This window comes from Falco punctatus (assembly GCF_963210335.1).
Source record: "Falco punctatus genome assembly, chromosome: 7".
In the NCBI taxonomy this organism is placed as follows: Eukaryota; Metazoa; Chordata; class Aves; order Falconiformes; family Falconidae; genus Falco; species Falco punctatus.
Genome location: NC_137587.1, coordinates 19,174,806 through 19,418,598, shown reverse-complemented (window position 1 = coordinate 19,418,598; position 243,793 = coordinate 19,174,806). Strand labels below are relative to the sequence as shown.

The 243,793-nt window shown below is 39.4% G+C and overlaps 5 protein-coding genes across 16 annotated transcripts; 3 read left to right on the top strand and 2 right to left on the bottom strand.

The window, feature by feature from the left end:
* Positions 1–830: 830 nt before the first annotated feature.
* Positions 831–22,715, top strand: SRP14 (signal recognition particle 14). Of its 2 annotated transcripts, XM_080396492.1 has the most exons (6): positions 831–906; positions 2,133–2,206; positions 19,715–19,787; positions 20,158–20,270; positions 21,430–21,462; positions 21,827–22,715. In XM_080396492.1, the coding sequence occupies exons 1-6, from the start codon at positions 846–848 to the stop codon at positions 21,914–21,916; spliced, it is 444 nt and encodes a 147-aa protein (XP_080252618.1). In that variant the 5' UTR covers positions 831–845; the 3' UTR covers positions 21,917–22,715. The 2 variants fall into 2 exon arrangements, with proteins under 2 accessions (XP_080252618.1, XP_080252619.1); XM_080396493.1 differs by lacking the exons at positions 831–906; positions 2,133–2,206 and adding an exon at positions 19,248–19,385.
* Positions 22,716–23,427: 712 nt separating this feature from the next.
* On the bottom strand, positions 23,428–61,187 carry EIF2AK4 (eukaryotic translation initiation factor 2 alpha kinase 4). Its single transcript, XM_080396429.1, has 39 exons — positions 60,711–61,187; positions 58,788–58,903; positions 57,645–57,747; positions 56,119–56,292; positions 55,243–55,323; positions 54,587–54,735; positions 52,749–52,864; positions 51,614–51,771; positions 50,668–51,203; positions 50,195–50,304; positions 49,462–49,619; positions 48,709–49,121; positions 47,878–47,947; positions 46,678–46,758; positions 45,345–45,467; positions 44,747–44,851; positions 44,475–44,532; positions 43,673–43,752; positions 42,876–42,977; positions 42,239–42,289; positions 41,196–41,432; positions 40,496–40,571; positions 38,796–38,917; positions 37,512–37,561; positions 37,250–37,418; positions 36,635–36,751; positions 35,853–35,918; positions 35,135–35,305; positions 34,428–34,562; positions 34,175–34,282; positions 33,290–33,418; positions 31,608–31,694; positions 30,175–30,287; positions 28,626–28,684; positions 27,398–27,495; positions 26,971–27,039; positions 26,366–26,410; positions 25,145–25,269; positions 23,428–23,935 (listed from the first exon to the last, which is right to left on the bottom strand). The coding sequence occupies exons 1-39, from the start codon at positions 61,167–61,169 to the stop codon at positions 23,881–23,883; spliced, it is 5,274 nt and encodes a 1,757-aa protein (XP_080252555.1). The 5' UTR covers positions 61,170–61,187; the 3' UTR covers positions 23,428–23,880.
* Positions 61,188–61,286: 99 nt separating this feature from the next.
* GPR176 (G protein-coupled receptor 176) lies at positions 61,287–102,112 on the top strand. Of its 7 annotated transcripts, none has more exons than XM_080396448.1 (4): positions 61,287–64,403; positions 65,019–65,883; positions 97,183–97,435; positions 99,091–102,112. In XM_080396448.1, exons 2-4 carry the CDS (start codon positions 65,499–65,501, stop codon positions 100,196–100,198), a joined length of 1,746 nt encoding a protein of 581 aa, XP_080252574.1. In that variant the 5' UTR covers positions 61,287–64,403; positions 65,019–65,498; the 3' UTR covers positions 100,199–102,112. The 7 variants fall into 7 exon arrangements, with proteins under 7 accessions (XP_080252574.1, XP_080252575.1, XP_080252577.1 ...); XM_080396453.1 differs by lacking the exons at positions 61,287–64,403; positions 65,019–65,883 and adding exons at positions 66,723–66,766; positions 94,103–94,174; XM_080396452.1 differs by lacking the exons at positions 61,287–64,403; positions 65,019–65,883 and adding exons at positions 72,573–93,647; positions 94,103–94,174.
* Positions 102,113–104,383: 2,271 nt separating this feature from the next.
* FSIP1 (fibrous sheath interacting protein 1) lies at positions 104,384–202,961 on the top strand. Of its 5 annotated transcripts, XM_080396444.1 has the most exons (13): positions 104,384–107,968; positions 108,935–109,069; positions 110,413–110,602; positions 112,188–112,286; positions 113,699–113,871; positions 114,806–114,890; positions 118,153–118,251; positions 121,241–121,341; positions 122,063–122,170; positions 128,525–128,686; positions 136,927–137,064; positions 192,093–192,639; positions 195,928–202,961. In XM_080396444.1, exons 1-13 carry the CDS (start codon positions 107,627–107,629, stop codon positions 195,948–195,950), a joined length of 2,202 nt encoding a protein of 733 aa, XP_080252570.1. In that variant the 5' UTR covers positions 104,384–107,626; the 3' UTR covers positions 195,951–202,961. The 5 variants fall into 5 exon arrangements, with proteins under 5 accessions (XP_080252570.1, XP_080252571.1, XP_080252569.1 ...); XM_080396445.1 differs by lacking the exon at positions 195,928–202,961 and having other exon boundaries at positions 104,384–107,755; positions 192,093–193,535; XM_080396443.1 differs by lacking the exon at positions 195,928–202,961 and having other exon boundaries at positions 192,093–193,535.
* An 83-nt stretch (positions 202,962–203,044) lies between these two features.
* Positions 203,045–218,840, bottom strand: THBS1 (thrombospondin 1). The gene is made up of 22 exons (XM_080396431.1): positions 218,685–218,840; positions 218,456–218,550; positions 217,175–217,752; positions 216,543–216,618; positions 216,095–216,291; positions 215,739–215,864; positions 214,131–214,224; positions 213,629–213,802; positions 213,075–213,251; positions 212,588–212,761; positions 212,276–212,403; positions 212,009–212,161; positions 211,272–211,490; positions 210,593–210,700; positions 210,057–210,216; positions 209,539–209,657; positions 207,663–207,897; positions 207,070–207,297; positions 206,660–206,931; positions 206,133–206,230; positions 205,882–206,021; positions 203,045–205,401 (listed from the first exon to the last, which is right to left on the bottom strand). The coding sequence occupies exons 2-22, from the start codon at positions 218,523–218,525 to the stop codon at positions 205,394–205,396; spliced, it is 3,534 nt and encodes a 1,177-aa protein (XP_080252557.1). The 5' UTR covers positions 218,526–218,550; positions 218,685–218,840; the 3' UTR covers positions 203,045–205,393.
* Positions 218,841–243,793: the final 24,953 nt, after the last annotated feature.

Below are 243,793 nucleotides of genomic sequence, written 5' to 3'. Positions count from 1 at the left end.
CTCAGATTCCACACACGTGAATTATGTGATGTGACAGTGGCCATGCAACTGTGCACTACCTATTTCCCTCTGCACTTAGATCAGAGCTCTGTGTGTCTATCCCCGCCTCTTAGGCGGTCTGAACCTCCTCAGTGTCCTGGCTTCTGCTCCATTGGGGTGGAAATTTGGTATTGCAAAGCCTGGCCCTGTAGTGAAAAAGTTCCTTTTTTGGACCCAGCAGGTACAGTGTGGGAGTGTAGCCTGCTTATATTTCGGTACCATTCAGTCCTCAGTCTTCTAGGTGATACTTGCAGTAAGAACTGCAGTGATGGGCATTTAGTTATAGCAGCGATATTTTATTATTGGGACTCCTGTCCAGTGTCCACTGCGTGACCATTGTCCTCAGGTGTCACATCACAAAGGCAAGCGAGCACTTCCTCAGCAGTAGGAGGTTTGGATGGCTTTTGTACACAGACAGGTTTAAAAACAGGGAAAGGTCTTACAGACCCCATTACTGGTCCACAGAGCCACTGATTCCTGAAGCATGGCTGGTACACAAATATAGAAGTAGATGTGACGCAGTGCATGGTCTTCTTAGGGAAAGGACTTTGGGAACTTCCCATACAGATGTGGGCTGCGTCTCCTCCCTGTACGTAATGCAGGGGAAATGGAAGATGAGAAACACCAAGGGTGGGAATTAAGACTGTGTTTTCATTTCCTCTTTCTTGTTTGTTACTTGGTCCTTCTCTAGTAAAAGAGGAAAAAAAAAAAAGACAACAAAAAAAAACAGCTGCACCTGGGTTTTTACATAAATATTCTCTTCCACTTCAACTCGTTCACCTCCTGACAACACTAAACTCCAGAAAATGCAGCACACTGTCTCTTTAAGAAAGACTGCTCCCTACCCAGCTGTTGACTTGCCTGAAGGTGAGACCTCTGCTTAAATTCATGGCTCCAGCTGTCAAAAGCAAAGAAAAGCAGCTTTTCCTTGGCGGCTCTCTGCTTTGGGTAGAATTTGACATCTTCCTCAGTCAGCAGAATTTAATCAGCATCAAGTGCCCACAGCCGCTCAGCTTCACCACCGCTGGGCTGGGGCTGGGGAGCCAGACCTGGGGAGGAGAGGAGGGGGAGTCCACAACACAGCAGGCACAAACAGACACAGGCACAATCGCTTGTTTCTATAGGAAATCCAAAGCTTGTCACTGTCTAGGGAGAGCCTCATTATACTCGTTGACTTAAGAATTGCTGTTATCACGCAGTAACCTTACCCGACTTAGGCTCTGCTGTGTCCTTCCTCAGCAGCTGAGAGCAGTAAATGGAGTGAATTATTGACAGCTGACAATGATACTGATTTCCAAAAGAGGCTGGTGAAATGGGTTCAGGGATATGGTTTCCCAGACTTGAGCGAACAAGTAAAGCCAAGGGAGCGAGTCCTGAGATCACCATGCTGTGCTTGCCTTCCTCCTAGAGAAGATGAGTGCCTTTAGTTATTGTCACATGGATGTCAACAAATGGAATAATCCGGCCCATGTAGCAAAATTGTTAAGCGGAGCGCCTAGTCTATAAAGCCCAGCATCTGATGCAATCATGAGCCTCTAATGGTCAGATCTGACTGGTGCATGCAGATGTAGGTACATGCAGACTTGTGTATGGACCCACCACAGCAGGAGGACATTTACTTTTCCCCAGTACTGCCACCTCCTTCCTGCAACCAAGCCCCAAAATCCCGCAGAGAGAAACACACTGAAGGGAGGTCAGGGTATGGCTGCAGCCAGGGCAGTGGTGGGGTGGCAGTTCCCATGCCAGGTGTCAGCTCTGCGATGCTGCTGGGGGGGCTGCGCCAGACCCCTGGGGCAGGGGGCTTGTCAGTGCAAGGGGGCTGTTCTTAGAGTAGGAGTGTGCACAGGGTGTTTTCTCAAGGAGACGTTGTATTGGTGCTTATCCGTTGAAAATAACCTATTCACAGTAAATAGCTGCCTGTGTGTTTTCGACACGCAAACTCCAGGCGTTCCTATACATGTAGCTCGTTTCTAGCACCTGCAGCTGTTACCCATTTCCTGACAATATCATCGTGCCCATTGAGGAGAGGAAGGACATGTTGGGTTGTTGGGTTTTTTTTTAAATGTTTACCTCTTCCACCTGTTTGATATTAGCCTGCATAATGGCACACAGCTACAGCAAAGGAGGTGGCTGCTGGAAGCAAACAGGAAATGAAGCAATACCCGAGGTAAGGGGCAAGGGCAGCAGAGATGTCGAGAAACAAGGCGAGGGGTGTGTGTGTGTGTTAACTAGTGAATATCCACTTGCCTCTAAGTAGAGGGGTGATTCAGTTCTGCCCAGATCCAGGCTAGGTGTCAGAGGAACACTACAGCACCCAGTGCCCCTAGCTAGAAGAGGAGAGGAGCTAGAAAGAAGGAGCTGTGTGTGGGGGGGTGCTGTGACCGGAGGAGGGAGTGCAGGTAAAGGCTTGTGCTCAGGGAGCGGGGGAGAGCTCGCAGGTGCATTGCAGCCCAGGAGCTTGACAGTGATCAATGTAGAGCTCAGGCTGTGAACTGTGTGCTCTCGCAGCCTGTAGCCATGAATGTGGTGGTGGGGGGTTTCCCCCTGTTCCTTTGTATTTGGGGAATGAACTTCATAAAACCTGCATTCATCGTTTCTGCTCAGCCACATGACAAACTTCCACTGAACTGTGTCCTGGAGGGGTGATGCAGCCACAATAACAAGATCCCTCCTGCTCCAGTCACGAAAAACACTGCATTTCTCATCTCACAGTGCTGGGGGAGGGGACCGAGAGCGGCCAAGGAAGCAAATCCCACTGAGGATACTCTTACAATATGAAAGAGACCATTAACCCAGCGCATTTACCTGCAGAACTTATCAGCAAATGTCCTACCAGAATACTTACTTTTAATCGTACCCTAGCATCACTCATTTTTCTCCCCTTCAAAAAAGCTGTTACTTGTTACTGAAGAAAAACTACAATCTTGCTTCCCTTCTTAAACCTCCCTATTTAAAACTCTGCAGTGCTAAAAGGCACAATGCTGATCTCTTATAGTATCTGGAGTCTCTTCTCAAATTATATCTCTCTTATGTGAACAGCTAACTGAAGACATCTGTTGGATGCAATTATCTGAATGCTGCACATTTGTTTTATATATATTCTTTTCTATATTACTTGGGGATAAGGTATCTAATTATGTTTTTCTGGCATTGATATTATTTGTGAAGGTGGCTTTCTACTGTCAGCTGAAGTTCAGGGAGTGGTCAAATACTGTTTGTCAAATGTCTAGAAAAAGTTTGGTTTTGATTAACAATGTAGATGTGCATGTTTAATTATTTTAACAATTCTTCCCTGCCTCCTGTAACTAGAAGAGGTGAAATGGACACTTATGTACAGATCCTTAGCTTTCATTCACTATAATGCAGTTTCTTCATTCACTATAATACAGTTTCATGGCAAGTGGTGAACTCTGTTACAAGCTTAAGGTCTGTAGGATTACCTGCCATACAGCACTCTGCCTGTGGGAGACGGGCCAACTAATAAAGTTGTGTTAAAGAATAGGTGCAAATTACCAAAACATTTTCTTTTAGAGTCTAAAATATTGCTAGAAGTTCTAAAATTTTCATTACATTTTGTGACAACTCACACTATTTTATAAAGCACTAGGGAAAACACTTCCAGCAACTGTCTGCAGAAAGCGCTTCTGTACCAACTCCATCTTATCTATTTTCTAAAAAAAGGCCCTATAGACTCTGACACAGCCAAGTTGCTGTGGCTTGCTAAAATACCAGTGTTAGCTGAACCCTGGTAATTGTACAAACACGTGCTTTTAGCTGAGGCAAGAACGAGATAAATGACATTAACTTTTCTCTTGGGTATAAACTAACATGTTTCACCTCTTGGGAGGAGACGTGACTGCAGGTCAGGCATTGCAGCTCAGCTGGTGGGCAGTAACTTGCTAACTGAGGTTAGCCTGAAGGTGCGTCTCAGCTTGGTGTGAAGCCCTGGCCCTTCCCAACAAGGACAATAAGTGTCCCTCCCTCATGCCTGACCTGGTGAGCACAGAGGGAAAGCATATTATTAGTGTTATTTAATTTGCATTACTGTGACACTTAAGAGCTCCGGTTTGGATTAGGACTCTGTTGTGCTAGGCACTGCATAAACACTCATGAAAGCATGACACTGTCCTCAAGAGCTGCCTGCCTTATACAAACACACATGGGAGTTGGGTTAGGTTTCACACTGAGGTTGGGCTTTGTCTTCCTTAGTGCCTTGTGCTGTGCCAAGCATTTTGTCAGCTCTTGCAGTCCTCTGCATCTAGCAGCTCACACCTCAGCCTGCTCTTTGCTGAACTGATAGCTTGGCAAGTTCCTGTGTTTGTGTAGCATGCAGTAGGTCAGCCAGTAGGATACTCGAGGCAAAGCCGGGACAGACTACATGAGTCTGTTTTAAGGGCAGCTACAAAAAGGCCCCACGTATTGCAGTTCCGAGTGAAGAGAGCTTGAGCTGGCTGAGCGTGGAAAACAAATGCCTAGCAGCACTAGGCAGCCCGGGTGTCGGGAGGAGACAGCTGAGCTGGCATGGGCAATGCTACAAGGCTTGTTGAGTCTGCTGCATGCTTGATCTGTGCAGGAAGACTGAGCAGCCTGAAGGGCTGCAGGGCTTTCCATTGCATGGGAAGCATCTCCCCATCAGCTCTGAGACAGGCTGTTAATAAACAATAACAAAATTATCTTTGTATGCCCTCGAGGTGGTGAATAAAGCAGGCCCAGCAAGAATCAGTTAGTTTACCCTGTGAGAAATGTTTATTCATTTTCCCTGCAGGCTGCTAACGTGACTTCTGGCTTTAGCAGAAGTCCCACCTTGTTCCCTAAAACTTGCTCAACAGAGATGAGTCATAAGTAGTGTTTATGTTTTGAAGCAAGGATCCTTCCTTCACCCTACGTAGGGATGGTTGGGTGATGTGACTCCTGAGAAGGAACTGCATAACCTGTTTGGGTAATACCCTGTGTTCAGTGGCCTGTAGTGATAGTCTTAAATGCATTCAAACAGAGCTTGGGAATTCTTGTTTTCCAAAAGTAAGTAAAAAGCTCTCTATGCAGTAATCTTCTAATTTCCCCTCTTCCTCTCAACATTAAAGATCTGACTACATTACTCCTTCAAAACTTATTTAGAAAAGCTACATCACTTTTTATAGATAGCCAGTTAGTTCAGTTGTGTTCCAGATGTTCTCTGCAGAGTGCCCTTCCAGTGTGACAGAGTTCACCAGCATGGCTACAGCATCACTGGCACGTGTGTTGTATGGATAAGTGGTGTGCTGCTTGCAACTGCAGCATCTTGTGGGTTAAATGAGTGATGTGGGCAGACTGAGTCAGGGAAAGCGTTTACATATCAAAAGACGTAAGAATTCTCAAAACCAGTATAAACCTAATAAACAAGTCTCATCAGGTGTTGCTGAAGGTGGTTTGGTTTTGTTCGGAAGTAAGAACACAATGCAGTCAAGGTGTTGCGGTCTGAGTGACAAACCAGCGCTGGTACAGATGGGGCAGAAAGCCTACACCATTTAGCTAACTGTACAGCAGAAGCGAAGCGCCTGGCCTTTGTTGTAATGTATTGCGCTTTGGCTTGCCCATGTGATCAGTCACTCCCTATTAAAAATACACATTTTTACTCTTGTAGACAAAATGCATAAACATTTGACCCCTGGAAATATGATATGCAGCTAAAGACAGCCCTTGAAAAACCTGGAGTATGTACATGCATTATAAATTCCCCCTATCTCACAGGACCAGCATAGTAGGAAAAAAAGATAACTGGTTGTGTCTCTTGGTCTCCCTCTCCACCCGGCTCCTTCAGCTCCGTTGCAGTCCTCCTCCCTCTCGCTGCGGGGTGTGCCAGCACTTGTCTTGGCAAAAGCCAGTCTTGGATCTTAAAACTGAAGGAAACTCCAGTGTGTTCGTGACTAGCTCAGCCTTCACCAGGCCTCCTCTCCGCCCACCCCAGCCCGTACCATGAGAGGAGGAGGTGGCGGTGTGGTGGTGTGGTGGTGGTGTGCTCTGGGGAGATGCAAGCGAGGGGCATCCATACCCAGCACCACGTGGCTGCCTTGCAAGCACGTAGTTCATGCTTTCGTAAATCAGGGCCCTGCAATGGGAAGTGTTACTGTGTAAAGCATGTGCCCCACAGGCAGATCGCGGCTGACGCCACCAGCTGTGGGACAGTAAGAGGCCACTGCTATTCAGTCTGGTCTTCATCTGTGTTTTCAGTGGGGAAATCAAATGAGCAAGTGTTTTGCTGGAAGTTGTAGGGTCCTGGGTCCTTCCCTGTACTCAGGCCAGGTAACACCAGCTGATGGCCATGTCATTTCCACCCACCACCCTCCACTACACCGTACCCAGCTACTGGCTTGTTCGCTTTTCCTGTCCAGGCAATCTTTGGCATTTCTAGAAAGATTGCCTGCAAAACCTACCACTATCACTTCTGCCGGTGATGATCTTGTGACACAGAAACCCACCCACTAGGAGTTGCACAGCAGCTCATTTTGCAAAGAAGCCACCAGCCAAGTCAGGTGATAAAGCACTAATTCTCCTTCAGCCACACTCAGCCCAGTCTGGATTTCAACTGGGGACCAAGATATGACAGGTTTCAGTTCTTTCCCAGTACCTCACAGTGTCTTGTCCTGATCTTAAACATTAAATCACCCCATGAGTAAACCATCCATGCATACACATCTATAAAGTCTACGCCAGGACTTCAGTTGGAAAGGGTCTGACTGGGCCTTCCACATCATAAAACGCTGTTAACAATTTGTGAAGCTTCATCCTAGGCTTGCTCTCCATTTTCCCCTTGTTAAATTTAACAGAAATATTTTTATATAAGCTTGTTCCCCATGTCATTATTTTATACCATCTTGTTCTTGTGTTAAGGTCATGGTTTAGTTTAAATAATTACTTTTCTTTGCCTGTTGTTTTCTCCTCTGACATATTTAAAGGCTTCTGTACTTGCTTATCCATTCTTGTTGGTTTGTTGCTGTGTAAGTCAGTTTCTTTTAAAGTCTTCTAAGACAGACTCTTCATTGCCCTGATCATCAGTTGTTCTGGTCTGTCTTTTTTTGTAAATATGGGTGACAAATTCCATATGTGTTGATCTGGATGACATTTTGATACTGCCTTAAGCAATGGCAGTAATGCTTTTCTAATCAGCTGAAGTATCTTGCCTAATACATCCTGTGACTGCATTTACCTCTTCCATGGCTGTGCCACACTGGTGGCTGTTAGCCTGTAATGGATGACTACGTTTTGGTCTTCCTTCACGACTGCTTCTTCCAAATGCTGTGCCCCTTGTCTTTACAGCAGGAACTCTTGCTGCCTAGGTGTATGACCTTTGCACTGTGAATTTCTGAAGTCATCAGATTTTTTTCCTGATTATTTTACTCATCCTCTCTGTTAATGACACATCTCATCTTCAGTAAATTTCATTAGCACATTATTACTACTACTGCTACTACTACTTTTATGCCTCCATCAGCCCTGCTTAAGACAAATGATAATAAAAGCTCCTTAACTTTCGCCTTATGCTATTTGTGGTGGGAACCTCATTCCTTAAGTTATAACACAAAACTTATGTTGCAACTCGTTTTCATCAGTGGCAGAAGCTATGCATGCACCTTTGCCCGTCTATTTCTGCCAGATGCTTTTTCTCCAGCACAAGGAAGGCAAGGGGAAAACAGATTTCTTAACCATGCAGCAGAGAACAGAAGCATGCCATGATGTGATCACCCCAGAGCAGAGCTGAAGGCAGGATCCCTACATGTACTTGGCAAAGCAGTAGACAAACATATGGAGGGGACAGAAAAGGATTTCTGTTACTTGTGCATTCTTCCCATACGGGCCTTGGGAGCCACTGTGGAGGCATGTTTTACCGGGGTTCAGCAATATCTATCAGTGTCCCTTACTCCAAGCGTGGAAGAGGCTAGAAAAAAAAAAAAGAAAAGTCCTGAGTTTGTGTGGCAGTTCATCGTCTTCAGTCTGGTCAACTCCACGGGGGAAGTCTCAGGGCTTTGAGTGCAGCGTTTCCAAACATTGAGAACAAACCCTAAGCATTTGTAAAAACCGCAGAGCGTACAGTTAATACACCCAGATGTGCTGTCAGCCCCACAGCACTGCATCGGAGTGGATGGAGTATGTAAATCTTGGAAATGTTAAAGCTGAGAGACCAGTGATACGCATAAAGACTCATGTTCCTTCCAGGAGGAGGAGGGGGGTGAGGTGTTATCATTCTCCATTAATCACTTACATCTCCAACCTGCCTAAATCCCCTGAAAAGAACCAGCAAAGAAAACACCAGCTGCTGTAGCTCCTACTTTTTCCTTCATACCCACCAGTCTCCCTCCCTCCTCCCTGCCTTCCCCAGACTGTGTTTATTTTTACTGCTCGTGAATCAGCCAGGAACTTGCTCCCTGCAACAGGATCAGCTGAGAACAAGCTGCAGATTGAATGTTCCCTGCAATCCTGGGTTTGTTTTGTAGCTTACAAGGAGCAGCAAAACAGTGGAGAAAACGAGAGAAAGTGATACATGTCTTCTTCCTCACCTGGGGAGATGGGACTTTCATTCTGCGGAGCGTGGGACTTCCCCAGCTTGCTCTTTGAATGCACGGCAGCTTTCACTAGAGATTTTGAGCACTCTTGGCTTATGAAAGTCACTTAAACTGAGTACTTTGGGAAGGGAACCTTTGTTATATATAGGCGTTGCTGGCTCCTGCCATAACCCAGGCCCACTGCACCACAACTCCATGCTGCACCGTAAGCAGCACGCCAGCTCGCCCTTCAGCAACGGCTGCCTCTTCTCACGGTCACTACCATGTAAGAACTGTCCCATCTTGGATAGCAAGAAGATTCGCCTTCCAAGTTTAACTGCACCATGGCTATCCCAGCTCTGGCATTAGTGCCACAGCTCGTGCTGGGGGGTAGTGGCAGGCGAGCCCCCATGTTGGTGAAGTCACTGCCCTGCTTAGCGAAAACCATCCCAGGTGACAGCCAGGTACATGGGCAGGGGGCAGAGAAGAATGGCAGCTGGTGACAGGGGAGTGACTGATGCGGAGGAGAGAGAGGAGGGAGAGGGGAACAAGAGGGGAAAAACTGAAGGAAATACTGAAGTGAAACACCCCCACCCCCACCCCCACCCCGCAAAAAAAAAAAAAAGTATATAGAAAAAGAAAAGGCAAAATCATTCTTGGGAGAACAAGCATCTTCCTCAGCTGGGGCAAGGTTGTCTCTCTGGTGCCCCTCTGAACCCACGCCATCTAACCAAAGCACCCGCGAGCGCAAGACCTGTCGCAGATGCATTCTCCTGTCATGCTGCAGTCCCAGTCCCCAGGAGGATCATACTATTGAACCCCAAGCAGTAAGAATTTGGGGAACTGGTCTGGGAGTCCTGTCTTCCACAGAGCAGGAAAATCCTTATTTATGGAGCCACCAAAACACTCGCTTTCTCCAGGCTCTTGTGTTCAAACAGTCCAAAGGCCACCCTGGCGTTTCCCATCTGACAAATCATGTCATCTGATTTAAATCCAGCATTTCAATTTGTACGCCTTGAAAGGCATGAAGTGCTGCCCTTGTCACGAAGTCGAATGGAAAAGCACTTGACTTGTGGAGAGGGGTGCATACCCCATACAGCGCTCCACCACGGCACACACTGGGAGGCTGACTTGTCACTTTGGCGCTGGCCTGGTGCAGAGCTGCTAATCTCTGTCAGATTGAAGAGGCTGTTTGCTGCCAAGACTTCTCTGCCATGAGATAACTTCATAATAATGATAATCAGGTGCCCTGCGATGATAAAATGCCTGTTGCTTGCCTCTGTGTGAAGCATTTCTTGCTGACAGGCTGCTTATTATGGCAAACCATTTGTGTTATGGAAAAAGCAGAGCCCTCTATTGAAAAGCAACAAAAAAAATCTTATCTTAGTTTAGAAGTGGAGAAAGTGCAATTAATTAATTTGTTTCTGAGTCTGACCTCTAGACATAATAGATTTTATAGCATGGCTATATATTGTAATTACAGGATAGAGCAAGCCTATACTGTAGCTTGTAGTTGAGTGCGTAATGAGGAGTGGAAGATTGATGTTCGGTGTGGTCAGATGACTAATACACTGGTAACAACTGAACTGGTCAAGCAAGAGTAACAGGCACCTGAGATAGCATTTGATGTCTTGCTGAATAATGATGTTGTTTCCTATGCTGATTACCTTCCTCTAACCTGGTAATTAACTTGTCCTAAAAGCACTGAGTGCAACACAACATTCAAGACAACGCTGCTCCCTGTGTAGCTAGTGTCATGCCACTGCTCATGCCTGTGCTCTTTAGCCTCCCTCAAGACCACTATGGGATTTTCCCAGACAGTAGGCACGGATATATAAACATGTATGACAGGTGACAGATGCCTTCTGAGGAACTTGTGTTAATGATACTCTTTGATCTTGTCTGGGAAAACAGACAAAGAAAAGATGACGATGAGAGAACATCATACCTTGATTGCAAAATAATGTTAGCTAAACCTTTAGCATAGATCCTAGGATTTGTGGGAGGGTTTTTTTGGTCTTAACATGTCCTTTTTGTGATGTTCTTCATAAAGACCTAGAGTACTCTTCCTCCAGTGGAGTTCAATGGAGTTTTAGCCCTCCTGCTGTGTTCAGATAATGATAAAACATCGCTGGGTCATTATAAGATTTAAGCATGATAGATGCTCTACATTACTATGTCTCACTGACTGAACTTTATGCAAAACTTCACTGTATGCTTGGCAGTTTAAGTCCTGGAAATTTTCCTGCTTTTTACCGGCACTATAATCCAATCATAACTTGTCTGAAAAAAATAACCCAAACCAAAATCAACAGGTGGGATTCTTATGTGCATTTTCTCTTGCAAAAAAAAAAAAAAAAAAGAAAAAAAAGAGAAAAAAATTAACAAAGAAATCCTTCCATGTGGAGGTTTCTGGCACACAATTCTGTAAACCTAGTGCAATACGTGGATGCCATATCTTCAAGCAATGCCACTCCTGAACTCTAAAAGCTGCAGAACTCAATTATCACAGGTTTTTAAGGCTACAGGCCATAACAGAGGAATTTCATTTATAATACCCGCATTGCTTCTGAGAATTTCCTTGGCAGGATTGCATTTAAGGCTCTGTGAACTTGATTGGCAATGGCTGAGTTACCTGCTACTGCAAGCAGGGGTGACTCACCTGGGATTTCTATAGCCTGAGCCCTAACAAAGAGTCTGTGACTTCCAATCTGCCTGGGGCTCCTGTCTGCTGCTCTGTGTGCCTTTGAAGACAACATGTATTCAGAAACAGAGAGGGGGTTGCAGAAATAGAGGGACAGGGATAGCAACAAACTCAGATTACAGTTTGGGTACCTGTGTTTCCTGTTTCTGAGTGACTCCAGTCACAGTTACAAGGCTTAGTTTAATCTGCTTTACAGAGCTACCTCCTGCAATCCTTAATCTCAGAAGAAACTTCTGCAAAGCAAGGCCTGTAAGTGACGTAGGATTTGGGTAAGGACGGGGATCAGGAGAACCAAACTCTGGCATGTTTGCAAGGGACGCTGCCTGAGTGGGCAGGCAGTAGTAGGGGGAGTAGGAGAGTAAGAGCACTCTGTGAGCTGATAAGAGTGGATTAAGGATTTGGCACTGAGCAAACCATTAGAGGAGAAGGATGTTGCTCAGAAAGGCAGAGTAAGGAATCTCTGCCAGTGCTGTTCCTACCCTAATGAACTGACCACTGCTGGAAACGGTTATCTCAGGACAGTGCTGAAAACCATCTGCTAGGGCAGACGAGATGTTTTAGGTGTTGTAAGAAGGCATGAGTGACTCTTGCTGACACTGATGCTCCAGAAGTGCTGCACATGGATCTCATTTTCTCTCTCATGGGATGCAGAAGGAAAGATACAAACTAGTAATATTCAGCCTGCTGTTTCAGACCAGCTGCCAAGGGGTCGAGGCTGTTTATATGGCAGAGATGCCTTCAAGCCCTGCGTACCTCTGCCTTGACTGCCTCTGCCTCCCCTGCTGCCGCCCACCAACCAGGGTGGGTGCGCAAGGTCGGGGGCAGCTGGGGCAGAGCAGAGAGGCAGGCGCACAGCTCATGTAGAAAACAGTTTTGCAATGCTTAGATCCTGCAGTTTTTTTCTTTCCCCCTATTGTTAAGTGGCATTGAGCACCAGCAAAACAGGAAACTGCTTCCTCCGGCCGCTGACCCAGCTGCTGGCTGTGCACCGTGGCCTCCCCACACCACCCTGTTCCTAGAAAGTGTCTGGACATTTGGAAGAGCATTAGGAAAGAGCAAGAAATACCAGTAAAGCTTGAATAAGCAGGTACACTTGGCAGCTTTTACAAGAAGGCAGTCATACTGGAAATATCTGGTGGTAACGGTCAAAGTTGTCTCTGTTTTTCCATAATTAGGGCTTATGGAAGGCAGAACAATAACGCCTAAGCCAATTTCTCTCACCTCACTCATCTGGTAACTAACTTCACTGTCTCTTTGTTGTGCCGTGCTGCTCTTGTATCAGACATCCTCACTCGAGCTGCAAAGAAACCATTGTTTTACAGGCACTGCATCTTGTCTTGTGATCCTCAAACCTCAGAAGTCCAGCCAGGTCTCACTTCACTGGGCGGCCTCAGCAAAGGCAGGAAACAGTGCTAGTGAGGTGGTAGGTGACCCTTTTCTTCCTGAGACACCAGTACCCCACAATATCAAGAAAATATGTACTGCTTGGGATTCTGCCCTTCTGAGGAGACTGCAAATGGAGGATAGCAAAGACCTTGTGGCTCTTTTTCTAATCACACATTCCCTGGTGTGCTCTGGTATCAAGGACAGTGTTGTCCTCCCTGGTGGTTCTGCTGACCTAGAATTCCCATTGACTTGTTTTTTTAACGTGGTGTGATATTCTTCATTCTGCCTCTTCGATACATACATAGGAAAAAAAAATAATCCTGTAACCTCACTGGGAGCGTCTGGTGGAAATCTTTCACAACTGCATTTCTGTCTTTCTGAAAGTAGGACACATCGATGTGAAAGAAATGATGCTCAACCCAATCTCTGTCACCTCATTACTCTTGAGCTCCAACTTAATTACCTCCCTGATGCTTTGCACAGCTCTTAACCAGACATTCTGTGTCTGCTTAGAAATCTACCATACAAAATGAAGTGATGACTATATACTCTTCCTGCTGGAAAGATGAGCCGTAAGGTTTGGTAAATATAATTTCTAGAGCACCCATAAGGTGCATTGTATTGTACAGGCCTGATTCTGTACCACTGGAGTTCACAGATGACTTACAAAGACCCAATGACACCACTCTGAACACTCCTATCACAGAATTGGTTTAAAGATTTTAACCCAAATGAATTTGTGGTTTATAGTTTACAGCGCCAAAGACAGAGCTATGTTAACAGCTCCCATATTCTGACCTCCTGTATACCACTACGACTGTACTGATGCCAGTGGGGTTGCAAGGAAGAAGAATTTGATAGTTTATTTCCAGAAAGTCTTTGAGTCTCTTGTGTGAAAGTTCATACCCCAAAGTGGAGTGCCTGAATGCCTTGCAAAACTTACTCCTGGTTCAAACACAGACCAAGATCCACCATTTGAGGAGCCCTGTAACCCTCAAAAAATGTGAAGTGTACACCAAAAATTAATTTCACACCCCTAAAAATTTAAAATACTAAATAATTTATTGTATATATATATAGTGTATATATAGTATGTATAATGTATTATAAATAATAAATATATTAGTTTTAAAAGTAACAAATAATATGAGGTAGAACTACCAAGATATTATCATTTTGGCCATGGAGAAGATAAACTGGGAGTTCAACCACAGCAGACATCTCTGGGCTGTAAGGATATGAGGACGTTCTGATACATTTTTGTTTGTTTCGGTATGAATGTCTCCTTTACCTGGACTCAAACCTGATGCTATTGCCAAGTCACTTCTAAAGATCTATTCTGCCGTGCGGTACAGCGCTCTTGGCCACACAGTCTCTGGCTCATGTGTGTGGTACAGTGCAGGCAGCCACGGACCGAGAACAGGCCGCCACAGGAGAGCAGCAGTGGGGACAGCTCAGCTGTGTCACCTCGCAGGTGCACCCCTTCAGAGTAAGAACAGGCTGTACTCACACTTCCCTCTGCTGTGCTCGCAACTGAAAGTTATCAGGACAAATGTACCTTCGAAACACAGTGTGGGTGCCCACATTGCATATCTCTCTCTCTTTTTTTTTTTTTGTCTGACCATTTTACTGCAGTGTTTTGCATTGGGTTTGGAGGTCTGTGAGACTGTTTTGTTTGCCCTGTCCTTCAAAAGTAAACACATCTGGTGACATGTTGCTGCCTTTCCCTAGGCCCTTCCTCATACTCTGGGAGTTAACTGAATTGACTCTTTAATTTCACTGTTCCCAGAAGTGTGTCATGCACTACAGCGTTAGTCACAGATTCATTACATACATGTCACTGGGGGGATGCACTCTCTCTGCTGCATCGTCCACAGGGTGAGCTGTGCCACAGGGTTTCCCTGGAGAGCACAGACGACACTGTCATTTCTATAGATGACCAGTTCCACATCTGGGCTGCCTTTCTTTTGGCCTTTTTTCCCATTTATTTGTGAGATGGGGGTTTGTCAGAAAGCCATTTTGAGTGTGTATGGGACACTTAACAATACAGCAAATATACATCCCTTATCTTTCCTGACAGAGAAGCTTTCTAAAATCTGGATGGTACTTCAAACCCATGAAGCCCTTTATCCAACAAACAATCTTTTTGTGCCTCACTCCAGATAGGCTTTGGTTTGCACCACAGTAATAATGTGGGGCATTAGAGTTTTAAGAAACGTATCTACATCTATTTCCTGGTCTCCCTCACAAAATATAAATCACTGTTAACATCGCTATTACACAATGCAAGTCAGCGCCTTTTGAACTCAAGGTTACACTTGACCTATCTTTGAAACTAATTTTGTGTAAATAAAAAATAATATTAAGTAAAACAGGAGGAATTAATGAAGATTAACAGGAACATTTAGGAAAAGAGCTCAAGGTACATGAACTGGTTCCTCAGACATGCAAGACGACCTCCTGCTTCTTGTAGAGCGCTTCTCTCTGGAAGTTGGCCTTCTCACCAGGGGCTCAGCAGCTTTCTGGTGACGTATCCTGGTCTCATAGCAATCTTTCCAAAATGCCTTCTTTAGTTTTCTGTATGAATCTATAAAGTTTTCAGAATATTTCTCTTTTTCATGGTTACCATGATCAGGCTGATCAGGCAAATAACACTGCTTTGTGGCACTGTATCTATCTTGTTCAACAGATCTTTGACCATCGTCCCCTGACATGTCCTTCATCTCTTTTCACAAAGGCCACTTACAAAGAAGGTTAAGACTCGATTTTGGGACTGACATTCACCTGTACCCATGTAACCTGCTGACTGCTTTGTTGGAAATCCACCTAACACTAGAAAAAAAAAAGAAAACTCTTCATTACTCTTGTTAAAACTTTTCTTCATCGCTTCCCTGGCACAGAGCTCCGGGGTGTTTTGGTAGCTGTTCCGGGGTTAATAGTCTTTATGCCCAACCTGCCGCTGTTAAATGTTGGCTCTTGAAGGCTTTTCCTTTGCCCATTAATCTCAGATCTGGTGAGGCCAGTGAGGCAGTGAGGTGCACATCTTTGGTTTTACAGTGCTAATGACAGACTCGTAAAGCGGGGGGAGGCTGTTACTGGGGTTTTGCTGTAACACTGGCTCTTTTTCCTGTGCATAGCTATACTTTGACGTGGTATGCTTGAACTTTCAGATCAAAGAGAATTACCAAAATGATGCACTTGTGAATTGTGGGCCATTATCTATTATTAACTCATCTTGAGCACTGTGGTGAGCAAACTGTAATTTTCAGTATGTTATTACATTTCTGCTCACTGTGGTGTGCAGCAGCTGAATGTGTGTGTGTGTGTGTGTGGTAGTCCTTAACGAGAAGTAATCTTTGCTAGCTAATTCAAATAGATCTTTGCCAACATCTACCAAGGTTGATCTAGAATTTAATTTACTTCTAATAATTTTGTTTTTCTGCTTCCTGCCCCTCCCACCACATTTAGGAGAGGAGAAGGTTTCACCTTCTCTTTTTCTCTTCAGTACATGCTTGCTTCCAGGAAAACTTGGAAACGCAGCAACAACCTCCTCCAGTTCTCTGCCAGATTTCCTTCAGGATTTAATGATTCAGGTGGCTTCATTTGCTAAGTTTTTGCCAAAAAAAAGTAGTTCTCTACTGACACCATATAATAAAGTTGAGCAAACAGGAGGGCTGGTAGGAGACTTATTTTTATTGCCTGGCTCTAGTCACATGACAGATCAGGTTACAAAATACTAATACTCCTGCCAACTCTCAGGATCCACTAATTCCTCTTGCTACTGTTTTAATCGAACCTGTCTTTTCTTTTTTTTTTCCTTTTATTTTTTCTTCCCCTTTTCCCCCCTTTTTGCCTGAGGGCAGGGGGTGAGGGGGAAGGCATTAGACCAGGGCAGGAGATACAGTGAAAAGCAAGTATATCATGATTGGGAGTATCCCTTTTAGCTCCTTCAGTGTTTGATCAGCACTTTTTCACCAGCTGAATAGCTTATTCCCCCTGAGTGTTGGCAGCCTCTGGCAAAAGTAAAGCAATGTCAGCATTCCCCTGTTCCATCTATTTTTTGGAAAAGAATCGTTAAAAGTATTCCATTTTCACCTTGTTTGCAAGTTGTGATGAAGCCTTCTCCTCCAATTAAATTGTGACATTCTGGCTTGAAAAACAACTTCAAGATACGAAGATAAGCTAGCACACACACACACACACACAGACACAAAAAAAATCCTCCTTCTTTCTCATGGAAATAAATTCAACAGTTCAGAGGAGCCACTTCTTTTATTAGCAGTGAGACAAATATATTTTGCAGAAAAATTGCTGATAAAACAACAGATTTGGAAAACGTAAACCTTATGCAACTCTCTGGAGGTCTTCACAGTGGTTTCCCCTTTGTCTCTTCTTCCAGCATACAGCAGAACTAGAAGCTGGTTCCTGCAAGGAACCTACCCAGACAGGTAAACACCCAACATCTTTGTACAGTCTCTGATGCCATAGCTACACTGCTACTGCTACCTCAGGTACATTAAGGTGGGCATGACTATGTCCACAGCGTACCAAAGGCACACCTCAGCAAGAGAAGCAGCTTCTAATAGTGGGTTGAGAATTTTGTGCAAAAGGAGAAAAAACCTGCATGGTGCTCATCTTGCAGGCATTGATGCTTTTTGGTGTGTAAAAGGTACAGAGAATAACTACATATCTTTCTCCACGTTTATGAAAGAAGAGCAGTGCTATAGGGAAGTTATGAGACTGGCTCAAGGCAATATAAGACTTCTCTGGTGAATTCAAGAGCAAGAATTCAGGTGAGAGTCGTAGTCCCTGTGTTACAGCTATGAGACCACCCATCACCTCTTTTGGCAGGCACGAGTGGAAATGCACTTCTGCCTTCCAGTGTCTGTGACCATGGTAGTTTCCAAATGAGGGTATGTTGCAATTGTTTTAGTTTTTCCATTTCTGCTCTTCTTTCACAAGTTGCCTATGAAAATCTGCAATGCTATTGCATCGTCCTAGTTCAGAGATCTCTTGAAAGCACAGCCCTACTCTGATTCCTGAGAAAACAACCTCTTGTAATTAGGAGTTTGTTATGACTGCTCCTGCAACCGGGCAGGGCTAGAGCAAGTATGTCAGCAAAGACTCCTCACATCCACCTGTCTTCGCTTGCAGTGGACACTGACAGACTGTAGGCTTTTAGGGGCAGGCACCATCACTTGCTACAATTGTACAAGGCTTTGGCCCATCAGTACTTCTGACCACGGCACTGATGATGTCCCCTTAGAATGCCCGTTTCAGAAGACTTTAATTACACGCATATCTCACTTCAGTTTGTATGCGGTTTCTAATGCTATGAGAAACAATTAAATTTATTTCTCTGAAGTTAGCCCTCCTCAACTGCAAATAATGTAAGTGCAAAAACATCGGAAGGATAATATCATCCACAGGTAGGGAAAGGCAGTGCTGGATCTCTGCACTTCCTTTGACTCCAACGTAATGGAGTTAATTTAATAAACTGATAAGACTTTGATAAACCTTGGGGGTGTTGTGGTGATCTGCTTCTCGGGTATTTTGTTTCCTCGTTCTTCAGGCAACTTCATGTCTGTGTGTGCAATCACAGCACCCTCTACCGCCTCTCACTCAACCTGCAAAAGCACACCGACCGGTTGTAAACTCTTAAAAAGGACTTCGAGACTCTCCGATTATGAAGCGGTGTTTTACGTATGAAACACCCCCACCACGAGAATGAAACCGCCAGAAGGTATTTCAGTTCTGTCTAGGACGCAGCCCCGAGCTCCTAAACGTGCAGTACGGACTCTTCAGGCGCTCAAGCACCTACGGGCCCGAGAGCAGCTTCTGCCTCTTATCTGCGTGTCAGGCGGCGTTACCTTCCGCTTTTGTTAGGTCCACGGAGGAAAAAGAAACGCATTTTCCTAGCGAGGCGCAGAGAAGGCGCTAGAGCAAGGGCTGCTGCTGCGTGTTCCCAGCCCAGCTGACCCGGGCCTGGCAGCCAACTGCCCCTTTCCCGGGCCCGCCCCTCAGGCGCGCCGAGCCCCGCGGGTGCTGCCCCCCCGGCCGCCTGTGCAGGCCCCGGGGCCCGCTCCCCGCGCACGCCCCTCACCCGCCACCCGCCAGCGAGGCGCGCTGAGCGCGGACCCCCCGCCCCAGCCGCCCCGGGCACGGCAGCCGCCGCCGCCCCCCGCTGCCTCCCGGCGCCGGCGCGGCGGCTCCCGGTGCCTGCGGGCGCTGAGGCGCGCGGCTAGAGACACCCGCTCCGGGGACCGGGAAGCCGGGGCTCGGGCCGGCCCACGGCCTCCCGGCCCCGCTGCCGCGAGGCGGCCCGTGAGAGGGGCTGAGACCGCCGTCGCGCTCCCGCGTTTGCGCGGGGAACGCCCCGCACCACGCCCGCCGCCGGGGGTGCGAGGCGGCAGGGAGGGAGAAGGGGCGTGTGACGGCGGCACCCAGGGCCGGCCCTTCGCGCCGGCCGGCCCCGCGCCCCGGATCGGGCACCGGCCGGGCCCCGAGGCCACGCCCCCACCCGCCTCGGGCCGCTGGCGGTGGCGGCGCGGGGCTGACGTGGCGCTCCCCCGCGGGGCGGAGCCTCGCCGCCGCGCTCCGCCCCCGCCGCGCGCCGTCCGCCCCGCCCTGCCCCTTGGCGCGTGCGCGGGCCCGCCTCGTACCGTGGCGCGCGTGCGCGGTTGCCTGCGCGCGGCGCTTCCGGGCGGCGGGGCAGGATGGTGCTGCTGGAGAGCGAGCAGGTGGGGCCGCGCGGCCGGGCCCGGGGCCGCTCTCCCCCGCCTCCGGGACAGGGCGGCCCCGCAGAGCCACGGCCCCCCTCGCCCGCCCCGGCGGCGAGCGTCGCCGTACCCGGCGGGCGGAAGCGCTGGGGCCGTGGCGGGCCTGGGGGGTTCAGGCCGCGTTGTCCGGAGTCAGCAGCGCGGGCCGGGCCGGGCCGCCCGTGGGTGGGACCCGTGCCGTGCCGCCCCGGCCGGAGGAAGATGGGCGCTGCTGGCCGGAGGGGCCGGGGGAAGAACGGGATGCCCCCGCGGCGGCCTCCGGCTCAGCACGGGGTCTCTCTCTCTTGCAGTTCCTGACGGAGCTTACCAGGCTTTTTCAGAAGTGCAGGACTTCGGGGAGCGTTTTCATAACGCTGAAGAAATGTAAGTTGTCAGCCCGTGACTGGGTTGAGGAGGCTGTGCCTCCAAACCGAGCTGGCGCGTTGCTGGCACCTACATTAAAAGCCAGGTGCCCTGTGCTGCAGCCTGATGTGCATTTAAAACCGTGCTGTTGAAGCAAGTGGTTCGGGGCAAGGATTTACATTTTTTTCCCTGGCAGATGTAGTTTATGGAACTGGTCCTTCTGTGGTTACAGGGAAGGGGCTCGGGGAACAATGTGTGCAATGTCACATCAGGCAGCCTTGAATTTCAAGGTGTTTTACAGACCTCATAAGCAATTTTGAACATCTCATGTCAGGAGGCATCTGGTGGTTTTAGTGAAACGCAAGTAAATGTTCTCTCTCTTTCCATACAGATGATGGCCGAACAAAACCAGTCCCGCGGAAAGGCCACGCAGAAAGTTTTGAACCAGCAGACAATAAGTGTCTTCTGAGAGCAACTGATGGAAAGAAGAAAATCAGCACAGTGGTAAGTGACAACTTTGGGTTAGAAAGATTAGTGGCCCTACTTATATTTTTATTTCATATCTTTATTTAATGTCCCATATTTTAAGTGAAATGTGTCTTTATATTATATTTCATGAGAACTGACCTTTTAATTCCAGAAAAACCATATGGTAGCTAAACACAGCTGAAGCTGGGATGCTGAAGTATTGCCCTTACCTGAAATCTTAACGCTCACACTCAGCATTACAGCTGGGACAATAGTTCATAGTTTTGCTCTGTAAGCTGGAATCCATTTCAGAATGGTGATGTGGGACAGCAGAAAGCAACTCTGCTTGTTTCAGCAACCTTGGCCGTTGTGTTTTGAATCAGGTGAAATTGTTTGGAGGGAAAAGGGGAAACTGCTTCTATAGAGACATGGGCAGGAGGATGCAGGGCAGATAAGGAACCTGCAGTATGAGGACAAATGGTGTGGCTTGAGAAGAAAGGTCTTGCACGTGTACACTTAAGACTCGGGTGACAAGTAGTTTCCTGTAGACTTCGATGGAGTTATTGAATGTTCTTACAACCCAGGGAAGAACTGAATGTTCCCAGACTCTGAAACAGTAGGAACAGGATCCTCGTTTGCTGGCAAGAATGTGTAGGTGCGGGTAGACTCTTTTAAGCCTTGATTTTGCTTAGCATACCTATTTTTTTCTGTACAGAGCTATTAGTATTTCAGGAAATGTTAAGTAGAAGTTGAAAACCTGATGTGTATTTATTTGGAATGAGAGATTGGGAAAGGCTTTAGCTGACTGCAGCTGTCCTCTGTGATGTAACCCAAGGAAAAATGTTTCTTTGAGAAATAGTTGAAGAGAATCTGGGCTGCAACATTTTTATGGCCCTACAACTAAATAAAACCTTCCTTAGAATGTTTCTTGCCATTCTTCCCATTGGAAAACACACAGAGTTAGGACAAACAGCCTCCAGAGGATTTTGTTAAATAAGGAATGTTTTCAGTTTTCTGAATCAGTGAAGTCCTATGACATGTCAGTACAGCCTACCTACCACTTCATGTGATTGAGTTGATCCAGCTGCTGTTAAAACTTAGACTTGATGGTCACTGGTGGGTAAACACATACTGATACTTGGTCTGTAATAGAAACCAGTGTTTCCTTGGTTAACCTCCAGTATTATTTTTGTAGGTGAGCTCAAAGGAAGTAAATAAATTCCAGATGGTAAGTTTTGTGTGCCTTCCATCTTCCTTTTCTGGAGGTACTGGGGAGTGGTCAGTGGTCAGTAGGAAGCACTGGACAGCTGTGAATGGGTTGATTCAGTACTGAACTGCCATACAGATTAACCTTACACTATCCATCTATCTCTATTTGTGGGGGGAAATAAATAAATAAATCCCACTGTATTTTATCTGACTTTTTGTGTTGATTTAGAAACACTAGTTACAGCCTACGCTTGGAAAGAGCGTGATTCATTCTCTAACTGAGAAAATGCGGGTATCTATCCATAAGCAATATGCAAAATGTTATCTCTAGTATATCATTACTTAAGTATGTGTTCTTTTAATGGTTCCAATTGTTGTTTCAGGCATATTCAAATTTGCTGAGAGCTAACATGGATGGCTTGAAGAAAAAAGACAAGAAAAGCAAAAACAAGAAGAGTAAAGCAACACAGTGACGGAGCATGTCCTGCCATCACTGTAACAGACTTTGACCCTTGCTCAAAGCAAAGTCCATTTCTTTTTGAGTTACCACTTGTCTTTGGCTTTCCTTCCAGCAGGATACTGGGATGTGATCAGTACTTGTGTTTAAACTGAGAGCAGAAGATGCTTTCTGTGGATTCTTACATGGCAGGAGTATTTACAGGGTTATACTGAAATAGCTTTACACTCAGCTGCCAACTAGTTTTGTACTTTTACTGCTGTTTGTTTTGTATTATACAAGTGGGCAGTGTAAAACCTGTTTGGGGGGTAACACAAGGTGAAGAGAAATGCACTATACCAGGAGCAAAGCAAGACTGGAGCAGGAGTCTGGTGACAGGTGTTCAGTTTTACAGATAAGCCGCAGTAGTGCTAGGGAAAATGGGTGCCAATGTATTATCAGGAACAGCAGCTTTCCTGTTTCTTTGTTTGAGGGAGGTGTCTATGTGATGCAGTGCAGATACCCCTAAGGCAGCCAGCACAGCATGTGAGCTTTTGCAGAGCTAGGCAGCTGTGTCCTTGTTCCACGGCTGATCCAGCTGCGCTGACCCTGGCTCAGGATGGGGGGAGGGAGACTCTGCATCATGTTCCCTTCAGACAGGGCTTGAAAATTTTTAGCTTGTGTTACCTAAACTTTTTTTTTTTTTAAAGCTTCATCCTTCAGTATATTCAGGGATCTGAATTTCCCCATACTTCACATCTTAAGTAGCTCCTTTGTATGAGCAGATGTAAAAGGTGAATACTTAATTGTTCCTATTAAACACAGTAAGAAATGCATTTGGTTGCAATGACTGATGTGACTTGTCTTGGTGAACTGCTAGCAATGCTGTGGTTATTTGTGCCTTTGCTTCCCCTGATGCTGCTTCATGTGGTGGTGGAACAATTCACAGTTCAGAGAAGTTACTGAGTTTGTTTTTAATTACCTCTTTACATATTTAAACTTTGCCCCCATCTTTACTATGAGAAAAGGGCAGAATAGAAGTAGGTATTAATGCAGTAAGCCTGCAGCACTAAAGGCAGTCATTTGAGTTGAAGAAACAGAAGGTACCCAGTAGGGAGGGAGGGTAAACACCAGTGTATTTTCTTTTCTGCATATTCACTTGAGTATTTTGATTAGGTTGATGTGAAATAACTATGGCTGCTGGAACTTACCTTCAGATTTGCTCAGCTTTTCCTGATTAGCTTCAAGAAGATCATGGGAATTTTACCATTATTACTATGGCTTTAAGTTCAAACTTAAGCCGACAATGCATGTGAGGAGAGCAGTCTTAGGTTTAGGTCCTTTCCTGTATCAGTCTTACTTCATCTCCCAGGAAGCCTCTGCTTGACTTGAATGCAAAAGCAGAGGCAGGACAAGCACAGGCAGGCAGCCAGGTTTGCAGCGACTGTCTCAGCTTGAAATCTACCATCTTTTTATCACTGTATAAAACAGTAGGTTTAAAAAAGCAAAGCAAAACAAACACAAACCACAAAAAGCTTGTAACAGGTGTTTCAAGAAGGCTCAGTAGCCAAACCTTTTATTACACAAAACCCCTTCTTCAAAAAAGTTTAAAACTGTGTTACAGTTGAAGATAAATTATCCTCTAATCCTTGAGCTGAGTTTCTCATTTCAGTACTACTGTTGCATGTTGACGTAAAAGGCATTCTGAAACTATTTTTAAAAAAAAGTTTTACACCTGCACAGCTGGTAATCTCTTTCTTGGCATAAGGGAAAGAATTACATTATAATACATATCTGTGGCGGTAGTCAGACATTCCTGAATCGTCTATAAAACACATTTCCACTTTGACATAAATTTACAGTTTCATATTACACATAAAATTCAATATGGACACGTAAAAAGGCATTAGTTCCCTGTCTTGCATTGCAGCTCTTTGAAATTCCTTTTGACAAAAACACTGTTCCTATTATACAAGCATTCCATAAAAGCTGCTTTAAGCACTAAAACAAAACCTTGTATTCATCTGGGTAACTGTACAGGATAAGCGCAGGAACCCTGCAGAAGGAAGGAAAAGAGAATTTTTAAACTTTGAAACTAGGTTCAAAAGCTACAATGTCTGTCGCGAATCTTGGCAGCAAGCTAACTGCAAAGATTAAGCAGAAAAGCAGGAAGTTTTAGTGCCTTTGGCTGTGACTGCAGTTTTCCCCTTTACCTAGCCCGTTCAGTTTTTATTCAGTGATCTGAAGGCTTATGGCTAAGCAGTGCTCTGTGTGCAGGTGTCAAACAGGAAAGGAAGATGCTGTCAGGGACTGCATCATGCTCACACCCAACATTGTATGGAATATTATCTGTATGTAGTAATTGGGTTCTGTTGCTCAGAGCCTTGCAAGCCACAGGAAGAAAAAAACCACTTCACTTGCTATTTAGTTGTGTTAGTAAACATAACTGAAACTGAAGCAATTTTGCTGCATCTCTAAGAAAAAGGAATTGGTCAATTTTTAGACTCATTTAAATGCTAAGTACCTTCAAGTTGAACACAGGTTTTAGAAAACATACTACCAATGAAACCCACAATAGGACATAAATATCCAGCTCTCACTTAACTGTACCAGTACATGCAACAGCTGAAAATCTGAGGCTTAAAACTGGATGTGCCCAGACTCTGTGTTTCAGCCTTGCCAGAATCCAATAAGGAGACTACAAGCCAAACAAATGTTTTTGTTTAGAAAGTAGAAATGGGCTTCACTGTACATGTTGAGAGAGCATACACTGTGTTTGCTTAAAGCTGGGTAGTCTGTCAGCTCTGCCAGATTCCCATCAAATTCCTTCAGAGCAGGAGGAATTAAATGCATCTGAGTTTTACAATGCAAACTGAGTCCCTCCCATGAGAAAAGAGGGTTGTTCTCCTCTATATAGCATATATAGAATAGCAGTATACCTCAATATATGTAGTTGTTTGCTATTCAGTGTTATGAACAAAGCAGCAAGTGAGCACAGTGGGAGTACATTTTAGAATTTTTTGTAAAGGCTTATAAAAATGAAGAATTTACATGGCCAAGAATTTACAATTTACTACAAGTGATGATTACACGACCAGTAATCTCTTCCCATAGTACTCAGGGAACTATATACATTTCCTGAATATTTCTGTTTTCCTCAGGGAGAGGGAAAGGGGAGGACAAATTAAAAACAGCTTATTTAGTCAAGTTTGAAAGCATAACTGAGATGTTTTATGTACCACTTGTAAGAGCTTAACAAATTTACCTCTTTTCCATTTTGATACTGTAAATTTCATCACAAATTGCTTGCAAGTATGAACATCTCTGTTTTGGCCATCGTGACATCAGTTGTCTCACGGTAGCATCAAAGGCTTGTCTATCTCCATCAAACTAAGAAAAAAAAATTGACAAGAGGCTATGATACAGTCTTACATTCTCTCATGAAGGAAATACTCCTCCCAATTGGATTCAGTTTTCTGAACACTGTGTAATGTTCATGTTCCTTTAATTAAAAAGGTTTCAAACAAAATTCACGTAACATGCAACATTATTTTGTTAGAATGTTTTTAAGAAAATGTATTAAGAATTTAGTGATCAGTTTCTTAACACAGGTGATTTAATGATAAAAAGGTGTAAGCAACAAAGAGGACTCTACCCGGTTTGCAATGCTGAACAGAATATGAGAACCGTGGTATAACGGTGGTCAAAAAGCTGATCGTGTGTCTTAGTTTATCACCTTTAATAAATAAATAATCTGTCATTTGGATAGACTGGATAAACTTAAATATTTTGGAAATATCTTCAAATGTTTCACTGGGGTCTGACTACCAGACAAGCACTGCTTCAGAGCAGCAAATGAAAGGTACGAAAGTGCTAAACCCACTTTCAGGGAGGATGCCATTCCTCTTCTTTTGTGGGGTGGGGAGATAACCCTCTCACTAGTAAAATATCCGGACTTTAAAGCTACTACTGTCACTGGAAGAAAGAAGAGACCTTTGTCTTTGGTGGGTTTTTTCCCCCTCACATCTAGCAGTTTGAGTTGTTAAAGGTGTCATACCCCTTTTTATCTTGGCTTCACTAGGAGACGTTTTCAGCTACTGTACTTGAAACAACTGCCTCTGTATTTTGGGTCTTCCTTCATTAACAGCTTCAAGAAACAACTTGATTGAAACCGCTGTTAATGCTTACTGGTTTCTGAAAGCGAGCAGTAAGACGATTTCAGTTAACTGTTCTTGGGAAAAAGCACAGAGCTTTGTATTAGGACTTTCTAATGGTGTCTTGTGTAACTTGGGCATTTGACAAAAAGATTTTTCTAGCCTCAGTCAAGCTTCTTGGGTAAAAAAATCCTTTCAAGTTTTAAAACCTAATTCAAACTCCTTGAAGGACAAAACCTACGATGGGTGAATTTTAAATTCCACTTCATTAGGAACAGAATTTATCATCTATTGTTCAATTAAAGTTTCAGTGACAATACTGAATTGCTTACCTCTAATGATAAGAAGTGTATCACAGTTGCTTTTGGCAGATCTACCTGTAAAAACATAATCAAGAAATCAATACTTAACAGTTCTTCAGTTTGCCAACTGGGTATTCGCTATACTGAAGGGAGACAGACTTTTTTATTTCCAAAGAAGCACTTGTGCTGACAGAACTGGGAATTTACCAAGGTTTTAAACAAACTGTTCATGACAGATTCCATTATGGAAAGTTCCAAATGGACGTAAGCAAATAGCCAGTATGTTTCCTGAAAAGCATCCACCATTTTAAAAGTCCTTTGTGACATGGTCAGTGAAGTCTAAAAGCTATGTACAAACAAAAGCTATGTTAGTGGAAATGTAAGAGCAAGTCTAGCAGGAACAAGTTATTAAGTCTACCATAGTAGTTAGCATAAGTACAGCTTAAGAATTTACACAATTCGAAATACTTTTCAAGTATTAAAGAAACATGCCATGGGTCTTATTTAACCAGAAGTCTGGTTCACTTGGTATCTCTAAAGTGATTCTATTGCCAGTAGCTTGTTCTAGATAGCAACTGCATCTTCCAAATTAATTAAGAATTTGAAATTTATTCAGGCTTCTGCCAAATACTTACTGCTAAAATCTCAATCTCATTTGTTTTCTGTTGCAGGCTAGAAACAAATGTCTGAAGTCTTGTTTGTACCTGGCAACAAAAGATGGGTGAAAGTAAATTACACTGCTTCTGTGACACAGGTTGGGAACACTTATTTTGTATTTCATAGATGATGAGAACAGAAGAGGCTGTTTACACACTTCACCTAATAAAATAAGACTCTAATATGTATGTACAATGGCAGCTCAGCCACAATGTCACAGATAATCCCCAAGATCTAAAAAAAGGTGGTCTTTGCCTTCAACCTTTTGTGTTGTTCATAGTCTATTCTGTGAATAAAGAACAAACAGGATATATTTGTTTAAGTTAGGAGACAGGGAAAATATGATTTCTACCATTCCTTAACTTTTAAGAATCACTTCTTAATACTTATTTGATGTGTGTATACCTGAATTTCTTGACGACGCCTGGCACTGGCAGATAATTTTTCGGGAGTCATAACACTAACATTAGGCACTACAAGAGGTCCATGGGATTCAAATACACCTAAAATGCAAATATACAGTTTTAGATTATATTCTTTCTTTATACAAAAAGCAGGAAGAAACAGAAAATTCATAGATATTAATAAGCTAAGATCTGTATAGTACAGGGTTCAAAAAGCTGCTACCAAACTCTGAAGTAAATCAAATCGATAGGACAGTGAAAACATGTTCATGTAAATTCTCAAACGCTCACTTATGGCTATGAAGGACTGGTTGGTAAGACAAAGAAATCTGGTATTTTATATCAACATTCCCTGAAACTAATAAAAGGTTCCAAACGGCTTGCAGAAGTTTAGAGGAATGCAGCATACCTAGTATCAAAAACAAGAAAAAGTGATTACAAGAATGAGGGAACTGTTTAATGCTCAGTCCCACAGCAGAGTCAATGACAAAACAAACAATAAACCCCAGTCCTCAGCTTCCCCGAATAACAATAATTAAAGTGTGAAATGGCTTGTTTTGAAATCTGAATTGCCACTTCTGTTATCACACACACAAGAACAACCCCCCCAAACCCCCAGTTAAGCACGGCCACCTCACTCACCGATCACCACACACTCTATCAGTACTTCAAATAATTATCAAAAAAGCCAAACTTTATCCACACAACAAGTACTTAACATTATTCTTTATATACAAACTTCTATTATCAGATTAAGGAGTGGAAATCTGTAGCTAGAAATGTAAAGGCATTTTCATGTGAAGAAAAAAAAAAATCTTAGTAGAACAGTAGGTCGATGTACATGGGTCTCAACACTGTAACAATCACAGACCATGTCAGTTTGATGAAAAATTACATTTAGTTTCTCCTCAGTTAGGAAATCTTCATGGTTTTTGACTTTTCCACCCTCCTGAATCACTACAGTGCATTAAAGCTTGAATGGTGAATATTCTGTCTATAGATCCGACCACCTGTTTCATTAGTTTGGAAAAAATGTCATGTTCAGATTGCTTAGAATAACATTTGAGATTAGGAGGAAGTGTCTCTAACGAGAGGCACTGCTAGAAAACATTTTCTTGCTCTGTCTTTGGTAATACTTCTAAAGTTTATGTTCCAGCAATATTTTCTTATAAAGTAGTTTCTAAGCAGAAAGAGAAACAGTTTTTGTGCTGTAACTAGAGACTACATACCTGAAATATTAGTAAATGATCCCTTCTGATTTGGTACTGAAAGATTATCTGAGGTTTCTCTAAAAATAAACGAAGACAGTTAGGGAAACATATTTACAATAACAAAGAGATACTGTAGTAAGACACAGTTTCAGATTATTATACAAACATACTTATTTTATTCCAACAGAGAAATTTATGGATACTTCCCAGCACCTATCTGCAGATTAAGTTCTATTCTGGAACAGACAGGAAATCCTCCAAAATTACATTACAAAATCAGATCTAGAAGCAATCTTTATGCTTCCTATGGATACAAAAAAAATGTGCTCCCTCATCACGCAAGCGTGATTCAGATCCTAATACTAGAATATATTATGAGAATATTCTCTCTATATTATTAATCTGCAACTTCTTACAGGTTTCAGTGAGATAATACTAAAGTACCACAGTAATATTTATACTTCAGATCACACAGATTCAAAGAATCTTTCAATAGCAAGTTTGGAACCCTTTCCATATTCAGGATTAATTAACAAAGAAATCAGGATCTAGAAATAAGGTTAACTGTTAGAAAGAATGATTTTCTTTCACAGCTTCTAATAGATCCTGTAGGTCTGTCATAAAACATACGAGAATCAGGTTAGTTGCCAAGTTAAATGCCAAGACTGGCTGAGGCCAGAAAAAGGAGAAGGAAGAGGCGGATCACAGCAGATGTTAACCACCTGCACAAACTACTGCTCAAGTTAAGCATTTCCCAGCTTAACAGTTTCCTTTGTTGTTAAGTCTATTCAGAAGTACTACGGATGTCAAATATGTCAAGTTTCTGAATTCTGGATTGTGTGACTAGACCATACTTGTTCCTGCTGCCAGTACATGCATACACATATATGTACACACGTATTATTTATAGATGTGTGTACAATTACGTATTTACAAAGGGATATGTGTGAGTAACAGCTATCCTGCTTATGCACACAGGTGGCACTGTGGCCTCTCCTATGATTTCCATACTAGTTTCTGTTGGTGACAATAGTCATTTCAAAGACAGGATGATTGGGTGTTGCTGTGTACCTGAAGTCTTTGCCAGGTGTTACTTTCACTTGTGACAGCCAAAGTGTACAGGTGTGCTGCAGTTAAGTCTTCATTTCTGCCATATCAACAATGCCTCAGAATGAAAGGGATCTGCCGTTTTAGTTCTTTGATTACACATGAGTGTAATAGACTTCTGGTCAGTAACAGGGACTTTGCAGGCAGTCCTGCCACGCAAACAGTACTGGTGTTTTAGTAGCATTTGAGCCGAATAACTGCACAGCCTTTTAATCTATGAAGCACTATGGATATTTGAATATAACAACATCTAGGGAAATCACTCTGTCTTAATCTCAGTAAAATTCTATAACCAAGCCTTTTGCTTTCTTTTCCCCTCCAAAGAAATTCAGCAAAGCTCTTACTCTTTATAAAATAAAATTGAGGTTTAACTAGGCATATCTTAAAATTACTTCATTAAAACAAATATACATTCACTTCTGACTTTTGACTATTCAGGTTGACATGTTATGCTACTTACCTACTACACCTTTCGTCACAGATTTTAGTTTTCAATTTCTGGATCAGGTGATCTACTAAGTCAGATTCTAAAATCCTTTTCTCCGTCTGTCTGTCTTTCTCAAAGGATTTCACCTATGATGTAGTTCAGTGGTTCTTGTTAATTCTTAAAATGGCATATGAATAAACTTATCAAATTTAATCAAAACCAAACTGCATCATACCCATTAACAGTGAAACAGTCAAAGGTTTCTATCATTATTCTTCCTTCTTCAAAGGAAGCTATCATCATTACCAATCAATCACTACCAATTAAATATTTTATATTTTTTTCCCCAACTGATTTTCTCTGCATACCCAAAGCTTAAACTAGCTTGGCTACTTGTATTTAATATGTGATAATTATTTTTTTTTTAACAGAATGGTTTGTAGATGCAAATACCATATTAGTAATAGCATATTTGGGTTTGGGCTTTTTTTCTTTTAGTGAGTAGGAATTTTGTTAGAATAAGGCTTGCCTTTCAGTATGCAGGAGTTAGATTCAAACATTGAAAACTTAAAAGTATCTGCTCCATCTTTACTGGCAAGAGATTAGTCACTAACAATACCATTTGCCTCATTGGCGTGTTCTTTGTTTGTTTTGCTTCAGTAAAGCCATATTTAAAAGAACACTCTGTAAAGTCTTATGGAAGACATTGATATATTGTATTCTCATAATCAAAATCTACTTGTTCATACAGTTATTAGCCAACTCTGTTACAATGACAAGGAGAGTGAAAAAACAAAGCAAAAAATATTTTATATACATTGGCTAGGTAAGGAACATGGCCACGCCAGATGCTGTCATATGGTTAGGGTTTTTTCAGTCAAATGATGACTCTTTATTCAAAGAATAACGATCTTTTTCCTAATGATCCAGAATGAAGTTTTAACTTCTAAAAGGGCACCAGAACCACAGGCTGTGGAGCACAGACGGCATTGTGACACAGTTCAGTCTTTCCACCCTAGCTTACAGAGATGAGGAGTGTGGTTCAGACTCTGCCTGTTTGAACTACATTGATTGTTTTAGATTTAGGTTTTAATTATACTTGTTTTGTAACATGGAAAGCTGCCAACTGGAAAGATCACCAAGTCAACTAATTAATTTTGTAGGTTCAAAGAAATCAGAGACAAGAGAAACCTTTTTCTATGTAAAGACATCAATGACAAAGTTAAGCATTGTTTGCACTAATTTTTGGACTGTGCTAGAAGAAGGGAGGCCTGTGAATAAGTGTTACAGAGGAATAAAAAGCAGGCTTCTCCAGAAGAACTTTCTATGACAGCAACTGAATTCAATTACTTAAATTTATTTAATTGAAAACAATCATGGTCTTTTCTTTTTTTTTTTAAAAAAAAGGTAGAACAACAGATTATGAATCTGAAACGTCATCAAGTATCCTCTGGTCCCACACTTACCTTCACATGACTTCCTTCTTTATCAGACACAAGAGCCACATATGTAATCCCAGAGCATCTGCAGTATTCCTGCAGTTCTTCCTGGGACTAAAATGGGAACAGGGGAAGGGGAATGGGACAAGACATTTGACAGATTATGAAATGATCACTTAAGTAATCAAAGTCTCCTATCCTTAAACTAACTTGAAATGCAGCAATTAAACTGATTATATAAGCTTCCAAGAAGAAAGCTTTAAGTAGTCCAGGTGGTGAAATTTTGTTATGCATCCACCTAATGCTCCTTAAAATTTGAGATCTGTCTAAGTCTACACGAGACAAAGAATGCCTAGCCCTGCAGTCCTGGATCCAGCTAGCCCTTCCATATGCCAACCAGAAGAGCAACATCTAGATAACTGTGAAAACATGCCGTGTAACATCAATCAAACAGTTACCACCCCACTGTCTGCAACTTTCAGCAATAGCTCGGTTCTGCATGACTGGTACTCATCATGAAAGCTGACTGCAGCTAGGTTTCACATAAACCTGAGGCTGACTTACGTCACTCTCAGTGCTGAGCTTGCTATGGGGCTCTTAGCTTGCTATGGGATCTCAGCAGTGGGTTGCAGGACAGCATTAGACAGAGGCAAGAGCCACCCAAATCTTCATTCTTTAGGAATCGCAAGAAGAGAACCCAGGGTGATCATAGGAAAAGCATAATGATCTGGATTTTTTTAAATTCTGAGCAACTGAAACCGTTGGAAAAGTTATTGCAAAGGATTACAAAAAAGTTGGGGCAATTAAGTAAGCGAGCTCAAAATGTCCTGCAGCACGACTCAGAATGAGCAACTGCACAGTGTTTCTTTTTGGTAGTCACCAGCTGGCATACTTAAAGGTGAACCGGTCACACTCCTCAGGTAACTGTTACCATTATGAAGAGGGACTTCAGCATTGCTGTGTGGCTCACTACTCCAGTCAAATGATTGCAGCTCAAGCTCTGCTTGGTTTCAACTGGAGAAAAAAGGGCACAACTTATCTTTGCCACTTTCCCTCTTATCACACATCTCACCAGGGACTACATGGGGACCCCACAGCCCATCTAGTAGCTCAGTTGACTAAACTGTTTTTCTAACAGTAGAATGATGTCAGTATTCCCACTGTATCTGATAGCCTTCAGCTATCTAGATACATTTAAAAGTTGGTGCTACTGTTCCATTCCAGATGTGCCCCTTATTAAGGGCTGAATCATTAATTCAGGAATCCTACTTGCAGCCCTCACCGAAAGAAAAATATATTGCCTTACTGGTAAAAAATATGCTTCTGCTTTGAAGCATCCTCACTTCACTTAATTGGAGCTAACTGGCCTTGTTTTAAACTCATTATGTGACTTCCCCCTTGATTTCAATAGGCCTTGGACTCCACACTCTGTGTACAACTGGGGATGGTCACTTAATTCCTCTGTGCTCTGAGGAATGCATAAAGATCCTCCATCACACTAAAATACTCTGGGAGGTAGAGAGGAAGAGTGCTGCAAGGCCAGTGAGACTTTCTTAACATTGCAGGTGCTGAACGGCACCCTACATGCTCAGTTCTGTAAGTCTGTACCTCAGTAAAAAATAGAAAAAAAATGAAAAAAAGGATGGTCTCAGGTTGCACTAATCTTAGCAAACAGTAATATAGTTAACACCCAGAGACGGAAATTCTACCTGGGACCAGTCATACATTATTTCGGCTGGAATTCCTGCAGTCCAGAGTTTCTGAACAATATTGATAGCTCTACCCATTGACATCTGACCAACACTTACAACCAGCAGGTCACATGAGCTGACAGAAACCTGAAGGGAAAGTAAAAACAAGGGGGACAGCATTAGCCACAAGACCACCTTTTCCCCCTTCAGAAGGCAGTTACAGTAACAAAGAAGGATGAATATACCAATGTTTTTCAAAATTCATCAAGCTGGAAAAAGGGGTTAGATCCATATCTTTTTAGAGCTATAATCTACCTAAGCATGTTTCAAAGTCACTAAAGCGTAACCTTTGGCAAAAAGCATCTGTACTGTCTCAGCCTGCAAAGTATCCTAGCCTATTCTGTTCTTTCCTTCCCATGCTGCTTTGCATTGCTAATTCTTATAAAGCAAAGTTAGTAAAATACACATGCCACAACCAAGTGAAACTGTGTCACACTGTACAAAGTAGTCCATTTTCTTAAGCTTCCTTCCATCCCCATCTTCTGTTTATAAAGGGAGAAATGGCAGCAGCAAAGTAACACTCACTAAATATCTACAGTTGTACTCTTCCATCTGAAACAATCCACAGGCTGAGAAAAATGTCCCATTTAAATTAAAAATAAAACAGTATAAGCCTGAAGATCCTCTCTTCCCCTAATTCTTACTCTACTAAATAATTCTGTGTAGAGAAACACAGAAGCGAACAGGTCATCCTGACATTTGCGGTCTATTTCAGCATGGTATTCTTTTGGAACACATCTGACCATCTTATTTTTTGCCCATCTGTGGCTATTGTTAGGTTACTGAACTGTCTGGAGTAAACAAACAAACAAAACCTCCCACCTCCCAAAACCCCAGACTTACAAAATCCTCCACACTGGAAACAGCAGAAGTTATTTTATCTATAGCTATGCTGACTCCAACAGCTGAAGGAACCGGTCCTACTGTCTGTGGCCCTCTGAATTGTGGAATCTCAAAACAAAACAAAAAGAAAGTAGAAGACCCATATAGTTATCTCTGCAAAATGTCAAAAAGGTTTTTAATTTTTTCATGATTTAAAAAAAACCCCAACAAACAAAACCACACCTAAATGCATGGAAAAGATATGGGCACATACCAGATGATCATATCTGCCCCCCGCAGCAAGAATTTCAGGTACAGTTCTTTGCCTTCTTTTGATGTATGCTATAAACTGAAAGATAACACCATTGTGCTGCTGTATTTTGTAAACTAGCCCCAGATTTATAGAAACCTGTAAAATAAAAATGAACATGTGTACAAGACTGTTGCCAGTACTACTGGTTAATATAATTAATTTCCTATTAGCAATATGGATTGAAAACACTGTTCTCACATAAGGAAGACATATGGAAACACCCCCTTACCTCCAAAAATCTAAAACAGAAATGATACTTTAATCTTAAAGCATCTCAACAGACCTACAGCACAAGACTCAAACAGCAAGCCTCAAAGAAGGTAGAGCAGGGGAGGCTTTTAGTAGTCACCAGTTTTCTGCATTTTTAAAGTACTTCTAGTTTGTTTCAAAATTTTACAAATTGTTTATGCTTTAGGTAATGCTTTCAATCCTGGTTGTGGGGGAAATTAGACATTAATTAAGCCAGAGACTTCTGACTGGAAAAGGTCTTATTCTTAAAATGAGCTTCAAACAAATAAAACCAAACATCAATGCCAGTATTATTATCTGCCATCAAAAGACATTCTGATGTGCTTTTTCTATTCTAAAATATTACTTTGTTGCTCAGCAAATTATAAGGCCCAGCAGTCTATAAATCCATTAAGTTATTCACAGAGTATTTTACAAACCTGAAGTTTTATTCCAAGTTGCTTTAACAGACCAATGATTTCCTCTAAATCCTTCATGCCATGCTTCAACAGCTGAGTGACACCTGGCTTCTGTTTTATCGTTGTGTTTAAAAATGCAAATACATTACTTGCTTCTCCTTTCTGCTCAATGAATCTGTACAATCGAGAAAGCTAAAACCAAAAAAAAATATCTGTAAGTAGCACCACTGACAGTGGTCATAAATAGGTCACATCTAAAAAAATGAAAAAGATTTGACTTGGTGTGAGTAAAATACCGGCTTTTTTCCGCTTGTTTTGCCTAGCGGCCTTTTTTTACCTAGTGAGCTGAGCAAAAGAATGGCCAGGTAAGAGTCTGATCAGGGTGTCCAAATGTTAACCTGAACTCCTTATGCGCATTCATTAATATTTGTAGACAATTTTTTTAAGAAGTTTCTCTCAGTTTGTTTTACTAAATACCACTGTGCAGTATTCTACTTACCCTTTGTTTCTATAGTCTGAAAAATACGTTTAAAAGAAAGAAACTTGGACAATTGCAATTCTGACTTCCAGAAAGAACAAAGAACAAAATCAGACCACTTCCAGGCAGACTGATCTATTTCTAACAGTAGATGTAACAATTTATTTTTCTTACTCTGGTTGATTAAATCACAAAGTAAATAAAGTATTACTGACTTATGGCAAGTTACAGGGAAATTAACACTGAATTAAAATTACTTACACAATTTGATGAGAGAGAAAGATTACAGAATTTGGCTTCTACTTCTCTTTTAGTTAGCTTTTCAGTCTACAAGAGAAAGATTCAAATGTATTCAACAATTCAAGTTACCAAAAAAAATAAATTACTATTGCCGAGAAGAATTAAAACACAACTTTCCAATACCTTTAATTAAAGGCTGCATTTACAAACTGCAATAATACTGTAAAAGAACAAAAACAATAAATAACACATTTTCCACCAATCTTGTAGGAAGGCCATATTTGGCTTGGTTTCAAGACACAACAAAATCTATGAAAATACTAACTTTGTTAAAAAGCACTTCATAAATACTGAAACGTTTAATCTTTTGTTTATTAATTTACATAAAGGAAATAAAAAAGACATTTTGTTGGGATTTAAACACTACCTTAATTATTCAAATTGATTTCATCTATTTTCTCTACTTATAAGGTATAAAGGTGAACATGATATTAAGATTTTAAAGTTTTTATTGAATAGCCTAGCAGTTCTTAATTATGCATGTGAATAATTCTCTCATAAACACACATTTAAAAATAATCTTAAAACATCCCAATCCAGAAGTAACAGAAAAGTAATTCATCTGAGTTTACAGTCCAAAGATAGCCAGCTTTTTTTATATATCAACAGGATATTCCTGGCTATGCTGGCAATGAGACAGCATCTTTGCCCACTGCCGTATTTGCACATATGGAGATGGCTCCATAAAATAAGATACTTTACAGTGACGATTACAGAGATCAGATTAATAACTAACATCTTACCACAGCATCACACAGAATGACGTAGACTTGATTGAGTTTATCCTCTGGTATCCCACAGTGCAGAAGTATAGCTTTCAGTAAGGCAGTATGGTTCAAGTAAATACTGTAATTTCTTTCCTAATGAAGGGTAAAGAAAAAAGGAAGGAAATAAGGAAAGAAGGAAGGAAAGGAAAAAAAGAAAAAAAAAAAAGTTTTACTTGGATGCCATTTTGCTTTAAAAAGAAAAAGTTTCCTAAACATTTAATAGTTCAAAGGTAGCTTCAGACCTCTCCTTCCACCACTTAGCTTCTATCTACAACTAAAGAATGGTAAGGCCTGTCCCATTCTACAATCATCACTTGCCCGACAGAAGACAGATTATTATTTCAATGGCACTGGAAGGATTCAATTAATATTTCCTTTGCCCACAAACCTATGCTTCGTTTGAAGTTTAACTACAGAATGTATTTTTTATTTAAATGACAGTGTTCTATAACTGACTATCACTAAAATGTTAAAACAGCTCTGTACTTGTTAAGGTTAAAGGAACTATCCTTTTTAAACACATCAGACTAAATACTTAGATTAAAATTTTAGGACTGAAGAGAGAGCAAAGGGGATGATTAGCAAATCTACCTGCAGCACTGAAAACTCTTGAATGATTTCTGAAATGGCATAAATTGTTTCTGCTATAGGCAAAAAGCTATTTCCAGTAGATGTAATGATGTCAAATGCACATTCTAGGAGTTCTTTGGGATGACAGCGGTCTAATTTCCGAGGTCTGAAAACTCGCTCTATACAGTATCTAAAGGAAACATTGAAGAACATATCAGCATCTTCAGTGGTCACTGTCATAAAGCATGGCATCTGTGCAAAACATTATCTCCATGTCCCTTACCTTTTCAAATTTGATATGTTATTTCTAGCTACAAATCTTGCAAAAGGAATCTGAAAAACAAAAATCCATGAACACTGTTGAAACAAAACATTCACTTTAACTATGCTCTGAAACTGGAGATTAGTAACCATCATGCAGTAACATCTGTACTCTCACATATGTAATGGTGCCTTAAATATCTGCCATACCCAAGCAGCATTAATCCAATCACCGTTGCTGCACGCTTTCACTAAAAACATCCCCCTGCCAAGTTCTTAGAAAGGCTTGGAGAGGGACACAAGGACCTTTCATAATTGCCCTAACACATCCAAAATGCATCATAAATCGACTATGAGTGTATTAAAATGTACAAGCAGGTATTTTGCTGTTTACATAAAGATAATAAAGGAGTATTTTTAAAAATAAATGTTTGGTCAACACATTTTTCCAAAACAAGTAATTCCAAAAGAAAGATCAATTTTGTAAATCCTGCACAAGTCCTCAATTGTGAATCATATTGTATAGCTTGATGTTATAAATGCAAAGGAAAAATAAGTCAAACTGACCTTAAATTAGTGAAATGGAATACAAAACATCAGGTTCTTTAACCATCAATAATTAAAAAAAAACAACAGCCAAACCCAAAAAACTTAAAGCATTTAGATGTTAAATTTAAGTGCAAGGTAATTTAATTAGGCCAACTTTGCACACAATTGGGTATTATAGAGGAATCCCAGACAGTAAAATGTTAACTGTGCAAACAGCAATTCCTTTCACGAGTACAACGATCCTTGATATCTGTTTGAGAAACATAAAACTGGACAGACTGTTACCCACATACTCTATAAAATAGACATATAAATATGAAAGGGGTAGGAATGTTAGAATTTTCACTGGTTATTGAAGAAGTCTTATCTCTTATATAAGCAAGAAAAAACCCCACCAACAAACCAAAAAAACCCCAACACCAAAACCCTACAGTGAGATCTATCACATTTACAATATGGCATTATTTTCATCTATGTTAAAAAAAAAAAGGGGGTGGGGGGGCAGGAGGTAAAAAAAAAAACAAAACAAAAAAAAAAAGAGAGGAAAAAATAAAGAGGATAAAAAAGTCTGTTTCCGCTCTGAGACCAGGAGTACAGCCCTAAGGAACAAAGGAACAGCCACTGAAAGATACACTACTTCAGCAATCAGAAGTAGTATAAAGCTAAATCAAATTTGTGACCACTGAATCAAAAGTTATCTACAAACACCACAGCACTCTTCAAACCCAGCTTTGCCTGGTGAGATGATACTACTTACTCTGAGGTCATAAGGAAGCATTACTAGCATCCCACTGTGATCCATGAAATATGAAGCTTCATTATGTTCATATAACTTTTTATTTCTGGGCATTAGCAGTGGAGTATGCAGCTTGATAGCTCCTGCACAAAACCAGTAAATACTGTTATCTCCCATTTCAGAAGTAACATCTGCTTTTTACAAGCTCACGAACAACTTTGCGGGGCATGATCATCTCAATCAATACCTTTTAAAAATTATGCTACTTTAAGTGTCCTCAACAGACTTTCTTCTTCCACCATTTAGAGAAAGCCATCAAACAAACTTTTATGTTCTGTCTTGCACTCTTGGGCTCAGTAGGCAGCCCACAGAGAAACAGAGTGTCTTTCACAAGAGCATGCATACGAAACTAAGGTAAGAAACTCTGCACATACCAGTAGTACTGTTTTGGTCTAGAGGCACTTCCATAGAGAACAAGTATTGCTGAGATAGGCTGCATCCTCTGTTTCAAGATTCTGCTAGAAACGTTCATGGCTCACTTTGAAACCTCATAAATACCTCTTTTCCAGCTATATTTTGCAACCATTCATCTGTATGAATCGAATCTTCATTGAAGCCTTACTATTAACAATAGCATCACTGAAATACACTTTCCTGTTTAAAATTCTCTACTGATTCTCCAATAGTTATTTCATTATAGTTTTACTCACATCTTCTATTAGATTTCAACAGAAACCCTTTTAAATCAAGGGGAAAAAAAAAAGTCCCAAGTACAGGGACATGCTTCTAACCATTACAGACAGCAGATACAATCTAATAGAAAAAAATATATAACTAAACACCCCCTTTTCTTCCAAAAGAATGAAAATATTTCTATCTCCAGAATGATGACGCATTCCAAAGTCTGTCATGCTTTAAATGGGGGTAGGGTGTGTAACTTCTCCTTACTTGACTTCATATCGCTCGCTGCCTCATTCTTTTGTATTGCCAAACCCTGATCATGCTTAATCAGATTATATTAGGAAATCTCCCACTTTTACGTAAAAATAGACAATTTTAAAATATAAATAGTATCATGAACACCTATAAAACAATACAATTTATAACATTTCAAATGCGATTGTGGATGTATAAATTTTCTTCCTCTCTTAATAACTCATTTTAAGCAAATACTATTACTAATGACTGGACAGAGTCCTGGAAGGAAAAAACGTCAAAGAATAACCACCATGACACCTGCTCTGGCTCAAGAAGTTCCTTAACAGCAAATCATTGCCATGAGCAGTACCACTGAAAATACCACTATACACTTGCTCTGTTTCCATGCTCTCTCTTAGGCCGCTCCCATTCTGGCTGTGTCCAAAGATAGGTTACCGTACTACATGGATGCTTGGTCTTTCACTATAGAGCTACCCTTATATTCAGATCTAGATTTTACATAACACTCCCTACCTCTAAAAGCTCATACAGAATCATCATAAAAAGCAAATACATTTGGAGGTGTAATTAAGATTTTCACTGTTTTATCTGTAGAAAATGTAAATAATTTTGATTTGCAGTTATCAGCTATTACTGGAATGATGAAATAACAGCAAAAAAACAACGTAAAACTTCAAGTGACATGTAACTACTGAATGTACTTTCTAACTCATGTGATAGCAGTAAAACCATTCCATTCAATCATGAAAAAGGAAACAAATTACTTTTGTAAACACACCCACCGTGTCTTTTAAATATCCGGCTGACAATCTCACATACATGCTGCTGTATCTTGGCTGCCCAAATAGAAAAACTACCCTGAAACCATCACAAATAAAAAGTACATATATAATTCATATGCGACGAACACTCCATGTAATATAGGCGATCATTCCATGTAATATAGGCAATAAGCACTCTCCTATCTCGTCCAAATATAATAAATTGTAACGCTTACAGAGCAAAAAAGTAACTACAGCTACACAAAGCATTATTGTACTGTGTTATCTTGTATTTCTTTTGCTTTAGAAAGATTTAAGAGTTCAGAAACTGAGAAGGATTACTTTGATTGCCATGATAAGAAAGGGGAAAAAAATGGCTGGAGGCAACACATTCTGCTGGCAATCAGATGCAAGTACTATTAGTTTGACAGAAATTCAGGTTAAAGAAACTGATCATCTGGACACAAGCTTAAAGTTTTAGCTGCTACAATCAAACACTGCTTGTTTCTTCACTGAAGAATGAATTTAAGGCTCATATGGGAAGCGGTTATTCAAGCCCACACAGTACAGGTTGTAGCTTTAAATGGGAACTAATGTGAAGGTTAATCTTAAGAGGTAATGCAATTCTCTCAAACATGTTAAAGAGTTTACCCCTATAAACATTTTTTTAACATGAAAACAGGATAAAAAAAACCCACACATCCCTTAAACACCTACAAACCTTCAGCATATCACTGTCATAGGTATAGTCTATAGCTGGAGAGATACGCTGTGAAAATATCTGACTCATCATAGTCCGGTAGGCCTTTCCATCCACATTTGCTAAGGTATGGTGGAGTACTTCATGGAGTTCAGACTCTTCCATTTGTGGTGGTGGAAGGTGTTCACTTTTTAACAGCTCCACAGCTGTTGGTCGGGCTGCAGGATCATGATTCAGGAGCCATGTAATAACCGATCTCTACAAATTAAATCAAATTTTTACAGTTTAGAAAAATTTTATGTATTAACAATACTTACAAACTTCATAGTCATATCACATTAATAAAAAAACCTATGAGACTCTACAGGGTACATAATAAGCAGGATCTGAGCCTTTGGGTTAGATGTTCTTTGCTTATTAAATTCTAAATAACTTTCATTGTGTTATTATCTGAATTAATTGTACTAAAGCACAAAAAATATTAGCAATGTGCCTCCTGGGATGGCAAAATACGTAGTATCCCTTTTCGTTCCATGTTATGCTAGTTCTGGCATCTCTTCATCCAAGTTAAGAGAAAGCAGAATCACATGCACAACAGCAAAGAATTGAGAGTTACAGATATTAAAGAAGTGGGAATCTTCCTGGCATGCTCAAGTAAACAGAACAAGATGGAAACATTTTTATGGTACTAGTAACAGGTAAATTACAGTCAATTTAGCTTGCACATTCTGTTCTGTGACAGATTTCTTTCAGAAGTTTAAGTTGAGATTTAAACAACATAGCTGCCATTTGTCTCAGCCTTCAGTAGTCAAAATTGTCCCTCAGACCTTAAGAGGTATGCCAGTTCTGCACTTCTTCATGACAGTATACAGGGAATTTTGTGGGTAAGTGTATTTCCATGTCAACTTAGTATATTCTTCCGAGATTATTTTTTTCCTTATTACATGACATTAGAACAAAGTAAGAACTTGGCAGAGATTGTATTTTTTGCTCACTTAATTTTAAATTAGTAATTAATGTTTTTGACAGGGAATACCTAATAGTTAAAATGTCTTCAAAATTACCTGCTTCGCATGCTTGACTTCATCAAAGTCTTTAGGAAACACAATAGTGGGCTATTAAAGACAAACAAAAACCACATTTGAATTATAACAGGCAGTCCAGCTGGCTCAGGCTAGTCTTATTTTTAAGTTCTGAAACAAAGCATTTTTACTGCCCACTGGAAAAAACCCACAAACAAACAAGCAAAAAAACCCCCAAGAGCTAAAAGGAAAAGGATGTCACCAAAATGCTTTTATGATGTTTTGTACAATGAAGACACAACCCCTAATCACAAGCATTTACCAACTACAAATACCAACTGGTTCCTGAGAAAGACCCACCAGGTCTAAACCTAGGTGTACACTAAAGCCATGATGCCTTTATCTGACAATTACACCAATAATATTTTCTATTCTAAACATTAATTTCACAGATAGAACACTGATGGATGGCAATATCATTAAGGGAATCCACAGTGCATTAAGGGAATGTCAGTACCAGCTCCAATTTTATTCTTCACTTTTCATTATGTATTTTATAAACTTTTTTTTAAAAAAATACTCCCTGGGGAAACATTTTTGCTATGTTTTGCATCCTTGTACTTCCCTTAACAAACTAATCGATGCACAGAATTAGTATCTTTTTTATCTGTGTACTTACCAGTCTTAACTGACCAAGAACAAAGATCCTTTCTGATGCAGTACTCATGGGATGGTAAGACATTTCAAAAAATATTATACCCAGACTGAACAGGTCCACTTTCTAAAGGAAAAAAAAAAAAGGAAACTTAAATGTAATACCTGTGAATTCTCTGCAGAAGATGACAGCAGAGAAAAAAAAAATAATATTTTCGCTAAGTTTTAGAGTGTATTACAGCTGGAGAGAAGGGTGGTTTTTTTGTGAGTCTGGTTTTTGGCTTTTATTTTTTTCATTTAATTTTCTGTTAAATGACTCCATTACGATTTGTTAGACTTCAACGCTTTCTATCATCACAGCACTGCCATGACATAAAACTCCCACTTTGAAAACATTCTTGCTTTGAAATTCAGCTTGTCTCTGCAGGTAAACAGGTTCCTCTTTGATGAAGAAGTGCACCCCCACCTCCCAAAAATCACCGTATAGGAATCCAGGAGAACAACATATACTTCCGATGATGACATTTTACCTTAACTAAAGCCTGTAAGATTTCTGTCTTAATAATTTATAAAGGTCCTCTATGATTACCTACTTTCAACTCATTTGCACCTCATAGCACAGGCAGAAAAATTCACCTACCCACATCCTTCTAACCACTGGTCTCCTCTCAAAGGAGAATTTCTCATTCCCTTGCTTATCACAGCAGTTCCACCACATCCTGTTCCACTTTGAATTCACCTTTGTTGAGCAGGAATGACCTAAATTGTATGTGGTATCTTAGATTCCATGCTACCTCTTTATTAAGTCTACTGTAATCGTACCTGATTGTATGTGGACTTAGTGCTTCCTTGGACCTCTGGGCTGACATACAATGCGGTGCCAACCATCCCCGTCAAATTACCTGTGTGGCAGAAGTGGAGAGTACCAATTTCAAGAAAGTGGGAGAAAAATGCAGCATCAAAGTCAAGAAAAATCTCACTCATCTTCTGTCCTCATTTCTTCCAGGTGGGAATGCAGTCCTTATTGAGAGGGACCCAGTTGGAAACAAAAACAGTTGAGTATGCAAAACAGACAGTTCTTACCTTCACATGTCAAGTACCTGTGTTCTATCTGTAGTGGTTAAACCTATTACCTTACAGAATTGTAGTAGGTCAGCAGACAAATGATAAATCTAAATTTCACTTCCATTACACCCATCTTAAGACAGACAATGTAGTAAAAACTTCTCAGAACACAAAATTCAGCCTGTTACAGAAAATGTCAAAAAAAACCCAAACCCACCCAACCAAAAATCCCTGAAGTCTTGAAATTGTCCTGTACAGGCAAGAGAACAGTGCAGATGGAACAGATATACAGGATCTCTATATACCTCACCGTGGGAAAATCATGATCCGTGGCAGAAGGCTAGCAGTGGAAGCAACCTGATTTTTAGGGAACAGTCAAAACTGCTAGATTACGTGTAACATATCTACCCAAATGTTGTTGGCTGGTTTGTTCCCACCCCCCCCCCGTAAAGAAAGATTTTATTTTCAAAGAACGAATGGAAGTTCTAAGAGTATACAAGACTGCAGAACACAAGCCTTTACTTAAAATCATTTAGAATAAGCTACTATATAAACTAACCTGATGGGTCAGACATAGCACAACCATCAGAGTGATTTCCTTCTTGTTTAGAGACCACCTGAAATCAGGGAAACAGACATACTGTAAGTGGCACTTGAAATGCTTTGGTTGGCAGTACATGGTGTATATCTAGAACCTTAGAAAATAAAAAAAATTATGGCATTCACAATATTCAGTCCCATGAGCACTATGCTTTCATGTTTTGTTTTCATCTTTCGTGTTACTACAACACCAAATTCAAGTTTTTTTCATTCACTTTCAGCTGTACTTACTGCATTTGCTGGATGATCTGTAGCTAAACCAAAATCACCAATTTTGACATGATCATCTGAATCTAAAAAAATGTTCACAGGTTTCAAGTCTCTGTGGATCATTCCCTGTTACACCAGAACAAAGAAAAGAAAAGAAAAAACCCCACATACATTAAATAATTATATATAAATAAATAAATATTAAACAATAAACACAATTCAAAATAGAACTCTATAATAGACTAATCAATTGTATTATGTACTTTTATTCTGGTAGAAGTCTATGCATTAAGTATTATGCGTAAACATTACTGATGATTATTCTGAATTAAGACTATAGTATGTAGCCCAGGATCTAAAAACAGTTTCCAGTGCTACCAGATACCTAACAAAGCACTTTTAGAAGGTGGCCAGATTTTAGTGACAAAGGCAAAAATGTGAAGTGGTTCATTATAAAATTCAAGTTTATGATAAAACATTCTAAACCCCTAGAAAGGATTAATATTGGAAAGGGCAAGGAACAAACCTTGCTAATAAAACACCCAAAAAAATGAATAGAATATTAAGAAATCCATAGAGAAAGAGGCGTAATACAGGTACAACTGTCATATTTACTAACCTTTTCATGGATGTAAGCTAAGCCATCTAAAATCTCTCGGAAAAGCCTCCAAAGCCGACTGGTGTCTTCATATAACCCTTGGTCAATAGTATCCCTTAATGTGCTCTTTTCACAGTACTCCATCTTCAGTTGTGCATATGTATAGGGGACAGGGGGGAGGAATGAGCAGTTTTGTCAAGAAAACAGACCATCAGAAATATGCATCTGTGTGCATACTAATGCCTGGTTCTGTAATACTCAGTTCAGGAGCAAATAGTATCATGAAAACATGCAGTTATGTCGAATTTTCCCCAAGAGCTGTCTTTTAGTGAGAAAGCACACACTCACTTGTGAGTCCTATCCCATTTTCTGGAACAATGGTACAAGTCTGTAGAGTAATATATTCTCTAACATCAATGTCAAATCCAAGGTGAAACCAGTCAAGCCGTAATATATGTTTAACTTAAACTTTAAAGAATCTCAGGCTTTATTTCACTTGGTGTCTTAACTGCTTATGAGTACACATAACACATGCAAACAAGCTTATTAAAATCCAATTCCATCTAATTGTATCTTCCTTCCAGACAAGATTTAGCATTAAGTGCACTCTAAATAAACCGCAGATCACCACAGTGCGGTTAGCTATGACAGCTGACTTCTCCCAGAAACAGTCTAACTCCTAATACAAAGGAGATATTGTCAGTAGTAAAGCCTGAAGTTGCAAACCTGCAGGAATTTTATTTATATAACAGTGTCTGCTGTTAGGGCCATACAATGGCTTTGCAGGTAACTGTTTTCCATTAAAAGAAAGTGCATACGCAGTATATCATCTTTGAAGAGAACGAGGAAGTTTCCACATCTGCGAAATACAACTTCCCCTCTGTAACTTAATACAGTACAATTCAACTCCACCCTGGGAATTAACACAACAACCAAACCCAAGAACGAATATTCTAAACAAATGACAAGCACAAGGCAAGACAGCAGTTTGGAAGCCACGCATCCAAAAAGGTTAGTTGGTTGGATTGTTCTAAGGTTAGGTCAGGAGTTGCCAACTTTCACTGATACACAAGCAGCAACAATGGTCCCATTTCACATTATGGCACTACAAAACTTTGTAGTTCTCTCCAGGAACAACTACAGATGCTTGGAAAGCATAACGAGCCGTGTGCACTGCACAGTGCCTTCCACCAGCCAAGCCTTTCAGAAAACGAGTCCACTGCAAAAACAACATCAAACTTAGTCCATCTGCACTTTTTAAAGGTCATTGCTTTTCTCATGAAAACCAGCAATTAACCTCTGCAGACTGGAATGAACAGTATCATTTCTGCTGAAATTGCAAGCATGTTTGTACCTGAATATACAGGTAATGCACTGTCTGGATGACTGGTGCCTTGTCTTCTCCGTGGCTATTCTTTTCATTGCCTTCTTCATCCTTTGTCACAATAAAAGTCATAGAACAGTTAGTTACAGGAAGCTGTTCAGAGGGTTTTTTTATGCATATAACTATTTTTTAACGGCTGCAACACATTGATGAAAACTCGCCTTCTATGGCTACATTTGAGTAACAGCAAAATAATATATTGCCACTTCTTTAATGCCACTGCTTCTAAAGAAACTATAAAAACAGGTGTAACCTGACTCTCATTTTCTAAGCGGGAATGAGTAACATTTTGCCACCATTAGACACTGGAGGAAAAACATTCCAGATCTGGATGAAACCTAAATATCAAAGCGTATCACATTTTAAAAAATTTGAAATGAAAATATACAAAGCTTCCTCAGTAGAATTAATAATGCAAGCCCTGCCCCCAACAAACAATTCTGATATGGTGTATATATTGTGACAAAAATGCACTGCCCTATTATTAAATCATATATTGAAAGCTTTTTCATGCCACTGCACATTACAACAGAAAGAGGAAGAAGATGAAGCTTTTGTAAGAGCATTTTACAGACCATCAGGATTGGCACTGACAGATTCTAGATGCTGTAGAAAATGGTGCATTAACTTTTTAGTGATACAGTGCACTGATACTTTTTAGTGATACAGTGCAAGTGCTGTGATACAAAAATCTTAAAATCAACTAAAACCTTACACATTATTCTGACTTCCTGTCTCTTTTTTGACTGCTAGCAATATGCACTGTCACCACTTTGAAGAAGTGGCTAGGATGAGCAAATATATTGTTTTATATCATCTAAAAGCAGAACAGAATTTCAACTTTCAGAGGCTATTAGGCAATCCATATGGTTAACTGATAAATCATGTACCTAAAGTGTTAAACTTGCAATAACCACGCTCATGACTAAAAAGTGCAACCCACACTTAGCTCAATAAACACTATGGGAAACAGAATCCAGGTTAGCTGTATCAGATCTGTTTCTATGGAATGCAGTTCATGATGGCACAATATTTGCTCTGATGGAACGTAAGGTTATATGGTTCTGTACTTACATCTGAAGTGAAACAAAACTTCCCAGCTGACCTGTTTGCTTTTCAAAGACTATTTTACAATCTTTTCATTTTCACTAGCTTTATCTTTATACTTACTACAGGATGACCTTTACTGTTTTCATCCTCGTTATCAAAAATTATTTCACTGTCAGAATCTGTGGTTGGCCTGTTTAAAAAGAGAGAAAGAAAAAAAAAATACAAAAGTTTTGGGTACCAAGAAATATTTATTAAGAAATCTGGAAACTATTTGTGGAAAAAAAGAAAATCTAAATTTCTGCTGAAGACCTTCCATACGCCTTAAACAAAAAAACCAAACCAAAATCAAACTCAAAAAAGTATCCTGCTTGCAAAGCAACACTTCCTTTGACAGCCCAGTCTCTTAAAGGGAAGGTACATATGTGCATTAATAAAATTTAATTTCTATATTCAATAAGCAAATCAGAGATAAGTTGACTTACTTGCTTAAACAAAAAAAAAACACAAAAAACCGAACATGAGTGCAAGCACCACTCCACACAGAGGCAGGTAGCTGAGTATGTTAATAAAAAAAAAAAAAAAAAAAAAAGAGAAGAGGACAACTAAGGTATTTTCCAGGATTTGTAGTATTCCTGTTAGTGTTTATTAAAACCTTCACTCTCAAAGTTGGAAAAGGCAGTCCAACATAAACAGTCACACATTCAGACACAAATGGGAATAAACTTCTAGAAGCCGAAACCAAAATTTTCCTCTTACTCTGACAGTTTTTAAGCTACAAGTTTTGTTCTCCCTGGCCTTCTGGCTGCTGGCAAATACACCGTTTTTGAACCAGGGGACAGAACAAAAATATGGTAAACTACTTCTGACAAAGGAAGAGAGAATGATAGAACACAGTTGGAAAAACCCACTATGCTCATGTTTCCTTTAGTGCCAATCCTGAAGCCTACTTACAAAATTGAATGCGAGAACACCCCATCAACATCATCGTCGTCATCACTGGACTCCTGATCAGCTCCACTGAATTTGTTGCTGGAGGATCTTTCACATGAAGTACTCCACTCAACTGAACTTGTCAAAACCGGAGGAGGAGCATTAGCTTCCACATCATTTGTCTCCTCTGTGGTAAGGATGAAGACACTGGCTTTGGCGGACAACCTTTTCTCTTCGGTTGTTTCAGATGATGACACAGTGGGAACAGGACTTTCATGTTTTTCTATCCAAGCATTGTAATACCTCACAATGTTCTCATGGTTCAAGCGGGAAAGTAATGTTACTTCCCCCTTAATCCTCCGAAATTGCTTGCTGGCAGGGTTTATGCGGATACGTTTCACAGCATAATAGCAACCATCAAGCTTATTTCTCACCTGCAAAATTCAAATAAATCTAAAGTCAAATGCTTATAAATGCCTTATCAAGTACTGCCAGAATAATTTCATAGAAGAGAAAGTTTTCCTTCCACCTGGGAAATGACTACAATTGAAATGCAAGCTTCCCCATACTGATAGCCTTCTCCTCAGGCTCCCAGCAGCCTCTCACAAAACTTCCCAGCCTATTCAATTCCAGATAAAACCCACAACACAGGCACAGAACACTAGAATTTAACAAGTAAAACCACGCACACACCAAATATATTGTTTTGCTTCAGAGAACACAAACACATCCCCAAAAATGATTCCACAGAGGGAAATAATTTTTATACCATACCTTGATAACTGCTCCAAAAGCCCCTTTTCCAAGTAATTTTAGCTCTTCAAACTCATTGTAGTAGCGTGAAAATTGTCTTTGTGTTTCTGTGAAGAATGATGCGCTGGATATCTGACTGCTGGGTACAACTGTCTCGATGCAATCTATACCTGCCAAATCTGTAACAGGGATATCAGTTACCACAGATGGCAGCATGGGCTTATGGGGACAAAGCACAAGGGACTGTCAAATAAGCATCAGGAAGAAGATAAAACCTAAATAACTTCAAGCACAACTAAAACCTAAAATACACAAGTGCTCTGCTGTATAGAGTTAAGGTGTAGAGTTCAGCTCTGGTACAAGCATAAACCTCAATATAGTTTTAATAACTGACATCAATTATGCTGGGCAAAGGAACTAATTCTAACGAGAATGTAAGGGGGGAAGAAGTCTCATTGGAACAGTATCTTCCACAGACCAAGTTAAGTCTGACATTTACACGATGCAGGAAGGGACTGAGTTTACAGGTTTAATTAAAGCATCAACTGCTTCTACTGAAGAGACAACAGCTCCACTGAAGAGTCAGTCCACCCCAGCCAGTCATGGATATAGAAGTTAAAGACCATGCTAGCTTTTAAGTTAGTTAATATAAAACACTCATGCAGCCTTATGAAGCTCTAGCACTGCTCCATTCTTCTGTTACTGCAGGCACATATTCCACTTAGCAGAATACAGAAAGAACCAAATTTCTTACCATCTAAATTTTCTTCAGCTACAGGTGTCTTAATTCGTGGAATGTTTATAAAACTATGTTGTAACAATTGCTGAGGAGTCCACCTTTCCTTATCTTCCAAGCAAATGCATCTGTTAGCAAACCAAGAACAGGACTGTTCAAAGATCTATTCCGTATCAGGCTTAAATGCACAGAGAGGTCTCCTTATAGTCAAGAAACTACCACCTTTATCATTCAGATGGGAACCGGAAGCAAACCACAGACTAGACATCCACAGTAACACACAGTTTGCAGCAGGGCAGAGAAGACAGCACCAGACCTGTCCTCTTGAATCCCAGATTAGCAGCCTGAGCTGTGAGGAAGCAACCACCTCTTTTCTAAAAACTAACTAGCGACACGGGGGATTTAGAGTTCTTTCAAAAAACTGTTCAAGACTTTAAAAACAAAAAAAAGAACATAAAAGAGAAAAATACACAGGAACACAACAAACATACTTTTCCAGAAAGTCTTGGAAGTCAGCAGGTAAATTGGTAGGCACAGCAACTGGATATTCCTTGGTTACTTGGCCCTGGCTGAGTGAAAGCAGAAGCAAGCCCAGACTCCATACATCTCCTTTTTTTCCAGGTTTGCTGGGAAGACCATCCTCACTAAAACGAACTTTGGTTTGCTCAAAAACATCTGCTTTGCAGATATCAGCTAAGCGCTTGGAAATACTGTAATCTGTCACCTTAATGTTACCTTCAGCATCTACCAGGATACTAGAAGCACAAAGAACTTTGTGTACTACTGAATTATTGTGCAAGTAGTTGAGAGCTGACAAGATCTGGGTCACATAATGGCGTAACTGCTCAACTGGAATTGGAGTCTCTTTGTGTAAGTATGTAGAAAGGCTGCAACCACTTATGTGCTCCACTAAGATGTCCACCACAATTGAATCATCTCCTTCTTTAAGGTTCATACATTTATAATGCACTATGTTTGGGTGACTTAGCTTCGTCAGTGAGCTGAACTCTGTTTCTGCACCCTGAAGCTGTTAAGAGAAACACAACATAACATGCATTGTGTCATATCTCATGAAAACACCACTACTAAAATATGCAACACATACAAAATATATAACATTTTTGTTCTTCGCTAAAAAGGAAGTATTGTACACAAGAACAATTTTGGTCTCTGCCAGGTAAGCATGATTCCCTCTTTCTTCAGAATTCAAGTATTTTATTTATGCATACCTGCAAATGTACTGTCTTGCATTTGTATTATTGTAAATGAACTCCTGAATACTCCAACACACCCATCTTCTGTGGTGCAGATACTCAAAACACTGGTCTTTTCTAGCTCATCACCACCCTCCCAAGTTTAATATAAACTAGCAGCCTCAGGGAAAACACTGAGCTTCACCTAACCTTCAGTATGCTAAATGCAAAATAAGGGCATTACCTGTTTCTTACACTTCTCAACTTTTTCCATTTCATGCGTGGTAAGAAACCTTCCCATCTTCTTTTGCCAGTGTAGTACCCACTCATATATTAAAACAAAGTCTCCACTGCGAATTTCCAAGGCATTGTAGACTGATTTACCAAGCTGTTCATCCTTGCCTGTATACAGAGAAGAGGAACAGAGCTTCTTTTGTTTCCTAATGATTTGATAAGAGCTCCTGCAAATTCTAAGAACACCAGTAAGCCTGCTTTCTACAATTTCAGAAATACAAACCTACTTACAGCTCAACAAGATCCACACCTACATGACAGACACGGAAATTATCAAGTCTGATGAGACTGAATGCTATGTAGCAGCAAATAAAAGCAACAGCACATTGGCAAAAAATTGCTGCACATTTTAAAGAATTTCAGGTTTTAATAAACAGTCTTCCTGCTGAGCAAATGCTGAGCTCTACACACAGTAACGTAATTGTTTTTCCTCAATAAAATTCTCTTTGCTCCAGAGACTTTCAGGCTGTTCACCCTTCCACTGAGGAAGTGCTCTGTTGAAAATTAACAATACAAACATTTGATGGCCCATACATATGGGCACATCCTGGAGGCCTTTTAGCTCTGAATGTCTCCTATAGTTGCCTGTATTGTTCTCTCCAAACCCACTGCTTTTATGCCACTGCTATCAGCAGCAATGGAAGGAGACTAAGTATGCATTTCTAACCCTGTGCTTATTACTGGTTTCAGATTTCACTGAAAGCTAAATGACTTCTTGTTTGGTAGCCTGCATAGCTGACAAGCTAGCTATTTAAATTTGAAAGCATACAGTTTTCAGTATTATTTTAGTTATGTAGAGAACACAGTGTTGAGAAGGTGGGGTGGGTTATTTTTTTATGGCTACTCAGTTATGCAATTGTAGCAGGAGCAAACTTTTACTTAAAATAGTCCTAAGAAAATATAAAATATTTATCACAAAGTAACTTTTTATATTATTCTCTCCCACTCTTGACTGTGCTATTTCATGATTCACAGTATTCTCTCCACCCTTGCTGCTTGTTAACATTGCTTCAGTTCCCCCTCTCAAAAAAAAAAACCACACCAAACCACCCAGTATTTCAAGCAACAATTGTTATTTTTCTTACCTAGACATTTCCCTTTATGGACAGTAAGTTGTCCAGCACCACTTGTGCTGAAGTTCAAAACTTCATAATTCCTAGAGGACTCTTCGTTATTACTAACAGAAAGCTGGCGTTCTCGTCTGCAATGTGAACAGAACATTTTTCCCCAACAAAAAGGTAGTATCGTTGCAATCCCCAGTCCCTAAAGATACCAATTCTGCAACAGCATTAGCTTTCAGAGACTTGTATCCAATGATAATAACCATGTTTCAAAAATACTGAGTTAGTGCAGATACACGTCTGATTAGAAATCCAGCATTTCAGTAGCAACATCATACTGCACTTGGTCTCTTTTATTTAAAGCCAGGAACCTTAGAAGTTCTGCATCTTAGGATGGCATGCTGAGGCGGTGGGGTGGGGGGTGGATAGAAAAAAAAAACAGTCAACATACTACAGCTCTGAAAAATATGTCAGTTTGACTTGATTAGCGTTCTCTTTCAAAACATTACAAAAAGCAAATATATGCAATTCTGGAAGTTTATTCCAGCATTAGCTTAGTTATTTTTCCTAACTTAAAATGTGTTTCCCCATTTGCCTCCTTTACTACTCTAAACTCCTCCTTCAAGAAAAGGCAAGTTTTGCAAAAAATTTTCAAAGTCAGTATGATTACATATAAGCAAGTAAGATATACATATGTATATATCTTGCATAAAGAGACCTGAGAGAGCTAAACACATCTAGCTTTTGTTTAGCTCTACAAACATGGCACCACAAGAAGTTTCAATGTTTCAAAATCCTTTTTGATTATTTCACCATTGCTAACTGACCTTTTTTTTAATAATAATAACACAGAATGTTAAGAATTTGTGTGGAAAATTACTAAGTCCATTGTACGTGTTCCACGTTAAAACACAGTAAACAAACTTGGGAGACATTTACCTTGTTCCACACACAGAGTCCCTCTTTGTGTTATATTACAATTAGTAAGAGATAGATTTACAGACTACAAACGCTATTCAGAAACAACTCCCGATATGACTCGCGATAGGCAAATGGAAGAGATGACAGCAAGGGTCACGTATCTAGTGTTGCTGATAAATAATGTGAAAATAAATTTTAACTCTACAGACAACAAAAAACCCAGGAATACACTATTTCCATTAAAACAACAGTCCAAAAAAGAAGTCATTGGCACAATCTGAACCAGGACATCTCCACTGTCCTTGACAGTTATATCAGCTATGAACATAGGAAACAGGGGTGAGGGTAGTAGTGGTTACAAAAAAACCCCAAAACAACCACCCTAAAAAAACCCCAACCTACCTGTATATCACCAATCCTAACCTAAATGAGTTATATACCAGCAAAAGAACCCTCCAATAATTCTTATTTTCCCTCCAGTAAGTTGCTCTGCAAATGCAATCAGCATTATCTGACTCTGCAACAGGGAATTTTACACTGGTGTGTCTTTACAGAAAACGTTTTGACATGAATGTGAGCTTTAATCTATTGTGCTATTCCAAAACATTCATCAACTCATTTTTTTTCCTGCAGCTTCCAACATACTTTTAAGAAACTAAGTAAGCCCTGAATATACCTTCCAATGATTGCCAAATACTTTCTAAGTTAAACTAAGGGCCAAGCTGACTCTTCTAATGGGAAAGTTATGGATAATTTGAGAACACATGGATTACTTAGACCATGCCAAATGGAAGTGGGGAAGTGGAGGGACAGGACCAAAACACTCAGCTGAGCAACACAGCACACTGCTCTCTCGCCTTCAAATTTCACTTTGAGATGTAATGGGGTGGGTGGGTGTGTGTGTGTGTGCGGGAATCCACACACAAACCTGACATGCTTACTTTGAACGTCCAGCTGAATTTGGTCGGTGTTTACTTGTCACTCCATGTTCCAAACACCTCCCATTTACACTGGAAACAACTTTACATCCTGCAGTATCTTTCCTGTGAGAATTATCTTGACTCCTCAGAGCAGCTATTTCCAAACGTTCCTATGAGTGATGAAAAACACCAAATAAGTATGGCAACTGCTCCTATCCTAAAATTTGCAAGTATTTAACTACTATTCTACAAAATCACCCAGACCACAGAAGAAACAGGTTTTCACAATAAATCTACATATGAGGCTGAGGAAGAAGTGCTGAGATTAGAAAGTACAGTTCACTGCTGTCCCTGGGCAAGAGTGTAAAGCTTCTTTACAGTGAAACAAGGAACATTAACATACTAGCGTTTTTCTATGTCTCTTTGAAAATATCCATCTCAGTACACTTAAGATGATAATATATTGAACTACTTTCCCTTACAGTTGATTTTATTCCAGAAATAAACCCCATATAATCAAGAACCTATTGTAACCCAGATCTATTAGAAGCACTGGACGAGAAAAGATGTCCAGGACAATTCAGTCATGTAAACCTCTCAAATTTTCAGAAGCATATGCTACCGTACTGGGAATAAGCTATTGTGATGGGTTTGGTACACCTGCTTAGAAAGAATACCTGCTTGGCAATCTCTTTCTTTTTTCTTTCTTCTCTTTTCTCTTCTTCCCTTCTTTGAATCTCATTAAGGATTTCACGTTGCTGAAATGAATTTTGGTGTTGTTAGAGATGCAACAGTACACAGAATATAACTGTTAACATTACCCTGGTTTAGGGAAAAAAAAAAGCTATGATGATTTCAAAAGTGTTAAAGAGGACCTTTGGATCTCACAAGAATCAAAAAATACGAGTCACATTAGCTCTCCTGAGGAAATTAAAAGCATCAGTTGTATGATACAGGAGTACAAAGCTGTTGACAACAGAACATTACTCCTACTGACAAGACGCAACAATGAAGTTTCATACACAGAAAAGACAGAGAAATAAGCTAAACCGTTCCTTGTTTTAAAGAATTTTTTTTTTATTCTATCCACATTCCCACAGTGTGGAGACTCCACACTTCTAGTCTCCACAAGACATAGATGAATCCCCTCGTTTCCAATGAAGAATGTATGTGGCTCCAAGGTCTCTTTAGACTAAATTTATTGTGCTCTGGAGAAGTCTGTCATAGAGAACGTTCCAGTCACTAAGATGGAATGCACTTCATATATACATTTGCTTACACTTTTGTATAAGGACGTATTTATAAGTGATCCTCATCAGTGATCAGGAATCAAAATTTGTTTCAATCATAAGTAATTCTCAGGGTCAAAATCACATTATTAAAATATTACAACTGCAGCAGCAGATCATGTACTACATACTGATCAACTCGTACTGACAGGCCTGACCAGTTAATAATTCATAAAACCCCACTGCTATGCAGAACTACTTACAAAATAATGATTGTTTAGTTTATTAAGAATACAGGGTTATTCATATTTTAACTTCTTTTACCTCCTGCTCCTCTCTTCTCTTAACTTCTTGTGCTCTACGCAATTCCTCCTGAGCCAGTCTTTCTTTTTCTTTTTGATGGTTTTTCAGCATTTCTTCATGGAAAGACTTGGAAGGTGGTTTATTGTACTCACTGAGAAACGACTGCACATGGTCAGCAAGTTCAAATATCATCACCTGAAAGAAAATAAATGTGAATGACACGCAAAGTTCAAAGAACAAGTAGATTGCATAGTAAAATAATACCCAACTTGAAAAAGCGATACAGCAGCACAGTAACTGCTGATTTTGTTACTTATCAGGGAGAATTTACCGTATTTCACTAATTTTTTGTCAGAATTATTTATTAATAAACTGTAACATAAAAATCTCTGACCACAGTAACAGAGGTGGCAAGTATTACTGAAAGACAGCCAACTTCAAACATAATCTTTTTCTATTTAAAAAAACCCTAAACCACCTTCCTTTTCTCATCTTCTTTTAGGCATATTTTTCTATTCACAAAGATACGTGTTTATGACACATGAGCTACAACAGAATAAATCCTTTGCAATTGTCTATTACTGTATCTGCAGGAAATGGAAAAAAAAGGCTTGATGCAGCAAAACTGAACAACAGGCAACCCCTTCCAAACATGTAAAGTTGACAGGCTTAGGAAACTGAAAGCAGAGTATTTATGATTCCATTTCAGCATATAACAGCTTCCACAGCAGTGCACTTCTTTCTTTTAAAAAGAGAAATGGAGCGGATCAAATGCGTACACCTGTAACATTTCCAAATAGTCACAAAAAACATACCATAAAACCTGCTTTCACCAAGAATTCAATATTTGCCAGTAATTCTTTGAATTGTTTCAGCCCTCAGCAACAATGGAAAAGTATCTTTAATACCAAACATGCCTGCAGACTTATAAAATCCCTTAAAATAGATCAAAGTTCTAAGTTTCTTGTGTTTCCCCATCTTTCTCTTTCTATCCTATTTGGGGAGGAAGTCAAGTATCACTAGTCCTAAACACAGCAGGAGAAAAGGCACAGTGGCATTGAGTGACAGTGCTACAGCCACAGAAGTCAACTGTTCAGCTGGTGTTATAATTAAGGTCTCTTGCCCATCAATTCAGCATTAAATGAACAAGATAACACAGAAAACCTCCCCGTGTAATCACTGTCTGCCCAAACAGGTATAGCCACTTGTAACATTCAAATTAATCTGTAAGGTGCAGAAAGCTTTCAGTTTTAGCGCTAGTATTGCTTTTCATACTGTGAAGTAACTCTAAGAATAACATGAACTTTTAAATATGCCTATAAACAGGGATAAAGCTTGCACTATTTATACATGCACTGTATTTTATGAGCATGCATATTGCAAACTTTCATTAATTAAAACATTCTTAAGGAAGAAAGTCTCTCCTTCCTTAAGAGAACGGCAACTTACACTTCTAATGTCCATGTGTTCCATTATGTTACACCACACACATTTCTAGAACTACCTGGGTCCAGAGTATATTTCTCACAGAAGTGAAAAGCTCTTACCTCTCCGCAGCACTGTTTTGCCAGTTCAGCTAGTCTGGATTTTAATTCATTTATTTTCTCATTTGACAAGCCTTTTGAATTTTTTAGTTGTATTTCAGGAACACTGGGGGACAGCAACAAAAACATTTGAATGTCCTCTTTAGAAAAATTGAGTGTAAAAAGCAACACAATGTTGACAAAAACAGTGGGTGAGGGAAAAGGAATGGAGTTCATAGTTACTTGGCAATTAGTCAATGCTCAACAAGCAGTACATAAATATTACATATACAATATAGAATAAAGCCAGAAATACTGTTTTATATTCCCTACCAGCAAACCTTCTGGCTGCAGATTACCTGTCAGTTATACTTAACAGAAGAACTATGAAAGAAACCCTGCAGACTCATAATTCAGCTCTTAACCAGTAATTTAGTTAACAATCCTTTAAAAATATTACTAGCATAACATTTAGGTATTTAAGACTTATCACTACAGAAGTTACACAAACCTAAAGAAATATATGCAATAAATAACAGTTATATTTTTAAAATGTTTAACATATAAGTAAACAATTAAAATGTCTGTAGCTATGTTACCTTAAATCAGAAAAAATCAGAGTAGCTGTTAACATCCTGTGTTACAGGTTATAACTGAGCTATCACTTGGTAAGGAATAGCACTTCCCTCATACACCGCTTGTGCCACAGCACAAATGGATCATCTGCAATCCTTTTCACATTCCCTGTGGCGAACTCTTTCAAAAGGCTAATCCAGGAGAAAACAGGAACAGCGGATACAACTGAGACAGCATATCGCTTTAAAAATGAAGATTCAGTCCCTCTCTCAGTAAGTCATGAGCTGAAGAAGTTTAAAAAGGGCACCAAGATGCTAGCAGGTACACCTGTGTTTATGTCTCTCCAAGCAACAAACTGGGGCTGCAGTCCTGAACTGACAAATGCATCCCCATTATTCTCCATTGCACAAAAGACTACATCCAATTCAGGTGCCAAATATTACAGTTGCCTATTATAAAATACCACAGGCTTAACAAATACTGACATGCAGAAAGCAACAATAAGAGTGACGAATAACACTAAACATTTATTCAACTTATACTTACTATGGAAAACAAGAGAAAAATGGTTAGATTTTAATGTTCACTCACGTATCGGGGTAAGTATGTGGACACCTGACCCACAGATCAACTTTGGCATATACTTCATTATCACCAGTCAATCCCTGAGGACGCAGAACTAAATTAATTTCAGGAGGTTGTCGTACCTAAAATGGAAAACAAAACTTTTGATTTAAAAGGGTTTTTTTGTTTTGTTTTAATGGAAGCACGCAACTCTCACAACCTATATTATGGCAGAATTCAGGTTAGACCATCCAAACTGTGGAAACAAAATCTATTAAGGTATTGACGTTGCTCAATGAGTGTGAACTGGTTCGCTGATTATCACAGTTTATCCAGTGTATTTTTAGAAAGTCTTCAGATAAGTGTAGTTACAGTTGTTAGAAAGATGATTCAGGATGAGCAAAAATGAGGTTTTGTAATAAAACCCGTGTATTCTGCTTATTGTAGGCTAGTAGTAGGAAAAAAAAATAACAGATTATTTATGATATCACAAATTAAAGCATTCATTATAAGAACAATACTGTTTATTTCGTGGGTTTTTTAGATCACCAACACACACCAGTCAGTATTTTATTTTCTGACATGGCAATAGACTATAACATCACATCCATATACACACCTTGTGTGGCCAAGCAAATGGGTAGTAATTTTTTGGTATTACATTTTTGGTTTTGGCATTAAAAAATAATTTTATCAATTGCCCTTCCCCCTTATCCTGTTCAAATTGCCTACTCAAAATCAGAATAAAGAAAAACATGCCCATATAAACATTTTAAACTTTTTCTTTTCAATTAGAAAATTATTTTTTTTGGAAAAAACCCAACACAAGACCTTGACATGGCAAACAAGTAGGGAAATAAGACAAGGAATAATAAATACAGGAACAGGTTAAAAGATGGTCACTGCCCCCTCTATTTTCCCTTTGCATTTCCAGCAGGGGAAAGAACAGGTTAAGTCACAAGAATGTCAGGTATGATTTAATAGGGAGTGAGGTCTGGAACACTGCTGAGAACGCAGCCGCAGCCAAGTTACACAGTGGTCACACCAACCCCCGGGCGGGGGGAAAGCTATAGGTTGCTGCAAGAATTTTAAATTCAGGTTTATCGCAGCAAAATGACAGCAGGGGGGCTATGATACGTTTTGTAGAAACTCAAGAAGAAAGAGTTTTAGAAGAAACGACAGTAGAGGGAAGGTGGGGAATGGAAAAGAGTGACCAGTACCTCCAGGTACAGGACAACAGTGCCACGGACGCAGATGGAAGAGAATTATTAATTAGACATTGTGGACACAAAAGAGAAATGGGGGAAAAAAAAAAAAAGGAGTACTAGATCTGAGCACTAATTAGCTGTAATTAATAAAAGCCAACTATAAATCCGAAAATTAAAGTATTACGTTATTACGGAAACAGCCATAGTTCGAGTAAACCACAACATATAATGAACATGCGAAGATCAGCAACATGTATACTGACGAGATGAATAAATTAAGCAGGTAACGTAATTAGCCGGTTAAGGGTTGAATTATAATTAAGAGGCAATTTTACAAAAATCTGACAGTTAATTGCAATGTAAGTTACAGGCACAGCTGTAATTACAGCGCACACACCTCGGCCCAGCGCGTTAGCTGCGCGGGCGGCGGGTCACCGGGCCGGCGGGTCACCGGGCCGCCGCGGGGCGGGCCATGGGCGCGCAGCAACAGCCCCGCCGGGACTCGGCACCCGCGTTCCCACCGCCCGGCCCCGCTCTGCCGCCTGCTGCTCCCGCCCGCCCGGGGCCGGCCTGCGAGCGGCTCTGCCCCGCTGGCGCCTGCGGGCCGCGCCAACGGGGGAGCGGCCGCCGCGCTCAGGAGGCCGGGCGAGGGGTCGCGCCGTGCCTGCGGGCCGCGCCGCCCCTAGGCCGCCCCACGGGCTCCGCGCAGGAGCCGGCCGGCTGCGGCAGCCCCGCTCGCTACCTTCCAGGCCTGGCTCCGCCGCAGATCCTGGAAGTCCTGCCCGTAAATGGACTCCAGCACCTGGAGCTCGTTCTCCTGCCGCAGCTGGTAGCTCTCCGGCGGCTCCGCGGCCGCCTCCGCCGGCAGCTGCTGCGCGCCGCTCGCCCGGGCCATGTCAGCTCCCCGGGCGGGGGCGGGCAGCAGCCATGGCGGGCAGCCCCGCAGCACTGCCACCGTGGAAGCGGCGCCGGCCCAGAGGGGGCCGCGCTCCGCTGCGCCCCAGCACCGCCTCCGCGGCGACGAGAGGAGGAGCCGGGCGGCCGGGGTCGACCAGCCCCGCCTGGGGCCTAGTGGGGAGCTTAGCGGCGGCGGCAAGAGGCGGGGACGGTCCCGCAGCCCTCGCTTCCGCCCCGCGCCGTGCAGGGCCGTGGGCCCGGCAGCCTCACAGGGTCCCTGCCGCCGTGTGAGGGACCGCAGCATACCGCCCGCCGCTGCCGGCGTGCCCGCTCAGCCCCTGCGGCCACTCACGGTGCCCCCCGTCTTGTCCCCGGCGCTCCGGCCTCGCAGCTGTGTAGGCCAGTAGCTGTACCTCATGGAACCATAGTGTAGCGCCACTGGAAGGGACCCACAAGGATCACCGAGTCCAACTCCCTGCTCCTTGCAGGACTCCCTAAAACTAGACCATGGGACCAAGAGCATTGTCCAGATGCTCCTCAAACTCTTGACAGGCTTGGTGCCATGACCGCTTCCCTGGGGAGCTGGTACTGCTTGACCAACCATCCTCTCAGTGAGGAATGTTTTCCTAATGTCCAGTCTGAGCTTTCCCAAGACATGCCTCCAGGTACACCTGCAAATGCAGAGATACGCACCACATGCAAGTATAGATTTTTTTAATAGACCTTGAGAAAGATTTGTAAAGGGGAAAAAGAGCCACAGGATTCAGAATGGATTTCACGTAGAGCTGGGGGAGATTACAAATTCATGTGGAAACTAAAAAATGCTTCCACCAGTGATTGCTTTAATAACTGCCAGGAGGTGGAGCACAAGCAGCCCCTTAGTCCTTGGCTGGTTGAACTGCCAACACCGAGGGAAGCCAGACCCTGTGAGTGCCCCATCAGCCCCTGGGTGCCCCCGGTGGGACTTGCCAGGGAGAGGTAGCTAGGGGCTGTGAGGGGAGTACAGGTGAGCAGGGAAAAAACGTGCTTTTCTTCAGTCACTTCGTGTGGTAACTACTGGACAGAAGGATTGTCACAGGATGATGTAGCCTTCAAAGTTTTGGGATCATTCATACATACATGCTTATCTAATTAGGTGTGTAACCTCCAGGCAAAGAAAAATGTTCCAGTAGTCTGCAGCTTGTTGTCATGCACCCATATACTATACTTAGGTGATTTCATTTGTTATGAAATGTAGGAAACCAGTGTGAACTGCTGAAACAGAATGAAATTAATCTTGGAGTTTTCCTTCTGCCTTAGACCTAGTCATGTCCATACCAGGATCCCCATTAGTTACGTTTTCCCTAAAGATCAAGTTCCATCATCTTAATTGATAACAAATAAAATAGGTTTCACAGCCATACTTGCATTATTTTAAATCTCTACTGTTACAGTATAATGGACTCAGTTTTTCTTTACTTTTGCAACTGCATGAAAAATCTTCTGATGCTTCTCTTTATTTTACGGACAAGGTCTGTTGATCATTGGAGTTCTGGTGATCTTTACTATACTCCCTGACCTTTGGAAACTGACTTTTTGTTATAAATAGACCACTTAAGGAGGGACTTAGTCTAATGAATAGTTTCTATAGACCTCTCTTTGTTCTTCTGAAATTGAAAGCTTCTTACATGCATACTTTTGTCTATCTTTCAGCTTCAGTTAAACTGAATTTTTATGGTCCCATCTGGGATTATAACTTATTTAATAACTGGTAGTTTCATAATGTTATTAGTATCTAACAAAACCCAAATCTTAAATTGTATCGCTGTTCTGATTCTGTTCTCTGTTCCTTACCATGCCTGGGACCTGGAATGTACCTTTAGCAGCAGCACTTTTCTGTCTTATCTTTTTTTGTGTTGAGTGTGTGTGGGAAACATGTGACCAAAGCTGTGTAGTGTTTATCTAGCAACAAGAGAGATCTCCTTTTACGCAGTCAAATGTGATGTCCACTAGAGTTTCTTGCACCTTCTTAGAAGTAACTGCTACAGTTGATCCACTGGTGCAGTTGGGTATGCTCATCTATCAATTTGTATAAATAGTCTCTCTGTGTTAAAGACTAGAAAGAAAAGTTTCTAGGTCACAGACTCATCTTCTCTCCCACACAAAGACACAGCAAGGATGGCTAATTTTGAGATAATGATGCAGTAAGTAATTAAGAAACTTCAGTAAAATTTTCTTTAACAGAATTGATGGGTTTATGCTTTCCAAGCACTCTGCGTAAGGCACACAGCCCAGCACATGGGAAACTATTCCCCTGTTACGTTGTGTGACAATGGGTGGGTCAGGTAACTCTGCCTTGTTATAGCTGCCCAACTGTTCTGGTTCTTTCTTGACTTGGCAAAATTGTAACGAGTTGGGATTAAATGTTCTAGACCAGATGTCTACCTCAGGCTGTTTTATTTTTTCTCTTAATTTCTTCTACAATGATGTTTCTAAGAAGAAAGCCAGAGAAAAATAACATCATCATAAAAACATTCTGAGAATTTCTTTTAAGAAGTCTTGCACGCTAGCAGAAGTGTGAAAATCTGATGGGTGAGGGGGAAGAGATAACTTTTTTCAGTGCTGTGGCTTTGCTTAGCTAGCCTTGTGAAAACCTGCATAAAGTAAACCAAGTATTATTTGGGGTGAGGGTGGGAGTGAATATTCACATGTTCTGCACAGATTTATGGGACTACAGTGAACAATTACCGGAGAGCCACCTGCCTTAAACATGTGCCAGACTGCATCGGGACAGAAGCTACCCTTCCAAAATTTAAGAGAAAATTTTAAACCCTCATATCCCACAACATTAAAATGTAATTCTAGTTATTAAAATTTAACGATGTGAGAGCATGCTTTCACTTCCCCCTGTGCACAGCTGAGGGGAGGTGAGTCTCTCTAGGGGAAGTGCAGAAGAGAGGGGAAGGGTCCCAGAAGGAGGAGCTGCAGAAAGGGGTGGCCCTGTGAAGAAAAGTGCCTTGCAGGTGCCTGGGAGAAGGTCAGTCTGGTCATGGAGATTGGCCAAAATGGCCACAGGAATGTTGGGGGAACCAAAAGGAGGAAGAAGCCAGTTCAGGAGTCCCAGGAAACGAAGATGAGGGAAATGCACAGTGGAAGCTGATGAATGTTGCCTGGGAAATGTGGGAAAAACTGAGACTGGGTGGACAAGGTGAATGGGTTGGGAGTAGGGGCAAGAGGAAAGGGTAGGAGGGTGAGTAAGCCTGGGGCCAGGCTGGGAGTGGGGAATACGTGAGTTACTGGAGAAGAGCCTGGAGCAAAGACCTGAGACACTTGCACACCCACAGAGGAAGCTGCAAAGCGCAGGGCCCAAGCACACGGAGGTGCAGGTGGAGGTTTGTTTGGCCAACGGCCTCCAGGGCCTGTGGTGGGATGGGGCAGTGGCAGTCCCCATTCCCCTGAGGTCAGCACTGAACCTGTGGCAGAATACACAGCCCTTCCCGTTATCATCCCAGCTCACATCTCAGGAAACAAGACACCTCACAGAAGTATGTTTTGTCAGGTTGATTCACAGGTCCAAAACCAGATTTTAGTGACTAAATATTCTTTATTGTCGGCGCCGGGTGTACGGGGGAATCTTTCCACCAATCGTACACACCCGGAGGGGCAGATTAATTTATATTTATATAATGAAACAATGAATATTCCATTAACGCCTATACATATTCATTACCTGAACCCACCTACCCTCGCTTTGTATGTTAATTAGCTTATCAGTCTTTCACGCTTGCACAGATTCTTCCAAAAATGGTGGGCCGGGGTCTTTAGAATGTGGGCAGTGGTCTATGGGAGGAAGGCCGTAGGTCTTCCTCATGGTGTACTTTTCACCTTAGGTCTCAAAAGTGATGAGTTGGCAGACTTGTAGAAATCTTTCCCAGGGTTTTTACAATACCCCTCGTAATTTTACTCAAGGACATCCAGCTGTCCCCTTATCTCCTTGGTAGGACAGCTCCCCTTGCAGAGATTTGCAACTTTCTTGCCCGAACAGTCTATATGATCTTTCAGACATTTTAACCCCTTTGTCGCTATACAATTACAAGCTTATTTATGCATTAAAATGAATACTGGTTTATGAATACAAACTTGACCATATTATTTACAGCTTATTCACATCAAGGTCGGGGTCTTGCTGTGCGGGGGCGATGCTCGCGGGCAGCCGTTCTTCGGGGGGGCGCTCCCAGATTCGCCGGCCAAAAGCTGAAAACCCCTTTCTGGCTCGATTTTAAACTAGCCATCCTCCTAAAATCTTCAGGTTAAAGGCGAATGGGCACCCACTATACGGATGCACACATTTTACACAACTAAAGCCCAAACCCATTATGCATACGAAGGCGTTTTCCCGACGCATTATGTATTTTAAAAAATCTCAATGTTAACAAATAATACATATATCTAGAAGCTAGCACGGTCTTTTGAAATTCTGTCCTCAGAATTACGGACCCGTTTTACAATACCGGTTTAGAAACTCGAGACTTCCAGACGCCACCCGCCCACCGACGCCAAGCTGCGGGCGCCGTGCCCACCCAGCCGCGACCACCCCACCGCTCCCCAGTAAAATGGCGGCCCCGCCGGCCCCTCCGAGTGCCGCGCCCACGTGATGGCGGCCCCCCCGCCCCTGGGGAGCGCGGCGGAGGCGGGAGCTCAGCGCCCCGCCCCGCCCCGCCGGGCCACCGCCTCCCGCGGGCGGCGGGGCTTGGCGGCGGGCCGCAGTGTGGAGCGGCGGGGCTGCGGGCGGCGGCGGCGCGCCGTTGTGCGGCCGGGCCGCGATGTTGTCTCACGTACGAGCGGGGCTGCCACCGCCAGCCGCGCTCGGGGCCGAGCGCGCGCAGAGCGGGTCACGCGGGATCGTACGGAGGCTTTTTGGTTCACTGGGGGCTCGAGTGCCCCCCGCCTTGGGATTCAAAACCAAATTAATTTTCCCCGAGAAATAGCTGGAGTGCAGTGGAAGCCATTGAGCGTTCATTTACTTCCTTGGACGCTGTGTAAGGGTCTTCTGGGCGTCCAGCGTCGCGCAGAGCAAGGAGGGACGCGGGACGGAGCCATGTCTCACCACGGGAGTGGGCAGGAGAGAGGAGAGCGCTAGGAGATGTACAGCGGGGAAAGAGGTGTCTGTCCTCTGCCAGGGCTGTGAGAACGGCTAGCGCCAAGGCTGAGAGTGGCGTGGGGGGGACACAGCTTGCGGTCCATCAACTTTTCCAAAATGGATTTAACGTATAGTAAGTCCGTGAGTGCGCGAGCGTGTGCGCGGCGGGCGTGAGGTGACCTTCTGGTGGGGTTGGGAAGACGAGCTGCCGTGGGGACTGTAATGTCCTCGTTCACCCTTATCGCAGTAAAACGTGCAAAGGAAACGCTGTGGTGTGGTGAAGTGAGAAATATGGGACAGCTAATTGCAAGGAGGAGCCTGCTTTATTTTCTGCTTTTCTGTACCGGCTGTCACGATTTGTAAGGTAGAAATGTGAAAAGCCAGCCCTGCCTTCCGGGACACAGAAATGTGGTGAAGGTGCCACGGAGTGTCAGAGACGGGGCTTTTATCCTTAGAAGCACCTTTTTGCCGGTTGGCTCCACTGAGTCATTAAAGGCAAGGGCTCCATAACCTGTGGTTATTAGGTGGCAGCAGGGAAGGCAGGAACTTGGCCATGGGGTACGACAAAAGCTGGATCCCGAGGAACGGAAGCGAGCACGCCCCATACCAGGCTGTCACCAGAGCTCTGGAGTTGAGGAACACCTCGGCTGGGCAAATGGTGTGGCAGGGTGGGAATGGCAGCGAGGCTGGCGCCGTGGAGCGTGAGGAGCACGGTGAAGAGCAGACCTACAGGCATTTCACTACCACGGTGCAAATTGTCATCTTCGTAGGCTCTTTGCTGGGTGAGTGTGTGTCACCGGAGTTTTTTGTTCATGTGGTTTGTTTATCCTTGTGGTCAGGGACTGCAGACCAAACAGTAACTAGCATGATTTTCTGTCTGTCTTAATGACTCGTCTTTTTGCATCTTAGGTCCTCAGGTGTATGATTTCAAGTTCCTTGTGGGTTTTTGATGTGTAAAAAGCTATTACTGTGAAATGTTATTCATCACAGATGAGAACTGGTACATTGCATGCATATGTTACTTAGCAAACTTTTCTACCAGAACTTAAATGAGCAAAAATTAAGTGGGTTGCTTACCTCCTTATTTTCAACTGTAATGGGATCTGTTCTCTTTACTATAGAAAAGGGTGTGGAGTGTTTTAAACAAGTTTTACTGAATTTCTGTTTCACACTGCACTAGTTCTGTGTGTCCTGCAGATTTAAATTAATTCTTTGGAAGTACTTTATGCTGTAAATATGCATAACCATATCCAATCTTGTCTACTTGTTAGCCTTAAAGTAGGAATCATTGACTTTAAGTATGTTGTAGTAAACTAGCAATATATTGCCATATAACTTTAGAAATGCGTGTGTGCATTTGCTTTCAAGGTGCTTATAGTATGTAGTTTTGTTATGAATACATGTGCATTTCTTACCAAAAACAAAACAACAAAAAACCAAACGCAAAATAAGCCTTATGGTGATTCCAGTTAGCACTGTTTGGGAGATCAATGAGCTGCATTTCAGTAAAATGCCACTACTACCTAAATCATTCAAAGCTGGTTACTGGAAATGATGAGGCTTTCCACACAAGGCTTGACTGGGAAAGCCTCCAACTGTCTCAGGAGAGTTCAGTAGGACTTTGCTGATGGTCAGTGGCTGTTATTATCAAGGGTTTGTTTCTGCTTTCCCTGATCTTGAGTAATGCTAGAATCCGTTTCTGTAGTCATGGTAATTAATTCTAATACCCATTTCTTCTTGGTAATATTTATTATCACTTAAATTGTTGCTAAGAAGATGGTAAACCTAGTTTTGGGACAGCATCGAGCTCTGGGCTCAGTCAGCGAAACTGATTATTCCTGTAAATCACTGAGACTTTTGGCCTCAGCTGTTCTTCTGTACAGTGGGAGTAATCCTCATGGTTCTTGCTTTTTTTCTATTTAGCACATAGGTAGTGTGGGGAAATGACTCTTGTTTTCTGTATGTTGGGTAGTGCTTGACGCAAAATGATAGCCAGCAAATAGTGTCCTAAAAATAACAAGATTGGATGAGAAAAGTCAGAATTGTAGTTCTTTACTTTTTGGGTTTTGAGCTTTAAGAGTCATTTGGGTCATATGTCCAGTCTTACTTTCATGAGCATGGATCCTCCAACTTTATTTGAAGAAGAAAGCACACACTCTTGTGTAGTCATGCCTTCAGCAGCTAGGAGTTCTTAAAAAACAACCAACCAAAAAATACCATAGCTACAAATTTTGCAAGACTACTGTAAGTCATGGTTTGGCACTCCTGCAATTTGCTTTTGAGAGGTGGACTCTGGGAAAAGATTTGGACCTGTTACATCCAGATTGGATGCTGGGAGGCTGATCAAGCTTCCAGATCAGTAATTTCTTCAGGCCTATCAAAGAGCAAAACAGGAGAGAAATCATGTTGTTTTTTAAATATGAAAATGCAGCAGATCAATGACAGATGTTAGCAGTGTTTCCATGAATTTACGTGTGATGGAAAAATCATGAATTTACAGTGATGGAAAGCAACTATTTTTTTCAAACTACCTTCTTTTCCAGTCTCCCTGCTGCCCCGAAACACTATTTTAAGAACATTTATGATATGCTATTGTAACAGCTGAAAGTTTGAGGTCTTTAAAAATGTCTTCCCATATCACCCCTATGAATGTATGGCTGTTCCCTCTTTACTGAATGGAAACAGAGCCACAAAGAAGCTGAAGCCCCCTTCTTCAGAAGGTCTTAGGGTTTTGGTACCTGCATGCTCAACCCTTACATGTGCCAGAAGTTTTGCTTGTGGGCATGCTGCACACCATCTCTGCATCAGTAGGGGAGAATAACTTGATATTTACCTCACACTTAGGCTTACACAAAGGCCATTAATTAAAGTTTTCCTCTTCATTTGTTCTACTGCCATGGTCCTTAGAGCCGTGGGTGGCATCCAGCTCTTCTCCATCAGGTGAGCCCTGCAGTTGAGTGGAGGAATAGCAGTTCTTTGGTCCAGTAAGTCTCAGATTTCTTTTTGCAGAGGGGAAACCCTTCAAGGGGAATTAGGACTATCCTTCCCCCTGAAGCACAGATAGGGGAGGCACTCTCCTTAGAGGCAGGATGTGTGGGTATATGCCTCAGTCTGGATAATGTTTATGTCAGACCCCAGTACTCAGCAGTGTATGGCATGGAGAGTTCCAGGTCCTACAAGAGGGAAGAGTCACAGTCAGGGTTGTGATAGTTGTAAGAGAGGTGTACACTCTGGGTTTTTTTCCTCCTGTTTAAGACCATTATTAGAGACTTTTAGGGAGGCTTGTAACAGTAGGAGAAATTTTGTGTTAATTTTCACCAAGTTGTGAAAGGACAGTGCTATGGTGAGTGTTTCATGATACCTGCTGGAGGCAAGAAAGAGTCAAACTGTTCTGTATGGTTACCTTACAATATATTGAAGCACATCCTCAATTTATTTATTTATTTTAGCTAGCAATAATGATAACACTAGATTCTAGAATTTTTGTCTTTGAAAGGGGTTATGCAGTTGTTAGGAGCTTGCCGGAGCTTGAACCAGGGTGTGACCTTAACACCTGCCTCAGAGGATCTGACTGGTAGAACCAACCAGAAGTATCAAGAAGAGGCTTCTAACCGGCAGATTTTTTTCTATTGTTTTTTGTCCTAATTTGTAGAAATTATTCATTGTTAAAAATTGCTGATTTTGTAAAGAATCAGATTATTCCATGTTTGGAATGGACAAAACATAATTATTAGTGTAAAAATCTCTTATAATTTAGGGCAGTTAGGGATGAGAGTTCTTCATATAACTTGGTCATGAGTTACGGAGTTAATGAGGCTATAAAGTGCTTAAATGCTACAGTTTTAAATAGCTGTTCATGTGACTGAGTCTGCACAAACTTCCAGCTGTTGCTTTTCCACAGCTTCTGTGGAAGTTCTCGCTTGGCAGACCACTTATGATTTTAATCTTGAAAGGCTGAAAAATAAAAGAGGGTAAATCTGCATCTCTGTACTTTGAACCCGACTAGTACTACCTGTTGCATGCTCCTTTGGCTGTAGCCTACTGTGAGGTTTCTGCACAAGACGAGGCATTGGAGAGAGGAATTTGGTCAATGCAGTTATCCTGATCAGCAACTCTGCCTCTGTGAAGGAAAAGTTAGCAGTTTATTCAGGATTTGCAATCCATTTCTGTCTGTGGTGCTTAGCTGAGCGCATGAATTGGGGAATCGATTCGGGGACCTTCGTAATTGCTTTGCACAGGTTGGTGAACTTATTTCGCAAATGCACAAGGTGAGGTACCAAGTATGTATGAGGCTAGAAGGCCTTGTAATAGCAGAGTGCCATCAGTGATACAAATTCATAAGAAAAGCATATGTTTTTGTGCAGTTTCTGAAGTTGCTCCTCTTTAAGCAGGAGTGAAGTTCTGCTTTTTTTTCCTTCTTTTTTTTCCCCTTTAAATCAAAGAAAGAGTTTTGATGGGTTTTGCTGACTGTGTAGGGTTTTATTTGGAAGAGGTCTGACAAGTACCATTGGAATGGTAGAGAAGGAAAATTTGTGGTGTTCTCATGTCCATGGGAAGTTGGTTCGTCTTGCTGGAGAATAGTTAAACTTCAGCTTTTGATGATTTGTTGTTACCATAATGGTCAGCATGTCCCAGAGCAATGCAGGCTGCTGATGGTTGTGCCCATGACGCTCTTGTGCTAGGTTTTCTGTATGGGTAGGGCTTGTTGCTTGTTCTCACAGGGCAAGCACAGAAACCAGGAAGTTCAGGATCCATTCAAGGGGAAACCAGTTTTTGTTGCCTGCTACTGGGGTGAAGAGAAGACTGATTTGGCTGACTGAGATCAATGGGCCAGAGAAGTGAGGCTCTGCTGGCTTCTCCCATAGTGACTAATAGACTGGGAGCTACATCGGGCTGTGTGGATGTATCTGCATTAGCTTTACAGATAAGAGGACCCTAAGGCAAAGAAATTTCTGCCATTTGAGAAGCATGCAGCACAGAAATTGCTATATTACCCTAGGAAATTGTTTCTTGGGTTTTAATTCCCTTCTTCCCCTCCTGAGACCTGTGTAAACTGGGTGCATTCTAAATTTTCTCTGGTTCGTTCTTTTATCATGATGACCATATAGTGAGATGGAGCTCATGCAGTGGTTTCACTTCCGTTTTTGGGGGCATATCTCAAGCTGTTTGGGCTTCTAATATAGAAAACATGCTGTGTGGATTAACTACAGTATGGTAGGACTGCAACTAGCACTGCAGTGTGTTTCAGTAATGCACAGCAGAGCAGCCAGGCTGCAAAGGGGGATCACTAATGCTGTTGGTGTTACTCATCACAGTCAGAAGAAATAGAGGCTTCACATCTTTCAGTCTGAGGTCAAAGGGGTAGAGCAAAGCTTACAGGTTGTTTTTCATTGGATTTAACCTGAAACAGTATTTTTTAATTCAAATAATTTCTTCCCTCTACCCCCTCCTCCAGCATGAAAAGAAAACAGCAGAAAGCTCTAGTATATTCTTGGCTGCTATTCAAAAATAAATAAACAGTTTATGAAAATAGACTATTTGAACATGGTAACTGTGAAAAAAATGAGCTATTTGATTCAGAAGAATACGAGTTACTGCTTTTACTCGTGTGGCTGTCACTAGTTTGAAAAAGGATATACGTGGACAATGACTTTTAAATAGGTGACAGACTGATGAATGGCAAATCGAAGATGCTTTTTTGTTTTGTTAAAGCTGGGGATGACATAGGGCTCCTTGTCAAAAGTGAGTAAATTTTTAATAGCATTGTTTTTATCAAAGAAGATTTTTGAGATCAGATTAGCAGTGAATATAGGAATAGAGCAATATTGCTCCACAAAGGATATTTTTCTCTTGCCATTAGAGGTAATCAATCTGCAGAGACTAATTACTGTGTTAGCACAGCAACCAAACCTTTGACAGAAGGAAGAGGGAGTATTACTTCTGAGCTTTGGTGGGGAAAGGTTGCTAGAGGTGACTGCAGCTGCTTTCAATTGAGTGCAAGCAGTGGGAGGGCATCCTGGAAATGAAGGAGAGGATCTCCCAAGGATTTATAGCCAGTGTGCACAGTGAGCTTAGCTTGAAAGGGGGATAAAATTGCAAAATGCAATGGACAATAGCACCTTCTGTTATTCTCAGGAGAAGGGGAAGGAAGACCAGGAATAAGAGTTTTGAGGGCAATCAGAATGTTAGCTGTCACTCTTGACATAGATTTTTCCACAGTTCATTTATTTACATACCGTTGACTGTAGTTAAATGGCAGAGCTTATATGAGCTGTGCTTTTACTGACGGTAGCATGGGTGTAGCTATCATGTAGTTCATGTCATGTTAGGCTTAGGTGAGATTATATCCTGTTATCGTGAGTTGTAGTTTCTATTCTTTTCGTATTTTGTATTTCCCAGGTCTGAGAGTCTGTATGTGCTCCTGTTAGCCATGTAGATAAAACTGCATGAATTTCTTCTTTTAAAAAATCATTCTTTTCAGGCTTCTAGGAAGAAGTCCCCACACTAGACACCTGATGAAAATTACAATTACAGTGCCAGTGCCTACTTGCTAAACTGAATATGCTTCTTACAGTGAGTAAATGTAAGAAACCAAATCCAGGAAATTTTCCCAGACCTTGTAGATCAGCACCTCAAAGAGCCTCATTCCTCAAACCCCAATTATTTATTACTTGCTCTTTGGTCTTCCCAAATCTGTCTTACACAGAAATTTTACTGGAAAGGCTGAGGATGCTCTGATACAGTTGAACTCTATTCTAGTGGTTATAGCACTTTTTTGGAAGCTGTGGGTTAGATTGGTCACCTCCTGGTTTCTAACCATGCTGTGATGATATCAAAGGGAGATGTCCTTTGAAAGAAAACAGTGCGCTTTTAAACAGGTACCAGACTTCCAAGTGAAAAGTGAACTTGTGCTGGCTTCCCAGTGACCTGCAGGACAAGAAGAGGAAAGGCTTCAGGCTTACCCCTTTTCCTGAGGATTTCGCATGAGCTGTTTGTCTCCCTGCCCTTGAAACTGATTTTTCAGCTCCCTGCCTTGACACCTGTGCACAGAGATGTAAAATGGAGTTGTTACAGCACCTCATTTATAAAGGGATAGGTCCCTTCTAAGATACAATCCTAAAGTAACTGGCAGTCTAGGTAATGTGTTTGTAAAGATAAATGTATACTAGCATAAGGAATAAATATTTGTAGCTTGGAATAGCTACCAGTGAGGTTTGCCACAGGCATCTTCTATAAAGAATGAAGCAGGAGATCTTGCAGTAAAAAATACTGCAGGTACATGATTAAAGACTGGACTGAGAGAATTTTTAAAGAATGAGGGGCATGTCTGCAACAGCTCCAGCAAAAATTTGTAGCTCTGCCCCCAAAAAGGGTAGAACCATCTTGGGGAGGGGGGGAAGGTCTGGGGATGGGGAGGATGATGTTTTGTTTCTGCTGGTGTCATCCTTGGAAAAATTTGGGTTGTTTTAGATGAAATCTTCTAAACCAGGCACTTTGCATAGATTAACTTTGTTGCTGATTAGCTGGAATAGTTAGTTTGGCAAAGCAAAAAGTGACTGAAAAACAAGTCTAATAAAAAGCATCAGACAAATTTAATTATATGAGTGGTAATATTTGCATGTAATGACTGCATAGTAATAACATATTACAGTATAATAACATTATGGAAATAATTTCCTCCTGCATTTTTGTGTGTGTGGTTCCAAGCCTCAGGAATAATGGACCCTTCAGCAGTAAGCCCAGTTCAGGTTGCAGTCTTGATGAAGTCTGTCTGGAATAGGTCTTATGTGTTTTCAGGTGAACTACTAAGCAATTCTCTTTGGAAGAAAAATTGAGTTTGGGGAGTGGGTGCAGAAGAGGGGTTGTGAGAGCCCCTGTGGCCCCTGTTGCTATGGAGACCTCTCTTCTTCCTGTGCTTCTGCAGAGGCGCCTTGTCTGGCATCGGCTGAGGGGCTGCTCGGATATCACCATCATGTTTTAAAAGAGAGGCGCTGGGAAAATAATGCAGTGATTTATACCTGAAATACAAGAGCCTGATGCTCTGGGGATACTGCATGCTAGAGCGTTCCTCATACACGTGCTTGGGCATTAACCAGTGTCTTTAGACATTGTGTATGTTGAGGATGTTAAAACCGATGGCTATTTAGGATGAAACTGATGGGTACCAGTCATTTTACTGTCTGTTGTCCCTGTGTGGACACTTTAATGACAGCTGGGAACCAGAGCTGTTTAACTAAGTGACTGGATGTCTGATCTGCCTTTTTTATTTTTTTGTATTAAGCTGTTTATTTCCCTTAGCCTTTTCAGAGGAGCATTAGCTGTAACCGCTTTGGGACTGTGTCAGTCTGAATCAGGTGCTCCTTTGTGCCTTTTGGCTTTCCCTAGTTTTTAGTTTAAATGTTTTCCTGTAATTTTCAGCCTGACTCCAGTTTGGTGAAGGTACAGCCAGCCTGTCCTCCTTTTACAGATCTGTCTTATCCCGAAAGGTACCCCATTTCTTAATTCTTAATTTCTTAATTAAAACCCCCTTTTCAGCATCACCATCTTATTCATACGTTGAGACTCCAGATTTCTGCCTGCTCTTAGCATATAGAGCTGTTAATAAGTCTCTTAATGACAGTGGTTATGAAGATCCTGGTCCTCGGTATCCTAGTTGATCATCTGAACTGAGCCTCCAGAACATCCCTCTGACACTTCCCTGTGTGGCCAGTGCTGATACAGACTGACTATTGACCCTGTTCTTCCTCGTGAGCTATTGGGAGATCCCAGGTCTGCTTCCTTCACATCTTACATGTAAGTTACTGCGCAGTTCTTCTCCAGTGTCTCAAAGCTGGCTAGCTCTGTGCCTAGTAAAGCAACCTCCTGCCACTGCTGCTTTCTGTCCTTGGAGTCCTTTCTACTGCAGATGCATCCAGTCTGCAAGAGCATGTTCTTGCCCAGATGGATGCTGTCCTTCCCTGAGACTTGCATCCCCAGCACAAGAGCTGCTGCGGTGGAGATGAGACTATGCAAAAGTGTTCCTATAGGCCTCATCTGGGACCTTTTTATTTCTCTTTGCTGTTCCTGTTTGGCCATTCCCACCTGAAGAGTATGAGGACCAGGAACTCCTTGTACTATACGCATACCTCTACCCCCAGAAAACTGGTCCCTGAATAGATAGTCACATGTGCTGTGCTGTGGCCAGTAGCTCTGTCTGTCTGTTCCTGAACTTTGACTGCATGTTGAGCTAAACATGTTAATTTTTTTAAAAATTATTAGTTTAGCTTGTCTTTTTTTCCAGTGATTAAGATTGCTGTCCTGTGGTACTGTACCCTTTGTAAGATGCTTAGCAGTGAAGTAAAATGTAGCCTATACGAGGTAAACTGAGTGAGTGTGTGCACATGTGAGTGTGTGTGTAGAAGCAAACTCCTCTGTATCTTTGTCGGTGCAGGCTTCCAGTGCACTCTTCCATCTTGGCTGCCTCTGTTCGCTACACTCCTCTGGTTATTTAGCTTCTGCTTTTTGCCTTCTTGTTGCCTCCATCCCAGGTACACTCAGCCCCCTTGTCAGGATCAAGGGACTACCTTGCAGACCTCTTTGCATCACACCCTCTCACATCCTCTGCAGCAGTCGCTTGGCAAACACTCAGAGCAGCCTCAGCAAACTTCCACTTAGCCAAAGCATGTGGCCACCAAAGGAAACAGACCAGCCCCAGACTCACCAGTCTTGCTTGTCTTCCTGGTGTTCCTGTCTTTCCTGGGCAAAACAGCTGTGCCACCTGTCCTAATTCAGTTGCCTTTTGCTATATGTACTCCCACCACAGAGAGATAAGCATCCTATTTTGTTTGGAGTGCACAGATACCCTGTGATGGCTGAATGTAACATCCATCTGGTTTTTGCTGATACATCGTGTCTCCATCTTGTGTAGGTTAAGTCTAGGAAACCACACGTATGTGTACAGTGACACTGTGTATGGTATGTGACTACGAATCATCAGGAAATTATAGTGGGATGTTGTGACTTATACTGTTGTTTAACATGTCCATATTTTTTTTGGAGCATGTTTTAAAAGATACAGTTGTTATGTTGCCCACTCCACCTAAACATTGATGCATTAATACAAAAACGGAACATTGCAAAGAACATCATGTACAGGTCAGCAGAATTACTATAATACTTACAGAAAAAGCTGCAGAACTCAAAGGTGTATTACAGAATGCTATTTTACTTCACTTAGAAATTTTTTTGTCTATTATCCTTATTTTCATCTAGTACAGTTCTCTGGTGTTCATGCTAGCTTTGGCTAAGTTCAGTATTCTATGTCTGCAGTTTAATTCGAACAAAGAAATAAATTGCCACCACACTAAAATTTTTCTGACTGTAAAGGACAGCAAAGACATCTTTTTGTTTTACTCAGTTTTTAAAATACCATCAGCAGAAGAGAAGAATATGGTTAAAGGAGCTACTAAAACACCCATGCAGTTGGCAAAGGCTGATACTGCATGATGTGGTACCAGCCTCTGGAGACTTATATTGATTATTTTAAGCATTTAAGAATGTTAAATTGTACTTCAGGTTCCAAAGGAGCTGAAAAACACTGAACTACTCTTTGGATTCTGTTTCTCCAGAATTTCTTAGAGCATAATGTGGACAGATCTGAATAAGTAGCTGTCTCAGAATACCTTAATATTTGCTGAGGCTAATCCGATGGTTAGAGGTGATTGCTTTCTGACCAAGAACGCAGGTTACATGGTCAAAGATATCTCTGTGGGATAGGGCCTAAACCAAAGAAATTATATGTGGAAATGTCTAGGAATGGCAAATAGAGTCCTACAACCTCTGGTATCTATATACGCTTGTGGTGGTTTGACCCTGGCTGAATGCCAGGTGCCCACAAAAGCCGCTCTGTCACTCCCCTCCTCAGCTAGACAGGGGAGAGAACATAAAAGGCTCATGGGTTGAGATAAGGACAGGGAGATCACTCAGCAATTACTGTCATGGGCAAAACAGGCTCAACTTGAGGAAAATTAGTTTAATTTGTTACCAGTCAAATCAGAAAAAACATCTTCCTGCCATTCCCCCTTCTTCCTGGGCTTAACTTCACTCCTGATTTCTCTACCTCCTTAATGCGGGTTACAGTCAGGTCATGACATTGTCTCTGCCGCTCCTTCCTCCTCACACTTTTCCCCTGCTCCAGTGTGGGGTTCCCTCCCATGGGAGGCAGTCCTCCATGAACTTCTCCAACATGAGTCCTTGCCAAGGGCTGCAGTTCTTCACATGCTGCTCCAGAATGGGTCCATCTCACGGGGTGCAGCCCTTCTGGAACAGACTGCTCCAGCATGGGTCCCCTGTGGGGTCACCTGTCCTGCCAGCAAACCTGCTCCAGCCTGGGCTCCTCTCTCCATGGGTCCACAAGTCCTGCTAGCAAACCTGCTTCAGTGTGGGCTGCCCATGGGGTCACAGCTTCCCTTGGGCACCCACCTGCTCTGGCATGAGGTCCTTCATGGGCTGCCGCTGGATATCTGCTCCACTGTTAACCTGCATGGGCTGCGGGAGGATAACCTGCCTCACCATTGTCTTTACCATGGGCTGCAGGGGAGTCTCTGCTCTGGTGCCTGGATCACCTCCTTCCCCCTTCTTCTTCACTGACCTTGAGGTCTGCAGAGTTGTTTCTGTCACATAGTCCCACTCCTTTCTTCCAGTGCAGTTTTTTTGTGCAGATTTCCCCTCCCCCCCTTAAATATATTATCACAGAGGTGCTACCATTGTCACTGGTTGGCTTGGCCTTGGCCAGTGGTGGGTCTGTGGTGGAGCTGGCTGGCATTGGCTCTGTTGGATGTGGGGGAAGCTTCTGGCTTCTTCTCACAGAAGCCACCCCTGTAGCCCCCTGGCTACCAAAACCTTGCCATGCAAACACACTACAATGTTGCTACCAAGTGATCTTTTCTTCATTTAATATAATGTAGAGAGCTAACAAAGGTGCTAGCTATTTGCATAGTAGGCTGTTAATAATGTTACAATTACGTATCTTTGCATCATTGATGAACTCTTGTTACATTCTACTATGTTGAGAGAGCAGATAAGTTCACAGTTCTGAGATTCTGATGTCTGAAAGATAATGTCTTTGATTTTTGTTTGGAGGGGTGGAGGGAGACCTGGTTCAAGTCTGTCCCTGGGTGGATTAGGGTGGGTTAGGCTGCTTGCAGGCTGTCTGCAAGGCTTCTCTGTGGACTGGAAGACAGGTGGTCTTTGAGTTTGCTTCAGTCTTCAGTCAAGGCCATCTTCATATATTGTGTGGAAGTCTAATATATATAATTATATATATATATCTCATAATACTAGTCTGGAAGAATGAGACCACTCCTTTTTTTAATTGTTGAAAACTGACTCTGTGGGCTTTCTGACCCGTATATCCAGCTACAGTGTGAAAGCAGGTTATCTCTGATACTGGTGTGGCAGCCTGGGGTGAGATGGCTTTATGTCTTACATTGCTGCAGGGTAGAAAGAATAGGTAAACCCAAGCAATAAGAATAGCCTGAATATAAACTGATACTGCACATATCATAGTGCAAATAAATGGCTCTATGCAGTCTGTGTTGGAGCCTCAGGTGGCAAAAACGCTATTGCATTTCCATATATTCTCAGTTACTAGCATAAAGTACAGCATGATCTGTATAAGGTAGCAGCAGCTCTTCAAATGAAGTATGTTTTATTTTATTTAAGGAATAGAATTTCTCAAATTATTTTATTTTAGACATGGACTTGATGTGTTGGGCTTTACCACTGACTTATCCAGGCACACTAAAGAAGAACCTACTTTTGCTGTGCAGCAAATGAAATCTGTTTATCTACTCGTCTTTTAAAGATGTGTTTTCTGGGAGAGATAGGAAGGCTGGCCTTTTGGGATAATTTGCTGTTTAAAGAAAGAAAGAAAAAAAAGCAGTATCCATCTTTGTACACATTTTTGCTTTGCGAAGTAATAGTTGAGGTTATTTACCTAATACATTACCTGTCATATCTAAGAGCAAAGCTTTTATCTGGTGTCTCTTATTCAGGCAATATGCTAGGTAATTTGTATGTTCTCATTTGTAAGCCCATGTTTACTTGCATTCGTTTACATAAACCTGCTTTAAATGATCACTCGTTACTCAGTGTCAGGACCTCTCTTCAGATTAAAATGAAATTAATGTTCAAATGGTCTTTCACACCTGATGAAGTACCAACCATCCTGTGGTGGGGAGGCACTTGAGCTACGAAACTACCACACCTTGGATACAAGCATATTGGCATAGTGTGCTGAGTTTTTTTGGTGCCTGGCTTTATTAAGTGACAGGTGCTTTAATCAGTTTAATCTCATAGCACAATCATTGCTCTTGAGCTTTGATACCTTTATCATTAAACTTGTTTAACATCTTCAATTTCACACACACAAGTGATTGCCACCAACAGAAAAAAATCTCCCCTTCTTTCCTCTGCCTTCTCCAACCTCTTGTTTCGTAACCTTTAGTTTAAACACTGAGAAAAGAACAAGACTTGGTGAATATCCAAGTAGGCAATAGCTATTTAAATATCTGATAAGAATCTCAATTGTTTATGTAGACAAAGTGTGGCAATGAGTGTTGTGCAGCTCTTACACCTGATGAGGTATGCTCCAGGCAGCACTGAGTGTTGTATGTGTGGGAAACAGGGCATTTGAGTTGGTCCTGATTAAAAGTACTATTTTTACTAGGGAAGAGCATGGTGAAAGTCATTATCAGCCTTATCATCTTCACCATTACCACCCGCTGCACTGGCAAGGGCAACAAGTGGAGAACATTTGTCTTGAGACCCCATTGCTTCCCCTCCATGTCACCACAGGGCAGAGTTTTTCGTATTACCCTTCTCTCTCTCTTTCTCCCCTTTGTTTTTTTAATCTCCAAATTAACTTTGAAGTCCATGTATGTCATCAGCTGTGGACACCATGAATAAAGTTTTGTGCACTTAAGCCAGTGTCAACATCCTTGGGGCAGTGAATGGAAACTGCTCAGACACCACAAAGTTTCCAAACCTATTTCTGGTCTCTCATTCTAGACATGGCCAGGCTCAGTCTAGTCAAGACTATGTAACTTTGCTTTTTGCTGTAACAGTCTGCTTCATGTCTCTAAAGCTTCTGATTTCTAGAGTGATTTCCTTAGCTATGTCTTGAACTAATTTACTGTTCTTTTGGTTTTCCTTGACTTAATAATTTTAGTTAAGTTTTAAACTCAAGGTGAGCTTGTATTATTCATTATAGATCAATATTTGGAATTGTGCTTCCTCTACATTTGGAAGCCTTCAACATGTCTGTATAAGTTACTTTTCATTTTGCCTGAAGTTGTCTGAAGAACTTGTAATTTAGATTTCTAAAGTCCAAAGAGCAAAGGAAGCAGGAAAAGAAGCTAGAACATGTGATGGTTATAGCAGAAGGAGCAATGGTTGTGACGTGCATATATGTGCATACAACTGAAATGGTCAGAAATTGTGAGTCTTGGCTGTCCGCCCTGAGAAGCCATACAGATGTGTGTTCACCATCTCCTGAATATCAGGCTTAGGATGTGAAGCAGCAGAATCATTATCTGCTCTTGCAAAATTGGGCCATAAGTGAATTCCAAAGGTAACGTGGCTACTTAAGGAACCCTGTGATCTTAATTTCAGTACTCCTGTTTCTGGTCTCTCACTAGACAGTGGCCAGGCTGTACTTTTGGAATCTCTGGAAATCAAATTTTCTTGTACTCTTGATTTAAAAACCCCCGAACCACACACAAAAAACTCCCCACTTCTATATTGCTTCAGCTAAGTTATTTTTAAAATCAATTTCGATTTGCAAAATGATTCACTACATGGAAGAGTCTTAATTAGAAAATCCGTGCTGGCTGTTGAGTACTTTCAGTTGTTCTGATTAATTGGATACTACCACTGTGTGGAATAATTCTGCCACGACTGGGGGAGTCTTTTGAACAATTTGCTGCTGCTCAGGGGTTCCCAAAAGATTGATTATGAACTGAGACCATCACAGGAGCATGCAATAACAAAAATTATGCAATGCTTTTTGAACTCTGACAGTTAAAGCCTATAAAAAATGGAATAAAGACTGAAATCTGATTGTTGTTATGGACGTAAGTTATAGGATATTACTCTGTTCTGTGGAGAGGACAGCAGTCAGACTGAAGAGTTTCCTCACGTCTCCTTTTCCCTGTAACCTTTTGACTCTGTTTTGTTGCTAAACTCTCTGAGTACCATCAGAGATATTTTTTTGATAATTATCTTTTTGGCATGGTAACTACTGCAATAGCAGCATGTAATAGCAGTCACAGATACTAGTACTGTGTTAGCAGTCAGCAGGGAATATGAAATTATAGACCTGTACTGCAGCAATACTTACCCAAGAAACATGTGCTAGAAAGTGCTATATATTTCAGTGAAGCAGTGGGGAACCTGGGTTTGATCTTCAATATAAACGAGGAGTTTTGATTTATTGTATTTAGCTTTCTTTCACGTTAGGAAACCTGCCATAGAGACAGCTACCCCAGCTGGAATAGAGAGGGAGCTTGTCTGGTCAAACCAAAAAATTAAGCTATGTACAGGTTAAAAGTAGATCCTGTGTGAGATAGTTGCCATCTTTTTAATGTTCTCTTTCTTAAGGAGGAGGAAAGTGGCAGCATGCAATGTTTTATTTTTTTAACTGGAAGATGAAGCGATGTAGGTCTGAGATCCACCGAGAGACAGGGCAAGAGATGGGAGACAGGCACACCTGTAGCATGGCTGATAGCAGGACTCTGTGCCCAGGTCAAAGCTTGGATACAGCTGCTGGAGCCATGGGCAGGGGTTTGGGGGTCCCATATGAGGCCAGTTGGGGCCACTAAAGGCCCTCATAGTCAGTGAAATTTACTTTTACAGTTATGTGCAAAAAGCACATAAGCAAGGTTAATGTTAATATATGACATTATGTCTGTATGAAGGTATGTGTAACCCTACTATGAGTGTTAATGGCAGTGGTTAGTGCTTCTCAGAACACCTTTCTGGCTGGTAGAGGATGGCCTTCTGTTTGCCTTTCTTGCCCAATCTTTCCCAGACTCTGTCCCTACTTAAAAAGTTAAGAAAAGTGATAGGTGCAGTAGCTTGCTGAAAACTCATCAGGCAGTGCACCCAGATCTGTAACATGCTTGCCTCTCCCTGCTCTGGTCACTCAGGCCCGATAAGGAAAAAAGTGTTCTCCACTCTCTGCAACATCTTGTACCTTCTAGTAGCTGGTAAAAGAAAGCAACTGAAATCTCAGTGCAGCGGTTAGCACAAGCTGCACTGCTGAGCCAGGGCTGGCACGGCTCAAGAGGTGATGTGGGTGCTGAATCCCCCGTGCATGGGTGAGGAAACCAGCGCCTGCCACATGGCTTGCTTTCTCACTATTTATCATGGTGAGGGCTGAGACAGATTTCTGTGCTCTGTTACCTAAGCAGAGAAGTCTTACACTGGGTAACCAGTGACACAGAAAGAGCAGTGTTATGGTGAGGTGCAGGGAGAAAGGGTGTTGAAGTAGGAGAGGCTCCTTCTGCAATAGAAGTATGTGCAGGAGAAGACCGGATGGGGTTGTTATTTGGAGCCAGAATGTATTGGTGATGTTTCAGTAGGAATGAGGGAGATCCCTGTATTTTTGTTATGTCTGGAAAAGAAACATTTTGCTGATTTACTATCAATGTCTTAGGAAAATAAAGCTGCTGGCCACCCTATTTTATGGGATGTTATACCAGGTTATATGTTCTTGCATGTGTTTGTCTGGTTCATGGTAAAGGCCTTGGTTACTTTTCATGAAGGTTTTCATGGAATATTTATAGGGAAGTCAGTCATCAGAGCAAAATGTTTTCAGAACAGAATAGAACAGGTGCTCGAAAGTTATAAATGTGACTTTATAACTGGCTAACCTTTTATTTGTTTACTGCTTCTAAAAAGGACAGCAGCTGATATTTTGTTGTAACCCCTGAGCTCAGGAACTGTTGGCAGATCTGAGTTTTCCTTTATGGGTCCAACTTGGACCTCAGAACTGTAATGAAGTATGGGAGTTTGCCTTGCAAAAATGGGTAGGTGTCAAGAAACTCTGTCATGCCTAGAGCAATGGGACTGCCCATCTGTGTGGACTCAAAGAAGAGTGGAAGTATGCTGAAAGTGTTTTATGATCCTTTGCATCCAGAAGTATGAAGTCACATATGTGATTTGTGCTTAAGAAATAAGTGTTTAGACTCCTCATGGCTGTTTCTTGCAAAAAAAAATAAGCTTTGTATCATGTTGCAGTACTGAGAGGGCTTGTTTTGTAAGGATCTTATGTTCCAGCAGGTTAATGAAGTTTGGAGTGGCCTAAAGTTTCTAAAAAAAGCAATGTCAACCTGCCTTTCTAGCATTATTAGGACATTTTTCTGTGTTTGTATAGGTTTTTAATGATAAAGGAAATTTTGTTCTTAGAAAACATTGTTAAAGCTGTCAATTTGTGTATTTTCAACTTCTCAAGGGTAAAAAGGAGGTTAGAGGTTATCTTTAATCAAGTTAGTTTATTTTCAGTGTCTTATTCTTAATTCAGTTGAGTTAGCATGATCAGAACTAAGCCTTTCTTGGCCCAGTAAATATGGCAAGATTTTATTTTGAAAGGTGTGGAGTGAAGACTATGGGAGATTTCCCTAATAATTTGATTGTTATATGTTCTCTTGTGCTTTTCCAATGTGTTTTTTGCTAAAGATCATGAAAGTGTAAATCACTTTTTTCCACAAAAAGAAAAATAGAGGACTCCAGATGATCCTGCCACTGGTACTAAACAAAAATAACGCAATTGCACTGGAGTTTTACCTTCACCTGCTCTGATTGCATGCTGTGTAATACTGTGTGGAGCAAGTGCAATGATAATCCAAATAGATAAAATTAAGTTTAAAGGTTTTTAAAGTAAAGGTTTTAAGTAAATATGCTGGAAAGTGCCTATGAAAATAGCTGAGTAATATTATTCCATGCAACACAGGTGAGCTGTGTACATGCTACAGTGTTAACACAGTATTTGTCTCAATAACAGCATCACAAAGAGTCACATTAGAGTCACAAAACTTAGCTTTGAAGATTACTTAGTATTCACATTTGTCATAAACTCTGCTTTATTTTGCAGTTTGTTTACTTGCATTTCAGTAAATGTAAGAAATATCCTTCCAGGTTTGTGCTAAACCAGATAAAAAAGAGCTCTTGTAAATAATAATAGAGATCAAAGAGTACTGAACAATTCTGATGTACAAGAGAGGTCTGTCTTCAGCCTGAAAGCTTCTTTTTCTATTCCCCCCCAACTTCTGCCTCCTGTACTGTCTTTGCCTCTCATTACTTTGCAGAGCTGTGGTTCTTGTGGGTGTTTGTAGTACCGAAATGGTAACGAAATGAGATTTTTTTTCTGCTTCATCCTCTGAAAAGAGACAAAGACCTCTCTTGTAGAGCAATTCCATGAAATGTGCATGAGTACTGGAATAAAATTTTAGCAATATTTCAAATGTATTTAAAAAAACCCAACAAACAACCATAAACAATTCAAATGGGGTAAAAATGGAAAATTAGTCAGTAAATTGAGTTAATAATATTCAAAAAAGTAACACTTGGCAGAAAGAGGATACATTCAGAGAATGTCTAGTGGGTGAGAAGTAAGAAATGCAGAATAAAACTGCTGAAATAATACATGCCTTGATTTGTAGCAGTAGGTGGGTTGAATGTTTAATAAGCAGAGGTCAACGATAGAGCAACTAACATCTTGGCTATTTGTGGGTTTACTGGCTGCATCACAACAAGAAATGTTGGTTAACAGATGACTGCAGAGAACAGACATAAGAACCCTGTCAAGCTTTGCTAATGAGCATGTATTGGTATATGTGTATAGGAAAACACAGTAAGCTGTAGGTCATTTGATACAGATGCTGATTCGCCCCAATCAAACAAGTCACTGCCTGGGTGCAGTTCTCTTTCGTGGAAGAGGTAGGATATACATACATGGTTCTTCTCTCTTGTTTCTGATGGTGACTGCTGCCTTTTAATGGGGTTAGTTGTATGCTACATGTGTCTTACGTTCATTTAATTTTTGTATGCGCATGGCTAATCCATGGTAGACCTTATCAGGTTATATGTGTGTAGCAAGACAATGAAATAACTTTTTAGTTTCAGAAAATAAACTTAAAACCTAATTGTAGGTTATGTTGTCCCAGCTTTGAACCAATTTTTTTCATATTGAAAAATCATACTGAATTTTTAATATGCTAATAGACCTGAAAATCCCATATATCAGCAAAAAGATTCTTTTTGGCGGCACCTGTCAGCAAAATACAAGTTTAAAATTTTATGCGGCATATGGATGATTGATGAGGCGCTTTGTGTCATCAGTGTGCAAGGAAACATATGGCAAAGTCTTGGCAGCGTTATGGCAGGTTTCAGGGTAGCGTATCTTCTGCTGTGCCCAGCAACTTACGAAGTCCAAATATGGATTACCTAATTGTATGTCTAACACTAGGGAATTAACATGGTTGTTTTTCTGTAAGTTTCCTTTCCTTTTCTAGTAGGGCAGTCATCTGGATTCTTGGAAGGTTAAAAGAGAGCTTAAAAATTCTTTCCACACATTCAGGGGTATGTTTGGGGTGAATGCTGTGCAGTTTTATAGCTTGTCTTACCCTCTGAACTATGTTGTTGCTAGAGGGTGTTCAGACCTAGAATTTTTAAACCTTTTCTTATTGTTAAATGTCAGAAAAATGTCAGTATTTCTTCAGTTTGTGTAACTGAATCTGGCTCGCTTTACTTCAGTCAATCCTGGACACTTACATGTCTTTCTAGATTTTGAGTCATCAGTCTTGATTAGGTGATCATTGGCCTTGCTGAGGAGATACAAAACATGGATCAAGCTGAATTTCTGACTTTTTTTAATAAAAGGGAAGGGGTGAGTAATAATACTAATTTTTCATAGTGTTTTCTCTAAAGGGATTCAAATGACAAACGATTGTGGCCCATTTCACTAAGCCTAATGCTGTTCTGGGTTTAACAGTGCTTTCTTGCAGAAAATGGGCCTAGAAACAGCAGTGTTTCTTGCTGGGAGTATTTTTAGCGAAGAAAAGGGAACTGCAGTATTACAGGAGTAAAAGAAAGCAGACTGGAGAGTGGACACTACAAAAGACCTATACTGGAGTTCTGTTATAGGTTGGGGACTGTAGAAAAATGAGAGGAAATTTGGGGAGAGTCTTAATCAAGAACAGTTTTTGTAAGTCAAGTGCTTGATCAACAAAATCTCAAATTTTACTTCGGGGCTGGGTAAGTTTTAAGAAAAAATACCCAAACCAAAACACCACCCCTTGTATTCAGTAAGGCCAGAAATGTCAATGTGATCTTGACAGTGAAGCACCTTGCCTGCCCTGAGGTATCCCATGGGAACACATCTCTTCTTCCCTTTGGCAAGTTGGAATAAATCTAATTTGGCTCTCCCTTTGGCAAGTTGGAATAAATCTGATTTGGCTCTGTAAATTCATATTTCTTCAGTAAAATGCATCACTCTGGTAACTAGACAGTTTTTTTTTAATTTTATTTTTTATAGTATTTTTTCAGGTCATACTGATTTTTTCAGGTTATAACTCATGGTGTTTCAGGTTATAACTGATGGTGTTTCAGATGTGTGTCAGAGTCCCCAGCTCTACTTCCTTCTTCCTAGCAAGTATTGTTTCAGTCCATTCACAGGGCTGGGAGGAGTGGAGACAACCGTTCATTACGGTGTCAGCTGTGGAGGGAGGGAGGGGAAAAAAGCTTATTTCTAAATATAATGTAAATTAATCTCACTGTGCAGGACATATTAAGCATATGTAATTTCTGTCTGAAGACATCTGTGTATAAAGAATCAAGAGCAAATATAGCCAGTAGGTGACCTGGTGAATGGCTACATGGCAAAATTGTATAAAGAGTAAACTTTTATCTCTGATAACCTGGCACTTTGGAGAGAGGGAAGCACAGTCAAACTGATGCAGAAATGACATCAGCTATTTCTTACTTGTATAAAGCAAAAAAAAGAAAAAGTGCCATAAGACTGTGGGGTAGGCCAGAAATAATTTCTGCTCTATGAAATAGCTGTTATTATGATGGCTTTCAGCTACAAACTCTATACTTTCAGCTGCAACAGAGGATGAAAATTGATGCTAATGGAGAGGAATAATTTTTTTTAATCAGGTGTGCAAGATGGCCTCGATTACCAAGGGAAATATAAAGTCTGTCTTCCAACTACTAGTAATTACCACAGGGTTTTAAAGTTGTGCTCCTCTGTTAAGTATCATTCATTTTAAGTTGTGTGTATTTCTGCTTTTTTCAGTAAATAAGCCAGGGAAAATCAGCTAACTAGTAATTTAGTCAAATTGTCCGATTTGTTGTATACTGTCAGACAGTACAGATCTTAAATATCCACTATAATACGATACAGCACAGCAACTAAATTATTTTATGTTTTGTCTTAATATCTTGAGTGAACAACTGGAAAAGTATTAGATACAGAAAAAACTTAATTTTGCACAACTACAATGTTATGGACCATGTCTGTGTTGCATTCGGTCTGGTAGCATTTTGTATGGGTATAGGCGTGAAAGCAGGAGGGAGCAGGACTCTTGAACAGCACAGGAGGTTGTCAGGACCAGAGTGGAAGGCAGAAGGTTGTTCCTGTCTGCTGTGGGTGCTGGAGCAGCTTACAGCTCAGGGCAGATGCTGGAGTGGCTGTAAAAGACCTAAGTTTTTCCACAGCCTCACAACTGCAAAACTGTCAAGTCTCCTCCTGGATCTGACCTTGGCATGTTGTGCAGAGAGGACAGGGGTCCTTCAGGTTTCTCCTGGAAGAACCTAGTAGGGACTGGGGCTGGCCTTCTAAATGAAGCAAAGCTGAGCCACATCTGTGATGTGAAAAGTCACATCTTAATAATCACATCTCCTTAACAGCACCAGCACGCCTGCGTATGAATTGCAGGTGCATGTGGGCAAAGTCAGACAAAACAGAAGCATTTGTCTGGACGTACATATGAGGCTACCAACAGAAGTGGCTACAGGCTTTTTACAAATAAACATTGCTACTTAAAAACGAATCTTGAACATACTTGTTCCTTGTGTTAAGACTGCTATTTACAATTAGATTCAGCACAGCAGTCAGGGAAGCTGAAGTCAGTTGCTGTGTTGCTCGACATCCCCTTGTGTAAGAAGTACCACTATTGCATCCCTTCAGTCATTTCTTGACATACAGGTTCAAAATGGCCCTTTTCTTTATAAAACAAATTACAAAAGCTGTTCCTCTTCTACTAAGGAAGATGAAGAACAGAGAGATGGGCTGTTCAGAAAAATTGCCTACTTTGCTTGCATCACAGGCCCTGTAGTGTTTCAGTAATGACATCAGATTTGCTCTTTGAGGATTGTCATGGATTAACCCTACCCAGTTAGCAACTAAGTACCTGTCTCTGTGTGATGGGGAGGAGAATCAGGGAAAAAAGTAAAACACGTGGCGTGCGATAAGAGCAATTTAATAATTGAAATAAATAAAAAAAAATAATGAAAAGGAGACAGGAGTAAGATCCAAGGGAAAAATCCCAGTGATGCATAATACAATTGCTCACCACCTGCTGACTGATGCCCAGCCAGTCCCTAAGCAGCCATTGGCAGGCCGTAGCCAAATTCCTCCAGTTTATATACAGAGCATGACATTCCATGGTATGGAATATCCCTTTGGCTAGTTTGGGTCAGCTGTCCTGGCTTCTTGTGCATCTCCTCACTGGCATAGCATGGGAAACCTGAAAAATCCTTGATTTAGAGTAAGCATTACTCAGCAACAACAAAAACATTAGTGTGTTGTCAACGTTATTTTCATACTAAATCCAAAAGCCAGCATTGTACCAGCTACTAAGAACAAAATTAACTCTATCCCAGCTGAAACCTGGACAGGGGAACTGGCACAAAGCCTGGTGTAAGAAAGGCCACATGTTTTACCAGATGTGATACTTGGTTGGCAAAGGAGATGTAGGATCCAGTACTTCTGCTAATGATGATGTGGACATCCAATGTTTTTACCTCTTCTGTATCTATTTCCTTAATTTCAATTTCCTGCATATAAAACCATCATGGGGGTCACGTAAAGTCCTTGGGTTTAAAAATTTTCGGTTATATTTTTTCAGTAAGTAAAACAAGCTTGTCCCATAGGCACTGTGATTTAAAAAGTTAATAACTGAAAAGATTTATATTCCTTTTATGATTACAGAAGTAAATGTGGATATTCCTAGCTTAGGTTCCAAAGGTAATGCTATACAGTGGTCACATTTTCTTGAAATGGGAACAGTCCAAGGTCCTGATGTTGCAGATGTAAATTCTTTAAACTTTTTTCCTTCCAAGGAGCTTAAAGAGTTTCAGGGTCTTTGAGGACATTGGTTTTAAATTAGAGGCAAGGAATTCAACAAGTCAAGTGTACTTCAAAATAAGCAGGTTTAGTTATTTCCTTGATTTGCTGAAATGATCATGGTGGCTGTTGGAAGGACTGTAGTTTATTGAAAGGGAGAAAATTATTGTTCGTGCCCAGAAATTCTGTCCATTTAACAAGATAGCAACTACAAAAAGTGAGGTGGGAGAAAGTGGCAGTGGGTATGAAGAACTGGAGAATTATCAGCCCAGCACTTTCTTATCTCCATTCAGATAGGTATATCTGAGAGAAACAATATATCCAAGACTTTAGCATGATGCAGTTACTTTAGAATCTGCTTACAGACAGTAGATTTATAAAATACTGAGGACAAGAGTAAAAAACATCACAAATGGAATTACGTTAATGATCATTTCCCATAGTAATTTTGACATTACAAATACCATCATATCACACAAGTTAGGCTTGCTGTAAGAAAAGTTTTGTGTTTTAATTATGTTTTCTTATATTACATGATACATGTTTTCTAACTACACTCCATCTTCACAACTTCACTTCATGGTAGCTGCTGCCAGTGGATTGTGTAGGCAGGTATTGGCCTTGGACTAGTCCTAGGCAATACTGCAACAAAAGTCAATGACTTACCTGTTCCTGCAAGGAAATCTTACGTTTACTTTCAGGGACTAAGCTGCTATGCATAACTAGCTTTTTCCCTAAAATGTTTTCTACGTTGTAACTGTACACTTTCTTGTGAACAGAAAGATGTAGACAAGTATCACACTCTAAAGGACTTGCAATATAATTTACATCTATGCTGAAACGCTCTACAGGTAACTACTTTGTACTGGGCAAATTCATGCTTGATGTAGTTCAGTTGGGCTGAGTTTGGTGACCAGAGCTCCATACTTATAAATATTTTACATAATTATACTTCTAAATCAATACTTATGGTGTAAGTAGGAACGTGTGAATGAGAACTCTTAAGAATAGGAGTGAGAACATTACCTTAAAATTAAGCTCACTTATTTTATGAAGGAAAAAATTGTTTGGTATATAGCAAACCTTGTTTCAAGGTAGTTCTCTTGCAGCAGACACTTCATCTTGGATATAAAATGTTTGGTTGCACATGTGCACAAAGCAAAAATGAAAGAAATGTTAAAACAAAAAATGAAATTATTGCCCAGTCTTTTTTAACTGGAGTGCAGTTGTTATTTTATCACTGAATTCTGAAGTTGGTAGCTAGAATGTTAAGAAAGATTGGATTTGGTTTCAGGAAGTTTACTTCTTGTTTTTGTTTTGTGGCTTTTTTTTATCTATACAGGCAATTCTGTCAGTCTGATGGCTATACTTTTTAAACTTAAGGGTACTTGATAGCTAGCTATCATAGGTTGCCAAAAATGTTTCCAGTGAACTGCTTTTTGAGTGAGGTTTTTCTTTTAAAAGTGTTAAGTTCTGCAGAAAACACCTTCTTCAAAATACCTCAGAAAATAATAAAAAAGAAAGAGTTTGAGGGTTAGGAATGTAATAATCCTGGGTTTTCAACAAGAGAAGTTTTTTCTGTTTACCGTATTGACAGAACCTGTGACTTTCAGTTGTTTTTAATGGAAAGTTTTAATGGCTAAAGCCCAGTTTCTAATCTTTTTCATTGCTTCCTGCTTTTTTTTTTTTTTTTTTTTTTTTATATGAAGAGGGCTGCCAGCTCCTTCCCTGTAACACTGTGTGAAGCGTGAGTGGGGTACGCAGAGGCTTTCTGCTGGGAAGGCTGGCTGGATCCTGAGAACCCCTGTCTGGATGGGAGGGAAACCAGCAAGCAAAGGAAGGCAGGCTGTGGGGAGGAGGGTTTTGCTAGAGTGTGGACCTTGTTTTGATTCAATTACGTGCTAATTAGTGTTAACAAAAAGGTAAGATGAATGTCATGCCCAGCTAATGGATTGGGTTCCATGAGTTAATTGACAAAGAGCACTATTTCTTCTTTTTTTTTATTTTAATGACTGCATAGCACATGCATTCATTTTAGGTAACAGTCTCTGGTTTCTATGGGGATCGTCCTTCTGCTTGTTAAAGGTACTATTAAGAATCTTTCATGTTATTTGAGTTATTGCTAAGAGCTAGTATTTTAAAACTATCTCAGCTGTAGATGCCTACATGAATACTTTGTGTCTGGCAACGAAATCTGAGGAGGGTACAACTTGGAATAAGAGCAAAATTTTTTTTTGCTTGTTTGAATCAGGCTAATGCAGCCTGATAACATTTCATGCTCAGAGAGTGTTACTCCTTGCAGGTACAGTGAACTTGAAACACCATAAAGGCTAGAAGAACATCTGGGCAGCATGCTGTGTTGGACTGTTGTATTTACTTTCTCAATGTACTTCTGTGCAGCTTCATGTACTGTGTGGCTGCTTATCTGTGATATTTCTCTCAATTAAAAATAATGTAGGGGATGACTGGAAACAGCTGTCCTTCTATCTGAGCACAGTGGAATTGCTGTGTGGCAAGGAGGATAAAATGAACTCGGTTTGACCTTGTTTAGCAGGCTTTAAGCGTGTTTGTTTCTAACGTGAAAAGAGCTGCTACTCATGCAGTGGTTACCTTTAGTATTTCCTCTTCCTCATATTACTTGGAGAAATTTTCAGAGGCACAGACAAGCTGAATACTTATCTCCTGCTCGTTCAGTCTGTGTACTGAGAAGGTTGTCAACTAACGTCAGGTGTAGTAAGGGTTTTACATAAACATAGCTTGTTGTCTGAGAAGACCAAAGATACACTTCTTAAATGAAAAACAATTAATCTCTTGCTTTTAATGATGGAATTCTGTGCAGCCAGTATGGGATATGCTTTGTCACATGTGATTGTTTGTATGTGACACTCATGTCCCAGGCAGTATTGACTTACAGGAAACTTTCCAGCTGCTAGTTCACTCCAACTTCCCTGGATGCCTCCTAGCTTCCCAGTCCAGTTTGAATCCAAGGTTGTAGCCCAAGAGATGTTATCCAGCAGAAACACCTCAGAGCCTAACCCATGGTAGAAAGTGACAGCTTTGCCCCACCAGGAGGATGTGCAACAGCCTAGTACAGTTCTAAGCCAAGGAAGATACTGGTGTTAGACTAGTGTCTTTCACGGGTTGGACAGTGAATGACTAATACGTACAGAACATAAAAGTGCCTCTAGACATTGTGAAAAGACTCAGAGTGTAATTGCTATAATGCTTGTTGAATTACTTTGTTGCCTGGAACGTTGTTATCCTTTTCCAAGGAAAGGAGTTGCTGGGGAAAGGTGAGTAGCAATGAAATGGGAAATGTATACAGTTTTGTTCTGAAGCTTCTTAATATTTAATGCTGTGCAAAGTTTCTGGTGTAATTTTTTCTCTGAGTGGGTAACTTTGAGATGTATGAAGGGAAATACTTGATTTGAAGGCATCAGTAGAAAGATCTACCAGTCTATGTTGAAGCTGATCTGGTTCATCAGAGGAGCTTATTAATACACAAGTTACTGATAGTTGCAAGTGGAAAAAGAATGTTTCCCTGAGGGATATCCACTCACTAATTTTCCACTGTTCCAAGTGGATATTTCTGTCTGCTTATCCTTTTTTTCCCCCTTCAGGCTCTGACTTTGTCTCTCTAAAGAGTTCTTCCTCATCTTAGAACCTTTCGGGTTTTGTTTTTTTTTTTTTTTAATGCTTCATTCTTTCCACTTGCATGTAGTATCAGTCAGCTGATGTATAAATGACAATATGACATAATTTGTAGAAGCAATTCAACAGCTGAGAGTCTGGAGTCTTGAATGAAGTTCCTCTGTAGGACCCTGAAGAATAGTTCAGAAGTTCTCTAGCAGCTTCTCTTCTGAAGTATTTATGAAAAACCCTCTGATTTATTTTATTTTTACATTCTTCATTTATATTAATTCTAATGGAGGTGAAACTTGCTTTGGAAGTAAGGTTATAAAATCAATGCAATTCAAACCAGATGAAAGATTTAAATTAGACAAAACCAAACCCAACCAAACAAACCCCCCCAGCTTCTCCCCAACTCCAGGGCATTGTAATAATGTATCATTACTATGTGAGAAATACTTTAATAACTGGAGAGTTAGAGATATTTTTGAAAGCAAGTGGTTTGACTGAGTATCTCCTAGCAACTTAGGAAGCTTTAAATACAACTGATTGAATACTGCCTGTGGAAAATATCATCAAGCCCAAAGCACCTGCCAAAACCAGATGATGATTCCATTCTTCAAAACACATCAGATAGTAAATAGGTAACTCAATATTTTTTCACCTACCTAAAAGGAATTTGCATAAGACACATGATACAATATATAGAAAATTGAATTCCAAGTGACATTCAAGTACCGCAGACCTAAGTAGTACATCTGTGAGGTAGATTTTAAAGTTAATGCTGCATTATTACAGACGGTGCACTGTTTTATCAAGAAGCTAAACTTGACTTTCTGGTATTTCTTGGTGCTTGTCATTTGTTATACATATTGGCCATATGATCAATAATACGATCTTGCTAGCATTTTATGTGGGCAGCCTTGGGAAAACACTACTTGGCAAATAAAAGCTTAGGGTTTTTTAACTGGTTAGAGGAAAAATCAAGCTGAAGACTGGTAGTGTCAACGGAGGAAAGTGGCAGGGACTGCAGGTGATTTTTTGGTAACTCTTATCAGGAGCTTAAGATGCTGTTTTCTCTCACTGTGTATATTTGTAGGTACCCTACAAAAACACTAACAGATCTGACTGGCTCACAAATCAATTACACTTCAACTCTAAAGAGCTTCTGGTAAGTGTCAACAATAAATAGTATCAACAACATGTGGTTGTTGATATAGTCTGCAGTAACAACAACGTAACATTTTTTGGAGGTAGGAAGCTGAACTCTACTTTGCATGCTGTCCAGCTACAGCAGAGTAAATGGAGTGGTCTTGTCAAGAAATATTTTTATGTTGGTAGCTATGCTTTGGTTGATCTGGAGGTACTGCACAGTATGTCTTCAGAAGAAATAAAATAAAGGAGAATGACATTTTATTAAGATCATACTGGCCTTTACCATGTAGTTAATGCTAGTGCAAAACAACTAGCTCACACACAAGTTAGGCACCCAGCACAGCTGCGTAATTTGGTTAATGCTGAGAATTTTATTAATTCACTAATACCTGTTATTCAGGGCAATTTTTGTGTGGTGCACAGTGAACTGGATAACAAAGAATGATGGTGGTATCTCTTCAGTATGAAAATTTAAACATAGTTTAATCAAGTCTCATGCACTGAGCTCTTACATTTTATTCTTATCTTGATTTGCTGTCTGGTAAGATGATTTAATGACTGTCTATCACTTAGTGTCTTATGGAAAGAGAGGTATTTAATAAATGACATTAGAATTGATTAGCTAGGGCAGGGGTCCTCGAACTTTTTAAACAGGGGCCAGTGCGTGGATGAAGTGGCAGGCAGCCATCTGCGGCTGCTTGGTTTCCCCCCCAACCCCCGGCGGGGGGTTTCTGTAAATACCGGGGGCCGGATTGAGGACCCTGGGGGGCCGTATCTGGCCTGCAGGCTGTAGTTTGAGGACTCCTGAGCTAGGGGATAGTATAATCAAGAGATACGTGCTCCACTAGAATTTTTTCTCCATTAAAACCACTGTGAAGAACAACTAGGGGAAGTTTGTAATGTATGTTCGCTTTCATTTCTTTGTCAGATCATTTCATAAAAGAATGAATGCTTTCTGAAAATAACTCTGATGCCTTGTAAGTCTAAAAAGAATACTCGTGAAACCTCCAAGAAAACTTTCCATGTTTTTGTGCTGGTTTTATTTTTATGCGACAAACATTTAGCTGAAACATTAGGAATGTTTCAGTTTCAGTTGGGCAGCTTGCTTAGAAATAGATGATCTGCGTGTATCCTTAAAAAGTGTGCTTCTAACTTGCTCTGGTTGCCTTGATCATTCATCTGCTGCCTTCCAGTTTTAACACACTTTGAAAGTTTATATTTCCTATCGCTTTCAGTGTCCAAAGGTGGTGCTAAAATGTTCCAGTGTTAGGTGCTGGAGCCTGAGCCAAAAGGGTGCCTGCGGAGACACGGGTGGCAAGCCAGGACCGGGTTACGTGATGTAGAATGTGTGTGCTAGCAGAGATCCTCCTGCCTTCTTAGCTCTGCACTGTCTCCATGTGCTTGGGTGCCACAGCAAGTGTCTGCCACAGTGTTTGATCAGTGTAAATCTGTTGCCTCTTGGGCATCACCTGCCCTGGGAGGGTGAAGCCAGAGCCAAGAAGATGGAACAGGGAAGCCTCAATGGGCTGTCTGCTTCTCAGTGCCCTCTCCCTCCTTAAGATCACTCCCCTTTGCCCATGCAGACACAGGGGAAAGGGACTTTCAGTTTGAGCAGACCAAGGCAGACCAACAAAGAGCTGTTGCTGAGATAGCCTGTGGTGTACTTCCATGTATGTCAGGTCCATGGAGCTCACTATACTCCAGGCAGTTTGCAGTAAGTGATTAAGTAGAGGTGTGATTTTCACTGCCAGCTGTTGTGGGCAGACCTGTCTTTGGGAGGGACTTGCACTTGGACAAGGAAGCATTTCTGCGGTCATAAAGTGAATGCCTACATTTCCCTCACCTATAGTATTGTCTTTAACTAGTATTAATTGGAAGTGGCAAAAGTTCTGACAATTGTGGGTGTTTTATGACTTTCAAGATAAGACTTAATATTCAGTTAATCTTCATTTTTGCTCAGTTCTGTTAAGCCTTTTTTTCCCTACTAGCACTTCTTTTTTTTTTAAAAAAATATAAACCCCAAACATTTTGCTAAAGACAGTTTTTTAAAGAGAAAAAGAATCCTATATTCTGAGTGTGAGTTTTCTGGCACCTTGGTATACATTAGAAGGGGCCCAGAGCTGCATGCAGTAAAAACAGATGGCTGCATTTACTCTTGTGCTGTTGCTGTGTAAGTTAAAATCGTAGGGAAATTTGTGATGGAAAATTTGTTTCTGTGATAGGATATTTCTGAGATCTGGCTAGAATAAGCTACAACAATAGAGGAAAAATACTGTCGTAGCTAATGCTGGTTTCTCTCTGTACTTCTGTTTCACTGCCATCCATTCACCCTATTTGTAACATATGTTTAGGGCTTGAATATCCAAAACAGTGGGTTGCATTCTGTGTGTACTTTTGTAAAGTTATGTGAATAGAGTCTTTTTTTTTTCCTGTCCCATTTGTTTAATTACATGTTATTATGTATATATAGAATCTCTTGGGGAAAAAAAACCCCAAAACCAAAAGACAAATTTCTTCTGGATGTGGCTTCACACAGGCCTGTCTGTGCCAATGAAGTGGCCAGTGGAAAGAAGAGCAAGCTGTTGTGATTCATGTGCACACAAAGACAAACAGATTAAACCCATTTATTTAGATTTATGTTTTATTTACACTTATATTTTAATCTTTAAAAAAAGTTACGGAGCCAACATAAGCATCTAAAGACATTGTTTGGATATCCTGCTTAGGCATTTGCCTCTGAAATTCCCGAATTCATTCATTCCTCTAAGCTGGGAGGAGGTAGTTGGGAAGTAGTTTTTTCCAGTCATCTGATTTATAAAGCCACTAGCCATTACAGACTTTTTGAGTAGTGTGATGGTTCAAATCAGTGACTTCTGGCACAAAGAAGTATTTGAATTGCAGTATTAGGGAACATTCAGATCTGTTAAAATTGTTGTTGTGTTTTGGGGCTGGTTGTTTCTTTGCTTGTTTGGGGGGTTTTGTTTATTTTTTTGCTTTGTTTAGCCTTCCTATCTCTGTTTGCAGGTAACATCATGGTGCTGTGGTCAACTTGCAGAACATCGGTACTTAAATCTGTAACAAACCGATTCATTAAGAATTTGGCCTGCTCGGGGATCTGTGCCAGCCTAGTCTGTGTGCCTTTTGACATTGCTCTTAGTGCCAGTCCACACTGCTGCTGGTGGATCTATACGATGCTGTTCTGCAGAATTGCCAAGTTCCTGCACAAAGTCTTCTGCTCAGTGACCATCCTTAGTTTTCCAGCCATTGCTCTTGACAGGTAAGAGAGCAAATGTGCCTATATCCCTGGTTTTTCTTTCTTCTTTCTCCCTTTGAAACAGTTTTCTCCCTTTCATATTGGTCTTGCTCTTGTTCCAGTGCTCTGCTCACAATGTGCAGCTTCTTTCTAGAATTTATTGGGATTTATATTCTTCTCTAACATTAAAAGCCTTTATTTTTCAGTTTACTCTGGTATCTCTGGACATTTAAAGGACTTTGAGTCAATAGATCTGTCTTCAGAGAAGTTTTTGTCCTTTCTTTCTTCCCATTAGTAATTTTTGTTGAGTAATGGAATTTGAAAGCAGACAACTTTAGACTACAGACAAGGTGCACTTTTTTAACTGTGGAAGTTTAACTGTGGAAGCCATTGCCTGTTAGAAGAATTTACCAATGCCTGAGGTAGATTGTCTGTCAGTTTCAAATTTCAAATGTAGATTTGTTTAAAAAAAACCCAAACAATATTAATACAGCCAGAATGAATTCAGAGAGGTTTTGTACATAGATAAGTCTAAACCAAAAGTGGCCCTTTGGACTGTCTTAAGTTTTTGGATTCCATTAATTTTGCTTATTGTCATTAGTGGTCACTGATCCCACCTAAATGCACAGCTCTATCATCTGGACAGTAACTAAGTCAGATCTTTTTAGAGAAGCGTAGATACTGGTTTAATACAGTAAAACAGTGGATTTATACAAGTTAGATAAAATTGTTAGTCTGTTATTGTGTCTCACCACAGAATAATTATCTCTACAAAAAGAAACTGTATACCTAATAAAGTGATATGTCCCTTACTTTAGTGTTAACGTCTCGATAAATGCAGTATCACCATCTGTAATGCATGCCAGTGTTGCTGCTGGAACAGCATATAATTTCCCCTTCACCAGTAAAATTTGTGATTTTCCTCACAAAAAGTGCAAATGGTTACTGATAATAATGATAAGTGTAAAAGGATAGGTCTCTCGTGAAAATTCGGTGAGCTTAAGTCTACACTAGTAAGCAGACAATGAATCAGTGCCTGAAATTTGAAGTGCATGTCAGAGATGCACTTTTTTTTTTGGTGCTCACAGAATGTTCAGTGTTTGACTACTCTTTTGCTTAGGGCCCTGCCAACCAGAACTTGTACAAAACAAAACCCCATTGTACTTCCAGTAGATGCATACATGTAATTTGTGACCAACAGCTTTTTCCAAATATCCAGAGAAAAAAAAAATCTATCATAAAGCAGCTTTTCAAATTAACTATGGGTCTGGCCTTTCAATGTGACATACCTATACCTCCATCATGTTTTGTGAAATGTTGTGCTGTGTGCAGTATACTGTCCAGTTTACAAGAAAATGATGAAATCTTCAAAATAGTGTTCATACACATCAGCCAAAGTGATATAGTCCCAATTACTGAAAGAATTGTTCACCACTAATAATATGATCCTGAAGTTTGAATAGTCAGCTTTTTTTCTACAGACAGACCTGCAAAGGCAGGCCTTTGGGTGGGTTTTTTTCTCTCATAAGCAGGTAGTCATTTGGCAACCCAGTTAGAAATTTGGGGCGTTATGGTCAGACAGCTCCTGAGAGGCTTCTCATAAGCAGTATGCTCATTGTAGACTTCACCCTTTGCGTTGTATCAGTTGCAATTTTGTAATTTTTTTTTTTTTTTGACAGGTACTACTCTGTTTTGTACCCTCTGGAAAGAAAAATATCTGATGCAAAATCCCGAGACCTAGTTATCTATATCTGGGCCCACGCAATAGTGGCCAGCATTCCAGTATTTGCTGTGACCAATGTTTCTGATATTTATGCCATGTCCACATGTTCTGAATCCTGGAGTTACTCCCTTGGCCACCTGATATACGTCATTATCTATAACATCACCACTGTGATTGTACCAGTGGCTGTGGTATTCCTCTTTATGATCCTTATTCGCAGGGCACTGAGTGCCAGCCAGAAGAAAAAGGTCATCATAGCTGCATTAAGGACCCCTCAGAATACAATTTCTATTCCTTATGCGTCCCAGCGAGAAGCTGAGCTTCATGCCATGCTGCTTTCCATGGTTATGATATTTATTTTCTGCAGTGTTCCCTATGTGACTTTGGTGATTTATCGCACCATACTCAATATTTCAGATATTTCAGTCTTCTTGCTTCTCACTGCCATTTGGTTGCCCAAGGTCTCTTTGCTGGCCAATCCTTTGTTATTTTTAACTGTTAACAAATCGGTACGGAAGTGCTTAGTGGGGACAATAGTACAGCTGCACCGAAGGTATAGCAGGAGAAACATTGTCAACTCGGGTGGTGTTACAGATACTAATCTGGAGCCCAGTGTCCGTTCAGGGAGCCAGCTTCTGGAGATGTTTCATATCGGGCAACAACAGATCTTCAAGCCAATGGAAGATGAGGAGAATGAGACCAAGTCCATTGGCTCTGGTGACTTTCAACGGAAAGAAATTCCCACCACCAGTTTAGAGGTAGGAGAGACTTTGGTTCACAAATTTATACCACAGACGACTGCAGACTCCACAGCACAGGTGGTGCCAGTTGTGCCCACAGAAGCTGATACGGTAAATGACAAGTATTCCATGCAGTTTGGTTTTGGGCCCTTTGAGCTGCCTCCACAGTGGCTCTCAGAAAACCGAAACAGTAAGAAGCGACTCCTGCCTCCTTTGGGGAATACCCCCGAAGAGCTAATCCAGACAAAACAGCCTAAGTGTAAAGCAGAAAGAAAAATCAGCAGAAACAATAAAGTCAGTATCTTTCCCAAGGTGGATTCCTAGTAAGAGCAGGAGCTTTAAGTGACAGAGGAAGGTCCCCTTCTATTATTTGTGTGATCCCATGGATCTTTGTTACGCTGAAATTTGTTACAGGCTGATTTTTTTTGTCCCAAATATAATTTAAACAAACAAAAGGGAAGCGTATATACAAGTGTTCCTTATTAATATGTTTTCATGAAAATAATGTATCAAAAGATGGTGTTTCCTAGTTTTATGTGTGCAATTCCTACAATGATACCTGCCTGATTAACTTTCAAAAAGTATATATGGCTTTGGGGACACTTTATGGCTGAAATATGGCAGTCAGTTTGCTGGGCAGCCTCAAGTTATATTAAAACACACTGTGGGTATCAAAGTAACTTTAGTTAGTGGGGACAAGTGTAGGGCTGTAGGGAGTAGAAGACATGCAAAATGGGTAAGTCCTGACCACTTTTAGATAGACACAGCAGGGTTCTGCACATTTCATTAATGAAGTAAGAAGGACTATTTATTAAGTACATCTATTTTCTGTTAAGATCATTTCTTAAATCAGTGTTAAAAATAAAACTTGCTGGGCTTTTTACACAAATTAGTTACCAAGTATCTGCCAAACATCTAAAGTTTTTTAAAAGCTAAAACCACTGGTTTTTGGCTTAAACTTCCACAAAGCCAAGGATACCCAAATCATCGTGTGTCAAACACAAGAAAGATGGTTTTTTAAAAAAACATATATTCTTGTAGTTTTAAGTAAAAACTGGATTGGAGACCATACAGGACAAATCCTGACTCCAGTAAACAAGTATGTATGTGCCAAGGGCATAAATAGAACACTTTGATCCTGTGATAAAGAGCATATACAAATGTCTCAACAGTGTAATGTGTGTATTGTGTAACTAACCAAGCAGTCAACCTTAAAATAGACTCATCTGCTGGTGCACTTTGCTGTTTTCTTATGGGAAAGCTAGCAAAAGAAAGAAATGGGTCAGAAATCCTGGTAGCCTTGTACTGAACTGCTGAGTGAGAAACCTGATAACAGACCCCAAAAGGCAAGATTTATTAATGCTGTTGCTCACTATTGTCAGAGGTAGGGTTTCCCTTCTACCATCACAGATAGAGATACCAACCATCCTACTTCACTTTTCTCACAGAGTAGACCAGCCGGTATATGAACATGAGACTTTCAAAACTGGTGCCTGACTCCTGAGTGAATCAGTGATGCCGTCCCTGGTATGAGCACACCAGCCTTTCTATGAGTTCAGGCATTGTACTGCAGCTTGCTCCTCTGCGTCATCATGGGCATATTGTCTCGTTTGTCCTGAGTGTGAATTTTAAATTACATTGGTCTGTTAGATGACCTGAAACTACTGTAACCCTGGCATTTTAATCCTTGTTCAGTTAGTTGCAAGTAGTCTTTCCTTCTTCCTTATCTGCATTCACTGTAGTCTCTGTGGGTAGTTTCTTAAAAGCACAATCTAGTAACATCTATGTACTCCTTGTGGTTCCTCCTGTGCTTTAGCCCTTTGGTATATGCTGAACCTGTATCTGTAGTTAACTTCTGTGTATGAAAGTAGTTTTCTCTGAAGCATACTTTTAAAAGGACAAGGAGAAGAATCTTGCCAAGTTGCCAGTAACTTACTGAATCCAACTGGTTAATGTTCAAAGTGAGAAAAAATTCTTCTGAAGCAGAATTCGGAGATGTACCTGTTCTTCCTTTGTCATGTTTGGATGTGGCTTTGAGCAACGTGGTCTAGTGGAAGGTGTCCCTGCCCATGGCAGGGGGTTGGTACTAGATGATCTTTAAGGTCCCTACCAACCCAAACCATCCTACGATTCTATGTTTGAAGAACATCAGCAGCTTCTGATGGCTCCAAGGTGGTAGATTTCTACAAGGCATTAAAAGCAAATGTTTTAATAAAAATGTATTTAAAAGTTTATAAATTACTGTGTAAACTATGTTTTTATCCATTTCCTCTTTAGTTTAAGTGTACTTGATGCTAGTTCAAGAACTTCGCAGCTTGGGAGTGAGGAGCAGCCTTCAGTGGGTCCACACGGGTGGTGGGAACCCCAGCCACCATGGTCCTTAGATACAAAGATGAGAAGGCAGACATAGCTTGCCTGAAATCAGAGAGAAGAAATATTCCAGGAAAAGATGTTCCTTCTGTGGCAGAGGTAGAGTAGTACCATAGCAGACACGTTACGTGTTGATAAAAAATAATGTTTTTTTTCCCAAAGTTACTGAAAGAACAGATGTTATTCATAAATTCTGAAAACCTCAAAACCAAAGTAGGAGCTAGAGTTTCCTTAAGAATTTTGATTAAATTTAATATTTATGGCCCACTTACATGTAGATACTGGTCAAAGTCTCTGTGATTAATGAATGTGGATAAATGGTGACTCAGATCTGAACTCCTTTGAGGAAAGCAAACTTAGTTTTGTCCTTTTCAAATCTCATGTTGAATGAAATGCCAATGATAAATTCAAAAAGCCAGATTGCATAGAATTTAGTTCTATCATGTCTGGAAAGCAAAGGGTTTGCAATATTTTTTGACTGTTGAGACAAATATTTTTTTTTAAAGAGGACACATGTAAAAACTTGCTTTTTTTTTTTTTTAGCAGATTGTATCTGAAGACATTGAAACCTTTCACCAAGAAATTAACTAAGGGGGTTTTCCATATATGAACAATTATTTGGGAATATTTATTTTAGTCCCTCTTCCAACACTTTATCCACGTGAATGTTTGAGGGAAGTAAGAAAAAAAAAACAACCACAAAAGCCCATCTTTGCATAGCAAAAATAATCTGTGTAAAATTCATAGTACAGGCTCTGTGCTAGAACTGTCATCAGAAAACAGTAATTCAGGAATCTCTTTATGCAAAATGGAATATTTGACTTCATCTAAGACAGTGGTAACTTCCATTACTGCTGTCTGTTGACTTGTTCAAATGATTTCTACTGGGCAAACTGTTCTCCAGCATCCAAAATGAAAAAAAAAAATCTCAAGACTTTTCTTCTTTATCATCACCTTAAACATCAGCAAAAGTGGTGTGTGTTTGGGATTTTTTAGATGGTTGTTTTTAACCACCACAGGTGTTGGTAAGATAATTTTTTCTTTCCAGATTATTGATAAAAGAAAGTAAAAGTACAAAGTAAAGCTATGGGAAATGAAGAAGTGAAAGCCTGGGGTAATTCAGCCTGTGCAAATAGATTTAAAAGCTAAATCTTACTATTGGAGGAAAACTTGCAGGAAAGTTAAAACTCATTATTCAGGCACTTATGGGAGAAAAATAGAAAATGGAGCTCCTATTAAAGGAAGAAATCCTTTAAAAAGGATGAAAATACTATTATGGAGACAATGCCAATTTACTGTTCCTAGACATCCACAAGAAATCATGTAAAAATATATAAAAATTAAAAGAAGAAAAAACCCCACAGTCCTTCAGCACCAAATAATGCTTTATTTGTTGGCTACTTGGCAACAGTATATTTTGCACAATAGGATAAGCTTCCAGACAAAAGCAGTTGTTTTCTACAAACTCTCCAAGTATTCTACTCTGTAACAGATCTAATTGTTATTAAGCTGCGGTAATTTAATGAATGCATTTGTTCTGGTTTTAAAAATACACATACAGATAATACTTTGCAGAAAAGGCTGGCGGGATTTCTGTAGTGAGTTTTCTTCTATTCTGCTCCCTGTTTCCTGGAAAAATATTCCTGTATCAGTGGTGAGGAAGGTCAGGCTGTCTTTCCAGATCCATAGAACTGGGACTTGGCAGCTCATTCCAGCTAAACAGGAGCTGTCCCATAAGCTGCTGTGAAGGTAACCAGCTCTGGAAGTGATTATACATCCGACAGAACTCAGGTAGTTCCTCTCATTCATGTCACCTGACCTTGCATTGCATAACTTGATAAAGAATGTAAACATAAAAAAAACAAAATCCCTGCCTTCTAATCTTATTTGATATGTTACTGTGTCATTGTGTTAACCTACGTAGGAGTCTGTATGAGATTATGGTTTTAGGATTTTTTTCTTTTTTGGGGCCATAAAGGACTCGCCCCTTGAAAAAGATATGGTTGAAGTCATTACTTTCAAACTTAAAACATTCTTACCTCTTCAAAGAGGTGAAGAGTATGTAGAGGCTGATTTTTCTGATTGCTTTCTTCAGGGACAACAATACAAAAGTGTGAGGTAGAACACTACCTCATGGTGATTTACCCCAAAAAGATTTTTTGTGCACAGTACTTCCCTAAGCAGCATTTTATCTTCTTTGCCTTCATCTTCTGTAAAACTAAACCCTCTACTTTTGCCTGTATCATATCCTAAGCCACAGCAGGTCCTTAGACACTTGTAGGATCTCATTCTTCTGGTCGCCTTGCACGTGTCCAGTAGCAAACTCCCAACACACTGTACTGCACAGCACTGAGACATTTCAGCACAGCACAATCTATTTTGAGCTCGTGCTTCCTGAACTCTGGTGTTCTTCAGCAGAAGGAGGTGGTGGCAGCATTGAAGATGGTCTTGTCTAGGCAGGACCTTTCCCAATGCAAGTCAAAGAATGAAAACCTGGCTTTTATTAAACACAGTGGAAGTTTTACCATTGACTCTGGACTTTGCATTTTAGTTCAGCGTTTCTTCCTCAACTGACAGGTTACTATGCTGTATCACTGTTGTTGATGGAGCACACTGCAGAACTCTACTCATCCTCACCAAGGGCTTCTGGAAAAGTTGGAATATGGCCCAAAATTCTTGGCTTTTTGCCCTTGACTTGGCATAAGCTAATCAGAAGATATTCATACATAATCTATTTGTCCTTTGCAAGAAAAAGTTCAGTTTATTTCCCTAACATTTAGGGGAATTAATAAAATGAAAATTAGCTGTGCTTGTCCTGATCTGAGTACTAGAACTGCTACTGTCTGCATTAAAAATATTGTCTGTCGTAAAGAAAAGCTACTTTGGGTGAGTATACAAAAGAATATTAAAAATATCAAAGACAAATAAGTATTAAACAAATTCTTGATAATTTGCCCTCCAACCTGTATGAAGCAATGAAAGCGTTTTGGATACGTGAATTCTGTTACTACGGCGACTGTGTTCTGAGTATCAGGACAACTTGTCTAAATGCACTGCCTCCGTATTGTAACCTGTCTTTTAGGATGAAAGGCAGCTCTTGGAATGCTTTTCCTGCTGTGCCCTTCCTAGATAGAAGTTTTCTCCAGTTCATCCCTAGTTGGTTGTGGGTTTTTTTGTTGGTTTTTTTTTTTTTTTTTTTTTTTAATAATCATCATACAGTATCTAGTTTATCATGGAACCAAAACTGACCTATTCCCAGAAAGGCAAAAAGAAATCACACCCTTTGTTTTGCTTTTCTAGTTCAAACTTAATTATAAATATACCTACCACCTGTAACAATATTTGAGATTTTGTCATATTTAATGATGTTTACAAAGTTCAGTCCTCTTACTGGAGATGGAGACTTACAGCCTCATATGCAGGGTTTGAGATACGAACCTCCTCTTTTTCCTCTCTGGGTCTTCTAGGACACGTAACACCAATAGATCGTAAGATCAACTATGGTTTGAGATATCTCTGCTAAGCCATTATTATTAACTCTTGGGTGTGACAGCCTCACAGAAAACCTTCACTGGTTCCACGTGGACAAGCAGCAGTAAGGAGCCTGTTCCTGCACCACTTTCAAAGTCATTTTATGTCCATTTGTTACCAAATGCAGAGCTGGACAGTCTCCTTTCTTGGGCTCTTCTGAGGTTGTAGGCAATCTGCAATATGGGAAGCTGATAGCAAGTCAAACTCTGTCAGCTATTAAACATACACACTCTACTGTAGAAATAAATATTGGGGTAGTTATACCTAGCTGCTTTCCACACATCATTATTCATAGCCAATATAGTTCCTAATACAGCAAAAGCCAGATTTTAGTTTAGGGAGTTCTGAGCTATATTGTCCATTCTACTGCTTTCTCATTGTCATTACTGGGCTTAAATACTCAATTTGTGGGTGTAAACATTCAGTCTCCTATTTTTGCTTCAATTCATGGTCTGCACCACCTGGAAAGCACCATACATTCCAGACACCACTATGGTATTGCATTAGCAATTGCAGGATTTATGTTAAAAATTCTAACATACCTAGAGTTCAGCATGCTTAGGGAGGAGGCAAAAACACACGTGGTTTACTGGTCTATTTTCTATCTTTGTCTTCAGCTCTTACCTGTAAACCACACTGCACCGTTAGTACACTGAATACCAGGAAAAGTTGTTCTTAACGTGACAGTAAAATGCTGTGCTCTGTAAGCATCGATAAAAACCTCTACTGCAGACAGCAAATCTATTTTAGCAGAAAAATCTGTCAGTTTGAACAAGATCAGATTTGTTTCTTTAAACTGTTTCTTGTAAAATTTTGCCACCAATGAAAACCTGATTTCAACATATATGGGTATCAGAGGAAGTTGAAGGGGCCAGTAACTCTCTCTACAGTTCTTACAAGTTAATCAGAACACAGGAATGAATCCCCACATCCTATTTAAATGAAGAAATAAAAAGGGATGGGATCGTGAAGGTAATTACACTCCTTAATTTAATTAATTAAAAATTTAATTAAATTCCCTATTACCAGCAAGTATTCAGGTAAAAAATGGTGACCACAATATTAAAGTTTTAATAAGTTTATTTAAAAGTCATCCAGCTATCCCTGTTTACAAGTAAACACGACACAATGTATGCAAAAGACTTGACAGACGACCAAAAAGAAGCAACAGTAACAGCACAGGTAACCTTCCTTACAAGGCTCAGTACCGTAACCACCTTCTGTCGGGTTAGACACTTCAAACCCGGCTCTTTCACTGAAGGGGGAAGGCAGCAGCAGGGAGAATTACGCTGCCGTGAAAACGGCTACAAACACCCGCAGGTTTTAACACCGACTCTAAAGGCCCCCCTTGCTGAGCCACCCGCCCCGGCCAGGCCCGAGCCCAGCGAGCACGCCCCGCCTCCCGGCAGCCCGTGCTTCAGCCTCCGCGGGCAGCGCTGCTCACTGAACCTGCCCCGTCTGAAGGCGCTCCTGCTCCCGCGCCCCCCAGCCGAGCCTCCCCAGGGCCCCGACACCCGCACCCGCAGGGAGGGCGCCATCCCCCTGCGTCCCGTCCCGGCGGCGCGCTCAGCCCGGCGCCCAGCCCGGCTCTCCCATTCTCGCGGCCCCGCCGCGCTGAGCCGGGCCCTCTCAGCCGCGGTGCCAGCACCACCCAACTACCTGCGGGGAGGAGGGAGGACAAGGACGCTCTCTACGGAGCATTTGTCTCTCTCATGACGCAGAAGACAGGCTTCTGTGGGGTTACAGAATGGCTCAGACTTCCTAAGCAAGGGAAAGCTGGATGATAGTTGCATCCCTGTAAAAAAGCTAAGAACAACTCCCGCGTTATCCCTCTTCCTCCCCCACCTCCCGATGGTACCGCCTCAATTGAAGGCGGAGCCATGCAGCTACCGCGAGAGTTCAGTGAGTTGGTCGTTATGGGAACGGCAGCGGCGGCGGCCCTGTTGCCACCGCTGGCCTCCGCGTTGCCGCCCTCCCGTGGTAAGGACGGGGCGGCCACGGGGGTGCCGGGCCCTGCCGGGGGTACCGGCCACAGGCCCTCCCGAGCGGGGAGGGGCGCCGCCCGCCCTCCCGCCACGTGGGGCTGTGGGAGCTGCGGCTCTGCCGGACAGCAGCCCCGTCGGGGCAGCGCTCGGGGTTCCTCCTGCGGGCACGGGAAAGGGCGGGCTGCCCGGCTGCCGGTTGAAACCTCTTGTGAGATTGTTGTTCGTTTGTGCGTTTGGTTTATTGTTCCTTTGGGGCCCACCTGTTGCTTATCGCTGGCTTCTTCGTTTATGTTACTTTGGGTCTTTTGCACTCACTTTTCCCCCCGCCCCGCGAAAGTGAAAGAAGCCCGTAACAGCCCTCGGGCGGCGCCGTTGGCAGAGGCCCCGGCTCGCCCGAGGGTCGGTGGGTTCGGGGCTGCCTCCGCGGGGGTGGGGCGGGGCGCCGCTGCGGGAGCCGGGAGCGCTGGGGTGTCGCTGCCCGCTCTGCGCTCCCGCCGCTCCGCGCTGTGTCGCGTTACGGACCCGCAGCCGGGAGGCGGCTTGTCCCGGTTTCTTGGACTGAAATAAACGGTTGTTGTATTCACTTGGGCCTTCTGAAAATTACCAGTGCCTGTCACATACTCGCGTGTCTAGTTCACGTGAATTCACGCCGTTTTTTGCAGAAAGCCATGCGTTTCTGTTGTTAAAACTCAAAACTGAATTGGGACTGGGAAAGTGGCTCTTTGGATTCAGAAGCTCCCTCCGCTTAGAACTACCGACTATAAAAATGCTTTTGGCTGCTTTATCTGAGATGTTTACAATGTCTATAACATACCCTCATTCTTTTGTTGATGCCAACTTTGCCAGTCCCATGCTTTTTTTAAAAGAAACAACCAGAGCTATACAGTTTCCTTTGTTGTGAGATTACTTTTAATATTTAAGCCATTTGAAGTTTCTTTGACACTAAGCAAATTTGAATACTCTGATTGGCTTGATGATACGAATATGTTTTTGTACAAACATTAAAAAAATATACTTGAGTGGCAAGCTAGGCTATTCTAGAAGAACCTCTCAAATTGCTAGAAAGGATTTGAAACTTGTTTAATCTGTATCTGAAACATTAATGTGTTTGTGTTGCTTTATTATGAAACTGACAGATTGGAAGGTTGTGTTTGGGTTTTTTTCCCAATTTTAGGTCATAATGGATGTTACAAGGGTGAGCTTGGATAAAATTTCAAGGAGGCCTGCATGTAGCTCAAGAGCCTGTCCTATCTGTAGATCTTTACATACATCCCTGGAATTATTAACACCAGAGCCATGTGTGCCAAAGGTAATTCTTTTCATTGGGTTAGAAACTCCATGCCTAATTCTTCTTAGTAGAATGCCAAAGAAATAAGTTTCTGCTTTTTAGCTTCACGTAGAGTTCTGGCTCTGCAGGTGTGCTGTAAGGGGTTATGGGAAAGTTCATGAATGTGGGGTGCTCCTTATGCATGCGTGGAATGATGTTTAATTTCATTTTTCTGAACCTGTGTTACTTTTATTTGCCGCAAAAAGGGTTCTTCAGTACTACAACCTAGAAAACATGGTTGTCTTTACAGTTAACCAGATTATTAAATAAACTCTATTTTAAAGAAAAAACATTTGACATTCTGGTAACAATGTGTAGATACACAGCTATAGGCTGTTGATGCATAAGCCAGTATGTATATAATTCCACTTCCATCCCATTTGTGCTTTTAAATTTAAGTTGGAATAAAAATTATTTTGCTTATTAAAAGAAAGCATTTGAGCAATCCTCACAAGTTGAATTTTTGACTGTAAGGTGGTCTCAGGTTGTGTTTGAATCAAGTTTTTAAAAAATATTTTATAGTATTCCAAGAAATACGTCAGCTCCAGAGATTCAACGAAGTCCATTGGAAGTAGATGTTCATCCATCCTCTGAGAAAATTAATTTTGGGTATTAACTTAGTTTTGGGAATGGGATGTATGATATAGTTGTTGGGTTGTAGGAACTGGGACTTGAGAATTTGAGATTTAGATTGATTTTCTTGGATTAGTCCAATTGAATTGAACCTCTGTTCACCTGTCTGTAGAACGGGATCATACCTAGATGCTTCACAGAAGTATTTTTTTTATAGGTTCACAGTCAGGTATTAAGGTTAGCATCAGATAACTCTGAATCCAAGTTCTGACCTAAACATCATAGGCTATTACATGAAAATTTAATCTCTTGAGATTGATGAGTGAAGCAGAAGCTTTTCAGCCCTTTAAATTAGACTATAAATATAGTATGAGCAAGAGATTGGGACGCTACCTGGTGCAGAGCACTTACGGTGTCAGGAAATGGATGGTGCTGTTGTACACACAGACTCTGAACTAGTTGGCTGTGCCGTCTGCTGCAGCAGAAATGACATACACCTTTGGAATCATTCCCTACCTTGGCAATTCCAAATCTGGCAGTCTGTGGAATGATGAGCTTGAGAATCAATGTGATATCTAAGAAACAGAACTCTGTATCAAATCTGAAAATGGTTCTTTTATTTAAGAAGTACTCTGCAGTATTGTATAGAATTGTTGTTAGCCTTTGTGATGGTATATAATAAATTCCAATTATCTTTTTTTTTCCCTGAAAGATTTCTATTTTTGTGGTAGTAATTAATTTGCATTTCATAGGTTGATTCACCTGTCATTTTGGCTGCTAGTCATCAAAGAGGCAGTCTAGAAGACTGCTGTCCAGAAGAAAACAAAGGTGATGACAGAGAGAAATCTGATGTCAGGAAAGTAAGAACAGATCAGCAAACCATAGTGGAGAGTACAACCTTCTTTCTTCACATGTGTATACTGAAACCCAATGAGTTATCAGGTGTGGGAACGGCTAATGCTTTCTTGTGTTGTGGCTAGACCAAACATTATGTCTGTATAGTTTCAGTAAAATTTTGTTGATGGAGGCAAAAGAGGATGCAAATAGGTAAAATTCTAGAAGAGAAGGAAGTGTCAAAATCTATACCTTGACTTCTTTCAAAGATGGGATTCAGGATAGTGAAGAGAAGATGCCTGATGGAAAAGGACCTGGGGGTGCCGGTTGATGACAGGCTGAACATGTGCCAGCAGCGTGCCCGGGTGGCCCCAGCAGCATCCTGGCTTGTGTCTAAAAGAGTGTGGCCAGCAGGACAAGGGCAGTGATTGTCCCCCTGTACTGGGCACTGGTGAGGCCGCACCTCGAATCCTGTGTTGGTTTGGGCCCCTCACTGCAAGAGGGACTTTGAGGTGCTGGAGCGTGTCCAGAGAAGGACATTGAAGCTGGTGAAAGGTCTGGAGCACAAGTCTTATGAGGAGTGGCTGAGGGAACTGGGGTGTTCCAGCCTGGAGAGTAGGAGGCTCAGAGGGGACCTTATTGCTCTCTGCAACTACCTGAAAGGGGGTTGCAAGCATCTGGGTGTCAGTCTCTTCTCCCAGATAATAGGCAACAAGACAAGAAGAAATGGCCCCAAGTGGCTCTGGGGGAGGTTTAGCCTGGATATTAGGAAAAATTTCTTCACTGAAAGGGTGGTTAAGCGTTGGAACAGGCTGCCCAGGGAAGTGGTAGAATAGGAATTCCTGGGGGTATTTAAAAAATGCATAGATGTGGTGCTTAGGGTCATGGTTTAGTGATGGAATTGTCAGTCCTGTGTTAACAGTTGGGCTCTATGATCTTAGAGGTCTTTTCCAACCTGAATGATTTTATAATTCTAAATGTGTTATTACTACTGTTGCCACTACAGCATATGTCTTGTGGCATCTAAGCTGTGACCTGCACCTTGGTGATTACCTCAAAGATCAGGACAAACCATGTGCATGTTTTTCCACGGAACTGTGTTAGAAAGTGTTTTCAGTAAGGTGTTTTTATCAAACTTCACAGAGATCACGATCATTTGTTAGAGACTTTGTATCCTATTAATGGTCCACCAGTCCAAAAATTTGGAGATTATGGTTGTAAGTTATTGCGTTTAACTGAACAATGCTAATACTAAGAATATAATTTAATATAAATGTGCAGTACCTCATTTTAATGAAAGCATTTTTAGAAGTGCTTCAAATGGCATTCTTGTGGAATTCTATAAATGGTAATAAATTAACTTTCTAGAACTTCTGGCTATTTAAAATCAGAGGAGCAAAGGCTGGTATGTGAAGCAGAAAGTTTGGATACCTTCTTCAAGTTTAGATAAGATTTCATGACAGAATTGGGGTCAAAAGAAATCCCTTGATTCCTGCTTCTGTGTTGAACATGAGTCCTGGTGTACTAGCACATACAGTTTTTTAAACAGTAACCCACTGCAAAGGCTCTGTGGTGATCCCTAACTGACAAAAATGTATTTTTGTTTCTTAATTATTAACATTTCAAACAGTATCTTTAAAAGTTTATCTTATGTCTATTTTATTGTGAAAAGCTTTTTCCTGTGCTCTTTCAGGATGTATCTTTGATTTGGATTCTGGAGATGATAGCATGGGAACACAGACTTTGGAATTCTGTGAACCTTCCCAAGGAAAACTAAGTAGTGCAAAAGAAGGTATTACTTTTCAGGTGTATAAAATGAACAGTGCAATAAAACCTTCCCTGTCTCCACCCCACCCACCTTTCATTAATCCTTCTAGGAGAGTTTGGGAGCATAGTGTATTTGAGTGTATATTATATAATTATAAAAAAAAATTACAAACTAAAAATGTATATGCATTATGATATTCAAGAAGTGTTGGATGAATTTTTTATTTAAAGATTATTTTATTAAAGGATATTCACTTTTTCTAATGATATGGTAGTATTTGAGTTTTGGATAGATTCAGCCAAAAGGCAGAATCCAGTGGTGATTCTATCTAGTGCATCTGTGCTGGTCATCTGAGGTAATACTCATTGTTTCAGAACAGAAATTGGACATAACTCAACTTCAAAGCTTCACTCAGTAGTTTTAGGTTTGAATCAACTGCTGGGCTCAGGCCAGTTGGAATAAGTACTCTTTTTTTTTTTTTTTTTTTTTTTAACTTCTGCCCTTGGGGCTTCCCTGGAGCTCAGTTAGATTTTTATAGCTCTCCCCTTGTTGTATTACTCATCTCTTTCATTGGTATGAAGTAGACCAATGCATCATAGTAAATGCCTGAGATCCATGGGTTTGTAAGGCATTTGACATCAAAAGACAAGAAAATGAAAATGTATTGCTGGACTCCAAAACTTGGAAGTCTGTGGGAACTGGACAGCACTACAAGTGTTTACTCTTGCTATGAAAGCTAACTTTGACCAGAAGAGAGGGCAGAGCATGAGGATGCTATAGGAAGGGGAAAAGCCGAAAGTAATCAAAATTGTGATCTGCATGTTCAGGAAAAAAAAAGAGGCAATAGAGAAATCTATTTTAATTAAATAATGGAACTTTCCATAATTTATCACTGCTTGTATTTCTCAAAACAACATTTTTCTAGAATCGATATCAGAATCTGTTTGGCTGAGATGTAAGTCGAGACTGAAACTTCTATAAGATTTGAAAGTAGAGATATTATTGAGTCTCTCTCAACTCCAGAATTATTAATTTTAATAAATGACATTTCAACAGGTATTCTACTGGTCAGGCTAAAGAAATTATTTCTGACTTTAAAGCTTATTTTGTCTGTAATTTTTGATGATACTGTGGAGATGTTGAAACTTTTCCATTATAAATTTGAATTTAATAACTTGCCCAAAATTCAGGGTCTCTTCCTCCCCCACACCATAACCAACTGCTGCAGCTCGGTTTGATTCAGCATTCTGTTATGAAGGTTTCTGTGTTTTTCCCTGCTACTAACTGGTTTAGAACTGAACATGATATATATGCTTGAGAATAATTGTACTCTTGTTTATGGTTTTTATCAAATTACTTGTACTGCTTTTTAGTTTTGCTTTTTTAAAAATTTTGAAATGCTTCAAGCTAGCATTAATTTCAAGTATATTCTACAGCAAACTCTTCCAACCTGGAATATTCTGAAGAAACAGATGTAGATCCTCAGATTCAAGCATCTAGGAAGAAAATGAATGAACTTGACAAAATACTGGCAAAAATACATTTTAAAGAGAGAGCAATTAAAAACAAAGGCAAAGAAATGAGGGCAAAGCTCTGGGAAGAACTTCAGGTTAGAAGTGTTCTGCCTATTTTGTAAATAGTATACCTTAGAGTACTGTCTTCCAGGATTATCTTATTTCACAGGCACCTTGTTTTATTAAATAACTCAGTTGGCTGATCAAAGTGAAGAAATGGATCTTAAAAAGTACCTTTGAATAGGTTTTAATATGTTGGCTAGGCTGGCTTTGAAAGAAGGCTGTGGTCCTTAAAAACTGAGATGACCAACAGCCAAATATACAGCTGTCTAGATGTGGTTTACTAGCATAACTAGTGTTATGCTTGAGCTTGCTACTTGCAGGTATGATAAGGCATGACAAGAGGTAATGCCTATGAACTCAGGACTAAACCTCTTTATTCTGCTCTAGTGTGACCATTCTTAGGCCCATCTATTTCAGTACTGTCTGTTACTGAAGAAATTAGAGATGCTGCCTGAAGAAGCTGTAAAAATACTACAGCACAAATTTCTTCACATTATTCCTATCCTGGTCTCTGGCAGTTAAATATCAGTTTAAGCCTTGAAACATGAGAGTTAGTATTTCTTCTGAGATTAGGCATTGTACAATTTACGTGAGTACAAATGTCTGTTGCGAAGACATGACTGCAGTTGATTGGACTGCATCTTGTAGTTTCTGTGGATTTGGATTCAGAACCATATATACATCACATAACTTTGTCCTGTGAAACGTGTTTTCACGTAAGAGACAATATATAACAGAGGCTTTAAACAGAGGCTCCACCATGTCTTTATCATAACTTTAGTATTGATTGTTCAGATAGTCTTGAGAAGAAAATAAAGTGTTAAGTAAATGTTGCCACTGAACAAGGAATTTTAATAGGGTCTGAGTTCATTAGACCTGATAAGCAGACAACATATTTTGTTCTACAGTATTTGAAGTGAATATATGTATGTATGTGTATATTTATGCTTTATTTCTTTTGAATAGTCTATCAGAACCACTGGAAGCCAGATGGAGGTAGAAAACACAAAACTTTTTTTAGCTTTGAACTCATCATGGCAGGATACAGCTAGTAAGTAAGAAAGAGAAGTAAGTCCCTGATATAATAATTGTGTATTTTGATTGAAACTCATATTTTTGTTGGATATTATAGAAATAAAGCTTTCAGACCCTTACAATAAAATAGTCTTCACATGTAAAAGTACATCAAGGAAATATTTGAAACATTAACTGAAATAATGTTTGCATTATCACAAATGTAGAAGTTGTACTTTTAATTTTGTTTATAGAAACTGCATTTTTTTCAAAGAACTGGTGACTCTAGAAGGGTACAAATCCAGATAAATAAAGCTTGCATTTTGAAAGTTGATGGCAAACAGATATTTCAGGAAGGGTTCATGACTGATAACATCGATAAATTAATGATAGCAGGTATAGGGAAAGTTAAGAGTGGAAACCTGCTGAAAAACTTGGACGTCTTTACCATTTTTGAATATTTGGCATTAAGTGAGGAATTCAAAATTGCAGTGGTAAACAAACAAAATTATGAAGTTACTGATGTGTGATTGCTGGTGGTCATAGAGGGTTTGTCAGGCTGGAGTACTTGGTGTAGGAAGGTCAGGCAATTAAAAAGTATTAGGCCTAAAAATGTTACTTAGAAGTTCTAGGGATGTGGGCCCTGCCACACATGTATCTTGGAGAACATTTTCATATGGAGATGGGCGAGAGAGTGAGAAGGATGCAATGTCAATATCATGGTAAGGATCTCATAATATGACAGGTCCAGAGGGAGGGGAAACCCCGAGCTTTTTTAGGAATTGTTAACAGAAGAACCAAAAGAATGGGACCAAATTATGATACAAACTACTGAGTTATATGTTGGAAAGTAATACAGGAAGATGCGTGCACAGCCCAAGTCTTGGAACATGGTCCAAAAGGCAGTATGTGTCATTTACGTTAAATTTGATACTGATTATGTTGCATTTAATTCACTTCTAAAAGAATCTTAAGATTCAAAATGTGAGAGAGAATTTGAGTAAAAGGGATCATCAAATCATATAAAGTGTGATTCTAAGGAAAAGGTGTGAATATGAAACATGAACTTAGTTTTTTTTATCAGCTTTTTTCCTGAGAATTCTAGAAGAATAAGTTTAGGATAGATGGCAGTTATTTTAAAGCAAATGTTAAAGACATGCTAGCAGACTATTCCTAGGAAGAAAAGACCAGGAAGTCTGATATGATAGTTTATGAGTTTTACCATGATATGACAATAAAGACAAAAATATTCAAAGTAGAAATGAACACACCAATAAAAATATTTTTTTCATTTTACTCTTTTAATAAAAATAAATTCCATCTTAAATAGCATTTAAACCAGCAAATTCTATAGCTGTATTAAAAGCAGATAAATAACTAATGAAGGATTGAGTTCTTTAATAGGAAAAGTAAACATATAATGACACAGAGAAATGTGAAATGTGATACATAACAAAAAAAGACTATTATCAAAGTTACAGTGAATACCAATAATGTAAAACTATAGATAGAATCGCGAAAGAAAAGTTAAAAAACTACTTAGAAATGTTTTCTCTACTGAGTCGGAAGGACCCAATTCTGTTGGCGTTCTAAAGCCATTGAAGCGTGTTCTGACTGAAGTATTGATAACTTTCTTCAGGAATGCACAGAGGATGTGCATGCTCATAGAGACCTGGAAAAGGAAAACAGTGGGTATTTTTAAATGTCCTTTTTCTTTCTGTGCCTAGGATCCTGCTGCGGGAGACACTGGAACAAACTGTAGACATTCTGATCACAGTGTCTTTATGGGGAGGGGCAGGGGGAACAAAACCAGGCTGTGTCATACCTGCTCAAGTGTGGTTTTAAAAAAAATCTGCTGTTTGAATGCTCTGGTGCTGGAGTTCTCAGAGGTGTGTCAGTCATATACACATTTTGCATCCTGTCCTTCATCAGTATACTTCAGTTGAAAGGAAATCAAATTGTGGTGCATCTTGTTTTTTCTTGTTTGGAAGAGAACAAGGATTTGAGATCTGCATGGTTATTGTTGAGCAACAATCTCAACTTGAATGTTGGAAATATGTGCATAATAATGGTAGCAATGTGTGGTTAAAACATTTCAACAAAAATTATTACAAGGTAACCTTTTATTTCTGTGCTAAAGTTTGGGTTATTAAAGGAAGAACACAGAACTTGACATGTGTGATATTTAAGAAGTCTCCAGTAGGTGTCAGGGTATAGTAAAAAACCAGTAAGCAAGCAAGACTGGTTAATGAATTTGTGCTTCAATTCCTGTTTCATTTCAAAGGTAACTCCTTGCAGTAGAGATAATGCACATCAAATGGGTTCTGGTGTACCGTACAGGCAAAACTCTGCATAGTTTCGATTTATATTTTTCCTCCAGCTTGATCTTTATCTTGAGTTTTCTGTGACATGCCGGTACCTTACTTTTCAGGAATTGTTTATTTAAATGACTGCCCTGACAGCTACCCTGGTTGATACTGAAATGGAATGCAATTCATAATTTGTGTCCCAGCCTTTCAGGCATAAAAAAACCTGCTGACATACTCATGGCAAAAATGTAAATTAGGAGTTAAAGGGCCTTAAATTCATTCCTCCGTACTCTGTGTAACAAAACCACACTTTCAGTTGAATCCACTAAACTTCATTATTACAGGATGTTTGTTGTTTTTTTCATTGTGAAAAACACATTTTTCATATGTGATATATATGGTTCTTTGCAACAGAAGTCCTTTTCTGTAAGTGGTTAAGTGTATAGACTGCAAGTTAATGGTCTAACTTATACTTTTCAGTTGATATGTGTCAAAATCAGTCATGATATTTTATTTGAGTAACTGAAATAACTCTTGCATGCTAGGATGTTTGAACACTTTTTTCCCCCCTAGATTATAACCTTGACATAAACCACTGGAAGTCTAATAATTCATGCACAGGCAGACACCAGCTGTGAAAACCTGGATACTTTATTCTCATTCAAAGTTCTAGATGACTTGCCACATGGTGTCTGTAGAGGCTTTTGAACTTTAGGGCCTTGGGCTGTATCTTCTAGAATGCAATCATTTGTTCTGTACGGGGACTAGTTGCTAAAAACAAAACACAGCCATGTGAAACAGCATAACTATTCATGAGACGCCTTATACTTTCACCCTGTCTTTATTTCTTGAGAAATGTGGTGGTTATGTAACTTACCCAGGTAAATTCCTTTTAACTTTCACATGTGAGACCTTATAGTATGATACACATGAAACTAGATCTTCTTGAAATAAATTTTAATTAAATTTTACTGAAAAAATTATTTGCAGATCCCTCCCATGCTAATGAAGATGAAATAAGTACTTCAGTATTTCACACAGAAATTAATCCAGAAGATTATGATTGCCATGAAACCCACCATAATCATGGTAAGCTTTATTAATTGTGTAGTTTATATTTCTAGATATGGCAAAACAACATGTACAAGGGTTGGTAAAGATGACTTGGCCTTTGTGGCTAGGCCAATGAAATCAGAGAAAGCAAGACTGCTTAGTGGAATGGCAACAGTTTTTATTTTACAAATGATAAAGGAGAATAATTTTTTGTGACTTATAAAATGTTTTATTTGATATGCTAAGAAAACTTACTTTTCTATTTATAAAAATCTTCCATTGCAAAATGATGAGGTGTGTAACCGATTAATTGTAAAATGTATCATTGGTTCTTCACAGAAATTCTTTAAAAACTTGTCATTGCTGTTATTCTAAGGTACTGCAACTTTCATTAATAGGCTTATATTCAAGAAACTATCTAAAAACGAAGAGTGGTGCTGTGTACAGTTTCAACTGTTCTGTAACTTTTGTTTTTAGGGGAAATTTGTATGGACATTGTGAGAAACCTAGATCTTTGTACAACTTTATATTTTGTTATGGTGATTATTGTAAAGGCTGCATTGCTTTTATGGATTAAGTACTTTCTGGCAAAAATGAAACATCTGTACTGATTCTTTTAGACATCACTTGTTTATGTGCACCGTATAGAGGTTTCAGATGCTGGTACTAGTGTAGTGTGTCCAACATTTTAAAATAAATGGAATTGTGCTTTTGTGCCTCTGTTCTTTCCCTATTTGAAATTCAAATTTGTATGGTTGAGTAACTTCTCGCATGTGTTGTGACATAAGAAGAATAGCTTCAGCTGCCATTGCTATCAGCTGCAATTGTTTATTTCTTTGTCATCTACCATTCTATGTAAACAGAATGACTCTATCTTCCTGGTGACTGGCTAACATGACAAGGACATAATACACAGGCATTCCTTAAGGTTGAGCCATTGATGGCAGCAGAAACTCTGCACTTTTTAGAATGTGACTGTATGTTTTAATTCTTAAACCTGGACCTCAGCTCCCTTATCGTTTTATCAGTTGTCTTAGTTCATCAGTATGTTACCTCTGTGTTATTAAATGTTCTTCACACTGGGTCAGAGCAACACTGTGCTTTGATTTCTTTGTCTTCCTACCATGTGTCTTCGTTCCTCCCTTAAAACAAAGCTCAACTCTCAGCTTCCACCTTCACAATTTCTGAGTTGTGCTGGAGTGTACTTGAATAGCAGTGGCAGGTTTCATTGCTAGTATGCAGGACAGCGATGACTTCTGAAGTTCCTGGTAGAGGCATGGTTGGGAGTTGCTGTTGTTTGCACCATTTTGAGATGTTCTACATTCTCCTGGTGTGGGAACACATGTAATGGAGAGAACTTAGAACAATAAATTATTGAACTGACTTTTACTATTTCTTCTGGAGGCTTTTGATATAGTTTCTGAATAGCTAAGACATGTTTTTGGTGGCTTTTGGATGTCTAACAGTTGTCATAAAGACAGACCCTGAACAAGAGGAGCTTAACTTGCGAAGAAGCATGTATTTATTAGTTTTATAATATTACTTTAGCAGTCGCATCAAGATTTGTACCAAATCTTTGAAATTTGTACCAAAGCTACCAAAACTCATATGCAAAATTTGTTGAGCTGCAGTCTCTCTTTTACTTACCGATGCTGATCTTCAGAGTATTCCTTGTCCCAGTGATCCCTGTATGTCCCTTCTTTATTGAATGTTCTGAGTTGTTCTGTGTGATACATCCCTCTAAAAAAAAAGCTTATTCTACATTAGAGTAGCTTAGAAGTAACGTCTCATGTATGTTGCATGTTGTGTTGGTGTTTGGTGTGGTGTTTTGCTCATTTCAGGATAGAAGTTGCCATATTTATATTGATTGGCAAATTCTTAAATTATCCAGTTCCTTGATAGATTCAGGGTGTTACCTGGTAATGTTATAGATAGTTTGGAATGCTTTCAGTAAACAGTTGTGCATTTGAACTGCGACAGGGTGTTCTTGGTCAGATCCAACACCTCGGTCCTTTAGGGTTTACTTGCAATTTGAGAGTAAGTCTGGTTGATAAGAATGTTACACAGATTTTTTTATCCATAGCGTGTAAAAGGATACACAAAATTTATTTAACAGCTTTGGGAATCTGCTTTCAATCTCCTCACTCTGAGAAGTAGTTACTTCCATGTAAACTTCTGTATTCTATCTTCTGTTATCTAACATGTTGAATTGGGGGGTTTTGTAGGCAAATACCCCACCTATTTTTCAATTCTCTACTTTCCATGAAAGTAAAATGTACCATGCCTACTTTTGAAGTAGTTTTTGAGACTTAGAAGTTGGTTGTATTTGCTTAGAATTTTTATTTAATATGATAAATATTTGTTGTTTGTAAAGGGAATTGCTGTTTTAAAACTGGTAAAAGTCTCTGAAAAACAGAACTTGTACACATTTTTGTATGATGGATAGAAACCCATTGTTGAAAAAAACCCATACATGTGATGTTGTCAGAATATCATGTGGCTGTTTAGTAGCTTTACAGCTCTATGATGAATTTTATTTTTTAAAAAAATGTTTTATAAGCTGTGTTATAATAATATCAACTATATCATCTGTTCTTCAGCTGTTTTATTTTAAAAAATGTACTTGATATGTCTCCAAATAGTTCTGTGGTTTTCAGAAAAACTATTGTCTGATTTTGTACTGATGATAAAACTGAAACAATGATAGGGTTCAAAGGAATGCTGTGGCTTTTAAAGCCACCATGTTTAACATTTTTGAGGTCGGGAATCCAAAAGTATTTTAGCCTTTGCAACACTGAGTGATCTCATATAATAAAAGCTTAAAAGTGAGATTAGATTTTGACAATAGTTATGTTTTAAATATAGCAATATAGATTATATAAATAATGAAAACAGCATATAAAAGGTTTATCTATCCACTTTATATGTTTATTAAAGATTTAAATGGGATTGCAGTTATTATAGTGCTCATTGAATCAGAAAAGGAATGATCATAACTTAGCAACTTTTCTTCCTCAAACTTCAGATTACCCAAGTGAATTAGAAAGAAATGAATTTCTTAATCAAGCAGAAAACATGCATAGCAAAAATAAAGGCAATCAGGATTTCATTAAAAAGAATGTTGAGGTAAGCATTAAAGCATAACTTCATAAACATTTTGGTAAATGTTAACTAAAAAATAGTATATAAGTACTTCTGAAGACTTTTTTTTAAACCAGGAACTTAAAAGCTAATTAGGCATAAATGAAAAAAAATCTTGCTGTAAAAGGTGCTGTTCATAGTGGAGTATTGTATAAGATAGTTCTCATCCTGAATGTTCATATTGGTGGGGATAATACTGCTTCTATGAATTTGCTAGAGTACTGGAAATAAAATTATTCTGTTTGTGCCTAGGTATAGCTTGTTTTGAAGGCAAATATCTCCTAAGACTTTCCTTAAATGTATTTCCCATGAAGTTAAAGGCAGATGTTCTTATGCATAGGTATGCAGATTGTTCATGTATAGTAGGTGTGGGACCCTTATTTACAGAAGACTTCTGTATGACAGAAAATAGATGTCTTGATTTTCATGCCCCCCCTTTTTTTTTTTTTTTTCTGTAAGACCTAGTAGCTATAATGATTTTTCATCCAATGAAAAATATCTGCCTTCCTGCTATGTGAAAGACTGTTACAAGATTATCAATTTATTATATGTAGGCTGCTATATTTTTATGTCAGAGGGATAATTTCTATTATGCCAATAAGCAAGATTTGGATGTTAATTTGACAGGCTTTAAAAATCTTTGTTCTGGTGCTGTTTGAGCTAATGGAGTTCTAAAGTCTGTTTTTTATTTTTCTAAATATTTCAGCTAGCAAAAGATCCAGGAAACCAGGTTGTTATGCTTGAGAGAGAAAGGAAAAGGCTAGTTGAACTATTGAAGGATACAGAAGATGGAATTGAATTTCAAGGTCTTGAGGTATGGCAACTTTAATTTGTCCGGTCCTGTTGTATTTGGCTTATTTTTGTCGTAAATCTAAATTTGATTTGATTTTAGTCCTACCATGAACTAATCTGCTGAGATGCGAGAGAAGAGCTGAACAAATCCAATTGGCATTGTTTCCAAGAATTAATTTTCATTGGTGGCTTTGTTCATTTTACCAACACTTGGACACACTTGGCCTCAGAAAAATAGCAGAACTTAAAAGTTAGACACAGTGGAAGGAGCCTTAGAAGCACACTTAGAAGACAATGACCTGTTTTCTTTACATAAAAAGTGAAGTTGGGGCCTATCAATCTGAGTAGCTAGCCTCAGGTAGAAGGGCCAGCAACTACTTATAAAAAACTCCAAGAGTTTTGTGAGGACATGAACTTCAGAATGTAACAGTTGGGGAAATATGGAGCTTATGTGTCCATTTAGAAAGATAACATATCTTTGTGGAACTTCTAACTCAGTCTTAAAAGTATACAGAAGAGCCAAAGTCTGGTTAAGTATTAGGCATTTATGCTTTAACGTAAAGTTGTTAAACAGCATACAGTCTGCATACTGCAGTGGATAGCAAGAGCTGAAGTAGATAGAAATACCTTTCCCCATAGAGAGTAAAAAAATGCTTGGTTGTCCCACCAGTCACTGCTTCTAGGAGAGTCTGTGCCACAAAATGATTCCCAGTAACATAAAGACATCAAACGGTCTTTTGATCTCCCAGTTACTAGCAGATGGTCTTTATTTCTTACTGCTTTGAGGGGACTATTATAGTGAAGGTGTTCTTGGGGGTTCTGTTTTTCAGAAGTAATCATAAGGCTGCTGGGATGGGAAGATAAAATTTAGTTTGAAAAATGAATTCTGCTAGGAACTTACAGTACTTTTTAACTATATATGTTATTAAACATGCTAAAGATACATGTTTTCATAGAATGAACATCCTCAAACATGTAAACTTGATATAATGCTTCAAGAAACCTGCATTTTAAAAAACAAGAAGAAATATTGGGAAAATGCTTGCTTTGTGTCAAGAAATTAGATAATCATTCTAAATTGTTTTACATAAAGTGTACATTGTGACATCTATAGTTATGTTACAAATTTTTTCACAGCATTTGTAAGTACACACTGAATCACAGTGCCTAAGAAGAAAGATGTGAACTCTGTGTAGAATGAACAAACTATATCCAAGGTCCTGTTTATGTTTAATGTATATAGCTAAAAATGATCTCGACTAAATTATTTTTCAGTATGTTAAATAAGAACTTAGGCGTGAGAGAAAGAAACAAAAGCAAATACAATGTATTTTTAAAATTATCTCTTCCCCTATTTTATTTTGGGTTATTTTCTAATAAGGAGGTAAAGACATCCAAGAGGTGGTTCTCTTCATTACTCTTTTCTAAAATGAGTCTAAAATCTGTCCTTATAAATTACCATTTCAGGATATGGGGTAGGGAGGTGAGCTCAAGATTATCATTATCTGAATCCAAACTGGTTATGGAAACAGAGAACTAACCGACCCATGGTTTGTGACCTTAAACAAATGTGTAATTTACCCAACTTCAGTGTGATTTCTAGATTGAAACTCATTTGGTCTGTGGTCCAAAACTTTAATCTAGGGAAACTAGTAAATGTACACTATGTTTTGGTATTTTCGGAGCTTTGTAGGGCAGATAAAAGTGAAGGAGTCTGTCCATATCAGTCAGGAAAACCTAATGGACAAATTACTAAGATTATATAAATGTGCAGTATTTTAAAAGTAACTGTTCTTTCACAGTTAGTAACATAAAGTAGAAGCACAGAAGACATAACCTCTGCTGATCATTGGTATGCAAAGGTTTAAACTGTAAGTCACAATGAGTACTTGTGTTCATGAGATTAAAAACTTCAACTTCTGTAAGATTGCACCAGTTTTCCTGTTGTCCTGATGTTTATTCCCTTGCTTTGCATAGCTTATTTAATATTTGTGGGCACGAACAGTAAGCTTGCAGGTTGACTTATTTATCTGTAAAATGCTCATCAGTTAATGACATTGCACAGAGATGTTTGGCTTGGCAGGCGTGGTTTAGTGTTTAAGAAAATGCAGTGGAAATCTCTTTGGTCTAATGTGGACCTACTGGTTAGGAAAGTTGATTTTTATTGTACTTTTAATTTGTTGCATATTAGAAGAACAAAGTTAAAGCTCACTGGATCATTATTTAATCATTTAATTAATCTTTTGTCTGCGCATTTAGGAGAAGATTCAAGGTATTCTATTAGATCTGCTTGCAACAGGTTTGGCATTATGATCCCATATAAGGGTGAAAAAATATTCAGCTGAAATTGTACCTCAGCCTTTGAATAAGAATGAAGTGTAGGGAGAGGGTTGTGGTGTTGGGTTTGTGATGTTTTTTGTTTATTTATTTTGTTTTCCTCCTCTTGTTGGAAAGGTTGGTGTTTGATTAATTATACTGTCTCTTCTGTTCTTCTTTCCTGATCAAGGATGTGTTTCGATTTGAGGAGATGGTCCTTCATTTGATAAATATCAAGATTTTAAGATCTGAAGATGTTTTAAACAGCCTTCTGTTAGTAAACATCATAGCATTCTGACCTAGAGAGGAGTGTCTTTTTAAAAATAATTTATTATTTTACTGATTGCAAAAGACTTCTCTCACAATACATAGTTTTTAGGTTTTCTTTTTCTTTAAGCTAGTGTCCTTGACAAAATTTAGAGGTACTTATGCAGAATAGGTAATGCAAATTCTGACTAGCAATGTATACCTTTTTTTTCCCACTAATTCTCAAGGCATCAAGGCAACCGAAAAGTATAACACTTATCTAAATGTTTTATTTGATTCATGTCACTATCATGTGGGCATGTATCTATAGAGATTTTACTATTTATATCAAGTATTAAATAGATCACTACACAGGATATGTATGTTGCTGTATGTTCTTCATACAGTGGACAAGAATGGGAATGGTAGTTTGTGGATTAGTCTAGTCTGTACTAGATCATCTCTTTAAAGAAAACAGCTCTTAAGTCTACTGCCAAAGGAGAATAAAAGAAAGGATAATAGTTACTTAAACCTGTCTAGTCTGGAGATGGTTTCTTCCTCTCCCATATTTGAATTATATTATGGGTGAGGCATTTCCTGTGGCTGCTTTATAACAAAGATCATAAGGAAATTATCAGCTAATGAGTAATCTAGACTGCTTCAAGCTGGCCCAGGTAACTGTCCAGCTGATGGCCCCTTTCTCTGATTTCATTCTGCCTTTTAAAAAGCTGGTGCAACCACATTGGCTAAAGCAATGTTTTGGAGGTTATCAATCAAGGCAGAGCTGGCTGTGTTGTATGAATTCCTCTGTATAGTGGAACATGGATTAGATAACTTCATTTGACTTGTACTACTAAATATGTCAAATATCCAAACAGCAATTCTCACTTTTTTTAAAGAAGTGTTTTACGAGTATTTAAAATATTTTAGAAGTACATAATGATGCTGACCATCAAAGCTGTAGGGGTATAATTTGTTTCAGATGTTCCACAGTAATAAGCACTGACTGTGCTATTATAAAAGTATTGTTCTGAGTTAACACACGGGAAACATTGACAGGACAGAAGCTTATTTTCCAAGCAAAGTCATCTTGAAAATACAAAAGGGAATGTGTGAGTCCATTTAACCATGGAGTGAAGTGGCTACTGGAGTAATTTGGATACTTGGAGCATGGGATATGAAAGCATGGCATATGGACACTGAGCTGTAACTAATGAGCCCAGCTGCAGTTTAACTGACTCCCGTACAGTCATTTTTGTGTGTTTGCACTGTGCTCTTCGTTAAGAGAAAGTAGTTAACATGGCACAAGTGTAGTACCACACTGGATACTTGTGTTATGATGGTCACTGTCCCATCTAAACAGATGCTTCCACAAAGCTGGCAAGCTTCTAGAGACATTTCTGAGTGGCTCTTCTTGAGTCGGGTCATGTCCAGTCAGGCTTACTAGTTGTGTCATCATCATACTTGTATGAGAAAGCATTAGAAGAACTGATTATTTTTTTTTTCCCACAAAAGAGATGACTCCCTTTTCTTTTTTTTAAATTTTATTTAGTATGGAGGTAATTTATGACAGGTGTTTGGGGTATGCTTTTTTCTTTTTGCAGCCAGTGTGCTTTAGGGTAATGAGAATGAACCAGGGATGACCTCATGGCGGTGGTATTGTGATTAGAAGCTGATATTTCCTGCTCTTGTGTGGATGTGGCTGCTTGAGTAGCCAGAGGACTAATCTGGAAGCTGTAAAGGAGTGGTGGACATGAATCCCTTGCAAGACAGATGTTGAAGTCTCAGGGCAAGGTGCTGACCTCCTTCTGTTAGGAAAAAGAAGGAAAACCAGCAATACACTCGTGTCCTCTCCCCACATCCTTGCGCTGCCCTTCTGAGGTCTTACCTGGTGTTTCTTTGCAGTCAGGACAGAGATGTAATCTTCTAGTGTCATTCCTGGTGAATGGTGGTTGTGCAGACTTGCTTCCCTGAGTGTGAGACAGTAGTGCCAGGTTGCTGTGGAGAACCTGCAGCTGTTTGTGAATACAAGCTCATTTGTTTAAGTGGGCCAAGCTTACTCATAACATGCAACTGTCTGTGCTAGGAGCACATATTCATGTTGGTTAGTCAGATGTTACTGCTATCAAGAGGAAAAAGTCATGTAAAGCACAACCAGGAAAAGAGCTCCGTGCTCTGTCTCTCCCAGTGTTTCTGTGATAGCACACTGAGGGTGTAGAAGGGCGGCAGCTACTTCTCTCAGAGCAGTTCCTTCACTTTCCTATGGATGCCATGTTTTCTTCTTTGGTGATACGTTGCAAATGTCACATTATGTCTTGTATCCTCATTTTAAGATTTGGCTCCAGGTGGTTTGTTCCATAGCATGAACCTCTGCAGTTTCATTCCAAGTCTGGTTTTGATCAGGCTTTCTCTCTTTTTGACTCCTTATCAGATGGAAAGCAGTTGTCCTATTAGACATAGCTGCTGGTTTTATTTCCTTCTTTGACTTGCATGGGAGTCTGTTGCTTCCACTTCTTTCAGAGGACAGGAGGGAGTAGTGTACAGGTGTGATTGGGTGTGTACCACAGTAGGTGAGTCTCTGCATTTGCTGCCAGACTGTGAGATGCAGGTTCGTTGGGGGATTCTAACAAGATGTGTTCAGCGTGATTGAGAATGTCTCATTTTTATGCCTGTTGACTTGCATTTGTCTTTTAAAAAAGTAAAAAATATCTTGTTATCTCAAGTTCACTATATGGTCAACTCTGTACAGTTCCTTGGACTTAAGCTGTAATATGGTGCCTCCAGGTACAAACAAGGAGTGCTGAGACGCAAGGCATAACAGAAGTGATTTAGGATGATGTTGAGGACAGTTCTAGTGCAGTTTGAGGGCTGTGCTTTTCCACTTCAATATTAGCATTGAAGATGTGAGTGTATAGCATATTCTTTGTATATTGTGTCTTAGGACTGGTGGATCTATGTCTGCCATACACTTTCCTCCTCATCTCTATCTTCTCCGCCATCTTGCAGAAGAGCACAACACTCCTAAATTGATTTTCATGTCAGTGGCATCTAAAAATGATGCTTTCTGTGCAGCACTGGACAGCAAGGTCTATATGCAGGTTAGACCATGACAAGCAATTAGCCGTTCAAAAGGGAGCTGGGACTGCCATGCTGAACATACACAGAAATTGCAACAAGGGAAGAATTTGCATCCATGGAAGGGAGTTATGATATACATGGCATGAGGCTGTTCTAAAGGTTTGACTTAAAAAAAAAAAAAGAGGTTAGCTATCCAAAGTGCCTCTCCTGGGCATAAGAGAACTTGATCAGGAGAGTTGCATACCTTCAGAAGAACAAATGGGGAACTTGGGACCTATCTGCTCTTTGGCATGGAGGCAAAGCATCTGGCTTTAAGCCATTTCATTTTGGGGCTTCCGAGTGGCTAGTCATTGAGGATACAGGCTTTGGACTTTTATAGAAATAAATAAAATAATAGCAGAAGTCTGTTTAGGTCAACACAACACCTTTTTTGCTGTGACATTTTAATAATGCATGTAGATGTAGATAAATGGATTTTAAATATATATATTTAAGTTGCTGATTGGTTATATTTAAAAATGAAAAATTTATGTTTCTAATTTTTCTGTCCACATCTGCTTTTGAGTCTGCTAGGTGCATGAATATTTGGCAGATTTCAGCTATATACTGAGGTAGATGAAAACTATAATTTTGTTCTTAAGTACAGTTTATTTGAAAAATACACTTGATGTGTAATTGCCTTTACAATCTGTTTCCTGTGGGAATGAGGATTAAATTTTTCTGTATCTTTCAATAGGAGGATTTGTCTGGCTGGCTAGCACCAGGAGAAGGGTATACACCTGAACTGATGGATTTTCACCTGAATGAGATAGACATTAAGCTTCAAGTACTGCTATCGGATGGGGATTTTTCTGCAATTTCCAGCTCTTGCTCAAAACCTCCAAGCCAGATATATCAGGTATAGTACAGAACAGATTTTATGTTGCAGATTTCTTGTTTGAAGTGTGTGTTGAGATCTGATGTAAATGAAAATACAGCATGCCTCTATATTTGTAATTTTTTTTGTGTTTTTCTTTAGTATCGTCTGTTTGTTCTCAAATGTATGTGTTATAAGTGAAATCTTTGGCTACGGAAATCATATGGAAAAATAATATGTTGCTATTTTAAGTGGCATATAATTCAAGGACTGTCTTGTTTTTAACATTTGTTGATTCCACACTTTCAATAAGAAATTTAATATGCAGGAATTGGTAACTCAGATGTTTTTTTAACTGCATGAGGGCCTCAGTGGTTTAGTGAGTATAGCAAGACATTGCCCATGATAATTCAGCTTTGGGAATTAGAATTAGTTTTTTTTAATCTCTGGATTCCAAAAATGCCTCTTGTGATCTGAAAGATAAAGCAGTGGTGAATAAGCAATGTTGAAGACTGTAGAAAATAGATTGAAATTGTATGGCCTTTGTCTTTTCCCCTTGCTAGCAGTATTAAGAACCTGTGAGGTCACAGCCTTGAGAAATGATTGTTTGAATTTTGTGCATAGATGACTCCAGTTTATCCCCTGCCGCAGTAATGTTGCCCCTGCTATAATGGGGCAAATAAAGATAAAATACCACCATTCTTATTTTGCACTAATTTGCAAAAGACTTGTTTACTTCTGTAAAATTTAAAGTTTATAGCCAAAACAGGTATATCATAGTGTAAGAGTGTACATTAGCAAAACTGTGTTTTTAGTTGCTGGTGTATGAGAAACACACTTTTTATGAAAAACATCTCTGAATGGCTAAAATACCTGTGGTTTTTTTTCTTTTTCTAAAGACACTTTAATGTCATTTTTTTTGTATTGACTTCTTTCTGAACGTCAGATTTTGTTTTACTTATAGTAGTATTTGCTGTTGCTCTTGACAGTTCCCGAGGAGTCGCATCTTGATGTTGATAACTAACCAAGTGGGATATTTAATGTGTGAGACGTGACCCCCTCTAGTGGTTAATGGCTTAGGGAAGTGCAGTTTACCCGGTAACCAGGTTCAGGGACCTGAGCTTGCCGATGATTGCTGCTGGATTTGTGTTCGCGGTTGTGAGACATCAGCTTGAAGCTAATGCAACTGCCTATGATAATGAGCTCTCTTTGGGAACATTTGTCCAAGTGGTGGTTGTTGCTTCCTTTTCGGGTAAAAGCTGAGAGGTATTTGAATAGAAACTTGGCATTTATGTGTATGCTTATTAAAGAGTAATGCGTTATCTTTTTGAATAGTGTTAAACTTAACAACCAAAAAGAGATCATTAATTCTGTAATTTGCCCTTCATTAGTGAAAAGCAGCTGCCCTTCAACTTTTGCTTTGCAGCATGTGAAGGGTTTTCAGACACTGTAGTTCCAGGAAACACAGGATTCCATTTGTCTTTTTTCTTTTAATTTTTTAGTTTTTTTTTGTTGTTGTTCAGATAAGCTTAAGCATGTGAGTCATTTTAATAAAGGCTGCCAAAGAACAGGACTATTTAAAGGTGGTTTTATAAATTTAGAGAAAGAGCTAAGCAGAAGAAATATAAATTGAATTGAGTAGGAGGCTTTACTTGTTTAAAACTGGATTTATAAAGACACTAATTGCATAAATGCAAAACTAATTTAAAAAAACCCGACAAAATAAACAATAAAAGCAGACCCTCCCACTCTGCAGCTCTCTAATTCCAGAAGTGTCTTGAGTTCCAGGTGCCTTCCCAGTTGACTCCAAAATCCCAGAGGTGCCTTCATTCCTGTTTCTTTGCTTGTCCAGAGCTGCTCCTCTCAGCAGAGGACAGGGTGTCTAGTGCTTGTCTTAGTTTCATTGTGGTCCAGATTTTAGGCAAGCCAGTGTTAAGTTCTTCATGAAGTCTGATTCGAAAGGTGCAATCTGCTTGTATCTAGCACTGTTCATATTTACATAGAATTTCAGCTGTTAACTTTTTTTTTTTTTTTTTTTTTTTGGGTGGTAAGTGGAGGATTAAATAGTTGTCTGATCTTCTGATCTTGACAGCCTACTGTGGAAACTTCATACCGGGTCTAGCCTTTAGTCCTGTGTTCTAGGTTATGTTTTTGGGTTTTTTTTGTTTTGGTAGGTAAAAAAATCACTTTTCATACATAGCAATAAAAACAGGTAAAGTTCTGAATTTGGTTATGTGAGTTAAATCTCAACACCTTTTGCTTTCATATTCCTTTAACAGTTGCTTTTTCAAAAAAACAGGAAGTAATGTGCAGTGGTAGCTGAGAAATTAATGACTATTTTGAGTTTAGAGAGCTTGTCAAAAGACATGAAAAATGACTTTTTTTTCAAGAAATTGTTCTAAGTTCATTGCAGCTCATGGCTGTTTTAAAACAGGCTTGTTTATTATGATCAATATCCCCTAATATTGTTATAAAATGGAAGTTTTAATTAATTTGCTTTTTAAAAAACTTGTTCTTGAAGCATCAGTTCTGGTATCAGAAAATAGGTAGGTCACAAAAAAATACCAGAATTCTTTGTAATCAATGTCTTTTGACGTTACCTGAACAAAGGCAACTGATACCCTACCAGAAAGGGTCTGAGGAAATAAATGATGCTTTTGCTAAAAGAAGGTATTGTATTGTGATATGTTAGCATGAATGCCTCATGCAAGACAAAGGCACTAAGAGTTCTGGTCGTCTGCACTTTGTTGGGTTTAATTTCCAGCGTTTAATGGCAAGACTTTCAATTTTCTTCAATTGACCACAGCAACTAAAGGAGGAAGTAAATGAGCTGTCAGCACTGGAAGGCTGTTACTCTCTGTAAAAGCAGTTAGAAGTGGGACACATTTAACTTACTAATAGAATGAATTAAGTAAGTGGCAATTATCCTTAGTTATTCACCCTCACACATATTCTGTGAACACTGTGAAAGACAAAATATTTGTTGGTGAGACTGGGAATTTGTAGTATTCAAAACTGATGGTGCTAGTCTAGTATTGTTGAAGTCTAAGATAAATTTCTATTGATTTCTTTTATTCAGAGTTTCAGCTTAGATTATATCACTGCTTTTCCTCTAACTGAGGTAAATTCCATGAACTTAATTGCTAGATAAAGATGTTTGCACAGATGCAATTGGGGTGCAAATTTGAATGCACTGCAATACTGGTTTCTTAGGAATTTGTTTTTTTTAAAGTTTGGCTTTTTAAATTAAGGTGCCAGGAGAGGGCTGAAAAAAATCCTGAATGCACAGAATTTATTTTGAATGAGTCTAGTTGTTATGGGACACAAGTCTGATTTGGAACATGGATGTCCTTTCCTTTGGAGAAGAGGCTGATGTAAGTGACATTAATCTTTCTTTTAAAAATTTGTGCTGAAATTCATTCTGATTTCCCTGAATCCAGATATGGATTTCATCTGTTGTGGTGGAGTAGGTTATAATGCATTAGTGATGGTGAGCATTGGGAAAAATTGTTAGTGTGTAAATCATCTGCTTGTATTTTCGTTTATAATTTAGAAGTAATTAAAATTAGCTTAGTGTTGTGTATCATAAAGCTATGCACTCTTTTCCTCTAAGAATTGCATTAGGTATAACTTTCAAAATGCAAATACTTGATCACCACTGGCTCAATGGGAGAGCTGCCTTCTGCCACAGATAGATGCTTTGGCAGGGTATAGGAACTATGCTCTGACTTTGAAATCTTTAACTACTGACTTTAATTATCCTACAGTACCATAGCTGAGCTGTTACAGATTCATCTTTTTGTGCAATGAGTCCAGCTGGATTCAGAATGCTTTTCCATGACTAATGTTCTCTTTTACATGGAAATGTTTCTCATCAGCACTGTATTTCTCTCTGAAACATTTCTTTGTTCTGATGCCAACTTAATTAAATATTTAAAAATGCTTCTGTCTTATTTAATATTTCTGGGGAAGAACAAATTGAGTTGAATGTAATCCTGAAAGAGACATGAAAATGGTAGGATGAAGAATATGAAGTGTAAGACTGTGTGTGGAGTACAGTTACCAGCTTGAAAAACAGGGAAACTACCTGAAAATAAAAGAAAACGGAGATGGTATTTAAAGAAACATTAATATCTCTCTGCTTGATTGTCTTATAAAGGTAATTAATGTTGTGTATTACCTTGATGATTTCTTTCATAACTAACTGGGTTTCGTTTATCAGAAAAATATTCCATTTTTCAGTTATAGCAATAGACTGTAGTTAACAGTTTAAGACTAAATAAATACTCAAATGATAAAAAATTCTGAAGATACACTAACATTTCAGTTAACGAGCTCTCTGATAGTGTGTACTCTTATGCCTGCACTTCACCAAAACAGATGATTTTAATGATTAAGTCTATTTCAGGACATGGTTAGAAGCAGATTAATAAGCTGATCAGCCAGTTTTGTGGCTCAAAAAGATTATATGACACTAATATCTTTGATTAGGTGGGATTTTGTTTTTATTTATAGAATTTTGGAGAAAAGGGAGTGCAACAAATAACTTCAGCCATTTCACATACTGGATATTTCTGTTTTGCATTATGGCTTTCGCTGTTGCTTATATCTTTGCTTGTGTAACATTGAAGTTCACATCTTTATTTTCTACTTTATCTTTAAGATTTTTAGATCTTTAATCTCAGATGGACTCCTACTATGTACACATGCTATATAATGGAAAATTAAATGTTTGCAGTATTTGAAACATTGACAATAAAATGTTCTCCATGATATAATACTAACTACGTTTATGTAATGCTATCTTAAGAAAAATATTTAAAAAATTATTTAACTGGGAAAAAGTCTTAACTCTGCTTATGTGGTTCTGGTCAGTTACTATTCAGGAATGAGAGAAGTAGTAGTCTTCCATTAAAGCAACAGCTCAATGCCCCATACTGGTCAGATATCAAATAGATTATTAGGAACAATTATGAAAGGGAATACAAAATGAATCAGAAAGTATCACTGCTTTTCTACACATCTGTAGTATACCATATAGCTTGACTATTGTCCAGTTGTGATCCCCAGATGTCATAACCAATACAGAAACAATGGAAAACTGATTACCAGAATGCTCAGATGTGTATAATGGCTCCTATGCAATGAGTGATTATGGGGAGTTTGGAAAACATGAGTAAGAAAGAATGTGACTCAAGTGTGCAAAACCATGCTGATAGAGAGAGAGTAAATAGTAAGAATTTTTTTTTTACCATCTCATCTAAATAGAATTGTATCAGTAGTGGATGTTGATGTTGGAGAAACGTTGAACCAAGTACTTCTGTTTCTGGTAAATGTTCATCATTCAAGTTCTAGCCAGCACTCTCTGATAAGAATTGGTTAGGTATCATAGCAGAGCTCAATATTCAAGAAAAGTTTATGGAGAATAAAGTTGTCATGTTTAATCCCATTTAAGAATTTAGTTTTATATTGTCTTGTTAGAGAAGCAACCGGCTTAAAATCATACTGAGTGTGATAAAAAGGTAAAATAACCTGTGATACCTAGTTTTCCTAAAGTTTGAAGAGGTTACTCATAAGTGCTTGCAGCAGCTGAGCTGTCTGTAAAATGAAACATGTATGCTTGAAACTATTTGAAAGACTAGGACAGAAATTTGCATAAAGCTTTGCTTCAGAAATACGTGTGGGAAAGAAAGTAAAAAATTTGAAGTTAATAACGTTTTTGATTTTGTGACTCCTCTCACTATCACCTTTTTTTAATCTAGCTGGTACTGCAGCATAATATTTTCAGAGATGCTGTGTGCAGTTTGAGCTCTGTTCTTCATTGAAGGCTGAGTTCATATAAAAATATCAAACAGTAGTCCATGCATACAAATCCCAAAATAAACACTGAGAAGTGTAATATAGTATATAGTGACTTCTCAGTACCACTAGTTGCATATTCTTGTAGGTGTATTCATAACATTACTCTTTAAAACAAATCATAACTGCAGTTCTAGTCCATGCAGAGCACTAACTGCTCACATGGTAATGTCTCTATATACGCCCAGATGATCAAAAGATTGGATTTAGAGATATCATTGCAGAAACAGTGATAACTGTTTTTAAAGAAAAAGAAATAGGCCATCATCTTCCTCCTTGCCCTTCCATGAACAGTTAAACAATTAAAGATGTAAAATTACTGGAAGAACAATGCCATGTAAAAGCAATTCTCATTAGCGGGTCCTTCAGTTGCTATATTTTGAGCTTTTTTGCGAACTCTATATTTATATTGCAGATATAAAGGTCATATCCTTGTTTCATGTATTAGTAAACACAAGTTTAAATAAATCCTTTGGGTTTTTATGTTCTGTATAGATGTCAGTCATGCAGATTTCTTGCCATTGGGCATCATATTTAATGTAAAAAACTGTGTATTTAGAAGCCTATCTTTAGATACTCAATATTAAGAATTTGGCCTTAGGTGGCCCACATTAAATGTCAATCCAGTTTGGAGAGATTCTAGTCATTAATAGATGGTGCTGTTGATATCTGTCTTTCATAGGAAAATTTACTGACACTGTGGTACTGCCAGCTATTGCTGATTGTAAATATATATTCAAAGATTTGTACTGTGTTAAAAGTATATTTTCAGGCAACTAATATGTTTAAATATCAGAACTCATAGATTTGTTTGATGTTTAGAAAAAATTGTTTACAGATGCTGACAGTTTTTTTCTATATTGTAGTTGAGAATTTCTGTTCAATGTTAAATTGCAAAGGTTGTTTTTCTTTCCAGTTAGACACACTATATAAAAATCTTTTCCTGTGTGTTTTTATTAGGATTGCTTGAGCTGCTCCTAAAAATAAGAATAAATAGAGTATATTATTATTAGATGGTTGCTCATGTTCCTTTGGGTTGAATTGACTAAAAGGCATGGGTATTTTTTGTTTTTTCCCCTCTACCATTATTTGGATTCCTTGGGTTCTTTTATAGGATCTTTGGCTTGCAAGAGAGAGCCCTGTTTTTTTTTTTCCAATTAGAACATAACTTTGCTGTTTGGCCAGTCCTTGTTTTCTTAATGATCTAAATACGTGTAATATTAAACCTTGAATGTATTGGAGGCTCTCCTCCCTGTATGAGGAGAAGGACTTAGGTGTGCTGGTGCACAAAAAGCTCAACGTGGCTTAGCAGTGTGCACTTACAGCCCACAAAGCCAACCATATCCTGGGCTACATCCAAAGAAGCGTGGTCGAGGGAGGTGATTCTTCCCTCTACTCTCCTTTTGTGAGACCCCACCTGCAGTACTGCTGGAGCCCCCAACATAGAAAGGTCATGGACCTGTTGGAACAAGTCCAGAGAAGGGCCATGAAGATGGTCAGAGGGCTGGAGCACCTCTGCTGTGGAGACAGGCTGAGAGTTGAGGTTATTCAGCCTGGAGGAGAGAAGGCTCTAGGGACACCTTATAGCAGGCTTCCAGTTCCTAAAAGGGGCTTATAAGAAAGATGGGGACATACTTTTTAGTAGGGTTTTAAACTGCAAGAGGGTAGACTAAATATTAAGAAGAAAGTCTTTACTGTGAAGGTGGTGAGACACTGGAACAGGTTGCCCAGAGAAGCTGTGGATGCCCCATCCCTGGAAGAGTTCAAGACCAGGCTGCATGGGACTTTGAGCAACCTGGTCTGGTGAAAGGTGTCCCTGCCCATGGCAGGGGAGTTGGAACTAGATGATCTTTAAGGTCCCTTCCAACTCAAACCATTCTGTGATTCAGGACTGATACAAACTTCAGGATCTGATCCAAAGCTACTGAAGGATGTAAGAATATGTAACCCAAATCTTTACTAATAGTTGTGCATCCAGCTCCAACGTAGAGAGGGTTATTTCTCGTTTACCATGATCTCTAGTAACCAAAACACAGAGTCATTTCAGTTCAGTTCTTCCTTTCCCTTCTGGCCTAATTGTGATCCCAGTGTGGTTAATAGGAGAAGGCTTTGAACCCCTCATTCAGTCTCCTCATGTTTTTATTGTAGTAAAATTTAAGCGTAAAAATCTTAGCTCTGGAGACTAAGAAATTCCTCTTAAAATGCGAAGAGAAAGAATTTTTTTATTGAAATAAGTCCAGCGTGGTGTTTAGTTGTTGTATTTGAAAATGTGCATAATGAAAAATTAACATCTGTGAAATTTGAAATTGACACATGATTCTAAACATTTAAATTTTTTCCTAATAGAAATAAAAAGAACATTTGTCTGGTTTTGAAGCAGTATAGTCATATGTTTAACTTCTGCCTGGTCTTCCTTTTGTTAGGAGTCTCTGGTTTATGCAAACAGAAGCTTAGAATCAGTTCCAGGTGAAAAGGTTCTGCGAGACAATAAGGAACAACGGGATCAACAAAATCGTCTGAAAGAAATAGATCATCAGCTGAAATCCCTAGAGAGAAATCTTGTAAGTCTCCTATTTTTGTCATATTTTTCTCCTCTTGGTTTGAGAACTTTGGAGTTTATCATTCCATGTGTCTTAAAATAAAATCTAATTCTGCAACCTTGTGTAAATTCCTGAAGGAATACCCAAGGAAATATACAAGCAAAAGTCTCAAATAATTTTTCTTAGTCCGGGAAACATATTTTTCAGTCGTAATGCCTGTTTCCCATGAACATAGTGTTTTAGTGTTTTTCAGAGTGAAAGAAGTTATTTTCCTCTCTTCCTCCCCAGAGGGAGATAGCATAAATAATCATATATAAATACATCCTAAAAGGATTTTTTTTTTTTTTTTTATGGCTCATATAATTGTGTTCTTTGAAGAACCAGGTCTGGTGGGAATGTTGTATACACTAAGTTATTGGGTGATTTAGCTTTGCTGAATTCATTTAGTGTATTTTTGTAACTTAATTTTCATTTAATACGTGGATTTCATAGGTGCAAGGGCCTATAAATAGGATCACGTAAGTAAAATGGTAGTAAAAAATCATTACTGTTTTAGAATAAGTACATCGCATCTCATTCTTCTTACTACTTTGAGTAAGAGCAGGTAAGGAAAGGCAATTTAAAAATCTAAGAGGATCGTTAAACATAATTTTTGCCTCCTAAGTTATTTCTAAGTCATAGAGCCGGGACTCACAAACCAAAACTTATGGGCCTTTCTCAGGTAATATACTACTATTCTTTTCTCTTTCAGCGAGTATAATTTATTAAATTACTCTCAAGTTACAGTAACAAAATCTAACTAAAAAGTAGTGCTGGGGAACCTGAAGGCCTTCAAGAATCTTTTTATTCATTTTTAAATATACATTGTAAACATGCTGTTTGATCTGCGCTGAAAGAGCTACAAAGCAACCCGTACAGAAGAGAATTAGGGAGAAAATGTATACATTAAAACCAGATGAATTCAAAAGGAGAGTCCTAAGATGATAGAGTTGTCCTTTGTTTGGCATGAAAGGCAATGCTGGTATTTGTTTTTTATGTTGGATCTCGCATAGATCTTAAGAGCACAGGAAGAAAATATCTTTCAATTTTTAATTTTTTGTTTGTTTGTTTTTAATAAAACTTTAAAGGTTTCCCTTGCTTAGATGAAATCAGGAATGAAACTGCTGAATACTTAAAAGAACATCACTGCATTACTGAGCTTGGCAGTAGTCATTAAAACCTGGATATATATACGTATTTTTAAGATTTTAACATCTTTGTTTAGTGTTGTTTTTCTGCTTTGGGATGAGAAAGCTTTTGTTTCTCTATGGAATGTGCTATGTAGGGAAGACAAACTAGTATAGTTGTGTACAAGAGGCAGGTGAGATGGCAGCTGGTATGGGTGACCTGATGAAGCTGCATTTTTACTAGGAAACCCCAAGAATTTTGGTACATTAGCAAGAGGCATCAGTATAGGTAATTGACATAAAAGAGGTGTGCAAATGGAGGTGGTGGTGACTGGAAATAATGAGCATGGATTTACCGAGAGTAAGTCATGCTTGACCAGCCTGATTGCCGTCTTTGATAAAATGACTAGATCTGCTCTGTAAGCTGGAGGGCAGGGCTGCCACTCACTGGGAGTTAGGCTGGAGGAGGGAGCTGACAGGAACAGTGTGAAATTCAAGGACAAATGCGGAGTTTTGCATTAGAGTGAAATAACTCCCTCTGACAGTGCAAGGTGGAGCCTGCCTGGCCGGGGAGCAGCCCTGCTGAAAAGGACCTGGCATTGTTGTGGGCAGTGGACTACACATGAGCCACCAGCAGTGGCTTAACAGTTAAGATTAACAGTGGACTTGGCTGTACCTACCTACATGAACTTAGCCAACAGATGAAAGGAATTAATTACTCCCCTTTGCCAGGTACTCATTAGACTGGTCTAGGGTATTGCATCCAGTTTTGGGCTCCCCAGTAAAGAAAGGTGTTGACTTACCTTAGCAAGTTCAGCAGAGGGCCACTGAGATGATCTGAGGCTAAAGCACTTCACCTGTGAGGCTAAGGAGACTTGGTTTGCTAAACCTGGAGAAGAGATGGCTCAGGCAGACGTAACAGTAGCTTCCTATTAATAAAGAGGGTGTTACAGAGAAGACAGAGCAGCAGTATCTTTACTGAGTTATATGGTGGGAGAACAAGAGGCAATATTAATAAATTGAAATGGGGAAGTTCCAACTGAATTTAAAGTACAAGAAAATACCTCTGAGGGTAATTGAGAATGGGAAGCAGGTTGCATGGAGAGACTGTGAAATATCCGTCCTTAAAATTTTGCGGACCTGGCTGGTCAAAGCCATAAGGTATTTGATCTGATCTTATAGCTGACCATGCTTTGAGCAAGAGGTAGGACTAGAGACCTCTTGATACTCACCCTTCCCAGTCTGATGATTTTTTTGATTCTACAAGGAGAAAGATCAAGATATTTTATGCATTCTCAGGTGGTTATCTTTCTTTAGTATAACTACACTGAAGGAAAAATAGTAATTTTTCATGACTGTGCATTTTAGGAATGTGTTTTTTGTGTGTAACTGATGTTTAGTGTTTTTCTTGTGTATTTATGGTTTTATGACTACGTTTGTTGCATCAGACCAAAAAAATCTGTGTAGGCTACCCTTGGCTCGTGGAGGTCTTTATTCAGCAGTAGGGCTACCTTCTGCAGTAATCAGAGTTAGGACAAGTACTGTTCTAGTTGTCTTTTATTGCTCTCAAAGTGATCTCCAGTGCAGATCAGAAGCTTTGTAATTCAGACAGTGCCATAACCACAGTGGTATAATCTGAATTCCTCATACAACTGTTGCTACAGCTGCAAAAACTTCAGCCACTATCTACATATGCAGGGTTTATGCTGGCAGGGCTTGAACTGCACAGCCAATATGGAGTACTTATGGAGTATAGGAACAGTCTTCAGATGTCTTGGGCTTAGTGATCACGAGATGATAGTTTTTGATTTTTGGAGAAGTAAGAAGAGGGGTCAGCAGAACTGCTACCTCGGACTTCCAGAGGGCAAACTTTTTCCTATTTAGGAGCCTGGTTGACAGAGTCCCTTGGCAGGCAGTCCTGAAAGGCCACGGGGTCCAGGTTGGCTGGACATTCTTCCAGAAGGTTATCTTAAAGGTGCAGGACTGGGCTGTCCCCATGTGCCAAATGATGAGCTAGTGGGGAAGATCAGCCTGGCTGAACAGAGAGCTTTGGCTGGAACTCGGGGAAAAAAGGAGAGTTTACCACTTCTGGGGAAGGGGCAGGCAACTCTGGAGGGCTGTAAGGATGTCACGAGGTTATGCAGGGGGAAGATTTGAAAGACAAAAGCCCAGCTAGAACTCAGGCTGGTTACTGCTGTAAAAGATAAAAAAAATGCTTTTACAAATCCATTAGAAACAAAAGGAGGGCCAAGAAGAATTTGCATCCTTTATTGAATGTGTGGGGGAACATTGCCACAAAGCATGAGGAAAAACCTGATGTACTTAATGCTTTCTTTGCCTCAGTCTTTAAAAGCAAGCCCAGCTTCCTTCTGGGTACCCGGCCCCCTGAGCTGGAAGCCAGGGATGAGGAGCTGAATGAAGTCCCCACAGCCCAGGAGGAAACAGCTGGGGACCTGCTGCTCCACTCAGACACACAGAAGTCTATGAGGCCAGATGGGATCCACCTGGAGGTACTGAGGGAGCTGGCAGAGGAGCTCACCAGGCCACTCTCCATCATTTATCAGCAGTCCTGGCTAAGTGGGCAGGTCCCAGCAGCCTGGAGGTCAGCCAGCATGACACCCATCTACAAGAAGGGCAGGAAGGAGGATCTGGGGAACTACAGGCCTGTCAGCCTGACCTCGGTGCCAGGGAGGGTTATGGAGCAGACCAGCCTGAGCGCCATCACACTGCGCGTGCAGGAGAACCGAGGGACTGGGCCCAGCCAGTGTGGGTTTATGAGGGGCAGGTCCTGCCTGATGAACCTGATCTCCTTCTACAAGATGACCTGCCTAGTGGATGAAGGAAAGGCTGTGCATGTTGTTTACCTGGACTTTATTAAAGCCTTTGACAGTCTCCCACAGCATTCTCTGGGGAAACTGGCTGCTCACGGCTTGGGCGGGTGCACTCTGCGCTGGGTAAAAAGCTGCTGGACGGCCGGGCCCAAGGAGTGGTGGTGGATGGAGTTACACCCAGCTGGTGCCCGGTCACAAGTGATGTTCCCCAGGGCTCAGTGCTGGGGCCAGCTCTGTTTAGTATCTTTACTGACAATCTGCATAAGGGGATTGAGTGCACCCCCAGCCAGTTTGCAGGCGACACCGAGCTGGGGGGAGTGTTGACCTGCTGGAGGGCAGGCAGGCTCTGCAGGGGCGTCCGGACAGGCTGGACCCGTGGGCCGAGGCCGGTTGTACCAGGTTCAACAAGGCTCAGTGCCGGGTCCTGCACGTGGGTCACAGCAGCCCCACACAGCGCTACAGGCTGGGGGCAGAGCGGCTGGAAAGTACCTGGGGGAAAAGGGCCTGGGGGTGCTGGCTGACAGCTGGATGAACATGGGCCAGCAGTGTGCCCAGGTGGCCAAGAAGGCTACTGGCATCCTGACTTGTATCCAAAATAGCATGTCCCGCAGGGCAAGGGCAGTGATTGTCCCCCTATACTTGGCACTGATGAGGCTGCAGCTTGAATACTGTGTTCAGTTTTGGGCCCCTCACTTCAGCACCTCAACACCCTTCTTGAAGTGTGTCCAGAGAAGGGCAGCAGAGCTGGTGAAGGGTCTGGAGCACAAGTCTTATGAGGAGCATCTGAGGGAACTGGGGTGTTCCAGCCTGGAGAGGAGCAGGCTCAGGGGAGACCTTACTGCTCTCTACAGCTGCCTGAAAGGGGGTTGCAGGCAGCTGGGTGTCAGTCTCTTCTCCCAGATAACAAGCAACAGGACAAGAGGAAATGGCCTCAAGTTGCACCGAGGGAGGTTTAGCCTGGATATTAGGAAAAATTTCTTCACTGAAAGGGTGGTTAAGCATTGCAACAGGCTGCCCAGGGAAGTGGTGGAATCACCAAATCACCATCCCTCGGAGTATTTAAAAAATGCATAGATGTGGTGCTTGGAGTCATGGTTTAGTGATGGACTTGTCAGTCCTGTGTTAACAGTTGGACTCTATGATCTTAGAGTTTTTTTTCCAACCTGAATGATTCTCTGATTCTATGACAAGGAGGCAGTGATTCCTTTAGAGGCTGTTCACTTCGGGGTATGTGTGTCACTAAAGTTAGGGAGCGTTTTTAACTCTTATTTTTTCACAGTTCCAAAATAATAGTAAAACTTCATATTAATACACTGCTCTAATACATTAAACAGGTAAAAGATGAGGGGGCAAATAAATAGAGGAGTTCTGTGTGACTTCAGTATATTTTATATGTTAATAGGCAAAGAGGTAAATCAAGTTGGCTCATTGTCATCTTTTCCTAGTCATTGACCTTTATATCACTTTTTGTCACTGCTGACCTTGTTCATGAGGCAAACACAATCTGAGGAAGTGTGTCTGGGACTGTACGATAGTCTATGGCAGGCCTGGGAAATGCAGTGGGCTGCTGACTCATTCAAATATTTTGTATATAAATGGGTCAGTTCCAAGTCTTGGTTGGATTATAGCAGTATTGTTTGGTTTCACATTACACAAAGAGTCTTGCAACATACCACACGTTTTTCCTTGGCTAGATTGTGTGTATTTAAAACTCTGAATTGATAGAATGCAATGCTAATTTACAGTGCTTATAAACATAGGATATGTTGTCTGTACCAAAGCGTAACTCATGGCCAGACTAGCGTTGCTGTGTGCTATGCAGCATCGGGTAAGGCTTCTTCAGGGGGACATACTGTGTCATCTTAATCAGCTGCTGCTCTGTAGCATGACTCTAAGATCACACAAATATTTCATATTCAGATGTTGTATTAGGTCCTCCGTGAGATACTTTGATTGCCAGTTTAAATTAAGAAGTATTCAACTCTAAATGTAGGTAGGTTTTTCCTGCTAACAGCAAAGCAAAACAAAACATATAGAAAATGTACACTTTTTTGTGTGTGAACAACAAAGAGCCACCAGAAAATACTGGGGTTTTTTTAGTTTTGTGTCCTTGATACCGTGCTGTTTTGTCCAATCTTCTTTAGAAATAACTGTATTTCCCAGAAATAAGAGTAGAAGGTATCTCCTTCTGATGCAACATACATAATTGAATAATGTTTTTGTTATTTGGTGTGGGAACGTCTAAAAATCAGGTGACTTATGCAGTGTGGATTGGGCACCTTGTTTCTATACTAAAGTAATATTTTGGCCATCAATTCTGTAACAATGTTAGCAGCAAAACTGCTCTCTGCCAGGAAACTGCAGGATGAAAGGCTAAATAGAATGCTTGGGTTAAGGACGTGTGTGTGTGGGAATATGTAGGTGGCATGTTTCCAGAATAATTTAATGATATCTGGAAATACTGTTTGTTATTCAATAGGTGGCACTCTTTGCTGTAGGTCAGAGGAAGAATGCCTGGGCATGGTTCTAGGAGATATTATTACTGGTGAAAACATTGTAATTTCTGTGGTATGAAATACAGGTTGTGAGAGATTGCCTCTCATTTTTGACCAGACCCCAGGTATGCAGCTTTTAACATTGCTATTTTTCTAGCTTAGCTAATTAAACAATTCAATTGTCTATTTAAAATTAATGTATTTAAAATTCACATTGCATTTCAATTTCTCCTTTACTCTTTCCTAAACCACTGTAATTTGCTGTGTAAAACTGGAAATAAATTCTCTGCTCTGAGTAGAGGAGGTGATTTGTCACCAGTTAGGAACGTTATTTCTGAATACATGGTTATACTGGGCTTTATAATTTTAAAATATAGTATTTTACAATTTTAATGTCTGTGAGACGACTTATTTTAAAATGTACTTCAAAAAAAATCCCTCAGATAGAAGCTTTTCTTGTTGTTGTTTCTTTTGTTTGTTTATTTTTGTTTCCTAGGTAGAAATTATGGCTAGTTTCACTAGTTTAACAGAGCAGAATTTAGCTCTGTGTGTTAGGGAGTAAGTTACAGTAGATATAAAGATAACTTTATTAATATATTTTTTTGTGTATGGTAGAATGCTGTATTTCCTCCACTACTGCAAAATTAATTATTCAAATGTATTTGTGTAATGGTAGCTTTACTCTGACCCCTTCAAGGGGAACACATTCATCATATTTCTTGAGCAGTCTTTTTAGTAGGTGCTGGCATCTGAAATTACAACATTTATGAATTCCTCCATTACACTTTACCTCATGCATGCTGTGGGACTTCATTGTTTCAGTGAAGTCTGGGACTGAGCACACAAAACAAAGCTGGAAGATAAGACCTTAACATACTTTACAATTGATATAAAAACACAGAAAGTCTGCTAAGTATTATGCTTGAAGTAATGAGACTAAGGGCTTTGGACTCTGAGTTCCTCCTTTATTTTGAAAAAACCTGTCCCCAGTGAATTAATATACCAAAGAATGTATTGTATGCATTGAAATTTCAATCCAACTCAAATGTATCTGTACCGTGGTTTCTGGACCCTTGCTGAATTTCTTTTAGGTTTTAGTTTGACCTTAGTTCACTACTTCTTCATTTGAAACCATGGCTGACTCTCTCTACATTCTTTCATCTTTCAGTTTCCTGGAAACCATTGAGCTTATCTTTGTTTTGTGAATTGCATTGTTAACTGCTGCTTCAAAAAAAAAATGTTCAGCTGCCAAATGCCTGTTGCTGAGCATTAAAGAAAAGAATTTTATATAGGAAGAATAATAAAGGTAGTTATTTTTCAATTGTGGCTTCTACTAGTTGGCCATTTGTGATAATCCAGTAGCGTATTTGATGATGTGTTGAATTTCTTCATGGCACATAGTAGGTTTAGATACACATCCAAGCGAGCTTTTAAGTAAGATAGTTTCACCTTTGTTGGCTAATAAATGTGTTTTATTTCAAATGTCTTCAAGTGGAAGCTGATTCTTCCCTGCCAAAATCTAGCCACAGATGCCTGTTTTGCGGTTTTGGTTAAATATATAAATTTAAAAATATTTCAAATGCATATTAAATATATATGCATGTAGTTGTATGTATATACACACATATGTATAAACACTGTTACCTCTTAGCATGACTGAGATACTGATACCTACTTTAAAAAAATTAGTCTGCTTATTTGTGGTAAGTAATTTTAATACACAAGCTAAATCTGGTTTGCCTAGTCTTAAATTTAAATTTATCATCAGATGTCCATACATCTCTAGAAATTATTTTTTCATAAATTTATGCAATCTAGTGGCCAAATACAATATGTGATTGTCAATTATTGAGGTCTTTTTTTTAATATATCTGATAATATGAAAATAAACATATTCTGTTACCTGAATAGCTGAACTTTGCAGGAAGGTGAACAATTGGTGTGGATGATGCAGGAAAAAAAATAGTAAATATATCGATGGTGTCAAGAGCTTTGATCACCTGCAGGAGCTTACTCTGAAAGGCATGATTCTTATCTTATTGATCTGTGGGGAAGGAAACCTTAGGATAAAATTAATTAATGTTTAGTGCTGGAGAAATTCTCACAAACCTTTTCATCATTTACTTGCATCAAGATGATGAGCGGGTTTGCTGTTGTACATGATTTTATTCCAGCGTTTTCCCTGAAACTGATTGAATTCAGTGCACCTGATCCTGACTCTGTATTAGGCATCTTTGAGAAAAGGAGAATAATTTGTTTCTGACTTCTACCATAATTCCTATCTTCCCCTTTAAAGGGAAGAAGAGCGCAAGGTGAAGTCCTACCATGTATTTGGGGAGTAATTTGTCAGCTAGACAATCCTATAATATAGTTTTCAATCACAGTGTTTGCAGAAATTAATTGCTAATATTTTTGAACACAGGAATATAGCTGTATTTTTTGACCATGTTGTGCATTGGTAGTCCTCTAGGTTCTTCTGGGGTGCTGTGCCGCAACATACAAATAGCAAACAACTTTATTTGAGTTCACATAATCATGTGGTTGCTCATTTCTGAATAAGCATACGTTTGTCCATACAAGCAGAACTTGTTTAATAAAACATTTTCATAACATATTTCATTGCACCAAATAAAGGGAAAAAGGACAACTTACCAAAGGAAGGCTGAGATGTACCAATTTCTATGTTATTCCTTCAGAAATTATCTACCAGGTTCTAAAGTCACTTGCCAAGTTTTTCGCAAGCTTCATACAGATCTTCAAGTTTTACAGGAATTCATTCTCATTATGTGATTATCCAAAGTTGTTTCAGAATAAAATGTGGTAGCATTTCCATCTGGGAGAGAATGTTAGTGTGAACACCTTATTTTCTTAATTTAACAGCTACTACATGCGTGAAAAGAGCAATAAGATTAACAGCAGATTGCTTAAAATTCAAATATTTCACTTACAATTAAAATAAATTTCCTATCTGATTGTTTTTCACAGTACTGTGAACAAGAATGAAGCAGCTTCTGAAAGTATTTATGATAAATAATTTGAAAACTATGTATTGCATTAAGACTTAATAGAATCCAATAATTTTTAAATGAATGTTAAAGTTTTATTCATCGGTTACAATCTTAATGATGCTTCTAGTTTATATGGAAAATTATTAAAATAATATTTATATACATGCTGGAGCCTGTTAAATGGAACTACATCCATATGATGGTGAGTAATATTGCCAACTTGCATCGTAAGTATTACTTATGCATTGATACTCTGTATAAGAAATCATTGCTGGAATTTGATACCTGCAATGAGACCTCTTTTAAACATCCTGGGTTTCTAGATAAGAATGATCAAATTCTCTGTCCATTCAATGTACTGATCCTCCTCTGAAAATGTAGAGAGTTTCCAGTTAAGATGATGACTGTCAATCTACTTGCCCCAGAATATGTAGAAGAAAACTGGGAAGCATTTCCCTTCTTGTACTTCTCTCAGCTAATTTTGAACAAAGGAGGCCTTTTTTTCTTCCCCCCTCAACCTCTATGTTTGTTCCTCTTCTGTTGCCCCATATCTTGCATATGATCTCTGTAGAGTTGAGCTTTCCCATCCTTTTTTTTTTCTCCTCTATATTATGATATTTGCCATCTTGAAATAACAAACCATCTTTGACTACCCACTATCTCTAAATTTATGTACTGCTATTTATAGTGATTGTTTGATCTTCCATTTTGTCTAACATGATTTAAATTTAACTGTAACAGCACTACTTTCTTAATTGTCTTTTATAAATGGTATTCAACACCATCAGATTCTTAGTAGAAATCTGTTTTGTCTTAGACAATGAGAGAGTTCATGAAAACCGATTTGCTTCTATGCTTTTATATTACTCCTTCAGTATATCCTTTTGTCACACTCTCTGACCTCAGCAAATATGACATAACGGTGTTCTTGTATTTGCATATTACTGTTTTTACTGTGCCATCCATTTATCTGCCCCCAACCTCTCCCACAATTATGTCTAAATGAGGTTATGTGTATCCACTTGCAAGACCCTTTTTCATTTCTTCTTAACTCTCCTTTCTCCCAAACTGTCATTTTCAGTTCATGGTTGAGATAAATACATGGCTTCAAAGCAGTACAGTGCTCTTCATCACTCGGTTGTTATATTTTCAAGCAATTGCATATTGCTCCACTTCCCTCATGCCTAAAGTCTTTTCAAAATACTTTTCAGTGAATTTATGAGGACTGTATTTCTGTTTAAGACAGTCAAGCATATTCGGTGGCGTTTCAGTGTTTTCCTAGTACTTGACTATCTGTGTATAAGTAGCTTTTGTATGGATATCTTTACAGGTTTGTTTGGGATTTTTTCTCCTTCCTCTTCCTGTGTCTGTACATCTAGCATCACAGTGCAATGCAATGACTATGGCTTCTAGCTGCACTGGTATTAAAATAATAATGAACAATTTCTCTGGTTAGTACAGGTGTCCACAGTGTAAGATTTTTATCACTGAAGTTTGCATGTCCTTCTGAGGCAAGGAGAAGGTGTTTACTTGTTACACATCTCAACTGGCAAACTTAGGAGTTCCTCATTCCTTGCTGCTAGTTAGCACTGTTCTTTAATCTCTGTAGGAAAGAAGCCTTGGTTTTGTTGGCCTGATTGCAATCTGTGTACTAAAGAGAAATAGTCAGGAAAAAGCCTCTTTTTCTCTGCAAGTGTTGTAGGGGAAGGCTATGTTTCTTCTTTGCCCTAAGATGTCCCATTCAAAATGAGAGAAGAAAAACAACAGGACAGTGATGGAGGAAACCTTCTGCAACATGTATGTAGGTGTAGTTTGTACTTTGTGGGTGAGTATTAATGTCTTGATCTTTTGATAAGTAGCATACAAGTGCATCTTTCCATCTCAGGGTTGGTGTTTGTGTAACGTAGTCTGCAATAAATGTAAACATAGGTATTTTTTGGCTGTGAGTCTCTCTTATACATGTGTGTCTGCATGTACAAACTGTGTAGTGGAGGTCTAATCTTTTCTTGAGACACTTTAACTTGTTAGGCCAGGATGGATGTGTAATCAAACAGCATCTCTAAAAGTGAAGGATGTAAAGCACATAGCAGATGACAGGGTGCTGATATTCTTGTAAATTACATCAAACTATTTGACAGCCACATGGGACTTCTAAGCCAAAAAACATCTTAAATGTCATAGCACAATGTGACTTTTATAATAAATACTTGTAATATTTTAGTGTTGACTCTCATATTTCAGTTTAAGCTATATAATAATTTATGCATGTTCACCTGTAAAAGACAGTAATACTAAAGAAAAAAGTTATTTTTGGTATGATTCCTAAGAATATACAAATTCTATTAAATCTATAGATAAGATGGATATTGCAATTAATATATTAACACAAACTGATGGCATACTGTGATAAATCCAATAATCAGAGTTTTACAACAAAGCTTAGTTGAAAACTAGAAGTATTTCTGATGGATTTTTGGCTCCTACAAAACAGTTTCCTGAGGTGACAACAGCAGTATTTCTAGCATGAATGCAATAATTTTCTTTTCAGAAACACTGTAATCCTGTTTACAGAGTCAAACAAAGTAGGTTTGAGAAATGCTTTGAAAGTTTTGTCTCATTGATCTAAATAGTCTAATTACACAGCATATTTTTTAGTTATGCTGCACAGCGCAGGCCAGTATGAAAAAGTACTTAGGAAGCTGGGATGTCCCTTTTCCAGATCTTTACTTAAAATATTCCTCTCATTAGGAATCTGAAGAGCTAAGGGCGTATAAACTTTTGATGGGAGAAATACGTAGATACCTAACACTTTGCTACTGAGTGTTCATACTAGTTGCCAGTTTGGCAGAGTTGAGCATCTCGTGGCCTGTCTCATGCCTAAGTTTATTTTTTTTTATTCCCAGATCGAGCATTCCTTTGTCCACAGGCTCCGTTTACTAGACAGGCTCAGAGCATGCCAATACACCCAAGCAGCCATAAGTACAAAGCATGTTACCAGTCATGATCAAGATTATGCCCGTGTTCTTTCAGAAACATAACCTAGGAAGTTAGCATCTGCCTTACAGTATTCCGCCACTTCCTTCAATGTCAACAATTTCATCTAAGTAGCTTGGTCTCCATTTTTCTTCATGCAAGAGAGTGACCTAACCTTCACATATAGTTTTTGTAACTTTGCGATGAGGAAGCATGTAATCTCTCCAGTGATAAAGTTAAGATATTCATCTAGGAACACAAAATTCAGGGCCAAACCAGCATAGATTTGAGGGACAATATTTCTCTAGCCAGTGATGGGCAGGAAGCTCCTCTGGAAGAAAAGATAACATTCTGAGGACATTGTGTTATGCAAAATACATAAACAGATTATTGTGTGGGGAGTAGGAACTTTTTGCAGGCGACCATCTCATTTTTCATCTAGATGAATGGTTTCTAACACCATGAATTTTGTTTTTCCTAGTGGTTTGTTTCAGGGCTGTGGTAAAGAGAGTTTTTTTTCCAGACTTGCCTATATCCTTGTCATTGAGGTGTCCCCTCATAAAAAAGTGGACGTATATTGAGACTTTGAAATCACTTTCTGTGCATGTACTTTTATAACTACGAAGGGCAAGTGTAATTGCCATCACACAACTGAATGTGTGTACCTAAGAGGCATGGCTGCATACTTTGTGATTAATCCTAATCTTTTAACACAGTCCTCTGATTCTGGAAGAAGCAGGGTTGTAGGTTCTTTTCTTTGGCTGTTTTTTCTGTTGTCTGATTAGTTTCGGGTTTGATTTCCCCTTCTCCCCATTATCTCTTCATGTTGGCACTGTCCTGCTTACAATTATTGAGAAATGTACTTTGGTATATAATATTGCATGATAGCGACTGTTCTTTACAATTTTTCATTTCTAGAGTACTTATTCATGGAGATATGCTTATTAAATGGTGTGTTACCTTTATTTTTACCTGTTTGGGTAGTACCTAAAAAAAGAAGCCCATTATAATAAGTTGACATTGGAAGGCTCAAGATATTGACTGGGATTTGTTAGAAATGTTTTCCTCAAGTTCTTGATATGACCCATTTTTATTTTACTACTCTGCCAATTGTATTTTAGGAGAGAATAGGTTTATTTTAATTCCTTCCATAGAAGTGCCACGCTTTTAAATTCTTCATTTAAGAGTACTTGCACTATCTTCACAGGCTTTTTTTTTTTTTCTTTATTTTTTGTTATCATTTAAAGATTAAATCAAATAGTGTAGTCAGTTCTTTTTCCCAAATGCAAAGAGCAGTCAAAATTAAACACACCTCTGTACTAAGACTCTCCCTTTGTATGCCCCCTGCGACTGCCCTCTTTTTAGAGCACATCCACATTCTTCATGTGTTGTCTTAATTTTCTGACATGCAGGGGGCTCCCCATCCCTTTCTGGTGGGATCTAGTCTTTGTTCATATCTTGGTCATGTGGTCTTTTCTGCCTGGACTATTGATAGTCTTTGGTTAGAGGGTATGTATTTTTATTCTGTGTGAATTTATCTTCTGTAATGCCTTATTGAAAAACAGTGTAATTATTCTGTGGGGGGTGTGTGTGTATATATATGTATGTATTGAACACTAAACAATATTTGTTGCTGAGTATTCAACTCTAAATGTTCTGAATGGTTTCAGTTTCTGGGATGTTCATAGAAAAAAAGATTAAAACTGGATAACTGCTTATACAAACATGAACGTTTGGTTGTAGCAGACCTTTTTTGTCCTAGCTGCTTTTCTTTCTGTAAATCAAAGCTTTCCTTCAAAGAAATCTCAAGGAAAAGTGGTGTCTCTCAGCAGGGAGTCTTCATTCTACAGGAAATAAACATTTTGTGCCTGTCCTCAGCTATTGGCTTAACTGTAATAGAAGCTTATTAAGAGAGTGCTGGAAAGCCCCTGGTTTGTGAGGAGCAGTCCACAGGACTTCATCCGTTTTGTTGGAGTCACGTGTATTACTTTCTCAATTTCACAGAATCTTATTGAAGGATCTCTTGTCAATGCAGACTTTCGTAGTTAGTACTCTTTCTATTAAAAAATAATAACTGAAGATTCACATATTAGGATAAGGTTTCCATACAAATGTAGCACATTTAAAAAGTTTTTGGATTTATCATATATTTAACAGATATACCTGTGTAATTGGGAAAGTAATTAGAGTTTTTTATTGCTAGAATTGTCACTCATGCAATATCTTATACTAATTTTTTGTTTAAGATAATTGATTTGGGATATAAAATCCAGTGTAAATACAAGTGGTTTTATTACTAGTATTTATAGGGACAAATCTAGAAAGCAATAATGAGGAAAGTGACTTTAAAGTGGTAGCAACATGCAGATAGAGTTTTTAGTGTAATAAAGCATCAAAAGAACAGTGACCTTTTTGGTATTGTGTACAAAGGAAGGCATTATGGCCTTGTTTGTAAGAGTAATTTCAAGTACGATGTGATAATGGGTTCAGGGTACTTTCTCAGAAAGGCATGTCTTTAACTTGAACTTACATCACAATAATAATAAACCTGAATTATGTGAATTCAAAAAATGACAGAAGTCTTTAGAATGTAGAGATTATGGAGTGGTTTGTGGAGAAAAAATATAAATAAAAAATTATGTATATATTAATCAAACTCTTTATAAGTGATACACAGAATGTAACCTGTAGATAGATCAGGAGCATTGATATGAAGTGAGAAGTGGTGTGTAATGAATTTGTGCAGACAATCATTATGCAAAAAAATGCCTTTACAGTTGTAAATAGTAGGAAAACTGAATTATCAGTGTTAGAAATTATTGTATGAATAATTTGATAGCTGGTTTATTCTGTCTTATTACCAGATGACTTTCTGTAACTGTCTTGTTTCTGAAGGCGAAAGTGTTGCTTGCTTTTGAATGGATACACCTAGCAAATAATTTGGAGGAGGAAGAGTTGTGCCATGTGAATTAATCTTGTAGTATAAGTTGTGATACAGAAGTGGCCTTTTACCTTTTCTTTGTATTCTTTATTTTTCTATTACCCATATTTCCTTTTCTGACAATTTGGTTTTTAAACTTTTATAATAGAATGTTTCTAATTTGTTTAGATGTTTCTAGGTTTGGTACTGAAGCCAGGAGTTGCAGGTGCAATATATTAAAGCTAAAAACAAACAAACAAAAAAAGCATAGTATTGGAAACTGAATTGATAGTATCAGCAGGAAAATCAGCTGCACATTTAGATTCCTTACATTAATGACATGTTTTTAATCTCATAAAAATTAACAGAAGATAAATTAGATTCAATTTGTTCGATTGTTACATACTACAGGAATTGCTTTTTTTTTTTTTTTAATGTGAGTATTAATAAGAGGATGTTCTTAGAAGGAAAAGTAGTATCTGTATCTTCCTTGTTGTAATACCAGTGGCTTGCAACAGCATTTAGCTACAGAGAAGAGTGAGTGAGCAAATCTTTTAATTAACCTCCATGATTATGCATCATGCCCTCTTCATTAAATAGATCTATCAGGGAGAAAAGCCAGTTGTTTCTAATAATTTTCTAGTGCTTTTGTGGTTTGTATACTTCAGTGTTCTGAAGGTCGGATAGAACTACCAGACCATAAAATCCAGCCAGCGAGAGATCTGGAGCTAAGAGAGCTCAAGGATTTATTAAGTGATGTGAAACTCTATTGTTTTGTGCATGTGTTACATAATTGCTGTCAATGCAAGGCTGTTAAAATTCCCTGCTAGTAATAACACGAATACCATTTTATAGCTTCAAGAGGAGATAAAAGAAGCTTCTTAGTCAGCACTTCAACAATATCACAGCACATGTCAGTTTTATTATTCTGGGGCCTTCAGTTTTGGCAGATGCTCTCCATTCTGGCTGTGGTGTGGTAATTACCATATAAATTAAGCAGTGAAATAAGCTGAGTGCAGCCTTATCCCTGCTGCCTGTAACCAGGTTGCAAGTACTGCAGTGTGAAACAGGCATAATTCAGGCTGATTATATTTAGAAGGCCACATTTTGAAATGCTGGCCCTTTATCTCTATTCAAGTCAATTTTAAAAGTAAATTGAAGCTGTTTAGTTGCTGTGCAAACAGAAGGATCATTCTTTCTCCACAAGGTACTCGCCATAATAGCATTTCAGGAATTAGTTTAATCCATCCAGGTTTGATTCATAGCCACTAATTATATTGCAGCATACATTCTAATGCTTCAAATTATATGTGTCCTTACTTTAATGAGTTATAACTAGTCCTTAAATTAGGAGCTTTGCACTTTTCTTTTATATCCAACAGGCTTTACTTGGGATTTCATGGGATTAAACTACTATGGAAAGTCTAGGAAAGTGAGCTAAAATGACTGGATTTGGTTTCTTTTGCTTTGTGGGTTTTTTCCTAATTCAGTGAATTTTGCTCATTTGGGAAGCCTTGGAAGTTATAAAATCAAGTCCAAATGCAAATTCCTCTGGTGATAGTGATAAACAAGACATATTTCTCCATGCAATAAGTAACTGCATGTGTCAAGAGTGGGCAAAGAAAATAAAGATGATGTGAATGACTGATGCTTTTTAAAATCAGAAAAATTGTGTTGGAATTTAAAAACCTCAAAAGAAAAATAGTGTGTTATATCTTTTATTTCCCCCCCCCCCCCGGTATATTATTACAGAAGTCAAAGCATTTTAGAGAACTGGGTATGTTATGAATGGTGGAGTGGACACAAAGAGACATGGCCAGGGTCTTGCTGAGCTGGTGGCATAGCAGATGATGTCACTGCAATCTTTTGATTTAAATTCTTCTTTTAAATTTGGTGTCATGGAAAGAACTAGAGCAGAAGTTCATGCCATCAGTGTCAGGCTACAATTTATTATCTTTTGCTTTGCTAGACTATTTTCTCTATAGAAAAATGTGAATCTGCAAAGCTGCTGCTTCAGAGAGATAACTTCTGATCTTTTAAAAAGATGGAAAGTAAAATGAAGGATTTTGATTCTTATGCTTACTGTTCACCTCTGAGGGATAAGTTACAAGATATTAGTTGCAGTTATTGCGTTTATTAAAAAAATATCTTTATTATAGTCAAAACAGAATAAAATTACAGTTCCTATCTTTTCAAGGTACTTTTGGAATAAAACCTGTTTTCCCTGGTTTGGTGACTTTTTTTCAAGTAAAACATTTGGATTTCCTTTAACATTCTTGACATGGCAGTGTGAACAGTGAAACAGAACTGAAATAATAGGATTTTTAATCTTTAAATATCAGAATTCTATTTAACTATAGTAGAAATAAATACCAATGCCAGAACCAATTGCAGCTCAGTGAATTTTATTATTCCAATTTAACCTCTTTGGTGTCAGGGGTTTTTTTTCTGCCAGTTGTATGTTGTTTTGTTTGGATTTTTTTCTTTTCTTTCTTTCTAATGATATGTGTTGCTTAACAGTTGATCGACATATGCTTTGAACTGACAGTTTAGGTAGTTTCATGCAGCACTTCAATAGCCTATAGGAATAAAGGTGCTATGTAAAATTAAGCTGTTATTTGAATAGCTTGATTTTGAATTGTTGAATATTTGAATTCTTAAATATTAGGGTCACCTCTGTGTGTGAGCATATTGAACACATTTTGATATATGTAAACAAGGAGAAGAGGCACCTCCAATCTACCAGACAGATGGTACATGACATTAAACGACACTTCCTGTTTTAGAGAATCCTATCTTTTTCTCATTTTTGTAAATCCTTTCTGAGGAAAAGAGAAAATTAGAGAAACTCTTTAAATAGCTTCTGTATGTGTGTCTGCTCTGTGCATTGTTATTAATTCTTACCTTCATTAGAGCTCTTTATTTACATTTTCTTAATGATTAAATCAATGAAGGCATACTGTAATCCCACGGAATCTTTCGGGAATTCATGGAGGAGTATGAGTGGTCACAGAGATCTGCCTGCGCAGAATAATTTTAAAATTTAATGCTGAAGATGCTACTTGGTTTTGATTCTCAGACCTTTCAGTAAATGGTTAGTTTAACAGCCATGCTTGGAATGTCTGGTTTGGTAAGACCTTCACAGAAGTATTTTCTGTGCTTGACAGAAATCACCTGAGAACACAGCTAATAGTGGATAAAAACAATGAACTGATGCTGAGAATATAGAAAGGGGATACCTTAGTTAACCATTAGAGATGTGTTACACTTAGTTTGATATGCTGTTGAGCTTGCTTCACAAGCAAATATATACAACAAAAACAACGGCGAGCTACTAATTATATTATACTACTTGACTTACTGTCTGGATTTTTGCCAGAGAGAAAATGATTAGGCTAAATCTTGTACTTTCACAGTTGACCTCCCTGTAATCCCATGGAGGAGGGAAAAAAAAACCCAACAAAACCCAAAACCCAGGAAAACTTGAAAAACATAGGAAATAATGTTTATTGGGGGAAAATGTGTTTAAGTATTGGCAAACTTAATATCTGGAGTTAGCATGGAGTAATATTTTTTTACTTTTATAAATTCCATGGAGCATGCAAAAAACTGAAAATAAATTTCACTGTGAGGACAACAGATTTTAATGTACCATTTTAATCTCAATGTATAATTTTCCCTCATGTTATTTCTAGAAGATAGCATGCAGCAAACACTTTCTAATTCAATTTTTAAAAAAAATCTTCTGCATTTTAAAGCATTTCTGTAGCTTACCTAGTAATAAATTATTTGAAACTGTAAACTGCCAGGCGATGTGTAAATTTACTATGTAAACTTTAAGGTTAGGTTAAATTGAGTATTGTTGATACACACTTTTGATACAGGATACCAGAATCTCATGCAGAATACAGTGAACTTATTAATATTTTGATGAAAGCTAGAGAGAACAGTCAAGTTTTGCGTTAATTCATCTCCATGCATATTTAGGCCTTACTAGGCCATTTTTCACAAAAAAAGAAAAAATGTTGCCTAAAGTCTACACTCCTCTTCTAAATGGGGCCAAATGTGATGTAGACAAAAGGAAACAAACTGTGCAAAGGAAAGATGGGAATGACTTTGAGCTCTTTAGTACAATGAAACCACTCATGTCTTTAATAGAAGCTCTAAAAGAGGGTAGAAGCAAGTAAAACAGCATCGTATAATGTAATACGCAAGATTGAAAAATGTCCATTATTGTGGGTTTTGTGGTATAGCAAGCTAAATTTTGAGTTTAGTGATTTTAACAATTGGTCTGACTGAACTAGTTAAACATTATCTATAGGACAGCGTTTCAAGTGCAGTCTAATTAATCATTAACACAACTTTGTGAAATGGATGCCCCCTGCAATGAGTTTGCTTCATCTACACAACAGCCTGTTGTCAGCCACCGTGGAAAATTGTAGGTATTTTACTTTGAAGCAAAACACTCAATTCTTATTATGTGTTATTTTAGGAAAAAAGAGAAAAAACTTCTAAAATCACACTTAAATATTAATTTGGACTAAAATGGCAGGAAAATTCTTTGAATCATTCTTGCATAGCAGTCTAGTATAAAATGCTTTAAAGTAGTTAACATGCATATTTCAGTGTGGTAAACTAGTATTACATTGGCATGAAAAAATGCAGTCTGCAAATAATTAAACAAGAATTAAAACAAGAATAAACTAGATTTCTTTTAGTACTAAGATCATACTTACGAAAGCTGATGTTCTTTCAGCCTTTTGAGTTTGTTTTTGTCAAGAAAGTGGAATTCTGCCCAAACTTCTCTGTACTGCCAGATCCTTCACAGAACAACTATGTACAGAAAGCGAAGCGGCTTATGCATATTGCTCTATTTGGAAGGTTTTAAATGTAGATGTAGAGAGTTAGGCAGGTGTCAGTGTCAGGTAAGTTCAGAGAGGGAGATCCCTTAATTTGTAAGTCTGTATGTTATTTTTTTCCCATAGGTTATTAAGATTTTTTTCCGCGGAATGATCTGGTAATTCATATTCTATTAAAACACTAAATCTGTTTCAGATTATATACATATAAATGCTTAAATCATAATGGGAATGATCGCTATAGAAAATCTTGATATATAAGCAAGCTCACAATGCAAGAAAGTGGAATTCATTTAGGTTAATGTAGCCATAGTCCTGCATGTGCATTCATATGCTGTCTGTGAATGCTCTTTGTGCTTGGGCATCAGGTTGCCTAAAAGGTATGCAAAAAAACCCCCAGCCTCATGCAGTTTCATAGTTTGTGCTTGATATGTTTAAGGGGCCTGCTAAAGTCTAAGTCAGTTTACAGCTCTAAGCTAAAGCTAGTCATAATCTATGCTCATGACTGCCATTAGTAACATTAAAAAGTCTGTTAGACTGATTTTTACCAACTTAGCTTCTGAAGAACTAGAAAGTAGAGAGCTGCCCTTTCATTTTAAGCAGAATACTGTTATTCTATGTTTTGAGTACAGGATGGGTATTATTGCTTGGATAAAACAACTCTTTCATTCTTGGGCCCATCTAGTTTCAAGGAATGTCATTTATGTGGTAATTTCCTTCAACATTTATTGCCTGTCTAAATCTTGAATGAATCAAATGGAATACATTACCTGTGGCACAGATTTTAAAATAAGATCATCTTGAATATCTTGTGGGGGGCGGGGAGAGGGGGAGCGGGGAGGGTAGCCAGTGATACTCTGCTGATTCTTATGCTTGCTTAAAGCTTTGTAGATTAGTCATTCAGAATTACTACTTCTTTTGAAAGCCAACAATTTTATTTACTTATACAAGCAAATAATCTTTACAGGTAAACTAGCTAATTATTTGATGGGCTGTAATCTTTGTGGGTTTTGGGACAGAGTTCATCATAAATACTCAAGCTGGAGTTTCAAAAGCCTTGTTCTTTGTTATGTTTTTGCTGTGATAAAGAGCATAATATCTATATGAAAAAGGAGATTCCAAACTGAATAAATTTTCTTGAGAACTTTTATCTTCTTCCTCTTTGTAGGTAGTTTGTTTGAGCACAGTAGTATTTACAATGAATTCTGCAGTACGAATCTAGTGACAACAGAAACAGTGGTATCGTATCTTGGCCTTCTCTAGTGAGCTGCTAACATATGAGTTGTTCAAACATGAAACATCACAAATATTTTGATTCAACATAGAAAGTATCAAATAAAAAAAAAATACAATTGGTTCTTCTTCCATGTAGTATGTTTTTGCTAAGAATGTTTTCATAGAATCATTCACATTGGGAAGGACCTTTAAGATCATATTGTCCAACTTTAAACCTAAGCCTGCCACGTTCATCACTAAACCATGTCCCTAAGCACCACATCTATGTGTCTTTTAAACACCCCCAGGGATGGTGATTCCACCACTTCCCTGGGGAACCTGTTCCATTGCTTAACCACCCTTTCAGTGGAGGAATTTTTCCTAATATCCAGGCTAAACCTCCCCTGGTGCAACTTGAGGCCATTCCCTCTTGTCCTATCGCCTATTACCTGGGAAAAGAGACTGACACCCAGCTGCCTGCAACCCAACCCCCTTTCAGGCAGCTGTAGAGAGCAGTAAAGTCCCCCCTGAGTCTCCTCCTCTCCAGGCTAGACAACCCGTTGCCTCAGATGCTTCTCATAAGACTTGTTCTCTAGACCCTTTACCACCTTCAGTGTTCTTCTCTGGACATGCTCCAGCCACTCAATGTCCCTCTTGAAGTAAGGGGCCCAAAACTGAACACAGTATTCAAGCTGCAGCCTCATCAGTGCCAAGTACAGGGGGACAAAGTCATGCTGGCCACATGGATACAAGCCAGGATGCTGTTGGCTGCCTTGGCCACCTGGGCACACTGCTGGCCCATGTTCATCCAGCTGTCAGCCAGCACTCCCAGGCCCTTTTCCCCCAGGTACTTTCCAGCCGCTCTGCCCCCAGCCTGTAGCGCTGTGTGGGGCTGCTGTGACCCACGTGCAGGACCCGGCACTGAGCCTTGTTGAACCTGGTACAACCAGCCTCGGCCCACGGGTCCAGCCTGTCCGGACGCCCCTGCAGAGCCTGCCTGCCCTCCAGCAGGTCAACACTCCCCCCAGCTCGGTGTCGCCTGCAAACTGGCTGAGGGTGCACTCGATCCCCTCGTCCAGATCGTCGATAAAGATACTAAGCAGAGCTGGCCCCAGCACTGAGCCCTGGGGAGCACCACTTGTGACCGGGCACCAGCTGGGTGTAACTCCATCCACCACCACTCCCTGGGCCCGGCCGTCCAGCAGCTTTTTACCCAGCGCAGAGTGCACCCGCCCAAGCCGTGAGCAGCCAGTTTCCCCAGAGAATGCTGTGGGAGACTGTCAAAGGCTTTAATAAAGTCCAGGTAAACAACATGCACAGCCTTTCCTTCATCCACTAGGCAGGTCATCTTGTAGAAGGAGATCAGGTTCATCAGGCAGGACCTGCCCCTCATAAACCCACACTGGCTGGGCCCAGTCCCTCGGTTCTCCTGCACGCGCAGTGTGATGGCGCTCAGGCTGGTCTGCTCCATAACCCTCCCTGGCACCGAGGTCAGGCTGACAGGCCTGTAGTTCCCCGGATCCTCCTTCCTGCCCTTCTTGTAGATGGGTGTCACGCTGGCTGACCTCCAGGCTGCTGGGACCTCTCCACTTAGCCAGGACCGTCAATAATTGTGTAGTTCCACCCCCCCTGCCATGGGCAGGGACACCTTCCACTAGACCAGGTTGCTCACAGCCCCATCCAGCCTGGCCTAGAACACTGCCAGGGATGGGGCATCCACAGCTGCTCTGGGCAACCTGTGCCAGTGCCTCACCACCCTCACAGAGAAGACTTTCTTCCTAATAGCTAATCTAAATCTTACTTCTTTCATCTTAAAGCTATTACCCCTTCAGTTATTTTTCTTCACCACAATAAATGGAACAGCTCTGTTTAAAATATGTGGTCAGTATTTGTGTATTTGAATGCTTCTGTTGTACATGTTGTTTTATAGATGTTTCCATGATGTACTGGCATTTACTGTGAAGTGATAAAATGGGTGTTTTGTTTGTCGTAATTATGTGCACATGCTTAAGGTTGTTCAAGTACACAAAGAAAGCTTTACTTATTCCATATTTTTAGGGTTTGTCACTCTTTCTTCACTACTTAAATTGATATTATAAAGCCTGATCCTGCAGGTTCATGCTTGTAATATGAATTCAAAGAAATATTTATGATTGAATTTTCTTCTGTGTGTATTTAGCATTAGTCCTGTAATTTGCATTACTGGAAATTATGGAAGTGACAGAAAAATAACATAATTCATTACTGTGGCTTATGCCCAGGAGAAAATATTTTTATATAATTCAACAAAAGGCTTAGACCTTTTCAGAGATTTCCTAACATGGTAAAAATGCATAATTCTAGGAGAAAAGTGTAACTTTCTTGTTGCGTATAGTAAGTGCAATAGTTTGATTTTACATTTTCTTTACGACAGTAACTTTATTATGAGCTTGCTCCTGTTACACTAAAAACCGAACAGAAATATCATGATGGTTCTATGTGTCAAGTTTGAGGTGTTTGTAGTTTTAAATTATCATCAGATGAGATTTGTACACATATGTGTGTATTTAGGTGTGTATGCTTGCTTAGAATGCCTAGTCAGGCGAAAGAAACCGAGGCTAAATTTTGAAAACATCCTATCACTAAACTGTGCATAGTGCACATATGCTGTGTGCAGAGTCATATTCTCATGCAAATTAATGTTTGCATATGTTGTTACTGCTTTTAAGGTAGTAACATGGAGATTTGCTTTCACAATAGGAAAGTGGCCATTCTGTATACATAATAAATTAGATGCATAACTCTAATAATGTGAAAAGAGTTTTTACATGACCAAATGAGACATTGCAAGGTAGCTATAGCCCCTTGAGATGGCTGGCTATGAAAACAACCAGTGAAAACAGTGAAAAAGAGAGTGAAAGCAGGATAGATATTCCTTTGTTTCTATTTTGGTAGTTGTCCATTATATTCAGTCATTTTGTACATCTGACTTTAAAAAGTTTGTTTTATCTCTTTACTGGTCAAGAAATATCAGGGTTATGATATGTAAATAATATCTTTGCTTAAATAATTGTTCAAATGCATGAATTTCATATAAAAGAATAAGAAACATTTTTGCTATAGGTGTATTGTTTGGCTGGATGTGGTTTCTACCTACACTTTTTAGATGGACTATTACTGATCTACTTTAATACCAACTATTTTCTACTTTTATGGGAAACAGACGGAATGTCTGGAATTCCACTTACAAAAAGGAATCTGTATCCTGCTGAGTAATAGCAAAATGGTTGTCTTTTTTTTTCCTAACTGCAGATGTAAAATTCAATACCAAAGGCATGCAAAATATTGAAGGTGATTTACTGCTAAGATTTACTATTGTTTCTGAAATTACATAGCTATAAGGCGTATATGTGGCTGCAGGATTAATTTCAAGAGACATGGTGTAATCTTTTGTTGCTCAAATATATTTTGAAAAGGTAGAAATAAAAGTAATAAATTTAAATCTTTCAATCGCTCATATTATTAGCATTTTAGATTTTGTGTACTTGTTGCTGTTTATAAGCATTCATTACATGCATGTGTACTTCCTATGACTTAAACAAGTTTAGGTATGTAGTGCAAATAAAATTGCACCACATTACTGAATGTGTTTTGCTTATGTTGATGACAGCGGAAACTGGAGATGCTCAGAAACTTGTTGAGAAGATGTTGGCTTATCATATTCTGAAGGAATTTAAATAAATTATTCTTAAACTTAAATATCAGGTACTTATGAAAACAGCAATGAGCCAAAATGTAGATCCACTTGCATCACTAACTGAAATATAAATAAGCAGCACATCTATATCCTCTTCTTATGAGCTAGACATGTGGCATTACTTTAAGGAGATGGTAGTTTATATTTAGCCAGCAAAATCCCTGACATTGTTTTTATTGATAGATGTTGGAAATAATAGATTAAAAGAACTTGAAACCATTACTCAGTGAGAAGCGGATGTACTGTGCTGAAACAGCAGTTATCCTGTAGTTAGAACCTGCTCATGTTTTCAAAGTCACGTGGATTTTGCATAAAATTAATATGAACTCTGTGACTGCATCCCCTGGATTTGAAAATTTTAGCAAATTATTAGTGGTTTTATAATTAATTTAACTCTTCTTCTTTAATACAATACTTGAGTTGGCAAGTGAGGAAATATGACCAGTTTTTATGTTACTGGCATTAAAAATATTTAATTGAACACCATTTTTATGTTAGCAGATACCCAATTTAAAATTTGAAGTTCTATATAAAAAGTTTTGAGCACCTGTTTGTTTTTTTTTCTTAATATTGATGACAAATAGAGACAAAAAATAAGACAGACGAGTTGTTGACTACTGTTCAGAAATACTCCATATAAATACACAGTCGATAAAGATCTTTTTTGAATTTAGATGGAAATCTTCAGAAGTAGTTTAGGTTTTGGATAAGCACAGGAACAGTTGATCTTTTGTCTACAACCCTGTGGTTGTAGAAATCACAGTAATATCTGTTAAGGACATCTAGCAGTTGGAAAAATCCCAGGTCTCTAGGAAATAGAGTTAGGAAACACATCTTTTGCATGTCGGGAGAACTTTCAAATTCACAGTATTATTGTAAACTCTGTGTATAAAGTGCTAGTACAGGATCATGATACACTGCAATGCATATTGTGTCAAATTTCTAATAAAACAAGTACATAAATCATCTTTCTTCTATTATTGTCTGTATGTTTAGGACTCCTTTTAATAACATCTGGAACTTTTATAAACGTTAGAAATAAAAGTGTGTGAGAACAAAATTGGCGCCAGTTATATAGGTCTAAAGTCAAACACTTCATGTCTCTGAAGAAGTAGCAATGAGATGTATGCGTGCACTGTTTTAAAAGGGGAAATATGATTTCTGGGGCTGGAGATTTTTTGGAGTAATTAAAACACACAGCTCACACTGAAGTATTTGGAATTTGGTTGCCTAACTAGTTTTGATAAGTCTTATTGTATAGGGTTAAAATACTTGGTTTATAGACACATTTCTTTGTGTAATTGAGAATAATCATTCTATTAAGACTGACTTACTGAGTCATCTAGACCCTATACTTAGGTCAGAAGGTTAGAACATGAATACTTAACTGGTTACCAGTTTGCCTTCTTTTTGTAGTTTGATTTGTCATTTTTGGACTGCTTCCATAGATTTTGGGTTTTGCTTTTTAGATTATTTCAGGGAAATAAGTTTATTTTACTCCTTTATTTGTGACTTGAAACCGTGAGTGTATTACCAGGACGGTAAATCATGCTCAATAAATTGATATGGTTAAGTCCAGAAGGAGGAGTTCTGTGTAGGTGCACTTAAATAAAGAACGAAACTTTTGGAGAGAATGCTGTCATATTAGGAGAAAAAAACACCCAAGCACCCACCACATTTTTTTTAGTGCAGGGTTGCCTCTTGCGCTTTGTCTTTTTTTCCTAGGTGTGACCTCATGTGGTAAAGTAGCAGGGCAATCAAGGTAAGCAGAGCTGTGGCTTCTGGTTCATGCCTTTTGACAAAATTTTGAGATAAACCAACTGTTTTGATGAAGTTGAAAATAGGTTTTATTTGGGTTACCCCCCCTCCCTCCTTGCTTCTCAAATTTGAGTTGTTCTATTTCTTAGTGTTTCCTACATCAACTTCTGATTGACCATTCTGATGTCATATTATCATCCTCTTCCCCTCTTTCTCTGTTTTCCTCGCAATAGCGAGAGTCTTTTTTGAGTTGTTATCAACCCGTTAGGATGGTTGCAGCCCACTCATCCCTTCATTTCTTACAATATCTTTCCGTCATTAGTACTGGCTCATGCATGTTGTGTCTCCTTTACTTGATCCCTGTGTGTTCCTTCTCTTCCATGTCACCTGCAAAAAATTTCTGATTTTTAATCACTGTAGAAACTAGTCTTTGTAGAGAAGATAGAGAGGGAGTGTACAAATAGATGAGCAAAGTATAGATTCTCCTTCAAGCTTTTTCTCTCCTTGTGGCAGAGGAGGCAGCAGAATCAGAATAGGAAATTATTTCCCTGCTCTTACCTTCTTAGAAGCACTTCTTTCCCTAGTAGAGAAACAGAAACAGCTTGACAATCTGCACCCAGATCAAATAAGGAGGCCTGATTCACTTTTCCAAGTCATTAAAAAAAAAAGTTAGAATTCTGTTTCAAAGGTTTGGATCTTCAAATCAGCCAAAAAAGCCAAAAAAACCCACCAAAACCAAACCAGATTACTAAGTCAGGAATAAAAAATCGTAATCTATTTTGTAAAAAATTTGCTTTGTGCAATGACTATTATAAATATTGCTCTCACAATTTCTTATTGCCATTCAACTGGATGATTTTTTCATTGCCATTGACACTGGAATTCTTAATATTTATTTGAAATTATAAATGTCAACATATTTGTGGGTGTGGTAAAAAGAGGAAGAGAGTTAACTGAAGTCTTGAAATGAAAGCTGTTTAAAAATATAAGTTATTACTGTATCCTTCAACAAGGTATAAAAGCATTCTATCTCATAAATCAGAGACATTATCTATTACAACTGTACTTTATATAATTGTTTTGCTACTAGATTTCTAAGAATAGTAGAATAATTTTTCTGTAGTTCTTGAAATTTAAAATCTTCTCTTCAGGTCAATCCAAGCATGCTACTTCCCGTGCTTCTTTAAAATACAGCACAAATCCCTGTTTGGTTAAAGCTCCATTGAGGCTGTATACATTTATTCCACTTGTAGTCTGTAAAGCTTTTACATTCAAGAAGCTTTTAGTTGCCATTAGTGAGACTGGATTCAAAACCAGGTGGCAGAGATGAATAGACAATGTCTGTGGACAATACTCTGTTGAATTCCACATCACAATACCTACCCTGATGAGATTCTTTTCTTCATACTAAAATAAGAATTAAGTAGCACACAGTGGATCACTGAATAATGGTTTAAGAAATATTAAAAAAAAATATGTGAAGTTATTCTTTTGGTATCTTTGTCTGTTTCTTTGTTGTCTAAATTCAAACTGGTTTTAATCCTTCAACCCCTGTTGTTTCTTGCATTGTTGCTCTCAATGCACCACACATTGGTATTTCTGCCCAAGTTCCCTTCAGTGTTGAAGGCTTGGTCCGTTGTCACTTCTAACTTCACATTGTGAGGAAGTGTGACTATGAACTACAGAGATATTTTTTTTATATGGAGTACTACTGTGATTATTAATATAGCTGTATTTTTTCTTGCTTCTCTTCAGTCTTTATTGATACGAACCTGCAACTGGGTGCTGAATTTGGTATTTGTCCTGAATGCTTGCCTCTCTAGAATATGTGACTCCAGGGGAGGAAAATTCCTCTACTGTGACATCAATTAATGGTATTGTGTTGTACAGTAAGCACGAAGAGCAGAAATTCAGCCAGTCAGAGAAGGCATGCAACTTCAGCTTCTTTTGTAATAGTTAAGAGTTGGTTTAAGCTGGATGTAAAGCTTTGGTTAGTGCATAAGATTACATGACTTTTGAAAATTAAATATGATTTAGCTACTAATTAAGAGATAGGAGTGGATATGAAGAGTCTAGAGTTTACTTAGTTGTGGGCTGCTTAGCTTGGATAATGTATTTCCAGAGAATAAGGTGAAACTGGGAAGCATTATTTACATAGGTGACCTACTTTTGTTCATAGTGATTATAAAGTACAGTATAAAAAGTGTTCTTGTCAAGTTTGAAAGTGATACCAAATTGGAGGGGGGAGGCAGAAGGGCATGACACCAGTCAATACACTTGAAGGCACTGCTGCCATCCAGAGAAACTTCAGCAAGCTGAAGGAACGGGCCAACAGAAACGTTATGAAATTCAGCAAGGGTAAAAGCAGTCCTTCACCTGGGAAAGAGGAACTGCTAACAGCCATACAGGTTGGGAAGCAGCTGCGCTGAACAGACCTGGGGGTCCTGGTGGAGGGGGGCTGTCAGGCTGCATGCGGGCCAGCAGTGTGACTTGGCAGCAAAGGCAGCCAACAGCATCCTGGACTGTATTATATCACTGGGAGAGTGAGAGAAGTGATTAACACCTCAGCTCAACACTTGTTAGACCACATCTAGACTTTCTATACAGTTCTGGATGCTTCAGTTCAGGAAAGACATCACTAAACTGCACAGACAGAAGTCTGGGGGCTGGAGTACTTGCCCTGTGAGGAGCGGCCGGCGTAACTGATCTTGTTCAGCCTGGAAAAGAGGTGGCTGCTGATAGTAACCTTTCAGCATCTATGAGAATTCAGACTCTTTCTTCATGGTGGTAGGACAAGAGACTGGGGGCATAATGTGGAACAAGAGATTCAGACTGGATGAAAGAAAGCTTTTTCATAATGAGATCAGTCATGCGCTGAAACAGGTTGCACAGAGAGGTTCTTCCACCTCCATCCTTGGAGGTTTTCAAGACCCAACTGGATAAACCACTGAGTAACCTGGGCATAAGTTTCATTTCAGCAAGAGCAAAAGGAAAGATTATTCTGAATATCCTGAGGAGTAACTGAGGACTAACATACCACCTCTGCTAGCTAGGTGAGGATCAAGTAAAATTGAGAGCTCCTCTCATATATAAAGCTAAAATCAGAAGCAAGAGGTTGAGGCTCTGAGTATATATTAAATGCCAGCTGAGGAACTTGAACAACCACTTCCATAATTGTCTTGAATTTTCCTTTTGGAGTATTCAGTTCTTCATGTGTTCACATCATCTGAATATGATTGAAAGGGTAGTCTTAAAATCTATTGAATAGCTAAACGTATGATGTTCTTTAACTTATTTCTGAAATGCAAGTTCATTTCTTTACCTGTTTGTTTGGAGGTTTAATTTGATATGGAAGTAATTTTAACATCAGGTTAGTTTACAATAATTGATAGATTTTCTTCATATGATTCTTAATATTTTCTCATTTAAAATTGTTTGTCTGTCTTGCTTTTGTATTCATACACAATGAGAACATTGTCTACTACCATTTATGTTACTGTCCACTTTACAGATTTTTGCTTCTCCAACTTTGGGCAAATTTCCTTCCTTTTTGAGGGCAAACATTTGTATGTATAAAAAGTATTGCTGCATTGCAGCATATTCACTGGAAGTTGGGAATACTTCACATGAAATTATTGCCTCTCTCCCAGAAATAATTCCTGTTATTCTAAATTTCTACATCTTAAATTGAGGGAAGATGTATTTGCAAGGTGTCAGTCCACCATGGTACTTCATTTTGTGTTTTGCAAAGAAAAAGCTTTGTTTGAATGCTTGCCCATTTAACTCCCAGTAAGTAGTTGCTGAGAAATGCTGCAAGGCTCTTCAGGTGCTTTTTAAAAAAGTAAAAGACTGTACAGGTATGTAAAACATGTATTGGGTATTCTTCAATAGTAATCGACTCTGAACTTATTTAAACTCAAATCAAACTTAGTAGTTGCCCTGCTAGTGACTGTCAGCCTAGGGCATTCTGAGGGTGAAAACATACCTAGCAAATGAGAACCAAGCTGGATAGGAACAGCTTTCCCCACATTACTGCATTCATATATTTATTGATGTGTTTTATATACAAAGATTTACCCCCTCCCTCCAATTTATAACACTTCTAAGGCCCTACTGACCTCTATTTTACTTAGGCTTAATGCCTGGCACTTTTAAATCACTTTTACTGTCTTTTACCACATTTAACAAAAAACCCAAACCAACCACTAAATGTAACCCTTCACAGATGTTAGCAGGGTTATAGCACAGTTGTTTTAATAGAGCACAGCAACAGCTTTATTGCAGGAAATGAGGGCAAATATCTCTTCAAGTGGAAACTATGGGAAGAATTTAAATAGAAAGAATATCACCCAAACTAGAATCTGATTTTGTAGGTGGTAAACCTAAAACCTGTGTGCTTAAATTGCCAAGGGATCCTCTAGCACAGTTGTTAAACCCTGCAATTTTAGATATCATTCCAAATAACGCTGGTCATATTACAGAACCTCCATATGTCTCCACAGGACAAAGATCCATTATTTATTCAAAAATCCAGCTCAGTCACGAACAAGGAATTAATAGCATCTCTCTTGTATGAATTCTGAGCTGAAGCTGATTCTTCTTATAGCATGCAAGATAACACAGATGGGGGTTTCTTTTCTGATATATTTGTGTCAAATAATGTGAAATCTTTGAATTTGAATATTCTCTCTGATGGCATCCTCAGGTTTGTGATATCCATCTTTAGTTTCCTTTAGGGAGAAAGATTCCAGTATAACTTACTATCACTTTAACCATTTAGTCTTTCTAACTATTTTGGCATCTTTCTCATTAGTAATAGGTGATGCATTAGTGCAGAAAAAGCCAAGGTATGGTTGATGTTTTACAAAGAAGTTTAATAAACTGCCAAATTTTAAGATATCTTGCATATGGCAAAGTGGTACTTTTATTAAAATATTAATTCTGATTTATTCTTCTATATTCCTGCTAATTAGTAAGAGAGTCACAAGGGGAATTAGGTCACAATATATTCATGAGTATATCCACAGGCATAGCATATTCAAAGAAGAAAGATTCCAGCCAGTTAGAAAAGTTTGTAATATCAGTATTAACAGGAGAAACTAGCTACTGCAATTTCTGATATCATCATCTTAGATCTGCATTGTAGATGCACCAAAAGATAATGGTGATTGATGTTTTTATCCTGAGAGGAGACCCACCAGCCTAAAGTACTCACCTGGCAGGTGAACTGCTTCTTTCTGGGATACTTAAGGTGAGGTAATCCTGAAAGGCTGTTGAGAGCCATCAGGTGATTCTTGCTCTGTGCTTATCTGTATAGGTTGCTGTTAGTGCTTTTAGTTTTTGACATTAGGATGATGTTTCACAAGCTATGCATAAAATAATGAGGGGTAGAGCAAGCAATGAAAGTCTGTAGGTAAGCAGAAATGGCAACATGGGGATTAGTCCAGAGTGGATATGTATTTTGACAGCTGTCAGGGGTGTGTGTGCCCAGGAGCAGTACATGGATAGGTAGGTGGATGTTAGATAAGAGTACTGTTGTAAGAATTATGCTGAATAAATAATATAGTTGGAAGTCAATATATATGATTAAGGTATGTGATACAATTGATGTGATTTAGTGAGAACTCATATGAGTGGAATATTACTATAATGAGATACAGCCTTTTCAAAGATAGGGCAAAGAATCAGCAGGAAAAAACATATGTATAAAGAATTTAGAGGAACATAGAATTATTGAAGATCTGGTAAAGCCTGAAGGGAAAATATCATAAAGTCAAAATGAGCAGACCAGCACAGAAGAGCAATAAATGGATGTAGCATTTTGTGAGAAGTTAGCAAAACAATGTAGAGTTTGGGGGTATGAAGAAATTTTTAATTACCCAGATATCCTTTGAGAAAGGCATAATAGAGTAAATTTAACAAGCATTCACTGGTGACTATATTTTTCTTTTATTGTCATAGTCCTCTCCCTCCCTTCCCCACCTTTTTTTTTTTTTTTTTTTTTTAATAAGGAAAAAAGAAATAAACTTGCTGGAAAGTTTCTATAGACATAATTTTAAATAGTGAGAAACCAGCTAGGAATGGGTAAGTGAAAGGCAGTTTGATTGATATGACAGTGAAATGATGGTACTTACATTGTTTAGTAAAGAAAACAAAATAGAAACACTAGATGTCAAGAAGCAGACTCTGAGAACTAACAGAACTAAAGATCTCAGAGGAATAATGATTGAAAGGATAGGTTTTTAAAAAACAACAACCCTCCCCCCCCCCCCCCCCCCCCCCCTTTTGGACTCATTTGAAAACGGAAAGGTCACAAGTGAAGGTAATCCAATTCCAAAGGAAGGATTGGGACTCGCTTGTTGATTTCAAACACGCTAAAATAGCATATAAAAAGAGCTGTGCAGATCTGCATATGCTGTGCATAGACTGAGTGTTTTCAAATGAGCTGTTTGATGGACCTCATCAAACTTAAATTACTGCATGAAGAAGTCTCAGAAATATCAATAACCAAAATGAAAGGTGGCCATAAGAGTGGTTACTGAAAGACTGGAAATAGCAGAAGTAGTGCTTATTTTTACAAAATAAGGAAAAAATAACAAGATGCATCAGCAAACAGGTTTGTCAAGAAAAATAGTATCCAGACAAAGGACTTCTTCCTATGACAGGGTAGCTGACAGAGACCATTTAGATAGAAATAATACATTGAAGTTGGGTTCAAATCTGTCTACACAAGCAGGCTAGAAATATTATTGGTTTGCTGTCAAAATGTCAGTGCAATGTGGCTTGGAGGATTTGTCCTTGGCTCAGTTTTATTCCAAATTTTCATTTATGACCTGGACATTGAAATGAGCAGTATGCTTATTAATTTTGGTAGCACGAAGTTGACAGATGTGTCGATATCATGAAAAATTAGGGTTGTATAGAAATGGTCTAAAAAAGGTTAGGATGCAATTCAGCAAGGTGCTATGATTAGAAATAACAGCACAAATACAAAGCAGAATAACTGTTTAGGTGGAAAGATTCTCAGGTTTACAGCAGATTATGAACTGCATGAGTCATCATATTGCAAAAAATGTGAACAACATACTGTGGAGTATAAAAATTAAGATATATTTCTGCTCTGTGTGGCTTTGTTAGGTCTCAGCTAGAATCCCACATTTTGTTATGTGAACCTTTGTAAAAGACCCATGGACATTCTGGTGAGAGTACAGAGGAGAGCATCAAACAATGTCGAGTTGCCTAGCTCACAGTCCTAGAAAATACCTAAAGCAATATGGAAAGAATTGGAGTGAGTTGGAATGAATGAGAGAACTCCTGGGAGGATGCGGTAGCAGTCTTCAAGTATGCACTTCTGTGAAGTGGAAGGAAAGAAATTGTTTTCATAGTGATAAGGCAAAAGAGCAATTGTGCTTGATTTGAAGAAGAAAAAAATCCAGGCTAGATATTAAGAAAACAATAGTTAGTGGTTTTATGTAACCTTCATCCACTAGAGGCCTGAAAAGAGATTAAACAACAGTTGTATTGGAAATGGCATGAGGATAGGTTAAATACTTCTGGAGGGCTTGGAATAGGTGATCTTTTGTAGCATCTTCTAGTTGATTTTTCATGTCTGTTTTCAAAATGTCTAATATTCTATATGGGCAAAAGGAGATGTGACAGAATTTCTTACAAGCTAGAGCTAGATGCACTCACAACATGGCAGACAGTAGTAAAAGGGAAACTGCAATCCTCCAAAGAATTAGTTACTACAAGACCTGGAGTGGATATGCTGTGTAAGACGTGGGGAAGCTATGGTTTCCTCAGATTGTCAGTACAGCTCTAACTGTAAAATGCTGGAAATGAACTGTTGTACATCTGAAGGCAATCCAGTAACAGTCATCTGTGAAGTGCATGTAAAATATCCTCAGGTAGTAAATGAGAGAATTAAGATAAGCATTCTTTCACTAAAAGAAGATAGATCAACATGTACTGTGTAATGTAATTTATTTTTTTATGGCATGTTAACAGTCTGGATAACATTGTCAAGTAGATGTTTTCTTTGATGTATTTTATCTTTTATTCCATTTCTAATTCTGTTCCATTTGAAAGCATTAAGTATGGATTTGACTCTTTGTGCAGTCATGAAGCCTCAGTAAAAGCTTTGCATTTCAGGATATGTAGTATTAACTTAACCTGAGACCTGGAACTGGTTTCATAATGCGAATACCTTATTGTTATATAATGAATCACTTAGGAAAAAATGTAACCCTGGTACAGAACAGTATTTCCCCACCCTGGTACAGAACAGTATTTCCTGGTTCATTAAATAGAATTATTGGTCTACTAAGGCACATCTGGTAAATTTCTCATTGTCAAAGAAAACTCATAGAATTAGTAATCAGTGAGACAAAGTTCTTCTACTAATACTTAAAAAAGGAGACAGGGAGAAAAGCAACAGGGATGATGACTTTGCGCAAATTAATTGAGTGTTAGTATTAATTTATGGTTTTGTGAATAAAGTAAGAGCTTCCAGCCAAGCCTGAGAGGTTTAAAATAATCTTTGAGCTGTATGATTCACTTGGATTTCATGATGGGATATAGCAAGCATCAATTTAGTTTTATTGCACAGATGTCATATGTCTAGACTCTTATACTAGAAATCTCTGGAGTTTTTCCTAACTTGCAATCTGGGGCTTGTTCTTTGGTTGAAGAAAGAAACACTGTGAACTGGAGGAGACTGCAGCTGTTAAGGCACTTGCCTGTACGCTATGGGAACAGACATGATATTTAGCACAAATCCAGTAAGTGTCTGGTAAATTAGCTGGCCCTAAAAATATCTGGAGGAAAAAAAAAAAGTGTATTTGAGGGTAGTGATTAGCAAGATTGGCAGACAGGACTCTGTCCCAAGAGGTTTGGGAAGTAAAGTAGAAGTATGCAATTTCTGTATGGGTTAATGCAACACTGAGAATGTAAGTGTTGTGTTGTATCACTCTGTGCCATCTCTCACTCTAGAGGGTCCAGAAGCATGGCTGCAGCAGTGGTACTAGCGCTGGTAATGGAGCTGTTGTTAGAATGTGTTCAGCAGGGACTGCAAATGCTGTTCAGGAGATCCTGAGTAGGTCCACAATATCTGGCCCAGGCTGAGTTCTCTGTTCCCACAGTTTTCCTGCTAACAGCGGTTTTGAAGATAGTTTATGTATGTCTTGACAAACAGCGCCCATTCCATTGGATGGCAGTCCAGACACAACTTTAGACTTGCACATGCATTTGATATATTTGACACAGAGCAGTTTTGTGCTAAAAAGTTCTTGGTAAATGTTTAACTTGACAGCAAACTGCAGTGTAAAACTCAGATGAATTTCATCTATTCTTTCATGTACTTAGAATTTAGGAAGTCTGGGGTTTTTTTAAGCTTTGTTTTGCTAGCCATCTTGTGTAACACAGCAATTGGCTGATACTTTTGGTTTTTAGAGTAGTCAGGAAAATAGTAACTTTAGCAAGCCCAGAAAAAGATGTTAATTTTGTTAACAATGCATTGTTAAACTGTTATGATGATTTACTGAGACTCTTAAAGGAAAATTAACTTGATGTTAGAAGATAAAATGTGAGAAAGGTAATTTTCCTTGTGCTTATTGATTGTGACACATATTGTTTTAGTTTTTTAAGAAAGTACTTTCAAATCTTATGTTGGTTAAGATTATTGAATTCCTGGCATTGTGTGAATTTTTTTCAGATGCTCCTTTGTAAGTATTCAAGTTTATTGTAGTTTAACTAGAATCAGAATGCAATTGGTGGAAACGAGCTCACAAGTCATGCTTCACAAGCATCATTTTCGTATCTTTTCCTGCAGAAAAAGAGAGATGTGTGCAAATTGAAATAGAAAACATTCCTTTTAAACATAAGGGGAAAAAAAACCCAACCCTGTAAGAGTGATTGAACACTGGAACAGGTGGTTAAGAGGCTGTGGAGTCTCTATCCTCAAAGAAAGTTCAGAACCCGACTGGATACAGCCCTGAGCACAACTTTAGTTGACTCACGTTGAGCAGGGTGTTTGGACTAGGTAATCTTCAGAAGTCTCTTCCAACCTCAACTATGCTATGATTCTGTGATTCTATATCTGATCAAATGTGTTCATATCTTTGAAGAAATCTGACTAAATATTTGATATCTACTTACATTAGTTTCTTTGAAACAAATTATTTTTGTATTTCTGTATCTTCTTTATACTTTTTTATTTTTTTTATTGGACATACTATATTAGTCAACTGTTTAATGATGAATAAAACCAGACAAGCCCAGTATTCTTAATGATTATCAAGAAAGGAGGAAACACTTTAAAAGCATGAATGTGAGGCTTTTGTTTACCATGTGTATGAACAGCATACTTCACGTCTTCCTTCTTCAAATTTCATCACGGTAGTGTATAATAATAGTGATCTTTGACTTTTGGCAAATTTTGGATAGGATGCATGTCTGAAAACTGAAGGTGGAATTTTGTCTAGATACATTTTTCTGGGGAAAATACCCAGTAAAACTGCCAGAGGATATATAGGCCTTGTGTTTTACAGGAAGAAAATCCTCTCAAGCAGGGAAATACAAGTAGGTATTTAGTACTGCTTTACAATAATTTCTTCTGTATGTGGATGTCAAGGGAGGTGATGAGCAGGAGGGTCAAACTACAGTGGGTCATTCTGTAATGGTTCTGAAGGACCCATCCCCCCAGCAAACCCTGGAACAAGCCAAAATTAGAAAGGAAAATAAGTTTTTTAGAACCTTTTGCCCTTTACCTTCCATAGGCAGTGAGTTCCTTGATACTATTAGATGACCATGATACAATGTCACATCTGGATGTTTTCTGTGGCTCTACTCAAGCTCCTTGCAGTTATATGACAAGAATACTGAAATACACAGGTGCAAAGAACATATCAATATGCCATTGCATTACCTCCTAGTATTTTCTATCATCTGAATTGTTCATATGTTCAAAATGTAATGTTCTCTTCAGATAGTACTGTAAAACATGCAGGCTTATTGCATTCAGAAAGCTACCTTTGGCAGTCATCTTTAGGAATGGTTGTAATATGCTTAGTAATGCTGTAATTTTAATTACAGTTCTGTACTTTTATGGGGACAGACATACTGTGCAATAGCAGCTGTGTAGATAGTTGGCAATAGTAGGATATATAGCAGTCAGGATTAAATAGCAATAAAGGATTCACTGAACTGCACTAACAAATCAGACGTGATTACAGTCTATGTCAATGCAAATGCAGAGATTAGAAGATGTATGCTGATGAATAGGCTGTGGTCCGTTTGCTTATGTTATTTTTCTTTGTGTGAGGTAAGTGAAGAGAAAATGATAGCCTAAGTATATGGTCCTAAATTACATGAAATATTTTTGAAGGCAATAATAACTGAGGTTGGATTAAACATTCCTTCATTTTTATGATGTATGTCACCTCTCATTTTTTGCTCTGTTCATCGTTTTTCTCTTTCCATTATTTTTTAGTAATCTTATCATTATATGGTTCTCAATATAATAATTTAACTTTCAAATAATTTGCCATTTAATTACTTGTGTCCTGCTGTTTCTAATTTCTGGTTTCAGAAGAAATACAGAATGCAGTTTTCTCTTCATTGTTTGACTTTTTCTGTGCTCACCTTTATCAAACTCTAATATATGCTTTTTTTGTAATCTTGGTGTTGCAATCACTTGTATGAATAAAAACAGCATTGTGTGAAGTGATTTGTAGGTCTGAGTTCTCATTCTGAGCATATACAATTTTTCATAGCTTGTCCATATTAGTATTCTTTCTTGCCATCTTATAATATTTTTTATTCAAGGAACTCAGAGCTCTCCAGAACTTCAGGCTTTTTGACTGAACCATTTTGTCCCTTAAATAGCATTTTTTTTTAGATAGGTAAACTGAGATACAATAAACGATTGAATAAAAAATCTTCAATAGAAAAGGCAGGAGTAGAAATTGGATGGTAAATATAATTTACCCTTTTGTGATTACAGTATCTTTGGTCTTTGTTTCATGTATGATAGAAACTATAGAACTTCTAGTAGCAATTGAAGTTTAGCAGGTTAAACTCCTCTTGTCTAATTTTCAGCAGCTTCAGAATAGCCACAGATGTGTTTTAAGTTTAAGATCAGGTTCACTTTTGTGTTAGGATAAGAGATTGAGTAAAATAGGCTGTTAATTCCCTGACTGTCAAACTGTTCTTGTCCCCAGATCTGTTGTCACCTTTTATGCAGTGCTCTAGCTTTGGACGGGCATGGCTTTATACTGTAGCTATGACCAGATGTAAACCATGCGAGCAGGGCAAGGCTTTCTCTCCCCTCGTTGTTACAGTATGCCTCTTGTTGCATAGGCACTTGGCCCTCGAGGCTATCCAAAAGCCTCAAGAATCCCTCCTGGTAGAGCTTTCAACCAAGTACTGCTCATCAGAAATAAAAGAGGCTTCATTTGGAGAAGCGAAGCTGTCCTTTTAGTTCTTATCTCATGCTATTTGTTGTATGAGCAAATATCCACCACTCCTTTCCCCCTCCCCCCCTCCCCCCCCCCCCCCCCCCCAGTAACCTTTTAAAGTTTTCAGCATGAACTTTTTTCCTGTTTCATGAGAAAATAAATCTGAAGTTCCTCATTATAGAAATTACTAGAATTCTTTGATGACTGTCATTGTTATTCCAGGATATGTTTTAAAAGATGGATTTTTTCCGTATGGTTCGTTTAATGAACATAGGGTCTGTTTTGTGATTTTAAGAAATGCTATGATCCAGATTTTCTCTGCATATCCTAGAGTCAAATATTGGGATTTTTAAATTTAATTATATAATTGACTACCTAAACCTGCAGAATAGTTATTTGCATTATATGCATCTACTGCACTTACTAATTTATTCTTAATACTTTATTATTTTGAACTGTTTTCATTTGCAGCCTCTTCCTGTGCCCATCCTGGTATTTCTGGTTTTGTGAATAAGTCAGTAAATGATTAAATTAATTCATTAGGGTGCTAGTGGGTATATGCATACATACTTCACACCCTCTTCCCCACTCCATGTATATAAATACAAATCAAGTGAGTAAGATCACTGGTTTCTTGTCACTAGTGAGGCTTTTGTTTTGTGGCAGGTTTTTTTGTTTGTTTTTGTTTTGTTGTTGTTGGGGTTTTTTTTAACAAGATGTTAATTTCTACCAAATAGGCCCTAGAAACATCATGAGAGAAAGGTGGGTACAGTGGCTGAGCTATGTCTCTGCCCTCCCACCTTGGGCAAGTCAGTTAAAGCTGTACTGAGTGAATGCATGTTAATTCCTGAGCTTTCTCTGCAGTTCAGGGTGAGGATTATGTGGGTTTAGAATAATAATTCAGAGCAGCCAGTTTACTGAGCTGGGAACAGCCTGAGGCTAACTTGTAAAAGCAAAAAAAAACCCCCAAACCTGCCTGGACTGATGTCAACCTTTCTGGAGCTTAGGTATATTATGTGGGTTCCAGTCAGGTGCCTTTGTCATCTTAAGATCTAAAATCTAGAGGAACTTTGTAAAGCTAGGCACATTTAAAACATTTTTATTTCAAACAGGGAAGAGATCTTCTAATTACTTCATATAAACCATGGTTCAAACATTTACCTAGCACTGGTAGAACTAAATTTAATGTTCCAAATGTAAGAGAAAACGATCCATCCTTAATAAACTATAGAATAGATTCAGTGCAGTACTATTCATGGCTTTTGTTGAAACTGGGCTCTACTATGTGAGGAAAGCCAAACCAAAGACAGCATGCCTGAAAAGGTGAAAGATGTTATGACCTAGTGCTCAGCGCATCCAGCTCTGAGTAGGGAGACTGAAGCACTTTAATCCCTTTTCCCAAGAGTGGTTTGAGGATAAAATACAAAAATACCTATGTCCCTCACCTTGTTATTCTCTCTGTACTCCATTTTATGGCTTTTTAGTATGGGGACCTACAGCCTTTTGCTCCCGCTAGGCAATATTAAACTGGCTCATGTGAAACTACAAATGAATGACCCACGTAAGGAATTTACTTCCAATAATGCATAAAGTAAAACATAGACTACATCAAATACATCAGGTGCATTAAAAGAATTCCCATATCAAGTTGTGCTTAGCACTGTTCGGGGATGCATGTGTGAACAAATTTCACAAGGCAAGAACAAGTTGGTTGCATCTCCTGCCAGGCAGACCAGTTACAGTTGAATCCACAACAATTCATTCTTAAAATTCCAAAAGGAATGGATTTCTGATGTCTCTGAAAAGGATAGTATATCATTGTGTGGCTCAGAACCATGATGTGTCTTTCTCAATTAAAACTCACTCATTTTGGCAATTAGATATAGCTCTCAGTTTGTGCCAGCCAAACTGGTATACACACTTGTAATCCCATTGCAGAGGCTATACCACTACACAGCATCATCCTTCCAGATTGCAGTTGTATCCTGTCTTGGTATTTATATAGATTTTTATGTGTCTAACAACAACAGGTTAGAAAATTATGTATATTTTTGTTATTTTTATTAACATAAAAAACCCCAGATACTTAGAACTTCCATCTCTTCTAGTGTTTTCTTACTGCATCTTACGTAGTATAGTAATGCTAGAAACTGCCGCTGAACTATGTGTTTTCAGAGGTGTATATCTTTCTATGAACGTCTGTTGTATTTGTCTTAGCTTGATATATGAACTGTGTTTCAATCAGAATCTTAGTACCTTTAACTTGAGTAATTTGCCTGTCTATCCTGAAACTCCTTTAAAAGTTTGAAATATTTAAAAGCTTAATGGAAAAGCATGTTAATCTAAGCAGTGAGTGTCCTTCATTGAAGAAGTTATGACTTTTAAATATTTATCATCCACCCTAAGCTTCTACTTTTTGTTTCTGTTATGATCTAGTCTTTTTCTTAATGTATTTCGACATGAACTCTCTACCTGGATTAGCCTACATGAACAAGTAGCTTTCTGCTAACTGCCTGGGAGAAGCACACAAAACACTTGATTCTGTCGTTGTCTACTGATTCAGTAGCTGTGATTCCACATAACTGAGAGTAGTGTAGTGTCTTCTAAAAACAACAATGTCATCATTAATTCATCAGAAACACAGCTGTGAACTTTGTTTTTGTTTTTTTTTTTTTTTTTAACCAAAGCAACTGGGCAAAAACATTCCAAAGTGCAGTAAAGAAAGTTCCAAGCGCAACTGGGGTGCACAGAGCTTTGTGTTTAAGCCATTGACCTTGTAATGTGATCACACAGACTTTTTGTAAATTAATCTTTCAGATCTTATGAGTGACATACGAACTTTGACTTCATGGGCAAAAGACAGACTCCAGCTCCGGAGGAGTCACCTGTATCCCAAATGCATGATAAATTTACATAAATTTCTTTTGAAAAACATAAGTCTTTTGGTGCTTTCATGTCTTTTATTAGGGGAAATACTAGATTTTTTTTTGCTTTTTGTGCAGTGGTGGACATCACATATATATATATATGAGTATAAAGGGGATTGTCCCAGGCTTCATTTAAAAATATATTTTAGCTATTCCTATAGCAATTATGTGTTTCAAACTGCAAAACATTAACTCTTCTGTAAGCTACATGAAGCTGTACCATTTTACATTTTGATAATTAGTTTGTTGTTTCTAGGATTGTATTAATTTTCCTAAAAGCAATATTTCTTAGAATCAGTGTTTATGCAGCTGTTCTGAATTACATTTTATATATTAGCATGTTCTGCAGAAAATGATTTTTTCATTCAAACACTAAAATATTCCTATATCAAGACATTATTTTTTTAAACTGTGTCTTTTTACTATAATGCCTTTAGATTTCTACATGATCATAATTAGTATTTTGCCCCTGGTGCAGGAAAGCTGGTATAGTTATGATTAGTGTATGCTATTTGAGCTGTCTGGTTTCCTGTACATCTGTCACTTGGCTTGTGACATTCTCTTTGGTGATGAGGAGTAAGTACAGGAGCCTGCCCAGTGTGGTTGTGTGAGCTGTTGAATGCCATAATTGCTTCTAGTTACAAACATGTAGCCATCTCTTACTTACCAGGCATGGGTTTACCAGGAAATAAGTGGAAGGAAGGAAACCCATGTGCTTACAGCATTAAGTTATGTACCTATTGGCCTATAGCTTCCATAGTCAAATCAACGCACTGTCTCTGTAAAGCAAGTAAAGGCTTTCTTGCTTTTTGTCTGTATGGAGATACCTGTGCTTCTGCTTACATGAACCAGGATAATAGCTATAAGGAACTGCAACACTTGGAATGCGTGTACTTTTCTAGATGTTTGTGCTGGGACATGAGAAAGGAGCTGTGGTTGAGAAAAAGAACAACAGAAGATGCCGAAAGGGGTTTTTATTTCTAAGGCCTAGAGAATTTAGAAGTATTATAAACTTAGTGGCAGAAAGTAACTGTGAGGTTTTTCCTCGTCACCTCAGAAGAAGGAGGAGGAGGAGGAGGTTGGCTCTCCTACCTGCTCTTATAATGTTTATTCTGTTTCTAGTTTGGCAAGGGAGTATGGTCTTTGGTGCTGTTGCTCATTTACTATATGTTAGACAAACCTGAGGAAAAACAATCAGGGTTTTAATAAACTATCAAAACTAAGGTTTACATTAACAGCTAGACTTTCTGAAGAGGGGCCTTTGTACTTAGACAAAAATATTAATAATATTATCATTTTGCATTTCTAATTTTTTAAAGACATTTGTCAAGCATCAAGTAATAATAATAGATCAACACTTGTTTTATCTCAGTCTTAGCTTTTTTATTGTTATGTGGTAAATTTAAATTTTCTGGTAATGTATAGCTGGATGTTTCAAGGTTTAACTCCTGTTCTTGTACTTACGGAAGGGATTTTCCCCCTTGCTTCCTCAAAATCAAGAACGGGTGCAGGCAGGCTTGAAACTCCAAATAAAATGTTTTCCCTGGGGCAGTATTGTTCATCACATTCTTCCTAAAGGCTTTTGGGTTTTCGTTTTGAATAGAAATAGAAGAGCCAGATGCAGGTATCTCATTTCAAAACACCCTTCTGTTCTTTAGAATAGATTCTACATTATTCTCTTTCTTCTAAAAAAATGTTGTTCCAGCACTATGTAAAATATGTGCCCACACCGACAAGCACAGCTGCAACCTGACAATCCCTATTGAAACTTTGCACTTGCCGTGTGGCAACAAGGCCCACCAAACACAAAAGGAAAAATCAAATTCTTTATCAGTTCTTTCTTTGACCTCTCATAAGCAGAGACTGAGATGTAGCAAAACTATCCCTACCCTTACTCATTTATCTATACTCATGAACAGTGATTCTCCTCTAAAAGGCAATGACAGTTTCATAGATTTTAGATGGGATGTTCCTAAGTGAGTGTGATTATTCATGCCACGAATTGAAAGGGTCAAAAACGTTTCATGAGCAGTAAATGGGAACTTGATTTTTTTCTTTGGTTAAGATACTTAATAGTTCTGCCATTGTGAGGTAGGATTACATATTTGCAATTCACATAACTACAAATATTGCCAACTTCTCTTTCCCACAAGTTGTGTAATTTTTGGTATGTTAAACCTCCTGATTTTTGCAGTGCCATAATTGCACTAAAATCTTTGCTTCTATTAAAAAAGAGACAAAACCAAGCCTTTCTTTAAAACTGTAACAATTAAAAGATCAAAAGGAGAAAAAAATTGCAGTTTCAGATGTACTAGACCTGGTATTTTTGGAAAGGTGTCCTGGCTCGCAGTGTTTGAGTGCTTGCATTTGCCAGTACATGGCAATACTGTACATGCTCTTTTATTGAGCTTGTGGGGTGGACTACCGCAGCAAGACAATGAAAGCTAAGCTTGTGTGATACATTATGGGCCTTGTTATTTAAAACTAGGTGTTTTTACAATTCTGTACTTCAACATATTTCTCAGAAACAAGTTTCTGAAAAGTAGTCTTATATACCTTTTTCTAATCCTCTGTCATTTTGCCAAATTTCTGTTGTAATACTGATCTCTACTTCTTCCCTTTTCTTGTCTTTTTGCTTAGAATCGTTTGAATCATATTGTCGGAAAGGCTTCAGTTTTAAAACAGTAATTTGTAAGCAGAATTCTAAGCATTCTGTCTTCAGGTGTTAGTTGGGTTGAATTACAATCTGAGGTGCCGGTGTCTCTCTGCTGCCTGTGAGGACCTTGGGGAACTACAGCTGACATTCACACTTGGCTGAGGCTCTCTATTTAGGTGGCATGAATGTGAATCAAAGAAAGGAATACTATCATCTGTATTTCATACAGAGTCAAAAACTCTGTAAGAAAACCACATTTATGAAAGAAACTGCATGCTTTGTTCCTTGACTTGGATAACTGAGATTGTATACTACTACTCCTTCACTAGGAAACGCTGTGGGTTTCTGTGTCTTGTTATTCCACATATAGCAGAACTTCCTTCACATCGTATACTTCAGCTATTGGGAGAGAACATTTCTGTCTCCAGAATATATATCACAGGTCAGGTCTACCATATACATATATATGTTAACATAGAAAAAGTCAGTATTCAGAGGTGCCTGTTGCTATTGATACACAGGGCCAATTAAGGAGGGTCACTTTAAAAGATATCCCTAAAGAATTATCAGAAAATATGGCCTGAACTCCTGGAATACATAAACTATTGTTGTTTTTTTAAGCTTCTGACTATAGTTACTTTTGATGAGTCTTCATGGCTTACTGCTTCTTGGGCCAGTCCTTGTTTTCAGTGAGACTGAACTACACCTAATAAAGGTCACTACACAGGTCTTCGAGATCATGTGCTTGTGGCTTCCCTCTTTTCCTTCTTATTGGATGGAGGCATTTTGTTAATTTTATTGGTGTTTTAGCACTTGCAGTGAAGTTTCTTAGGTTATGGACAAACAGATCTCCATGCCCTTAGTTTTATTGCTATTTGTATTTTCTGTTCCCCCAGTAATTATAGACCTGTCAGTGTTCTTAACATCTCAAGATACTTTGTTGCAAAATTTTAAAGTAGCTATAATAACATACTGTAGTACCATTATGCTACACTGTATCCATTTCTTGGAAAAATGAAAGACAATGTGACCAAAAAAAGAAAAATAAATGGAGTTTTGTAACAGAAAACAGCTGCAACCACATCAAGGCATTTTTGTCTACTCTACTGGCTTTGCTGAAAATTAAAGCCACAACTTAATAATATTCAAGGAAGATATTTCTATGGAATGAAATCTGTTAAATGCTTAATAATAAACAGTTAAAAACACAAAATGGGATGTTTAGGAAAGTAATTTTGAATGCTAAATCGCCTAGGCTGCAGAAATTCTACTTCTTCAGTAGAGGCTAGAAAATGAAAGTCTTATTCAGAATGATGGATTATAAATACCATTTCAGGAATTTGTCTTACATTTTTTCACACGTTCAGTGTGTTCATTTAAAAGCAGCTTGCTTTCTAACCTAAGAATACTTGCAAGTGTATGAAATAAAGTGCTCTAAAACCAGGGAGCTATCCACTTGTTGAGAAAGATTTTAGAAATGAGAACAAAAGTTATACAGTGACTCATATAAAGTACAAATGCATAGATTAGATGAGCTAAACATTGAACTCATCTGAAGCTAGAAGAGCTGAGTTCTTGCAAAACATCTGTTGACAACCTTGGAGTAAATGGATTTTAAATTCAAAGTGATCTAAATCAGAGACTTCTATCATAGTCTAGTATTTAAATCAAGGGGGGTTTTACATCATTATTTATGCAGCTTTTAAAATTCTTAACCTTTTAAATTATTTTTCTAAATATTTTTTTTTTAGAATTTTCTGTTATTGTTTAGTTACTACCAGGATATGTTGATTTTCAGTTAAATATGCCCATTATATTAAGTTAGTACATCTTTGCCCTAGCTAGGAAAATATACTCTATGGACGCTTAATTACACACTTTAACGTATGTTTACTTAGAACTGTAGTTCTTACCTTTTGTTCTATTAAAGGTACTGAATAAAAACTTCTTCCTTTCATGATTCCCACTCTACTAGAAATTTGTGCTCTGCTGCTTATGATGGAAGCTGGAGTATAATTCAGCAGCAAGACAACAGTGTTTATTGAAATTTAACTAATGATTTTTTTGAATAATACAATATATACACAACTCAAATATGCTATACAATTACAGCTAGGGTTTGGAACTTATGGCAAGAGTACAAGAACACTACAAACACTGGTTGCAGTTAGGGGGGAGAATAGAATAACATTATAACTTCTTAGGATATCTCTTGGGCAGAACCTGATATCATTATGATGTTGGAAATGTTAAAAGCAAACAAACAAAACTGTTTAAAACTACTTACTTTCTTGTTAAAAGTACTGCAGTTAGTGTATTGATCCTATTGCCAGGAAAGTCCGTGGTTTTACAGTACCGGATCACTTCTTGCATTTGTTTTTATTCATCGTCAGAAGATCAAAACTAGTTGCTTGTCCTGTTTGGTTTCTCAAATTCAGATGAATCAGGATTGAATTAAAGAAAACAGAGTAAATTCAAATGCATAAAGTACCTCTTAGTACCTCTGAAAGAGAAGATAATTATAAAAATTTGACTTATCAATTCATTTAACTCAGCAGACTCAGCTGCTTAGGTAGTAGCAATTCCCAGCCACTAATAAAACATTATGTATGACTTGCTTTTGCTTGCATATAGTTTTTTATTTAATGTATAATAGTTTATGTTTTAAGAAGGTCAGACTTTACCAGATTTAGCGATAGTTTCATACTCACCAGTATTTTTTGAAAGATTAGGTAAATAGGAAGAATATGTCTAATATAATTCTAAATAATTTCTATTAACCTTTATTTGCTTTTGTATTTAGGTATTATATACAATATATTCAGAATTTCCTTTGATATTGCTTTGTGAATCATTTGCTTTGTTGTGTAAAACCTACTATTCATAAGTTAATTGGGTAATAAAATATAGGAGTTTTTGTAATAATTTACTGTTTTGTAACAGTAAATCAGAACTCACTTAGCTTTCTTTTATAACATGATGCATAAGTTTTATGTTATATTAGCTCCTAAAATGACAGAAAAAGCCAGCATGCTGATGGCAATACAGATATTAATGAGTTGTGTTTTCGTATTTTAACTGTTTAGGTTTGAATCCAATACTGGTAAATGTCTGAAGGTTACAAACACCATATATGGTTCAGTTGATGAAAGCAGAGCTTCAAAATCCTAATATTCCTCTAATGCATGTATATGCAATTAAGAAAAAATAATTACACAATCTTAAATTACTATAAAAATAATTTTTTTACTAATAAATACATGTCTGATAGGAATATTAGAAACCTTAAACCTGTGTGACATTTCAAAGACATTTTCAAAGTTCTTGAAACTTTGGTGAGGACACACAAATTTAGATTTTGGTATCCATAGGTGAAAACTTCCTTGCTAATAATATGCAGGCACCTAGAAAATGTTATACAACTTGTAGATCAAAAGCTACCTTGAAATGAAGCTAAAATTGGAAGTAAACGTCAGAAAATTAAGTGTAAAAAGTAGAACTTGTAGCAATTCAGAAGTAAAGCTTTTTGGGTCTTTAAAAGTCACAAAATTATTTCCATGTGCTTCCAAGAAGAAATTCATACTTAGAGCCACCTTCATTAAACCCTCTTCATTATATCCTGGTGCAGTACCATGCAAACTCTGCACCTGTGAGTAATGTAGCTTATTGTCTATGGTATCAAATGAGAAGAAAAATATCTTGTAAAAGATATTTTAGCTTCCTCTTTTTTTCTACTTCTGTCACCTCTGGTAACCAGTTGGTTTCTCCTCCTAATGTCTACAGGGTGTGGCATAGCTGATGAAGCATAATTTTTCATTATTTGCACATTAAAACCACAAGCATTGACTGGATATTTTTAAGAAAGATCAAATAAAAGCAAGTATTATGCCTCTTTGTAATGACTAAAATATGCATGTTTAAATTAGTTCTGCCTGCAAGAACTTGTCATAATTATTTTTACTTGTATAACCTGTGGGCTATCTTAAAAATCAAAAAGAAATTAACTGCTGCACTTACTGTGTCTCTTCTTCACAATTTTCACCTACTTTGCTACTCTAAGTAAGAGCAAAATTGTATAAATTCATGTTTCCTTTTGATTTCTGTTAAGATGTCTCTTTGCCAGAAAAGGGGAAAAAAAATCCTTTAGGGTTTTTATTTCCAATGTATTATGAAGTTCATTTTATTTTCTGAAATTTTATACTCTTTTAAAATTACTTTTGTAATAGAGATGTTTTATGATTTCATGAGGCTGATAATGGCTTTGATGTTGTGGTTCTGATGGCTCATGATTGTTACAAGTTGAATTTTCTTTTCAGACAGTGATGTTACCAGATGCTCACTAATCTCTTTTTTTTCTGGTGCTTTTGTTTTCTTGCCTAGTTACTTCTGTCCTTTCTGCTTTCTGGCTCTTAGCAGCAGCAGTGACAGAAAATTGACTACCAGACCTTTTCATTCTGCCTTTACACAAACAGAAACAGCGGGAAAAAATAAGGGAAAATTGTAACTAACAGAAGGAAAGATAGCAGAAGGAAAAGAGCAAAAGCAGGAGAATTTCTCCGTTGGCTCAGGAATCCTGTTCATTCTGAAAGATTTATGTCTTTCCTGAAACGGTATAGAAGTCCCCAAACCAGACATAAGCACAGGGCCACCAGATGGTGAATCATGATCATAGCACAAGGAGCTCTTAATTTCTGAATCCATTATTCAGCTTCCAGTCTTAATTTTTGACACCATCAAATCAATACACATTACTGCCCTCTCCAGAAATATGCTCTACTGAGTTGTAAGCATGTTTTCAATCTACTCTAGTTACATTTTCTCTCATTACATTCTGAAATAAACCTTCTGAAATAGCCTTGCAGAGGAAAGGTTAACTTTTCTTTTGCATTTGTTAAGCTCTTTCTCATGAGGCAGTGGTTTTAAAACAAACAAACAAGCACTAAAAGCCATAACATGACATGATGGACACTTCCGAATTTTTGTAAAAGTGGATGTACTGCGTCTGGCTGGGATGGAGTCAATTTTCTTCATAGCAGTTAGTATGGTGCTGTGTTTTGGATTTGTGACCAAAACAATACTGGTAAGACACCCCTGTTTTGGCTGTTGCTAGACAGGGCCTTCTGTTTCTGGTTCTGCCCTCCCAGTGAATAGACTGGGGATGTGCAATACCCTGGGAGGGGACGTACTATGGCAGATGACCCAGACTAACCAAACAGATATTCCCTGCCATATAAATTCATGCACAGCAATAAAAAGGGAAAAGAGAAGGTTCTAGAAACTTACCCATCTTTTTCTCAGGAAGTGGCTGGACACTGGTCTTTTTCCTCTTTCCCTGTCCCACTGTGGCAGGGGGGTGAGAAGTGAGCAAGCAACTGTGTGGTGCTTAGCTGCCTGCTGGGGTTAACCCACAACAGTCCCATGAGGACATATTCCCATAACTGAAATTAGTTTACAAGTTATGAACAGCAATCCTGACTTTCATGGTGCCAAAGAACTTTGGGCCTTTAACATTTCTGGAATGTAAGAAGCTCTTCCACAATGACATGATTTGTCTGGTTTTGTATGCAGCACGATAACATCCTACAATAACACTGACCAGTACTGTTCCTAGGCAAGTGCTTCAGTGTGATGCTTAAAGGTGATGGTACATGCTGAGTTGAGTAGCGTGGAGATACAAGGCAAGGGTTGCCATTTCAAAGCTGTTTGAGAAGTCATGAAATAACTAAGACTTACAAAACCTTCCTGTCCTGATATGTCAAAAATGTGAAGGTTGTCTCAATACATCAGTATACTCTTGAAACGGAGTCTTTTTATCAGGAGAAGAGAGCAGTTACTTTAGAATTGACTGTTGCAGTCCTACACATCAGTAAAAATGTAAATTAGAGCATCAAAGTAAATTGTTTCAAGCAAAAAAAGTATCGTGAGAGCCGTTGATTGTAATACTTTCTGATAAGCAACAAAATATACGTTTGTAGATGTGAGTCCTTAAATAGTCCTGGCTTTCTAGTGCCTGTTCATTTACTGTGTATCATTTTATGATTATTTACTATAATTAGAAATAATCCTGACATATTAACTTTCTCTCCATGCTAAAATCTGATAAGGCCTTTCCATGTTAGTCTGTTTCTGTTATGTGTAGATGTGGAAAACAGGCCCAAAGCTTGAACTTGGAGCTGGTAGTCACAGCAGGTCTGTCCGCAGCAGTCTATAAGTTTGCATTCCTACCACATGCGGTAAGATTTTCTCTATAGACCCATGTCACCAAGGAACAAGAAAACTTCAGTCAGAGAAGGGCTACAAGTGTGTGGAAAAACTAGCCACACATAAACAGTAAAGGTCATTAGCAAGCTCCTAAACTCCTTAGTTTTTTGGATCATTAACGGTAAAAAGCCTAGGAAATGAATAGGGCTCCATGTCCTATTAAAAATTAGCCAGAAGAATTAAAAGGATTTCCAATTTCTGATGGGAACCAGACCTGATAGCTCGTTTTCCCTTGTCTAGTGGGCTGTTTCTGTATTTTGAATTACATTAATTTATATCCTTGTATTTTTAAATAAATAACTTGAAGTATTTTTTCTGTATAGGAGTTATAAATTATTTACAGTTTGGGGCAGTAAAAGCTTGGGAGAAGTAGAATCTAGTGTCTCCCTGAGACTGTGTTACTCATTCCAAGTCTTGTGACTCTAAAGTAGTACAATTAGCTGTGACAGGATTTCTTCTGGTGTGTGCAAACGTATACTTTACAAAATCCTAATACAGTTGCTGTATTATGTGACCCGTGAGCTAAAATGCTCATTTGCTTGCAAATGCACAGCCTTTCTTGGTGTGAGATGTCTCTCCTTAGGGTATTACATGTTTCCCTAAACTAACTTTTCTGATTTCAACAGCAGCCTTTCTGCTTCTATTGCAATGTAAATTTCTTGCTGCTGAGTGGATGACTGATGGCTATTTGCAAGCTATCTTCTCCTCTGCTGTATATTTTTCCCTTAACCCTGAAATGACTTTGGCACAAGAAAATTGTGAACAGTGAGCCTTTGATACTTTAAAATGTAATTTCTGGAGAGGTGTGTTAAATACTTTCTCTTTCCTTATCTTTGCATTCTTGCAAGCATGACTTAAAAAACAATCCAAAGGGAGGAAGAGATAAAGAACAAAAATATGTAATGCTCTACACTGTCTGCTTTGCCTGCAGGCCTGCCACTCTGGAGGAAAACAAGCCCACAAGTTACCAAACTTTTTCACTCTATAGCTGTTATACTCATTTCCCTCCCCATATGCCTTAGGCTCTAAATCTTCCCCCATAGCCCTCTGGTAATAATCACAGTAATCTATGAGCTAATTGTCAATACAAGCCCTATGATTTTCCTGAAAGGAAAAAAATAAAAAAATAAATTTGGACAAGGAAAAATAGACTGCAGATAAATGGGGTGGGGATGAGGGGAATAAAAAGACAAAAGAAAAGCAGGACCAGATGATCTTCCTCCCTGTGCTCATTTTGTACTCATTCATTTGCTCCAGATGCAGAATTCCTTTCTGCAGTGAGTGAATTGCCCTGTCATTAACAGAAAATTAGAAAATTGGCACCAAATGATCTTGGCTAAGAGTTTGAAATATGTTACTATAGAACCACACACTCAAAAACAAGTTAGGAATCCATGTGGGTTTCCAGATGTGAGAATCTTCTGTGATACAAATATAGTTATGTTTACATAGCATAATGTTCTGCTCTGTGGATTACTCTAGATGCAGCTGTGCTTCCAGTAGTGGTATAACTATGTTACTGTGAAGCTCTGACTGAGTGAATGCATCCCGTTTCTTACAGCAAATCCATTCTAATAATGACTACTTGTAAAAAGATGTTGTCCTGCAAGTTAAAATACTCCTTCAAGGAATGTAAGGAATTCAGCATGGGCTAGTAGATTAGACTGAGAGTGAAAATTTGAAAAATTCCATGTTTCATTTTTGATTTGTCATGAGTTTTGCTCCTAATTGTTTTTCCCTGTCTGACTTATTTTTCATCAGTGAGTACTTTCTGCGCTAGGATTAAAATTTAAAAGCCTGAGAAAAATTTGAAGAGGTCATAATTTTTTTCGTTATTACCTAAATAAGTGCATAAGGTTATGGTTTGATTTCAGTTATATTATCAGAAGTACTTTGATTGATACCAAGATTAGCTGAATCTCTACATAATTATGTTCATCTAAATAAAGCTCTCTATATGTAATGATAGTCTGTCAATGCTCTTTTTTTGGTTTGGTTTGTTTTTTTCAAAGCCCTTAACATATCAATTTCTTTAATGCAGTTGTCTTTTTTTGTATGTGTAGAAAGTGAGCTCCAAGTATCTTTGGGAAGGAAGTTGGTCTTTGGAGGAAAAGACTAATGGGTTAAATGAATCTATAAAACTGAGTTTAAGTGCATAAGCTAGTGCCTGAACTGTAATCTATGGTAGTGGTAATTAGCTGTTATTAATGTTTGAACATGTAAATACAGAATGATGACTGAAAGTAACCTAAAATGGCTTTCTTGTTCATTGTGTAGTATTGCCTTGTAATTTTTAATAGCCACAACAAGTTTTATGAAAAAATACTATTTCCTTCTTGACTGAAAACTGTCCCCATTCATGAACAGTTTTCAGGTGTAATCCATACATCCTGTGCTACTTAGGCTGTGATCTCTTCATGTCATATACGTCCAACATGGTCATATCATTCCTGTGACGTCACTCTTGTCCAACTACAGGATATGACCTATATACTCCAGGTCATATTCTGTAGCTGGATAAGAGACCTTTAGGGAGAAAAAAAATCAGCTAGACATCTGATACTGATCTTTCCTCTGAAATTACAGTAGCTCCATGCTTTACACAATGTGAGGTAAATTCTAATAGTCATTACACAGTGAATACAATTGTTGTTTGACATAAATCACTGAAGTGATCTGATCCTTTGTCTCTTGGAGGCTGGGTAAAACCAAGGTTTTGATAGTAGAAAGCATCTTGTTACATTAAATGTTGCACAGTATCTATAATATTTATAATATATATTATTATATCTTCTATATCTCATATTTCATGGGCAAATGTGTTATGCATATCTAAAATATGTCTGGTACATTCCATTATAATCTTTCAGTTGTCAGGGGGTATTGTGCGTCTGTATTACCAAGGAGCATTAAAGATTATAAAGGCTAGAAATAACTCCCCATTGCGGACTTCCTTAAGCAAAATGTCATTTGACATTCTTCACCATTACCACCTAGTATCAGTCATTATCTTTAATATCAAATTTTAAGAAATGTCCAGTAAAGAAAATCTGCATGATAAAAATGATGAGAGTGTGCCACTGTCTGAATAAGAAACTGCCTGAAAAGATAAATCTGTGAGCTATCCAAGCAGTGACAGCTTGTAGAAAGCACTAAACCTCTTGTACAGAAGATGAGGCTTTCTTCTGTCACATGCCATGGGATATACTCGACGAGGTAGGTCCTGTAGATGAGTAACTGGTATGCTTTTTGTGATATGGTTGACAGAGGCTGTGTTGCATTTCTACAGTGAGTGGCTGGGAATACTTCAGTTAATATTTGACGGTCTTTGTGGGCTGGTGCTGTCCAAAACCATTTTTGACCCCAGACGTGTTGCCCCAACAGCTGAAAGTCTTTTAGCAATGTGCTGTTTTGCTTTCGGTAACTAAAGTGTGAGTGTGTGTCTGTATGTATATGCAACACACCGAGATATGTGAAAAAGTATGTGTTTTGGTAATTAAAAAGCCGTGATATCTAGCGGAAGACTGACCAAAATCAAAGGCCTCTCAGTGTCTTGTGGGTATCAGACTTCTTTCCTAACTTTCAGCATCTAATCTATCTAGAACCTAGTGAAGATGTTACATAAATAATGTAATTGTGTAAATGTATATGTAAATTCAGTTTGAATTGAAAAACATTGCTATCAGTTTAAGAGTTCTGCCAGTGCTTTTGTATCTCTCAAAGTGTTTTATGGCGCTGCTTTTCATTAATTATATTTTGACAGAAGAAATTCTTGCCCTTTTTTTTCAGACTGAAGAACAAACGGGCCTCTCTGAAGAGCAGCTTAAGACCCTTCTGGAAGAATGTATGCAGCCTCAGAGAACAATAAGCAACGTTACCATGCCAAAGTCTCAGGAATCTCTTTCTTTTGGATTAAGTCCCCCTTGTTACACAAGTCAAGACTCCACTCTTCACTCCACATCTACTCTTTCCAAAATGTTAGTTGAAGACCATATTGTAGGGATGTTAATGGCTCAGGAAAAGGCTGGACTTGGAGACAAAAGCTTATGTGTTAATGCAGAGAGTGAAATCCCTGGCTACTATATCAGCAAAGCACTGGCTGATAGTCACTTATCAAAGGATTCATTGGCCCAAACAGAGGAACCTGATGACCTAGAAGGTTTACAGAAGATGGGTGATAAGAGTGTTACTGAAGGTTACTTTATGTCAAGAGCACTCAACACAAAAAGGTTGAAGAAACCTTCTTTCTTGGGTGAACCATTATATTGCATCAGCATGAACAATGAGCCATCCACGGAGGCTGACATTCTCAGCATACCACTGCAAACCAAAGGAGGTGAGACTCTTAACAACCCTTTAGAATAGGCTTTTGATTATGATGAAAAAAAGCAAGCAGGTTCTCACCAAAGGTATGCACCAATACACACTGGTTGTTATGGTGAGGCAAGGATGTAATTTTATAAAACATAAAACTGGCCCAGAAATAATACACACAAAATAACAGAATGTTTATTAAAATTCTTGCCCTGACATAGCTGACTATAAGACTAGGACTCTTATGAAATATAATATTGATGTTGATTAATTCTGTCAACTGGAAAACAGTGTTGACAACACATACGGATTACCTTTTTGGTAGTCGAAAGTCATGTTCACTGTTATGCGGAGAGCAAATATTCTCCCAGTAGTTGGTGTAATGATTCACACAAACATCCAAGTGTTTCTTGAATTTTTTTAATAAGGTAGACTTGGTAATATAGAAACAAACATGACCTACCTACATTAAAAATAATGAATTTCTTTCAGGGAGTTCAAATTTACACATAGAAGATACCAAAATGAATAAATACTGCATAGTTTCTTTAAGTTACTTTTAGTTCAATGAAAGAAAGAATAGACTTTAACCAACAAAAGATTAAATTTACTCTGTCTGGTACTATAAAAATATTTTGGAAGTGTCTCTAGTTTTTATGTCCTTTACTTAAGTGCAATTTTTAATAGTGATTTTTTAAATTATATAGTGATACTGTAATCTAAATCTACATTTATATTTTCAGCATAAGATCACTTCTCTTTCTAGAAAGCAACTGTTCATATAAGCCAGATTTTAGGCAGGTACATTGACATCTTCCATTTGTTTCATAAAATTTCTGACAGTATGAAGTTTGTGATTGAAGTGCTATAGTTTAATTGTATTAAAAATCAATAAATTTTGCTAGGTTTGTCAAGGTAGACCTTTGTTGTACTGGTAATCTATTCTGAATTTGGAGAAACGCTTGTTCACATTCATTGGTAATTTAAAAGAACATCCTAATACCTCTTTACCACGTTGTAATTTCTTAATTATGATCACAAATGCTTTTTTGATTGTTCACACTTAACCTTTCTACAGTGAAGGCAATGTTAATATTTTTTTCAGAGTGATTCCACCTAACCAAAACCAAGAAGGCCTGTTATTGCTCTTTTTACACTGCCAGACAAACTTGGTATCCAGACTCACCTGCCATATTTGCCCATTATGAGGTTTAGGCCATAGTTGCAATAGGAAGAAAATAAGAATATGATACCTCTAGAGAAGGTTGCGTTTGGGTTTTTTTTTTGGTAAGTTAGTTTTCATCTAACTCCACACAGCAGCTTTGTACTTCATGAAGACACAAGCATCAGGAGAGTGGAGCAAGGGAAGCAAGAATTGGTCTGTCCTAGAGGAGAGTAAGGCGGCAGTGGTGGTAACGAACAGCACGGAGAATGAGCTGTGCTGGGGCAACCTGATCTTATGCAGGAGTAACATGACAACGTATTGCAGCAATCAACAGTGAGAAAAACTCAGGTTTAACTTGCTGCCTTCACATGAATTAAAGTTTTCCTTTAGTCTGAAGAGATGTAGTACAGTCAGAGTCAAGTGTGACTGAGCCCCAGCTACCACCTCTCTTTCTTAGTGTATTTTAAGATGGGATGTGTTAAATTGAGCAGAACATCATGCACTGTAGCCACTATGCAGTGAAGTGAGCAGGTAACTGTTTATACCTGTTGGGGTAGACATAGTCACTATGAGGTAATTTTATTGCACAAGAGAGAAAGGAGATTTCAGCTATTAAGTAAATTTCTGTATAGGACATCTCATGGTAAAAGTCTTTAAAGTGAATGCGTTAATGTTTGTTGCATAATAATCTTTGAGCCATCATCATGCATTGTGTCATAGCAATGCAATAGGGTGTTTTGATACTCTGTATTCACTAGTGGCTGAGTAATGTTCAAGCATAAAGACCTCAGATCTGTATGGCTGATAAACATCTTGGGTTCATTTTGCTTACCTTTTTTTTATTTTATTTGGGTGGTGGTGGGGAAGTGTTCTGAATTTTCAGTCTCTACATCCTTTTCACTAAAAACCTGAAAAGAAACCAAGGATATAATTACAGGTATGTAGCCTCATCAGGCTTTGGGTCTTTGCATCAGTGTCTGATTTTTAAAATGGTGTAAACAGGTAATCTTTAGGCACAGTAAAAGTAAGTGGAAAATAAAACCCGCTTCAGAGGTTTGTAATTGTTTTTACATTAGTGCTAAATATTTTGCAGTTATCCATAAACTTGCTTAAATTAATTATAGTCAGATTTATTGTATTCCATTAATAACTCTCATGCTAAAACATACATCCAATATTGGCATTTAATTAGATAGCAGTCCATTCTTATTATTTTTGTCAATATATTGCTCATGAGCAAGTGTACAGCGTAAAACATAAAACCCCAATACCTTTCCATAAAATTGTTTCCTGCAAAGGTGACTCAGTTCTGTCTTAAGCAACTATTCCTGGCCATAAGCAAAAGGTTGTGATGTTTATCAAATTTATAAAGCTGCCTAATGTATTCTATAGGTAACCTTGTTGTTAGTTCAGACATGATTAGATGTGCCAGTTGCATTGAGGAAGGAGATCCCAGTGGAGTCCAGTTTAAGGCAAACACATCTGCAGATGAAGGTGTGAGAAGTGTCAGGTGTTATTTTTATCTTTAAGAGACATTTACATAGTTGAACTTTGTTATGGTCTTAATTCTAAAGGGCATTTAAATATGTATGCACAATCTTCTGTAAATAGCTGGATTTTCTGGCCTGCTACATGTGGTTTAAGCTGTGTAGTGCTGTGTAAGCAAACAAAACTGTGAAACTGGTTTAGCAGAATTTAGTCATTATGGTACTGTACTCTATGATACAGATTTACTGTAATACATTGTATGTATTTTAAGGAAAGCATAATTATTAACATAACTCATACACACACACACACACACTCTTGTGTATGTATATTTCTGAAGGAAACTCTCATGTGCCTTCAGATATAAGTAATTCCTGTTTCTTCACAGAAGCAGTAATCTACATCAGGGTCATATGCATGTAAATGTAAGTGATGTTTACTGAGATAAACAGAAGACAGACTTACCTACATACAGATACGAAAAGGCTGCTATTTCTCAGTTATATGAACCAATTGGTAATTATTTCAAGGGTTTTTTTTTTTTCCTCTCGTAAGTTTTAAGTAGTAGTTGTATCACAAACTGTTGTTGCTGTTTCATCTTGCAAATAAGTATTGTGCTTACAGCAGTTCACCATACGATTCTTGTCTTTTTTACAGATGATATGAAGATTGAAAGTTGAGGGGAGAGTGATTATATACTTCTTTACACCAATATTTTTCTGAAAGTGTGGTTAAACCTCCATCGGTGATATTATACTGATGCAGTATCATTTCTGACAGCCTGAAGGGAATGAATTATTGTCATTGAAAACTGTTCCATTAGCTGATTTATTCTTGAGAGATAATTATTATTGTCATTATCATATGTTATTGGAGTTTGATTTCAAAATGAACTGTTGCATTTCATTAAATTTCCTGGGAGAGTTCTATCTAATAAATTAATGTACATACACATTTGTGTAGCTGTGCAGCTGATAGATGTGTATGTCTTTCTTCATGAAAAGTGTAAAATAAAACTTGCAAAGTTCAGTTTCTTCTGATGAGACTTTACTAGAGTGGATGTGAAATGAACATAATTATTTTTCTTCCCTTACACACAATCTACTTTTTTCATGAAGTTAGCTAAAACCTGGCCTCTGTTATCGCAGTGGTTTGCTGGAGCTTGCAGCCTGTCTGACTGCTGAGCCCTGGCTCAGTGAAGGACCCAACGTGTACCCAGTTTCCTGCCCCAGGGCTGTCTGCTGGACCACTTGTTTGATTGAAGGAGACTTGCACAAGTCCTCTGCTGGTTCGGAATATCAGCACCCATTTGCTCAGCTGTGTCTCATTCTAGACCCTGTGAAGATGGTGACCATATAGCAGTCTTATCCTCTAGTTAAGAAATGGAGCTGAATGATGAAAGATTGCAGTCCCTTGTGAAGGCTTGGTGTGATTAAAAGTGAAGGAGTTTGCCCTAGCAGTTACTGCATTGTGAAACCTTATAGTGATGCCTAGCTGGGGGTGGGGGTGGTAATACAGCTGTTTTGTGTTTGAGTTAATAATCATATACTCTTTACCTAATGTTTCTCCTGAATTTTCTACTTATTTACTGAGCTGATGGTTAGTTTTTTATTTGATGCACTGTAGTGTCAGAATAAGAAGACATGAAAAAAACCACAACCATGGTTCTCTTTAAAAGGTTGGGGTTTTTTTTGATGGGACAGAGATATCCTAGCAGAGAAAACTCAACAGATTTTCATATTGACAAACTCTCATTTGACACAAACTAAAAGGACAAATTATTTCTCAGATACTGTACTAGCCATTTAACTTTCAACAAGAAATGATGTATGAATAGAATGTTAACTACACAATGGCTGTGTTATGCATAGTGCTTACTTGAACTAATCTGAATGTTTAAATTAATGCACATATTGGCACAGATTTTAATCTCATTTAGAGTTGCCAGTCTGAGTGGATGTACACTCCTGAGGAAGTGGTAATTCTCTGGATATGTCAGGGATCAGAATCTAGCCTACTTTCTTTTAAATAAAAACATCAACGGGACATTATATTTGTGACAAGCAAGTGCTATTTATTGTTTCATTTTCTGATATTTTTACCTGTTCTGCAACAGCAATAACAAACCCATTGATCCTGGATGTTCTGCCTAGTCCCATTGCTCTGCAGAGGATTGCTGTAAGCATGTTTCATGGAGCTCTGCAAATCTCACCTAGATGTATTTCTTGTCTTCCTTAAAAATTTTAAGCCTGGGTCATAATTTCTTTACCATATATGTAATCAAAGCAGTACCAACAAGTATTTTTTGAAGAGTATTTTCTGTGCCTGTGTGATATTCATGCAGGACTGTCCGCTGGCTGTAATCTTTCCACAGTCCAGTTATTTTCACATGGAACTTGTGTTTTATAGAGTCCTCCTCAAAAACAGTGTTAAAGTGCTTGGGTAGTTTTTGAAGAAAACTAAATTCTATTTCAAGGTTTTATGTAGAATATCTACAATGTATATGAAGGGAAATACTACTTAATTCTTACTTTTCTGGTGTATTTGTTACCTTAAATCTCTCACTGTTACAAAGAAGCTTTTCCCAGCACCCTCAAGGAAGAGCCTGTCGCTGACTAAGTCCTGAAGCCGTGAAGCCAACTTTTTATTCACATCTGGCATTTCAGGGACAAGCAAGTAAGTTTGAATGACTATTGACTTGAAGTGTATATTCCAACAGGGACTCTCTTACTTCACTTCGGGACTTGGGAAGTGCCGAGCACCCTGCAGTGTTTGTAGTCACTGCAAACCACAGGGACCCAGTGCTCATGAAAAGCTGTTCCAAGGGCGCATAGGACTGATACCCAAACTCGGACACTGTCAAAAATTAGTGACCTAATATTTGTTGTGCTTGGTTTCTACTGCATTATATTAAATGGCAGGTTCTCTGGGAAGATTTTATTTGTTGCTTGATGTTACAGGTGAAATATCAGTTTCAAGCCCTCCTTTATTTTCATTTTTAAGTAAAACTGTAGGAAAAAAAATTATTTAGGAAAACATGGTCGGTCACTGGTATAAGGTACAGAATAATGGAGGTACTATCTAAAACACAGTGACAAGGTCATTTGCTGAAACATCACCAATATCAGGGTAAAAGGAAAGTTGAGCCCGGGAGGATTCATGGGTTTTTCTTTGTTTTTCCAGTGTCTCTCTATTGTGACCTGCAATAACCCCTCTGTCGGGCTCGCCACTGGAATTCCAGCTGCACTGGAATGTGGCGGCTTCTCGGGGTGTGATGCAGCAGGGTATTTAAATGAATTTTCATTTGCAGCTTAACTCAGGAGTTGGAAACAGCTTTTCCTAAATACATGCCTTCATTCAGCGTCAGTTGTATTTGGTAAAAGATTCTGATAACTAGCTTCTTTACAAGTCTTCCCTAGCTCTGTTCGTCCCGAAACAGCAGAGCGTGGCAGACTGATTTTTAAAGTTATCGTTCTCACTTTTGGGCTTTGGGATGTTTTAAATTGAGGAATAAGAAAGGTTGTGTATGCACGGTAGTTTTGTGCTCCGTATTTCCCACTATGATTTTACAGTACAAGGTAGATCATTTTGTTCCAAAAACTTCAGATTGGTGAAAGTAACATACCTATGAAGTGAAGATTGAGGTGTGCTTGCATCTGTTTGCTGAGCAATATGTGACCAAACCAGTCTGTCATTGTCACTGAGACTCCTCAGAGATATACATACAGTGCTGGTGTTCATAGCGGTCAGTGCTCAGCTGTTAGTACTGATTTAGTTCAGTGTGTATATTTTGATGCTGCATGTTTGTATTTTAAATTACAAACCATGTTTTCATCTGAAAGAAGAAAATAAGGCTGAGTCAACCATTTTAATGAATCATATGTGTATAAATATAAATGTATATAAATTATATGTATTAATATATATTATATACAATATGTACTATATATACGTATGTTTGAGTAGGATGATTTAAAGAACTATAGTTTTGATTTACTGCAATGGTACTCGAAGTTCAGTCCAGTTTTACAGTTATTATGCAGATTTAGAGCTGTTGAGGGTCTTTTCCATTTCAAAGAGAAGTGACAGACTAAATATCCTGATTAAAAAAAAGTTTGTTGACTATAGACAGCAGTGATAAAAAGAGTGAAGTTGTTCTTATACGTCCTGATTTCCAGTTTAAATTAAAGTAATTCTATCAAGGTGTGAAAAAACTTCCAGCTTCATCATAAAAAAAAAAAAAAAAAAAAGAGGAAAATGTCCCATAAAAATTCTCAGCCAAATGCTTTTTTCCCAGCCAGGCGATCTCTACTTTGTGCATCTGTAGTGCATGCTTTCCCTCTCACTTCCCGAGCAGAACTCCTGCAGCGCCAGTGGACATGCTGCGCACAGAGTGAAAACAGGCTGTGGAAAAATTATCTGCTGCATAGATCAGAGAGGAAAGGGCTGCTTAAACATGTCATCAGAGTAGTGAGGGCTGGTCTAGAAGTGCAAAAAAGTATGCCAGTAATTCATGTGCTAGAAAGGGTGCGATTTTACCTCCAAATCAGGGAGGGCTGGTGAGAGGCTGTTGTTTGCAGCTCAATTTCTGTAATTTCAATAATGATAAGAATTTTTACATTTTATTACCCCCCCCCCTCATTTTCTAGACAAAATTTCAGCAAATTATGACAATGCACCTCTTCTCTTTGTTACACTTCTTAGAAGGACTTTCTAACCACAGCTTTAAATTACATCTCTGTTTCTGGCTTTTAGGTGCAAAATCTGCTACGATGTTTACACTTCCAAGATTGCTACCTCCCCCAGTTACAAAAAAAAAAAAAAAGACCCTTACCTCTGGGAGTCTCACAGTTTGAAGGCTAGATGCAGAAGACAAGGTGGTTTGGCAGATGCTTGGGAAGTTTCTAAATTATGAAGGGTTTTGTAATCTAGGAAAAATAACAACTCATTTTTTTTCTTTTTAAAAAAAATTTCAGCAGATGTATTTATTGAGAAATAATTGCTCTCTTATTTGTAGCAAGATTTAAAGGTCAGGAAAACGGTTTCCTTTTTAAATAGAATAGAGATGCTTGAATACTACTAATGCTATAACCTACAGTTATCCAATTATACGTTTCATTGAGGGATTGGCTGGAATCCAGGTGCAGTAGTTAGAATAAAAGGCTCCCTGTCATTTAAGTCTATGTGAAATAGTTCACTGCTTGGAATTGAATCTGCAGTACCTTATCTATTACGCTTTAAAAAACCCCAGCAAACTGGAATATTCACAAGTGTGTATTAATTTTATAGAGTGCTGAAGTGCATGAATAATTGAGATTTATAGGCAGGTATTCTGTATTTAGAACTTCTTTTCCCACTTAAAAATTTGCTGTCTTCTTGTGGAAGTACTGTTCTATGCCATTATTTTCCTATTGTTTGCTTTGTGTATTTGGTATGCATAGTTTTGGTGGGAAGGGTATTGCCAGAGGCATTCTACCCTAATTTTACAATAATAATGTAATGGTCTGTCTGTAAGCACTTTCTGAGTGGAGTCATCAAGGGAGACTGGCGCAGTATCTAAGCAGCTCTCGGTTTAGCTCTTGTATGTGTTGCCTAGGCTAGCAGTCCCTGAATCTGAAAGCAGTTGAAATTAAAGACAAATGATAGCTGGGCTTCCTGGGATTCGTCTAAATTTGAAAATCCAAGTTTCTCTGGGATAACTTGACTAATGTTATGGATTTCCTGTGGAAGATTTTGTCTTTAAGACTTTTGCTTGCCAAACACTTTTCTCTAATGAATTCTCTTCTTCTGGTTATAAATCCACTTAAATATTCACACAACTTGTGCACCTGTTCTTTCTGTCTTGGAAAAAAAATAAGAGCTAGAACTCCCCCTGTGAATATATTAAGATGCTTTCTTCTATAATTTCAGAAATCCATTCCAAAATGAATTTATGTTGAAAATCAGCCAATTACCACACTATGGACTTTTTTTATTTACTACAAATTCATGGCAGTATCAGTAAAAAGTGCACTGTTGTCATTAAGGTGCAGATCTTGCTATGGTTATCTCAGTCTTTATCCCCGTAAGTTATTAATATCTGCAGGTTAAACTACTGCACCTCCTGAACGTAGGCTTGATGCAGGTGACCACTTGAAAACTTAAGCTACTGCATTTGCATGGGCTCCGAGAAGAGCGTGCTATGGTAAGAAAACATTATACTCTCTGCAATAGCATGAAACTCAAAGGTTATCTATGGAAAAAGGTTGGCCAAGTACCCACTAACATTGGAAGTGGCATGCATCAGCTGGTATGCTTACGTGTCCTGCGGGTGAGTCCCCAGGGGGCTGGGAACAGCATACTCCCGCCAGGCTTCACCTGTGGAGGTTTTGCCCTGTGAAACGTGGCCATCTTCCACGCTTTCCCTGTTTAGTTTTTCTTTGACAGGGATGTCTTTGGGCAAGCACAGGCCTAACTTACCTCAACTATAGCTGTCCCACTGTACGCACGCTCCCCAAGCAACAGGCGGGTGGACTTAACCTATGAGTTAACACAAGGCATACGTCTTGCCTTTATAATTCTAAGTTATGTATCTATCATTCCCAATTCAGGTTCTGCACTGATATAAGCTACATAAATGTAAATTAGCCTGAGAGTCTGGCTTGGGCTCAGACGGGGCCTTTGGGATGGGCTGCCAAGGCTGCCTGCTCCCACCAGCAGCAGTTCTCTTTTCGAAATTGCTGATCAGACCGATATGTATCTCCGGAGATAGATACGTCTGTCCATGTAATTGATTGGCTTTCTAAATCCTGAGTATCTCATTTTACCTACAAGTCCCAAGAGCTTTCTCCAGGTGGCAACTTTGGGTTTTTTTGTGGCTCTCATTCTTCGTGGTGCCCCTGGGAGGCAGGCGGAGAGTCCGAGGCCGCAGCAGCAAGGCGGGTGGCACCGCCACCGGGGAGAGCTCGCAGGGTCATGCCGGCGGTGCATTCCCACAGGAGAATGTCTGTCTGCAGAGAAGTGAAGCAGACAACGGCAGAAATTCAGCAGCTGCTCATGTTTTGGAAATGACAGGTCAGGAGTTCTTTTTCTTTTTTTCTCCTTGTTCTCAGTGGAATAAAATAAAATGGACAGGACTGGCCTTAAAAGTTCAGGGACAGAAAAAATAGACCCCCCCCCTTCATATAACAAGACTTTTTCATCCTTAGGTAAAAGAGATGTAAAAATTAATTTTGTATATCTGCAGATTCCCCTAAATGTGCTACTTATGGAGATCTAGCACTCCTAGTACTGCACCTAGCTTTGCTAAAGGGCTCATGGGACAAACTGCTTCTGTAAGTAGAGACTGAATAACTAGTCTTAACTGCTTTTATTTTTAGCAGCATGTTTCAGCAGTTGGTATAGTGCCACATCATCAGCTTTTTGAGCACAGGAGCAGCCTCAGCCTAGAGGAGATGCGAACAGATACTCATGTACCCCTGCAGACAGCCATCACACTGCCTCCGCTCAGGTGAAAGAAAGAAATAGGGGCTCAGCCTGGCTGGGGAATAACTGAGATCCCTCAAGAGTATTTTGCCCGTGGCTGTATTAAGGGCAGCATGGCTGGGGCTCCAGCATTGAATTTACCAGCTGTCTGTGCCATCCAGCTGCAGCCTGTTAGCAGCTAGGGTGAAAGCTGAGGTACAGCTCCTTGGCTTAGATTTAATGTAAAGAGTTCAAAGCAAATTTGAAATGAAGATTATATCAGCAATACCAAAGTATTACACCACATGAATAAAACTAGAGCACAAATGTGTAAATATAAGTGTTCTTGTTGGTTTATTGTTCTTTGTATGTAAAAGGAGCTTTATTGTACAACTTACACAACTTTAAAATGGAAAATGGTTAAAAATGTTTACAAAAAAGCATGTTCTTAGAAAATTATGCTAGCAAAAACATCAGGAGGAGGGAAGCAAAAAAAAATCTTCAGTTCAGTGTGCAAACATTTTATAAAAATAGAAATACTAACTCTACAGGTAGCATTTCATGATAAATTATTTAAATAGCATATCTACACCATTATGTGATTAACTATTACAATGGCAATGAGAAAAATAATTTATAAAAATACAAGCAATGGTATACAAGATGACAAGAAAACATATAACACAACATTAGAAATTGTATTTGACATTTTTTCTTTTTTTCCAATGCCATTTCCTTACTGGGAATACATCTGCAAAGAAGTTTTGACTATGTACAGCATTAACTTTTTAGTACTACAGTAGCTTTAAAGTGTTAGACATTTGAACTCTGCTTAATCCAAAGGTTTTTCTCAGTCACACAACAATGAGGTAATATTTGTACGTAAAACTTTCACTGTGTTCATTTCTTTTCCTTTTTTGAAAGGACAAGGAAATATTATAGGTATAAGGATGCTGCCCCTTCTGTTGGGGAAAACAGTCTTTTCTTGTACAGCAAGCCCTCTCCCTCTTTTTGCAAGGAGCTCCTGAAATTCTCTCTAGTCCATGAAGAATTCCTTCTTCTGTAGCTGCGCATCACTAGTTACAATAATTAGTGTGCAGTGGCACAAATAGCTGGTTTGAATGGTTACAGATTGTGGTCATTGTGCCTCTCTGCAATCTCCTGGTTTTGTGTCAGGCCCACTGACCAGCGGTCAAGCACTGCAGACGTTTCACAGCACTAAATAACCGCCAAGATGGTAAATGGCATTCCCTCATCTCTAGCACTATGGATGAGACAGTAACTTCTATGGTCTAAAGGGATGCAATTTTAGCACTGCAGGACAGCTGCCTGCCAGGCTACCAACTGCCTTGCACAAAGAAAGGAAAAGCCAACACCGAGCTCAGACTGAGAAAAACAAACATCCCATTCCCCACCCCACCGCTTCTCCCTGCACCTCAAAGCCTTTCTGGGAAAATTGCTCTTTGTAACAAACACATCACCACTATCTGCTCCAGACAAGATTTTTTTCTCAACTAACCCCCCTCTAGTTTCTATATAGAACAGACTTAATAAATAATCTATATTTACAATCTTACAGTCATTAAGACTTGTAACAATGATTAGGTGGATAGTCTTGACGCATTTCTTATTGTTTTAATCAATAATCCCTCAGTCATTATAACATCAAGGATAGGCAAAAAATAAATATTTTACAATTTCAGTATTTTATCTACAGGCCCCTTTCCATCCCCTCCAAAGAAGGAAGGGGTTTAAAGCATCTGTGGCATGTAGAAAAGGAATGTTTTTCATTACTATTATTTTTGTGCCTTTTTAACCATAAAAAGTGATGCACATGCTGGTTTCCTGAAGGACAGCATAGTGCTAGCTGAGATGGCAGTGCTTTCTGGCATCTTGTCTGAAAAAAAACATTTAAAAGGTAAGAAAGATCTGCATCTAATCAGGAAAAAACAGTATCTAATTGTAACTCATTGTTTTCCCAAAGCTGATGTGATCCAGTGTGCCAGGTTTTATCCTCTTTCTCCCTCCCACCACGGAAGTCAGTTTTAGGATATCTGTTTTGTCCTGTGTAATAGAGCAACTGATCTAGCTCACCACAAATAGAATAAAAGGCTGCGTTTTCACGTGAAAGAAGTCATATAAAACAATAATTTCTCCAAGTTAAACTGATGTAAACCAAGGTAGCACAGCCCTCATTAATAAATTCCTCTCCCCATAAAGACAAGACTTAAAGAGTTCACCCTCCCACCCAAAAACCCTTTTCCCCACACAATGAAAGGTCTTCAGTTTAAGTAGTCCACAGCACATCCAAAGATGTTCTTTTTACAAAATGCTACTCCATGGGACCTCCAGTTAGAGAGGCAGTGACACTGCACTGTGATAAACAGCAAACAAGTGTCTTTCCTACTGAAAGAAGTGTGCTTGTTCAGTGAAGACAATTCTCATTTGCAAGACACATTTGTTTCCTTCCACTTCAGCAGAGGTCAGATACCAAGCACGTTCTCACTTTCATTCTCTCAAAAGCATTCTCTTGAGGCAGGTCATGTGTTTCGAGTCCACTTTTATGCAGAAAGAAGAAAGGAAGGAATAATATAATGGTCCCAGGATTTGTAAGGCTAAACGTTTCAGAAGGTGCAATACCAGCATTTTTAAATAGTCTCTGGATCCAATAATCTTGTGATTATGGATCTGTGAAAAGAAAAAAAATAAGATATTGAAGTATTTGTGTGTTATGCACGATTATCTTTAAGACAGTAATCCCTAGAGATATTTATGACTTTGCTTTTGAGCAAATCAGGTTTTTTTGCATGTCAGACACTACCCTCTTGCTTGCTGAAGTCAGTTTTTTATATTTTCACACTGGACAGTCAGCTCTATTGATTTATTCTAGTCGGCATTTTAGAGAAGAATCAAGATCGTTTTGTATCTGGACCTTCAGGTATTTCTGATACTTTGAAGTAACAGGATAGAAATATGCTTAGATTTCATATATTTAAGATTTTAACTGTGAAGATTGTATCAAGATGTCCTGTTTCTGCCTTCAGAACTTGAGATTTACCCATGGTCTTTCATGACTCACTTTCCCTCTTAGCTCATGTTTCTTGATCTGTACTATTTTTCTTGAGAACAGCTTTCTTGAACCATCTCTTAAACCGAGACTTTCCTTACCTCTGCATTCATATTTAAGATCTGAGAAAAACACCATTTCTTGGGAGAAGACAAATAATCCTAGCCGACCACCAGCATAGGTTTTATCATAGATTGGTCCCGAGTCTGCCATGATTTTCTTCCCTTCATACATTACAACCCTACAAAGAAACAACAGGTCAGCCATCTTCAGCAAGCTTTGTCTTCGGTTCATCTTTACAGACACCTACTTTTCTTGTTATAATTACTGAAGATAAGAGGATGATGCTCACCTGATGTAACCAGTCTTTGGTCTATGGCTAAGACGCCATCTGTATGCAGTGAAGTCTTTCCAGCCTATGTGACGAGGGTCATGCCACAAGGTTCTCACCTGTGAAAGAATATTTTTTTTCCCCCCATCAACTGAAGGCCTGAGATAACATAGCCATTATTTTGACATGAAAGTGTCTTGGTGGTCATCATCATGATTAGTAAAGGCTTAAATAACTCATTAGGCTCTGTAATAGGGTCTTGAAATCAACTGCATTTAAATTCACTTTTAAATAAGTAAATAGGACACTACTCCACAATTCCAGAAAGAATTGACTCGCTGCTGCTGGAAAGCCTGCCTGAAGCATGCAGTCCTGTTAGTTTTATACAATATTTTGCATGACTGCGGATAATTACAAAGTTATTGTTCTTTGTCAAGACTACACCATTCTGATCAGTACGTACAGACCCCCTTGTAAGCATCTAACTTGCTGAAAGAACAGCCTGCCTCGCAACGCAGAAGAGCAGGTTATCAAAGCGCCACTCTTACCTGGCCAGGGGTGTTTCCTGTGTGCCACAGTGCATTACGAAGGTGTTCTCCTGGACCGGTGGTGGAATTCACAACTTTGATGGAGAGACCCGAGTAACCTTGAGCTTTGGTTGGTGTGGAGTCCCAGTAAGATTGGGTGATCTGCTTCCACATGACAACGTAGAAACGACTGCTAGATTGGTAGCCAAATACAAAGCCAGCATAGTCATCATCCCTTTCTGTATTGATGAAGAAGGTGCCACTGAAGTCCACAGCATTGAATTCATCAAAACCTACAGAGGCATTAGAGAAGAAAGTTTTAGGCGCTGCTCTTTTACAGTTCTTAAACAGCTTCTTAATGGTTTCCCATGTTCTCTTTGTCCCCCTGCCCCCAACCGAAAAAAACCCAAACAGTGTGATTTTCACCTTACCAACTGCAAGGCCAGGGTCACAGTTGACTGTCTGAACCAGTTCTTTACCCTGGTGACGAACAACCCAGTTTGGATCGTTTTGGGATGTTCCTTTGGGATCCAGGGGAATCATCTGAAATCTTCGGAAATCAGTCTCACTAATGTCCACATTTTCAGGGCAGATATCATCAATGTCTGGCACGCTGTCCTGGTCAAAGTCATCTTTGCAAGCATCTCCACGTCCATCACCTGAAGGACACAAGTAATTTCACCATTACATCATCATTGTTGTTTGCTTCTGAGTCTTACAACTTCGAGTTTAAGTCTTAATTGCAGATCTCTAAACTGCTCAGGTACTGCTAGCAGACCCACCACAGAAGCCACAGCTACTACTGTATAAATGCCCTTTCACTCCAGCCTGATAGCAACTTATTCCTAAGTTGGATACACGGTCGTTTTCCACTGCTTGTTACTCTTGAGGTGCACTATAACAACAGTACAGACATTCTATCTTTGTTACTTCAAAGTTTTGTCCAATCCTAAACAGTGCGGAAGACAGTATCAAACTATTAGAAGTTGCTCTTAAAATGTCACTATGATACTGGCCATCTTACCATCAGAATCAGCTTGATCTGGGTTGGCAACCAATCTGCAGTTATCTTTGTCATCAGGGATACCATCGTTGTCATCATCATGGTCACAGGCATCACCTTTTCCATCCTTGTCATGGTCAGCTTGGTTGGCATTGGGCACATAGGGGCAGTTATCAAGATTATTTTGATGGCCATCTTCATCTATGTCCTGGTTGTTGTCACACTGATCACCTATGCGGTCAGAATCAGTGTCTTCCTAAGGAAGGTGGAAAAAAAAATAATCCTATTTTAGCTTTTTAAGTGGCTTTTGAAAACATTCTTAATTGCTAGAATTAATTGGGCTTTCTGCTTGCTTTAGCAAGAGCAGAGGTGGATGTAGTGAGGTATTAGGATTAACACATGCTTACTTAAAGCTGCCTGTGCTAATTGCTTTTGGGCTGCTTTAGCATTGCCCTGGTTTTAGCGTGAATACACAGCAGCAGAAAGCAGTGTGATCAGTAGCTTCTCCTCCCTTCTGCCACATGATTCTTCTGTCACTAGTCTACCATACTAGACACAGGGTACTCTACCTTCCACCTCCTCTAGCAGCTCCCTGATTCCAAGGGCCAGATAAGCCAAGGACTACTGCATATCTAGCCAGTAGAAACTATAACATTAAAATATAGACTACCAAGTCTCGGTTTTTACAGCTTCCAGACCATAGAATTTTCTTTATCAAAAAAGCCTACGATGCTCTTCATGCCTGTGACTGATCACACAAGACAATTATTCCCTTAGTGGTCAAAGACTGCATGAACTGCTGTCCTTGCTGATTACATATTTTAGCCAGTCATTTGCTTAGTCAGCTTATGAAATAATTAAAACAATCCAGTCTTCCCTGAGGCTGCCTCAAGGTTTAGTCTAGTAGTCTTGTCAGCGCACTGGTGGATGACCCTGGTGTTGGTGCAGACAGAAGGCATACCACACAGTTTCAATAGTATAGATTTCAAATGGCAGAATTGGTAGCTAAGTCCTATACTAAGATTTCAAAGTGTTAGGAGAAACATTGCCTGAAAGGATGTTCAGGCAGTTTCCGCTCAAGTGGGGAAGCAAAGCAAATGATAAAGACCAAGAAATCTTGTATTATTTGTTTAAATCCTTTAAGTAACCCTGATTTTAGGCTACATGACCATAATACACTAGGTTCCACTGATCTGCAACAGCTTTTCTAACCCTTCAAACATTCCCGTTATAACCATGAATTATTAAACTTACAGCCTTGTACTTGACAGGATGGCACAGGCTTTATCTACTTCTGCCTTCAAATGCGGTTTTTTTTGTTGTTGTTTTTTAACTAGTAAGTTGTGTGAGAGCATGGACCCCCCTAAACTTTTATTAAAAGGGTAGTCATAAAAAGTGTCAGAATGTATCTTTTCCTTAGAGGAAAGCAACCTGCACTGCCTTCAGCTTACTATTAGAAGAGTCATCTTTTGAAATGCAGCTGTTTTGAACTTACGGACAAAGACAAAGTCATTCTTTAATTTAAGCAAACACAGCACTATAGGCTCTGAGGAGGGTAGGTTCGTACCTACCTAGGTTTCAGACAATGGTCCCAGGAATCTCATATCCTCACTAGGAGGATCTTGACAACCAACCAACCCAAGAAATGTTTAGGAGACAAGTACACACAGTAGTCTCACAGATCTTCACTAGAGTTACTTTTCATAAAATATCTATCAGCTCTTTGAACTCTGAGGGCATGTTATTTGATAGAGGCACCATTTGTCACAAATCATTCTTATTGATCTGCCAAGTCAAATTTAAGCTGTAACTTGTCATTCAAAGATCTTCTACAATACACAACATACTATGGTTTTTATAATATCAGTCTTCTATTTATATAAAACAAATCCCCCACCTGGTCAGGGTTGTGTTCCAGTGGACAGTTATCACACTGATCTCCAATGCCATCTAAGTCTGTATCCCTCTGGTCTACATTGTAGACATATTGGCAGTTGTCCCTTTCATTAAGGACCCCTGCAAAATTAAAGAGAGTTTATTAATAAAAGTCAGGCATCTAAATGCTGCAGAGGACTGTATAAAGCTACCACATACTTCCTGATATGTTTTTGAAAGCATTTTGAGCAGCATTTGAAAGCTTTGAAACTTGACTCATTAGTAGCTATGCCACGCTTCTGTCCCTACTGCCTGTGAGAGTAGAGCTAGAAATACACACGTTTTGGCACAGTTGAATTCAAAGCAAATTTCCGTTAGCTCAAACTATTACTTCAAGTAGTTTATGTACCGAGACCACCAGAGGACAACTTTTATGTGTTCAGGGATGAAATTCTGGTAGGAAATCAATGGTATATTGGGTACATTTGATCAATTTGTGGTTGGAAAACCATTTAAAATGAGTGATTAGAGGTCACCTACCATCTCCATCAATATCCACTGCACAAGCATCTCCTTCTCCATTGTTATCAGTGTCAGTTTGATCAGGGTTGTGATTGTAAGGGCAGTTATCACAGCGGTCACCAACATCGTCCCTGTCATAATCATACTGTTGTGGGTTGTAGATGAATGGACAGTTGTCCTGCAAAATCAAGAAGTCAGGCTTTAAAGAGAGTCAAATTAAAGCTTAATGGACTCTGTCTATGCTTGTGCTGCTATATGAAAGGAGAAATGAAAGGCAGGGAAACAGTTAAAGTTGAAATGCTTCCATCTCAAGACACCCTGTGGCTTGCACAAGTGCAGGAATGACTGAATAAAGATGAAGCTTCACTCCCGAAGCTCAACCAGCTGCAGAAAGTTTGTCTGCACACAGTTATGCATATTTATGGTTTCTAGGAGACTGCTGGCACTAACAGCTATCCTATGGTCCTCTCAAGATTAAGGTCAGAGGCTAGACCCTAGCCTTAGAAAGGGGAGTGGGAGAGCTACGTTCTCAAAAGCTGTTTGTGTGGTCTTACCCGATCATCGGGAATGCCATCATCGTCATCATCATTGTCACAGGCATCACCAATCCCATCCTTATCATAGTCTTCCTGCCCAGAGTTGGGCAGATTAGGACAGTTATCCTAGAAAGGAGAAAATGCACAGATGTGTTTGTTCCTGGTACGATTACAATAGGGATTTTAGCAGGTAAAATTAGGAGTAAATTAAAGGCAAAAATCATAATGCCTTGATCAGGTAAATGTCATCTTACTGTAACTCTATCAATTTTAGCTAGTCATTGCTGTGAGGATAATTCTTCGAAAGCCATAGTTGAAGTCATTTTTAAAACAAAGACTAGGCTGCTTTCGAGACTAACCCTCTTTTCTTCCCCTGGAGATATACATCTGTCAGGGAAAAGCCAATATGGGTATAGTCTAAACTAGAGTCTTCTGAGAAGATTTGTAATGAGCATATATAAATTGTGAGGCTTTCTGCCCCGACCCCTATTGTAGGGGTATCTAAAGAAAGAGCACGAGCTACCTAGCAATACCTCGACAATAGTACCCTGACACAAAGGGATATTTTACCAGTTTTATTTGCAGAGTTTAATAGCTCTAACTGAAGAGACTTACTTTATACCTCAAACCTAAGATACTTTGTTTATTTCTCACATAGGCTGTTTTAACAGTAGATAGGAAAACAAGATAAGCTTACTTTTTTACAGTGGTAAGTAGCATTAGCAACACAAACAAGGTTCTCATTTGGCCATCCATCCAAGTCAGTGTCTTCTCCACAGATGATGCCGTTGCCAGCATAGCCTGGTTTACATTCACAGCGATACATGGGGTCACTGAAGTGGCCAAGGTAATTACATTTGGCATTCTTGTTGCAGTCATGTGTTCCATCTGTGCATGGATTACGTGGCTTGCAGACCTAGAAGGCCACACAGAAATTAAATCCTATAGAAACATCTTTTTATCCCTCATTTTTCCACAGACTCAAGTAAAACATGGGTAATACATGCTTGTTTTGATCAGAGATCCTTCATTCAGGAAAAAAAAGCCCTATACATTACTTCCACTCTCCAACTCCAGCAGCAGTCTTATTACCAATTATTTTTCTTGTTCAAACCTTATTCATTTTCAAATGGAACCAAGCACTAAAATATCTAAGGCACATATTGTTGTATCGTAAGTGAATACTGATTAAGTTCCTGTCCTAAAATTAACATATAACACGTGAACCTTCCATGGCTGGGAAAGGCAACAACTCTTAAAACTCTTTTTGAACTCCAATAGAAACTGCTTAATACTCCTCCTGTTCTTAAACAGAGAAGATTGTGTTTTAATAACTGTCCCAAGTCTTTCTTCCCTGAAATGCATAGGTGCTTTCTGTTGTTTAGAAACTTTGTGAGATTTCATAACCCAGAACAGTTCTCAAGTTGATGATACCTGTTTGTTAGCCATAGCATCCTCAACACTGCGACCAAATGGCTGAGTCCCAGTGAAACGTGGTGGACAAGGCAGACAGTTGTACCCAGGTTCAGTATTCTCACACCTGTGGACTCCATTGAAGACAAAGCAGGCATCAGGAACCTCTTTACACTGAAAATACAAGTTTGAGAGATAGGAGAACAACAGTTAGCATTATAAAAAACTCGTTTTATTCTCCCTTCCTATTTCCTTTCACTCTTGAAAGAGTGAAACTAGTTCTCTTACCTCATCAATATCTTGGCAGTGGACACCATCACCATGGTAGCCAGCAGGACAAGCACCACACTTCCAGGAACCATCAGGGGAGCTGGTACATGTTGTGCCCGCAAAGCAGGGATTAGACAGACACCCATCTGAGAAACAAACAAGAAAGTGTTAAGACGAGGGATGCTCACCATGCTGCTACACTACTGTATTTGGCCAATGTGCTGGTTTAAAATTCTAGTACTTGTATTTCACAGGCTTATGTCAAATTTAACCAGTATCTTCAAGATTGTCCACAACCTTTAGATGTTCATGCAAAAAATGGATACTCACCAATTGGACAGTCCTGTTTGTTGCAGACCTGAGTCCCTCTAGCTTCACCTACGCAAGTCTTGCCACCATACTGAGGCTCAGGATTATTGCAGAGACGGCTACGTTTTTGAAGTCCTCCTCCACATGTCACTGTGCAAGCATCCCATGGAGACCACGGTCCCCAGTTGCCATTAACTAAAGGAAATCAGAAGTTAGAAGACGTGTAGTTTTAAATTCAGTGGTACAGCTAGTTTCTACCCAACAAAGGACGATTACTTTCATAGTGAGAACACTTTAGGCATTGTTCAGCCATAAGTGACAGAATTAATGGAGTCCATGGAAGAGCCATAGAAAACAGTTTAGTTTCATCTGAAGCTAACCTGTGATGTTTTACCTAGCCCACCTCTACGTTTAAAGAGAGGTTACTACTAGAACTAGATTATATAGCAACTACTCAAAGTTCACAGTTTAAGCTACTGAACAGTAGTTACTACCTGGACATACTTACTTGGGCAAGGATCTTTCTGGCAGGATTTGTTTTCTCTTGCCTCACCCTCACAAGGTTTGCCATTCAGCTGTGGTACTGGAGAGTTGCAGAGACGAATTCTAGTGATGATGCCCGTGCCACAAGTGACAGAACATGATGACCATGGTGACCAGTGACTCCAGCCACCATCCTGTTTAACTAAAGGGGAGAGATGTCTGTTATTAATGGAGTTTCTGAAGAACACGCTTCAGCTGTGCAACACCTAGGACATAGCCAGTACTAGAACTGTACCAAAGACTCCATATGTATTGGATGGCCTCAGCACCATCACAGATGGTTGTTTTGTCACTAAAGAAACTGCATACCTTAACTGGCCTCAAATCTGTCCTGGGAGCAGTACCCAAACATGCCTATTTACTGCATCAACTATCTGTTCCCCTTTACCCAATTAATATAAGCCCTTAGAACTAGAAGGCAATGCTCCATCCCAGTGACAGAGCTACATTGCAATCTCTGCTGTTAACATTAAGCCAATAGAAGCAGCCTGTCTTGGTGTGATTAGATTAAGTACTTACATCTCTTATCGCATTCCTGAAGGTGGCAAGTCCGAGTCTGTACAGAAGACCCTTCACAGCGGTTATTGAGGCTGTCACAGGATCGTCCTCTCTGCTGAATCCCATTTCCACAGGTCACAGAACATGAAGTCCATTCAGACCAAGGAGACCATCCATCATCTGCATAATCGCTAGCTGCAGAGGGGATACAGCTCTGAATAAGACTCCAGGAACGTGTTCTTCCATAGTCTTTCCTCCCACACCTCTTTCCATACACACACACACAAAGACAACTATCCTCAAAAGCCAGACACATCTTCCTTTTTTGTATGAGATAAAGGCCATGAACTCAAATGTTTCAATGCTCATGTGCATCGCCTAGATGATTAACCTCAGGGAAGCATCAGGCTAATCTTACTCCAGCGGTGCAAGGCTATATCCAGTTGTGGCATACTTTAGGGCATCACACATCTCACTAGATGAAGCCAACTGCTATAGAAGTGTGAAGGTATTAGGTACTTACGCCAGCATCGGGGGCAGCACTCTCCATCAGGCACAGTGGCATTGGAACAAGGCATGAGAGGACAGGACACTTTCCGGCATATAGTGGCAGAGTTCTATAGAGAATTGGGAGAACTACAATAAGCAAATGGAATGTAAACCATGTCTGGAGTCTGGTCGAGTGATAAAGAGATCTTTTCTGCAGCACATCTAAAGCAGAGACGCTTGTATTTAGAGCCATATACATCCCAAGGGTAGTCCCAGGTATTTTTAGTCAAACTTCATCTCATTCCCATTCTCACCCCTTAATTTTCAGTCAAGAGCAGAAGTATTTTGGTTTTACAGAAGCTGATCCAGAGTAGCTACCAGATGCTGGCTAGAGTAACAGACTATCACTCAAGTATAAGGTCAGACTTCAAGGGAATGAAACAAGAATGAAAAACCAGCTTTCTTTTCAGTTAATATGGATTTAAGCTGATTATATGGTAAAGATAAAGTGAGTTTAGTGGACTCTGCTCAAGAGCAATGAAATCTGTGACTTATACTTAAAGGTCTTTGATCTTCAAGCCAAGCAGGCAGGGTAAGAGCACCCACCTCCAATCTCAATGAGAGCTAAAGGGCAGCCTGTAGTTTTTGCTTCTTGAAGACAGCAGCTCAGTCAGAAGAATGCTCTTATGATTACTATTTTAATCTCACCAGGCAAATTATTATATTAAGGCAATTACAGCTAACAGAGTAAGAGGGTTAGTAGGAAAGAGGTAACTGCAGAAGTCACAGTATAATTTGCTGACTACAAGACAGAAGAAGTAGAGACCTATAGAACCAGATGCAGAACTTTGTGAGATGCCTTGCATTGCACATGTACAAGTACTCAGCCTTTGGTTTCTAAACAGTGGCAGGCTAATTAACCCACTCTTTGGTAGACTGGTACTTCAAGATGGTTTTGCTGAAGGTATACTTAAAGGGAGCAAGTAAAAAGTTTAAAGAAACTTTGAAACTTACTGTTTTTGTGTACTTCTACAACATTCCACAGAAGTGGAACACAAAGCACAAATATCTTGCTAGGTGATCCTGAGATTTGAACAGCTAAAGTCTGGAAGGGATTGCTGTTCTATATAATCTGCAGCAACTAATAGGACCCAGCTAGAAGCATTTGTTAAAGAAAAGCCCCACAAATATGTTAAGAGCCTTTACTGAGCGCTAGAATGTCTTTTCCTACTAAGCCAGCAGGAGGTTCACTGAGGACAGAAGGTGGATCTAAAGTATTCCAGGGAGCAGAGTTGACAACACTACAAATTTGTTCTGTAGATACCAATGTTTAGTTTACTCGTGGACTTACGTAAAGAATACAGGTATTCCCCAAATTAAGGAACTAAAAGTGTGTTAACAGCTGTATCAGAGTCATGTTTTGTATAATTTTCTGAGATACGGCTGTTGTAACACTGTGAAAGTTGCATTTATATCAAAGATCTAGTAGGATGAAATAACTACTCAGTTTATCTGGCTACTGTAGTATGCCTAGTTCAGTTAGAAAAAGTGAATCCTACACCGATAACATGATTTAGAAGAGTCTGTTAATTTCAACTCATGAATTTATATACAGAGAACTTATGAATATGAGGAATCTTACCTGACAGGTACATTCAGTGCAGCTGTCAATAGTCCACTCTTCTTTATTTTTGTGCAAGATTCCATTATGAATGCACACTCCAGGAGTGATCTGGACCACTTTGGCAATGATTTCATTTTCTTCAGTCTTGGAAGGGGCAGGCAAGTGAGAGAAGCAGAAAAATACTAGAAGTTAATACAGAAAACACCCTTTTTCACAATGTCACAATTTCACAAAAGTCATGAAGTTATTACTTTGAATATTTATTATTTTATTATTTTGATTTTATTACCTTTATTCAGGCTCTCAAAGGACAGGTTATAATTCATTCACTAAGTACCAGTTAATGAAAGGTACCATGAATTTAACCAACTCACCACTTTTCGAACTCTGTCTTGAAGCGTTGTTACCATGGACCGGAGCCCTTGCAGTTCCACAAACATATTTGTTAGTTCATCACAGGAAAAGCCACAGACTGCTTGGATGTCCTTTGTTTTGTGGCCAATGTAATTAGTGCGGATAGCTGGGCTGGAACCGTTGATGGGGTTGTCCAGAGTAATGATTGCACTAGTGGCTAAGAGACAAACACACATAAAGCAAGTTTATTTTTTACCGTGTGCATTTATCATTCCAGGGTAACACCTGCTAAAACAGCTGCCACCAGATTCATTAGATTAGGATGCCTGCAGAAATATAATCTTATTTCTTATGCAACGTGGCTTTGCATGTCAGCATACTTCCAAGTTCTGTTTCAACTTGTCTTTCTAACGTAATGAGGAATCTTATTTTTTAGAGGCCATTGGATTCAGAAGATTGCAAACTTACAGCTGGAGCAGCCTTTGTTTCTCAGGATAGTTTCCAGAGTTGTTCCGAACACAAACCGCACATTCTGCAGCAGTCCCTGTGGACAGAGGAAGAATTACAGCTACTTGCAGTGTCTGCAAGGGAAAGAAGTACAACTTGCCTGAAGAGAGCTTGTAGGCACTTGAGGTCATGCGAGATCATTAGGAGTAATTTCATGACAGACAGATGGGCAAAGTGAAACACGTTGCTTTCTTCTTAACGATAACAAGCCCCGCTTCCTAACATTCTCAGCCTTGACAACAGGGACTGGCAACTCCCCAGGCAAGAAGGAGAAGCCCCATGAATTTATCTTAATCTCACATAGCTGAGCAATGAAGCTACAGCTACCTGCTTGGAAGCTTCAGTACCCTCTTACTGCTGCAGGAAGTTCTATCCTTGCAAATCTAATGCTTCATCCTTCAAACTCCTTTATTAATGTTTAGTACATTTAGAAGTGGCCCGTATTACGTGTACACAAACTAGTCAGTGGTAGAACCCTTTATCCCTATTTATTACCCGTGGCTTTGTAGCTATTTAGGCTGGTTGAGTAGCTAACACACCTTCAAGGCAGATGACTGAAAATACTAAGCAAAAAACACAAGTGGAAGCCTTACCTGAAAGTTGTCATTGACTCCCCCTTTGGCAATGCGGAGCCTGGCACTGCTGGCTAGGTCCCTAGTGAAGATGTTCTGGATGGGGATATCCAGTTCAGCATTCTCCATTTTCTCACATCCCACGTAGAGCTGAGCTCGGTCTTCCTGCACAAACAGGGTGATATTCTTCCAGTGTCCTGTAGCTAGCAAGGCATCCTCTACTGACACTAACTGCTGCTTGCCATCACCAGAAAGGCTCAGGTCCAGGGTGCCTGCCTTGCCATTTGATACTAGGCTGAAGACATGACCAGAGCCATCTTTCTGTTCCACAGACAGCAGCGTGCCTCTACTTTTCTTGGCTTGCCGGAGAGTAGCCAGGAGGATGAAGCCCTTCTCAGCATGGATGGCATCTAATAAGTCTTGGAACTTGGAGTCAGGGACAGCAGGAATGCGACTGGCATCTTCAATGCGGTAAGCAGGGCTGGAGGATTCTGGTCCCTTCACCAGGTACACCCCGGGTGCCCGACGCCCAGCTCCCTTCCGAATGAAGCCGATGAGTTCAAAGAGATCAAAGACACTATTATCATCACTCCTGGACTCTGCAGAGAGATCAGAACAGGCATCATGAGCAAGGGACAAGATGCCGAGTAGGTGCGTACCTCCCATTACATATTGGCTCTTGGTGCACATCACACGAGGTACACCCCTCACACCAGAGCACAGACAGAAGTTCTGGTGGTACGGCAGCCCCACCAGGAGCTGCTGTGCAGCAGCACACACACATTCTTGTACAGGAGCCAGTCAGAACCGGAGTGCCAGGTACCCACTGACAAAGGTAGCAGCTGCTCCAGCACCTCATTAGACCGTAGCTGAGCAGAAACAGCCAGCAGAAGCCCAGACACCAACATGCCCACGCTAGAATACAGCAAAGTGAGTTTTCTTCATCCAGCTGGGTGACAGCAAACACAGCAGCAGCTTCCCTATCACACCATGACGGTGGTCTTCGTCGGCTGGTCCGTACCCCACGTCCCCCCTTGCCCCTACTCAGCGTGGAGACGGACGAGCTACGTGCTCCAGTCGCGGCAGCTCTGCACTTCTGCCTGAAGGCTACACAAATTCTGCACCAAAGTTTCCCGTCCCAGCCAGCTAACGCACAGGTTAAAAAGTTCTGGTTCGTTGAAAGCTCTGGAGCTCTTCAGCACCGAGCACAGCTTCAGCTGCTTACACAGACACCAAGAATGCGCCCCCCTCTCGTCCCCCCGTCCCCGACGGCTCCGCGCAGCAGCCCCGAGCCGGCCTTACCTGCGGCACGCCTGGCCTCCGAGGCGCCGAGCAGCAGCAGGAGCAGGAGGCAGCCAGTCGTTGCCCCCATGGCAAAGGTCTGTCTCTGAGCCAGCCTGGGGACAGGCACAAGGAAGAAGGTCACCGCGCTGCCGTCGCACCCAGCGCCTCCGAGGACGGGCGGCGGGGGGCACCTGCCTTCTCCTCGCCGCGCAGCCTGCCCGCCTCCGGGGGCCGCTTCAGCACTTACCTCCGGGGAGAGCGGTCCGGGCGGGCAGCGCCGGCCTCCCGCACCTCTGCGTACCAGCGACTAACGTCCCGGGGCAGCCCGCGGCCGTGCCGGTGAGGGCGGGCGGCGCGGCGGGTCCCGGTGAGCGGCGCTGCCAAGGCACTGCGGGCGCTGGGCGCCGCGCGCGCCTTTAAAGGGTGGCTCGCATTCCTGGGCGCGCGGCGGGCCAATCAGCGGCGGCGGGGCAGGAAGCGGGAGGCGGGCGCCGGGCGGCGGCGGGGCCGGGACAACTTTCCACAGGGGCCGGGGGCGGGGACGAGGCCGCTGCCACCGCCCTGCCCCGCCCCGCCGGGCGCTCCCGTTGGGCGGCTCCGCGCCCGGCCGCGCCACTTGGGGGCGCCCCGCGAGCTTGTACGGCGCCGGTGCTTCGGGGCCCGAGCCGGGCGCGACGCCGCCGGCTCCCCCGTCGCCTTCTCCGCCTGCAGCGGGGAGCCGCGGCGAGGCCGTCGGGGCCCTCGTCCCTGACCTGCGGCACACCGCCTCTGGCACCCGTTCCCCACCGCTCCGCGCCCGCCCCGCTACCCGCCCGGTGTCCCGGCCCTGCCCTGCCCTGCCCTGCCCTCGGGCCCCTCGGCTCCCGGCCGCTCGCACCGGCCTCAGCCCGGCGGCGAGGGGCAGGGGTGCCCCGGGCCGGCCGTGCCCGCCAGCCAGCCGTGCTCCCGGGCAGCGCTTGAGGGGGCGCGCCCGGCCGCAGGTGGCTACCGGCGGCCCGGCCGGGACCTGGGGGCGAGGTGTGCCTGAACGCCGCCGCCGCTGGCTGTCCTGAGTCACTTAATGAGCGCCATTAATTCACTTAATGAGAAACCTCTCCTACCGGTCGCAGTACATAGCGCCCGGGGCGGCGGGTGCGCACGGGGGGGAGCGAGGCCAATTCTCCCCAGCTGCTCCTGCCCACCCGGGGAGGGACGCGTCTGTGGGGGAAGGGGGCAACGGTGACGGGGGGATGGCTGGCCGGCCGGCCGGAGGAACGGGGGAGCCCGGCGCCTTCCCCTTCCCACTCCTCCTTGTCACTGGAGCGGAGTGCCGGGGGATGACCCTCGGTTAACGACTTCACTTCAGGAATGAAATGACTAATGCTGTGCTGCCGCAGCTGAGAGTCTCCCGTAGCGGCTTGCTTTAGCGAACAAAATGACTAACATTACCTCAGCCAAGAATTTCCCCCATAAACTGGATTTCAGGTAAGAGGAAAGCTCTTAAGGGTTAAAAAGGCAGGCTCCCTACGTCATGTCCTACTCTCCTATAACCAAAAGTAACTTGACTGTGTGAAACGGCTTTGAAGTAATCGCATTCCAAAAATGGTTAATTCCTCCGCATTCCCCGGTCTTTGTATGCTTGGCATGTGCTCCTGTGGAAAGCCGAGTGTCAGCGAAGGAGAAGGATCTCATCAGGCGATTGCGTGTGTGGTGAGGGAAAACTGGAGTGAGCTTGGCAGCCCTGAGCAGTGGCTGAGTTGGACTCTCAACAGAACTATGCAAAATGCATCAGGCAGTGGGACTGGCTAGTGTATGAGGAGGCATTCCTGCTCCACACGTTATCTCAGGAAATGCCTTGGGAAATTATTGACCCAAAGAATGAGATAGCTGCAGAACTGTGTATATTAGGTTAAAGCCAAAATGGTCATCCGTCCTTTTAACTTGAGATACAACTATACCATTTGAAGTTGGCCACCTTATTGTATCATGATTCATAGAAGAAAAACCTTAAGTGTCATAAAAAACAGAGAGAAGCGACATGATGGTGATGAGGAGAGCCCCACCAGGGAAAAAAAAAAATCAGCAAGAGAGAGAGCAAGAAAGAGACACTGCTCCTACCTGGACAAGTTTAATTGATAGGTAGTGTTAATTCTTAGCAGTCAGCCCAGTAAGCCCTTTATATACCAGTGAGTTTTTCTGATGGATTGTCTCATGGAAGCCAAAGGGGATGCTGCTCATGTGAGCTTGTGTCTTGGAGCCTAGGGTGTTACGATCAACCTTTTCTTCGTGTGGAAGTAAGTCAAGCCGGGGTTAGATTATGTTAAGTGAGGAGATTGGGGCTGGCAAACAGGAACTATCCACTTTAAAATGAGAAATAATGTCCAAAATTTATCTCTTGTTTCATTCAAAGATGTGTGGATGAATCTGTAATCTTTTTTTCAGAATATTCCTGCTTTATAGGTATTATGAGATTTTTAATTTGGACGAATCTTTAAATTTTAAATAATGCCTTTAAAACATGAATTTGACTTTGAACTATCTCATTACACCAGAAATACACCACAATGATTGAGGTCAAAATCTGACCCATAATTTCAGCACATTCTACACTTCTAGGTTCAAATTCTTACTAGTGTTTAAACCTGGCTTTGTTGACTTCTGTAGAGCTATTACCAATTTACATCTTTCCAGCTGAGCCAGAATTTGACATTTACCTCTGCTCTAGTAGGCAAGAGATAACTGACTTGTTAAAACACTTTCAGTGGAATTTACCTGTTGTCATTTGGACGTGCTCAAGAATATGAGCTCTGTTAAAACTGGTAGCCAGGTCCTGGGAGTGCATGGATGTTTTATTTGATTAATCCATTGTTCATTCTCTTGCCATGAATCCTGGAGTCACATCCTTTTTCTTGCTTTTGCTTTAGTTCAGGATCCTTTTATATTTTCATTGAATATTCATTGCAGAATGTATTTACAAGTCCAAAGCTTCTTAGTATTGCTTCATTTGGGACTGTAAAAAAAAAAAAAAAAAGTAGTTGCAAAAAAGCAATGGATATACAGTAAGTAATTGGGAGAACATTAATAATGGTTTCACTTTTGTGAGTGTAAATGTGGTCTGACTACATTGTAGTCATTGGCTCAGACTTAGTATGTTCATGGGTGCCTCAGGACTGGAATAATTAATTTCTCTTGCAGCACCATTCATTTAATTGGTGATATATGCAGAATTAATTTGGACTCTGGCAGTTAGTGTACACAGAATAATTTTGCTTGCTGCATAAAGCCTTCAGTGAAAAAATTCAGAGATTTTTATAAACTCTTTATTGACTTCAACAAACAGATGAGTTTTCAGTGGGAGGAGTGGGACCGAAATATTGATGAGTATAGTTTCTGAAGTGCAGATGTGGAGATAAAAACTGAGGAAATGTAAAGCTGGATCTTCAGCTGTCTGAGCTCTGTAGTATCTCACATTTTATGCTAGATGAGATTATTGTACTCCCTTCTTACAGTCAGTATCCTCCTCAACAGAAAGCTGAAAATCGAAGTTAATGCGCTATCATATCATCATATCATATCACAGAGGGTTTCATGTCCCTAAGCATAATGGTACAATATACAAAAGAATCGCAGATCTGACATGATATCAATATGTAAATGATAAAAAAGAAGTCAATCAGTGTGGTTTCAAGTATGGTTTGATTCTAGGGCAAACCACAAAGAAATACAGAGTTGCTATAATAGAACTGCACTTTTCTTTAGATAACTAGACCTTCTGCCTGGAATCTCTTTAGAATGTTATTCCCTAGCACACAGAAAGAGAAATTTCTTTTCATTTAAGGTTCCATAAATAGAGAAAGAAATCTTAATAACCTATACTGAAAGTGTAATTTAGGGGTAATGGGACAGACAATGTACATTGGAATGATGCTACTGAAATGCATAGTATTAAAACAATTCACACCATTTTCTCCTATATGTTTTAGTCACATGGAAGGAAAGCTTTAAAAATATATGATATACCTTTTCATAAAGGTATAAAGTATACAGATATGAACTTATAAATATATAAAATATCAACTTCATGGCACACAGCATTGAAGATAGAGTTACGTTGTTGTATTATTTTTAGTATTATTATTATTATTAACATTATTCAATTTAGCAAAGATCTAAAAAGTTTTACTGATGCACAAAATTCTTCTGGCTTGGTTTTGGTGGAATTAATTTTGCCTACCATCTGAAAGGTAGATTTTTAGTCCAGGTTTGCTGCTTAGGTCCTTCCTCTGTTAAATAGTCTTCAGATTCACTTATTTTAGGATGATATGATCCCCTCTTAGAGGTGCTCTGTGTTTCCCAAAGAAACAGCTAACTGGTTTAGTTTTAGTGGCAAAAGTCAGATGAGAAAGTTCTTACCATTTATGACTTTCTGTAGTGTATCCTCTGCTGGTGTTTATTGTATTGTCGGTAAGGAAGCCAGTGGTTAGCTCCCAGAGGAGACAGATACCTATTGGAGGAGCGCAGATTTGAATGCAGGGCATAATCCTTCCCCTCTGGGGTGGAATTCAGGATATAGTTGTTCAGCAAATCTATGTCATGTCTGTGAAAGAGTCACTCTACATAAATTACAGTTAAAAATCTGTTGGTGCACGTTTGGCAAGGATACTCTGCCTATCGGTGTTCTTTCTTTGCAGGCACATTCCCTATGCAAACCGTAGCTGTAAGATGCCTGTGTACACAAATCAGATTAGATATTTTTTGTCTACAAAGTTCTTGCACTGAATGCAGGCCTGTTCCCATATAAAAAAATGTGTGGGAAATGGCAATGTCTGGTTAATGGATAGCTAGCTTATTGAGCTGAGATGTAACCCCTTAAAAAGCAGACATATTTGTAAGCTAATTTCTTCTGAAATATGATGAGTGTGCAGGACATTTGTTTACTATTAGTCAGATTTTGGGGTTCGCAAAAGGTACTCCAGTTTGATGAGAAGAATATGCTTTAAAGGAATTAACTGTAGTGACAGTTTTTTCTTACAGGAGTTGCATACAGTTTTGTACTACTGTAATAATGGTGAAAAACTTAAACAATTCAATAATTTGTAAGCCTTTTTTCCCTAGGAGGAAAAAGCTTTTCTTTTTAAGAAATAGTTAGAATTTGCAGTATGAAGCAAAAAATACACCCCCAACCCCCCACCCCAATCCTGAAACTAAAAACATTTACTGTACTTCAGATTTCAAGTAGGTTTCCTTTGTCTTTGAAGGAATAAAGAGGAAAAACCCTAGTGTTTCCTATCAAAAGGCTTTTTCATGTACTTCCTTTGTCAGCAGTGGATCAAAGGTAACCTTAGATATAGGCACCTAGTCTGCCTCAGTAAAGTATTTCTAGTCAATGAATCATTAGAACATGTATTCAAATTCAAGTGCATGGTAGAGTTTCCTCGGGTTTCATTAGAATTCAGGGCATACTTGTGGACATGCATTTTCAGATGTTTTACTCAGCAAAGGTGACCATAAGTACATATGTTTGTATATTTATATACTGGGACGTTTGATGCCATGAAGTGAATGAAAGCTGCTCGTTTGCATCCATTAGCAGTCTGTGTCCCAGTGTGTTTTTGTGTTGTAAACAGGCAGCTGCAGTTTATATTCCTCTCAAGATGATCATACATGAATTAAAAAAGAGACCAAATTTTTGTTCACCTATCAAACAGAGCATCTCTTGTCTCCAGCATTAACTTCCTATCACACAGTCAGGCAAGACTTGGTTATACACAAGACAGAACATACACGTTTTACCACAACATGAAACCACATTTGAAGAAAATGCCGTATCACATACAAAACTTTACTCTGCTCTTTTCTTCTTTTAATTAGGCAGAAGCAATCAATTATTCATGGGTACAATAGCTCACTCTTAATAATGCCATTACTTAATATTGCATAATATCTTTTAAACATCAGGGAAAAAGGCATTGAAAGATCTGTGCAGTACATAGCTGGGTGTTGCTAGCTGTCATGTGGTAGAGAAAGTAAATAACATGTATATTAAAAAGGACTGTGCTGTCATTACACAACTTGAAAGATATGCTTTTAAAATAGCTTAAGTGACGAATAAACAATAATGTGCTCCTGAGAAGGAAGGTTAACTTTGTGCTAGGAAGTGATGTGCCTGGAAGTTTCTTAAAGGCCAGTTGCTTAAAATGTAGGGTCTAGAAGGTACTGACATATAAAAAACCCCAAACTCCTGTTTTGTAATTTCCAAAGTCCTCTCCATGTTATCACAATGTATGTAGCTGTCCGCTTTTTTCTACTTTCATGAAAACTGATAGAGCATCCTATATTACAGTTTATCAGTGTTGTGAACTTGGTCTAGATTAACAGGATAAGGCAGATGCTGAACTTCACTGTTGAGCTGTAAATTAAAAAAGTACTGGCATTTAGTCATTCCCTTAATCTGCAAAAGTATCTGCAGCAGTTTGATGCGGCAGCTGTTGCACAATGTGCACATACAGAGTAACAGTAGGTGCTTTAGGAAGAACACAAACTGGAAGAGATTCCGTTTCAAGTTGAGGAAGGAGACTGAATAACAAAATTGTCTGGTATAGTTATTTGCAGGCTTTTATTACAAACAATGCCTTGGAGGCAGGGAAGTGAGATGTCTTGCCAAGAGATTATTTTGAGCAAATAAAATGATCTATGAAGTTTATGAGTAAGAATCCTTGACACGCCCCAGTCAAAACTCCCATGCAGTCTGGTACTTCATGGTACTGAAAGCTGCATAACATATATACATAAGGTGAATAGTGCATGGAATAAGCACATTTCTTGCAATTTCATATTGCATCTAGCCTTTTCTTTATCCCAGAGATCATAACAGCAATGTTGAATCCTGCAAAGCCTTTTTCATTCCTACAATTTGTAGATACATCGTTAACCCGGTTAACTTGCTTACACGAATAAGGACTACTGGCATTAATACAATTTTTCAGGATCAGGTTCTTGCATTGCTTGATTAGAAGTTATCCCAGTGTTTGATTGGGATAGAGTTAATTGTCTTCCTAGTAGCTGGTACAGTGCTGTATTTTGGATTTAGGATGAGAGTAATGTTGATAACACACTGATGTTTTAGTTGTTGCTAAACAGTGCATACACTAAGGCAAGGACTTTTCAGCTTCTCTTACTTCCCTGCCAGCGAGTAGGCTGGGAGGCACAAGAAGCCGGGACAGAGCAGAGTCAGGACAGCTGACCCAAACTGGCCAAAGGGATATTCCATACCATACGATATCATGCTCAGTGTGGAATCTAGGGGAAAACTGGCCGGGGCTGGTGATCAGGAACTGGCTGGACATCAGTTGGTGGGTGGTGAGCAATTGCATTGTGCATCACTTGTATGTTTTAATCCTTTTATCATAATAATTTTTTTTCCTTTCCCTTTTTTGGCCTATTAAACTGTCTTTATCTCAACCTATGAATTTTACTTTTTTTTTTTTTTCCTTCCAATTCTCTCCCCCATCCCACGCGGGGCAGAGTGTATGTGGTGTTTAGCTGCCTGCTGGGTTAAACCATGACAGGTGTGCTGCCTGCTGTGACTCATGCCTTCTAAATTCAAACCTCATATAGTAGAGTACCTGTAGCAATTACAGTCATCTCCCAAATTGTGTCACATTAATTACTATTGGGAGTGGGAGGACATTTTGAGAAAGTTGTCTTTGCAGTTTGTTTGATACCGTAGTGTTGCCTAGTTGCATAGCACGTGGGGTAGGGTAAGCTGGTCTGAAGGGAGTCATCCAGGAGATAGTGTGATGTGTGGCACACACCTCCCTCTCTGCCCTGAAAAAAATAAAGCTAATCTTTTCCACTACCTGGCCTCCTCTACATTCACTGAAAAAAACCTTCTTTAGAATTTCTGAAATAGAACAATCTGTCCACTCCCAGTAACATTAGAGAACCGAAATCTCTTGATCTTTAGTGGGGAAAACTTACGACCCCTTGGAGGCTAAAGTCTACAAAAAAGAACAAAAGCATGAGAACTGGTCTACAACAGCTCTGCCTAGAGATGCTTTCACTTGATATTAGAAAAGTTCTCTAGGAAATAGTTGTTGGACTTGTGGGCCTTAAATTCACAGCCTGGCATATTTTGTAGCCTCCCTTTGTTAGCAAGCACCTCAGTCTAATGAACAAATCAGTGGAAATAATTGCTAGGGCTTGAGAACATAGACATCTAAATTACTTTGTCTTTGTTTTGAACAAAATGGAGTTAGTAGGGGTAGATTCTTTTGACCTAATTTTGTAAAGAAATGAGGCATATGTCATCACATTCTATGCCTGTTTGGCTGTATCTTTGTTACAGACTTCTTTCTCCCTCCCCACTTGATAACTTTAAATCTGTTTCCAAACACGGTGAAACACAGATTTGACAGGGGAGCTGAAATCTGAAGGAAGTTCTAACAAGTCATATGAAAATTGGCAGCTGGGTAAAGAAAGACAACCCAAATTATACAGATAAAGGTGTTAGTCAGCTAGTTCTATGAACCAGTCAGCTGCCAGATGGCTGGCCAGTTGCTCCATCCATGCTTTTTATTTGTAGTCAGTCTTAACCAGCTCCAATGTTTGCTTCTTTATACCCAGACTATATGCAGATGAAGTCATCAGGGAACTGAGAACATAGAGGTAGATAGGTGAGGTTGTCAGTACGAGAAGGAACTAGGGCTGTCAAATGGCATCTCAGAGTGCAGAGGGCTAGCTGAGATGAGAAGATGTGCAACATGGCATACAAGTACAGAGGAACCCAAACTACTACTTTTTTTTGTAAAAATTCTGTATTGTAGACATTATTCTAGAATGATAGCAGCAATCTGAGGGAAAAGAATAAAAATATGGGATTGAGATCTCAGATGACTGCCAGATCCAGTCTTCTACAATAAACCAGGCTCAAGTACTGCAGACCATGCCAAAGCGGTAATTGCTCAAACTGTTTCTGTAAATCTTTTGTTCACTAAAATTCCAGAGCTTCCCCGTGCAGTTTGCTTACACCTCTCTACTTGTGGAGGTGCTTTCAGAATACAGTTTACTGCAGATTGCTCTGATTTTTTCTTGTCCTTCCTTCAGTGGACATAGAGATTTGTTACTAGCCCCTTACAAGCAATCTTCCATGCATGAAAGCCTGCTATCTTGTCCTCTCAATCTTCTAGACTAAACAAATCCAATTTCTTCAATCTCTCTTCATAGATTATGTTTTCTGAACCTCTTCTTCTCCACTTTGGATTTTACCCAGCTTTTCTTTAGCTTTTTGAAAAGCATGGTAAGCAAAACTCTTACACAATGCAATGTTCCAGCTAAAGCCTTAATAAGGCTTAGTGAAGGAAAAGAATTACTGTCTTTTATACAGACTATTCCTGGTGACATATGCTGACATGATTGTGGTCTACTTTTTTTTTTTTTTACTTTAATTTGAGTTTTGCAACACTGTCATATCATTGATCTGCATTCTGCCTGTGATTTAATATGGGCCTCAAGTCCTGTCAATGTTTTTTGTTGTCTGGCCTGTAATTTATTTGTTCCCAAGTACAGGACCTTGTCTTCACTTGATGAATTTCACCTTAGCTGTTTTGCATACAAGACTGTTTATAGGGTAAAGCTCTTTGTATCTGAACCTGGTTTTAGCCAACTTTGCCAAGGTAAGTGAAGACCTAGTATCTGATATACCTGCACAGAGCAAGCCAGGAAAGCTTATCTTCTGTTTAGAAATTATTATCAGTGTTACAGCATTTATTACAGAAGTATTCATGTATATTCTTCAAATATTTGTAGAGAGTTATATTATTCAGTTGTAGGGGTGGAAATTAGAAGCATGAAGATTTTGATAGTAACATTTTTAAAAACAGCTAGTGCAAGTCTTGTGTTCCCACAAAACCGCCTTAGATGTATTAGCCAAATGTAAGCTATTTGCTTCCTAAGAATAAGCCTGATTTCCTGCAATTGTGAAGGCATCCATACTTGAAGGCTGTTCGGAAAATTTTGACCAAAGGAACCTATCTGAAAACATCAAGCCAAGGCAGAAATTGGAATGTAATTTGAGTGTCTGTATCTACGAGTACACGCTATCTTATGTCTTGGCAAAGGGTCTGAGGTAAAATGTACAGCCTTACAGCTATGCTTATTAACTCAGGTATGGCAGTAACCGGCAGTGTCTCTATACCAAAGCTGATGCAGGTCTACCTGGCTCAGTCTATGAGTGGAGCTAACACAAGACGATCTCCTTTGTCCATTTAGGCAAACACTGCTTCTTTGTTTTCAGTCTTAGCCTCAGTGGGTAGATGAAGCACTGTACTACTGCCTCATACTAGCAGCCTAACATTTTTCACAAGTGATAAATGCCAAGATTTGAGGATAGCAACTGCAATTTTCTTTAGGAGCTTTTACCTACCTGAAACCTCCCTGTGCATAGTGGTGCTGAATGTACTTATTAAAGGAGCTGATTCATCAATGCAGGTGTACTCCTATAGATTGCTAACTGTTGCATGCGTGTGTGTACATCCAATGTCCTTGCTTTTAGATGAAAATAGACAAAAAAGATTAATATCAGGAAGATATTTAGTTCCTGGGGTTAATAAATCTACATGTAGCTTTTCAGTTCATCATATGCTAGAAACTGCCCCTGTATTGCTGAATAAATCAGTCTGTGTTGCTTTATGTTTGACAGGATGTGTATTTCTGAGCCAGTGATATTCCATATGAAATAACCACTTTACGAATAAGTAGGAAGTTGTGTTTAATCAGTGTTTTCAGGACACAGAAACTAAAAAGGCAGTGGAATGTGCAATTGGCATGAAAATGTAGGCATTTTCCTTCGCACCTTCCTTTTTTCTCTTTTGGAAGATATTATTTGAGATCAGGCAGCCCATGCAGGCTGAAGGGAAAAAAACCCACATAAATTCAAACCCCATTGTCTTTGATACATCAAGGAAAGGAATGTTTGTGGAGAAATTCTCTGAGCAGCTGGGGTCTCTGGATTTTGGAAGCAAGCAACTAAATATATGAACTTGAAATGGAATTCTGCACACTTTTTTGCACCCCAACATGCATGGCCATAAAATTGTGAGAGAGGATTAGCTTTAACAAATTAGAATGTGCTAGTAGTCAGATATTGCTGCACCAGTTATGTCCATGATTTTGAGACATGACCCTGAATGAGCTAGCTGCTATTGACTACATCATGATCTGCATATTTTTCATGCATAGTAGACTGTCAGTCAAAACACTCTTTTTGTTCTTTAATGACATCCTTATTAAGGAGAACAGATTGCTAGCCACACCTTATTCTGATGGAAAGGAAACATGAGAAGTTTTCTTCATTCAAAAAAGTTGTTGAACCTTGTTTTGAACTTCATATATAAACAAGATACTGAGTACATCAATAAAGAGGACAGTATAACTAAATACATACAAGTGAAATGCAGAATGTATGTATATAAAGTTTATGTTTTTTTTAATTGGCATATCACTTGTAAACACAAAAGGGAGATTTTGACAGTATTTATAATGCATGCATTGATATGTTTATGGGGAGAATGCTAACTCATCTATGGCAATTATCTGCTTTCAGAGCCTGTTGGCTTATTACTTTCTCCCTGGAAATGATGCTTTAAACACACCAGCTTTTAGTTGTTTCATCATGCAAGGATGTTAGTGACACCAAGAGTATTTTCATTTATTTGCTGTTCATAGTTAAAGCATTTTTATAATTGCAAAACTCCTCTTTAATTAACATTGTTATTTCTACAGTGGGAAGCTCACCCTGTTTTGGAATGTTGGTTTTGTACTTAATTCTTTGCCTTCCCAGCAATTGTGTAATTCTGCATAGGCAATTATTAAAATGTAAACTTGTCTAGCAGCAAAACGACCACAGAGGTTTCCACATAATGAGTAACTGTAGGGTCAGGTAGGAAGTGAAAAATTTGAACTTGAGAGGGGAAAAGGAAAAGAAGAGAACATTTATGGGAACATTTGCTGGGAGTACAAAGGATGAACAGCCTACGTGCCTGGGCCTTCCCATTCACTAGCCTTGACTGCTGTGTGGCAAGCCAGATCAGTTCTCCATGTCAGATTGCCTATCTCTTCAGTGAGGACCATAGCATAAACAGTAGGATAGTCATGAAATACTTATAGCATATCAAAGATATGATGCTGTTATGAATTCAGAGAGTTTGAAAAAATTACACCTCTGTCAAATAATGCGTCGCTTTTATGGATTCCACCAGACTTCTATTTACCCATTTCAGTCAAAAGCCAGAAAGAAAAAGAGGGTAATAAGTTGTACTAGCTCTTTACAAAACTGCTTTAGAAAACAATTTAAAAACCAATGCTGTTGGCATTGGAAGAGGTGGGGAAGCTTCAGCTGAACTGCATTAGCAAAGTTTAAACCTTATGCAGGTGTCTGGAGTGAGGTAGCAAGACATGGCTGAGAACTCAAGGTTCAGGGATGTTTCTGCAGGGTGGAATAGTTGAAGATGACTCTCAGAGAGCAGGACTAGGTAGAAGAGGGCTGGGCCTTTTTCCTTTCTTTTTTCTTTTTCCTTTCTTTTATTCCGTTCTCCTTTTAAAAAAATATTATTTGTAAGTAAGCATTTTTGTGCTTTGAAATGCTTTATATCTCTTGCACAAAAATCTTGCAAAGGGATTAAGGATTTGACAATAATGATGAGCTTGCTGCTTTTTGCACACACACACACCCCTTTACATATTTTTGAGACAGAAATTAGTTGCTAGCCTTGGTCTTAACTGGGTCTTTTGCAGGCTTCTGATTCTGCATTCTCTGCTCAGCATCTTGCTGGGATCCATTTAAACCAGGGGTCCTCAAAGTACGGCCCGTGGGCCAGATACAGCCCCCCAGGGTCCTCAACCCAGCCCCCGGTATTTACAGAACCCCCCCAGCCCTCCCCCCCTGCCCCCCCCCAGCGATTGGGGGGGGGAAACCAAGCAGCCGCAGATGGCTGCCTGCCACTTCATCCGCATGCCCACCCCTGTTTAAAAAGTTTGAGGACCCCTGATTTAAACAGTATAACCTGGCTCTTAACTGCGAGGCTACTAACTGCGCCCCTCCTGGGGTATATCTTTAGGGATATAGAGAGTCACCAATAAGCACAGGAATAGCAAGCTGTTACAAACAGGCTGGACTCTGATCCTGAATGACAGTCTGAATCGCACTTACAGGGACTCTGTTATTGTCTCTTCATTTCTGAGTTTTCATATAGGATGCAATACTAAGAAAATCACAGGGAATGATACTGGAGTGTTAATTTAGTAAGACCAGAAAGCTGGTATGTATGGATATAGTGAACTTTTTTTACCTGATGATCAAGTGACAGAATTCACTTTTCCCCTGTTATTTGTATTTTGCTTTGGGTTATGTTCTTTTTCCAAGTTTTCAGTGAGAAAGGCATTTGTTCCGCAGAGCTTAGTTTTTGGCTGGAGATGGAACTCATTACTGAAATTCTACCAAAGTGTATGGCTAGATATACAATGGGAAACTGTAGTCATTGGTGTGATCAATTTATCTAAAAACCTACCATAGAACAGTGAGTGATGTACAGTGGGGTCTGGAGTAAGACACTATACCCTAAACTCATTAAATGCTGTAATATTCTCATGAACATACTGATCATTAGGTTAAAAAGAATATCTGCAAGCGTATGGTATGGGTTTATATCCATTTATTCTGTAAAGAAATGCACAAGGAAAATGTGTTATTTTTTTCTGAAGGATAAGTTTTGCAGCTACTGTTAGACCTATATCGTTGCTCTCTTCTGGTCCATTGATGCCTGCAGTCATAGGCTCTATTTAATGTATTGAAGCTATGAGCAAGTACGTATTTTCTGAAGATTTGCAACCAAACTGAATTCATTCCCAAGAGTTCTCAAGAGGTTTAATGTCTAAAATGTTCAGATAAATCGCCAGTCATAAAAATATCAAAATACTGTAAAGGCCATTTTACTAAGGGGAAAAAAAAGTAAACTCCTTTTGTGTAGTGGAGATTCCTCACAGTGAGGAGAGTTGGCACATGCAGTGGTGTTAGGAAAGGAAAACAAGCATGCACGATATAAAGTATTTAGAATGACTAGACTTTTAATATTGTTTATCATCTCAAAGATTAGCTGATCTCCATACAGAGAGGAAAAAAAAGGATAAGCCATAGTTTTGTTATAAAATTATTTTGGGAAAATCAACTACTTGAAAGTTTCTTCTTTCTGTGCGTGAGTGAAAATAAATACCTGGCTGTATAGGTAGTCTGGGAATGGTACAAGTACAGCATGTGCTTATATGGTGTGCATAATAGAAACGCACTTCAAGAACTGTCTATAGACACAGTATTTAACAAATACTGTCAGCTAGAGTGTTAAGTGCAGTCTGCTTACTGAAACATTTGGAATCTGTGCTGCAGAGAATGTGACCTAAAAAAGTTGCCTTTGGACTTTTACATAACCTCATCTTGACCTGGCTGCATTTCAGCTGAAGTTTTCAACAGTCAGTAACTTACACTCTTTCATGTGAGCAGCAGGGAAGACTTCAGACTGAGGGACAGCAAGTAGAGAAATTAATTGTCTAAAAAAGGGAGGAGGAAAAGGATGGAATGAGGAAAACACGAGAACAGAATCACTGTGAAACTTGGTGATGATGACAGTAAGGTTATTCTTATTGTTTGGTTTTACCCTAGGCCCCATAAAACTTTAATCCAGTCATGTGGGGAAAGTAGATTACTGTAGAAATTATTCATACAAAAGAACATATACTAGAACGTGCTTTCCTAGCAAAAGAGTTTGGGATCAGCCCTCAGGATGTGCAGAATGGGAATAAATATTTGTTTTTGAAAAGACCTCAAAAGAAATACAAAATAATCCTCTTGAGATGGGAGGAGTATCACTGACAGTATGAGTGTGTCATATCACATGAAGAGTAGAGCGGTTACTTGTGTGTTGTAATGGGCAGAATAACGAACAGTTGCTATGTTGCTAGAGAACAATACTGGTTTTTCCTCTGGTGGTGGTCTTTTCTTCCTCTCCTCTCCTCCCCGCCGCCCCCCCCCCCTTCTTTCTACCAGTTTTAGAATATGATACTATCTCTGATAATTTATTTGAAGGGTAAATGTAGCTGCAAAGTGTCTTAAAAAATGCTTAACAGGTTTTTCTACAAAAAAACTTAACCAACCCAGCTTTTCATTTTGGCACATATTCAGTCATTAATTGGGTTGTTAAAGCAAAAATTCAATTTGTTTTTGAATGCTTGGGATTGCTTCGGCAACAATGGGATATTGTTTAATAGAGAGGGGAGTCCCTCCTTTTGTTTTTATTACCACGGGCTCTGCCGATAGCTATAATCTTAAATCCTCACTCAAGGTACTCCACAATTCTTGCAGAACTGCTTCCAATCCCAATGGTATTTCAAAATAAGGTTCTTTATTTTTTTAAACATGCACAATTTCAGAACCCATAAGGATTAACCGAATCCTGTCAGGCGATAGAGATACCTCAGTACCAAATTCCTGCAAAAGGTCTCTCCCTAATACTGATATAGAGAAATTAGGAGAAATGATGAATCTCCCCCATGCAATTTTCCCAGTTAAGACAAATGGAAGGTGTGTAGAAAGGTATTTCACTTCCTCGCCTACTACTCCTTTAACAATAACTTTTTCTTCTGATAATTGAGGTATCTCATAATTCAACAATGATAATGTTGCTCTGGCATCTACTAAAAATCAAATAGAATTCCATTTACCTTTGCAGTAATTTTTCCGTACTCATTTACCTCTATTCCTTCCAGATTCATCTCTCAGCAGTTCCTCAAGAATCCGTCTATTGTGAATGAGGATGTGGATGATGTGGGGGTGTCGATCCTTGTTCCAAGACTGTCGGGCGAAGTGGGCTTTCCCATTGCATATATCCTGAATTTCCACCAAAAAACCCCATTGTAAAGTATTCAAATTTAATTGAGGCTGCTGGTTAGGATGTTGTTTGGGTCAAGAATTAAGTCCTTGTCTTCTCTGAGCAATTCTTCTATCTTTCTGAAAAATTCTTCCCCTCTCTTCCATTTGGAATAGTTCTCTCAGTAGCTTTCATATCATTCCAGCTGGGAGTATAATCTGTAACAATTCCAGGTAACATTTGTGCACACCTTTCAGCATCATCTCTCAATCTTGGCATTTTACTATGCCAAGCGACCAAATCTCCCTGTTTCCAGGTTTCATGTCTCATTACTGCAGTGACTGACAGAAGCTCTGGAGGAGCTATGGATCCTGCTCTGGGGTTAGGAATGTATTCCAGCCTCAAAGGATACATTCCTGCAGTGAGTGGGAAGGTCAGTTTCCTCTGCCTCTGGAGTGGAGAGAAGTGAGCTTACCCTTGTTTTAGTTGATTTACGTCTTTGCTGTGCCCAATTATACCATGTATACCAATAATCAATATCCTGGCTGCCAGAAGCTTCTAAAATAATTTTCAAAAATTTTTGTTTATGAGGCTTAGAAGTTCCTCTAGGAGGCCACACATCCATCGATCGTCCTCCCCTACTATGAATCAGGAATGGATGTTCCTCCTGGCACAAAATAATCTTCATTTCTACAAGGCCTGTGCCAAAGATATCTTTTTCCAGTTCTCTAAAACCTCAGCAAGGGGTGTCCTCCTTTCAACGCTGAGTGTATTTTCCATTCTTATCAAATTTCTTAACTTACCAGTATGCAAATTTAGACACAAGAGTACTTTCAGGTCTGTGTCTGGAATTACCTCTGTCCGAGTCTTACCAGATGATCCCACCTAGTTGCTGGCAGTAGAGCTTTGGTAATGGATATGTCCAGAAGAGATTCCTGACTCCTTCCTCTTGCATCCTAGTGTCCCATCTGGGTCGCCATCTGTTAAAGGAGAAATTTACACAGATGTGGGTACCACTAGATTTGCTTTAATCACAACTCAGAGTTGGGCCACCACCTCAGTGAGTGGCAGAGAACAAAGGAATGCAGCACAGCTTATATATACTTATCAAATCATTCATCAACTTTTGAAGTTTTTAGAAGTTTCTTTAGTCTTGCCAGTTCTGCAAATCCATCACCTGATCCTGTCCCTGTTGATTCATCTATTCAGTTCTAGTCTCTGCCTTGGTTCCAAGGTCCTCCTTGGATCATGATCTTCCTTCTGCCTGCTTTAACTCACACAATCCTTCAAGGACACTTGGTCTTGAATTCCTATTCACATTACTAATTTTTCTAAAACCACCTGCATTCCTGAGAGCACCTGTGTATACAAATTGATCATCTGTTGTTTCTCTATTCTCCTACTGATTAACTTGACTAAGTTTTAAACCAGCCTTGGATTAGGGCTATACAAGGGATGAGGCCTGGTTCTGCCATTTAGCAGCTTTAGCACTTTAAATTTCTTAATTCAAAATAAATTTTTTTTAACAGGGTTTTGTTGCTATTGTTAGTAAATGGAGCAAGATAGTTGTTATGCTATATTGTTCTAAATAAATTCTGAAGTCCTATTTGTGTCAGAAGTTGGTATCCATTCAAAGGACATGGGAACACATAAAATGAGGAAATGTAGTAAAATTCTTCAAAATGCTTGAAGTGTCTTAGGCTCACAAAGGGTTTGTGTAAGTGAAGCCTCCTTTTAATTTTTTCGCCTGTACCTTATGATGTATGAAAACTTCAAACATTGCTTGATCTTGTTTTTTAGTGGCATTTTGTGTAGCATTGATGGTCTAAGGTGAGTTACAGCTTTAATCCAATGACTTGCAAAAACATGTAGAAACTGAAGCTCAATATATTTTTTTGAGATGGAAGTTTTGGCTCTGAAATTCTTCTAGGTAGTTTTGGCAAATGTTCCCTGTGGTCTAGAGTGCCACACTTATTTATGTTACTTGTATGTCCCGGATATAAATGCTCAAACTTTTATGCTGTCCCCAAGGGAGGGCTTTGCCATGACTTTTCCAATGTCATTGACCTTGCTTAGCTAGAAATAAACAGAAAAATACACGCTGACACTCATAATTATTTCAAATTATATGACTGATCACTCAATGTAGCAAAGGGAAATAGTCTTTTAATTTCTCTCCAGCCATGTACTTTTTGGTAACCTGTGATGTGTGATAGTCAATGGTCAAAATGCCATCCTTCAGTTCAGTCATCATATTGTCACTGGAAGGTCTCCTTGCAGTAAAGGACTCTTTGTAATTGCTGCTCATTCAGAAATTTCAGAATGTGTTAACATCACCAAATTGCTCCTTGTAAGTATGTTCTGTATGTGAATTAAGAAGATATCTTAACCTCTTTCCTAGACTGGATTTTAGAGAAGGAGCCTGTGTGACACTGAACCAGCTGAGCTTTTGTGCTTTAAATGTCTGAAAATTACATGCAGCTTTTGTTATTGGCCAGCAAAGAAACGTAGCTTTTATCCTCGTTAAAGGAAGTGATATATTCTGATGCTAGACTCAAAAAAAAAAAAAAAATTACCTCAGCTAAGTATTTCTTATTTACATAGGCAGGGAAGACTGATGCAGGATCTTACACTGGTCATAATTAGGTTTAAAGAATTAGGATCACAAAATGCCATGCATTAATTAAAGGTTTTCTTGGTGAGGTGCCAAAGATGTCATGGCTGAGATTTCAAAAAAAAGGTGAAATTCAATCCTGTGGCATTTTGTTCTGTTTTCAGTGTATACAATTTTTATCATGAAATTTCTGGGGATGTAAAATTTAAGTATTCCAGAATTCTTCAGGATGTGTGTGTTCCCTCACATGCACATATATGCACAGACACATACACACGCATGCATACTCACACCCTCCAGAAGAATCAGCACAGCATGTCACACTGGTCTGGCAGGATTATGTTCATTAGATGTTCATTTTTGGTCCTGACCTCTACACACCCTCTTTCCTTTAATTTTCATTGTGAAGAAACAGCTCTAACGGCAGGGTTATTCCTGGATTAGTTGAGCTTTTTAGCATATCCTCTATGGATTTGTTTACCTTGCAAGAATCATTGAGCAAGAGCTGAGTCCCATAGCAATGTCACAGAGCACAATGGCCTGGCATGAGCAGTAGGCACAAAACCTCTGGACTATTAGCCTGACATAGGGAATGGCAATGGTGAAATGTTGCTGGCAGGTTATCTGAGCTGGCAAGAGACTTAGAGGTGCTGCCAAAAAAACAGCAGAGGCCAATTTCTGCAAAAGATCAGAATGGCCTGCCTGAGGAAACTACTGTGTCCATCTATCCTGTGATAGGTACTGGGAGTGATCTCAAAGTCTAGTCCAATTGGTTTTGAAGAGCAGAAGAAAACAATAGTTCTTCAGGTTGCACTGTCCAGTTGTGGGCCTGGATAGTGGCAGAAACGATCTCCAGCACAACAGAGATCAATATAAAGCTTTTGGCTTAGGCAAACCCCTGCTCTTCCTCCAGTTCCCAGCTCCTGGGCATGAAGGATATAACTGAAAATTTAATCTTGGACAGTTCTTACTGTGGAGACTTTAGTTACGGAGTGATGTTTATGTTTTAAGTTCTGATAGCAACTGCAAAACTATGGATGTCTATTTGGCACGTTTATCCCATTTCTGTTCTGGACTGTAGTATAAAATTATCCTTGGACTGAATCATTGCCTGTATTCATAGTATGATTCTTGATCCTTTTTTTTCCTCTTCTCCCCCCGCCTTCACTGGGAACTGTGCAAAAGGCCTACAGTTCAGAATCAGGATCCTGCATCTTCCCTCCCTAATGTCCTTGAATGCTTACTCTGAGAGTTGTGATTTGTGAGCTACTTTAAAGTTAGATTTTAATGTTTAAATTCATAACCAGCCTCTCACTCAAAATAGCCACTTGCAGTCATGAGTAAGAGCCTTATATCAGCCTATTGATTTTTATCTTGGGAAGTGAAAATACCTATTCCTAGCATGGCAGATGGCAATTGTTAGTTATGCACTGGTTTTTATTTTACTCTTCTCCCTCTAAATGTCATAGAAACTAAACTTATTTCATTTTGTCCCAATGCAGATTTTTTTCTGAGAGGCTATTTGGATTTGACTGTGACCACAGTACTCTTGGCAGGCTTATAATAGACCTATAAACTCCCCAGTTGTGAGTGGCTGTTGGATGAAAGCATTAGTTTAAAAAATAGTTTCAGGGTATTCGTAGAAAATTCTGAAAGTCATCTTACCCAGCAGATTTTTACACAGTGGGTTTTGCATTGCTGTCTGTTTCCCCCATGATTTTCCCATTTAATCCATTTGAGTATGAATCTTATTAACATATCTTTGTTTATAACTGTCTTCAAGGCAAAAATGTGAAAGGATTGCAATTCCAGAATGTTTTAAATTCAAAGATGACCAAAGAAAAGTCTGGAAAACAAGGAGGGAAATCAACACTGAGGGGAAAAAGGAAGGCTGCTTGCAAGATGAGGAAGAGGACTGGACTCTCCCAGAGCTTTTGCTGAGCCCTGCTTCGCTGGGCTTCTCCAACACGTCTCCTTGCTGATATGCAAGTCTGGAGGGAGAGTGAGAAGTATTTGAAGCATGGAGAAGAATTTATCTGGGTTCAAAGCCACTCACAGCCACTGGAAATCTCCCACTGGCTTCAGTGAGCTTTTTTCATCAGGACCCTGCCCTACTGCAGGCTCCTGAGTGAACCTCCACTTCCAGACAGAATAGATGGATTTGTTTTGGGCCAACACATTGTAGTGAACCACTCATCCATTTGTTGCAGCGTGCACAGCAAAACTCTTGTTCCAGAAATGAGCCTAAACCTTAAATGCCAAATCCACATTCAGTCTTTCCTAAATTTCAGTGGTGTTCCTGTCTGGTCCCTTCCCTTTTCCTATAACTAGTATCTGTCCCCCTCTGTCTCCGGAGAAGCAGTGCTATTGGCTAGTACTGCCATTGTGCATATCACAGGGAAAGCTAACAAATTCAGAAGTCAGATTTTAAAAAGTCTTAATTTTGCCCAAGAAAATGAAACTGAAAAACACACTTTAGCCTTTCCTCCCTGGCCAAAAAATCCAATTATGAACTGCTGTCTCAAATTGATGTCAGTCCTGTGTGAGCGACTTTACCAGGCAGGACTCGGGTGTTTTCAGTTTGCAGGCTAGTTGTTTACTAAATCTTACAGTGTTTGCCTTTTCTTTGAGAACAAGCTAGAGCTGGGGGTGTGAGTGAGCTGGGAGATTTAGTGCATCTGGCAGCTGCAAAATAATGATTCTCAGCCAATGTGTTTATAAAAGAACAAGGGAAAGAAAAAGTTACAAAGTCTATAGTAATAAACAGCATGGTTCCAGTGTTGTCCTTTTTCAAGCAACTGCTACAATATCTGAACAAACCTTAGACTGGTATTAAACTTTCACAAAAGGTTTGATAGTGCTCTGTCTCTTCTTGCACTCTTCTGGCCTTACGTGTAGCTGGCTTGATTCATGTCTTTCTCATTTGCAATTTCTCTCTGTGAGATCAGCATTTTTTATCATCAGCTCATATATTTTATTTCCATGAAATCTGCTAATTTTTCTTCTTGGCAAAGTAACAGAAAATTTGGCTCAGAATTTATGAAGAGCTGGCAAAGATAAAACTTCTGTGTGGCAGGATCAGGGCACATTGTCTCTTTAAGCTAAGTCATTCAGTGAAATATAGCCTGGCCCTTCTGCACCAACATGTCTCCTCTGGCAATTTTGTATGCAGGTACCAAAGGTAAAGCCAAATCTTGCTTTCCAAACAAAACAAGGAAAACTTTATACAGATAACATCTTTTTAATCCCTAGTGAGACATGAGCATCTTCCAGGCACTTCAGTTGGACTCCAAAGAGAACCAGATCCTTCTAGCTTCAGGCATTTCTGTCTTCCCCGCAGCTTCCCTTTCCTTCCTCATCAGTTGGACAGACTTCCCTGAGTTTTCAGAAAGTCAAAGTCACACATACCTGGGAAGAGGGGCTGGGAGAAAGTATTTGCACATGATGGTCCATTGGTAAATTAGTTGCTGAGGTGGTATAGGGACAAGAAGCGATACTATTGACAATAACGTGATAGAATTTATGCTTTCATGTGGTTTTCATTTATGCAACGTAGCCAGATGTAGCTGGGACAGATTCCCTTGCAAATCATCAGTAAGTTAATGTCTACACCAAACACTGGCTGAAGGTTTAAATAATCTAGTACACTGCTCTGAAATGCCGCTTATCATGTTTTTCTTGCACAACTTTTGTGGTACTCTTCAGGTTAGATTACTTAGTGTATTTTTTGTTTCCCAATCTATGGTACGTATCTGCTTACTTTTGAATAAATGCTAAAAATGCTAATGATCAGTCAGACACCAATGCAGCGTCTGAGTCCTGAAATGTCCATTCCTTTGTCTATTGTCACTTGTAGCGGACTGAAGAATGCTTATAGTTTGTTACTGCTGCTTCTCAGTGATACTTCAAAAGCCTAAATGCAGTCAGGTGTGTCGACTGAGGCTCAGAAGAAACATTGTCCTGAGTATTTTAGGTGAAAACTATTTTAAAGTTAATTTCCCTTCAGTACTGGGCTCTTTGGCTTCTTAAAGTTAAATATGTATACATTGGCATATATGAAATGGGATTGTCATGTTCCTGTGGTCTCATCCGGAACTGAAATGACCATGTGCTTTAGCTGTAGCATTAGGCCTAAGTATTAAGTAGGTGCTTTGGTACAGAGAAGACTAACTAATTGCAAAATATCTGCAGGTATAAGAAGTAGAAGAAATCTATGAAAGATTAATTATTCCATTCTGAGAGATATTACTTAACTAATTGTTTTATATCCTGGAGGCAAAAATGTTTTTCTTTTTGTGTCATAAAAGGCCTTCCAGAATGGATTAATTCAAGTCTTCAGTACATATTCATGAATCCTTGCTCCCCAAAGAGCTAATAAACTTATTTCTGGATTACATTCTCTCTGTATGACAGTAACATTTGAATTACATCATGTTGAAAACGCAAGAGTCATAGTAATGACAGATGGAAATGACTTAAAAGATCTCTGAGTTCTTCCATTAGCATGGCACAAGATCATCCTTCAACATGTCACTGTAATGCTGAGATCCTGAATTTTCTCCCCTTTTGGATACTACGTTATATATATAAAAAACAGACAATGATTTCCCTAAAGCTCAACACGTGTCCCTGAAGTTTGGTACTCCCTTGAGTATGGACAAGCCTTTGGGAAACCACATGAACACAACAAAACTAAGCTTGCCTAAACCCAGAGGTTTTCAACAAATCTGATGACTAAAAGAACCTTCCCGAAACCTCCAAAGCTCTTCTGCCTGCCAAAAGTCCTCCCACCCCAGCTTCCCACAAACTTAAAGTAGCATATACTTTTACCATTGTTTTCCAGAAGAAACTTTTTCTGATTTACTTAAATGTTGCAGAATCAAATACTCTTTCAGTTGAAGTATCTTTTGAAGAGATGTGAAAATGTTAAAGATATCTGTTAAAGTCTCTGTTAAAGATCCACACTAAATGAATTGTTATACCTACTTCCCAGCATGATGCAAAGTCTTACCTGCTTCTGTTGGTACTTTTAAACTTCCTGATTCTATAAAAAATGAAAATTCTAGATGACTTTTTATTATTTGCCTGGGATTAAAAATGCATAGACATCACTTCACCTTTGAATACAGTATGGTTTAAAGCACATGTTCTACAAATAATTTAACTTTGCCCTCTGGAAATGGTTAATGACCTTCAATTCCAGATGAATGATTCAGCAATGTTGGAGACCACAGGTTTGAAACCAAAATGGAGCAGGAATCCAGTGGGTGCTTTCCTATCCATTGACACTGCCTTATAACAGTGCCTCTTGTAGGGCTAACATGTTTTTCCCTCAGTGCTAAAACAATTTTTATTCTGATTTTAAACAAAAGCATGATCTCAATTATTTGGCAAGTCCTTAAAGATGTTATTCTGCACTTAATAAGGAGAGGGTAATAATTCTGGTGGGTTTTCCCCCACAGTTTACCATGACTAACTTCTGAGCATAATCCCTGTAGGAAATGTTGAGGCTCAGTAGAATACATTATTTTTCAATACTACTGTGTCATGGATAATGCTGTTACTGTGCCATGTTAGGCAGTGCTACCATCTTCCATACCATCTTGTCTGCCTCTCACACCTTAATGAATTGATTCCTGAATGTTTTAAAGATACTTTCTAGAATAACCTGTTCAATCTTAGAAGATACTTGGATTGATGGTATCAACGTAGTTATTCTGTCACAATTCATTGACATGCTCAAAATTACTTATAGAAAATTGAAAAAAACCTATCTTTAGATCTTCCTCACTACTCAGCTCATATATAATTTCAGAAACATTTTCTAAAAGTGATCCAGAATCTTTCTGAACAAGTGAAGAATCAGTGAAATCAACATGATGAATGTTATTGGAAAATTAATATGTTTTGAGCTAAACTAGATTTTCCACGCCCCCCAAAGGACATAACAAGAAAGAGGCTTTTGCCTGCTTAGCATTCCACTGTCTGTAGAGCGCGGCAGTAATCTGATATACTGCTGACCTAGTCCCATGCTACCGTATAGGGTTTGGTGGAACTGCAGTTCAAGGCTCTGCTCTTTGCTCCCAAGCTGGCTTTGTGCTCAGTGTTTTGGTGTGCTGCGTTACATCCTTAGCCAATTCAGCAGCAGTATTACACATGCTCACGAGGGAATCTCTGTGCAGCATTTCTTCCTAGGAAGGATTGGCTGCCTCATATGAGACCTTGCATGTGGGAGGAGTACACAAAAGAATAGGATGATTCAGAGTCCTTAGAGAAGCAAAATGTAGCAGCAGACTGATCGTTGGAGCTCTCTCTGGGAGAACTGGGTTTGATTCCCGATATGGCAGTACAGAACCATAGCCAGCTGGTTGATGATCTTCTTGTCAGACCTGCATTTGACTTCCATAGTGCTAAGTGGCTGTAGGGATGTCTTTGTTGGAGGATAGAAGATGAAAACAAACAAGCTAATTCCAAGTATTGGTTCAATCCAGTTGCCATAGTAGCTTCTTGTTTTTATGTTAAAATGTTTGGCTTGGTAGTGTCTTTTTTTCTCCTCCGACCCCTTCCCCTCCTTTTTTTCTTCTTCTTTTTTTTTTTTTTTTCTTTTTTTTTTTTTTTTTAAATAAGTATTAATAGGGCATGTAAATATTTCCATGTACTGCTTTGGCATTTGCAGTTCAGCCTCAGCCCTTGTGTCAGCTTACACTTCCAAGAGATGAGTATCTGCACTATCATAAAAAGAGGAGGTGAGTTTACAGGTTTCCTTGAGGACATTCAACATCAAAAGGCTCATGAAAAGTTCCCACAGGAATTTCAAGAAATCTTAACTCTTTTTCTGGCTCAGTAAAT

What these genes read in the sequence shown, in the direction of transcription:
- SRP14 (XM_080396492.1), top strand. Translation starts at nt 846, where the DNA reads ATGCAGCACACTGTCTCTTTAAGAAAGACTGCTCCCTACCCAGCTGTT. An exon ending in GAAATGAAGCAATACCCGAG is followed by an intron (nt 2,207 to 19,714) that starts GTAAGGGGCAAG and finishes TCTCTCTTGCAG; the next exon opens with TTCCTGACGGAGCTTACCAG. An exon ending in AGAAGAAAATCAGCACAGTG is followed by an intron (nt 20,271 to 21,429) that starts GTAAGTGACAAC and finishes TTATTTTTGTAG; the next exon opens with GTGAGCTCAAAGGAAGTAAA.
- EIF2AK4 (XM_080396429.1), bottom strand. Translation starts at nt 61,169, where the DNA reads ATGCTGCGGTCCCTCACACGGCGGCAGGGACCCTGTGAGGCTGCCGGG. An exon ending in CTAAGTCCACATACAATCAG is followed by an intron (nt 42,978 to 43,672) that starts GTACGATTACAG and finishes TTTTTCCTTTAG; the next exon opens with AAAGTGGACCTGTTCAGTCT. An exon ending in GGGGCAGATATGATCATCTG is followed by an intron (nt 34,283 to 34,427) that starts GTATGTGCCCAT and finishes TTTTGTTTTGAG; the next exon opens with ATTCCACAATTCAGAGGGCC.
- GPR176 (XM_080396448.1), top strand. Translation starts at nt 65,499, where the DNA reads ATGGCGGCCCCCCCGCCCCTGGGGAGCGCGGCGGAGGCGGGAGCTCAG. An exon ending in TTTACTTCCTTGGACGCTGT is followed by an intron (nt 65,884 to 97,182) that starts GTAAGGGTCTTC and finishes CTCTGTTTGCAG; the next exon opens with GTAACATCATGGTGCTGTGG. An exon ending in CCAGCCATTGCTCTTGACAG is followed by an intron (nt 97,436 to 99,090) that starts GTAAGAGAGCAA and finishes TTTTTTTGACAG; the next exon opens with GTACTACTCTGTTTTGTACC.
- FSIP1 (XM_080396443.1), top strand. Translation starts at nt 107,627, where the DNA reads ATGGTACCGCCTCAATTGAAGGCGGAGCCATGCAGCTACCGCGAGAGT. An exon ending in GCTGCCGGTTGAAACCTCTT is followed by an intron (nt 107,969 to 108,934) that starts GTGAGATTGTTG and finishes TCCCAATTTTAG; the next exon opens with GTCATAATGGATGTTACAAG. An exon ending in ATCATGGCAGGATACAGCTA is followed by an intron (nt 114,891 to 118,152) that starts GTAAGTAAGAAA and finishes AATTATTTGCAG; the next exon opens with ATCCCTCCCATGCTAATGAA.
- THBS1 (XM_080396431.1), bottom strand. Translation starts at nt 218,525, where the DNA reads ATGGGGGCAACGACTGGCTGCCTCCTGCTCCTGCTGCTGCTCGGCGCC. An exon ending in AAGACAGAGTTCGAAAAGTG is followed by an intron (nt 215,865 to 216,094) that starts GTGAGTTGGTTA and finishes GCCCCTTCCAAG; the next exon opens with ACTGAAGAAAATGAAATCAT. An exon ending in CCAGAAAGATCCTTGCCCAA is followed by an intron (nt 212,762 to 213,074) that starts GTAAGTATGTCC and finishes GATTTCCTTTAG; the next exon opens with TTAATGGCAACTGGGGACCG.